At 45.8% G+C, this 203318-nt stretch overlaps 2 protein-coding genes and 4 non-coding genes across 6 annotated transcripts; 3 read left to right on the forward strand and 3 right to left on the reverse strand.

The window, feature by feature from the left end:
- Nucleotides 1-227: 227 nt before the first annotated feature.
- LOC8033800 lies at nt 228-8169 on the forward strand. The gene is made up of 10 exons (XM_040218015.1): nt 228-254; nt 407-475; nt 1517-1582; nt 2193-2240; nt 2566-2637; nt 4250-4297; nt 4451-4477; nt 5264-5305; nt 5418-5454; nt 8027-8169. Exons 1-10 carry the CDS (start codon nt 228-230, stop codon nt 8167-8169), a joined length of 579 nt encoding a protein of 192 aa, XP_040073949.1.
- A 6158-nt stretch (nt 8170-14327) lies between these two features.
- LOC8033801 lies at nt 14328-14492 on the reverse strand. Its single transcript, XR_003919294.2, has one exon. It is a non-coding gene; the product is annotated as a U1 spliceosomal RNA (small nuclear RNA).
- A 14801-nt stretch (nt 14493-29293) lies between these two features.
- On the reverse strand, nt 29294-29458 carry LOC115324307. Its single transcript, XR_003919292.2, has one exon. It is a non-coding gene; the product is annotated as a U1 spliceosomal RNA (small nuclear RNA).
- Nucleotides 29459-33670: 4212 nt separating this feature from the next.
- LOC115324309 lies at nt 33671-33830 on the forward strand. Its single transcript, XR_003919295.2, has one exon. It is a non-coding gene; the product is annotated as a U1 spliceosomal RNA (small nuclear RNA).
- Nucleotides 33831-51074: 17244 nt separating this feature from the next.
- LOC115324308 lies at nt 51075-51239 on the reverse strand. Its single transcript, XR_003919293.2, has one exon. It is a non-coding gene; the product is annotated as a U1 spliceosomal RNA (small nuclear RNA).
- A 5208-nt stretch (nt 51240-56447) lies between these two features.
- LOC8039647 (tyrosine-protein phosphatase 10D) lies at nt 56448-190002 on the forward strand. The gene is given in 26 exon segments (XM_040218018.3): nt 56448-57175; nt 139860-140109; nt 147553-147644; nt 147646-147835; nt 148897-149181; nt 150313-150588; nt 151363-151463; nt 152281-152446; nt 154943-155203; nt 155877-156020; nt 156762-156887; nt 157352-157494; nt 158123-158264; nt 158964-159242; nt 163942-164223; nt 165784-165911; nt 167001-167093; nt 167682-167748; nt 168990-169207; nt 172819-173011; nt 175489-175925; nt 177083-177340; nt 180206-180354; nt 183154-183289; nt 185015-185120; nt 188276-190002. Coding segments are annotated over 26 exon segments (4638 nt in total). The 5' UTR covers nt 56448-57091; the 3' UTR covers nt 188308-190002.
- Nucleotides 190003-203318: the final 13316 nt, after the last annotated feature.

Here is a 203318-nt window from a genome sequence, read left to right on the forward strand (position 1 = left end):
GGGGGTCAATACAAAGTAGCTTCATTAGCAGCCAATGGTGCTTCGCTCAGCATTCTGGACAGTGTTCCCTTTATGAACAGTGACACCCAGGGCACTGCTGATGCAGCATGCATCGCTGGTATTAGCACTACTAAATGCATTTTTCGTACCACTATTAACATTTCCCGTCACAGGCGCGTACCTTTGTGTAGTAGGATCGTAAGACAGTTTAAGAGGTGCATTCGTAGATGTTTGTCGTTACCCCCAAAAACAAAGTGCGATTCTTCGCCTTCTTAGGTTTACGTTAGTTCGTAAGATTATTGCGCGAACTTTATACGAACCATCTGCTTTGTCGGAAATTTATCTAAACAATCGGGCCTTGTTTTGTAGAAATATGATTAAGTGAATGTTCTCTCCATTGTTTCAGATCCACGAGTTCTTCTCTTCCAACTGGGGAGCCTGTGAACCTCTCAAAAATCCTCTGGTAATACCTGAGGTAAGAGCCAGCAACAACAACAAAAATGACACTAATTGTTTTAAACTTTAAAACACTGATAACAAGACAAAATGATGCAAACATCGAACTGGCACATCCAAACGTTCGATACCTTCTGACTGTATTAGTCTTTTTTTTTTTTTTTTTGCAGGTATGCTTGTGATTTTTGAATGGTGAATAGGAAAGGAAGATTCAAATCAACCGCAGTCTTAAGTAATTGAGTAAGCAAAATGAAATATTCAAAGAGTTCAATACACAAAATAGAGGAAACGTTTTGTCACTCTTTTTCTTTTCTTTGTTTTTCTATTTTACCCCGGTCTCAGGTTCAGTTTTTTTTTATCCTAACCCTTATTCAACCTACCTGCTTTTTGTGAAGATTACGTTCCATGCCTGTTTAGGTGCATTTTTTCGAGGCAAGTCTAATCGCATTTCCTTCTACTTGCAATTGTTGCCCGTGTTTGTGCGTGTGTGTCTGTGTTTATGTGTATTTTTAAGATGTACGTCTTTTTGACCCGCGTCCACATGATGCTTTGTTGGTCAAAATACATTTTATTTTACATTCGGGATCAACACCACTTTCCTTCTTTGACCATAAGCCCAAGATGACACATGATGTGGCGTAACTATATAAATTAATAGAATACAATCAGAAAAGGGCACAACCTACGCATACTAGAAAGTATATAAACTATAGCGTTGTTTACATCTTGTAATACGAGGCGTAATTATAGCGAAAAACTTCACCAAAATCATTTAATATGTGAAGGTCAACTTAAGTTATGCGTATAACGAAACTAAGAACTGGTAAATAAAATTAATAGTTTATTGCGGATAAGTTTATCAAAATTATTTAATGGTTGAAGCTGGATTCAAATTATACAGCGAATCTAAGAACTGGCTTACAAAAACATAATCAAGCTTGTAAAAATTTCCCAATATTTCGTAAATACGGCGTTGCAATGTCTTTATCAGTGTTCCATGCATCTGGTACTATAAACCCCCTAGTTCTAATAATATAAAAAATAATTTCTGTCTTTTCAGATGAGCAACCCTACAACATGGGTGAAATGTCAGAAACACTTGCCGGAGCATCCTCAAGATATTGAGGTAACCTTTCGCAAATCTACTCATGAAATGTCTTTTGCTACTATCGATTATTTGGTTTTGGTTGTCCATGGATTGTCAGCAGTACGCAAGCTTCCAATTCCAAAACAGATGTTCGAACGTAATTTTATCGAATAGCAGATCCCGTCTACAAGCCTTTTCCTCGCTTATGTACGAAATTTTTCTAGTCATAATTGATTAGTATGACTAAATTAGTCAGGCAGTAAGCACCAGAATGCACGTACTTGTATGTACTGATTGGTCTTTTGACGCATAAGTACCAAAGAAAAGAATGGTGTTTGTTACTACAAAAATTCCTCTTCGCAGGCATGATCTTCAAAACTAGTGACCGCATGGGCGAGGAGCCGGCAATCCTGCGCGTGTAAATATTATTTAATGCAAAACCTCCATGGCAACAGTGAAAACTCTATTCTCATGAGATAGGGCCTTCCGAGTCAAATACTAAGATGGAAGTTTGCTGGAATTGTTACCAAAAATAAAACAAAGCTACAAAGACGAGCACACACGAGATATATCACTCTGATCTTCTGCATCCTCGTTTCTAGAGCCTTCCTTGTAGTTTGCTTTTCAAGTCATGTTTATTTGTTTATAGGAATACCTGCCCAGGCTGAGCAGATGCATGCTCAAGAGCACAGGATGGGTGAGCTTAAACTCTTGTGTTATCGCTTTTGATAGATCATTATATATGGGCTTTGTTGCTCGTCCACGGGCCATGGAGACCCAGAGACGTAATACGTGCTTAAAAAGGACCACCCTGGAAACCTCGAAGCGGTGCCAGCCAATGTTTCGCTAAAAAATATCTTGTCTTCTTGGTGGATTAGAGACTAATTCCTAAAGAAGCTAATCTCTTAGCCGATATTCGGCCTTTACTCTAAGACTTCCAGTGGGTACTTTGTTACGTTTATCATCGACCGCCTTCGATAACTAGTAGGTGTTATTTGTACACGTCTTTGTTTTATCAACAGGTACGCAGCAACGGCAACATGAACCTGAGCAAATACCTCCAGTACCTTAGCCTTCTTGGACTAGACGATGAGGTGAGACCCTTAAAAAACAAGAGGAAAACTCTCCCAGCCCTATTCACACACACAGAATAGATATGTTGGTGTGCGCGTGTGTGAAAGGATTAAACAAGAAGGCACGTAACGAGGGGGAAGGTATTTAGCTTACGGTTGTCGAGGGCAGTAGGACATACGTCGCTACCGTCAATTGAGGATTATCCTCACGTCATGTAAACCCGATCAAATGCATGGAGCTCAACAGGTAGCTATTTCGGCTAGTTCCCCGTTGTTCATCGCTAACCTACTGCTCTAAAAAATGCGGACAAAAAAGAACAGATAGACACGACACACTCATCACCCCTACTTGATTTCCCTCATTGTCCCTCTCTCTCTTTCTCTTTGCACATTTCTGAGTTTGTCACCTGGGCCAGTCTAAACCCCACCCAACAGTCTAACGACTCGCACAGAACGCCACCTTTCCAATCTAGGGTGCCTTCATGTGCGCTTTGCCTAGGGTGAAGACATCTGGCCATTTTGTTCCCACTTTTAGATTTATTTATTGTTCAGAAGCGCGTGAAAGAGCGTGTCTCTGCACGCGCCTGTGGCGCTGAGTGTGCTATGGCGACATTTTGCTTTCGTCGATTTGTTTGTATTTTCCCCGTGAGCGCGTGCTGTCCGCAGCGGGTATTACAAAGGGTGGCATCACTCTAAACAGAAGGTCATTGAGGCACCCTATTTGAATCAAGGCCAACTAACATTCCCGTGCTGCATGCGAAGTTCACATTAGTTCACACCAATGTGAACTATTGTCATTGGGGCACCCTATTCCAATCAAGGCCAACTAACATTCCCGTGCTGCATGCGAAGTTCACGATAGTTCACATTAGTTCACACCAATGTGAACTAATGTGAACCAGACAGTATACGAGTAAAGCAGGACGCGCGGTTCAAAGTTTGCGGAAACGTAACTCATAAGAATCCGGTTTTATCTGTTGAACGCTAAACGTCATAAGACATCTTAATATCGTGTGGAACTATTTGGTCTTTGTTCACATCCCAAGTTTTCATTAGAAATATCGATCTCTAAATAATAAACCACTTAAGCTAACCACAATCCCAATACCGCGCTAATACGATACCGAAATAAAGTCTGCCGCCATTTTGAAAGCCCCCAAATGCTACAACTTTGACTTTACTGATATAAAAAATAACTTTAGCTTGACATCCTCCACGGTGTGGGCGCTTCCGCGATCGTCCAGCATGTTCAGACCCCCAAACAACCAGAGCGCAAATTTCGAAAGCGGTCTAAGGAAAAGAGCACAAGATCTTGCGTATCCAACACAAAGATTACCCTCAGGCATACCCGTCTGCTTACATAATCCCCCACAGAATGGTATACTCCCCCCACAGCCCCTCTCAATCGTAGATATACATAAATGCATATACGCACGCTGCCTGAAAGGGGAATATAATATACGAAGCCCTTAAGATGACGACCGCAGAGGACCGCAGCGTTAGGAAGTGTTCGTTGCCTCGGGCCTCCAATTAGTGAACCCGTGCAGAGACATTGTGTTCCGGGCGACGGCTCACATTCAAAACGCCTGCGGGCGCACTAATGAAATTCCCCGTTCTTATTTCCCTCCACCAGACAATGAACGGAACCCGAGAAGCTCACAAAGGCTGCATTGCAAAAGCGGTGAGTGTGCCGCTGAATCTCGTCGAGCGATTCTCACGCCGCCGTTGAATGTGAGGCAGAGTCGCGGCGGGCCTGCGTCATGACGTTCTTTCTCAGATACGAGTTTTCCATGTTGTAATTTCTCTTGTTGTTGTTGTTGTTGTTTTCTTCCAGTATAAAGAGCAAGACTACAAGACTCAGGTAGGTCACTGCTTGCTACGTGCCGCGCTAGTCAAACCGATTATGTTGGCATCATGTGTGTTTCTCATTGAAATAACCTAAAATTCTGATCAATCTAGATTTATATGACATGTAAATAAGCCTCGAGGAGAGAGCACTGTGTGTAAATTTCCAAATATGTTTGGGGGTCCTTTCGCTACGATGGTCCAGTTTTGACCTTATGAGAAAGTCGAAATCTACTCACTTAGCACACTCATCGTCACTTTACGTTGACATCCGTTATTGGTATTGATTTCGTAACGGACCCCGGGTTTGTCTCCTGTAGGGTCGTCGTGGCTGGGAAATTTCTCCGCCCGATTCAGAGGCAAAATAGTTTCCGCTAAACATGACTCTGTAACGTGGCGTCACGTGTCACTGTGAAATCACGTCACGCCATGCCGTCTCAGCCACTGTGACGCAACGGGACAGCTTAATCTCATGCCACGTGATACTCCCACGTCACGTGGCGCCATGACATCACGCGACACCATGTCCTCCGGTGACACTGATGTCACATGATATCAAGGTTAGTGTACAGCGTGATTGTGTAAGGTTTGTGTGCAGGAGATTGTGCAGCGGCCTCGGCTGTCGCCGTAGCTTTTTTTTTTTTTTTTAGTTTGTACGTGTTTGAACTTGACAGCGTGAGCCTAGATCGTAGCGCGAGTTCGCACGACCTGTAAAACCAGGGTTAACGGTCGCCCACCTTCTATTCGAACGTCACCACTGATCCCATTTGCCGTTCTATTCGTCCCGCTTGCTCCCACCCAGGACAAGGTCTACGTTGAATGTATCTTCAAGTTCTTCACAAAGGTGAGACCAACAGATTCCTAATGGCTTTCGAACGAGTGCGCGGAGAGTTGTTACGAAACCGAGGCACGGCCGGTGCGACCATTAACGGCATGTGTGTGTTTCTGTTCCGCAGTCCTGCAGCGCCAACTTCCAGGGCGCAGTGAAAGAAGGCAAGTCGTTCACCGGGGCTTACATCATACCTTCCGTTACACGCTAGGAAAAATGCTGATGACGTCATTCTGTCGTCCTTTGCGGCTGTTTTTAACTTTCATTTTTTTACGTTGTATAACATAAAAATTACATGATTGCCGCATACACTTAATGGCCTCATGAAACGCAAGGACTGTGATGCGGTTTGCGGAAAGTTTATAGGGATTTCAAAGAGTTTTCAAAATTCCTACCAAGAGGAGTTTGGGAAACAGGAGAAGAAAAAAAAGGAACTTTTTACGGAAGCAAATTGCCAGCAACTGGAGACATGAAGGATCGAAAAGAAAAGACATACTAATTGGTAGAATAATTAAAATTTTAATCATTAAGTTTTAGTTGTTAATTTAGCTAATTTGTATTATTTTTTTAATCTTTCGACGTCCATTGTGATTGACAGTTTCTTCCTGAAAGAAAAATGTTTTTTTCAACCACTTTACTGGTAGGAATTTCGGCAATTATTCGCAAAAACACCGAGTATATCCGTGCGTTTTTTTTTTTGTGTGTGTTTTTTTACGGTAATAATGCATTTTAAAGATATGCCAGTGCGTGTTCCTTAAGGTGCGCGGCGAGACAATGAATTTGCCTTAAAGAGCGCGTTCAGCGAATGACGAGGCGCAAAATACAGTTTGACTAAAAAACGTAAACTGCGTAGAGGCTATGAACAAACAAAGAAAAAACGTTAGAGCGTCTCTTGTTTGTTCACTCTGCTCAGAAAAGCAAGAGAAACTAATTTCTTCCTCAGAAATCCAAGAAGAAACTGCATTTTGGTCGCAATCCTAGTCATGTTTTCCAACCCTGAATATCTATCAAAAGCTCATTTTGGACTTTTTAAAAGTTTAGTAAACAGCAAAGTCAAAGGGACGAAAATACGAAGATCTACTTTATCTCCGCGCCGTTAATGTTTAAATGGTTGTGCATTGTTCAGATCTAACAGTATTTTTCTTTTATTACGTGACACGATATTCTGAAACACCGCACAATTAATGACCGTCGGCGAACATGACGACGAGACTATATAGGCTTAATTTTAAATGCGTCGAGCGTGGCTTTCAATGCTCACAATGCTGGCTTCACGCCGGTCCTGTCATCGCCTCAATAAATTCAAGGTCGACGAGAGACCACTGAAGGCCCAAATAAGCCGGTGGAAGTTCACCTTGTAAAAACTGGAGAATTTTACCATGTGCTTCGCTGATACTGAGCTTGCACAGAACTGGTGTCGATGCATAGCGTCACTGAGTGGCTCATTCAAGCATAAAGTGTTCGGTGTTATATTAGAATTCTTGCTAAATGTCGGAGCTTAGATGAAGATTAGTTAAGAATATATTTAGTTGCAGCGTAGGAATTTAAAAAAAGCACAATATCGAGCCGCCTAAGACTTTCAAGGCTTGTGCACCTCACTCTGCAAGTGGCAAAGCCAGTCATATTGCGGGTGACGTGTGCCGTTTTAAACCGCTTACATTTTTAAAATTACACACTTACGATGAGTGATATGAAGATGTTGAACTCGTTAGAAAACATAAACGATTAAAGAACAACAGTTACAAGATACTTTGAAAATGCATAAGCATAGGGGAGAAAACTACAGAGGGGCCAGAAGTGAACGAGCGCTAATTTTCCGAAATGCGCGATGGGTACTTCGGAAATTTTGGCAGTTCGCTTATCTCGAAATTTCGGTTATCTCGAATTTTCTTCCGGTTTTTATGACTTGGAGTTAACGGGGGTTTACTGTATACATATATATATATATATCATTGCTCAAAGTTTTGTAACGCAGATTTTTGCTCCGATGTTATATATAATAGCAAGGAGTCCGATAGGTTATTGAAAACATACTGAACACAGTGTCTACGAGTGCGTTCGCCATACTTTGTTTCCAACCGCGGGGTGTGAAATTTAAGCAGTGGTCTTAATGGTCGCTGGTGAGTTCTGACGTGAACGCAGCCGTCAATTGCGACGCCCGTGACCGAAAGCCATCCCTATGGCCGACCTTCCACGACTGGCAAAACGCTCACTGTGGGGTCTTGAGTATGGGGAATTCTACGTTTACTAATGGAGACAAGAAAAGCGTCAGACTTCCAAGTTTGAAGGTGCTGGTGTAAGGACCTGAGACGAATCTAAACTTCCGCCGTGGTTTCGTTTTAAACACGCCGTCGAAATTGTCGTTGGCAATGGATGATCCTGGTGGTGACGTTACAGATAGAAACCATCAGAGGGAACCACCGAAATATCTCGTTGTCAAATAACGCTCGAGCGGGGGCCTTTTTGCGTGTTCCCAGCGCCACATACATGCTCTGCGAGAAGTATCACACTTTCCGATTCCTGCCGGAGAATAACTGCTCTTCCAGTGGGTGTTCACGCCCGTATCTGGTCATCTGCTAAGCGCAAAGCAGACGGCGCCAGAGCGATTGTCAAAGTTATAGCCAGCTTTGTCCACGTATAGTATACATGGTGTTTTAAAATTTAAATTTCAGAAAGGCATTTAGCAAGAGATCGGTTTCACTTATAGCCGAATCGCTTGAATCATTCATTGCACAGGGTACATCGTGGGCATCACGCAGCTCAGCTTCATGCCGAGAATGGGACCTCTAGAGGTCGTCGACGACGTCGAAGCTGAAGTCAGCGAAGACAATGCGCCGCAAGACGTCCTCCCAGTCACAAACTCAACCTCTACCTCGTAGTGGCAACGACGACACCCACGGCAGCGCCTTCTCGGTTGGAGATCGAGTCAACCGATCATCCTGTATAGTTAGACATCAGACATCACACATAAAACAAGGGTGACGACACACAACAATCCAACGGGAAGATTACAAAGCACCCTCAATCTTATCGAGCAACAAACCTGCCGTCTGGATCCTGTAGATATAGTGTTTGCTATGGTCGATGACAGCTTTAGAAACGAAGGAAAATGGTTAATGAGTTCACGTTTCCAACTTCGTGATTTGGTCTCTGTTGTTCTTATCGCCCAAGGCTGCAATATGATTGGTTGCGGTGCGATAATGAGTTACCCTGGAGTACCCGCAACACTCAGCGACCCTTCAGTTGTGAGTGACTGTAACTGTTTTTTTTAAGGCCTTGTTTCGAAGCGATCGAGTGTTCACATGGAAGTTTGTAATATCTGAAAGCAATATAATGGCTCATTTTTTATTGATAAATTTACACCGTCATCTAGATTAGCGTTGTGCCCAACGATAACGAAGAACCTCAAAACCGTTGAATCTTGAAACCAAACCTTAAGCTATTGCAGATTGCATCATGGCTGATCAGTATACCAACCCGGTACAACAAGCGCATGAAGCACTGCTATACTATCAACCCATTTCCTATAAAAAATTGACGGAATGTATCATTACTCTCGGTAAATAAAGTGAAAAGCCCCAGTCCGACAGTTCCTTAGACCCGTAGAAACTTAATAAACCGAGATCGAATGTTGAAATTGGAAGTTCAGATGTATTATAGTAAAGTGAAAGGCACGTTTCCCATGATGTTACTGCCTATGAAAACGAAAGTGTTCAATTTTATTTTTATTTGTTTTTTTGCATCGGCACATTCTCAATAAATTGCAATGCAACAACAGCCTCCTCTTTCGAACAATATTTCTGGCTTAGGATTTATGGGACTGGGAATGACTGTGTTCTCAGGATCAAAAGAAGAAAAGGTAAGAAGGACTCCTCGAATCACAAAAGGTCAAAGGTGAGGACTTCGTCACACTTCAATTACATAAAAATAAGCCCGAAAATTTCGGACAATTCCTGCGGTATTATCGCGTTGGACAAGTCATGTTTTCTATGCACCGATTTTTGTTAGGGAGATGAGGAGTTGAGAGCGCGCGAATGATTAGTGGGTAGACCTAAAGCTATAGCTGCCTTTGTCTCGATTGCATTCGTCGAATGCGCTAGACGCCTTCGAATGCGAGAGCCTAAAGGCCTGTTCACACATGCAGCAGAGCGCTACCAGCATAGCGCTTACCTCGCGCTAAGCGCGTGCTGACGGGAGCGTTCACCAGCTTTGTATCGCACCCTCAAAACTGTTGCTCATGGCAGACGATAAGTAGCTGACGGCACGTGAGGAGCGCTACATTAGCGCTTCGCTGCATGTGAGAACCGGCCTTAACGGTGCATGCGTTTACACTTGCAGATTCGCGCAGCCGGGTGGCGAAATCGACTTGTCGATTGTAGATTGCATTGTGCGTGGCGAACTTTTAATGAAGAAAAAGAAAAGCATGCGTGGTGAAGTTGTCAACGCAAACACAGCGAGGAGTGAAGTTCGAACCCAGCTCGGCCCGGTTCTTTCTTCTAGCCATTTTTGATCTTCTCGGGAGCTTCAGGCCATTCTCGGCTGTCACTGTCCGTTCTGGTTCAGAACACTCCTGAACCTACCGCATGTTTAAAAGCATCGGTAATGCCACGGCTGCTTCAGGAAAGCTGCCCTTTCCGCCGCCAACGCAGGACGCTTCACAGCTTCTGTTTTAGTTTGTTGGCGCAATTTCGGGCTCATAAATACTCATCTTAAAGGGCAATTACGGTCGAAAACAAAACCAAAATAAGTTACTCATGTTGCTTTAATGGCACGAAATATTATGTTAAAGTGAAACCGCGTACTGCATTAAAATTGCTTTTAAAGATGCGACCAGCTGGTCTTTGGCGGGAGCCAAAAGCGGGCTAGCTTTCAGTTAAGAAAAACTGACGCAGCCCCCTTGTGACGTCACGTCGCGGTGGAGCTTCGGTTGATTGCCATCGGTTGATTAGTTGTACCGCGTACCGCAGCACCCTCGTGGCGTCACGTCAAGGCCGTACGGGTGATGATCAGTGTTGCCATCTCTTTCGCAGATAGTTTTGGTTTCGCCGTAGACGCCCCAAACCAAAATTTGAGCCGTGATATTTATAAAACTACACGCAATATTGGAAAAGGGGGGGGGGGATTATATTTTGTGGTTTAGGGACACTGTTCTACTGAAAGCAGTGGCTATCCAAAATTTAAAAAAAATATTCACCGGAGTTGCCTATTAAGTTCTACATTCATCTGCTCGGTTTTTTGCGTGACAATACCTTATAGGCTGACGAGCAACCAAAAGGGAGAAAACTTTCCCCCAATACCTCCTTTCCATTCAAGAGAAGCGGAGACTTTCCTCCTTTGAACTGGGAGTGGCCCAGAAATTGGCTTTTGTGGGGAGAGAAGAGGGCGAAAGGAAATGGAGAGAAGGAAACTGGAAAACAGTTTTCTTCCGGCAGAAAGCGATTCGGTAGGTCGGCCTTCAAAAAGACAACTGTGATTGAAAGAAAAAATGTATTCTCATTTAAGACACGTGTGCTTTTTTGTATGTTTTCCACGATAAAACAATTTCATTTTTCGCAAAATTTACGCCGTTAGACGCAATTTAGGTGGAGGTCGTGGCTCGCTCTAGGCCTCGCCCACAAATCAGTTGCTTCGTCCATTACTACTGGATTCGCTTGGCTGCTCGGCCGAGCACGCTAACAAGCCTGGTGCCTCCCTTTCCCGACATCCGGCACGTCTAGTCTGGCGTCTGACAACGCCTGCTAGTTGTGCCTGGTTGTGTGAGCAGACGTGCGGCAGCCTCCGGCATCGTCTACTATTTCACCACCCTCTATCGTCATCTGCCATGCCCAAAGGACGCGGACATTAACGCTGCCCGTCGCCGTCCGTTTTCGGCCTTCGTCCGCCTGCTTTTCCGCTCCGTCTAAAAGTTTTTACAACGCTCGCAAGACTCGACCATGAAAGAGGCGTTCTAGCTAGCGTTCCATCATGTGCCAGCGACGCTCCAATTGAAACTGTCACCGTCTGTCGATGTGCGGTAAAAAGCCACCGAGAGAACAAAAAAAAAATATCCTGCAATTAGACATGAGGAAGATACATAGGAAGGGGGCACGGACAACAAAAACTTGGAAGTCTTTGTTGACCGTTCCCCCTTTCTATTTATCTTCCTCATGTTCAATTACTGTTACCAACATGGCTGCCACTCCAACTTTTACGTTCTTGATTTTTTTTTTTTTTTTTTTTTTTGTAAACGTGATTTCAAGTAATTTGTTTAGGCTGGGGCAGGTGTACTGCAAAATTAGAGAGCTACTTGCCTTTCGACGCAAAATGACAGGAAATGGCCGCAATCACGACAGTTGCACAATTCACATCGCAGCGGTGCCGCTTTTACAGGAACCAATACCTTTATTCCGGATCAACACGCGCCAAAAACGAAATCAAGCCAGATCAATCAAAATTGTTCATGTGGGAAGCTAGGCTTAGTCCAGTCCCGCTACGAAACCAAGCATCCGCACAGCGCTCCCGAAGGCACGTATTTGAGACAGTTGTTTGCCGCATACTATGTCGGTCGACGAGATCTTCCTCTAAATACTTATTTAAAGTCAAAACGTCACGCACTCACAAAAAATAACTAGATCACAGTCAAGAGCAGTGTGTAAGATAGACAGGTGGGGAAACGGCCCATAGAAGCCTACCGCAGCGCCGTGACCGGATTGTGTACTCGTCTGCTTGCGGGTACCCCCGACTTGCGACAGATGGCGCTGCGGCGAGAGGAAAAAAATTCGGAATCGGATTTGCGTCGAACTTTATGGGAAAGTGCGCAAAAGAGACCGAGAGCACGACAGTCCACCACTGAAAATCCACGAGAAACCATCTTCGTCAGTTTTAGCCGGTCAACACCGGTCGCCCACCCGGAGTGAGGGTTCGCGGTGCTCCACATAGATGGCGCCACAGAAAAAGAGAAAACCGAGGGGGACACAATGCGGTCACTCATTTGGCTCTCTTTTCCCCACCTGTCTATCTTACGCCCTGGTCAAGAACTACGCTCGTTCAGTACTCTGCAGGAGCCACGTTTGTTATCGTCTGAAACCGACCCGGAAAGGTAATCTCGGTAACTTTTTTTAAAAACATAATTACTATATCTATATTATCGGCTTCTCAAATATAAAAAAAACGATTACAATACTATTACGGCACGGATACACAAATTTACAACCAACATTTTACACATTAATCCTCACTTGTGATGGCACGAATCTCTGTCCGAATCGAGATTCGGAGCCAAATCTGAAGATTCGGAAAAATTCGGAAGAGTAGCCGGATCTCAAGCGTTTCCAAAAATTCGGAAAGATTCGGAGCGTTGCCATGGTTGCCAGATCACGTTTGTGAGTGTTTCAACTTTTCGTGATATTAAATTCACTAAATTCTATGAAGTGCACAAAATAACGTCATAATATAAAATCATTGTAATAAATAAAATGTTCCGCTTTGTTTATATTATTTTGGATGTCTGTCGAGAACGGTATAGCGGGAAAATTGGTTTCGGCTCCGGATTACGACCAAAATAGGTGTACTTGGTGCACACGGAAATGCAAGCGCATGCTTTCATCTCCGGAAGAGACGGATGCCGCACGTGCTGTTCGGTACAGACACATTTCGTGCCCATAATTACGGTCATAGCGGCACACACCACACAAGTGAGTATGTTCGATTCGCTTATCTTGAACGTGTGTCCACTGAGGTATTGTTATCGGAACACGTTAAACAACCTGAAACTCCTTGCGCCGTGCTATTACAGTTGCCTTGTACCGCATTTGTACCTTTCTGGTTGATGATATCCAATTTAGTTACAGTAACGTTTCACGACCGACTTGCTGCCAAGTACGGAGAAACGACAGTGCGAATTAGTGACGTTTTTCTTCACCACCGGTGCCGGTACGCGGTCGAAGTTGTGACGAGCAACGTTCATCTCAGACATACGCACCTCTAGAGAAGGAGACGAATCATTTCCTTGCCTCAATATATTTGCTGTGCGTTGCGCCATATTATGTAATACACAGCGTTTCGCTACATTTTACCGATCACCACGAAACCGCGCAGAAACGGAGACTGTACATTAGTTAGGCCTACATCAACGACACCTGTTTTTAAACATGCCCTGTTTTTAAACAGGCCAGGGTTTAGAATGACAGTACAGTACATACCATACTTTGAAATGCACAAGACGAAATCTGGTTCTATGCAGAAACAGTACCTGTAACAAGTCAAGAACGGAGTGGAAGCTCCTCCCACCTCTTTCCGCCGTAGTAGAGCGAAGCGAACGCGCCGAGAGGAGGCGAACTCCTCTCCACCGTTCGCTCCACTGAAGTGGAAAGGGGTAAAATAGCAAGGGTGCAGGCGAGCTGGTGTATGTTAACCATGTTGAATATACCTGAGACTGGGGTAGAAAGGAACATAAAAGTCGAAGAAACAGAAAGGGACAGGACGACGTCTCAAACTCAGCTACCAGGTTTATTTAGTCCTCCTCTTTATATAGCCCACAAACAGCCCACCACCAACACAAAGTGGCAACTCTAACCAGTTCAAACGCCAAACCCTCCAGACAGTCACTACCAACTAAAAGGGAAAACCTCTAAACAGTCCAAACGCCAAACCCTCTAATTCCCAAAGTAGCGCTATGGACAGCCTTCATGTCGATTCACAAATATAACTCAGCAATCTCCCCCAAAATATGACAAACGGCCCAGTACCTATTCCAAACTAACAAAGATTCACACACACACACACACACACACACAAAACAACCCCAGTCTCAGGTATATTCAACATGGAAAGGGGTGGGGAGGAGCTTCTGGTTATATGCAGTGACAGTACCTAGACATTTTTCACAAGGGCGCCGCCATCTTGAAAGATGTTCGACGCGGGAAGTTCGCCAAATTTCCAGATCTGCCCGAATCCGAATCCCGGTGATTCGTCCCATCATTAACCATTACAAACCATAGTCGAGTTCATCGGCGCGTTCGAACGCTAGATTAGTCCTTTCTTTTGCACTTGAATGGGAAGGGGGATAGCGCGAACGCTGCTCCCCCACTACCAAAAATTGCATGCCCCATCTATCTCAGTTTGAGAAAGTGGCAGGGGTCAACACGGCCGGTGTGCAATGGCCGCGCCTCGCCCTGCGGGCTCTGCCTCGTTGATCACAGATGCCCCGACACCAGGTAAGTATGAAGTGGTAGAGTGAGAAAACAGGGGTCTTTCCAGACGAGGTCCCTGTTTGCTTCGGTGAGTTGGTTTAGATTAATGACATACATGTAATACATATTATATTTTCAGCGCTTTCGATTTAACGTTCAACGATTCCCAGGGGTTTGCCAACGTTCTCTTATCTGTATAATCTGTTTTTTTGGCAAGTATATTCGTTATCGCGATTTTTATTATCATTTTGGAGCGCGCCGGGATCGATTTTTCTAAACGCGCCTATTTCATGGGCGATCGCAATCGAGACGGACATGTTCAACTCGTCGTTTTAGAACATCTCCCACTCCAGCAGTGTTATAAAAGTAAAAATTGCGTAACAATTTTTTTGGTTTAGGGAGCAAACCGGCGTTATCAAATCTTGTCTTAAGCCTGGTTCAGACAGTTGCGTTTGACTGCGTTTGACTGCGTTGCGGCAGCGAGAAACCAGGACACCCCTGCTGCTTATATCACGTGCCATGATGATTCCTTGAATTGGAGTCCACGCTTCATACGAAGCACAGATGTGCCGGTGACTCGCTTTCGGTTCTCGACGCAACGCAGTCAAACGCACTCAAACGCAAGTGTCTGAACCGGCCTTTAATCCTTTCCATAGTCTTTGCAAATTAAATATTCAATATTAACAAAAGTAATTAAGTTACATTAAAAGCAAGTACACATTTGTAGTCAGAATGTAATGGCAAATAAGCTATGTAAATTTCATTCAAGTTGAATCACAAGTTATATATATAAAAAAACAAAGCTCTAGAAGCAGTGTTTTCCCCGAAAGGGGCAAAAACTCCCTAGCAGTCCCTAGGCGCGGAACAAGAGCTGCACGAGAGAGCGTGCGGAGACGACCGTGGTTTATGCGTGTGACGTCACGAGAAAGATTATCAGCAGAGACCCTACAGGTTTGATAGTCTATAAAAAACACGGCGGTGGCTTGGGAGAATTGCATTCTAAAATCAAAACAATCAGAGTTGAAAGTCTAATATCGTTCTTATTTCCGTCGATAAAGCAGAATTTTCCGGAAAACGACCCTGCCGTTTCTTTGAGTTCTTTCGGCCTTCTGACTATGATCAAAAGTGTATCCCGACGCGGCTAAGTCAGAACCAGCCGAGTAACGTTGTTCGCTTTAGGCCGGATTTCGCCTCCTGGCAGTTGTCCCCCCATCGGCGGTAGAAAATCAATTCAATGCTTTTTTTCTAATTGATTCCTATTGGGGCACCGTAAGCTAGCAAAAGCGTTGGTGCGGTCGGCTTTCATAGGTTAGCCAGACCGGGATCAATTCCGCTTTCATCAACGAAGATAAGAGTAATGTCAGCTTGTCAATGTTGGCGGTAATGTTTTGAGAACGCGATGACTCCAAGCTTCCAACCAAACTTGTCTTCGTCGATTGGAACACGCACCTTTGAATTTGTCACTCACAACTGATAATCCTGACCCTGACGTCGAGGGTATACAAACTCTAGAGGGACGCCACCGAACGCGCATGCATACTACGAGCCCTAGCACGAGCCTCTCTCTTGAAAGTCTGTCATGGCCGCTCGTACGTTCATGGAACGCGAACCGTCTTAATTCGAGAAGCTCTAGCACCATTATTTCCGAAAATTGAACGCTGTGCTGTTCCTCGCTTTCGCTCAGTTGGAACGCCTCTAAGCAGGGCCGTCAAAACAGGGGGGCGAGTCACCCCCCCCCCCCTTTTTTTTGGGGGGGCAAGGGGGGTTGAGGAGGAAGGGGGGAGACGATCGCAACAGCGCCAGACAACCTAGAGTGCCTTCATGTGCGCTTCGCATAGAGTGATGCCAACTGCCTGTTTCCCTTTCCCACACCCTCTTCCACCGCCATTTTGTTTCTCTCATTGTTTCCCGGTGCGCCGGAAAGTGGCCTTTGTGTCCATCGGTCCTCCCATCCGAGGGGGAAAATGCTAATCCTCCCTCCGTGGGTTCCACAACGCTGTTCCGAACTTCTGAGATAAAGTGCTTGTTTCCGGGAGGGTTATAAGCCCCACGGATTATCGCCGAGGAACAAAATGGCTGCTGGTTTGTCGGCGAGTGGTATTACAAAGGATGGCATCACCCTATACTTCGTTTCAGCTTCCGTCCGAGCGCAGCCAAAGGCTGAGGGACGGTTCGCAACTTCGAGAAGAGCATTCTTACGCACCAGAAAGTAGTTCACAGAAGTAATTTCCTTTAAAATAACTGTTGTGTCCGTAAAAACTGCACAATGTTCCAGATGTGTACTGCTGAGAATGATTTGCAACTAAACGAATCTTGTCTATGAAGTTTATGTTTCTATTAATATATGTGAATGCATGTGGTTTGGTGAAAACATGTATATCCGCTGGCAACACGGCTGCAGCGCTCGGTTTTCCGTATGATTTCGTTAATTTCGTTCCCGTAATCGCCGAATCATGTGCTTCGCTGCTTTCCTCACCGAGCCGCTTCAAAACGACCTTTCACAAAGGCACGTTTGGGCGTCAGGCGCGAGAAGTCGTGATGAATGTCAACTTTCAAATTCGGTAGGAGTCTCCGGCTGCGTCGTACCGCGAATGCGTTGTAAACAAGCAAAGCATCCGGGCCACTACAATTCAGATACGCGGCGAAATCAGGGCACCCCTTTACCTGCCGATCACATTGAACGCCGAGAAGCTGGTGGAAAGGACTGCGCCTCGAGCCCTGGTATATCCAAACAATACAAGGAAACATCAACGGCCTGGGTCATCGGGGACCTTGCAACGTGTACTTACAACTCGAAACTATGCCGAACAGGTGGAAAGCTCAGACACAGATGCCAGCGGTCCAGCCTACGTACTGACATCCCCTGTGACTAAGTTTCAGAACGTGAAGGGGCACCTTTTAAGCCTGTAGCAGACGATATCGTTGATACACCCGTAGCAGACGAAATACTCGGCGAGCGCGGGCGGCGCGGACTACCGGCGGCGCAGCGGAGTGATACAAAAGTGCAGGCGAGATCGCGTGACCTATTGCCGGCGTGTGATTGGCTCCGGCCACACGTAGCTTTGGCTGCGCTCGGACGGAAGCTGAAACGAAGTATAACAAAGCGCACATGAAGGCTCCCTAAGACAACCTTTCAGAAAGTTTGGAAGAAAGGATATATTGTTCTCCTTCACTACCATTCCCACCCCCTCCTTCTCTCCCGAAGCTGTGCGTGCGTGCGTGTGTGTGTGTGTGTGTCTGTGTATCTGTGTGTGCGTGCACGTGTGCGTGCGTGTGTTGATCGTACCGCTTTTTATTTCCCTTCCTTCGGTTCTTCCTCGCCATCCCCCGTTGCCTCCTCATCTCTCACACACTACTGACCTCACTACCTAACCGCCTGTGGGTCACCCGGTAGCTTTTTTGACAGTTGGGGAAAATGAGCTCTAAAGCCGGCGTACACCGCGCATTGCTCCACCGTATCCCATAGTTCATTCTTCGCCTCAGTTAAAGTTGTTGTTCCTCCCAGTGGTGTGGGAGGCAGGTTCCGCTCCGATGGTCTGGAGCGTGGTGGCACGAACGTCGCTAAGTGACGGGTCGACTCACTGCTTGAATAGAACTATGTGCATTTATTTACACTCTAGTTACAAGTCCCAACTTGGGAAACCATCCTGCCTCGTCTAAAGTCTCGACCCCCGTCCCCAATTTCTCTTTATCAAATCCAAAGTCCGAATCCCTCAAAATCCTCTCCGCGCTCTTTTTGTAGGCCCGTAGGGGCCTCCTTTCCCCTCAGGAACCGACCAATCTCTTCAAATTCCGCCACTCACACGTGGTACACTGTTCTCCAATGGTCGGCGAGCTGTCATCCTGGCGCCCTAACCGTCAAACCTAAATTCCTCGTAGAGTTGTTCTCTGCAATTTTCCCAGCCTGACTGGCGCCAACCGCTAAGTTATTGCATCGGGCAAAAAGCGACAATTTTATGCAAAGCGGCAAAACCCTCCATATACAGGCACATTCGGCTAAAAGCCGCAAGCAGCTGCAAGAACGGGCTGTCCCAGGGATCTGTCCGAGCAGACTCCCGAAATCCGAGACGCTTCTTAACGACTGGCGGGGGAACCGCTCCCGCATCTCGGCCGCTCTGCCCACGCAAACGCTCCCTCCAAAACGCCGACACCCACAAAGAAAGCTAAAAAAACAATGCCGACGCAACTCTGGAAAGTTCTAACACAAGAAAATACCCTAATAAATAAGCATGATTTCTATATACTCAACTGCCTCGATTCCGAAGTGAAAATTCTGGCCTCAAATAACTCCTTCCCAAAGTGGTGAAACGTCTCATTGTCGTCACCAATAACTTCCACCAACGACGATCTGGCGACGAGAAAGTTAAAAGCACTCACAGCCCGCCTAGGGAAATCTACACAACACTGACTCTAACGCAGCGTAGGGATGTAGGGACAAGCGAGCGCGACGTCGTCAGCAGTGCAGCCGTTCAATCGCTTGGCCCCGTGGTTTTGCTCGCGCGCGCTCCGATAAAGCTCGCCACGACTTTGTGTTTCACAATGTAGCTGAAATTTGAGCACCGAGAGAGTTTGGATGATTGACATCTCGTCCCGCGTGACGCCAACGTGGCGAGAGTCCAGTAAGCACGCTCTGCGAGCTTCGGCCCCAACTTGTGTTTTACGAGTATTGGCGACGTGCGCGACCGAAAGCGTCGCTGTGGTCGGCCTTTCACGATTGACCCAAAAGCTGACTATGACGTCGGAAAGGGTATACCATCGACGCAAATAAGAAGAATGAAGGAACTTTAATTTCGACGGTGTTGGCAGTGTTCCTTTGAGAGCGCAATGATTTCAGGCTTCCACCATGCTATACCATCGAACTTGTTGTTCGCAAGGTAATGACGTCACAAGGGGGAACCATAGGAGGGCGCCACCAAAACATCTCGCCGCTAATAGCGATCCTGCAGCCTGTAGCAGCGAGACGGCCGGAGAATAAACTCCCTTTGTCTGGCGCGCGCCCTGGTTTTAAGAAACGCCACTCCATGGTGCTGCGGGCCCCCGCGGCGTAGAGTTTGTTCTAGAGTTGCGCGTCTGTTTTCCAAGTGCCGCCGCGCCGCTATTCGCTGAGATCTGACCACGTGAGGAGCAGACTCCAAATGCCGTGCAGGAAAGCCGGCGCATCGGGGATGAACGCGCAAGTCTGGCTCCCGTCACGCCATTTTGAGGGCAAGAGTGAAAAGGGGAAAGGGCTACCGGCGTTTTCCCCCTTGCTGGAGCGTTAGAAAGAGTGAAAGTCCCGGATGAGAGGCTTCGCCGGTGTTCGGTGTCTGCATTTCTCAAACTTCGTTCGCGCTTTCTTCTTTGCTTTAAACTACCAAACTTAATTAGAGCCACGGGCTTCGACTGCAACAGTCCCTCGGTTATCGGGACACCATTGCTCGGTTATAGGGTGCAGGAATAACGACAGAAAGCGTCGAACAGTGCTGTTAGAACACTCGATTAATAAAAAAAAAATTTCAATGCGAATAATGCAATTAATTAACATTCACCAAACGTGTCGGATTAGTTCATTTACTGAAATACACCAAATGTGACTGAAATACTTTATTTCAGTACTCTAAGTCATTAGGCGAGTGCACGATAAAAATACCTCAAAATGTATTTGATGAGAACGCTTTCGTCCATTGTGCTTTCTCCGGGGCCGGTCTTCGTCTGCGCTTACTAATGGCGACTTCAACTGGTCATACTGAAGGGCGCCGCGGGATCAGAAGACCAGATCCGAGATGGCCGGACCACGCGATCCGAACAAAGACACTCCGCCTCCTCTGGATCCCCCTTTGGAACATAAGAAGTCCTCCGGGATCGGCGGACACCTTCCCGTCATTCTCAGCAGTAAAACGGGCGGCCCATCGCGAGCGGCCATTACGAATTCTTCTGAGGACGTGAGATGCCCGGCGAGAAAAGAAGTCACGTGTGCGTACCGAGGGGCTGGCCAGGCTGGCTTCCACCGGTCGAATCCGCCGAAATCGGCGGACCGTCTTTTCTCGGATCTGGATCGAGATCCGGATTGAGATCGAAGGGTGCAGAGAATGCGTTAAAGGTAACTGTAAAGAAAAAAAAGTGTTTTTTTAAACAGCCTATTTAGGACAAGCAAGTCGCAAAAAAAAATCTTCCGCGAAAATATAATTTTTTTCCAGCAATATTTACACCGCAGGACGTAATTTAGTCGGAGTCACATCTTTTCCACATTCGAAACTCCCGCTCTTTCGACGCGCGCGGAGTGGCTGCTATACGTCACGGAGTGACGTATAGCAGCCACTCCAGCTTTGTGGCGCGCGATTTAAAACGGACGAAATAGCCGTAAACTAAACTCAGTCTCGCGCAATAAATATAGCTGTAAAAAAATTCGTTTTTGGCAGAAAATTTCTTTTGTGACATGCTTGTCCCAATTAGGCTGTCTAAAAATACACTTTTTTTTTCTTTGCAGTTACCCTTTAACGCGTTACAAGTCACGTGGTAACGCACTCGTTACCTCTTTTTCTTTAACAGTAACCTGTAACGTACTTGCGCTCACTTTTTCGAGAAACTGGTAACGTAGTTACGTTACTCGTCATATTCTCAAAACCTGAAAAAAGATACTCTTATTATTTGTTTTTCATCTGTTCATACTTTGTTTTACCCTAAGTCCAGACGCAACCCACGCTACGAGCTGATGGGATCAATCTAAAAGCGTCAAAAGGGAACAATTGTGATGTTCGTCCTGCTTGTGTACGTGTTCTATCATTGCTGAACCAATCATAAACGAAAACGGCCCAGTGACTCGCACTTTTGACGCTGTTTGATTGGTCCAGTTAGCGCGTAGTGTCAGCTGCGTCTGGACATAAGCTGAAAGGAAGTGTAGGCGCCAAGCCATTAATTATTGCACTGATTCCACATACCTTCTATAGTTTGCTTGTCTTATCATGTACATAGAGGAATATCGGCATAGGATTAATAAATATTTATATATCTCCAACATCTGACTTTGAACAAACTTTAAAGAAATTAGATAACTTTCTTCGTTCTTTAACAAATAAAAACAATAATAGGGGGAGATTTTAATGCTAAACATGAGCTATGGCGAAGTAAGGTCAAAGACAAGAAAGGAGAAATCTTATGCGAATTTCTCATAATAGATAACCTTTCCACACTTAATAAACATTCTCCGCCAACCTTTCGAACAAGTAATGGTAAAAGTTGAATAGATTTAATGATTGTTTCAGGGAATCTAATTAATACCATATCGCACTGGTAAATATTGAATAAAAAGTCTTCGAGCAATCATCAATATATTTCTGTTGCCGCAACAGAATTAAAAATTCAAACACGAAGGAAATTAACGATAAATGGTCTAACCAAACTTTGTGAACTTATCAAAAATGATCATCTGGTTAAACTCTAACTATTTCTCTGATTTAACGTGGGAAATAATATAGAAGAAATGAAATGGATTTTATCATAAATTTAACAAATGGATATAACGCTGTGAAAGAAATGTTAGATATAGTGCGCATACTACACTATAGTGGAACTCAGAACTTAAAGAAATAAGAATAAAAGTTTATGCGTTACGCAGACGATATCAAAGACGTAACGATAGAGAACAAAAACCACTATATAAAAGAGAATACTACGATTTCAAATAATCATATAAAGAGAAGATAAATTTAGCTAAAATAACATCATGGAGGAACTTTTATCGTGAAAATGCAAAAAGTTCGCTATTTGGAGTTCCTTACAAAATCGCTTCTGACAAAGTTAAAGGCCCGCTCACACTCTTGCGACGGACTTCGACCGAGAGAGACCCCTATTGAAATAACCCATCAGCCTTGATGTGTTATGGGACCCTCTTAGCCCTTCAAACCCTTTAGACATGTCAACCCTTTAGACCCGTCAACCATTTAGACCCGTCAACCCTTTAGACCCATAAACCCTTTAGACCCACAAACCCCTTAGATCCATAAACCCTTTAGATCCATCAACCCTTTAGACCTATCAACCCTTTAGTCCCATTAGCCCCTCAGAAATTGAATTCTGTATACTCCCTTTCATAGTTAGTGTAAAACACTGTCAAGGCTACTAACATGCGCATGTGGCTTCATCAAGTGCAAAGGCGTGCACAAAGCTTATCATATAGTCACATGCTCGTGCCAGTAGCCTTGACAGCATTGCGTACCAAGTTTGAAATGGAGTATAGGTGTTCACAAACCTCTCGAGCCAGGAATACAGCTTTAAAAAAGCTGCATGGCAGGCCCAGATGATTTCAAACAATTGACCAAGACAAGATTTCAACGTAGGATGAAAGCAAAATTTCATTTGAATGTTATACACAGAACAAACATTTGTACTTAAGTTGTAGGTCACACAATATAAAACGTGATCATATTCTAACGAATTGTTACAGCAAGTCGAGATAAACACAGAGATTTAGTGGCAGATGCTGCACGACGATGACCTAGCTAACTATAATGTAGGTAAGAACTCGGAACTCCTACACTTCAAATTTCTGTTTGGGTTCAGTGCCACATGTTCAGAAACACACTATTTTCAGCATATTCACTATTATGCTGCAATGAGAAGGCATCATTCAGCACTGGTTTACTAAAATAATGGATGTCACACTTTACGATGGCACCATCTCTTTAAAAACCATAAAAACCTAGTTTGTGATTCTGGAATCTCACTAAAAAACAAGTTAACATGCAAAGTACAAAACACTAAATTATCTTCAATCAATATTCACGACCTGCACATTGGTTACCAAGCTCTGTTAAAATATTCATGACTGCTGTATCACATAACTTAATTACCATTAAAAAGCAATTGAAGTGATTATCACAGAAGTTTGGGCTATTTGGTATACAGACAGAATTGAAAACAAAACAGTGAAAAAACAAGGGCAAAGTGAAACATCACCGACAGGACACAACACTGACTCTCATCTAAAGATTTATGTTAGAATTCAGTATAAATAGCACACATGCGATACCAAATAAATGAAGGGAAAAAATAAATACATCTCACGTGTTCAATACAAGATTGTCACTGCTTTGCCTTCCTCGCTTTAAGTATTGCCGCTCTATATCAGAGAGCACGACTAATTACAAATGTACAGTTGCAATAAAGAGGTCCATCTCATAATCAGTCCCGTTGACGGTAGGTTTGAAGTTGACCTCAGCCTTCAGGTTCTTGGTCGATATTCGAAGGTCGTCACTTCCGCACTGTCGAAATCCGTCGCTTCGGGAATTGGTCAGCTCACCGTCGAAGTTCGTCGCCTCGGGAATTGGAGAGCTCACCGCCGAAGTCCGTCGCTTCGGGAATTGGTCAGCTCACCGTCGAAGTCCGTCGCTTCGGGAATTGGTCAGCTCACCGTCGAAGTTCGTCGCCTCGGGAATTGGAGAGCTCACCGTCGAAGTCCGTCGCTTCGGGAATTGGTCAGCTCACCGTCAAAGTCCGTCGCCTCGGGAATTGGTCAGCTCACCCTCGATGTCCGTCGCTTCGGGAATTGGTCAGCTCACCGTCGAAGTCTGCCGCTTCGGGAATTGCTCAGCTCACCGTCGAAACTGTGGTTCAGCCCGCCGGTGCCTGCTTGGAGCATCGCCAAGCACAGCCGGTCGCTTGTTCGGATCGCAGCCAAATAGTCCTTGCCGCGAGCTCTTCCAGCCCGAGCCTCTCCGCTCTTTTTCCACCTCTACTTCTTCAACAGCGTACAGCATGACAACCCTTTAAGAAAGATTCTGGCGTGGCCCAAAACGCATCAAGGAATCTTAAAGGGTCCTTCACACCTTTTAAGAAATCTTTGTAGTCCCCCTAAACCTTTCAAAAGGTTTTGAGGGGCACTTTAGACTTTCTTAAAGGGTACGTCGAACCCATCAAAACGTTTTGATGGGCCCTTAGACTCCCTTAAGGGGTACGTCAAGCCTGTTAAAAATTCTTGAAGGCTCCCTCAAACCTTTTAAAAAGTTTTGAAGGGCCCAATAAACAGAGCGACATGTCGCACTGTTTATTCGGATGTTTCATATTCTGAAGTTGCGAGCAGGAAGCGTGCGTTGCTTTTATCGAAACGCGACTTCCCGCGTCAAAATGGAACGCAAGACCGACATTGAACGCCGAAACCACGCCGTCGGAACGGGAGCGGTGAGCGCTCCCTAGCCCTAACGAGGATTAGCGATGTAGTCCGAGCGCACGACCGGCGAGTGTGACAAAATGGACGACGAAAACAGCGGAGGTTGCCATGGTAACGAGGTAGGCAACACTGGTTTGTCGGCAACAGGTACCACAAACGTTGTCGCCACCCTAAACAGCGGAGCGGCGGAAACATGTAGGCACCCTAGTCCTAAGAAGTCGCAAGAGGCTTAAAAACCGGTCTGGTCTCTCTCAGTCTAACTCGGTTCCAAGAGTGTGAACAGGCCTTAAGACACCACTTTTTAAACGCCCATTAACCAAAACAGACGGAACCAGCATCACATTGCTGCTATAATAAAAAAAAATTATATACCAAATAACCTTTTCAAAAAGACGACGTATTCACGGACTCTGATATTTTAATTAATACAGGAAATAAAATATTTGAACTCCCAGTAAATGCAGACGACTATATTCAATTACCAGAAAATAAATACCATCATCAATCATTTACGTACAAACACTAACCCTGGGGTGGATAAAATAACAAGTACTATTACAATGCAAATATGGACTCATCATCCACATTTTACATAAATATATTTAACTCGTGTTTAAAATCAGGCTATTTTCCAAAGGTATGAAAAGTAGGCAAAGTAATTCTATTAAATAAGCCAGAACGTCCCAATAATCTTACAACTTCACATAGACCAATCTGTTTAAATTCCCTACTTGGTAAAGTCTTAGTGCGATTACTTTGTAATACACAATTTTTAAAAACAAATCACACCTATTACACCCAAATCAATTTGGATTTACCTATAACAAATCTTCCACAAAAGCACTATATAACTTAACTCAATATATTCATAAAATGAAACTAAACCTAAAAATATGTACAATAATATCACTAGATTTTCAAAGAGTATTTACCTCAGTATGCTACCCTTTAATTCTATCATTTTTTAGGAAACATAACTGCCTACCAAATATATATTCTCTACCTCACTTATTCTTTATAGATAAAACTGTACACTATAATTTAGAGCCTAATCAACTACAAAGGAAAGCAACTTTGGAATGCCCACAAGTACCTCCGCTAACTTCCTTATTATGGAATATTATAATACACGACATATTAAATGCTAACCTTCCAATAGACAGGAATTTGTAGACGATGTAGTGCTTATAGCAGACGAATTCTCCCGCCGGGAAATTGAAACGCGCTCCGAAATTGTTTGAAGGAGAGACACTGCCCGGAAGAAAAAAATGTTTGCAAACAATAGTTGATTTTGAAAAATGACATATTTACATCCACCAGCATCTAGAGAGTATTCCCAAAAGGTTGTAATTAATTCACATTGCATAGTTATTTTTTATAAATTATTTTCTGTCCACCAAAGCTAAAGAAAAGGTATGGTTTGGAGCACTTCGAACACATTTTTCCCCGTTCCACTTTTTGGTATAAATTTCATTTTAGTCAATCTATCGTTTGATATATGGCAAAACAGGGAAGACTCGTTCTTCCCTTGTCCTGACTGAAATTTAATAAGGAATGCGACTATGAAACTTTTTTGCCACTTTACGGATGTCTTTTATAAAAAATGTTGACATTTTGTAGAAGACATAGAAGACCATTTTGCAGAAGAGAAAATTTATAGAAATAAATGACTTTTTAGAAAAAACGTTCCATAGCCGCACCCTCTAGGCATTCCGCTACATATATAGGAAATACAAATGTGGAGTACAATAGATTAACTAAACAATGTAGGCATGTTGTTCCTCCTCATTTAACCGACAGACCTAAAATTTTGTTCTGTAGACAAGGGTTCAAAAGTTGACCTCCCAAGGGAGTGGGTAACCATAAACCAAATAACCCAATAGGCAAAAGAAAGACAGTTAACATTTAATTACTCCACAAATCAAGTTTAACAACAATAATTTAGATTCAAACAGGAATTCAAAATCTTAAGAATCGTTCCTGGCCCCCGTTTATCATTTATTCCGCACGCAACATATCTAAAAAAAGAAAGTACTTAAACACACATTTAATCTAGCTCGTTTTTCGTCTGTACATGGGGGGCTGAGCGGGAGCCAAATTGGAAAATGTGGTCTGCATTCCACAGAGCGTTATATAATATACGGTGCACCTGTGTGGTGGAAAGAAGAACATAACGTTCATATAAAAAGAAAAAATATTTTTGTCCAAAGAATTCCATCGCCGCACGTCACAATATTTAGTTACATGACGTGCGGCGTGCGGTTCGTGAAACACCAATCCCTGCGTTCTCCCCCCCACCTACGTGGTCTGGCAATTTACCAAAAGTCGACCAGAAATCCTTCGGCTGTGATTGGACAACATCACACCTGACCTTACGCCGGCCAGGCTAGGGCCCCAGGTTTCAATATCCAGTTAGCCATACTTCCGCTCGGGACGCACGATAGCAGTCGAAGGAAGAAGACTCATGACGGCGCGCGTTGGAACGCTAGATTAGTTAAGGATAATGTAGTGATCGCGCAGGCGAGCTGGTGGATGTTAACTAGTAATGGGACGAATCACCGGAGATTCGGATTCGCCCAGATTCGGAATTTCCGAACTCCCCGCGACGAATATTCGGCAGATTCGGAGATTTGTCCGATTCGTCGCTGGTTGAAGACGGCAGCAAAGGCAGCGTGACCCTTGTCGTAAAGCGCGATCCAAACCAACGCTTCTTTTTGCGCCTGTAGGTCGTGCGGCTGCGGATGTGACGTATTTTCGTGACGTCGCGCCGCTTCTTCGCTCCTTCCGGGCGCGCATAAAAAAGTTGGTTGAATTCAACTTCTTTCTCAACGCGCACAAAAACGCGCGGTGACGTAGTAGGGCGCTCCTGTGTCCCGGCCAATCGGTGGAGGGCAAGCTAGTTCCGGCTCCGCGTTTCTCGCCGTCTGGCTGCCCTCTCCTCCCCCCCCCCCCCCCCCCCTTTTATTCTCTTCCAACATGACAACGCGATCTCTTTCTCTCGCCGTCTGGCCGGCCAGTCTGTCGCAGTTGCACTTTGCTTGTGCGCTCGTGCCTGCGTGCGCGCGTGCGCGCTCGCCCGAAGTTTCGCCCGTCCAAACCAAAGCGCACGGTTCTGACTCAGAAAGCGCGCCCGGAAACAGCAAAAACGCCACGAAATGCGTCACATCCGCAGCCGCACGACCTACAGGCGCAAAAAGAAGCGTTGGTTTGGATCGCGCTTAAAGCTCGTGAACGCGGTCAGTTGTGTTTGTTTTTAGGTACTGTTAGTGCATATAACCAGATTTCGTCTTGTTTATTTCAACGTACGTCGTAAGTTGTATGGTACTGTTATTTTAAACCCTGGCACACGCCCAGATCCAGCTGAGCTGATCGGTGTGGTTGACGTAGGCCTAACCAATGCACGGTCTCGGTTTCTGTGCGGTTTCGCGGTGATCGGTAAAATGTGGCGAAATGCTGCGTATTACACATAATGTGGTGCAACGCACAATAAATATATTTAGGCAAGGAAATGATTCGTCTCCTTCTCTAGAGCTGCGTATGTCAGTATCTGTAAGGCGCGAGAGCGACATGAATGTTCGTAATAACTTCGACCGCGTACCGGCACCGGTGGGGAAGAAAAACGTCGCTAATTCGCACTGTCGTTTCTCCGTTCTCGGCGGCAAGCTTTGTGGACGTGAACTTTATTTGACGAAAAAGGAACAACACAGGGGTGTCTAACGTCGAAACATACACTAACTGAATCGGATATCATTAACCAGAAAGGTACAAATGCAGTGCAGGGTACGGCGCAAGGAGTTTCAGGAATCAAGTTGTTTCCCTTGTTCCGATAATACCTCAGTGGACACACACTGAAGATAATCGAGTCGAACATACTCAGTTGTGTGCCATTATAACGGTAAATATGAACATGAAATGTGTCAATTCCGAACAGCACGTACGGCGGCATCTCTTGCGGCGATGAAAACATGCACTTGTATTTCCACGTTCACGAAGCATCGGTCCGAAACCGAAACCATTTAAATTTTCCCACGATGTCTGGCTGGGTTCTCGACAAACATCCGAAATAATATAAACAAAGCGCAACGTTTTATTTATAACTATGATAATATATTACAATATTATTTTGTGCACTTCATAAAATTTAGTTAATTTAATATCATAAAAAGTTGAAACACTCATTAACGTGATCTGGCAGCCATGGCAACGCTCCAAATCTTTCCGAACTTTTCCGATTCGCTTGAGATTCGGCTACTCTTCCGAATCTTGATTCGGATAAATATTCGTCCCATCACTAATGTTAACCATTTTGTTCTTAGCCGGAGACTGAGGCAGGAAAAGAGGAAAGTTTCAAAGTAGAAGAAAAATGAACAGTCGACGACACGTCTCTGATATAGAAACGTGTCCTCGACTGTTCATTTTTCTTCTACTTGGAAACTTTCCTCTTTTACCATTGTGATGTTAGCCTGAGACTGAGACTGTGTTAGAGACGTATCCTCGACTGTTCCTTTTTCTTCTACTTTGAAACTTCCTCTTTTCCTGCCTCAGTCTCAGGCTAACATCACAATGGTTAATTTCCACCAGCTCGCCTGCGCACTCACTACAATATCATTAATTTTCTCTTTTCCTGCCTCAATCTCGGGCTAAGAACAAAATGGCTAGATCACTTCTTTCTTTTGCACTTGAATGGGAAGGGGGATAGCGCGAACGCTGCTCCCCCACTACCAAAACTTGCATGTCCCATCTATCTCAGTTTGAGAAAGTGGCAGGGGTCAACACGGCCGTAGTGCAATGGCCGCGCCTCGCCCTGAGGGCTCTGCCGCATTGATCACAGATGCCCCGACACCAGGTAAGTATGAAGTGGTAGAGTGAGAAAACAGGGGTCTCTCCAGACGAGGTCCCTGTTTGCTTCGGTGAGTTGGCTTATATTATTTAAATAACAGTTAATATATATTATATCTTGAGGGCTTTCGATTCAGTGCTGAACGATGCCCAGGGGTTTGCCAACGTTCTCTTATCTGCATGATCTCTTATTTTGGCAGGTATATTTTTTATCGCGATTTCCATTGGTAATTTTGGAACGCGCCGGGATTGACTTTCCTGAAGGGCGCCGTTTTCATGGGCGATCGGGATCGAGACGGACGTGTCCCACCCGCCGTTTCGGTTCAGCTCCCACTCCACTAGGGAGCCTTCATGTGCGATTTGCGCACATGAAGGCACTTTACATTCCACCAGTGCTGTAAACGTAAATATGGTTCACAAAAAAAAAAAACTTTTTTTTTTGTTAGAGCAATTGTTGTTTTATGGGGCAAAGCGGCGTTACCAGCTCTTGAAGCCGCGCCAAACGGCATCTAAAGTTTCCTGTCCCATGGAGCGAAGCCTGTATGTAGTCTGTAGCCGCGAAACAGAGAATAAACTCCGTTTCGCGGGTGCTGCGGGTCCCGAGGAGTTGAGTTTCGAAATTGCGCGTCTGTTTTCCAAGTGCCGCGGCGCCGCTATTCGTTGAGATCCGATCACGTGATGAGCAGACTCCAAATGCGTGCATGAAAGCCACCAGTACGGCCGCTTCGCCGACGGTGCAAGCGCCTTGGCGTACGTTCCCCCGCTTTTGCCCTCTCCTCTTTTCCTGTTTTCCAGGAAAGGAGCAGAAAGAGCGCTATTCGCCGAATTCAGTCACGTGAGGAGCAGACTCCAAATGCCGTGCAGGAAAGCCGACGCTACGAGGATGAACGCGCAACTCTGACTCCCGTAGGGAACCTATACAGCAACTCCATCGCGGCGTTAAAAGGAACACGGTGGCGAGCGCTCTGCTGATTCTGCTCGCCGGCGAACATTGCGCCGACTAAAGCATCTACAACGTCGGCGGACGCAAAACAGCGCGGAACACTACGCGGCGTTCATTTGGACATTCATGTTTTTGCATTAACAACTATTAAGTGGCTAGGTGTCCTCAGATTTTTTTTAATAATTTTTTTTTTCGTTCTAGTTCTTTTTTAAAGGGATGATGTTTTTATTCTTCAGTTTTCTTATTGAAATCAAGAAATCGTCTAAAGGCCCGTTCACACTCTTGCGACCGAGTACGACTGAGAGAGACGAGATCTCTTACAACTTCTTAAATGTTTCTAGAATGAGGGAGCACACTGACATTGTGGCGCCATCTATGCGGTGACCCTAGAACTGCATTTCACAAAAGCGAAAGTTTTGCGGGATTTCCGAGGTCAAATGTACGTAATACCCATAGAAAGGCTCGTTTATAACATTGACAAAAGCTTTTCGAGCCAAAAAAAAAAAAGGATATTGCGCGGGAAATAAAAAAAAAATATGCCGGACCACCGAGTTTATATTGCTTCCCAATAGATGGCGTCAGTGTGTTCTCTGGTTTAAGAAGTTTAAGGAACCCAGGTTTAAGAGGTCGCAAGCAGTCGCAAGAGTGCGAACGGGCCTTAAGAGTGTTTTTTTCACCTTTAGATACTTTTTTATGCGGAATGTCGTCTTGTTTACTAGAAATGGGTGACCTAACGTATTTACTGCCGACACAAAAGCATTTTATTAAAGTACCTGATTACACAAAGTAAATTGTTAGAACGCTCGATTAATGAAAAAAAATCAACGTGAAAAATGCGATTGATTAATATTCATCAAACATGGCGGATTAGTACAGTTGCCTGAAACACACCAAATCTGATTGAAATACTTTATTTCAGTACACCAAGTAGATCAGAATACTCATTGCAATGCGCCCAATCCCATTAGACGAGTGCACGATAAAAATCTCTCAAAAGTATTTGATGATAACACTTTCGTTCGTTGTGCTTTCACCACGCGGCAGGTCTGCGTCTGCGCTTACTAATGGTGACCTCAACTGGTCATACTGAAGGGCGCCGCGAAATCAGAAGACCAGATCCGAGATGGCCGGACCACGCGATCCGAACAAAGGCGCTCCACCTCGTCCGGATCGCCCATTGGAACATGAGAACTCCTCAGGGATCGGTGGACGCCTTCCCATTGATTAAACTAATAAATAATTATGCAATCACTCCTTCCAAGCAATATATATATATATATATATATAAGAAAATTTAGGATACACGTACGAGATCGAACGAACTAATTTAAATATTACCTGAGTAAGCAAAATAAAATAAAAAAGAAAAGAAAAGGAAAGTGGAAAGATTGGTGGCTGAAATAGGTTATGATTACAATATATAATATTTCATTTAGAAATGGAAAAAAAAAAAAGAAACAGATAAAAGCAGAAACCGCCGTGGCGCGGTTTGGAGCGGAGACCTGAAAAGGACTTCGTTTTGAATTACTTTGAGGTATATTGGACGGAACACAGGCGAAAGTATACCTCTCGAAACAAAGTGAGACTACCACTGGGCGGACCACAAACCTCTATGGCTACATTATAACTTCATGGGAGGAAAATATTCGAATCCATTTTTACAAAATTTTAGCTCTAGAATACGCGAAAAAAAAAAAAGAAAGTTTGGCACAATTATTTTGATTAAACCTTAAGTAATAAAATAAACAAAGATTCAAACTTTAATAAACCGCTAATACATATTTGTCTTCGTTTATAATACAGATTGAAAAAAAAATAATAGCACAAGCAAAAGAAACCAATGAAGAAAGCTCGTCGTCGCCTTAACCAAGACATAACATAAGCGGCACAAAACTGAATAGTATTAAAATACGCCATTATTACCCTGACTTTATACTCTAAAAAAGCCAGCTGATAAAACACAAGCCCGTACCCGATATAGTAGTTTCGCTGCCTCCTTGTCTTCCTTTGTTGATTGACTTTCAAATGAAAATATTGTTTTTGGTGCTATATTAGACCCTATTTATTCATTTTTAATTGGTTTAAACCAGTTATACCGTTTCGTGGTGCAAGTGGAGAAACAAATTTTATTCTTAATCATTTTTCGCTCTCGCTTAAAAAATGTAAGAAAATGTATTTTCGCCTATATAGTTCTTGTATTTGAGGAAACACACTAAATCGCCTTCATTTGAGCTCCTAGATCTCAAAGGTCAATTTTTTTCTTTTAATTTGGTGCATGGAGGTTGCGGAAAATCTTTTTTCAAAAGTGTCTCTTCACGGAGTGTCACGTCCTCCCCCCCCCCCCCCCCCCCCCCCCCCCCCCCCCCCCCGTCCTCTCCAGAAAAAAAGAGTTTTCGAAATCTCCGCTTCCGGGCACATGCACCGCCAATCAAAGCTGGGCACTCTTACTATTTATTTTTTATTACAAGGGCAGAAAAATACGTCACGACTGGGTGCCAGTGCGGGGGAATGCACCTGGCAAGCTTGCGATTGCACGGGCGACCCTCGAGTGACAGGCGCTTGGCGGCCGAAAGGTCCTCTTATGACGTCACCACTGGACGGAGGTTTTTCGTGTTTCCTCGCATTTAGTTACATCTTCGGGGGAAAACGAGCGTGATATTCAGATTCGCAGGATAGAACTACGCCAGAATCCACCTCTGTCTCATTTGCTGAAAAAAGTGTCTCAACTTCCCTTTAAGAAAAAAAAAACGCTTACGTCTTTTGTCTTGTCGACGAAAAACGCTGTCGCCAGAAAAACGCCAATAAAAAGTGAGGCAAAAGTAACGAGCATTACTTTGTATCGGTAACGGTAGCGCGTTCATTTTATCTTGAGGTATCATGGGTCGGTAACGGGTTCCTTTATTTTGCGAGTAACAAGTAACGGATTTCGTTACTCTTTTTCGGTAACGCCTAAAACACTGCTGGAGTGAAAGCTGATCCAAAATGACGGGTGGAACACATCCGTCTCGATCCCGATCGCCCATGAAATGGGCGCGCTCCAGGAAAGTCGATCCCGGCGCGCTCCAAAACGACCCATGGAAATCGCGATAAGAAATATACCTGCCAAAATACAAGATTAGACAGATAAGAGAACGTTGGCAAACCCCTGGGCATCGTTCAGCACTGAATCAAAAGTGCTCAAAATATTATATATATTAACTTTTATCTAAATAATCTAAACCAACTCACAGAAGCAAACAGGGACCTCGTCTGGAAAGACCTCTGTTTTCTCGCTCTACCTTTTCATACTGGTGTCGGGGCATCTGTGATCAATGAGGCAGAGCCCTCAGGGCGAGGCGCGGTCATTGCACTCCGGTCGTGTTGACCCCTGCCACTTTCTCAAACTGAGATAGATGGGACATGCAATTTTTGGTAGTGGGGGAGCAGCGTTCGCGCTATCCCCCTCCGTAATCAAGTGCCAAAGAAAGAACTAGTCCAGCGTTCTAACGCGCGGCGTCACATGTTTTCTTCCTCCGACTGCTATCGCGCGTGTGAGTGGATATGGAAAACGGGCCCTGACCTAGCCTTGCCGGCGTAAGGTCAGGTGTGGCGTTGTCCAATCACGGCCGAACGAGTTCGACGTCGTCCTGTCCCTTTCTGTCCTTCCACTTTTATGTTCATTTCTGCCCCAGTCTCAGGTTTATTCAACATGGTGAAGGATTTCTCTTCGACTTCAGGTAAATTGCCAGAGCACCAAGGAGAATGCAGGGATTGGTGTCCCACGCGCCGCACGTCCTTGCCTCAGTAGTAGTAAATTTTCGAAAGGAAGTGCCTAAAGCAAGCTGCACCTTGCAGCGCGTTCGTCAACCCTTTATTTTTGGTATCAGTGCTGCCAACCTTATGGACTTTTCCCTAGGTTAAGGGATTTCTGTCGTCGTTTAGAGGCGAAGGTAAATTTGTTCGAATCTAGGGAATTGTTTCTAATGGGTTTAAGAAGGCTTCAGAAACACGTTCCTTCCCTTTTTCCTCCTCGTGCCGGCCGAGCGTAGTGGGAAGACGGCTTCTTCGTATGTTGTCGGTGCCAAAGAAAATCTCCAGTGGTAACAACAGCGATTTTGGTGGGGCCACACAAGGCCAGTGTAACAAAGTCTAATTATGTAAAAAGGTTTTTCCGAAGCATGTTTACCCTTCAAATGGTCACTCAACTACAGGAATCTATTCTTAAGCTATTCCATAACGATAAACTCAATATTGACGCAAATTACACTTTTTCTGTAGATCTAGGGAACTTTAGGGACTTTTCTGATAAAAATTGGGAAAGAAACGACTGCGGAGGTTGGCAATATTGCTTGGCATTTACTTTGAATCTTTCATACGGGGAAGGTGTGTGGCACGTGGGACACCAACCTCTGCATTTTCCTTGATGCTTAAGTAATTTAGCAATTAGCCCCGTGCGCGACCGAAAGCGTCGCTGTGGTCGGCCTTCCACGATTGGCAGAACGCTGACTATGACGTCGGGAAGGGGATTTATCATCGACGGAAATAAGAGGAATGAAAGAACTTTAATTTTGACGGTGTTGCAGTGTTCCTTTGAGAGCGCAATGATTTCAAGCTTCCACCATGCTACTTACAAACACCATCGAACTTGTTGTTTGCAAGGTAATGACGTCACAAGGGGAAACCGTAGGAAGGCGCCACAAAAACATCTCGCCGCTAATAGACCTATTGCTATATTACCCAAGCATCAAGAAGTATGTCGGCATTGGCGTTCCACGCACCGCACGTGCTGGCGTCAGCAGTAGTAACTTTTCTAAAGCAAATATCTAAAACAAATGGCATCTTGCACGCGCGTCAACACTTTATTTTGGTTATTTACTTCGAATCTTTTATACGGGGAAGGCGTGCGCGCGTGGCGCGTGGAACACCGATTCCTGCATTCTCCTTGATGATCGGGTAATATAGCAAATGATCTATAAAGGCCGATCTCACCAGCTCACTTGAGTACGCCACCACTGTCGCCACGCCATCGTGGGAACTGCAGTCTTTCTGCATGCGCGACAACCATACTGGAGGTCTACGCGAACAGAGCACGAGACGGCACGAGCTGTCTCGTGCACGGGCGCCCACCACTTGTGATTTACAGCATTAGCCTCCTATATAGACGCTTTGCAGCAGCTGTGCATGGACGCCGCCATAACTGACCTTCAGTTTTTGTTTCCACTTATTCCGTTTATTTCACTTCATCATTACCATAGCAGGTCAGGTTATAGCCATACTAGATTTAACTGTGTCCTTTTCTAAAGCATCGGCCTTTGTAGAGGATCGTCAACTACCGTTTCAGTTGCTCGGCATCTCGGTAAGACAAGAGAAGGTCAGCAATGGCGGCTGTAATTTGGCGCGTGTGTAAAGCGTCTATACTGACGAAGCTTGGCAGGTCGGAAGTGGCCGCCGAAATGGAAAAGCTGGAGCGGCAGACAACGGATGAGAGGAGAGCCACATGACTGGCGCCCCGCTGCGGCGAGACGCCAAACCACACTTGTCCCGAGCAAACAAGTTTGTTTCGGGTCCTCGCCGCTGCAAAAGCTGTGCTCTGGCGTCCAGGTTTCCCGAGAAATAGCTCTTTGATGCTCTGTGCGACCAGATCCTCGCGCTCCAAATCTGCGACTGGGCACTCTATATGGCTCCGTTGTCGAACTGCCAGGCTTTGTGAGTATAGAGGAGGCTATGACTACAGTTATAGTAGCATCACGCATGCGTGGAACGCCTAATGAGATGGATGTATTGTCAAAACTAGGGGCTTCTGAACACTTGGCGAAAAAGGTGGCGAGAAATCCGGCGGCCCTGATTGATTGGCGCCACACTTGACCTTGCTTGGGGTTGGCCAATCACGGCCGCCGGATTTCTCGCCGACTTTTTCGTGAAGTATCCTGGGGCCCTAATTTGGACAATTGGCGAAAAAGTCGGCGAGAAATCCGGTGGCCCCGATTGATTGGCGCCACACTTGACCTTGCTTGGCGTTGGCCAATCACGGCCGCCGGATTTCTCGCCGACTTTTTCGTGAAGTATCCTGGGGCCCTAATTTGGACAATTGGCGAAAAAGTTGGCGAGAAATCCGGTGGCCCCGATTGATTGGCGCCACACTTGACCTTGCTTGGCGTTGGCCAATCACGGCCGCCGGATTTCTCGCCGACTTTTTCGTGAAGTATCCTGGGGCCCTAATTTGGACAATTGGCGAAAAAGTCGGCGAGAAATCCGGTGGCCCCGATTGATTGGCGCCACACTTGACCTTGCTTGGCGTTGGCCAATCACGGCCGCCGGATTTCTCGCCGACTTTTTCGTGAAGTATCCTGGGGCCCTAATTTGGACAATTGGCGAAAAAGTCGGCGAGAAATCCGGTGGCCCCGATTGATTGGCGCCACACTTGACCTTGCTTGGCGTTGGCCAATCACGGCCGCCGGATTTCTCGCCGACTTTTTCGTGAAGTATCCTGGGGCCCTAATTTGGACAATTGGCGAAAAAGTCGGCGAGAAATCCGGTGGCCCCGATTGATTGGCGCCACACTTGACCTTGCTTGGCGTTGGCCAATCACGGCCGCCGGATTTCTCGCCGCCTTTTTCGTGAAGTATCCTGGGGCCCTAATTTGGACAATTGGCGAAAAAGTCGGCGAGAAGTACGGCGTCCATGATTGGCTAACGTCACCCTCGACCTTGGCGCCGGCCAAAGCCGCCGGATTTCTCGCCGACGTTTACGCCAAGTGTGCAGATTCAGGCCCTTGGGCTGTGGATGAATGCGGATGATATCTAATCATTCGCGTTTACCCACTGCTGGTTTTGCGCCTACTGCATGAGTGGCAACTTTGGTGTAACCCCGCGTTTCCCACGTGCTTTAAGTCGTTCTTAAGTTGACGGATTTAGTGGTTTTCGATGAGGCTCAGCAAGTTTCTCATTCAAACCCTATGTTAATTTTCACTAATTAAGAATATAATTCACGAATTTTAGTCAATTACTCAACAGACTGCGGCGGTTACTCGCTCTTCTAATGTCCGCCGAACTCGACAAACACCCAGCGAAGACGACATTCAGCTAGCAGTTTGCAGTTTGCACCCTTTCTGTTTTGTTGTTTTGTTTTCTGTTTTCTAACTGTTTCGAATAAAAAATTACACCCGGTGTATTGCTAATATGCCCGCCCATTCACGATATGAAAATTACCCCGTCGTGTATCTTTACAAGCGGATAAAACATTCAATGAAAGGTAATTTTTATTATTTCCTATATGCCAGGCAGCTTTTAACGGGCACTTGTTCTCTGGCGTCTCGCCATTTTCAAACATTTCGAGCGTGCGGGTAACGTTTCGAACGCAGAACAAGCATCTTCGAACACTTCATGAGCAGAAAGAACAAAGCAGTAATAATTTATTGCAAATCGGACTATATTACGTGGCCTTTGATTTATTTTGATCGTCTACATACACAGGGAGTTACAGGTCCAGTGTTACTGCGTAGAGCTGGCCGTCTCTTTTGATTTTCGCGATGTCGTTCGTTCGTTCGGCACGTATTTTGCCCATGCCGCAAAGCGCCGACGCCGTATTCGCACATAACAGTCTCTGACAGTGTACAGAAATGCATGTATGTAGCTGTTTAACGTCATGAATTAAAAAAGAACGCCGTAACTGACCAATTATTTCGACTCCGTGACTGAGAAATGTTCCAAGCGACCTAGTACGTACGAATGTTTCTTGATATTTTTTCTTATAATCGAGCGCAGGGAGAAACGCACTCACTTTTACCCAAAGAAATGCAGTACCAGAAGTCAATTTTCAAATCAAAATCAAATCAAATCAATTATTTAACATCACCAAGTACCAAGTGCAGAATGATGTCTGGAGCACGTACAAAAAGCCACAATAGTGCGGCTTGTCCGGGTCTAAGCCCTTTCTGCCTATACACCAACTCATGTTTAAAAACAAACCGGAGCGCCCCTAGCGGACGCCACCGGCGCCGCGCATGCGTGATGAGGGTGTGGGCAAGAAGCTCACCGTCGCCCATAAACAAATCATTGGAACGCGATGTTCTCGGCGTCGGTGTAAGTCCCCCTGCCCTTTTTCACGTTCGAATTGTTGATTCTACGTCTTCCTGGCGATGTCTGACTACTTGAGCGGCGTCAGCGAAATTACCGAGGCTCGTTACACCGAAAAACTTCGCGTGAATAATGTGACATGTGGCGATTCATTCCGCGTGGACGCCGCATTATGTACGCTGAAGCCTGATTCGCATGATATTTCGCACGCAATTTTCAGTCGCGACGTCGCTCGAGCTGCAAAGGCCTGAACCGTAGCTGAAATGGTCGACGTCGATGCTGAAAATAGCAAGCAGGATCGGACCAAGTGAATTAGGCCTAACAAGTCGGTGATTGTTACTGGAAACATTGATCAACATCTCCTTGTATCTACTGTTTTATCGAGCTTGCTTACCAACCTTCAAATTTAAGTCTTTTGAGGCCTGCACTTCTTATCGCAAGCACCGGGCCAACAACTGTTCTACGGGCCGGTGTCGTCTAAGAGAGCAGACGACACGCAGGAACATTTGAAAGAGCAGACGACAGTTTGAAAGATCAGGTGGCCGTTTGAACTTGAAGGCGCAATAGACGTAGTCCGCATGTGGTCCGCACAACTGGACGGTTTTCTGGCGTTCATGTTAGAACAAAACAAATAGATCTGACGACCATAAGTATTTGTGAATTCAACCCAAAGTGCTTCCCGCCCAAGCAATCGTTGTCCGACGGCGTCGGCTTTCCCCTTTTCACGGCAGATATCCAGATTCTCAGACGAACCGAGCACGTGAAAACTGACCTTCAAACCTTTCTCGACACTTTTGGTACGGCCCCAGTCGCGGAGTTTTGACGAGAAGGCAGGTTTTTGTCTGATTCCTTTCAAAACAACACAGGAATACACGTCTGGCATGGGGACTTCTGCCCACAGTCCCAGACCGGAAGTGCGACCGACGCGCCACCACCGCGCCGTGACGTAACAGCAACGAGGTATAGGGCATTAGAGTGATAAACTGGCAGCTGAAAGTGACCTCCAATTGACCGCCGCCATGTTGTACAATTTTGACCACTAGACACGTGACCAGGCCAAATCTATGACGTAACCAAACCAAATCTCTGGCGTCAGCGATAAGATGGCAGCGCCCAGTGCGTGTCGGAAGCGTTGTGGGCGTTGATCGGAGTGTGTGGATTTCGTGTGCGGAATTCGGTTTTTCAGGGTTTTGTATGCTCCCCGCATAGGAATAACGTGAAGTAGGAGGGAATGAGGCTTTTCTTTTTTATTTAATTCAGAGTAAGCCAGATTCGGTCCCGTGCTTCTCGTACGGGCTCGGATCACTACCTCGGACATCGCTCGGTCGTTCGAGTTTAATTAAAATATCCGCAATCGTTAACCACGGGAGCTCCTCGATATCGATAATCGCTATGTCGAAGGATACGTCGAACCCGTCCGGAACGCGGAGTCTAAAGGTATATAGGACGTAACCAGAACGCGGAGTTCTAACGGTACGGCGAACGTGCCCGGGCAATTTTCTTAGCTCGACCGTCAAGATTCGCATTTGAAGCAGCGAGTGAAGTGTTCAAATCTCCGAACTGCTCGGTGCTGAGCTAACTACGGACCACTTCACTATGTGATCCGTAGTGACGTGAAAAAGACCGACGGCGGTCACTCCGGGTGGACGGCGGCTCCCGGCCGCCTGCCGGGTGCCTTCTGTGAAGGGGCGACAGTCGTGTAAGCACTGGCAGTACTGTACCAGCTTCTCTTATAGTTATGTTGTTCTCAAGCAGCTTCCCGATCACTAAACCCCGCAAACGCGTGCCGAAATTTCAAAAGGTGTCTGCCAACCTGGAAAGCCTTGAACTCCCAGGGAATTTCGGATCATCTGGGAAAGTCAGGGAATCATTCAAAAAGTGGGCTAAATAAGGGAAGACGACTAGTGAAAGCGGCATGGCGGTTGCTCGTCGGCACGGCCATGCTGACTGACATTGCCGAAATGTCATCCTTCGACTCAAAAACTCGAGGAATTTGATCAAAATAGTCAGGGAAAAACTTGAAAAAGTCGGGGAATTTGAAATCAGTAGTTTGTTAGACACAATGTTTGATTTTCTTGGCACTCCACGCGTTTTTACACACGACAGGCACACGCCCGTGTATCACACGGCAGCCAGGCCAAGCGGCTGCCAGCCACTTGTGCAAGGTCGATAAGACCCAAGCGTGGAACGCTTTCGGACTGCTGTAAATACACCAGCGGGAGCGTCCGGCCGCAGTCCGACTGCCCACGCTAGGACACCCGACACAGACTCCGCGTCCCGGGTACGTCTGACGTATCTTTAGATTTTGCATCCTAGGTACGTCAGACCTATCTTTAGACACAGTGCCTGATAATAGTAGTGAATAGGGTCACGTTCAGTGCGCAAGTCACTTTATTACACTCGGAGAGCGGAATTCCATTCCCGTTGCGCAGGTAGTTCCCGAGCTAGGCATGCACTTGAAGACTATGTTTCACTCTTTCATAAAGCAAGCTTTCCGGGACCCCTCCGCCCTTGTGCGCCCATTCGCAGGTCGTGTCGCCTTTCCTCACGTAACTCCCGCAGGTTCAGTGAGTTGCCGAGCCACTGCAGCCCTGGCATCGCTCGGTACATACAAGAGGCGGCTCACGTCGGTCGTCCAGCAGCGTACTGGAGGGACGCAAAGCTAGCAGCCTCCTTGGTGCACGCAAGACGAGGCTGAGCAGAGCTCCAAGCTCTTCTGACGCACATGTGCACTCCAATGAGACCGGTGTCGCACCCCGATTCCTAGAGATGTGGTCGCACTGGCAGTCTTGTTGGTCCCTGGAGGCCGTCGAGGAGTGCCAGAAAGCAAAATTCCATCCTTCTTGCGCAGGTAGTTCCCCAGCTAGTCACTTCCTTGACGACGTTGCACCCTCTCTGGAAGCAAGCTTCGGGATGCTCTTGTGCACCCATTTGCAGGTCGTGTCGCCTTTGCTCACGTAACTCCCGCAGGTCCAGCGAGTTGCCGAGCCGCTGTAGCCCCGGCGTCGCTGGTCGTGCATCCTGGTCCTGGTCGTGCATCAACCACCGCTGCCCATTTCCGCTGAGTGCTTGGGTGTGGTAGCTTGACGTGCTTTCGCAGAAAGCTGTATGCCTTTGCCGAGTAAAAATGGAGCGTGAGGGCAAACTTGCGCACATCCTCTGTACATGCGTTTTTGTTGCGCCTGACTCTTTTTAAGACGAGGTTGCGCATTGTGTTGGTGAATGCATTGTCAAGTATGTCAACTGCTGGCTTAGGAAGTCGTGTCCTCAGTTCACGGAGCAGCGTGTTCAGCTTCCTAATCCTGGCCGTCTTCCGATTGATCTTCTTCTTTGCCTGTTTCAACAGTTTCCTCGCCTTCTGCAGCCTTTGCCTACTCGTGGCCAGGACCCTGTGCAGTCGTGGTGACACAGCTGGGTACGAGTGGTCACCGAAGGAAGTGTTGCGTCGCTTGAACACAGCTTCAGGGGGAGTCTCTGACGTCGTAGCCTGAGAGGGGGAAGTAACCAGCTTTACATTGCTTCCAGAACCAGCAGCAGCTTGGGCCTCTCCTGGGGTTGGCTGATCAGTCGTCGATCTAGGCTGCCTCTCTGGAGGGTGAGACCTGTCAGCAGAACAACGAGCGGTGACATTCAAGACTGCCTGTATTCCACAAAACTGTGTGCCAGGGCATGCATTCTTGGCAGGTTATACTGTGCAGTGTGATATGTGACCACACCTTTTATGCGTTGGCCAGAACTGGCACTGACCTACAAAAAGGGGGTGCTGGGAGTTCTGGCTTATGAATAGGGTTCCATGTTTTGGGTGTTTTTTAATTTGTGAGTATTACCTGGCTCAGTGAGCAAAAGAAGAGCCGTGAGCAAAGGGTGCAGCAAAAAGTTGTGTCCAAATGCCATGACCAATGCGACGCAATCTATGGACAAAGAAAATAAGAGAAAAACAAACAGCTGTGCTCACGTTATCATTTTCGTCATGTGACTTAATTATTAATCACGTGATCGAACAAAAAATAAACCTAGAAATAAATTATCCCCTGCCCGGTTTCGAACCTAGGCTCTCATGATCGCAAAACTAGTGTGCTATTCATTGGGTCAACCTTGCTCATTGACGTCAATATAACTCGGCCAAAGGTAATGCTCACGCATTCTCACATCATGAAAGAAAGCTGAGGTGCTCTCGTAGTTTTATTTTTTTAAAAATGGGGGTGATTTTTTGGTGCTTATTTGTTCTCGAATTTTGAGCTTATCAGTGTCTTTTTTTGATATCGACTAAAACTCGGAGTGTCACGGTACTTATGTGGTAAAAGCAAATGCATATCTGTGGCGTTTCTAGGAGACACAACATGATATGCACTACTCATTGCTAAATGGAGCACATAAAAACAATTTCCAAAGAAAAAGAGCAGCCTCGCAGACAGTTCAGTGCGGTCGGTGTTGTGGTTCAACAAAAGTACAGACGTTTATCAAGGTTCCCTGCCGTGGAAAGTGCAATTTCTCTTCAAAGCAAGCTCAATTCGGGTTCTTTCGGTTTTTGCAGATTTCAAGAAAAATTGTTTGGAGGTCATATTTTTATGTATATCAGTATATACTGAAAACACGTAACCCACTTATGATTGAATGATTGTAAAAAGCATACAGCATGCCATGGAATTATTATAATGGTGGTGGTTGAAAGTGTTGCAAAGAACCTGAATGTTTTACTCGAACCTATCAACTTGATCCCAAAGATGCCACTTTTCTAGTGATTCGTTGAACACCACTTTCAGATACAAGAGACACACCTTTGCAAGTTGTGCAACTAGTCGCCCGAAGTACCTGAAAACTGGAGCTTGTTACTTCCCCCTCTCAGGCTACGACGTCAGAGACTCCCCCTGAAGCTGTGTTCAAGCGACGCAACACTTCCTTCGGTGACCACTCGTACGCAGCTGTGTCACCACGACTGCACAGGGTCCTGGCCACGAGTAGGCAAAAGCTGCAGAAGGCGAGGAAACTGTTGAAACAGGCAAAGAAGAAGATCAATCGGAAGACGGCCAGGATTAGGAAGCTGAACACGCTGCTCCGTGAACTGAGGGAACGACTTCCTAAGCCAGCAGTTGACATACTTGACAATGCATTCACCAACACAATGCGCAACCTCGTCTTAAAAAGAGTCAGGCGCAACAAAAACGCATGTACAGAGGATGTGCGCAAGTTTGCCCTCACGCTCCATTTTTACTCGGCAAAGGCATACAGCTTTCTGCGAAAGCACGTCAAGCTACCACACCCAAGCACTCAGCGGAAATGGGCAGCGGTGGTTGATGCACGACCAGGACCAGGATGCACGACCAGCGACGCCGGGGCTACAGCGGCTCGGCAACTCGCTGGACCTGCGGGAGTTACGTGAGCAAAGGCGACACGACCTGCAAATGGGTGCACAAGAGCATCCCGAAGCTTGCTTCCAGAGAGGGTGCGACGTCGTCAAGGAAGTGACTAGCTAAGGAACTATACCTGCGCAAGAAGGATGGAATTTTGCTTTCTGGCACTCCTCGACGGCCCCCAGGGACCAACAAGACTGCCAGTGCGACCACATCTCTAGGAATCGGGGTGCGACACCGGTCTCATTGGAGTGCACATGTGCGTCAGAAGAGCTTGGAGCTCTGCTCAGCCTCGTCTTGCGTGCACCAAGGAGGCTGCTAGCTTTGCGTCCCTCCAGTACGCTGCTGGACGACCGACGTGAGCCGCCTCTTGTATGTACCGAGCGATGCCAGGGCTGCAGTGGCTCGGCAACTCACTGAACCTGCGGGAGTTACGTGAGGAAAGGCGACACGACCTGCGAATGGGCGCACAAGGGCGGAGGGGTCCCGGAAAGCTTGCTTTATGAAAGAGTGAAACATAGTCTTCAAGTGCATGCCTAGCTCGGGAACTACCTGCGCAACGGGAATGGAATTCCGCTCTCCGAGTGTAATAAAGTGACTTGCGCACTGAACGTGACCCTATTCACTACTATTATCAGGCACTGTGTCTAAAGATAGGTCTGACGTACCTAGGATGCAAAATCTAAAGATACGTCAGACGTACCCGGGACGCGGAGTCTGTGTCGGGTGTCCTAGCGTGGACAGTCGGACTGCGGCCGGACGCTCCCGCTGGTGTATTTACAGCAGTCCGAAAGCGTTCCACGCTTGCGTCTTATCGACCTTGCATAAGTGGCTGGCAGCCGCTTGGCCTGGCTGCCGTGTGATACACGGGCGTGTGCCTGTCGTGTGTAAAAACGCGTGGAGTGCCAAGAAAATCAAACATTGTGTCTAACAAACTACTGATTTCAAATTCCCCGACTTTTTCAAGTTTTTCCCTGACTATTTTGATCAAATTCCTTGAGCTTTTGAGTCGAAGGATGACATTTCAACAATGTCATTCAGCATGGCCGTGCCGACGAGCAACCGCCATGCCGCTTTCACTAGTCGTCTTCCCTTATTTAGCCCACTTTTTGAATGATTCCCCGACTTTCCCAGATGATCCGAAATTCCCTGGGCGTTCAAGGCTTTCCAGGTTGGCAGACACCTTTTGAAATTTCGGCACGCGTTTGCGGGGTTTAGTGATCGGGAAGCTGCTCGAGAACAACATAGCTATAAGAGAAGCTGGTACAGTACTGTATACATGACTGTGGCCCCTTCACAGAAGGCACCCGGCAGGCGGCCGGGAGCCGCCGTCCGCCCGGAGTGAACGCCGTCGGTCTTTTTCACGTCACCACGGATCACATAGTGAAGTGGTCCGTAGTTAGCTCAGCACCGAGCAGTTCGGAGATTTCAACACTTTACTCGCTGCTTCAAATGCGAATCTTGACGGTCGAGCTAAGAAAATTGCCCGGGCACGTCCGCCGTACCGTTAGAACTCCGCGTTCTGGTTACGTCCTACATACCTTTAGACTCCGCGTTCCGGACGGGTTCGACGTATCCTTCGACTCAGCGATTATGGAGGAGCTCCCGTGGTTAACGATTGCAGATATTTTAATTAAACTCGAACGACCGAGCGATGTCCGAGGTAGTGATCCGAGCCCGTACGAGAAGCACGGGACCGAATCTGGCTTACTCTGAATTAAATAAAAAAAGAAAAGCCTCATTCCCTCCTACGTCACCTTATTCCTACGCGGGAGAGCACACAAAACCCTCAAAAACCGAATTCCGCTCACGAAATCCACACACTCCGATCAACGCCCACAACGCTTCCGACACGCACTGGGCGCTGCCATCTTTTCGTTGACGCCAGAGATTTGGTTTGGTTACGTCATAGATTTGGCCTGGTCACGTGTCTAGTGGTCAAAATTGTACAACATGGCGGCGGCCAATCGGGGGTCACTTTTGCCTGATGAACGGTATACTAGTTTATCACTCTAAGGCCCTCTACCTCGTTGCGTAACAGAGATGAGTTCGTGCATACATTGTCACATTACAATGTAAAAAACAAGCAGAAAAAGGTTTCGCAGCAGCACTGGTAATAATATACAATAATAAACAAGAAAACGGCAACATCAGCATCACTTACTACACATTAAACAATTAAAGTACGCAATGATTTGCAAGGCGAAAACTATAGATCTTGATTTATAAACTGTATGGAACATAAAACACTTTTTTTTTCTAATTATCGAGCGAATTCAGTAAAAATGATAATGTGTAACATAAAGATTAATTTTCGTGATTCGTGCGTGCATGAGGAATGATCCATGTTTCATTGTGACGTGTGTTATAAATGTTAGTGTTTCTTGATAATCTAGACAATTGTTCAATGTTGTTGTTATTTCGTTTGTTTTTTTTTTTTTTTTGTTTTTTTGCCAGCATAGTGCCGCTTAAGCAGTATATCATTCTATAAAAATTTAACTGGAATCACATTAAGATTTTTAAAAAGTGGTTCGGTGTGTGCATCGTAAAGAAGAACCAGAGATAGCGCGCACAGCTTTTGTCTGTAGCAAAAAAAAAAAAAAAACTTTAGTAATGTTTGGCGTGGTTGTGTTTCCCAAAACTAGGTGGCAGTAGTTGAGGTGAGAAAGATCAATAAGCAATTTTCTACTTTTTGGTAGAGAAAAGCGCAACTTTGTAAGAATACCTACAACTTCAGAGTGTTTATTGGCAATTATTTCAATATGTTTGCTCCAAACTAAGTGCTCTTCAAATACATTTCCTAGGCATTTAGCCGAGGGCACAACATCCACGGCAAGAGTCCCCATCATGTGGTGGGTCTGCATATTTTCTTTCTGATTTTTAGGTCTGAAAAGTACAGGCTTTGCTTTGGACTTGTTAATAGTATAGGGAATTCAATAAGGTCCATTGGTTTAATTTATTGAGAACATTAACTGCATGATTTATTAATTGATTAGTATCGGAAGAATTAAAAATAAACTTGTGTCGTCAGCATGCATAACAACTTGGGTATCATTATCAATATTTATTGTCATTAATATAGATATTAAATAACAAGAATCCGAGGATGCTACCCTGGAGAACTCCGGATTGAATCGCTTTAAATCTGACATTTTTTTGTTTATACACCAACTCATGTTTACAAACAAACCGGAGCGCCCCTAGCGGACGCCACCGGCGCCGCGCATGCGCCGTGGATGGTGGGCAAGAAGCCCGCCGTCGCCCATAAACAAACCATTGAATTGCGTTGTTGTCGGCGTCGGTGGGAGTCCCCGTGCTCTTTTTCGCGTTGGAATTGTTGATTCTACGTCCTCCTAACAATGTCTGACTACTTGAGCGGCTTCAGCAAAACTATCGAGGCAAAACTTTGCGTGAATAATGTGACTTGCGGCGATTCATTTCACGTGGACGCCGCAGAATGGGCGCTAAAGCCTAACTCCCACGTTGAGATTCTGCTTGCTATTTTCAGTCGCGACGTCGCTCGGACTGCAAAAGCGTGGACCGTAGCTGAGATGGTGGACATCGATACTGAAAACCTCAAGTAGAATCGGGCATTACAAGTCGGTGATGGCCACTGGAAACAATGATCAACAACTTCTTGTATCTGTTTACACTTAGCCGACTTACCCCAACCAACCTTCAAAAGTGTTTTGAGGCCTGCACTTAGTTCTCATCGCAATTACCGGGTCAATGTTTGGTTTACGAGCCGCTGTCGTTTGAACGAACTGACGACAAAAAGCAGCCAAGTTTGAAAGAGCAGACGACAGTTGGAACGCACGCGCAATGGAGTACGGGCAAGAAGCACCGCGTCCCGCGTCAACAAACCATTCGAATGTCACGTTGTCGGCGTCTGTGTGAGTCTGCATACTCTTTTTCGCGTTGGAGTTGTCGATTCTACGTCCTCATCGCAATGTCTTACCACTTTAATCGCCTGAGCGAAATCATCAAGGCTCGTTACGCTGCTAAACTTTGCATAAATAATTTGACGTGCGGCGATGTATTTGCATGACCACCGCAGACTGGACGTACAAAACCATGATGAGACTCTTCTAGCTATTTTCGGTCGCGACGACCCTCGTGCTGCAAAAGTGTAGAAGGTAGAGGCGATGATCGACGTCGATACTGAAAATCGGAAGCGGGAACAGACAAAGCGTAACAAGTAGGTGATGGCCACCGGTACCAATGATCAACATCTTGTATCTACTGCTTACACCGAGCCTACTTAAGTCTTTTGAGGCCTGCAATTACTTCTTATTGCAATCACCGGGTCAAAGTTTGGTCTACGGGCCGCTTTTGTTTGAACGAGCAGACGACAAAAAGCAGACAACTTTGAAAGAGCAGACGAAAGTTCGAACGATCAGGCGGCCGTGTGAATTTGAAGACGCACTGAATCCGTGGGTGGTCCGGACAACTTGGGGGTTTTCTCTCGGTCATGTTGGAACAAAGCAAATACATCTGGCGACTACAAATTGTGGCCCGCACACGCAATCGTAGTTCGACAGCGTCAGGTTTGCCCTTTTCATGGCTGCTATCGACGTTCTCGGACGAACGGAGGGTGCAAAAACACATGAAAACTGATCTTCAAACCTTCCCAGACTCTCTTTGTAAAGCCCCCATCGCAGCATTTTGACGAGAAGGCAGGTTTTTTGTCTCGTTTCTTCCAAAGGAACACAGGAATGCATGTCTGGCACGGCGACTTCTGCCCACCGTCCCAGACCGGAAGTGCGTCCGGCGCGCCACCACCGCGGCGTGACGTAGGAGAGTTGAGTTGGTGTATAACATCTTCCTGGAAAAGAAACTGAAGATAACTTTTTAACAAATCTAGAAATGTCCCTCGAAGGCCATAGAAATCGAGTTTTTTTTATTAAGGTCACGTGGTTTATTCTGTCAAAGGCTTTTGAAAAATCTACAAAAATCTCTAATGTTAGCAGTTTGTGTTCAGTAGAATGGAGAATCAATTATTTTTGAGTCAGGAGTGCTCACTCGGTTGAACTATACCCTTCCTGAAGCCAAATTGAAAGTCTGTGAATATGCTATGTTTTTCACAAAAAGCTGTCATTCTATTATTAAGTAATTTTTCTAGACATTTAAAAAAAAGGAAATAATTGATATTGGTCTGTATAATTTGATAATTCGGTTTTGTCACCCACTTTATACAAAACGCTCCCCTTCGCTAACTTCATTATTTTTGGAAATACAACGCGTGTGTAAAGGCCCGTTCACACTCTTGCGACCTCTTAAACCTAGGTTCCTTACAACTTCTTAAACCAGAAAACACACTGGTGCCATCTATTGGGAAGCAGTGTAAACTCGGCGGTCCGGCATATTTTTTTTTATTTCTCGCGCAATATCCTTTCTTTTTTGGCTCGAAAAACTTTTGTCAATGTTATAAACGAGCCTTTCTATGGGTATTACGCACATTTGACCTCGGAAATCCCGCAAAACCTTCGCTTTTGTGAAATGCAGTTCTAGGGTCACCGCATAGATGGCGCCACAATGTCAGTGTGTTCCCTCATTCTAGAAACATTTAAGAAGTTGTAAGAGATCTCGTCTCTCTCAGTCGTACTCGGTCGCAAGAGTGTGAACGGGCCTTTAATGAAAGGTTATAAACATGTTGAAGTGCAGGACAAATAAGATCTAGGACGTACTTTAAAGGACGGATTTGCAAGTCATCGGCGTCACAACAGTTATTGTTACGGAATAAAAGAAACACATGATAAATTTATTCAGCATCAGTCGATCCTAAAAACGCACTGTCACGGTTTCTGGCTTTTAGGTATTCCAAACTACGTGGATCGTATGTACTGCGAATCAGTGATACAAAAAAAAAAGTTATTAAAAGAGTTTCAAAAATTCCATTCTGAAGAGCCGAGGCTTGCTTTGGGAATAGATGCGTTCCGAGTGACCGGGGGAAATTAAAATCCCCAAGGACAAAAATAAAAAAAAAAGAATTCTCCAACCACAAAACCGTAAAAAGTAGTCTACGTTTCGAAGCTTACTTGGCTCCTTCTTCAGGGGTGGCTACTGGCGGCGAGATATTTTGGCTGCGCCCTCCTATGGTTACCTCTCGTGACGTCAATACCTTGTAAACAACAAGTTCGATTGTGTTTCTAATGATAATGGTGGAAGCTTGAAATCATTGCGCTCTGAAACCAACCCTGCCAACACCCTCAAAATTGAAGTTTTTACATTACCCATTTTTCCGTCGATGCGACGGCCTTTGCTGACGTCATAGTCAGCAATAGGCCAATCGTGGAAGGCCGATCACAGCGACGCTTTCGATCGCTGACGTCGCCAATAGGTGGTATGGGACCATGGAGAATAGAAGGGTAGGAGAGGGCATGACGTCGGCCGCGTAGCCTCCACAAGCCATGCTCCCTTGACGCCTCGCCTCTTTCTCATTTTCCTCCTTACTCCCCTCACTTACCATGCCAACGTGACCACATCCCGTGGCCGTAGCTAGCCTTCGTCTTACTATGGGGTACCAGAATACACCACAGCGTAGCCTTCGATCTGATAAAACCTACCGGACGGAGCGCGCGCAAGCCTGCAAGGAGTCTTCCTACAATCAACCATCCATCTCACACGTGACATGTCACGCGCACCAATCGCCAGAGATCTGCGGTCACGCTGGGCACCAAATCGTTTAAACTTTTTATGACTAGGCTTCACCAATATTGCAACGTGCTCCAGCTTCGGTCCGAGCGCGGCCGATGTTATGAGCCGAAGGGCCAACCGAACACCGCAAAAAGCGCAGCGTCATGGCGTGCTCTCTGCGCTTGATAAGACTAGCCGGTGGAGGAGCACGCACAGAGAGACGGCGAACACCGGCTGGTCTTATCAACTACAGAGAGCACGCCAGACGTTGTACCTCTTTCGCTGTTTGATTGGCCCTTCGGCGCATAACATCGGCCGCGCTCGGACCGAAACTGAAACGAAGTATAGTACTTCTAAGCTCCTTGCCTTCCACTGACATCCCGGGAAACCTCACCCAATCAGGGCGTGGCGACCGCAGCGAGGCATGTGTTCGCGAGAAATTCGGCGGCCGTGATTGGACAACGCCACACCGGACATTGCACCGACGAAGGCAACAGGATCTCCGACTTTCTCGCCAAGCATCCAGGCTAGGGCCACAGGTTTCCGCGGTGCATTCGCTTCACGCCCCCACTCGAGCAGCACGAAGAAACTTGTAACGCCACCCGTTTGAACGCTGGATTAGTTCTTTCTTTGGCACTTGAATAAGAAGGGGGATAGCGCGAACGCTGCTCCCCCACTACCAAAAATTGCATGTCCCATCTATCTCAGTTTGAGAAAGTGGCAGGGGTCAACACGGCCGAAGTGCAATGGTCGCGCCTCACCCTGAGGGCTCTGCCACATTGATCACAGATGCCCCGACACCAGGTAAGTATGAAGGTGCAGAGCGAGAAAAACAGGGGTCTCTCCAGACGAGGTCCCTGTTTGCTTCGGTGAGTTGGTTTAGATTAATGACATACATTTAATACATATATTTTCAGCGCTTTCGATTCAGTGCTGAACGATGCCCAGGCGTTTGCCAGCGTTCTCTTATCTTCATGATTTCTTATTTTGGCAGGTATATTTCTTATCGCGAATTCCATTGGTCGTTTTGGAGCGCGCCGGGATCGACTTTCCTGAAGAGCGCCTATTTCATGGGTAATCGGGATCGAGACGGACGTGTTCCACCGCCGTTTTGGATCAGCTCCCACTCCAGCAATGTTGTAAACGCAAATATTGCTAACAAGTTTTTTTGTTGTTTTTTTTTACATTTGCTGTTTTATGGAGCAAATCGGCGTTACCAGCTCTTGAAGCCGCGCCAAACGGCATCTATACTTCGTCTCACCTTAGTATGGACTATTGTTAGCCGTGCGTGCTAAAAGCGCGAGGTAGTCGCTTTGAATGAAGCTGCGGCGGCTGCACGAGCGCTCGTGCAGCAAGTGCTCTAGTCAAGGCTGTCAAGGCTGGCCGCTCGCGCTAGCACAGCCTTTGCGGTTAGCCCATGCTAGGGTGAGACGAAGTATAGTCTCCTGTCCAATGGAGCGAAGCCTGTAGTCTGTAGCAGCGAAACGGAGAATAAACTCCCCTTGTCTGGCGCGTGCCATGGTGCTGCGGGCCCCCCCCCCCCCCCCCCCCCCCCCGGCGTTGATTTGACCTTTTTCAGAGTTTGGCCACGATCGTGGCGCGCCCTCGCGGGAATCGCTCGCAACACTTTTGGTGGCTCCGGGAACGTTTCTCCGTCGTCCGCGCCAGGCCTGGCTTGTCTCCCGGTCCATGTGTTTGCGTGTGTTCTCTGGTGGTGTTGTTCCGTCCTTCACCAATCTGAACGTGTCTTTCTGTCGTCGCTTCGCGTGCATATTTTCTTCAAAATGGCTGAGAACGACCTAGAGGATTAACAAAAGTCAATGTCTAGGATACAGAGGACATCCTTCGTTTTTATACCTTCAGGGATGGAAGACTGCCGACGCCGCATCGGTTCTTACCATCGACTCGGAGTCACCTCATCGTCACTTCAGTGTCGCGTCTTGCAAGCAACTAAAAAAGGGGTCTGCTTTCAAAGCAGAGTCGCAGAGTGTTATGTAAAGAGAGTAACGGTGACCAGCTTGGATACCGACCCAGCCATCCACCTTGTGCGGAGCTTGTGAGCTCCATTTACGAAGCCCGGCCACTGCAAAAAGCTGTTTTTACTCTCCTTGATCGCTTAAGTTATTCAAGCTTATCGCGTTCGTCACTTCGCCGTCCTGTGTACCGCGCGAGGGCACGGGACATTGCCGTATTCGGGAATGTGTAAACAAACTCGGACGGTGCGAAATCCGGGCCGTCTTGATATCGCGAAGAATTGCCGGCACCGTCCAAATGTAAGGAACGGTATGTTAGAAACAATCCATCTTTGAATTCGGCACGTTTACGAACCTTCAACAAAGTGGGCCCAGCAAATAGAGGGTTTACGGTTGGTTGCCAAGAAATTTCATCAAGAGTCTGTCTCCGTAAGGCTTAAATTAGTTTCGCTGGCTTTAAATGTTTTGTCACTTTTTTTTTAACGTGGCAAGACGCGAGTGTGCATAGCGCACGCCTGAAGAACGGAAAGCGCTATGCTGTTATTTTTTAATTGAGTACCGGGTACGGCATGATTACGTCACACAACCTCGTTTGCACGTTTACTATTAACAAAAAATGGTCTGAGTGCAGGCGAGCTGGTGTAAGTTTAACATGATGGTAAACTTGATATATGAATACATGAAAGCTTGATGGAACACCGAGGACAGGGACGGAAAGAGTACTTCTTTCAAAAAGTCCTGTATCCGTCCCCGTCCTTGATGTTTTATCATTTCATGTATTCGTATCTATTCACCAACACGCTCATTTTCAATTATTAAACCTGAGACTGAGGTACGAAAAGGAAAACGCAAAGGAAAAACGGGCAACGTCTCAAGAGACGTTGCCTGTTCTTTTTCTGTGTCCTTTTGCGTTTTCCTTTTCCTACCCCGATTTCAGGTATATCATCATGTTCACATTTACTGTATTTTAGTTAAAAGCAGAATGTCCCGCCGTCACATCGATGCTCCAGCCACCTGACACAGGGGACTCTCGTCATAGGCAGGACAAAAAGGGCGGGCTGTTTGACATCGGGTGCTTTCCTGCACCACCCGCCAAAGGCTACAAGAACTTTATAAAATTTGGCATTTTAACAATGCTTCCTTCTATTTGTGCAACTTTCTGCTGCGCGGTGGTGAGGCATGACGACTATGAAGCAAAGCCGCGAGAATACCGGAGGAGTCAAGCATAATCAGCACTGCCTGAGCGACCGAGCGGGCGAGAGAACCACCAAAAATGGCGCCTTTCCTTTCCTCTCCTCTCTCAGAGTCGGCGCATGCGCCCAGCGATTTCTGAAAAAGGTCAAATTTTCCACGTGCTGCAGCTCCACTATTCATCGAGATCCGATCACGTGATGAGCAGACTCCAAATGCGTACACAGGAGAGCCACCAGTACGTCCGCTTCGCCGACGGTGCAAACGCCTCGGGGTACATTTTCCCGCTTTTGCCTCCTCCTCTTTTGCTGTTTTCCAGGAAAGGAGGAGAAAGAGCGCTATTCGCCGAATTCAGTCACGTGAGGAGCAGACTCCGAATGCCGTGCAGGAAAGCCGACGCTACGAGGATGAACGCGCAACTCTGACTCCCGTAGGGAACCTATAGACCTTTTTTTCACAACGGCGCCGCCATCTTAAAATATCGTCACTTCCACTATGGGCGAAAACATTGTTTTGCCGTCGCCACGCCAATAGAATGCATTCAGGAGATAAGCGTAAAGGCCCGTTCACACTCTTGCGACCGAGTTAGACCGAGAGAGACCAGACCGGTTTTTAATCCTCTTGCGACTTCTTAGGACCAGCTGCGCTGCAACGCATCCGGTTCTAAGAAGTCGCAAAAGGCTTAAAAACCGGTCTGATCTCTCTCGGTCGAAGTCGGTCGCAAGAGTGTGAACCGGCCTTTAGGCTTATCTCCTGAATACATTCTATTGGCGTGGCGACGGCAAAACAATGTTTCCGCCCATAGTGGAAGTGACGATATTTCAAGATGGCGGCGCCGTTGTGAAAAAGGTCTATAGGTTCCCTATAGACCTTCACCCATTCGCGTTTCGTCTCCTCTCTATTTTTTTACTAGTTGCAGGATGCCCGTCCCCCATTCGCGTTTCGTCTCCTCTCTATTTTTTTACTAGTTGCAGGATATGCCTACTTGGCGGTCGGTGGCGAGAGTAAGCTTGCGGCTGAAGTTTCGCCGCGCATACACAGCGCCACTCCTCCCTTTAGCGATGCGCGCCGATACTTGTTACGAGGAGCAGACGACACGGGAGGCTGGTGCGGTTGTCGTGCTGGCCTCGCGCTTCGTAAAGTAATGTACCGAATGCAAAAGGTACCCAAATGTCACAGCATCGTATTAAACAGAAAGGTATCCGCCTCCCGAAAAGTTTTGTTTGGCTCCTGGGAGGTGATTCAAGAAAGATCGCCGGAAGCATGAATCGCCAGCTGTGATGAGGGCAGGTTTAATTATTGTTTCTCTATCTTGTCGCGTGATTCAGTAATGCAGCTGCGCTTGCTTGTCACATTAAAAGGGACTTTTCGTAGGTCACACGCGAGAGCACGCAGGGGTTTTGCGTTGATGGGGGGCGGAATGAGCTGGCGCCCGTGGGGCCCGCAATCCGACACTGACGTTCTACGACAAGTCCCTAATGTAATTAGCGGAAAACAAACAGCGCAAGGACAAGGACAGAGTGAATGACCAACTAGCCCAACATATGAATGACCAACTAGCCCAATCGTCAACACCCCTAATGTAATAGCTACGATGGTTCTCCATGGCTGTCTACAAACGAAACCCGAATATGCACTTATCATTTTTTTTTTATAAACGACTTTAAATTTAAAGTCGAAGCTCACTTTGCTATTTTGTTTCCCGATGTTAACAAGAGAAAGCGGGAGAAAGCGGCAACAGACTTGTGGACAAATTAGGCAGATAATCGTAGCCCCTATTGCGTACTGACTTGAACGCATAATTGGAAAGAAATTGACGGCTGTGTTCTAGTCTTTCTATATAATATTAAAATGATGTAGTTAGCCCACAACAGGTATAATTAATTCCTAAGGGCGTCACAAATCCCCGGGTCAACCAATTTGAGCGTGTTGGCGATGTTAGATGTTCCTAATGTAATAGCTAGGATGGTTCCCCTAGGGTGCCTTCATGTGCGCTTCGCATAAGAAGGCTCCCTAGGTTCCCCGTGGGTGTCGATAAAATAAACCCGATTATGCAGTTACAATTATTTAAACAAGTTTAAATTTGAGAACCCTGCTCACCTGCTCATGTGCACCGCTAGCTTTGTCTGCACAGTTCCAGGGAGCATTTCCGGAGGCAGTAAGCTAGCGGGATGGCGGCTGTGGTTGCAACTTTCGGTGCCTTGTCAGCTTACAAGTGAACGGAGTACACCTACACTCTTTCTCTTAAATACATTTTATTTTTACAAAGACTACCATAATACGGGCGTAGGAGAAATGAAAAGTAGTGTTGCAGAACAATTTCGAAAAATATCAGAATTGTTTCTGTTTTTTACTGAACAAGTGTACGGAAAAAGTAACGAGAAAGTAATTTGTAGCGTAACGAGTAAAGTAATCTGTTACTTTTCAGCGAAAGTAATTTGTAACGGTAATCCATTACATTTGAGGCTCGGTAATTTGTAATTGTAATCCATTACATTTTTCAAGTAACCAGCACCAAGTCTGCCCGTACCGAATCTCCCGCGCTCGCCGCACCCCGACCCTTACCCATTCCCGCCCTAGATGGCGCCAGCCGTCCACCCCGTCCCCCTCTCTCTAACGTTAACCCCGAAAACTCCAAGAGTGCCAGCGAGGGGTTGGGGAAAGCCTTTTGTTCAGCCGCACGCTACACTCATCCCAGCGCGGAATGCGCGGCGAGACCCACTCTTGCCGGTCCTCCTCTCTTCCCAGGTGGGACGACAGAGAGAGGGCCCACACCGAGAGGAGGGCCTTCAGCGAGCAGCGGCGCTACCGGTTTGGCAGCTCCAACTGCCGCTTCGTCGTCGCACGCGTGCTCTCGGGCGCTCCTCAGTCGCGAAGGCAGACTCGGTCGGCACCGTCCGTACCGTACCGTACTCCTCGATGGCCGTAAGGCCGTTCCGATAGCCCTCGCACGGGACACGTCCAGGAGTGACAAGACGTCGGGCCGAGATCGAGGACGGCGATTGCGTTAGGGGACAGGTCCTCTGGTTTCCAGTTCTTCTGGTCCTTTGTCCACGTCGCCAGCTGGTTGGTTGCCCCGCAGAGAGAGAACCATACAAGACAAGCGGTGGCGTGCTCCGTTTTGCCCGAAACTGTGTCATCGGTGAAAAGGAAAATCGGCCGCTTCTCGAGACCGCTGTGCGACACCTTTAACTGCAGTGAACTGTGGTTGTTGCTTTCCTGGACCTTGTTCGCGATCCTCGAAGACATCAAGTTAAGTTCCTCGGGGTTAAGTTGTGCTGTTTCCTTGAGGAGATCCCGGCAAAACATCGTGTCCTCTCGTCCTGTGGTTGTTCTGACCGTGAAGATGTGTAGTAGTCGGCAGATGTGTTGACAAGGAGGGAAAAGTTTAGTGGTGGTGGTGTGTTCGTCATCTGGAGTTCTAGCATGCGGGACTCCCAGGGGCGGCAGCGGACTACTACCGTCGAGTGTTACCAGCTCCGGACACTGAAGGCATCGAGATGAAGCTCACATCCGGCGGGATGCTGACCCCGACGGTGCTTCTGCATGGATTACTCGTGCTGCTGATTGCCCCCGTTAGTCGGGTAAGTGTTAACATGCTTCGTTATTAGCACCCGGTTACTCCTCACCTGATGTCTTACTCAATACTTAACGGGGACGTAATAAAAATATTTCGTTACTTGAAACGGTGCTACACATCATTGCCTGTGCACTGGTGCTTGCCCTTTTCACCTCTGAGTAAGCACAGATACCAATAAATAGATAGACGTCTGCCTTGAAAGATAGAGGACATCGTGTATTGAAGGTACAATAATGCAAACTGCTGCCGGTGTACAACACGCATACAAATATCTGCTGTACCGCATCTGTCGGCGATCGTAGAAGTAGTCGACGTATATTTTACTTGAGTTATAGTTTTATGAAGTCATGTCATCTGCCGACGTTCATTGCACATCCACTGATATCCCGTGTCTGACAACTCTGAGAAGGTCCTTCGCGGTTGACCCCGGATCTCTGCTCCCACAGCCAGATGTATAACCATGTCAATGTTACACTGTAACTTAGACTTGCTCTTCGACTCCAATGGCCAAGAAAATGTTTGCTCAGGACGTCACTAGTCTCTCAACTACGACTTGGACGTTCACAGACTCCAATATCGCTGTATGGCGTGTCGTGTGCTTTTTGACAGCATTTTCATCAGCAAATATTAATGGAAGGCCATGAGTCTAAACCACTCATTGAAAGAACAGTAAATATAGCGATCCCAAGGCAATCAAGTCAAGCACTATTTAAAGTTCTGCATGATATTCGAAAAATTTAATAAAATTACAAAACCATGTCATACAATTATTACGATATGCATTGATAGATAGGTGCAGTGTGTGACCATTTATAGTTTGTGTTTATATATCCGTGCGCTATGTTTATTTTTGATTGGTCTATGGCATTAACTATGTGCTTCACTCAACACAAAGATGCACTGCTAGGTAAAACATAACTAATTTTGTGTAGCTCTGCTAAAAGAAATAAAAAAAGGCTTACAAACTCGTTCATAAGACAATTCTCAACAAGATCTAACATTAAAGTCGTGAACTTCCAGTCGTCTCCGTATCATGATGCAATATGCACGACATACAGATCAGCACACAACCAGGGGCGTATAACTTAAGCTATGACCGATATCATGCCTGCAAAGACAGGGCATGCAAGTGTCACTTTCGAGGCGTCGGACGAGTTCCACTTCCATGAGCCACAGCTGGAATTCGCGTACGGAAGAACTGACTCTACGTATAAGCAACACATTGTAGCTCCAGAGAAGAGACATCCTCATTTGTAATCTCTCAATGACACCTAAAGTGACACAGGCTGCCAGAAGCCACTCATCACTTTCTTCTGTCGCTTACGTCCATCGTAGCTCCCCCGGAACAATAGCGCATCGACGGAGTGAGGGTAGTTTAGCGGAAGGTTCGCTGATCGGCGCAAAAACCATCGGCATGACCGACTACGTGACGTCGATGAAAGCCACCTGTTGCTCGGGCGGAAAGTTTATTGCCGTTTTCAATAACTCCGATGGGCAAGGGATGACTATGAGAAATCAGGTGAACTAACAACGTTCCCCTGGGTAGTAGTCTTTATGCGTATATGACCTCGAAAGCCTTAAAGAAACTGTCTTATCAGCTGCCACTTTGATACTTGCACAAGATGCCTGTCTGCTCTATGGCGAGCCCCAGGGTCTTATTAATACTTTATAGCCAATGAAATGGCGGCATTGTAGTTTTAAGGACTCCTAAGAACCAATCAAGAAGTGAAATATAATAGGCCACGCCTTGACTTGCTTGTGCTTGCGCCCAGTTTATTTCTTCATACGTTGGTCCCGTAACCGTTATCCGTCTTCCATCAGATATCTCCTGTCGTGCATTTGCGTTGTCTCGTAACTCACACGTCGTGCCGGTACTTTTTTTATTTCCCCTCGGCTGTTTATCATTTTGAGGACGACCTTCTAGCTGCCGACCATTACAATGTCGAAATCCGGTCACTTTAATAGTCGCGGCGATACATTCCGACACGCCATATAATGCGAGCCGATCGAGCACGGGACAACACAATAGCACCGCCGCCGTCGGGGCAAGGCCCAGCGGCGCGCACAAAAGGCGCCGGGCTGCATACGGCCGAGCTCCGCAAAGATCCGTTCCTGACCCCGATTTCGAAACCAGCTTACTTCCTCGCAAACAGCGCGGGCTAAGGAGCGAACACCCCAAGGTTTGCTCGATCGCCACCTATGCTATGCGCTGGAAACTCTGAGGGAGAGGAGAAGACGAGAGCGGCACAGAGACGTCAGAACGCCGGGCTCGAACGATTCGTGAATGTAGGCCTAAAGCTATAGCTGCCTTTGTCTCCACTGCCCTCATCAAACGCGATCGAATGCGGGAGTCGAACGCCGGACGCCAGCGTTCCGCATTCTAGCGCGTTCGACGAGTGCAGTGGAGAGACAAATTTAGGCAACCAGCTTTAGGTCTACCCACTAATCAATCAAATCAGAGCTCGGCGTTCTCAGTTCCTCGCGCGTTCTTGTCTCCTTTCCTTCCTCCGTAACTCGGCGGGGTTTCCAGATTATGTCACGGTTGCCGCCGCTAGATAACGGCTTGAACGAACCAATGGCACCTAAAAGGCAAGGCCTGCACCGTTTTCCCCCCCACGTCATCACAAGTGGAGCCGCTCAGCGCCGCCTATGCGAAGAGCAAGTCGTCTGTTTCTTGCGCAAAAGTTGCGGTGACGTCACAACGACGTCGAGCTCCGATTGGCTTTGATTGAAAGGATAGTGGGTAGTCCTCAATGTTGCATGCCTTGAGGTCTACACTCTAAAAGAAAAGGGTGTAAGTCTAAACCCCCCCCCCCCCCCAAGAGGGCGACGAACGTGTCACTGTGGACACTTCCTTAAGGAGGGTGGAACTTTACGCCCTTGCATGGGGGGTAACCATGCACCCTCTAGGAGGTAATATTAAACCTTTTGGAGGTAAGAGAACATGGATGAAGAGCCTTTTTTTACCTCCTTCTGGTGGTAACTTTAACCCCTTTTGGGGCTAACATTGCACGTTTTGTGGAACCCTACACACTGGCTTAGGGGGTAACTATGCACCCTCTAGGAGGTAACCTTAGTTGGAGGCAAGAGTACGTGCATAAAGGATCTGTTTTTACCTCCTTTTGGGGATAACACTGCGCGTTTTGAGGGCCTGCTGTTACCTCTTTTTGGGGGCAACTCCCATCCTTTTTGAGGGTAACACTGCATGTTTTAAGGCTGTTTTTACCTAATTTTGGGTATAAGTTACACTCGTGTTCTGCAGCACTTCCTGGTGCAGAACTTCCACCCCTCCTGAAGTAAAAGTTCTGTACCAGGAAGAGGTGAAGTGTTGTTTGGAGACAACCTGCCAACACAAATGAAAAACCAGCACATCTAGTTTCAATACTGCTTCAGTGAAAAAATATAATGAAATTGGATTGCAAGATACGCTCGGGAGGTGGTATCTCGCAAATATGCTCCACTCCAGAGGCAGTAATAAAATAACATCTTCACAGGGGAGGACAGTGCTTATTCTGAGCGTGGATGACGATGCGCTTTTATTGCAAGTCACAAATATAGCATATCATTGCTCAAAACACTCACAAATAAATTAAAAGCCTGCTACATTTCAAAATTAAAGAACAAGACATGTACGTAACACCAGAAATTAGCATAAAACCTATCTAAAGGCTGCCTAACATTTCTTTGCAGGAAACCCCATTTGCAAAAGGCAAAAAAAAAAAGCAATATATGACTAGCAGTGACTCACCTTCACATGGCTAGCACTTACTTCACCTCCACCCTTAAAAGGCACAGGCCATCCTCCTGATCTATGTCCTCATATTTAAAAGACTCAGGCCATCCTGATTTATTTCAGACAAAAAAGGAAAACAACGTTAAACATACTACATAAAAATTCCTAAACTTGAATTAAAAGGACATTCAAAAAGAAAATCATTTTTGCATTTCTGTTAGGTTTCAAAGCAATGTGGTACACATAACTCCAAATATTGAATGTCTCAGACCGATTAAGTACTCGAGCGCAATAAATGTGCGCCTTAACTTGTGATGGTACTCAAAGTTAATGATGGAGTAGAGGCAGAATCCTCAGCTGGCGACGGGGCTTAGAGGTGTCTCCCTCCACTGCCACGGCCACGAAGCTGGGCACCTCTCGATTAAGTGGGCTTGAGCTGACAGCCACCGGGTAGCTTGCACTGCCTGCCTGGAACCATATAAATGGGGAAATCATGTGATATGAAATTGAAACCTGTTGCGCTCGGCAAACATGCTCTTCTCGCGCTCCGGAGAGGTGAAATTTCGCTGTTCCCTCCTTTTTAATACCTTTTTTTATGTTGTTTTGTTTTGTCTTTTACTCAGGTAATAAGAGTTTGCCGTTCTAAAATCATAGCGACCCCTGTGCAAGATGGACGCAAGTCTGTCGCTCTGCGGCGATTCCCGTCGATCTTCGGCGTGTTTGCCGCTTGGAAGTTGGGGCGGGTCGGGGGCCCACTAATGATGACGTCATGCGCGGGGCCTTGTCTTCTAGGTGGTATGGTGAACCTGGGTGAACCAACACGACAGTGCGCAGTGCAACCGCGTTGGAGGTCGGCGGCGCCTGCCGCGCGGTGCCAAATCGGGGTGGTTTACACTCCACAGGGCAATCGGGGCAAGTTCAATTCGATTAGCGCCCGAAGTTCGTTTGGAAGCCCAGTTCCTGGTAACGGTTTTCGATGTGTGTGCACTTCCAAACGTCCGCCGTTCTCCTTGCATAAAACTCCAGTCGAGGGGTTCGTAGCAAAGCGAAACATTTCTCTTTTTTTTTTTTTTAATGTGTAATCTCATCATACTTAATTCTGACTACATGCAAACGAGAGCTCATTATCGGTGCCCTAGCGTAAGAGATTAGTTGTTCAGTCACATTTTATTCTTAGGAATGCACATATCTACATAAACGATGCATTGAGTGAGTGGCAACATAGTATGAGCGCGCAGAATTGCAAAGATAGTGCAATGTTTTCAAGTAACTTAGTACCACGATCACTCGTGACATGATGTAACGTGACGAGGACCGATAAGACAGGAAAAGATACAACGTTTGAGCACCCTGTCATTTTTTTTTTTTACATTCCATTTAGTTTTTATTTTGGTTAACCTTCTTACCAGAGCCAAATCTCAGCGTAATTTACCTCATGGTATAAACTCCCAACACTCGCCTGCACCCTCTTTCGTATTATTTAGGCACCTTTATAAACTTTCACGTTGTGTCGGCCACTTTTTGCGGCACGTCTGTATCAAGCGACCTAAAAAGTACCTGTCTGACGTTGGTGCTTTTAATTAAATATCCAAATAAATAATCAAGTAATGTACGAGCTTTTAGTTAAGCACTTGGCTGTTGGCTGGCACTCAGCGTGACGTTTCACCTTGCTCTGCGTAATGTTTTTTCTTTTTTTCTTTTCTTTTTTTTTTATATAGCAAACATACGTTTTGTGCGGACGAACGTTCATTCTCGGCTCAAAAATGTAGCGCTAGTGGGCCCGAACCAGAAACCAAAGTTTTCAGAACAAATTGGCACCTTTTTCAAAAGTTATAGAAGATTTTCTTAATATTTTCGATGGAAAAATGGCGGCCGACAGCGGAGCTCTTCAATAGATGGAGCTGAGCGGCCCCAGGTACCGAAAACGGGCCCCATTTTGCCACTGAAATATTCATAAAATAACTCAAAACTTTTGATTGAGTCAACGCAGTTCCTTCGGACACTTTCGCATATGGGTTAGACAGCTAGCGTACTCAGCACTTCTTAATTTCGAAATCCGGTAACCGGTGCATGAGATCACCAAGCAGAAAGAAAGCAAGAAGAAAAAAAATAGAAGAGGCCTCGGACGTGGTTGAACGTGTCGGCCACCGCGCACCCACAGTCACCTTTCTTTCTTTCCTCGCCGAGGAGCGTCTTCGAACTCTCTCGTTGGCACGAATTCTGCGGCGGCGTCGGCATTCCTCGACCCGAACGTGCTGCTGCCCTGCGTGTGCCCACTGCTCTTCCTCGGCACGGCTGCTCGGACTCGGACGGAGAAATCTGTCCGGGAAGTTGTGCCGACCGTGTCTCGGGCTTTCCCCTCGGAATGCCTGTATACATACACTCGAGTTCCCGATGCGTTCTCGACGTCGACGGAAAATGTCGGATGTTAAAGGGTCACTAACAAGGTGTTGACGCACGCCTCTGTTAGTTTCATATTGTTTTTTTTTTTTATTTAGAGACACGACCTACAAGGAACCATACTATCAAAAAAAATCTTTTTTTTTTCTTTTTCTTTACAAACATTTTTTTGGAGACAACCGGCTCATATCAATGCTCAAAAGCCCCCCTCCCCCTCCCCCTTTATATTCTATTTTTTCATCGCTTTCTCTTTTTAGCATCAAGTGGCGTGAACGGACTTCGTATCACTTTACGTAGGAGCAATGCCGACGCTACCAATACAAGCATGCTGCGCTGAACGATGCTTGCACGGCACTGCCCACGTGCTCGGCAAGGATATTTCATTCCCCAAGATCTCTATTTCAGCTATAGCCAAGTGAAACCGAGTATAGAACTTCGATTATTTGAGATTCGAGAAGTACTACGACTCCTCTGAGACACATCCCAGTTTAAGGAAAGTTACATCCATTTCAAGATTTTTGTAAGGGGAACAAAATATTATTGCAAACTTGTACCAAGTTTGATACCTAAAACAATTTCGTTCAAAATGCCCGCCTTGCCCAGGACCATAGACAAACTGGAGACGCGATGAAAACACGTTAGGTTTCAACGGCTTTTCCTCAACCCCTGGGAAAGTTTATCCATTGATATACGACTCGCGCGACACCCAAATCCAAACATTCGTTCTACATCGCTGCTTCCCCCGTGTTCCCAAACGGGCTGAAAAGCAAAAGCCCCACTTCAAGGTCGACCCTTATGGGAAGCAAACCACGCGAGTTGCCAACAATAACACGCCAAAGCCGCGAGTCAGGAGCTCGCGAGATCACCGGTCCCCCCGCCGGCGCTGGCCCCCAAAGCGCAAATTAGAAAGCAATGGGATCGGTTTCGAGAAAAAGACTTTCCTCTCCGAACGACGAGCATTTGCTGTTTGCTTCGAAGAAAGGCCCTCCTTCTCGGCTACTGCCCTTGAATTTTCGGCTTACCATCAACGACGTGGGTGCAAAACCAAAACCGGTCAAACTCGGAAGGAATTGTTTTTAAATCCGACACGTCGTTTCATGGCGCTTCGCATAAAGCCATTTTGTGTGACATAGCGCCGTTTAGTGTGCAAAGTTTCCTGAGGGTTCTTCTTTGTGACTGGCTTTCCTACGTGTTTTGTGGAAAAGCAGACGCTCCAGGCTTCTTAGAGTGAGCTTGAGACAGAGGGAGAGAGAAAGAGGTAATGAACTTTATTACACGGCTCAAGTCCGCGAACTTGAGTCGTGTAAACTGAAACTCAAACGATCGTTTGAGTTTCAGTTTGAGCAACGCCTTATACTCACTTTAAAATGACTTTAAACCACAGCGTACTACTCACTCTTCTATAGTTTGTCCCTCTTTCTTTCGCCCCATTTACAGTCGTTAACCGATTCGCCGAATATGAGATCCAGGGGGGTTGCGCTAAACCTCAAACGTCGGACGTCTGAGAATGTCACATTTTAGAGCAGGGCACAAAAGGGACAGCGGAACCATCGAGGGAGGGTCAAGGTTGCCAAATTTTAAGGGTATTTTCTTTTTGTTGTTGTTGTTTTCAAACGAGGAGCACCAAAATCTCGGCGGTTCGCGTTTTCGGCGCGTGACTGCCCGACCGGAGAAGAAAAACTCGGTAAACCAGCTCGGTTCTAAAGGATTTTTTTAACAAATATATATTCATATATCTACGTTTATTCATTCATTCCCTTTAGTATCGTTTGTATGTGTGTATGTGTGTCCTTGTGTGCGCACGTCCGTGTATGTGTGTCTGTGTACGTGTGTGTACGTGTGTCCGCGCGTCCGTGGAACGCTTGACGGCGAACTGCCCAGAGTACACAGACCTCTATCGCACCAAAAGTGTGCACAAATATTTAGAATGGCGGGAATGTTCGCTCTTTCCGGGTCTTTTTGGTCAACCGACGTTTTAAAAATTTCTTTCCATTTTTTTTTTTTTTTTTTTCTTTTTGTTGTTAAGCATGCTATCTTTCGAATATGACCCTTTTTTGGTCCGGGAAATAAAACCACAACCAAAGCTTAACATAAAAACAAAATGTTCAACGGAAACGAAAACCCAAACATCCAATGAAAAAAAAAAAAAAATTAAACAGACCTTTAACGTCTCCTTAGTTTTCGCTGTTTATCCGAGATACGTGTACAGCCGTACCGAAACACAAACTCTATCGGCTGTGTGTGTGTGTGTGTGTGTGTGTGTGCGCGTGTGCGTATGCGTGTGCGTGTGTGTGTGCGTGTGTGTGTGTGTGTGTGTGTGCGTGTGTGTGCGTGTGTGTGTGTGTGTGTGTGTGCGCGTGTGTTATTTTTCTGCAGTTCGAACTCATGTCCGACATCCCTGGGTCGCCCTGCGTAGTAGTGGCGCTCAACTGCGTTACGCGTTTATTCGCCGTTCCGAAAATGCGACGAACATGACGGCGTACCATGAAAGTCTCGTAAAACCGTCGGAACTTGGCTCTAGCATAGTTCTCAAAGTACGCTCTTGCATAAACCGACAGACCTAATGCCCAGAGCTACTGGGCTGCATATATACAAAATAGACCAACATCTTGTTTACAAAAGAGTCTGAATTGTCCCGTACCAGGTCTGAATGCTGCGCGTGCGCACTAACGACAGTAGCGCCAACGCCGCGGCATGACGTCCGAGTCGCACGTTGCTGTATACTTTTCTTTTTCTTTTTTGGTTATCATCAAAAAATTGTAGCTCCTTGCATCATTGAAGCGGATATTTGTTACTGTAATAGATCTTTTGCTAAATTACCCAAGCACCAAGGAGCATGCAAAGAGTGTTTTCACACGGGCTGAACATGCTGGCGTCTGCAGCAGTTTTTATCTGTTCTAAAGCAAAAGCCTAAAACGAATGGCAGCTTACACACGGGTTCGTCAACGATTTATTCTGTTTATTTATTTCGAATCTTCTATAAGGTGAAGGACAGCGCGTGCGTCGCGTAGACCTATCCATTGCCAGCATTCTCCTTCATGCTTGGGTAATTTAGCAGTAGGTCTATATATAAGACCCTTTTGCTGTTTACGAACGTGAACCGCTGTTTGCGTCCCTAGCGACTTCTGGTCGCACTGTCTTTGCAAGCTTGTCGAGCTTGCTTATGTCACCAGTGCTAGAAAGCGTAAAAGCTACAGGACAACGAAGTTGGAGATTTAGCGAGTGCCTTCGGTCTGTACGATTTAATGTATCGGAAGAGACAAGTATAGGTTTACGAGAATATTCCAAAAATTGGAACACATCTCGCGCTTCTTGGTTCTTTTGGCGTTCACCCGGAAAATCGGTGGTTAAATGTTTCATCGACGTTTCAAGCAGCGGTGTTAAGGTGGGCTTTGCTCCATATTTTTATCGACCGGAAGTTCGCTGGGTCGTCAAGGACTGGAGCGCCGCCTGGTGGCGTTTGCAAAGAAAAGGGTTTAATGTTGTATTTTCTTCAGTGACCGCCGGAGAGCTCGATTGCGCGCGCCTCGCGTGTTTCAAGAAAAGACCCGTCACTCAAGTTACCGAAGTCTCAATTTGACCGACAGCGCATCGACTAAACAGCTTTCGAATCGACGTCCGTTCGATTCACTGATTGCATGGCCTCTCTCGTTCGACAAACAGCGCACGAATGTCGCAGTTAAAGTACTCTGGTTCCACTTCAAATTCCTCCAAGCACTTGTCAATCGAGTTAACAATTTTGTCCAGGTGGTCGGCAGTAATCGGACAAAGCGGCTCGCGAATCAATTTCGTTCGATTCAGTAACTGCCCTACACTCTGTATCGAACTCAGCACGAACTCGTGGTCCTATATATAGGGCCAGCAGATACCAAATTTCTAATCACGTCATCAATTTTCAGCCGAATTTGATTAACTTAACAAACACAGGGCGTGGTAATATAAGAACGACGAAGAACAAACCAAGAAGTGAGAAGTGTGAAAAAAATGCGCCTCGATACGCGGGCATTCAGTTGCCAAAGAATTACGGACGATTTTATCGTCGATTCCGTGAGCCTTCCACGCCCATGGAGTGAATTTCTCTTTCTCTAACATCCCCATCGCGATAGGTTAAGCTTGGTGCACGCGCGTCCATCGCAAATCATAAGGTAATAAGCGCTCTAAGCATTATACTTTCCCTCGTTTATTATTTTTTTTTAATTATTGTTATTTTTGAGTTTTGTGCAACATAAAGAGACGAAATGAAAAAGCCCGTGACTAAACCAAGAAAACAATTTATAATAAAAAGAGAAAGAAAGAAAACACTTGCACTTGATGAAACCGAAAAGTCGTCTGGTCTTCTGTTGTTGTTTTCGATGCTGCCACTGATTTTTAAGTGAGGCTAATTTACACTCGCGGTATTTAAAAAAAAAATAAAAATAAAAACGAAGAAAAACTAGCTGACGTCCTGCTTTAGATAACGAACACAAAAAAGGGGCTGGAGTACAAAATTAAGAAAAAGAGGGGGGGGGGGGCACTCGTTCATATCGTTACCAGCGCTCGACTGCGCCACATTCCTCGTTTATGAGCCGCGCCCGTGCGGCGTGCCGTGGCTCAACAACATTATGTCGGCGCGCGCGAACGTATCCGGATAATTGGAGGGTTGTTGTGATTATCTCGGCGTGAACCGGCTTTAAGAAAAGCGCGCCGGCCTGGTCCCCTTCGCCGTCCGCTTATTAGTACCCCGGCTTGCCGTACACTTCGTTAAACACCCCAATTTGCCGGCGAGGGCGCCCCCCTGGCGGACGGAATGGGTGTTACTAGTGTGTGACCGGCATCTGCGGGCTGCGAGGGTTTCAATTACGTGACACCATCTTTTTTTTTTTTTTTGTGTGTGTGTGTGTGTTGTGTGTGTGTGTGTGTGTGTGTGTGTGTGTGTGTGTGTGTGTGTGTGTGTGTGTGTGTGTGTGTGTGTGTGTGTGTGTGTGTGTGTGTGAGCCTGCGTTTTTTTTTTTTTTTGTTAGACATGGCGAGGAGCACTTGATAATTTTCCCGATTTAACAATATTGAAGTGGGAGTCATTCATGAGGGATGAAAGGCAATGAATTCAATTACCTTTTTTTACGTGGTGAAGGGAATCCATTCATCCCTCTCCTCAAAAGTGATGGGATTTTGTAATTTTTTTCCCACCATTAAAACACGTATGGCCAGGCTTGAACCTTTAGGTTCAAGCCCGGCCATACGGCAAAGAGCGCAAGCTATTTAGCAAAAGAGCATACCCCATTTGCGCTTAGGACTATTACTTTTTCAATGAGTGGCAAATTGAACAAAGGGCGCATTTAGATGCAGATCTTGTAGCTTCGTTATTTTGTTGTAGTGTTGATGTAGTTGCTGCATGTTAAGTCCAGGTTATCATCACCTCCAATGACGCATTCTTGGCGTTTAGACAGCTCCAGGCGTTTTCTTGACCCAAAATTATTCCGGTACGCTCGCGAGATTTCTAAAGAAACGCGGACAAGTCAGAGGATTGGGAATTGTTCAAGTGTGGCACAGTGAATCAGAACTTAAGAAACCAATGGGGCGTGGCTTATCGTGTTCTAGCTTCGTGATTGGTCCCTCGGCATATTCTTATCGGCAAATGTCGCGATCTCATTGACTGAGGGGTCGATAATGAGATACTCCGGATCTGCCACGACCCCGCGCTTTTTAGAGGACGAAATTGGGATAATTACTGACTTGACTCAAAAAATTTGTTGAACATATTAATAGACACATCTGAACTAATAATCCAAATTGAAAGTCACGATATTTTTTAAAGCATAATGTGTTTTTTAACGTTACAGCCAATCTCAAAATTTTGTCCGTCCGTCTATGCATTTTCCGCTAAATTTAGCGGGGAAATTGGTGTCACGTGATGCATACACGAATTCAGTTTCCCAGGTAAACTTAGCGGGCAATTTTATGTCACTTGACTTGACGTCCCAGGACCTACAAATAAATTCAGTTTTCCCGCTAAATTTAGCGGAAAAAATTGACGTCGCATGACGTATACACCAGTTCAGTTTCCCCGCTAAATTTGGTGGGAAAATTGATGTCACGTGACCTATACACCAATTCAGTTTTCCCGCTATATTTAGCGGAAAATTTGATGCCACGCGACCATACGTCACGGAACCTGCAGACCAATTCAACTTGCCCGTTAAATTTAGCGGACAAATTGACGTCGCATGATGTATACACCAACTCAGTTTCCCCGCTTAATTTGGCGGGGAAATGGATGTCAGGCAACCTGACGTCACGTGAAATATACACGAATGTAGTTTCCCCGCTAAATTTATCGGGAAAATGGACGTCACGCGACATGACGTGACGTGACCCATACTATACAAGACTGTATGCGTAGTTTTCTAAACAAATTAAGTGATTACTTCGTAAACACTGCATTTCATGCATCATGAAACTTTAAGAATAAAGGCCCCAGCCAATTTTCTTTTCTTGCGAGGTTATTGAAGTTTTCAATTTGGTAAGAAACGGGACATTCCAGCGCGTTTCCGACGGGTTAAACGAAGTCTATACATTTGCCGTTTTTCTTTTCTCAATAGCAATCACAAATTTGGAGATAATAACTAGCATACCTGAAAGGGTATTCATGCGTTCATTTATTGTACCCTTAATGGCCCATATTTCGAGTGAGTTACATAAAGGCGGAAGGGGAGGGGGAGGGGTATACACGTAAGAAAAAAAAAATTACAAGAAACACCAGGTTGATAGATGGAAGGCAGCTAACAGTGCTCGCGCATTAAGGAAATAAACAACAGGAATTAAATGACAAGCACAAAAGCAGTGACGGGGAAAGGTTGATGTAAGCGCACAAGCAATACATTATAAGCGCGGCCCATTAGCTGTAATAGGAAGTTATGGCATTGCGAAACGAGGTGGGGTCCTCTAGTACCACTATTTTAGCTGGCAGGTCATCCCAATCTATAACAATCTGAAAAAAAAAAGAAAGCTATTTTACAATGTTTAGTACCTGCTTCCGTTGACTTGCGACACGTGGCAAGAACGATTTAGAATTTGTGATGATGCCCTCCTAGGAGGTAGCAATGACAAAGAACGAAGAGTTGGGTGATAATCCTAGGTATTCCGACAATGTGTTTTGTTTGGGTCGCTCGAAGTCGGTGAATAAACGCACTTTCAGGCAGAGCGTAGGTTTCATTTCTGCACTCGAAACAAAGGTGAATTAATGAATACGGGAGCGGGTCACTGTCATTTCGGCCGATAGTCGCATTACGGCCGAGGTGCATTATAGCCGAGAGCAGCGGCGCCATCTATCTTATTTAGTGGCAACTAAAGTCGTCAACCACAACGCGACCCCCGAGAAGGCGGCCACACCAGCTCATTCAGAGACTATCGGCCTAAATGCAGTTCTCGGCGGTTATGCCCTATGCGGCCTCAAAGCCACCCCCGGCCCTTTCGCCTCTCTCGGCCTTGATGCACTCTCGGCCGTAACGGGACTATCGGCCTCAATGAGATGCTCCTTACGGGGACGAGAGATAAAAGAAATACTGTACGCATGACGCGGCGGCAACTTAAAAAAATAAAAGAAACGGCGTCTTGAGCTAGCGTCGTTTCTTTGAACGGACGCTCTACAGCGGCTCGTTATCGGACTTCCCGTTACGGAAGCTCTGTGACGTCACGTTTTCCAAGAAGCCGGAAACCGAACCCCCGCCGCCGAACTGCATCGGTAATTCGGGTCGGTCTTATAGTACCGGTTTCATTGGTTCTCGATCCTCTTTCTAATGGCGCCCTTTGTTTTTACAAGTTTGCTACCAAGAAATCATCTAACCAAGTCCCCCGCACAAGGATGGTTTACCAAAATCGGTGGATTAGGAAAATAAGTAGCTTATGATTCGGTGATTCCAATCCAATAATGGAAACTGAAAGAAAAAAAAACGTTTCCAAACCGGCAAAAAAAAAACTATATATATGTATATATATTTTTTTAATTTGGTGTAGTTGGAAAAGAAACGGTTACTTTTACAACTAACGGCCACTTACTTCTACTCTCAAGTAATCTAACTGAATACTTTTTAACCAAGAGTATAATTGTAATTGTAATCGACAACTTTATTGTCGAGTAGCGTGTACGAGACAGTTCGCTAAATAAGGCTACGCTTTACAGTAAGGACACGTCGGCCATATTGGCGCGCAAGATCAATGTTGCCAGTTGTCACCAGCTTTTGCGGACGCGTCTGACGGAAGGTACCAGAAGTGCTTTCCCTCATCCCGGTTGCTAAAACGGTTCGCAACGGTAGACAACAGCGCGATTTCGCGTGACGCGAACGGACGAATGACCGTCGTTACGGCGTTGGCGACAGAGTGCCGATTCTCATGAGCGTATATCTTTTCGGTTACCTTACGGACGCCAGGTTTAAGAGTCCCACCCTCCAACCCTGGATGGTCTGCATGGTGGCCAACGCGAATCTGCCAGAACCAGTTTTATTTATTCGTTTTTTTTTTTTAATTCATTTTGACGTTGAAAAATGTTCCAAGTATCAACCGCAGCCAAAGAGACTGATTCGGCCGCTGTCACGAATCGCTTCGCCCCTGCGCACGCACCCGCTTTTCGCATTTCCAGCCTCGAGTGGCTGCTTCGGGCTATGATCTTGCTGTCACCAGACTCCACCCCCTCTATCCGGCAAACGAAGCATCGCGAGATTGCCGATCTCAAAAACGTTTGACGAATGATTCAAGCGGATTCGGACACCGCTTAGGGTCGCAGTCGGCGAAACGAACTCGCTCCCCCCTTTCCCGGCCGCAGGGCGTGACTCAGTCGCGATTCATTTCAAACGCGACGAGGAATGCGCGGTCCGTATTCATCGCACGCTATCAAACCGATACGTCTCGTGAACTTGGAAGCTCCGAGAGACAGCAGCAGAGAGACGGCGTAAATCGAAACCTTACCAAAGGATATCGGTGACCGGGAATATATATCGTCGCTGTCAGCGGTGTTTTTGTTTCGTCGAGCGCTGTCTGGTGAAATATCAACACCGCTTTCGCCCGGTTTGGGACAGCCGTGACTCATGCTTTTAACGCGTCACATCCCCGCTGGTGAATTCCTATGTACACGCGGGAGTATCTAACGCTGACCCAAAATGCGTGACACACTGGAAAAAAAAAAAATTTATTCACCGAGTTTGCCTCTTAGCAAACCTAAAAATCCTTGTCATTCGCCGCGTTCTCTCCGTAGTTTGGAACGATCGGCTGTCCGAAATGAGTTGCAAGTAAGTAAATGCTTCGTGTACGAGGTAACGAAATACAAAAAGGAAGGGGGGGGGGGGGGGCGGTTAAATCCGTAGTACGAGGTTCAGACCAAATGTCTGCGTTTGCAATGACATCTGATGTTTCCGCTGTCGATGGGTAGGCACCAGGTAAGCGCAGCGCGACCAGGAAGCTTATTATTTTGGGGACTTCGAAAATGAATCACTTGGTAGACGCCCTGATATTTTTTTTCATCCGTTCAGTCCACTTGGGGGGGGGGGGGGGGGGGGGGGGGGGCGGGGGCACTCAGATTACGTGAACATTGGGGTCGCAAAACCAGCATTCCTTTACCAACACTGGGGGTCGAAACTAACACTGCGTTTCACACCGGTTTCATTTGCCAAACGCCGAAACAATTCGGCTAAGAATACCCGAGACCAACTAAAAAACGGAACAAAAAAATACTTAAATTCCTACCATCTTCGTAGCGGCAAAGAAAGGCTCGGCACTGTTCAGTATTTAATCAAAAAAAAAAAAAAAGGTATATATAAATATAAAGATAGCTTTTATCCCACTTTCCCCCGACGGGAAGAAGGCAGTGTATGTCTTAGGCTTAAGTCGACCCGTATGTACGCCTATACCAGCAGCTCCGAGCGCAATAGCGCGTGCTGCCATACGGAGCTGACGGCTTGCAGCGCCTCATTTGCATGGCAGACCGCTCAAGGGGCTGGGGAGTGGGACGTCTGCTCCGCCTGGGTCGTAACCCCAAAAGGGGAAGGGTTTCCCCATACGATGGAGCGCGGCGGGCCCTGCGACTCCTCCCAGCCAATCAAGCGCCGAGATCGTGTGTCACGTGGTGGGGGATCGGAGAGCCGAGTGCGCTAGCGCACCGCAACTTTCGTATACGACGTGGAGCGAAAGCTCGCGCTGCAGAACCCTAGCATCCATGGTTTCAATCCGCACCCCTGCCCGTTCCGACCGGGATGGGCATCGTGCCGGCGTCCGGTCGCGTATCAATATTGCGTGATGCACGTAAAAACAAAAAAAGTGCCGACAAGAAAATGAAGTGGCGTAAAAAAAAAACGCTAAGTATCTAAGTATTATTAATGACATTCAATATTAAAAAGGCGGTTAGTATTTCGAAAAAAAAAAAACAAAAAAAACATACAGGTAGCGAGAAAGTAGATCGTTACCGTCTAGCTAAAGTAACGCGCACTTTTTTTTTTTAAATTGCGGTGACGAGCACGTGTTTCATTACTTTTTGAACGAGTAACAGTATTAAGTTACCTTTTTTTTTCTAATGTGTACACATGTGTGCCTCGGGCTATCAGTGGTGCTGCACCGACCGAATGTCTCATCTACAGCTTAAACCTCGTGTCGCGCCATACCTCAGCAGGCAGACCTCCGACATCAAGTTGTCCAAACACGAACGTCAAAGTCGGCTCTGTTTGGAACGTGTCGCGTGGCTTCACGCCCCTCAGCGTCAATGCACCTACCCCGGAAAGGGTCACCTGCCACCAACGCGGTATCCCATTTGCTCCGATGGTTCGTAGCGTCCGGTGCGGTCCATCTTAAGGCGAAACGGGGTATAGTTTCTCGCGAGAATTCAGATCGGATAGGCCGAGCGAGGGAAAGGGGGTTCTGAAAAATTCGAGCTTTGGCCGGCCATGAACCGTCGACTGCAGCGTCTTTAACTGCGAGACGAACTAAACGGGAGTTCGAAAAGTGCTTAAACTTTTTTTTAGAAATAGATATACCCGCCGACCACGCGCATCTGCTTTCCCGCAGGTCGCACGCACTCGAAGATCCAAAGACTCCAATCGAGGATTCGCTGGCACGTCGTTCCTACTGAGGGGCGGTAGAGACTTTTAGGCGAACCGTTTCCTGCACGTCCGATATACGGTATGCGATGGGCCCTCCGGTACACGAACTGCACATGTGCTACCGGAGAAGACTTGCACATGCGCAGTTGGTACCGGAGAACCGATCGTATACCGTATATCAGACGTGCAAAAAAAAAAAAAAAAACGCTTCTTTAAAACTCTTTATCGAGCCCACACCCACGATTGCCTATATTTCCTTCCCACCCACATCGCCAACGACAACAGGAAAAACAATGGACGTTGCGTGGGGAAGACGCGGAGGATGTTTTTTTTGTTGTTTTTTTTTTTTTAGCTTTTTTGCCCGATCCCTCAAATGTCATCCTGGTGACATAACACACTGCCTGGTGAAATTAAGTTAGGGGGAGAAAATGTGGTCTTATAAGGGTGGGAAGAATCCTATGTTTGTCTTTTTTAGACTTAGGCTAGGTGGCGCAAGCTACCGCCTGTTACAACGGGTATAGTCATTAACGTCCATCCATCCATTAGACGGCAGTCACGCTGTTTGGACGTCGTACAAAAAGACACCGTGTTCGTTGCAGACACGATGAAAGAATTATCTGTGAACGTTACACGCGCGCCAAGCACGTTCGAGGGAGGTTTGTTTCATTCATATATGTATAAACTTCCAACGTATATGAAGATAAATTTGTGTGCATGACAGGTTTGTCAAACGACACTCTAAGACAGTGGTTCTCAAATTTTAGGGGTCAGCGGAGCCTTGCCTTTTCAGTCAAGCCCGGCAAAAAAAAAAGTTGCCTTTTTTCAGATTGAGAAGAAACGTTCCGATTTTTGGACAAGGTCCCTCGTGTGTATGTCAATGAGAGAAGTCTACTTCCACACAAGCCCCTAGTTACATGCAAAAATTAAATCATTATCATAATTAACTTATCCCTTTTCCTTCCCCCCGTCACGAATGGGGTCCTTCACCATCTGCGCCGATCCACAAGGGGTCCGCGAAACATCAGTGGTTCAAAACCACTGCTCTTTGAAATGCCTGCGCGTCAACTTCCCCGCAAAACACCCAAAGAGTCAGTCTCTGTGATCTAAGAGATCAGATCAGCAAATGATGAGGCGGAACATTCGTTTAGACCTCAAAATTAAGTTTGCGCTGTGGCATTACGCAATGCAAGCATGACGCTCTGCATTGCGTAATTCCATAGCGCAAACTTCATCTTTAGGTCTGAGCGAATAGCGGATGTTCCGCCTCATCATTCGATGAGCAGATTTCCTAGATCGCAGAGATTGGCTCTTTGGGTGTTTGGCGGGTAAGTAGACGCGCAGGCATTTCTTAAAGTGGAGGAAGGAACAGGGACGTGTCTCCAGACTCCCTTTCTTACGATGTATTGACAGTGTAAGCGCCGCGGAGATGCTTTAGTTTTTGACTGTGAAGAGTGTAACGCGAAAAGTGCAAAGTTCCTCTCCGCGGCGCTTACAATCGACGCGAAAAATGCCGAGCCGCTTGGCTGTGGACGGCGTGCGCGGCGTATTGTGTTTCGTATAAGAGAGCTACGGCGCATGCGCGGAACCCACGTTTCAGCCTGCTGGCGGGGTGCTACTATGGTGCCTGGAACGCGTCTCCGACTGGTGTGTTTACCGCGCCAAAAAAGTGGTCCCTCGATTTCCGCCTGATGACGTCATAGAAGTGTCATGCTGTCGCCGGTCGCGACCCTGGCGGCGCTCCAACAGTTGTGGTGTGTGTATCTGGCAGGCGCCTGTTCTGCTGCAGGTCGCTCTTCACTTCGACAGTCCACGGAAGCTACTGCAGCAGGAAGTTGGGACGCCTGGGACGCCGTGACTGCAGCGACACTCGCGTTCGCTCGTGCTTTTCGCCAGCATTTCTACGGCCAACCGCCAGGATCGCGACAGGCAACAGCATGACACTCCGGCTTCTGTGATGTCATTTGTTGCCACTTTGGGACCACTTTTGATGTATGGGCGGGATAGGACGCTAAACCCACCAGTTGGAGACGCGATCCAGGCACCATAGTGCTACCACCAGCTTGTTTTTTTTTTTTTTCCTGCTTCGTGATTGCCTCCTGGGTGTCCTTGATCGGCAAACGCCGCACTCTCATTGGCTACAGAGCGACAATAAAATGCCCAAGAGTCACCAGGCCCTGCGTTGCTTTGACCGGTAAGACCAATCAGCGTCAGAAACGCAACGTCATGGTGCTCCTTATCATTTTTATCACCCGCGTGAAAAATGCTGAGTGACGGAGCTGTGGACGCATGCGCAGCGTCAGCGTCACACAGCAGAACAGCACCGCATGATCAGAAGGCGTTCCACAGCCCAGCAGACAAATATGGCAGCGCGCAGAAGGCGATTTTTGAAAAGGTATATCGTCACTAAAGGGGAAGGCACACTGACTTGCGGATTTTAGGATGTGTGTTCCTAGTTGTATGTGTTTGTACCTTCTACCGCGCTCGGGCATATAATGAAACCAAGTACAGCCTGTAGACCAACTCAACTCACTGACGTCACGCCACACGGTGTCGCTGCTGTCGGTACCGCGCATGCGCAAAAGCTTCACTCCTCCCGAATTTGGTTATTGCGCAAGCGCAGTGCCCAACACCTGCTGCAGACAATATGGGCTTGTTTGGGAACACCGTGTTGGTGTATAGAAGGAACCGTTTACGCTCCGCTGCAATTTCGTCCTCAAAGTTACGTTCGTATACACACAACCTCTCATCTCTCAGCCACAGCCGCGGTCTTTCGCGTTAATAGAGTGCCACTGGGGGCTCGCGCCACCACCCTCCACAACGTCGGCCCTTAATGGAGAGGAGACGAAGAGAGGCGACTCGACGGTAACACACGCCACAGTCTTTCGCGCGCTCGTCTCCACCAGAGCGTTCCGCTGCCAAACAAACAACGCGGTCAGTAATGGTGTGCCTCGCCACCATTTGTCCCACGTGGACAAGGTAAACAGTCCATTTCCTACGTTTGCCCGCAACTCTCGGACCGAGAAATTTATAAATGCGGCTTGGAACGAAAGAAAACAAGATAGAAAACAAAGCCACGGCATGGGAAACCGTCAACAAGGCGCAGAAACCGGTCCAAAACTGCTGCGTCTACCCTCCTCGAGAAAGTGCTTCTACTACGGGAACGAACAAAGTTGCCGTGTCTCCGCTCGCTTCCGCTTGTCTCATGTGAGGCCTTAAACGAATTGGGAGGCCTTCATTCCCTACATCCCGGAGCCCCTTCAGCAAGCCACGCCGAAACTCGAGCAAACAGGTCGATTCTAGGAAGACAAAAGCCCGCTTCCCACGAAACGCTCTCGAGACCATACTTCGTTCCACCGTAGCTCGGCAAAGAGCCAACGCTGCGGTTCCTTCGGGTCAATCAGAGCGGCGGAGGCGGCCCACGTGACAGCTCCTATCAAAGATACAGGACCGAGGCCGTAAGCGAAGTAGTTAGGGAAGAGGGAAAGGAGCAACTTCCCTCTTACCCGAACCCTCCTTTGTGTTCCCCAGGCGTCGCTTTTATAGCCCCTCGACGAGATGAATCCGTTACTCAAAATTCGTATACAAAAGCAACTTTCCTCTCTTTCCGGCCCGAGTCTTCGACAGCCACTGCGCGAAACTCTCCCACCTCTTTCCACATTAGCAGAGCGAACGCTGGAGAGGAGGTCGCCTCCTCCTCTCCAGAGTTGGCTTTACTTAAGTGGAAAAAGGTGGGAGGGGCATCACCTGAATCTGTCACCCTCTAGAATGATAGGGTACAGTCACGTGTCACCCTCCGGCGCGCTGATTGGCTCACTGGGGACCCTAGCCTGGCCCATTTGCCAAGTTACGGATGGGACGGGGTATATGGAAGACTCTCGGAGACGACATCTGCAGAGACGCTCGAGAGTGCGATGTGCCAACAGAGATGGGCGCCATGTTTCGTAAGCTAACAAAGGAACGTCGTCGGGCTAAAGTGTCAGCTTGTTCTGTCCCGTGCGCGCGTGCGTGTGTGTCTGTGTGTGTGGACCATCGGAAGGACGAAAGTGCGAAACAAGATTTAATTGCATCGATTTATCGGTCGCTGCGTACGAACAAAGAAGCGTCCCGTGGCGTGGAGAATGGCGCAGCTTGCGGAGCCGAGGAAAGGAGCGTTCGGCGAAGGTATATCAAGCGAAGACACACGTGTGTGTCAATCGCGCCACGCTCGGAGGACGCCGCCGCAAACATCTCGCCGACGACACGGACGACGAATCGATGGTGTTCCAAGCCGCGGCAACAGCTAGCAAAGTCGCGGCTGAGGGAACAGCTGTTCGGAGAATTAAGAAAGGCCATAGTTGAAGACCCCGAGCTGACGTTCGCGTCACGGACAAAGCCTCCATGACGTCGAAGGCGCGGTCCTTGGTTCACGGTACATGGCGATTGTCAATATCGAGTTATTAGAGAGACAGATAGCACTTTCGAATTAATTGTATATGAGCTACGACTCAGTGACGCTATGACGTTTGTTCTAACAGGTCAGGCTGCTTGTGTATTGACCTCTGTCAGCAATGCTTAAGAGAGGCAGGGCGTGGTTTATTATATTTACGCTTTGTGATTGGTTCCTCCGCATTCTTATCAACTAGTGCGGCAATCTCATTGGCTACCGAGAGATAACAAGATGCTTAGTGCCCGCCAAGCCCTGCATTAGGCTTAAGCTGTCTACGACCATAAGAAAACACCAGAGAATGAAACCGACACCATCACTTCACATGTGAACAAAATATTTGTTCAATACGAAAGCATTAACTGTCCCATGGAGCGCAGCCGACATTTTTCGTAACCATGAAAAACGGTACCTAGTCCCATTGGCTGAGTGTAACGGCATCTAAATGCAAGTCGTCAAGCACGCGCGTTCAGAAATCAAACACAAAGAGAAGCACAGCAACGCAAATGCTCAAGGTCAAAGCGGAAACGGCTCAGAAATAAAAAAACAAAGAAAAGCACAGCAACGGAGATGCATCGTTACGGAAGGCGTGGAGCCGGCGGGGTTCACCGCGCCTGCGCAGTGGGGGAGCGTGACGTCACCGCCGGGGAGCCGTGAGCGATAGCAAGACGTGACACGCTGCTTGTAGGAATGCGCTGCGTGTAGGAAAGCTTTCGCATTCCTTCACGTAAGCAATCATAAAGGTCTCTGTCGAATCTTTTTTTTTTCAGACTGTGTATTAACGCAAAATGGAAAGACACAACTGGTAATTCCATTCGTTGTCATTGTGACCCACACACGTGAGAGATCTTATGGATCCTTCTTTACTTACATTTATTCCTGAGCTCACCAAAAGCAATGAACGAGAGAATTGGCAAAAGCACAACAAAACAAAAAAGACATCCGAAGAATTTTATTTTAATGCTCCTCCGAGTGATCCGCATTCGAGACATGGTATAACGCCCGAACCCTAAAACGGTGCCAGTCTGATCTTCGAGAAAAGTCTCCAACCTAATCATCCCCAATGGCAACCAGATCCCGTGAACCCGCTGACGAAATGAGGTTAGAAAGCTGCCCGATCTCCTTTCCCTTATTCCTCCTGTTTTTCTTTTTTTTTTTTTTTTTTTTTTCAATTCCGCGTTTTGTTTTTTTCAACGCGAGGAGGGATCCACTGTCGCTCAGTGAAACCGCGTGATCAGAATACAAAACGGCTGTCAGCCTTCTCAAATGCAAAGCTGCGACTCGCAGAGCCCAACGCGATCGAGTGCATGAAGCTGCTCGCTGCATTTGCCTGTGGACGTTTACACAAACGTCTGAATAAAGTGAAGAATTTTTTCCCGCATTCTGGGACCGGCTACTTCTCCTAGTCTCAATTGAAAGTGTAACTACGAAATTCGTACGTACACAATGAATGATGCATGTAGAACAATACACACAAACACCTAGAAACCGTAAGAACTTACACAATTAAGTCGCGTTCACACTGCTACTATACATCTTGCAAAAGACAGTCTGCACGCGGACACTGCGAAGAAAAAATGCTTCGAACTGAGAGCTTGAGTAGCGTCCGCGGATATTTTGTCGTCGTGTCTGTGGAAAACTCCCCGGAGAACTCCGCGTCTTTTGCGCGATGCCATGAGCAAAGGGACTGCGGCTTCAGATATTACCCGATTAAGGCATACGTATACAATAAATTACAATGATATAAACGATGAGATACATAGGAAAATAAATAACGTGAGGGCACTCTTATTTTTCGGCCCAGCCTGTTTTTGTTTGTGTTTCGACCATCCGCAGCATTAGCGTAATAGAACGGGGCGCGCCGATCTCCGCGGAGTTACTGCTCCAGCATGCAAAATCACGGAGCTATAAACTCCGGAGTGGTACGTCCAGGGCTGTACCATACAACGAAAAGAAAAACTCAACCGCATGGGGCCAGGCGGTTGTTATATATACTAAAACAGCCAGGAGCGTATACATCTATACCCACTCATATACTGGAGGGTAGGTTAGTTGTGGCGTCATAAACTCGCGAGCACTGCGATGCTTACGGAACGTAGGCCTATACTACCTATAAAAACTTGCGCTGTGCATACGGTATGCGCCTCGTCGTATAAAACTCGTTACCTTTATTATTCCATCCAATCTAAATTTCATCTCGTAGCCTCGTTCGCGCTCTGGTGTTTCACCGGGAGTTTGTAACGAGGAACGATTTGATGGGAGCGTTAAGAAAAACCAGACGCGTTGTCAAGCACTTGCCAGTAGCTCATTTTCAAGAGGCACCGCGCTCCCACGCGGGGTACAGCAGTTTGTAACTTTTCGCGATAGTGCTTTATGTGAGGTGCATTTTTATGGCTTTTATAACTTACATTAAGCAGCCAGATGTTTGACCGGACTTTGTTGTTATATTTCTTGTGCCTTATGCGCACAGACACTTCATTCAAACAATGCCCATATTGAAAAATAAAAGATGTTTATACAGTATCATGGCTCGAAGAAAAGTACGTCGGACACTGCATGTGCTTACCCACAAAAAATATGACCCCCAATTTTTCAGGTTTGACAAAGAACATTATTCTTGTCAATAACATTATCAGCTTAATATTTCTAATATTATTAAATAATATTAAAAGTGGCAAATGGATTTGAACGTTAAAAATTGCGTGCAAATTACTATAACGCTGAAGGAGGTACCGTTTTTTTTTACCCTACCGTCAAATTCAATACTTTAGCAGTAGTCATTCAATGAATACAAGTATGTAGTTGTTACAATTACCTCTAACTGAAGCTGGACTTTTCGCATTGGGCAGGTTATTGCCAAAGCGTCTAGAAGGCTGTGGTAGCTGCGAAGAACTATATGATACACCGCTCTCCTGAAACGATGCTAACGGTGTATCAATTTATAATTCGTCCTTTGCTAGAATATGCTGACATCTTAGGTGACATTCATTCATAATCCTATATCGACCAGTTGGGCGGTTCAAAAATTATTTTAGGTTATATGGCCAATAATTTAACCCTTATATATGCTGCGTCTGGACTGCCTGTTGTAATGTCGAAGGAAAGTGAAACGCTTAAAAGTTCAGCATAGCATAACACATAAACAAATCTGTCTAAAGTTTGATATCTATCTTCAGCGTAACGTGAGCCGTGACACAAGACGGAAGCACGAGAAACTGATTCGTGAGATTGGTGGCCGGAAAAACGTTTTAAAATATTCCTTTTTTTTTTTTTTCGTGTACCGTTTGCGAGTGCACCGAGTTCACCCCGCGGCGTGACGCGTATTGTCTTTTTTGCTGCATTGTCTAATGGAATTTATTAACTTTTCTTCGTTAGAGTGGACTCTAAAGACTAAAATACACGTAGCATCTTACAAATGTTCGTTGCTCATTCAAACCGCTCACAACAAAAAAAAAGGCTTGTGTCGTTTTGGTCCTGGGCCAGGGGCCTATCTAGAAAAATTATTAAAGTCCGGGATAATTAAGCTGTTAATTATTTCTGCGTAATTAACTTTTTTAATATTGTGTTTAAGGGCATGGTTTCAATGAGAAAATTGCTCAGCATCATCGAAAAACACAACATCAACAAATTGCAGAACGATAGAAGGCACGCGAAGCATTTTACGGCTTTTTGAAAAACCGTACAAATTCGACCGGTTTTTAAGTTTCGGTTTGCTATCGGAGCGCATCTCGGCCCCAGGGCGCGGTGCCGTCGGGTCCGAGATACGCTCCGATAGCAAACCGAAACTTAAAGACCGGTCAAATTTGTGAGGTTTTTCAGAAAGCTGTAAAATGCTTCGCGTTTCTTCTGTCGTTCTTTTGTGTTTTTCGATAATGCTGAGCAATTTTCTCATTCAAATCATGTCTTTAAACACAATATTAAAAAAGTTAATTACGCAAAAATAATTAACAACTTAATTATCCACTAGGCCCCTGGCCCAGAAAAAAAACGACACAAACTTTTTTTTTTTTTTTTAGACACGTAGTTTTCGCAGTTTCGAATTTGTCCACGTTTCGTGAAACACCCTGTATACTCCCCAGCAAAAGACCGCGTTCTCTATTAGTTTTTCTTCTTTATTTTCTTCTCGATCATTTATTCGCAGACACAGTTACTTAATCCACAGGTCCGAGACTCCATCGAAATCCCCAGGGTTTAAAGGTTTGTTTAGCATCTCCTCAAATTTCGAAAAAGAACGTCTTTAATAACCTCTCTTTTTAGCAGGGCTCGGATATCAGGGGGCCCACATACGAATCGCGCGCTTCTAAACAGCCGGCCAATCTCCCGAGTTCTTCTCTTCGCTCGATGAACAAGCAGAAATGGATAATAAAAAGCTTATAACTTAGCGCACTGAACTAATATTGGTTGTTTACGCGAGGGAAAACGTATTAAGGAGTTCAACTGGAAAGCGAATGGCTTTAAATATCGACAATAATTGCCCTTCCGTTTCTTTTTTTTTTTTTTTTCTTTTTTTGTAAAACAAAATACACGCGATGAAACTGAAACATTTATGAGGACGGCGAGAGATTTCTGCTTTGGGACGAGGGAAAGGACATGGTGAATTTAATGGGAAAGAAGCAAGGGCAAGAGAGAGAGAGAGAGTTCCCCGTAGACTAGAATATCGAGCTTAGAGGTAAAAATTGCATTTAAATCCTCGAAGCCACGTACGCTTTCTGTCATCGGAGCACAGCGACTGGAAAGCTTCAGTTTAGACGAACAGAACAATAAAAAAATGTAATTATTCTTCTCGTTGAAGTTTCCCTTTTTTTTCTTTTTTTTTTTTTAGGGCAGTGTGATTTATTAATATTCACCGGGAGAAGGAGACAAAGCAAAAACGGTTTCGAAATAATCAAGAAGTTTAGTACCAGGCTGGGATTGACCGATCGATAGTAAAACTACGGGTGTACCAAGATGGCGCTGGCCATGTTTCGCTGACACCTTCCGGCTCCACACCGTCACGCTCTAGCGCTGTGTAGATTTGATCTGCCATTGTTTGCCAGGAGTTGCGCAACCTTACACCATGCTTCCTTGCGCCTTGCACCATGCATGCTTCGTTCGTAAAGTCGCCTTTTTGTGTGCATTGAAAGTTTACTGTATAGTTTGTTGTGTTGTTTAGCTTTGGTTATTTTGTTCTTAGTGTAAAGGGATTTAGCAAATGCTCTTCCGGAATGTACTTTTCGTAATTCCACGCTTATAATAAGCGTGAGATTATGAACTTGTTTGCCTGTTGTGAATTTTTGTTTGCCCGATTTTGTACCGTCATGAACCTATCTAATTTTACGTTTGCTTCTTTTTTTTTAACGGTTGTGTTCGTGCGTGACCTATTCTAATGATATGTCCTCAAAAGCGTCTGTCAACCTCTTCTCCACAGATTATGGCATATGCATACATATGCATATATTACAGTTTGCAAAACAATAAAAGCAAATACGAGAACGGCGTCCAGTACTTAAATGACTATAGAAACAAAAATAAAACACGACAGCGCATACGTCCTCCTAACACTAGAAGAACGGAAGCCGGGAAACCAACTCCAACTGGTCTCATTGCCTAAACCCCAACGTATAAAAAAAAAAATCTATTTGCAATGACGTTTTACTCATCATAGCAGCGCTCGGTTCTCCCGAGTGCACTGTAAAAAATTAGACGCACCGGATTTTTTTTTTTTTTTTTTTTTTACAGTGCATGACTTTCACAAATTCGTATAATACTATATATTATGCTTAAATACTATATGATACCACCCTCCCCACCCCTTCGGGACAATTTTCTGCTATGACACGCTCGCGTAACGTGTACCACGAAATAACATTTAGTGCTCCGTTGCCGTGATGCCGTTGCTCAGGCTCCCAGGCGCTAACTGCGTGCGTACGTTCGATAACAAAGCGCGCGCTCAGTTGGCGGCCGAGAGCTGCGGCAACGGTATTACGGTAACAGTATTGCGATGACGGTATACGCCAACACTAGGGACGTTTAGCAAACCGTTACCGTGTTCCGTGCACCGCTCTACCGGAGCCTTTGAAGCATGCCTCGAAGGCTCCGGGAGTGCGGCACGCGGAACACGGTAACGGTTTGCTAAAAGTCCCCACTCTCTGAATTCAGCAACGGGGCGCAGGCATTTCCGCCCAATAATAAAACATGCTCACGAAAGGTTGGCCGTGATCCGCTTTTACGTTATCAGCTGAACATCCCCTCCACGAACAAACCACACTTTAGCCCACAGGTGTAGAGTTACAACACCCCGGTAACGGGACGACTAAACAAAGATTACGCACGCCGAAAGCCGACCCCCCCCCACACTCCTTTTTTTTTTTTTCTTTTTGGTCTTTGTCCGGACGAACAACACCCCCTTCCGCAAACGCCCGGAAAACATGGACGGTTTCCGGACAACATCATCCGTCATCAGAGGACACCCTTTGCGTTACGAACACCACGAACACGTGCACAAACAGAAACCGGCCAAAGGCGATCTTATTCCCTGGTCGCGTGGAGACGCAAACAAAGCCGGCGGAAAACGCGTCTCGGCTCCGTTTCAGCTTACATTAGACCGCGGCTGGCGTTACGAGCTCACCCAGCCAACTCCAATGCCTGACACTTTCGCGTTACCGAAATAAAGTAACTGAATACGTTACTCCCCACGCACTCAAAAAGTAACCAGGTTCGTTACCCCGTTAGGGCAATTCAAAAGGATCGCGCTACCGCCAGCTTAAAGGCCGACGACCAGACTCGAGATTCTGCAAGGCAGAAGATCCTCCTCGCCATAAGGGAGGAGGAAGCAGGCAACGGTGGACAGTGTGGAAAGGGGGTGCGGAGGAAGCTAGGGAAAAGTGGAAAGCGCGAACTGGTTTCGTAAACCGCGTTTCCACCTTCGCTAAGACCTCCGCAACGAAGAAGCCGCTACTGCGCCTGCGCGCCGCTAGCCTTGACTGGGAATGAAGAAACCCGGATGTCGTAGCGGGTTGCGGAGAGCGGTGTGGGATGGCGGAAACGATCTACGAAAACTCTCCAATAACGCGATATTTTCCGGTTACTTCGATTGTGTCGTTCTTTTTATGAAGCAGTATAGCCGCTTGCAAAGTTTGTCGTGTTTAATAATTCCTCGCGTTTTAACGCGTTCATTCGCGTTTTATTGGGCGGAATGCTTGCCGTGCAGATTACAGGCGCGAGCTGGGCTGAGAACTCGGCTGGGTATTTGTGTTGGAACACGATTCCTTCCAGATATAACTAAATACCTTCACTCGTTACTTAATAAAAAAAAATAGACTAAAATACCTTACTCATTCCTTCCCGTCAAGTGTAACTATAGGTCGTTCCTTTGGTACCGAGAAAAGTAACTATACTCGTTTTCACCTCAATAACCGTATTAATATTTAAAAAAAAACGTTCATCTTTTCACGGAGCATTTCTATTCCCCACTGTGTGGAGAGTAACAATATATGTAGGCGCATTTTAGATTAGACATGTCATCTTATTAAGACGAGCCACGTTTGAAACGCCCAATGCGCATATCGCTTCTTCGTCTGGCAACCAAACTTGTTAAGGATTACTTCGCGCGGCTTACGAACAATCCGCAAAACTTGCTTCTTTCTTGAGGTGTATAGGGAGTATTCACTGGCGGCCATAGTTGTGTGCGCGACTGCTGAGCGCGTGCTGATGGCGAGCTTCCACGCTTCTTTTGCAACGTGCGTTCCACACCATCAGGATTGCCGGTCTTAGCAGCAGTAGCGTGTAACTACTTTTTACTTCATTTTCTTTTCAAAAATAACGATGACAGTATCGACGTCACTCTGTCCGTTACCTTTTCCAGTTTTTTGGGAATGACGATATCATTGGAACGACTAAACAATCTAGCCATTAATCACGCGCTTTTCCAAAACATGCGTGTTCCGGCATTTCGAGTGTCATATATGTTCACCTTCCGCCCACTTGCGAACGCGTACAGTTGCTCGCGAGTCACGACCCGGCTATTAGCCACGTGTTAATGCGATGCAGAAATCTTAATTATCCTCGCACACCCGGTATGAAAAAATAATTAAAAAAGTAACGACACCTTTTTCTTTTTTTTTTCTTTTTTTTAATGAGCCGCATATAAGCCCCGTTGTTGCGTCTGACTTGAAACGAGACAGCCGAGAAGTTTCCAAGTGGCGGAGCACACCAGCGAGACACATCCATCCACCAGGAGCCGATATTACTTTACGCGTTCACGTCGGGTAGGCGGCGCTGACTAGAAGACGGCGCGCAGGCGCGGGCTGATTGTTCTTCGAAACACAGGCTTTTAGACGTGCCTTCATGTAGTGACGTCAGAGGTATGGGTTGGGGCATAAATAAGGCTACCGCGTCTTGGTGGCTTTGCCTCTTACCGGTTTCAGCTTGATCACACGTTGATGAAGTTCAAACGAGAATTAAGAATTCCAATTGGGTTAGAGTATTTGTAGTTGGCGTACAACGAGCACATAATTTTAAAGATGATTCTCACAATTCTCGTGTAATGCCTGACAGCTTCGGCGATTCTGTAGTGCAGTCCTTTGTATTGAGAGCGGCTTTGGTATATTTGAATGTAAGAAGCTAGCAAGATTAAATTCCGAACGGAACAAGAATTGACCACCACCAATGGCGTAAGAAAGGATGTATCCTACACTGCGACCGCCACTCGTTTTAGTTGCATCCTTCTTTAGATGGCCGTTGCTGCACTTCCACCCACCAGAAAGCATTAGCAGGAACAAAGAGCGGGGGAAAAAGAAGGCCATATCTAACAAATATTCCACAGAAATTCAGAAGTCGCGCCCCATTCTCGTACATTTCATTCCACGGTGGACCACAACGGACGCTGCGAACACTTCCGAAACCAATCATACACGCGCTAGTGTATCACGTGACCTCACGATCCGAAACGCGTGCACACACACACACAGACACGAAACACGTACACACAGGCATACCAAAACACGCACGCACACACAGAAATAGACTCGCGCACCAACACAGGCATGCACGCACGCAAATACACGCACACAGACACGCACGCCCACACACACACACACACACACACACACGCATTTCTGATTGAAAGCAGAAAATAAAAGAAATAATTGGGTCTAATATAACCAAAAAAATGTTTCGCACAAAAACGCTCGTACACAGGTACGCACACACAGAGAGTGAGTGGTCACGTGGTACGCGGGTGGCGCCGGAATGGTTAATAACGTTCGCCGTGGTCCACTTGAGAGGGAGTCCATCCATCGCCAGCCTCGCAACTTTCTCTCTCAACGTACACGCCTGAAAACCATTTTGTTTTTTCGTTTTATATATTTTCTTTCCCCGAACCGGACCTCCTTCATGATGGAGGCGACGGGAGGGCGTGCGTGCCCTCTTATGACCCCGAGACGAGCGGGGAGTGCAGGCCCCCGACGAGTGTGTACCGGATGCGACCCCCCTGACCCCCGGCATCCGTATCCGGATGGCTCCAGTACCGTCCCACGGTTGGCAGTGGACTGCCACAGCTTACTCCGTGTGGGATAAGCTTTTGAGGGAAAAAGAAATCATGGCATCTGCAAGTTTCCGTTCTCTTTCGGGGCATTCCAATGAATCCTGCACTACGCTATTTGCTCCCTGTTGGGTGAGTTGAAGTCTGGCGCCGACTTTCTGGAAATAGCACCTAGAGCTGTGCTCCGGGACAAAAGCTGGGCCCGGCCCGGCCGCGGACCGGGTCGGGTCGAACCGGGTCGGGTCGGGTCGGGTCGAGTCGGGTCGGGTCGGGCAGTGCCCATTGGTCTCGGGCCCGGCCCGGGCTTGGGTCCAAGACGTGCTTTATCTCCCACTGTCGAGGTACCTCCAGCCGGGTCAGGCTCAGCCCGGGCAGGGTAAGGTAGTCATCCTATCGAGCCGAGCACGGGTCCGGTAAGACTCGGAGTCAACGGGCCCGGGCCTGGTCGGGCCTCAAAAGGCAGGCCCGTGCAGTGCTCTAATAGCACATAAGCACGAATAAAACAAAATATAAAATTGAGCGCCATCTCGTAGTTGCTGCGCCAATTATCCATTGTTTGGGCACGCGACAACTTTCTTCGTCCATCTCTGGGTATATTATATTTGGCTGATCCGCCACCTCCTCCGCGGCGCCGAAGTTGGCACGGCCAGATCCGGAAACTCGAATGATCTCACTTCACTCGTTCGGAACACGCGAGGACGCTTTATACAGAAATGACAGCCGCTTCCATCAGCGCGCGGTAAATTGCTCGGCGACTGCTCGCGGCCCATGCGCAGATGGGCCAGCCTCCCCCGTCGTGCCCCGTAATGGCCGACGGATGAAGAGAGGTGTATCCGGTTCGCGAAGGATAACTTGTCTTTTTTTTTTTTTTGGTTCGTGTGAATACTGAGGGCGTGATTGAACTATATATGATACACTACGCGGAGAGCAAGTCATGAGCTCCTTACGCAGGAGTAGCGGTGACGTCAGGACAACGCTGAGCTCCGATAGGCTTTGATCCTAACTTTAGCTCGCTTTTGATAGAAGCTATGTTCACAGGGACTATTGGGCTAGCCAATTTAAAATCCCGTACATTCGGTCGCGTTATCTTAGACCCTTATTGTACACCTCGATGCTCAATAAAATTTGGAAAACAGATTCGTATACGTATTACGTACCAGCAATCTTCAACAAACTTCCTCCCCCTTTAGCAGTTCATAATATAAAATCAAAATTCAAGCTTAAAAAAGCCTTGTCAAGTATTAGTTTCTAATATTCTTTACTTAATGTTATGTCTTTGTTGGTGTGTCTCATTTTGCTGACAATATCTGTGCGGTTTTTGTCTCACTGACTGCCAGGCGCTGCCAGACAAGCCCATGTGGCTCTGGCAGGCCTGATTTTGTACCTTTCTTCTTTTCAAGTAATAAATTATTATTATTATGATTCAAAGGATAGTGGGTAGACCTCTATGCTAGATGCCTCGAGGTCTACCCATTATTTTTTGTCAATCAACCAATAAAACATCGGCCTTCTGACATCATCGCGACCCCAGTCACCGTGCAAGAAGCAGAGCAGACGAACTTGCGCTCCGAGTCAACAGCACCTATAAGACAAGGCCGGCGCATCACGTCATCGTTAGTGGTATCCCCGACCCGCCCCGAGCGGCAACCACGCTAAGCTCGACTAGAGACGACGCAAAAGTGGCGGACGCGTCCGTCGTGGCGTCGCCGCGTTTTAGCGTCGCGCGCCTTGTGAGACGCGCTTGCTAGACGCGCTTGCGGCGACGCTGACGCAAGCTCGAGTGGGTGTTTTGGCACGATGGATGATCTGACTCTGCTATCACAAGACCTAATGAATGTTTTGATTCGTTGAACGTGTTGTCGTTCTGCGTGAAAAGCCGGCCGTTTTGTTTAATCGATTTTCGAGAGCATGGTAAGCAAGGACTCGCGACATGAGTTTCCCGATGGACCTTAATCAACTTCGAAAAAATAAACATGAATTATTTTATGAAAGTTTGTAGGGTATGAAACAATTTGGGAGTTATATTGTTCATCATTGCATCAGCGTCTAGTACACCTGTTCGTCACTCTTGTATCCAAATCGGGGCGTATAAAAACTACTTGGCGCCCTGCTTCGTACTGAATTCAGGTGGGACACGCATGCGCAGTGGGGATGAAGCCGTAACGCGGTTAGCGGAGCAGGCGCACGAAAACGGTTTACTAATCTCCCTACTGCAAAACTTTTTTTTTTTTTTTTTTTGTAGTCTTGCGATTAGCATATGGTCTCTTGCACGAGGAGGATTAGGAAGACTCATTTCTTGTGTATTTCGGGACGAGGAATATTAGCAGTTTCATCAAAACCAACGTGCCAGATATTAAATTTTGAATATTTTTCTTCGCCGCGTCTTCATTCGAAGCGAGCAGTTCTGAGGTGGAGCAGCAAAGCGCGCAATGAGTTCGCAATCTGAGCGACTCCTCGAGCCAGAATAAGGTCAGATTTCTGTGTCGTAAGCTCCTCGGGCGATTTAATATCACTCCGCCATCCAATCTCCACTTTTGGCATGACGTAACATAACGAACTTCTATTAACATGGCAGCAGAGTGCGTGCGCCTCGTAACGAAACTTTGCAACGCCGACTTTTAGCAGTGAGTTTGCTTTTACTACTGTGTTCTACTAAAGTTTTTTTTTTTTTTTTTTTTCATGAATTGGATGGAGCGGACATGTTAGCGAATACTAAATTTCGCGAGTTGTAGAGACAACTGGATTTGTGACTCTCGATGGCTCTCTCACATCCATCGAGCAAATAGTTCATTTTTGAGCTATCGCATTGACCGTGCCAAAACATTCATCGTGACAACCTGGCTAATGAAAAACTACATTCATTATTACGCTGGGGCAATCTCGTTCAACGATAGACGTTTTGACTCGATGGATGTTGTGACTCGGATGGATGTTGTGACTCGGATGGGTGTTGTGATTCGGATGGAGGTTGTGAATCTATGGGTGTTTTGACTCGTTGGATGTTTTGACTCGATGGGTGTTGTGACTCGGACGGATGTTTTGGCGTTCGAGCGTTTCCGTGCGCTCTCGTCTTCCCCTCTCAGTCTCTCGGCGCATAGGCTGATTTCTCCACCGCCTAATATCTTACAAGCCTTACACAAAAAGCATGTTTCTAGTTCGGAATTTTTTATTAAGTTTCTTTTTAAAGCGGTAGCTTTATGGGTGACACTTTGCGGAGATTTCGTCCTCGTCGCTTGCCGTCGCGGCGCGCGGGAAAAATGGAAAAGCCCTTCTTCTCTTCCCTCTTGCCGCGAGGAGAGGGAAGTCGGGATTTCACGCCGTGCCGCGCGCAGAGAGCGAAAAGGAGGGCAGCCCTTGGCGTCCCGCCAAGAATTGCCCAACGAAGGGAGATTTGTCGTGTCGTCTGCTTGAAAGACTTGTTTTCACACATTATAATGTGTGAAAACAAGTCGAGCAGTGCGTCGCAACATTACGCGAGGCAACTGGAGGCGGCCAAACTGGGATTTCGCGTAACGCGCGTATATAATGTTGGATGCTTTTTAGAAACCTCCACCGCGATTACCCACTTCACAGATCACTGGTGGCAGTCGTCAGTGACATCCAAGAAGGTAAACACCACGGCTATAAAAATTAACCACGTCGCACCTCCATCCTCAGGTACGTAACGGTACCATTCCAACCGCATTGCACGCCCTTGCTACCGCTATCGCTTTCGCTTCTTCGCACATTATGGGCGAATAGTATGATATTTTTTACGCCAACAAGGGGCTTAATTACGTGCCAAAGAATAAAGGTCATTAAGGGCTGCATTCCCTCCCGCACGACCGCTATTGATGCCGCTTCCGGTAACGCCATTTTGATACGACTCGAAAACGCGACCATTCAACCATTCCTGAGTTTTGGATATGGCGTTGGTTAGCTCGGGCGACATCATTTTGCTCTTTCGCGGACTCTTAACATTTGTAGGGGACCGCTTCGTGCGATTTCATATAGGGCTTAAGATAACTGGCAACAATGATTCTAAACAACAAGATTGGTGTAGTGTCGTTACTCCGAAACGGGGTCTATTTAGTAGCTCTCGCACCAACTGAACTCTCTGATGTCACGCGATTGCGGTGGCGCTGCTGTCTGCACTGCGCATGCGCAAATGCTTCACTTCTCCCTGATCTGGTTTGTGCGCCCGCGCGGGGTTGGTCTATAGACTATAGACTAACGCTGACTTGTTTGTAAACAGCGTGTTTTTTTATAAACGACAGTCGAGTCATTACTTTCTCTCCATCGACAGGGATGATAATGTGGCGCCTGCGCACTCTAAACTCCGAAGAAATGAACACGCATGGAAGAGCAAGGAACATTTTCTTTTAGTATCTCTTTATCTTTCCCTGGCGAGACCCGGATGAACTCCATATGGCACACGGCGTTCTCTTCGAACCAGGACCGACCCGGATAAGCCGCCCGGTGCTGCATGCTCCTCTCTGGGGGACTGCTCCTCTCCCTCCTCCTCTTTCGAGGCGGCATTTCGGGCGTAACTCAATTAGGAGGCCCCTCTCCGCGAGGGTTACCGACCCGGAAGGAACCCGCACGCATCCAGTCCAGGCCAACCTTGAACCTCCGCTGAATTAGAGAAGTATCCGTGTATGTACACACCGCTCGGAACGAGCGAGGCGGCGAGCCGCGGGAAAATCAGGGTAATCATCTCAATGTACTGCGTAGCCCTGTCTAATCTTACCGTATTTTTTTTTCTTTTTAAAAAGCCCAATTATTTTTTTTTTCCTTTTCGTGTCTCTAGTTTTGATGGTGACGTCACGCTGATGACGTCATGGTGCTCGCAGCTCACGTGGCGTCATCAGTGTTTTAAAAGGTTCACCGTGACCCCGTCACGTGAACACCGTGACGTCATCACGTGATCACCGCGATGACGTCACAGAATTCACGTTACACGTTACACCATGACGTCTCAGAGAATCGGAAAAGCGACGTGTTTGGAATATACCAAAATAAGATAGCTTTCCTTTTTTTTTTCTTAGGGGCGGGGGGACATCGGTGTTTGATTAAAGTTTGTGTGAACAGTGTGTCCCAACATAAAATTGAAATCGAATTCTGCACCCACCCCCCTTTCCCCGAAAGTCTCAGAAATAAATGTCGTCACTACGCAACTCGGTACGAACGTGCAATTTTGCTGACGTCACGGACAAGGAGGAACAGCATCCGCCAGCCTCATTTATTCAAGATTGCCCCCTCCCCTTTCCCTCCCTTAAAAATCAACCTTCTTCTATTGCCAGGTGCACGTCAAAATAACAGGACGCAACAAAAACAACGGTTGTTGTCAAAGATTGTCATCATAAAGATTGTCATCATAAAACCATCCATAAATCAGAGTCCAACATATATCTTCGTCATCGGCCTCCTCAAACGCGTTCGCGATAAAAGTAGCCTCTCGTGCCGAATTTTCACTGGCACCATCTTGGAGTCATTAAATGAATTACGCAGGGCTCCACACGCTCCATCGACCAAGCGAAGGGTCGTCGTACAGCGAAAGCATCTCGGTCGTTTTCACTTGGCGACGCGGACGACAGAAAGAAAAAAGATCGTTAGCGGTCACAATCACGTACTATATCCGACGCCTTGCCATCTGGCGCTCTCGTGAGGAGGGAAGATTTGATGGCGATCGCTGTGATGGAAGGAAGAATCACGAGCGTTGGCGCTAGTACCATTAGACACTCTACGTGACGGCCGAGTCGGTATAAATAGGCCAAGTCACCCGAACTTACGGCCAACCTATCGGCCCCCGTGAAATCGGTTTCTCGACAGGGCATGAGACCATTCGCAACTTTCACGCACTGCCGCCTATCAAAATGGCCGTCATCTGGATGATCCACGTAGAACAGTGATTGATTGATTGGGGTTTAGTTACGCAGCAGCGTACAAGGCCATAATGCTCCAACAACTAGACGTAGACCAACAGTACGAGATTAGGTCTGAGACGCGTAAGTATAATTATAATTTTGGTAAATGCGAGAGATTATTTTTGTAAGTATTACTTCATAATTTGTTATCAGGATCATCTACGAACAAGGGAGATCAATTCTCGCACCGTGGTACCACCGACGCTGAAAGTGGCGTAGATTTTTTTTTTTAGAGGAACTCGGTTTAAATTTGGTCTTCTCTTTTTGTGTATGTGTCGCCTGAGCACCTTTCGGATCACGTCAAATACGGATGGTCCTGGCGAAACATTGTCACTGCCGCCCAGTAACTCCATTGCACAATCAAACGCCCCAAATGTATAAGTACCCCCCGAAGAGACGTTTCCACAAGCGGCGAATTGTCGACGACACACGTTTCAGGACATGCATCCCGGAAGACGTGGGACCCGGAAATCGACGTTATGAACCCATCATCTTCGCCCAAAAATGTCACCAGTGTAATCCCGAACCACACGTGTCCTTCGGCGCATCTGGAGACATCGTTACCCAATCAGGCACGTTTCTTAAGACACGTGTCCTTGTCGACCAATCTCGACGAGACCCGAGAACGTTATTGGTTCCGAGACGAGGCGCGTTTTTGCGAAAGACGTAGTCACGGATCCACCAATCGACGCTTTGTCGTACATTTCTGCGAGTTTTAGCTCGTGTCTATGCGGGCAGGAAGTGAAGGAGAGGAGGACTCCGAGAGCTGCCTTTGTCTCCACTGCATTCCTCCAACACGTTCGAATGCGAAAACCAAACACCGAACCAACGTTCCGCGTTTGTCTTTCACATTGGAACGCGTTCGACGTTGTACCCACTAAAATCATTCTAAGCAGAGCTCAGCGTTGTCCCGTCCCCGCGCTCTCTCTCAGCTTCTGCCAGCATATGTGCGGCCCCTACGTAAGTCGAGAATGTTATGCGAAAACGCGGAGCTCCCGGCGTGACGAATGGTGTCTGCTCTTAACTGCGTCTGTGCCTTTCGGTTGTACTCATCGACGTACGAGGCGCGTGAGCCTTAAAAGTGGTGCTGTAGACACGTCCTAGCCTTTTTTTTTTAATAGTAATGTTCATATATATATATATTTAAAGTGAGCATTACGTGGTTAAGGAACACTAGGTAGTCCCGTTCGGGGAAAAGTAATACGTCGTCGTTCAAATGTTTTTTTTTTTTTTTTTTTCTGAGATAAAAGGGAAAACTGGGAGGGTGCGATATGTTGTGACGACATGGGAGCGTAGTGATTTAGCACAAAACGACCCGTTTTATTGCCTGCACGATGAATATACGTTGTACAAGACACGGCTTAGGCGTCAGGTATACTGACGGGCTTCAAAATTTACCACTTAGGTTCGTACTCCAACTGAGCACTTTCCATCACAATAGAAGATTTGATGACACTCCTTTAACACGGAAAGAGAAACAGGGAAAACCGGCGATGGCCTGTTCGCGCTGACAGTCTCACTGAGTGTGCCTGGCGATAAAACAAAAAAAAAAGTTCATCCAAACACGTAAAAAAAAAAAAAAAGATTTTGCAAAAAAAAAAAAATTCACAAGGTAGTAGAAATAAAGTGTCCTGTAATGGAACCACTTAATAGTATATAAGATTTCTAAAATACTCTGTTCTAGAGCAAAACTCAAATAATTTCAAAACACCGTCCAGAAAAAATATTAAAAAAATTATGTTTATCTTGGCGTTTCTAACGTATATTGCTCTCAATGTGCTAGTTCTTCGAAGAGTGTCATGCGGCAGGAATCCACCCACAATAGCTGTTTGGTTTGTCCACACCAGCGGGATCGTAACAGCCCGGCCGATATACACAGCCAAACTCAGTCCCCTGAAGCAGAAGAACTCAAGGAGATGAGGCGGAATATACAGCCAGCCGTGTGTCGGATTCGCACCACGCGCGCCCTCCATCGTCGGCGGACCCAGTAGCCCCCAAACACCGAACACCCGCCGCCAACAGACGCGGCGCCGTCCGAATCAAGAAGCAGTGCTCTTCTAGGAAGAGAGATGGCGGAAGGGCCAGCGACGCTCGTATACCTTCGAGATGGAGCGGAGCCAAGCCTACTAGGCCAGGTCGTCCAATCTCACGTCGAAACACGCGGCGTCTCTCACGACCCAGTCAACCAATCGGCTTTCGAGACGGCGTGACAACGCCACTCTACATTACCGCGGGTCTGTCGGAACCGTGGGCTACTAGGTTTGACATCTCCTTTGAGATATCGCCGCTGTTGAGACAACCCTTTGGTTCCTCTATCGGTACCTGTGTTGGTAGCAAGATCCCACATAAAATGGCGCCCAACGTGGGGCCGCAGCTCACACGCTCGAACCTGCTAGCTTCGCCAAATATTTGAGCTAGCTAGCTAACCGAGGATAGAAAAATATGTCTTGCACTCGATACGGCTTGATCAAGGGCTCACAATGGTGAGCCCTTGATCCCTTCTTTTGAGGCAAGGTCAGGTTTCAGGGCAACGTAACTGCTAAGAGTCTTAGAGTCACTAAGAGAACCCGACCTTTGGGGGGCGAAAACCAATTGAAGCGTGACGGTGCAGTTTTTTTTTAAGGTGAAGATAGCAGTGCTTATGCATCATAGAAAATGCAGCCTGCATAGATTAGAAAGCGAGTCGCCGCGAGATCCGGGCTTCGAATGCCGCATGACAATTACTTCGAGAAGAAAACTTGGGCGCGCGGCATTCTAACCGCGAACCTTCCGCGCTGACTCGTGTTCGCAAACTTGCGAACGACGGATGAGCGCGGCGTAACCCCGGTTTTCGGTTGACAGCGCTGGATTGGTCCGAATGGTTCCCATAGCGTCCGCCGCGGTCCATCGTCAGGTCAAACGAAGTGTACACCGGGGCCACGTTCCGAGGAAAACACGCGGCGGACGGTGCTACAACTCCAAGCTCCGGAAGCGAGAAAGAGAGAGAAAAGCGGAAGTAAGAGGGCCAAAACATAAGCGGGACTTCCGGCCCCCTGGGAGCGAAAGCCCACCGACCCACCCCTAACCCCCCAAGGTTCGCCCCGAAATAGAAGTGCACACAACTCAACCCTGAGAAGAGAGAGGTCTCGCTCTCGCGGGCTGGTCCTTCCGCATATCTCGCAACAGTGACGGCGTACAATACGTGCTCGCGCCCCCTTCCCTCATATGAACTCCTCCGCCTCAGCAAACACGAGCCCTAGAGTGTGCCCGGGCTGTATGTGCAGTATACATATAAATAAATACATTTGGTTTCACTTTACGATGTTTCGCGGCAAACGCTCCGAGCTACCGGAACAAATCCGTAGCTTCAAAGAGCGTAGCATGGCGTTGCGCTTCCCAGCGTGGCTCCGCACTCCCGGAAGACCACGTGACTCCCTCCCCAGCTCCGGATTGGTTGGGGTGGTTCGTAGCGTTCGTTCCGATCTATCGTGAGATGAAACGGAATATGTAGTCTCGCCCCAGCGTTTCGACTGGGGGAAAAGGCGTGCTCGCGTTCGGTGTTCAACAGACCGCGAACAGACTTGCTTTTTTTTTTCATTTTGACGGAAGGATTTTTTCCGAGATATATATACGAAATTGGGGTACAACCATCTAGGAACAAGAAAATAAAAGTAGCCGCGGTGTAAAGCGCCGATGTTCCTTTGTTTTGTACGCCGACACCGTGTTCCTGACGTCGCACGTTTCTGCGCATGCGCGCTGCACGCATTTAATGTTTTAAACGCCTTTTTTTTTCAAATAACGAGTTGGTGAGTTGACAGATTCTTATTGGAAACTTTTAGCAAACCGTTACCGTGTTCCGAGTGCCGCGAGGTATCACTCCGGGGCGCGCTTAAAAGCGCTTCAACGCCACTTTAAAGACGGTGCAGTAAGCGGAACACGGTAACGGTTTGCTAAAAGTCTCTATTGTTTATGAACGGGAAGCGTTTCCCCGCTTTTAGTGAGGTAGTTAGGTTACCCACTTTTTGCATCACACTTCTTTTGGAACTTCTTTTGTTTGCTTATCTTTAGCTGTAGACACCGTCTTGAAAACACTTTATCTTTGTTCTAAACGCTTCTTAACCGTTCCGGACTCGAACGGGTGCAAATCGGCGAAGTGTGCTTCAAAGTCGAGACTCCGAAATACACAATGGAATCTGCTTCGTCCCATCTCGCAATCGCAGCATCTAGCAAGTATACCGAATTCCGCAACTCGCGCGAGCAAGCACGCGGTTTGACGCCAGCGGGCTTTATCGTTGATATTACGCATCTGTCATACAGGGCGGCGCACACTTCGTCTTTTTTTAAAATGCCAAATAAACAGTAAAAAAAAAATCTTGGCTAGAAATACGCGCATGCCAGCCTAAATGCGCATACCTGTCGACAAACATGCGTTGGTGTACCCTAAAATGCGTCCGTGATCGGGGGATATAAACTTGTCAAGCAAATAAACATCGCCGGATTCCACCGGCGACGCGCTGGGAAGGCGTCAGGTATATTTGACAGGTATATGATAGGTACACCTGTCAAAAATATTTCAACTTTCGGGAATAGTCGTAGAACTTGAAGTCGCATACCGTATCGTGTCCGCCAAAAAAAATCCCTCGTCAATATGTTTTTTTCGAAGTGCATATCTATGGTCAGCGACGACAGGATATTGCAGTGCCGGGCTGCTGCTTTTGAATGCTTCGACGTATATGATATACTAGGTATATGCCAAGGATATACTCATAGATTCGCATCATTCGTTGGTTTGACATTCCTGACAGTTGTGTTGCATCTAAAAAAAAACAAATCATAACCAAATAACATTGCGCGAAGGCTCGAGCCAACATTGCTGCATATATATATATATATATATATATATATATATATATATATATATATATATATATATATATATATATATATATATATATATATATATTAAGTTTACGCATACTTCTTGTGTGATGGTGTGATCCCCACGCTTCAGCAAATATTGCTGACGCGTTAGATTTCAACAGCAAGAATCCATTAAAGATTTTTGTTGATGTTTTTTAATTCGAAACTGTTTATGAACGCGAGGAATGTCGTATTGACGGTGTTTATATATCGTGCGATGGCGGCAATTTCGGATAACGTAAAGAGATGAGAGGTATTCTTGCATCGATATTTGAGGTGTCATTCCGACAAAAAAAAAATCAACTTTTCTTGTAAGAAAGAAACAAAAAGGAGATGAAAGGTATTACGTATGTTTTTCGACGGTTGCCTCCCGACTACGAAACGTGCAGCGCGGTGGTACAAAGTGCATCCACAAAAAAAAATATGATGCGTTCAAAATCCACCATTCCTATAAAATGAGCTAATATACAAAATAAAAACCGCTCCGACTTACTGGGTCTGTGAAAAAAAAAAAAAAATGAAACCCGAGGTTTTCTTACACGAATAAACTACGCGCATTCCAGAAAGCTGAGACTTCGTTAGAATGTGATGGTATATACTAGACCAGTGTCCGAAATCCTATAGCTCCCAACGATAAAACCGGGAAATAATAATCTCAAACGCTGGCACTCGTGAAGAGATACGTTGCGCATAAAAGTAGATTTTTACAGCCCTCTTGGCATCGGTGTTATTTTTGGAGCTTCGTGACTATGCATTCCTGACGTTCTTGCACTACGAAATGTCTAAAAGTTTCTTTTAAAAAAAAAAAACTAAATCTAGCAAAAAGCGCAGTTCCCCTAATGTGTCATGGCGTCAGCGTAAACAAACATGGCGGCGCCCATGGAAGAGAGCATACGCACTATAGTCTATTGCGGCGATGATAGAACGCAGAAGTTTGGGCACATGACGTTACCTAATTCAAAGGGTAAAGCAGAAAGAAAATATCAATAAGCCCACGTGTACCTATTGTCGCGAAATTGTGCTTGCGCGAGTGTTTTGTTTTATGTTTTTACCTTCTCTGAGAGTTCGTTCATGTTTACATTCGCCCCCATTAGGGGCCCCCCGACTCCGGTCGAACACCTGGGCCGTTCCGTAAAGACAAACGAACTCTCAGAGAAGGTAAAAACATAAAACAAAACACTCGCGCAAGCACAATTTCGCGACACTATAAGCATAATTATTCCTCAAACCAAGAAACGGCATTGCGGGCGCCTGTATGGCATTATTTCTATAACGAAAAAACCATCGTCGGCAAGAAAGGCAACACTGGTTTCCTTTTTTTTTTTCTTTATGATTCTATGCATTAAAGAACAGTCGTTTGCTTACGGAACTGGATCGAGATGATATATTCAAATCCGCGGATTTGCTGACACGTTCGGCGGATAATTAAGATATCTGTCTGACAATGACACATATTATAAGGCGCGCTGACGCAGGCATCGCTGCCATAAAATTTTATTAATTAAGCGTGCTTCGCGGATTTCTCGCGCCGTGTTTTGTATAGGAAAGCGTCTCATTAAACCACGGTTACACTGCTTAATACATCGTTCAAAAAGACAGTCTGCATGCAGCAGACACTGTCTGCATGATGCACGCATCTTCCTCGGATAACACACTCCAGTCACCGCATATATATTGGTCGTACAAAAACCGTCTGCAGTGATGTTCGAAGCGCACATATGTGTGAAACAAACATGCGTCAAGAATGTTCCAACAGTTTGCTTTGTTTCATACATATGTGTGCATAGAACAGTACTTCGCCGTCGTCGTGCAGTACCCCAAAGCGTCTTTGTAGCGTGCATGGCGTTAAGCTGAACTGACAGTGCATCAAAACTGCGACACCGACACAATCGGCCTTCGTAACAATCGGTGGAATAAATATTTTGCAACGCTGTCTATTTGCCTATAGCCCATGCTTTGTGAACGCTTTATTCCCCAAAACGTCCTGGGTATTTTTTTAAAAAATAGGGTGTTTGGCAGCGGCTCTTTCCAAGTTTCAAGCATCAGCAATCACGATAAGAGTACTCGTTTTAATGCTTCGATTTTTTAATCTTTGCTTTTCTGGACTCTTTTTATTATACTTTATCAGCGGGTGAGTAGGCAAGCCATCTTATTTCACTAGCAGTAATGTGAGCTGGTCTTTCGGCGGTTCTAATTTCCACACCAGTCTGAACGTTCGCGACCGTAGCTGCGACATTACAAAAGGCGACAATCGCCTTCCGTAATTACGCAGTAAAAACATACATCAAATTATTTTAGCTGCACGCCAGCCTTCTTTATTGTTAAATAACGTTTCCCAAGTCTTTATTTGAGTAAGAGGTTATTGATACGAAACTAGTTCTGCCATCGAAACTATCTGTGTTGCCGTGTTGCCGGCCCGAAATTCGCTCAGCCAGCGATCAGGGCAACACTCGTTGTCAAACACAAGTTGCTGCTGCTTTTGTCGCCGAAAGCTGTCATACCGGGGCAACATTTTCGTTGTCGTCCATGTTGTGCTTCTGTTGCCGCAATGTGATAGGTTTGTCGGACAACACGGGGAGCGAGCAACAAGTAGTTGCCCGACTGTTGGACAACGTGTTGTGTTGCTGTTGCCGTCGTGTTGCCTCAGTGTGACGGGGCCTTTACGGTTACTTTTTTTTAAAAGAAACGGCCAGTTTCTTTTCTTCTCAAGTAATCCAGTAATCGAATTGACAACTTTTTAATCGAGAGTAATTGTAACTGATCGATTACTTTTTTTCGAGTCACGTGTATAACACTGCTTTCTGAGCATGCGCTGTCAGGAAACTGGAACGGCATCGTTCTGCTCTGTCGCGGACTATTTTAACTTTTCTAAAGGACGGAAGACCGTTTCCCGCATCCGATATAAGGTACAGCCCCATGATCCTGGCAACAATGATTTTAACCACCAATACGGCTGAAATGTCATTACTCAGTATCGGCTTAATAACATCGCCTTTTTTAAATATAAATATATGTTTATTTTTTTTTTTTTTTATCCGCTAAGAATCGTAGCTGCTTTAGCGGTAGCCAATGAACGCTAAGAAGCGGCAAAGAAATAAGCTCTGGATTGACTCCAGGGAATGCAATCGCAACTCGAAATGCCTTCACGTTCTTGTGCCTCGCTCGAACGGCTGCAAAAAAAAAGAAGAAAAATAATAAAGTATAAGTAAGAGCTCAAATATTTTCCTTGTGGCAGTGCGCGATCTTACGCATGAGGATTCGTGCGTGCAATTTTTGGAGCTTTTTCCGCGTCGCTTGGGTTTCTTTTCAACGACGGTTGCACTTCCCGCGCGGTGCTAAGTGTAAATAACCAGAGACGTCTGTAAAAAAAAGAGTGAGGAAAAAGATGACAAAAATAGCATGGCGTATGCCGGCTCTTGTAAATTTATGCAGCCAGAGTCTCTTATTCCCGTCTCATATTTGAGACGCCTATCAAAACATATATGCTGGCTGAAAATTGATGCGCGCCCCCCGTCGCGGTGGTCTGAAGTCGTACCTACGTTTATTGTAATTCGAAGTCAGTGGACGGATATAGGAGTGCGGCTGAATTCTTTTAATCGGGCGGCGGCTTGCGCCACCTTGTACCTGTTTCTGAAAACCACAAAAAAAAATTACGCCGGTCAAAGGTAGATTGCGAAAGCTTATGCGAGAGATTCGTACAAAGCAAACGGCTTGGCTTGCGTAAAAGAACTGCTTCATCTTAGAAAAACACACTTTTTTTTTTATTTCTTCATAAATAACACACACACAATTTCTTTACACACATCACACGCAAAATTTCTTTACACACAAGCGAGCCAGTAGCAAAACCATTTTTTTTCTTCTTCGTCTATAATTGTCCCAGTAGCTTCGTTTAGAGCAGGCCGCCTGGATCCGCACCTGTACCCTTCAGGAAGGCACTCCACGTCCAAATCGAACTACACACTGATATACATATTCAACCTGAGTCGATACAAAGTGCGGTAGTAGCGAAAACGCAGAAGCGGGTGCAGCCAGACGATACCTCCCGATTCTAGACGCGAGCAAGCGCAAAAGAGCAGTCCTAGCGTGAACTCGAGATAGGCGAAGGAATAATAAAATTCCGCATGGTTGGAATATTTCCACAACTCCGTCGTACGCTGCAAAAAATAAAAAAATAAAAAAATAACAGCCAGCCCGTTGACTTCAACGAATTTCCTTGTTTTAAAGATCGCAGCAGCGACCCCTCCGCCCCCTCTCCCTTTTCTCTCTCTTTCCCACCCGCCCTGTACTATTGCTCAGATATTCGGCACTTCGCGAAAACTCAACTCCGCATCGAGTTCCTCCTTACTGTTTTTTTATATTACCTTTTTGAATGTTCTTGAGCGAAATTTAGTTGTTTTTTTAGACCAATTCTTGTGTGTGTGCGTGTGTGCGTGCGTGTGTGTGTGTGTGTCTGTGTGCCTGTGTGTTTGTTTCTTGGAGGCTAAAGGAGGGCATCAGGTGCTGCAGCGGCAAAAATCACAAAAGAACCGCTCCGATCAGGTGCGAAAGACGAATATTACACCTGAAAAACTTCATCGCGCAGTTGTTTTGAATAATATCTTCGTTTGTTTCTTTATTTTAGGTATATGTGTATGTTGTGTTTGGGCTCGTGTGCGTGTAGTACGGCAGTATGTATTGTTTTGGTTTGTCTGTTTGCTCCCTTTCTTTTTTTATGAACGTTTTGTTTTAAGCTCAATTTGTATGCGCTTGAATGCAATCGGTCGAACTGCAGCCTAGCTGTCAAACTCAAGCACTAGGATCCCGCCTTAACGGGCTTCTAACCAATATGCAGACGAAAAAAAGAAAACCACCAGGCACTGGCAGATTACATCAATGGACTTGTCACCAGACGAGCGCTTCGATGACGCCTGCATAGGTTATGAGATGCCAGAAAGTTTTCGTGTCGAGATATCTCCTTTGTTTTACCGATAACAAAATATATATATGAAAGAGACATGGTACTTCTGAGAAGACAAGAAATAGGTTTCTATCGAATTCCTTTTCATTCCCTCTACTGCATGCCTTCGTCCCTACTCGTTTGCTGATGTTTCGTTTTTGTTTTGTTTTTAACGCCGGCTGCTTTGATTTTTTATAGTCAGTGACAATTTAAGAAGTGCAGGGTACGGTGGCATCCCAGCCATCTGGTTATCGCTGCCCAGTCGATTTCGACCATGGCCTATGAAAACGCCGAGGAACATTGAACCGCGAAGCAAGAAGTTCTTAGACATATGCACAAACCGTCTGGTATTCGTAGAAGAAAAAAATAAGAACTAGGTAATTTACAGTACGTGTAACCTGCATAAGAGAAACCTCGAGTTTCGTATACAATACTGCATATATGTGCTGCTGCTACTAAGCGCGGTCACGCGACGGTATGCTTTAACAGAATACTGAATTCTTTCTTGTAGACGAATAGACTCCAGGAATAAAGGGTACGGCTTATGGATAGACCATTTGTGCCAGACAACGCGAAATATGGGTGGTATTATTCCGTATCATCTCTGCGGTGTAAGTAATGTTTTCGATTGAATCGGATTTTAGCACCTCGTCGTGATTAGCAGTTTGCCACGTGCTCTGTGAGGCAAGTAGTAGGCACGAAGCTATGTTTTAAAGTTCAGAAGTTTCATCGAAAAACAAAAATAAAACTAAAATTATACTTTTTTTTTTATAATAATAACATTGATTCTAATATCCGCCACGGTTACCTACTGGGTACCCAGCCGAATTGGAGCGTCCAGCCGAATTGAAACATCCAGCAGAACTGAGTATACAGCCGAATTGAAACTTTAAGCCGAACTGGGTATCCAGCCGAATGACAGCGTACAGCCGAATCGAAACTTTAAGCCTAATGGGGGATTCAACCGAATGAACACCTCAGCCGAATCGACACGTACGACAGCATCCCCCACAGTATAGGTTGGGGAAACAACCGAAAAATATAGCTATTCCGTTAGTCTTATGAGCGTTCGCTGTAGTGTATGAACTAATATAAACGACCGAATTTCTTGAGACTGGTTTTAGGGCACCATTCCAAACATTTTTTTTATTTTTTTTTTTATTTTTTTTTTTTATTCACAACCCGCGATAATGCACGTCAAGTCTAATTTTGCGTTGTAGGTTCCGAGTTGCCGAATCGCAGCCTTCTTTCACGGTGATGAGACGGCAGAGGCATTTCATCCTTGGGCCGGAATCCAAAGCGAAGGTAGCTTCTTTCGAGAGAAAACTCAACCGATACGCCAGCAAGAAATGAGAACCCAGCGCTTCGCTCGTTCTGAAAAATGCGTGCGCATTTAAGAATAAATAAATAAATAAACAAAACAGACACGATCCAGGTTTGCATTGCTTCATCCAACCACCGCTATTACGTTATGAGAACTATTTTTCATTCTGGCAACCTGTAAGGAGTCTCGAAGTCCGCAACGCACGTTACTAGGCGCCCCAGCTAACCTAGCGCTGTGGAGAGCCTAGATTTCAGAGTGTTCCCAACTGCTTGATCGAGGTCACGTGGGTCATACTCCCCGTTTGCAATGTGGAGCGCAAGTTCGTCTGCTTCTTTTGCAGGGGGTTGTGGTGACGTCAGAACGACGACGAGCTCTGATTGGCTCTGATCGAAGGCTAGCGGGTAGACCTCAAGGAAGCTTGTTTTGAGGTCTACCCACCACCTTCCAACCAGAGCCAATCAGAGCTAGTCGTCGTTCTGACGTCACCACAACCCCCTGCAAAAGAAGCAGACGACTTGCTCTCCGCAGATACGACGAGCTGCGAGGCGGCAACAATGGCGTCGATCGTCTGCTCAGCGTCTCCGCCTTTTCGACCGCTTTCCTCCCCGCCAGGCGACAACGTCGCGCATGCGCACTTGCGACCAGGGTGTAAGATAGACAGGTGGTGAAACGAGAGCCTAATGAGCGACCGCATTGTGTCCCCCTCGGTTTTCTCTTTTTCTGTGGCGCCATCTATGTGGAGCACCGCGAACTCTCACTCCATTTGGGCGAACGCTGGCGACCGGTTAAACTGACGGAGAAGGTTTCTCGTGGATTTTCAATGGAGGACTGCCGTGCTCTCAGTTTATTTTGCGCACTCTCCCATAAAGTTCCATGCAAATTCGATTCCAATTTTTTTCTTCTCGCCGCAGCGCCGTCTGTCGCAAATCGGCGGTACCCGCAAGCCACCCGCAAGCAGACGAGTACACAATCCGGTCACGGCGCTGCGGTAGGTTTCTACGGGCCGTTTCCCCACCTGTCTATCTTACACCCTGCTTGCGACCCACCGACGCAGGACGCGTCCGCCATTTTAAATTGCAAACACTACTCCGTGGTTTGGGTTGTTTCCTCTCTAACATCTAGGGTCTCTAAACCTGTCACGTGACTTCAAGTGGTCTCGCGTCGTTCCGCCTTTTCCTAGGGTCACGTGACACTCATCACGTGGTACTGGATTGATGACTCGTAGCGTGGATTGCACTCCATCCTAAAGTGAAACGTGGATGTCTAATAGAAATAAGCCGGTCGCAAAAACATAACGGGAGCATTTCCCAGACAGACGGTATTTTTGAACTCGAGCCGGCCCCCCCCCCCCCCCCCCCCCCTTTCCCAAACTCGCACACGCACTTTGCACAGAGGTGATAAGTTATTCTCGCACCAAGTTAAACTTCGAAATTGCAGCGCTATTTGTTGTTGTTTTTTGTCACTTCGTTCGTTTACGTTCTTTTTTCTTGCGTTTTCGACTGTGTTGTGTGTGTGCGTGAGTGCATGTGTGTTTGCTTTTGTATTCCTTTTTTACCGACTTGGTTGCCACTATCAACGACTTTCTTTGAAACGATTTAGCTCGTCGGAGAGGCAGAAGAACGCTAACAAGGAAGAAAAAATAAAAAAAAAAGAACGCAGTTTCTTTTATCTCAGGCTCAGATGAGAGCCTTCTTTTCTTCCCGTTAACTCGAGCAAACACACGGTTACGTTCTTGTGTCTTCTTTCTATCCTCTTTTGTTTTTCTGTCTTTTTGCATCTAGAGGCGATAGATGAAACTGGTTTCGAGGACACGCGGTGCTCCGAGCCAAGTTGCGCTGCAGAAACGTCTCTGGAGGTCATACCACGCACGCGCCGTCTCTCCCGTTTACCATACGTAATAGACGAGTAGTTTATATAGCGACGTATAATGTTTATCGGCATCCGGTTTATTCATTCTACTGGTGAGTCTATAATATTCCTTATGAACCGAATGCATGGTGATGTTACCTGCTATAGTTGCGGCAGATATATCTTCCACGAAGTTTAAGCTGAGCGTTCACCCACTGTTCGACGTGAGCTGTTTTTATACGTCATCACGTGAACACATGACGTGCGTTATTCCGCACCAGGTAACGTGACGTAGTAGTTTAACGTGACGGCCGGTCACGTGACGTCACGAACTCACGGTGTCAACAACGTTAGAATGGAGTTTTAGTGGACCGTTCAGATAAGTCCGATAACAGTACAAGATAATCTGCCGTCCCTTCTGCACCTGAATCGTGTCGTCATCGCAGTTACCGGGATGACCTACTAAAATTCCCTGTTACTCTAGCGACGTTGGGTGTCCGAGTCGTCGATGTCACGTGAACACGTGGCATGACGTCAGGTCTCTTAACGTCATCGTGCCACGTGACATTGGATCGCTTGACGTCACGTTGCCCAGATTTGCGTCTACAGCGCTAATGCATACCGCGTACGGGACGTTCGGGCTGTGTATATTAAAAGAGCGCCTTAAATTTTGTTCGTATTTTGTTTGGAGGTCGTAGTGCGCCACCCTGTGGGAGCGGGAGCGTCCCAAAGGGTTCAAAGTTTTTTGTCTTTTTCTTCGCGGTTTTTCCTCGAGGTACATGTATCCGGACCGCTTGGTTCACGGTTAAACTTTTCTCCGATAACCAAGCTCTTCGCTTGAAGCCTTTTTTCCTAATTTATTCGCACGTTCCTGACTCCAATGGGCTTTGGCATAACATAACCGCACATGGGGCACTTTCCATTCTCCTTATCGCCAAAATTCTGCGGACCCGAAGGCATTCCCGAACGGCATTCTGGCATCGTTTCCGACCGATCCGGCCCAATTAACGCTAACCATTACACTCCCCCGCCATAAAAAAAAGCTATAAAAAAAAAAAGTCGACTAAGGGTGTGTCTCGCCATCCGTAACGGACCAATGCCATTCCCTCAATCTTTTTTTTCCGTCTCACACCTTATAGGTCTTGACTGAAATCATCGTCATAATAATCTACCAGTCTTATCGCAAACAAAACTAATTAAACATTCCCACATTCCGAGGCAATATATGAATTAAAATGCTTGCCTAAAACAAACGAGAGAAAAAAAAAAATTTTGGCGGCAACGCATTCTGTGAGAAAAAAAAAATAATCGCATTTCTAAAAAATAAATGCCGACACAAAGAGAAGGCGCATTAAGATAAGCTCTATAAGTTATAGGCGTTACAAATAACGGTTTCCCGCGTATTTATCGGCCTTTTACCTCTCAAAACGCGGGGGGGTTCAATCGTTTGCACATATGCACATGTATGTGCGAACGCCTATGCATGTGTGGACGTACGATCTAGAAAATGTGACGTAAAACACGTATACGTGTGGACGTGTCATACATACACGTACCTCAAACATATAAACACACATCTCGGTTGCCGGAAACGGACTCGCACATTATATTTTTTTTTCTTTATTTCTTTCCTTATCTGAACTCCAACGACGGTCGCGACCTCCGGTGTCGTCGTAAAACGTAAAAAAAAAAGAAAAAAAATCGCGGGGAAAAAAATTGACCGTGTATAGTTTGGTCGTAACCTACGCGACAAAAACATACGTATTTATCCTTACACAAGAAGAAAACGAGAAAACCATTCGCGATACAATTGCGCGCGAAACTAAACCGACAAAAAAGGGCGCGAAAGAATTTCCCTTCTTTTCTTTCTTTCTGCCCTCCTGCACTTTTGTTCTCTCTCTCTCTCTCTCTCTCTCTCTCTCGCTTGAACAAAGCCGTAAAGGTAGGCGATCCTTGATTTGACCGGCAATTCATTAGGATCCAAAACGGCTTCCGGATACGTGCCGCCCGACTCGAACGATATCTCTGTTAATCAACTTGAGAAGCTCTCCAGACAATTCGTTATACTAAAGATAGGGAGGAATCAAGCGGGTCTTCTATCCACTCGTAAAGTGTAAAAAAACGCGAGGCGTTCGTTCTAAGCCTCGTCTTGTGGGCCTCGTCTTGTGGGGCTACGTATACGCCTTTCCATACAAAAGGTCGCAGGAAGACGATGGGAAGTTGGGACGCTAGTCGCTTATGCCTAGTTCTGAATTTCTCATCTATTAGTTTTCTCTGCGCCAGTTTATTCTCTTTTTTTTCTCAGTACTGAAGGATTTTCGTCAAAACTACTATAGTGCTTGAAGGTGCTCACGGTTGGGCTTAAGTGGTACATTTTGATGCCCGCCCTTTTAAAGTAAAATGAAAAAAAAAAAAAACACCGTTTGCATAGTCGTGGTTGTACAACAGTAATGCGCAGTGTATATACCTTCTCTCTCTCTCTCTCTATATATATATATATATATATATATATATATATATATATATATTTATTTATTTATTTTAACGGTGCGAACAGTTTAGTGTATACAATTCTGCTGGAGAAAATCGGTAGGCTTCTATAATCGTCGGTGCGTAAACTGGGACTACAGTCCAAATAGATACAAAAATACCGACTGGCTGCCCAAAATGCGCGACGAAATCGGAATTCTATATTAAAATAAAGATTATTATTATTATTATTATTATTATTATTATTATTATTATTATTATTATTATTATTATTATTATTATATTTTATAATTAGTATTATTAAAACGGGATTGACTTTAAATGAAGGAGGATAGGCAGCCACGGCTGCGAAACCTACTTCGCAGATATCGGGAGATCTCTGTCTGGCGGAAGAGTGAGCCACCAAACACCAGACAAATAAAAAAAAGAAAACTTGATAAGAAAAACAAAAAGAAGCACATCGACACGTTCAAAATGCCCTACAACCGCTCAATATCGAACTTGGCTTTTGAGCGGATTGTAAAGTGTAGTCTTTTCGGTGTATCTGTTTCCCCAGACGGCAAAAAGAAAAAAAAAAATGGTAGGGAGCGCGGATCGTTTTGGCGTTAGAAACTTGCTTCGCTGTGTTTTTTTCTTTCTTGCTTCTCTATAGCGTGGCTGCGAAAACGATAACGTCCTGCCTCGTATTGCTGGAGGTCACACACACACATACACAAAAGACGGTTTATGCAGGAAGAGCCTGAGGGAGAAAAGTTCAAAGATGGCTGAGAAGTCGAAAAAAATTGCGAGGCACCATTTCTATGTTTTAGGGAATATCTGGTTTCGCCTCATCATAATCATACCGCTCAAAAAACTGCTCTTTCTTCGCGCGCCGTTCTTAGTGCATGGGAATAGTACAAGAACGTATTTTAGTTTCTATCGCGAGCTGAAAAAAAAAACACGCACAAAACATTATCGCGCGAGCGTTCTGACCCTTATTAGCGCAACAGTGTGGAATAATCATTTTCAAATGAGCTTTGCGCATCTGGCGTGCACGGACCTTATTTAGTTTAGCTCTTACTCGAACTTTCGCCTCTCTTTACTCGTATGGCTATTGCGCATTAGACCATTTGCGAAATTGTTTCAACGTCTGGCAACACTCTGTGCGCCGCCATCTTCGTTATGGGGAGATTCCTCCGCTGTTTGTCGATTTCATGGCGTTGTCGGTAACAAGCGAGGCCTACCGCTCACCGTCATCGATCCTCACCCTTATTTTGCAAGGCGAAGTACACTTTTAATACTTTGCCAGACGAAGTATATTGCAATTTGCAAATGACCGGGGCATGCACTGGCGCGTATTGGGCCGGTGGAGCAGTTCAGACTAAAACCTACCTTCGTACACATGGCCAACTTTCTGGGACATTCCGTGAAACCAAAAGTTTCGATTTAATTTTCAAAATTGTATCCGATTTTCGGAAATTAAGAAGCATAAACGTGACACGGGCTGGGAAGATTCAGACGCACCCGAGCCTCGAACGTCGTCGCAAAACACTTATCTGTTGCGCACGCACGCACGTGCAGCTGCCACTCCACTCCACGCGTACGCACGCAAGTAAGCGCGCTCCTACACACAACCGCACTTCCTCGACACGATGTCGGAGGCACGCCATGTCGTCCGTAACAGCACGTTCACACGCACCCACGTTGGCTGCTCTAAGACGCGGAACCGGGAAGGAGGCACCAGACACAACGAACTCGCTGGTAAGAGAAGCCGAGAGGCTGCATGAGAGAAGTCAAACAACGCCCACTAAACGCGGCAAAAAGAAAAAAAATAAATGTGGGGGTGGCATTAGAAATTCGTCTTATCCTACACATGTAACGTTGAATTCCACGGGGGCCTTCTCTCTTCCTGGGGCTGTGGGAAGGCCCGAGGTATGAAGCTTAGAGGTGGGGCTGTGCGGTTGTGTAGGAAAGAGAAGGGAGGGACTCCTTTCCCCTGTCGCAATGGTTAGGATAATTCCTTTGGTTATTATCTTATTACCTCGTGTGTCTACCCAAACACCGCAGAGAAACGGCATCTTCTGAATAAATGCGAAATGTGAAAAGAGGTAAGAAAGATAGAAGAGATTTCGCAGATATACCTTTAAAATATAAACCAAACGACAATTCATCCTAAATCAACACCCGAGCCAAAAGATGAATGTTAAAGCTCAGCCTGAAGCACCAACCTAAACCAATGCGTAGAAAAACATTGAACAAACAACAACAACATGAACAAACACCTAAGCCGAGTCCTCAATATTTAAGCGAACCATAAAGCAACGCCTAAACCAAGATCTAACGCGAACATAAAACAAAACCAAAACCTACAACTAATCAACCAAATCTAAACAAACGCATTAGCCGAAACTTACAAGGTTAAGCAAAACCTTCAGCAATATACAGAAACGTAGAGCAAACCTTAACTAGACCAAAACCTAAAGCAAACCGTAAAAACTAACCAAATCCAACGTAAACTGACACCTGAACCAGGGCCTAAATACCCAAACCAAAATAAACTAAGTATACTCCTAAAGTGAACGTACAACCAAACCAAAGCTAATATTAAGTCAACCGAGCCTAAGCCAACACCTGAGCCAAAACCCAAGCCCAAAGCAACCGCCGAAGCAAAGCAAACCCTGCATCAAAGCCCAAACTAAATCAAAACCAAAACCAAAGACCGAGAGGCCGTCTGCCACCGTCGCCTCGTCACGCTCTCGAGCAGCAACCCCATTCAGCGTGAGACGACGAGACAAGGAGGCAGCCGGAAGTACGATTCGCTTCTGGGCGCATTTGGGCACGCTCGACTTCCGGAACTCCTTTCTTCCGCGACGCGCTTTTTTAAATGAGCGAGCTGCGCCACAGCCTTTCAGCCACAAAGCCTCGACTCATGAACGCACCGTTTCACTTTACAACAAAGCGCAGAAGGCGCTACGAGCCATCGTATAGTCAATCCCATGCCGTGTAAGTGTCACATGGCATTCGGGAGAAAAAAAAAAAAAGGGAGGGGTGGAGGGGGTCAATTAGGGGTAGAGCCATTCATCCATCCATTTGTCGAATTTCGCTGAAAAGTCGGGACCTCCGACCCACAGAGTTATTATAACGTACGCTAGAGGTTCAACTGGCGCTAGTGTCTATGCGACTTCCGTGATCCAAATTGAAGCAGACAGCAACCAGTCTACTTTCGCGGTGCTCCTGTGCATTCCTATGGGAAAACGCGCATGCATTTTGTCTCTTCGCCGGAGAATAACACGGAATGCTTTGGTTATTTGGGTCGTATACCGAATAGTATGTACCTTGATTAACATTGTAAAAATGTAATTACTTTAGTTTGCGCATTTCTCTTCATTAGTGAGCGATGTTTAACTTCGCTACATTTCGATCCCAAACGTGTGTTCCGCAGCACGTATGTAAAAACAAGCGACGATTCAGAGCAAAATTACAATCGAAAGGAATATGGAGTGTGTTCAAGGCTCGCCAGCATCTGGTGACGCTTATATATTGATAATATGCCAGTCCTGTCACTATATGAAAGTGACACCGTCGTGCATGAGCGGATAAAAACGTTCAAAACGGAAATAATAAAGCACGTGGGCTATGAAAGGTGTCTGTCTTGTTTTCTCTGCCGGGCAGCTTTCATCGGGCACTTGTTCTCAAAGATTTCGATCGAGCTGGCGATATTTTGAACATAGAACTTCGCACAGAGCAGAAAGAAAAAGACGGTACTTACTTATTTAAAATCGGAATATATTACGTGGCCTTCAATTTATTTTTATCGTACATGCGCGGGTAGTTACTGATCCAGTGTTACTCCGTAGTTCTTGCCGTCTCTTTTAATTTCCAGATGACCTTCGTTCGTTTGGCACGTATTTCCCTCATGCTAAAAAGCGTCGACGTCGCGTTCGCGCTAAGAGTGTCCAAAAGGGCACATAAAGACACGTACGAAGCCCTTTTAGCACCGTTTTAATGCCATGAATTTGAAAGAAAAAAGTGAAAGCCGCTTACAACTCCCTGTAACGCCGAATTGGAGCGCAGCTCTTGAGGAGGAGGAGGGAAGGGCGCTGGGGGGGGGGGGTTAGACTAACCAGGGGGGGGTCACGTGACCTTGGGGGGTCACGTGACCCCCAATGCCGATGATGTCATCACTGACGTCACTGATGATGTCATCAGTGACTATGACGATGCGGGTACCGATGACGTCATTAGTGACGTCACTGATGACGTCACCAGTGATGATGACGATGACGATGCAAATGTCGGTGACGTCATCAGTGACGTCGCTGACGACGTCATCAGTGATGATGACGATGACAATGCGGATGCCGGTGACGACATCAGTGACGTCACTGATGACGTCATCAGTGATGATGACGATGACGATGCGGATGTCGCTAACGTCACCGGCATCCACAACGTCATCGTCATCATCACTGATGACGTCACCGGCATCCACATCGTCATCGTCATCATCACTGATGACGTCACCAGCATCCACATCGTCATCGTCATCATCACTGATGACGTCACCGGCATCCGCATCGTCATCGTCATCATCACTGATGACGTCACCGGTATCCACATCGTCATTGTCATCATCACTGATGACGTCACCGGCATCCACATCGTCATCGTCACTGATGACGTCATCATCATTGATGACGTCATCATCACTGATGACGTCACCGGCATCCACATCGTCATCGTCATCATCACTGATGACGTCACCGGCATCCACATCGTCATCATCACTGATGACGTCACCGGCATCCGCATCGTCATCGTCATCATCATTGATGTTGACGTCATCAGTGATGATGACGATGACGATGTGGATGCCGGTGACGTCATCAGTGTCGATGACGTCATCGGGGGGTCACGCGACATCGCCGGGGGTCACGTGACCTCGAGGAGGGGGTCACGTGACCTCAGGGGAGTCACGTGACTTCGGGGGTCACGTGACCTCGGGGGGGGTCACGTGACCTCGGCGGGGTCACGTGACCTCGGGGGGGTCACGTGCCCCCCCACGAAGTCACGTGACCTCGGGGGGGTCACGTGCCCCCCCACGAAGTCACGTCACCCCGGGCTCGCGCGGTGCATTATGGGACATTTCCCATGATGCACCGCGCGGTTACGCCGACGGCGACGGCGACGCCGCTCAAGCCGGAAACGGGCCTCTAAGAGCTGCGCTCTAAAACGCCGTAACTGACCAATTATTTCGTCGGCCTCACTGAGAAATGTTCCAAGCTACCTAGTACGTTCGAATTATTCGGGATATTTCCTCTTATGATCGAGCGCAGGGAGGAAATGCACTCACTTTTTCCCATAGAAATGCATTACCGGAAGTCAATTTTCGACTGGTTGCTGTCTGCTTCGATTTGCGTCAGCACACTAGCGCCACTTGAACCTCTAACGTACAATATAATAACTCTATGCTCCGACCTTTCTGCGATGTTCGACAAATGGATGGATAGATGCTAATGGCTGTACCCTATATAACGGGCGGTAGCTTGCGCCACCTAGCTGAAGAGGAGGCGAAGAGGAGGCGAGCCAAAGCACGTCTTCGCCTCCTCTCCAGCGTTCGCTCTGCGGAAGTGGAAAGAGTGAAGGTCCTTGTGGGAGGAACCGGTTCTGCACCGTGATGAGCAGTCTGTGATGACTTAACCCCACAGGGCTAAATAAAGAATTCCAATCCCGATCGTGCGAACTTAGCCTTAATTAGTTTAATAATGCGAAAGAACGAAATAATATTTCCTCCGCCAGGTGGCGTAAGCTCGTTTTCAAATTTTCGAGCGTATGCGCACAAACAGTCGAACGTCCGTTGAACTTTGCGATATACATACAACTTCGAGAAAGTCGGCCCTGGTCGAAATCGAACCTTGGAGGAGATCCGATAAAGTCAATCAACAGCGCCAAAGCTGCGTCGTCACGACGGTGCTCATCGCCATTGTGCGTTCGCTACCGACTAAATCAATCACACACGGCAAATAATGCGCCTCAATGCTGTGCGCTGTTTGTTTTTTTGTTTTTTCTTAATTGGTTTAGGTGGGGCATAACAAACGGCCAAAGACAACTAAAACTGCGATTATGCTTCTTTTTTTTTTTAACGCTACAACGCGAAACGAAGCATATTCGGGATGGAGATTCTTCTAACGACTACCCCTTGCCATTGCTCCCTCCGAGCTGAGAACAGAAGGTGGGGGTGCAGCCGACCGTAACATTCGCAAAAAAGCGTAAGAATTTAACTTCAAAGACATCGGGAAAAAAAAAAAAATAAAAGAAGAAAAGCCTATGATGTCTGGACGCGGCGTGTGAAGCAGTGAGTGCTGTTGTTGTCATCGCCGTTACAAACGTGCGTGCGAACGTTTTGTGCTCGCTTCCTTTTCGTCTCGTTGGCCATCATCCTCAAAAGACCTCGCGGGCTGTCAGGAATGTTTTTAAAACTTCAAACGCGCCGCATGGGAAGACGACACTTCGCGAGAAACGCGCCACTGCTGCCTTGCAGCGTTTCCGTCGCAAAATTTAAACAGATTTTTTTTTTTTTGCGTCATTGTTTTTTTGTTTACGTGGCGAGGGGGGCTGGGGGGCAACTACTTCAACATTTACGCGCTCACGCTTATAATTTTACGAGACTTGGGAGGGAAGTCGCACATTTGAGTTGTCGTTGCCGTCGCGCTGTCGCTGTCGTTCTTTTCCTATAGCTTTTCCTGGCTGCAGTTCTTTGGTCGTTGTTCACACCCGCTGACGCCGCTGCGATGATTGTCTGGGAAATCGATTTCGCTGGTATACGATATGCCCTGGTGCGTACCGAGATTCTTTCCGCAATCACAACGTGGTCATAATGGGAACGACGCACTGCAGCGTTATATATGATGCCCACTTGCTGTTAAAAGACGCCGTATTTTATAAAGCCGCATTTGCACCGCCACTATACGAGAGGCAGTTTGCGGACGCTGTCTGACGCGTGTTGCTTCCTTGCACGACGCTAGGTGGCGCAAGTTACCGCCCGTCACAAAGGGTATAGCCGTTAACATCCATCCATCCATCGAACGGCGCCCTGTCAGATTGGTCATACAAACACTGTCTGCAGAGATGTTTCGAAGCATACATGCGACGAAACAAACATGCTAAACATGTTTCGAAACATGCCTGAGGGAATGTCCGCAGAAAAATTGTGGCATCATGCCTGCGGAGGACTTCTTGTCTTTTGTGTGATATATGAGCATTGCGGCTGGGCTTATACATCGTACAAAAAGACAGTGCGCATACAGATTCGAACGCGAGTCGCCGCGACATTTGTGCTTCGAACGCCGCACGGCAATGAGTTCAAGTAGGAAACTTGGCACGGCGGCATTCGGGCCACGGATATTGCGCGATGGCTCGTGTTTTGTACGACGGATGAGCAGTGTTACCCCCGGCTTTAGGAAATAAGAGGCCGGCGACAACGATTGTTCTAAAATCTTGTTGTAGTCGGGACAAAATAAAAACAGCTGATACTTTTAGAGACAGCTGATTGGTTTAGAAGACAGCGGATTGAATTAAACAAAGCGCGCCATCATTGTATGTATGTTGATGTAGGTCGTGAACATAAATCAAAAGGGCAATCATGATCTTTTCTTCACAGTTTGGAACAATCACTCAACAGTGTCATCAAAATTTCGCCGGCTGTTAACACTGCAGTGACCTATCTCTTTCTTTTTTTATTATTTTTATCTACAGATGGAGATACTAGCTTTCCCTTGGGAGGTTGAACAAACTTCCCGTTGCTTAAAACATTCATAAAACAAATGTCGCAAAATTTTTTTTAGGGGCCACTAAAAAAACCCCATCGTGACTAAACTTAACACCGTACTTTCCTCGCCGTAAAGGTGCGGTCGGTGTCCCCACGCACTCAAAATTTTCTCGCTCCCCCATCGCACGCATCTGTCTAAAAAACAAAAAACAAAAAAAAATCATGTCATTAAAAAAACAAAAAGCGAATAAAAGCCACAGGAACACACAATCCTGGCGTTCATGTCCCGTTTACGTCCCGCGAATGAGGGTCCGAGCACCGGGACATAAAAGAAACCATCGATCCTCTGTTTCCGCCTCACAATGGGCCGCAGCGGATGCCACGAGCCTCCCCAAACCAATCCAGCGCCACGGGCCTATCACGTGGTGAGTTACGAGTACGCTCCCCCACTCGTCGCAGCGCCCCTTCCTGAACGTCACGTGACACTCATGCGGGTTTGGATTGGCTACGACCTCCTCGTAGGCTTTATGCCTGTGCAAAAGATTCCTTCGCCGTCCATATAACACCACCGCTCGCCAATGTGAGACGCTTGCGTTGTAAAAACCAAAAAAAAAGTAAGCAGCGCAGTAACCCACTGTTGAATTCCACTTAGAGTGACGTCACAAACAGTGGCAACAAAAGCACATACACACACACCATACTCTCTAAAAAAATTACGAACTAACAAATGCATGTCCGGGAAGTTGTAAAGGAAGGGACGCAGGACCCGAGTGTGCGTGTGAACTCGTAAGTTCGCCAGACCGTGAAGCGAAAGAAAAAAAAACCTTAATAAAAGAATCGCCGCAAAATAACGTGGGCGAAGCTACGACAGAGGGAGGGAGGAATTGGGGGGTGCATTTTTAAAGCTCCTTTTATTGCGATGGATTGATGTATGGATGTATACAGCGGGAGACTTCGAATAGGGCGGCGCCTTACGGCACCTAAATATATATATAGGTCCCATCACTCCCTAAGCTGACAGTGGGCTGAAAGCTGCGCGCTGGTTGGACCAGTCGTATGTTTATCTCTTGGTCACGTGACCACTCTTCCGCCCATAATGACGCGCAGAGATCGAGGTCAGTGAATAAAAAGAAAGCGATTGGTTGGTCCGGCAAAGCGTGTGGCTCTCCCCCCTCCATGTTAGCTTAGGGGTGAACGAGTATAAAACTCGTCTGTGTGAGTTTCTTTTCTTTTTAATGTTTATTCAGAATGCAAAGAGCCTGTACAAATGCCGTAGCAGGTTATTTATACAATTTATTCTAAACTTGTTTTTATTATTATTATTATTATTCGGCATTGCCTGTCCATACGAGAAAGAGACAAGCCTCATACAGCGCCCTAAGGCTGTCTCGCACGCTCGGAGCACGTGCCCGAACAACGGCGAACTCGAATGATTGGCGCGCAACTTTTAGAAAAAGGGTCGATTATTCGCGTATTTATGATCAACGTTATCGACTGACACGTTGGACACTGTCAGCTAACAGCCCCCTGACTCTTGCCTGCCCGCGTCCCCGCTTCTGGGCGATTTCCGGGTTGGATTCTTTTTCTGGATACGGCCATGCCGACGAATCAAAACGCGGTAATGAGAGCACCCGCGCCGAGCAGCGTGAACCTGTACACCGCGGGTGCACGCGCTGGAAATAAGCCCCTCGGCAGACGCCTGCTTCGTCCAAACAACAACGATATAAACTTCTTCGCGATGTCGAGTTACGGACCGCGTCTGCTGTTCTTGGCGCGCGCTCCTCCGACGGAAAGCGAGAGATGGGACGCGGGGGGGAAATCACGCGTCCGTAAAGTGGGCCAGTATGGCAGCGACGTGGACTGGCAGGCGGATGGATGGTGGGGAGCCGGCGAGGGATGACGTCGTCTTGTCCGACACGATTGTGGATCTAGTCAGTGACGTCGTCTCTACTATGTTGCAAGATGTAAGATCAGCAGTAGGTTCTCCGCGTCCAGCACGCTCTTCTTACCTTTCTGCGTGTGTGGCTACGCGGACGCTGAGGGTGGTGTGGACGCTAGAGAGCTTGGGCTGGACGTGGAGCATCCTCTGCTGATACGTTGCAGCAGGCTCTAGAATATACAACACTATAGAAGACAACGTGAACAACGTTGTCTTCTATAGTGCATGTCCGTCCTTGGATGTGACGTCAAGGACATCAAAGCGTATGTCTGTCCTTGGATGTGACTACATTTTGACTCTACGCCAGCCATTCTAGGGTAGGTTTACAATCGCTGTTCAACTCTCCCCGTTTCTGTAGTCTGTTGCAGGTTAAGAAAAAAAATGAAAGCCGTTTACAACTCCCTGTAACGCCGAATTAGAGCGCAGCTTTTGAGGAGGAGGAGGGAAGGGTGCTTAGGGTCACCTGTTCTCGGGGAGCGGGGGGGGGGGGGGGGGGGATCACATTTATTTTGGGGGGTCACATGACCTTGGGGGGGACCCCCCAGAAAAATTGTTTCGCTAGATTTAGCGGGGAAATTTTTCCGCTGGATTTAGCGGGGAAATTTACCCATAATGCGCCGCGCGGTTACGCCGACGGCGACGCCGCTCAAGCCGCAGCTCCTCTCCCCTCGCCTCTTGTGGGTGCCCACATTGGAAGAGCCAATGAACAAGATGGGATACCAACATTGGAATAGCGAATGGATATGATACGATGGCAATACTGGGTTATCCGATATATACGACTGGAACCCAATATGGAATGAGCCAGCGGCAAAAGTTGGGTGCCAATAATGGTTGGGAAACGGACAACCAGCAGTGGGTCAATATTGACGGAAACGTTGGCTAAATGACGGCCCATCTTGGCGCGTAACGAATCGATGGACCAACACTAAATCGCAAGAGTGTACTTCCGAAAAAAAGAAAAAAACGTCGGGTGAAGATTAGTGCCAGATTTAGCCAATGATGAGCCCAAGTAGGTCTAACGACGGTGTGTTGCCTGGGAAGCTATCATTCCCAGAAAGGTGAACAGCTGGTACAGCATCTGGCAGTTAAAGCCCTCTCATGACCACGCAGCGACAAGTATACCTATGGGTGTAAACCGCGTGCGCTGCATGCGCGACTGAGGACGTACGGCTGCAGTGGTGCGTAACCCCCTTTCCCTGCTCTCTTCCGCTTAGCGTAGCAAACGAGTCGTGGACGTGTGTGTAGGAAAGGCATCACGTGATCTCCGATTGAGAGCGACACCGCGGTGAGAAACAAGACCTTTTGAGGACAGTCACGGAGGTCCACAGAGAAGCTCGACAAGAAGACACACTACCAGTCAAGTGGAGCGAAGACCCTCAAGACTCCAGCGTAACGTCCTACCTGAAGACACGCCGCGACAGGCTTTTGAGGGCCCCCTCATTTTGACGCTGATGACGGCGCTCTTGTTCTTAGGCGACGTGTCTTCTTCCTCTGGGCTCGGCCCATTCTTTTGTGCTGTCTCCGAACGACCCTCCCCCCTCCTTCCTTCTTCGTTTCCCAGTGCGGATTCCCGCCACTTCTGCAGTGAGGTGCTGTACGTACGCATGAGGCTTCGGTCAAGAAGAAAAACAAAAAAAACTCTGCACCGATGACGTGCCACTTGGCCGTAAACGCCAAGCGGCCAAGGTATACGACCAGATTCGTTCAACAGACTTCATCTACTTCGTTGCACCTTGCGATGGACCAGCAGTGGGCCGCTGCGAGCCATCGGAGCCGATCCAATCTGTAGCGAGTGTCCCACGTGACCTTCCGGAGGAACGCAGCGACGCGCCGGGTGCGTGATCACGTGATAGTTCCAGAGCTTTCGATTGGCTGGGATGACTCGTAGCGTCCGCAGTGGTTCATCCTACGTTGAAACAGAGCAGCTTTTGCGGAACGGGCAGCAAAAAGGAAGCCCTCGAGATGCGGGGGTAATATAAAGGAGGCGCCAACAATTTGAAGAGAGCTCTCCAGCCAACAAGACGTCTAAGCTTCGACGTCTAATATCGTGCGGGAGTGTGTAATTCGATGGTTTCCGCTTACGGTGACGCTGGTACGTTTGCCTTGTGGGCAGTCGCGGGTGTTTTCCATAGTTTATAGCAGGACTGCGGCTGTAAAATGAACAAAATATAGAGGTGCACCGCCGCAGAAAAAATTGAGCCAAAACACCCGATCTGACCTTTCTCCGGGTATGATGTGTCCACAAGCTCCATTGTAGAGTTTTAGTACACCGTTCCGATGGCTCCGATACCCCCGATAACGACACCCGACAACGATACGATGCACGCGCAAAGGCGGCGGCGGAGTATCGGTTATCGTCATCGGAGTCGTCGGAACGATCTATTAAAACTCTATTATCTCTCAATCGGTCAAACAGTCCGAAGTGAGGGACTTCGACTTCGCATTCCGCAACAAATGTTTGCGACTCCAGCGAAATCGACGCCGCGTAGCGGCAACGCCGAGAAGCTCAAGAGAGGAGGTCGTTCCGACTCTGTCGTCTGCTATCGCTGCTTGCTTCTCGTAGGCAGCACAGAAACAAACATCGTTTCCAATCATTATTTTTATGCTTCCGCCGCGTCATTCCTACGCACTGACTAGAAGAAGGGTTCTCCGTCGAGAAATCGTTTTGTTTTCATATATATAACACCGATTTTACGCTGCAGAGCAAGAAATTTATGGTGGTCCGCGTGCTCAATGACGAGAACGACCTCCTTTCGGCCACCATTTTACCTGGCCAGCGCGCCCCCTATAGTTCGCTGGAGTCTCAATAGCTGTCTCAAAAATTGGCAGGACGACGCCACAGCACGCGGGGTCTGCTTCAGCACATTTTGTCCGCCATAGTAAACATCACAGGCTACTAAAACCCGCCACGTACACACCAAAGCGGAGCTTCGGCGTCACGCCGCTGCGGTCGGTACGGCGCATGCGTAGGAGCTTTACTCGACCCTGGTTTCTGCTCACGTGCAGTGCCCGTACAACCAGGTCCGGGAAAACGCTGACCTGTTTGTAATCAGCGTGTGGGTCTCTTACCATTCATTCACTCAGAGAGGCATTGGTTGGTAACTGTTGGGGCGACAATTAATGGCCTCGATACGTAAACATCGGATTCCCCAGTTTCTGACATGCGACGAGTAATGATCTTAACTCGCGGACACCGGGCTTGTCCCGATCTGGTTGCTCGGTCGCTTTGATCGATAACACGCGCTGCCGGTCAAATGAATGGATTTCTGGGCTGCTCGAGTTCAACACCTTCGTACATCATGTAATGTGGCGGACGACGAAGCATTTAGTCAACGTTCTGAGCTCGCCGTCACCTGTATACGCACTTAACGCGCGAGCTTATTTCGGTCTCAGTCGCGGAAGTCGACTTATCGCTTACCCCGGAAGGAAGAGAGTCCTTTGAAGAATGATAAGTTTCAGCTTGGGTACACTGCGGCAGTTTGAATCCTTCGCTCGATGGCTCGAACCAATGTTTGTAGATCGGAGGATGGACACTGCGAATAATGTATGTGTAATAATTTAACGTCGTTACTGTCTGTGCCGCATTACGTTAATTGTTCGTGTTCACGCTGAAGTATATGAACGAAAGTCGAAAAGAATAAGGTAAAACATTATTCGCCCAAGCATGACTCGTGAACTAACAAATAAGTTATAAAGTTATGATCCTAAGTGCTCGTACAGCGTGTGTGTGCATGTGCCCCTCCCCCAAACAAAGAATATATATATATATATATATATATATATATATATATATTTGCAAAAATAAATTACACATTGCCGAGCACCCCAAATGTAGGGCTAAACTAATGCATCAGAAAATAAATTGTAACTGTTCAATAAGATAACGATTAGTTCTGAAACTTTGGTATCTGGTTCGGTCCCCGATAGCGCTACATTTGTGCGGAGAATGAACGTTGGGCGATGCATAATTTATTTTTGTGGTGAAAAAAACAAAAACAAAAAACTGTAAATTTTGTTATGTGGACACCCACCCTGTACAAGGTTACTAATTAACCCTACAAAGGAGGAAAAAAATAGTAACGTTCCGCGACGAGCCGAACTACTTTCACTGTCCCGTTTTCGTAGAAAAAAAAACTGTTTTCGTTATCTTATGCTAACCGGCGGCCCTGCCCTCCTGCACTAAAGCAGTGAGACGCCTGGTGTCAATGTCAGCAGCTCTTGCTAAACTTTTCTTGTGCGGTACCGCAGACTGAGAGCGGTGTCCTTGGCCGTTTGCCACGGCGCAAAGATCCTGCAGGAACTTGTTTTCGTTTTTTTTTTCTGGACGGCGCGCAACCAGCCGGAGAGAAACCAAAATATATTCTCTCGCCGTCGCCTTGGTCCGCGCACGATGCAACAAGGGAACGTGGAAGGCTGCTGCCATAACTTCGTTTCACCGTAACTTGGCAAAAAAAAAAAAGAAACGAACGTTCCTTTGAGCCAATCAGAGCAACAGAAGCGATCCACGTGACAGCCCCTGCCAAAGATGCAGGGGTCAGAAAAGTAACCCAAACAGTTTAACGGACACGTTAACATACGCGGGGTCGGAAGTGTGGATCTATTATCGGGTGTTTCAAATTTTGTATCAAATTACTTTTCTCGCACGTGTTTTTTTTTTTTTTTCCTTCCCACAAAAAAAAAAAGAATGGACGTCATTTTTTTTTTCTTTTTTTTTTTTGTGTCATTTGGGCGAATATCAAGTCATTACTTGACAGAAACAGAATGTATATAAGACTTCAACCCGCTAGCGTTTGGGTGTTGTGCGCATGTCCTTAACTCAACCTTGTTAAGAATTTAATTGCGTCGTTGCGAAAGAATTGTGAGGTATATCATTTCAATATATGATGACGAAAATATATATTTATTGTTGTGGCAGTGCGTCGCACACCTGTATAATGGTTCCACGGGCTTTGCTCGCGTTTGACTATTTTCACTTCTGTCCCCGCGTTACGCCCTCAAACCTCCGGCATTTTGAACACTTTTTTTTTTAGGAATTATATATATATATATATAGTATACATACTTTTAGAAACGATAAAACCGTTTGCGCGAGATTAGTTCGTTTCAATTGTCTTTCCGTTACACTTAACGTTCCTTCAGTCAGAAAAATAACAGTCAACGATACCATACACTCCGCCACTGACCGTCCTCCGGAAAGAGTAACGTTCCTTCTTTTTCCTTCGTACACGCAAACAGCACACCTACATCGTTGCAACAAGCAACAAGCTGAACGTACGAGAGACGGACAGCCGTGACTAAGCTATCCCGAAACACTGATCCAAGTTGCTGTCGGAGATCGGGACCTCGTAGCTCTTTAGGCTTATACCATCAAATGATCACACCAAACTCGTAACCAGATGAGTACCTCGACGGCAGACCTAACGGAGGAACAAGACTCCGTTCACCCCTAAGTTATCAGTGCGGTGGAAGCTGCGTGCTCGCTGGACCACTCCCACGCTTATCTGTTGTCACGTGATCGCGCTCGCGCACAAACCCTCGCTCGGAGAGCGGGGGTCACGTGACGAAAGGGAGGCGGCTGATTGGTCCTGCGAGTGCGCAGCTTCCACCGCAGTGTCAACTTAGGGGAAACTAGCGGGCGCGGTAACTTCCACGCGTCTGACCCCGACTCGGAGCCGGCGGGAGGATTTGCCCTAATCCTTCCCCGGTCTGAGCACACGTACTTCTAGCGAGCATTTAAAGCCTCATTGACGTGGTCTCCGACCCGTGTTAGAGCCCCTTGTGGGCTTGGCCTCCGGCGGCCGCTTCCGATCTCGTCAGCAGATGGCGCCACCAGACGTCGTCACGGTGCTCTGTGTGCCTAGATTTGAGGGTGTTTCCAAGTTGCTCGATCGGGTCACGCGGTTTATCGGGGAGCCCTGGAACACCTCCGGTCGGTGTGCATACATCCTAACTTTTTTCACGCGTCGTTCTTTCGCAGTAGGTTTGAAATCATTCTGACAATGTCATAAGCGACCATTGCTCGTAGACTGAATCGCAAACACTATGAATCCTCGATCGGAAATGTTCCACAGCCACCTGGTGGATGGCCCCGGTGTGCCAGTCCGTTTAATGCCCCTGAATAGGAAAGGTAGCGACATTTTCTCTCTTCTTCTCGGGCGCGCACACTTTTTGTCTTCATGTTTAGCTCTTTCACAATCGCGCGCCGACGGTAGCGCCCCCCCCCCCCCCCCCTGCCTTATAGCCGCGACGCTTTACTTTATTGGCAACATCTGTTTCTAGCGTCCACTGCGCTCTGACAGCATAGACATTGCTCCTCCATTCTTCGCAGTCTTTTACACTCCTTATTATTTCATTACTTTTTTTTTTCCGCATTAGCGCTTCGACGGTAGCTGCGCCTGGATCGCTTCGAGATAGCAAGCGTCATTCTTCAAAGGATGTCGCTACTTTTCCGCATCGTAGGATGCTACAAGCGAGCACAGCGCACAGCGGCGTAGAGTTTCCATTTTCCCGGGGGGGCAGACCCGGAATGTGGCTCAAAAAAAAAAAGGGGGGGGGGGGGGGGGGGGGCTGCGGGGGGGGGGGGGGGGGGGGGGGGAGAGGAGGAGAAGGTCCTTGTTTTATTTGTTCCGTGGGTTCTCCCCATAAGGGTCACCTGCAGCAGTCGGAGCCTTTACCGAGCATTTTGGTAAACCCGAGACTGGAGAAAAAGGGACAAGGACATAAACAAACGGACACGGACATTGTGACAGCTAACTACCTGGTGTCCCCAAATAAGACGCTCCGCAAAAGAATGACCCGGAAACTTCAGCGGTTTGACGCATCCAGTAGAAATTTCTCTGAATGCGTGTTTTACTGACCACATTTATGCAAACATATTGCAAGACTAAACTACCAGTACAAAAAAGCGAATCTTTTTTTTTTTCTGCAGGGGTAGTTCGGGTCTAAAATTTTGTTGCATAAATGTGACCAGTAAAACACGTATTTCAGGAATATTCCTACTTGTTGCACCAAGGATCTAAATTTTGCGGGCCATTTTGTGTGTGGGCGAGTCGACTTCCTATGAGAACGGCTTACGTTTCAAGAATGTCAATGGGTTCTGAGTTTAGGTTTCCATTTGCGGTGTTCGTGTCGGCTCACGGTTTAAGTTTCAATTGAACTTCGCTTGGCCCCGCTCGTTATTCCGGGACTCCAATCACGATCCTTCAGTTGCTTCCGTCTCTTTGTCAAATAAGCCTCAACCCAGGGAGTTAATATAAAATAGTTTCCACAGGTAATAAGCTCCGGTGACCTTGCCTCAAAGGAAGTGATCAAGCACTCGCTATTCTACTGACTGTTTGCGGCGTATATGTATGAATGCCTTCCCTGGGAATGTTCGTGAAGCCTATTCAGAATAAAACGGAAAAGGGGAGCGGATTGTGCCGCCTAGCGCCGCACTGTCCATACAAACGTTTTAAAAATGACAAAAGGAACACGTATCGGGCATGATGATTATTCTTTCCCCAAAGTTGGCCTTCGTAGAGACTCCGAAGGCCCAATCGCTCTCTTCCCCACAGGCTTTTGTTTCAAAGCAGTGTCCCTTTGTTTTTGTTGTGTTTTGCGATGCTGTTATTTGGCTTCTGGTGTGTATTTTATTGTCATGTTTTGTTTATTTTGTTAACACATGCAGCAGGGGAGAGTGGGGTAATGGTGGCACAAGAAGCTTTAATTATACGACTGACTTCAATTTTAAGAGGGCCAAAAATAATTCTCAGACGGTAGCAAAGACCATTTGATACCACTATACCTTGTGCGAAGCTGGGGTTACAAATTTTTCCGCCAAAAGTTGTTTTCTGGACGAGTATTCGAGTCGCTGTTCGGTGACAAGACTGGTAGTAAAGCCCTTCACTGACCAATCAAAAATGTGTACAATATTTTCTTGGCCGAAAGGGCATTCATTTGTAGACGCGCAATAAATTAAAATTTTTTTCTTGGCGAGCAGGTCTGCAGAATCAGTCACTGACTCACTGTGTCGGGGATGCTTCCTATTCTCAGAAGCATTTTTGTTGTCTAAAAACCGACAGAGATGTCGCGACGCTTTCAAGACTTTTTTTAGCCTGTCATAGCTGAAGCAGGCACTTCAGCTGTTCATTCAGACAACATATTCCGCGCATCTAACTCCGTCTGAGGGGAATTTTCCACTGAATGTCTGACCTGTCACTGTCCCGAGATCCACCATTTAAAAGCCTGAAAGGAAATAAGAAGCGGGAATAAACAGGCCCCTGTGAAATAGCTGCCAGTCAGGACGGCCAACAGTCCACTGTCGATGGGCGCAGACCCAAGCCAAGCTCTTTAAAAAAAATCCCGGGCCGGGGCCGGGGGGGGGGGCTCTGCCCCCCCGTGAAGCCGTCCGGGGGGGGCACGAGCCCCACTGCCCCCCCGTAGTTGGCGCTTATGACAGCGCACTCGATCACACTCACAGGCAAATGTGTTGTGAACCAGCCTCCACAGTGCCATGCTTTCCAGCCGATACTGTTCAATCACGACAATAGATGGCGCCACGTACCGGTTTGGAAACCGCCCACCCCAAACGGCAGCCGATCCCGATATATCTCGTCCGAGGCTGCGCAGTTACGCTCGCCTTGGCTTCAAGACCATCGAGGCGTTTAAGAATTCAGGGGCAATCTGTCGCGGCTGTTGGCGTCGTCCTCCGGACTTGACAGAACAGTTCGGTTCACTAGCGCGCCAGAGAAAGCGCCGCCTCGGGAAGCGAGGCTACGTCGGGTGCCGTCGAATTTTAGAACGACAATCGGCGGCAGTGTGTAGTACCGTCGGAACGTGTCAAGAGCGGAGACAGGATGAGTTGGGGTTTGTTACTAAGGTCAGTTGTCACGTACTTGGTTATGAATGTGCCAGAACAACAAGCAAAGAAAAATTAAGGAGGAACCCTACCCTCTAATTCACAGTGAATTCATTTAGAGGCTGTGGTAATATTTATGATGGCAATACAACTTCGTTCAAATTGTTATCGGTTTTCCTTTTTTTTTTACGTATTAGGGGTTGATTTTTGATTACACCCTGGCACAACAGCCCGAGGTAGCGCGGTCAAAGCTACGCACACGCATGCTTTCCATTCTTCGGAATTGCAACGGAAAGTTGTCCTCTAGTATAGTTGTAACTCTAGGCCAGTGAATCTGGGGGAAAAACAGAAGCGTATGATAAAATGAAAAGTTGTCGAATTCACAGAAGCATCAATGATGAATAGGGAAACAAACATTTTTGTCGCCTCAGATATCGATATATCACAAACTTGTTAAAAACTCACACTGTTCAGAAAGCACGCAAAAAAAAAAAAATATATGGAAATGATTTTGGCATTGACATACGTTAAAAGGGGCTAATACACTACCATGCGACGACTTTCGAAGATGTTTCAGGACACTGGTTTAATATGACGTCATTGGTGGGGATGTCGAAATGAATGGATTGATAGACGCATAGTTAAATGAATACAGCCGACCCCCTTGAATCGGACGGCGACTTGCGCCACCTATAGCCAGTACTTTAAACTTAGACAGCTAACCCTCTCCTAACCTTAAGACGGCCTAAAAATAAGACTCATGTTGTTTTGAATTGAGAAAATTTCCCTTCACACAGTTGCCACCTTGTGGATTCTGAGCGAACTACGTATACCACCGAATGTCTTCATGACAAGATTCTGCTTTTATTTGCCGGATCGGCACGCCGACTTCGGGAACCCATTAAAAGAGACGGCCAGAGTTGTTGCACGTCTGGATGCTCGAACTGCGCCGTCCGTCTCCAACACAAGGGAGAAGAACTAACATTTGACGGGCAATCTTAAACGCATCAACGATTCGAGCTCTCGACATCGGATCACGGAACGTTCTAGTGGAAGGTCGGCGGCACGCAACGCACAAGTACAAGGCGCGGGACTGAATCTGCAGGGACGGCGACGACGTGAACAGCAGCCTTCTGGCCGCTTTTTCTAGGACAGATCGCCCGTCTTGATTGCTTTGGTCAGGTCGACCGGTCTGGCTTGGTTGATAATGTTCGTTATTTTTTATATGGAGGCGAACGCCGGGACTCCCGCAGTAGTGGGCCACCCTTCGAAAACCGGCAGGTCGCTTTCCGGGTATTGTTGAATTGGTTCCCGCGACCGACGTGATGCTTGTATGGAGGAACAATTCCGCGTAGTTTATCGAACCGATTACGGAAGAAGCAGTCCGAAGAAATAATGTTATTTTAGTCTTCAAAATAAGGGAAACTCGGGCGTGGTGCCCTAGTTCCCGTGTGGTTTCAGTTTCGGTTTGTTGTGTTCACTGCGCCACCCAACTAAACTGTTTTTCTTTTTTTCTTTTTTTTTTTTTTACGTGTAGCGGCGTGCATGAGCAAGCGATGAAAACAATGGTTTATCTTGTAATGCCACTTTTTAAAGGCATGTATTTGTTTTAGGCAATTTCCTTTTTGGTATGGCCCTTTCTTACACAATGACGAGTCCATGTCGTTCAACCTTGCGCTTCACGGCGAACACTGAAATCATAGAAATTACAAATTAATTCGGTATTCGACGACTGTGAAAACAAGAAAGTTACAGTTCCGAATAAACAAAGGTCAAGTGAGGCCGCTCAGAGGAGTGATGTCAGCTAGGGTGCGAGATCCAGGTGCCACTGCATAGTGCCGCGTCTTAAAAGGTGCACTACAAGAAATATGTAATAGGTTGGGCCCAGGGCATGCAGACATAAATTAACTTCTCAAACATGAAAGTCTTCTTTTCTTCTTCTTTTATTTTAATGAATATTGTTTAAAGTGCAAACTACAGAGTTACTGAGACCAAAATTTGCGTTCGGCATAGAAGAAAAAAACACAAAAAAAACTGCACTCAAAGGGTTATTTAACACCCGCCCTTTCTAATTTGGACACAGGCGTTGATTAGTCGGAGATGCGATTGAAGTACCTGCTCTTCGGGCAGTTCCGAAACCGTAATAATATTCTAATGACATACATTCAACAAACTATTCCCAAGATATTGGAATATAGATGACAATATCCAAGTCAAACATATAAAATAGCGCAACAGAAAGACAAGGACAAGAAGCATACAGGACAGGCGCTAACTTTCAACTAGTTTTATTCAGGAAAATTGAACACATATATACACACGACAGGCAAAGCAGCACTTCTTGTCCTTGTCTTTCTGCTGCGCTATTTTATGTTTTACTAAGATGAACCAACTAGCCCAACAACGTACCCTACTAAAATATCCAAGTCCTTACGTAGAAAAGAAGACGTGTTAGGTTAAAATGTATTGTTGAAGTGTTGAAGTGCCACTGAAAGATAGACTTCCGTTTAATCTGTTAAATAGAAAGTTCCGTCACAATTTCAAAACAACACCATTTTTCTTCGTAATGACTGCGTTTAAAGACAAGCTAAATGCATGCTTCCAAAATTTAATATTTTCAAAGCCGTCGACATAGACGTTATTTTCAGTCAGATTCAGACTTCAAGAACACCTGGCTCCCCTAACGTAGAGTTTCAGAAAAGGTTTGTTGAAGTTGTTGTTGAAGTTGAAGTTGTTGTTGTTGTTCTTGTTCTTGCTGCTGCTGCTGTTGTTGTTTCGGCGATAATAGGGTAGTTTGTTACGTACATTCTACGCCAGTCCGTCAAGACAGTTGCACTCGTGAACCACAAGACACGCGCGTGCTGTATATGCCAAATCGATCGAGCGATCCAGAGAACAGTCCTCCGCGCAACTCCGTTTTCCCTCACGATGGACCGCGTCGGACACCGGCAAACTCTCGGATCCTATCCAATGACCCGCAAGTGTCGCGTGACCTTCGAAAGAGTGTGCACCAACGCGCGCGCCACGTAATCACTCGACGCCTTCGCCACCCTGGATTGGCCAGGGTGATTTGTAGCGACTGCTGCGGTCCACCGTAAAGCCTCACTTGCACTGCTCATACATGACACAGAGAAGAAACACCCCTTAGACAGTAGAGAGTCTTAGAGAACCGATGGGCCCTCCGGTATCCTGCGCATATGCAGGTCTTCTATGGTACCGTACGCGCAGTTCGTACCGGAGGGTCCACCGTATCGTACCGGGAGTGCAAAAACGGTGCCCTAAAACTCCCTAGTGTCTCCAGACTGTCTTTTCTATGACGTATTACGACCGCGGCTTGAGGTGAAATGAGGTACACCACGTCCGCCCTAACAACGGCATCCCAGAACGGCTGGACCGGTCGGTGTCAAAGAGAACAGTCCACCGCGTCAAACACCAAAGGCCAGAAGACATCGAGGCACTCCGGTCACGTCGAACCCGCGAATCGCTTTCCATCCCTGAGAATACGACGAGCAACCTCCCTTTGGCCCTTCGAAGCGCTCCTAAATATCTCAGGTCTACTCTGTCGCTGATGGGCTTGTGGCCGCAGGAGGGGGATCCATTCCCCGAATCCTGAATACTTCACGAGAGGGCGCTACTCACCGCCACTACCGGCGTTCGATGCACTCCATCCAGCGTTTCTGCCGTTCTTTTTTTTTTTTTTTTTTTTTTTTTTTTTTATTATTGTTTTGTTTTGGTCGTTGTGAAATAATGTGAACGCGGAACCGAAGCGGGCCTTTTGCTCTCTTATATGCATTTGGGAGAAGGGCGGGACGATCTAAAGAAGTAGGATGCTTTCTTCTTCTCTCTCGCCTTCGAAGCGTCTATATCAGGTGGGGACGAATCTACAACACCTGTTTAAAAAAGAAAACGGCAATGCTGAACGTGTAGAATGTGATGCTAGTGGTATGCGAAAGTAAGCGGAATGATGGCAATGATAATGTTCGAATTTCTAATGGTCCAGATGTAACTGCAGATCAAAATCTACACGTACATATGGGGACTGTGCATAGGTCCTGTTTTGTCGGAAAATGAATGAATTGCGATGTTCATCACCATTACATATTTTTTTTTTTTTTTTGCGGGACGTTGCACATTTTGTTTTAGCCATCCAACTTTATCAACTGCAGTTGGACACCGTATGCTTGTTGTCACAAGAACTGTTACAACTGCGCGAGTTTCATTCACACTTCTATGAGTTCAGATAATCATGGACGCTGATAAGTTTATGTCTTCAATGCTGTGGGGTGCAGGCTAATTAAAACAGGTTAGCGGCAGTACTCAACGCTTCGTCAAGCTCTCGTCGGCAGCAAATCTGAGACTTCCAGGAGGTTCTTTTCAATTTTATTTTGCCATCTTGTGGTGGCAGTGCATCAGAAGTTGAACCGATGCATATAGCGATGACGCCAAAACGCCAGCGCTTTCGAGTGACGGCAGAGAACAAAGGCGGCCGTGATCGTTTCGTGGCGGTACCGGCGGCGAACGTCATCCTGCGAAGGCGGTTCAACGCTTCGCGCAGCACTGCGAGCAGCCAAGGACGCGTGCGAGTTGGCGGAGGCTATTTTCCACGGGTTGTGTTTCTGTGTTTCGCCCCGCTCTGGAGCGAAACACTCAACTAGGTCAAGGAAGTGGACCGACTGGACAGCTGCTGTGTATACACACACGCGCGCACCTCGCCACGCCTGCCGTACGGGGGCGCAACACGCCAACGCCGATATACCCGGGCTAGAGTGTACCCAGGCCCCCGAAGGACCGTGAAAGAGTTTCAGGAAACACTGCACGGTACAGTTGACGCGTGTGTTGCATGCGTGCGGACGATATCCTCGAAAGGAACAGGGAGTTCTAGCAGATTGTTTCGATAGCTCTGGTAACGATATCCGATGCTCCTCCGATGCCTTTGCGTATAGATCGCATGGTTCTCGTGTACCGTTGCGTTACTAGAGAGTTTTAGTAGATCGTTTCGATGACTCCGATAACGACACCCGATACCCCGCCTCCGCCTCTGCGCATGCATTGTATCGTTATCGGGTATAGTTATCGGAGGTATCGGAACGATCTGCTAAAACTTTCTATTGGAGTTATCAAAACGATACGGTATTCCGATAACGCTGATGACGGTGTCCAATACTACGACGGTGCCTTTTGCGCATACATCGTATTGCCATCGCGTAGCTAGGGAAGGACCTTGTAAGGCATCAACCCCCATCCACCTTTCCCTCGAAAAAGATTTCTGGCTACGCCACTGATATTCGATAGCGATACGACGCATGCGCAAAAGCGTGGGCGGGATATCAGGCATCGTTATTGGAGTTACCGGAACGATCCACTAAAGCTCATCTAATGAAGGATGGCGACTGTTGTTTCAACGTCGCCAGAGTCGAGGGAGCGGGCGCGTGGCTTTACGAGTTGTGTTCTTTACACGTGAACGCCCTTGTTAACGGTCGTAACTTCTAACATACTGGGTCTAAAGCAATTGCATGTGTGTGAACCAGCCTTAACTTGTTCGCCCGATCATCCACTATTAGTTTTTGCCGAAAAATAAAGAAATATTATTATCTCCACAGACCCGTCGCAACCTGGATACCTAATTTTCGTTATGAGCCTTCTAAGCGTAGTGGGCGCCCGCACGTGACTGTCAGACTTCTGAATCAAATAAGCCTCCCCGACCACTCTAGCAAATTCCTTCGCGTCGTCGATCCCTCCAACGCACACGACGTTCTTCCCACGAACCTGACCAATGATTAGCCCCATGCAGTAAAGAAGCAAAAAAAAAAAAAAAAAGTACGATCACCCGTGTTATCTGGACGACCACTCGCAAAGTGGAACCCATTTGAGCAGCAGCGGGAGAACTGAAACTGCTGGCGCGTGTCTTATTTTTTTATTTTTTTTCTTCCTAAGAGTGTGGACGGTAGTAACAGCTCGATGGCGCTGTGACCTTGAGTGACCCTAGTGGATGTCCAAGGTCGTTCTGAGCAGGTTGTGCAAACGAGCGACTTTCCAAGTCGAATGATCCGTCCGACGGAGCTCATAGATATGCGCTTTTGACGCCACGCGAAGGCGGTTGTGCTGGTTGCGTACGGGCGTTGCCTACAGGGACGTAAGCAAAGGGGGAGGGGGTCGAACCCCTCTGGAAGAAATGTTTGGCTACGATTTAAAAACCCGACTTAAATCAGACCAGTTTTGCTCTGATCATTGAAGTAGCACATTGGCTTCGTAAATAGTTCGCAAAATAGTTCTTCTTTACTTACAGATTGTCTCTTATTTCGTGTGTTCTATGCGCGTTTCTTCTGAATCTGAATCAAATAATTATCAATCAAGATGTAGCAGGCTGAACACCAGCAAAAAGCGGTGCTCTTTTGAGCAAATCGAAACGATTAGCTTTCTTTCTACAGTTCACTTTGTTCGTCAGTTACTTTGTGTTTTACTACGAGGAAATCGTAACGCAAAAGGAAGAAATGGAAACGTAAAAAATGGCATTCAAGCTTTTTTTCACTAACTAAAAAGATCAAGCTGCTTTGGTTCCAGTATGACGGGATGTACATCAATAGAAAAGTTGTGAATATAAAATATTCATTAAATCTACAGTTATTCTCCCGTCCGCATTGTTTTCAATACTCTGTTTGACTAGTCCATCAATACGCCATGTATAAAAATACATCTAATGATAAATACTTTTTCACATAGCTACGGCGATTGTAATCGAACAAATCTGATTTGTTTTATTTAAATCACCGTAGCGTGGAGTTGACGTGAAGCTGGGCAGTTGGGTTTTCATAGCTTAAGTGAGAAACATATCGAACAAACAACAACAACAACAACAAAGGACTAGAAGGAGCAGACCACTAAAGCGCTGTCACAAAGAAGAAAAAAGCAAATTTTTGTTGTTGTTTTGTTTGTTTGTGTTCTTTCTAGTCCGGCACTTTTTGCGCGTTTTTTTTTTTTCTATTTTTTTTATTCGGGTTATAATTTATATGAACTGGTGTATACGCATGGCAATTTAATAATGCTGCTGATGAACGTTTCATTTTATACGGGGTGTTTAATTTTCATTCGAACAGACTTATGTAAACCGAGAGAGAGAGAGAGAGAGAGAGAGAGAGGTGACGTGAGAGAAGTAGGGGAGGTTGTTCTAGCGGGGATGCTGAACTGGTTCCCCATGAAAGAAAGTAGAGAGAAAGGAAAGAAAGGGGGATAAAGAAAATGGAGAAGGAAAATAGAGAAAAATAAGATAAAGACGTAAACGGCGCTGAGAGTTAATGTCGAGTTATACCACAGGCGGTTTGCGACACCGGATTCGTCGAGGAAGTTCAGTAGCAGGTGTTGTATTATTTGGCGGCGACGGGCTGAACCACTTGGATAGATGATGTCCTCGTCGTCTGGATCACGAAGTCCAATTCTGGCGAGCTCAGTGACGAAACGGTGACGTGGATCGCTATATTCCTCGCAGTTGAAAAGGATGTGGCTAATGCTTTCTTCATCGTTGCATTTCGGACACTGGGAGGAGCTCTTTATTGCAGATATTTTAAAAATAAACTTTTTAATTTAAGATTTAAAAATTAAAAAAAAATATATATGTAAACCGAAATTCATGAAAGGTACAGTAATGCGGTTTATGCGGGTGAGTTACACGGCCAGGGGAACGTAATACAGGGGCTCATTTCTCACATTACGTCAAATGAGTAGCCAAAATGTGTTAATTACCTTCTTTTAATTAGTGAAAATAAACACACGGTTCCAAGCAGAAACTTGCTGAGCGTCATCGAAACCCCACTATATGAGTCAATTTCGGATGGACTCGAAGCACGCGGGAAGCGACAGAGTGCACATAAGTTCGCACTCGTGCAACAGGCACAAGGCTAGCGGTGTTAGAACAAGGATAATGAACTTGAATCAGGGTGTAAGATAGACAGGTGGGGAAACGGCCCATAGAAGTCTCCCGCAGCGCCGTGACCGGATTGTGTACTCGTCTGCTTGCGGGTACCGCCGATTTGCAACAGATGGCGCTGCGGCGAGAGGAAAAAAATTGGAATTGAATTTGCATGGAACTTTATGGGAGAGCGCGTAAAATAAACCTAGATCACGACATTCCTTCATTGAAAATCCAAGAGAAATCATCTCCGTCTGTTTAGTCGGTCGCCACCGGTCGCCCACCCGGAGTTAGAGTTCGCGGTGCTCCACATAGATGGCGCCACAAAAAAAAAAGAGAAACCCGAGGGGGACACAATCCGGTCGTTTATTTGGCTCTCGTTTCCCCACCTGTCTATCTTACACCCTGACTTGAATTGAGCACCCTGTTGGACGAGTGGGAACTTTGGCGCACCCCATTGGGCCTTTCACGTGCTTCAAGTCATTCCGAAAGACGAATTTTCGACGATGCTCATCGGCAAGTTTGTAATTGAAACCATATGTTCATTTTCACTAATCAAAAGAGTTAATTAACACATTTTGTTAATTATCGAACGTAACGCGAGGAATAACCCCCTCTATTATCTCCTCCTGGCCGTGTATGTAACACACCTGCACAAACCGCATTAGTGTAGCTTTCACGGGTTCTTTTTTTTTTTAATAAAGTCGTTTTAATTAGAATTAAACCCCCGGCCTATATAGGTATAAATATATGCCTACTATATCTTGCTCGGCCTTAGCCGATAATGCTCGTAGCACGGCAGCAAATTCCTACGTGTAATTTACGAGTCTAGACACGCTACTCGCCAGATCGTGTTACGACTTCGGGTAATAAGAGCTCCTAACAATGAGGCGATACAGTGGGGTGCATGCTGGACTAAGCAAGCGGATCTGCCTCAAACGTATACCAGAGGTATAATGACAAGAACAGTGCACACTTGAACATGCGGTTCGCTTTAAAAATAAAAATAACTGAAGCAGCGCTTTTGTAATCGAATTATTTCTGCCTCCACTTCCCCGTATAGTTATGACATGGCCCGCAACGTTGGGGTAAAAAGTTTGTTTATATCATCTTCGTCACACAGTATGCACGCTACCATATTCGTTTCTTTTTTTTACTTTACTTCTTTGAACGGGAGTACGCATGAGCTCGCGTTGCATGCTTCGAACTTTTCAACAGGGCAAAGCATGCTAGACGATAGCACCCAAGCTACCAAATGCCTTCAAAATTTAACGCCAAAAGACCTAAAAGATGCGACGCTACTCTTATTTACTCTTATGGCGCATTTTTTTTTTTTTTTTTTTTTTTTTTGTCTGTCACGAGAATGAGCACATTTTGGGGATTTTTCATGATATACGGAACTGTGCCGCATTTTTACAGATACGTGTAATAATATAGCTCTTTTTTTCTTTGTTAGTATAACGATTTTGTAGATATATAGTTCATAAAATGACGCTAATACGTTTTTCCTCGCCTATCATCGAGGAACATAATAGAGGCCCCGGCCCGTTTCTTTTAATCCTGGCCCGAAAAGATTTTGTTTTTTAATCTTCATAAAACGAAAAATATAAATATGGAAATTGCACTTTTATTCACGCGAGAAAGTAAACATTACTAAGGCAGCACAAACTTTAATTCTAGCGTGAATAGCATGGCTTTTGTCTATTTATGTAGTAATTATTTCTATCGAGCATTTTTGTAATTATTTTATTCGTGCAAACCATAATTTGGAGTTGAGGATAAGTTCACCGCTTAAAGCCTTTGAAACCGATCAAATAGGCTCGGAATTACGTTGATTTGCGTTGTTGTTTTGCTTCGTTTAGTGAACGGCGTGGAAAATAGATTTTATATTTGTTTCCCTTTTTTTTTTTCCTGTTAGCGCTGAAACTTTGGCATCTGGTTTTGACCTCTAGCGCTTCGTTTGGGCGGATAATGAGCGTTCGACAATGCATATTTTATATTTGCGGTTAACAAAAAAAAAAAGAAGAAAACTACATTTTTGGGGGGACACGCTGTACCACACTCAAAGAATGTAATTCAAGTAAAGTACAAGTTTCCTAAACCTACTTAAAGTAGTACTTTAACCTGAAGCAGGCACGTATCTAGGGGGGTGGGGAAGGGAGGGACCTCCCCCCTCCCCCCTCCTCTCTCTCTCCCGAATCAAAATCGAGCGCTCGTCCGTCGTTTGTGTTTCTCACTTTGTCCTCGTCTTTTGCGCGCTTTTAAAACCAGGATGAATAACTACCAACTAGCCCAACTTTCCACTCTACTGCAAAAACCTGGCTACGTCCCAACGCAGGGCGCCGTAGGCACGAACGCTGAAAGAGGCACTGGGTTGAGAAAGCCGTGGAAGCGCCGCTTCCAGCACGCGTTTGTTACCTTCTGTCGTGATGAGGATCCGCATCTATACTCCGTTTCACCTTCCGTCCGAGCACAGCGGACGCTAGGAGCCATCCCAGCCAATGCGGCGTTGAGGGAGTGTCATGCGACCTTGAGCTCCCTGCGTCGCCCCGCCCCACCGGCAGGTCAGGAGACTTTCTCCCGGCGCTGGATCGGCTGGGATGGCTCGTGGCGTCCACTGCGCTCGGACTGAAGGTGGAACGGAGTATAGTCTCCCCTTTTGGTCCCCCCCTTCGTATCGAAAGCCAGCCGTGACAGCGGGCAGACGAAGCATACCACAGAAACGAAGCAGACGTAACCTAAGCCTAACGCAGCTGACCGAGCGGCAAGCAGACGATGAGAGCGGCGTCGGTGCGCAAGGCAGTCTGGGATTGAGTTCCTTTTCGGCGTCGTTGGAAGCTGGAAGCACTTTTCTAGAAATCTGAGTTAGGAGCGGACTGCGGAGCGCAAGTTCGTCTGCTTCTTTTGCAGGGGTTGTGGTGACGTCAGAACGCTCATCTTTGGTTGGCTTTGATTGAAGCATAGTGGGTAGACCTCAAAGCAAGCTGCCTTGAGGTCTACCCACTATCCTTTCAATCAGAGCCAATCAGAACGCGGCGTTCTGATGTAAAAGAAGCAGACGAACTTGCGCTCCACATAGCTTTTTGTTCCATGAATTCAGTTATCGCATTTAGCTTTGGCAAAAGTTAAACTGCATATATTTTGAAAAATCTGTGCAGCGATTGCTGCCGGGCATGCGGCGAGCCCCTCTGTCGCCTGTCATCTCTCCAGAGCGTCGTGACGTCGTTGACGGCATCTCCGAGCCAGCTTAGTGGTGCAAGGGTCATCTGACCCCGCTGATGACGTCACTTTTGCTAGTATTTTTTTTTTTTTTTTCGCTCTCGTGTTTTAATTTTTGGCGTGCTGCAACAGGCGGGTCTACGTCAAATTTTTAATTGGCTATTACGATGCTCCTACTAATAAGAACGAAAGAAAACTTAAAGACACATAATTTTGAAGGTGTCGACATTACAACTTAACTGTTTGTTCGAATTCAAGGGCCTCTTCAGCTTCTCTTTAAACCTCCTTGATATGAGACGCTCCCTTTATATTAGTCTGCCTATTGCACACCTCGTGCGTTTGTTTACCCACTAAATACGCGCACGCGCCTTTGTTCTGTGTGCCACGCGATTGCCACGCGATTGGCCTTGCGTTCCGATGCGCCAAAGACTCATTTTGGAAAACTTGCTTTCCGTATGAAATTTTTTTACTTACGCGGAGGCTTCGTTGATCTTCGCAGGTGCGGGGAGTGACCCAGCTGACGTTACACCTTCCGAGCGAGTACACGAGCTTGTCGAACGGCGAGCTGCGCGTGGACTACACGCCTCCCACGGGGGACCCCAGCCCCAACTTCACCTTCCCCGCGACGGATTCCGTCGAGGGGGTACCCATCGACGACGTCCTGCCGGGCACCGACTACACATTCCACCTGTATCTCAGCAATGCCACCGTCAGCAACCACAAGCTATGGACCACCGTCATTGAAACAGGTAAAAACGGATTTAAAAAAAAAAAAAAAAAAAAAAAAAAAACCTTTATTTTCGCTAGGTGGCGCAAGCAGCCGTCCAATTCGAAGGAATCGACCGTGTTCATTTATCTGTTATCCGGTTGGCTTGCGCCACTGATCTCTATGACAATTGCTGGATCGCGCTTCCCCGCTTGTTCGCTGCAGCGCAAGTGAAGCCACCGGGCTTCACTCGCTTGGGATACGATTCGCCGTTTTTGCTAGCTTTTGCTGCGGTTTTCCAGCGTGCTGACGACACGTTTTCTACTCGTTCGTCGTCATTCGCCGAAGAAGTTTTTTGAAGACTCTGTGTATTGTTGAGACTTGCCGTTGTGAACACGTGGAAAATTTTACGAAAGTGCAGTGTCGCAGGAAAAAAGGCACAACGCGTCGAAAGGAAGGGCTGGCGGCGTGTTCAAAGCTTCCTTGGCACGCCGAAGTGCCGTGTCTCTGTGCCTTCACACGCTTGGATACCGACCAAGAACCGACGCCGTGTGTATGTGTCCAGCGAGCGCAATGTGCGTGAAGCTGTTCGTGCCTCATCAGCGTTTTTTCCCCTCGCGGTTTAGGAACGAGCTTAATCCAGCGTCCACTAGCGACGGAAGATGGGGAGAAGGTACGTCTTTTTTTCGTCCTTAGACGATTTACACAATACCGTGCACAACAGCTCCTCATCACTGATCAGTGCTGGCTTATTATCAACCTACTTAATTGCACTTGACGTTTGAGCGCGGCTCGCCTAATTGTAATTGGTCAACAGATTGCACACGACCATATCGGCCGCGCTTCAAAGATTTTCATTCTCGCCGTCTTGTACTTTTGCTTTCGAAAACCTCCCTGGCTCCACAACGTTGCCCTATTCGTGCTCCCACGGAATCTATTAGAGTAGATTTGGGACATAGCCATGCTTAATATAGTACATAAGAACACGTACAGATCTCCCCCTTTTATTGATAGCAACTCACCGGAACAGCTGGACGATCCAGAACTCCGTGGCCGATATATATAAATGATCTACAGGCATCTACGCGCGACACACGTTCAGAACTTTGGCGCGGCGTCAATTCTTGACCGGTATCCAAGCGTGCGAAGGCACAAAGATGCATCACTCGGCGTGCCAAGGAAGCTTTGATCACGCCGCGACACCGGCGACACGTTTTGGACGAGTTGTACCTTTTGATACGGCTTCACGCACATTCCACTCGCTAAACACATTCACACGGCGTCGATTCTTGGTCGGTATCCAAGCGCGCGAAGGCACAGAGACACGGCACTTCGGCGTGCCAAGGAAGCTTTGAACACGCCGCCAGCCCTTCCTTTCGACGCGTTGTGCCTTTTTCCTGCGACACTGCACTTTCGTAAAATTTTCCACGTGTTCACAACGGCAAGTCTCAACAATACACAGAGTCTTCAAAAAACTTCTTCGGCGAATGACGACGAACGAGTAGAAAACGTGTCGTCAGCACGCTGGAAAACCGCAGCAAAGGCTAGCAAAAACGGCAAATCGTATCCCAAGCGAGTGAAGCCCGGTGGCTTCACTTGCGGGAGCGGCAAGCGCGATCCAGCAATTGTCATTGAGATCAGTGGCTTGCGCCGCCTGCGTCGCAGTTCAGGCAGTGGGGTGAAGCTCTCGGATACTTCCGTCCCGCCGCGTATACTTATGACGTTTGTCCGGTCCGGCGAACTGCTTCCGATTGCCGCGCTCCCAGCGGCTGTTGGCACTTGTTATTTCATTTTAAATAAAATTGATTCATATATTTAATGATGCGAAATAAAGGTGAAGTTGTTTTGAAGGTGTGAATGGCTTTGAAGCTTGTTATTGTAACTTTCTCTTTCACTCTTTCAACGCGTCTGGGCGCGCTTTCTCTCTCTCTGAACCCGCGCCTCTCGCCTCGCGATGCGCTGGCCGCTGGCGCCGGGAAGTCGCTGGACCGTTGGAACGCGCGAGGGACGCGAGCCGGCGAGTTGTTTCGCTTCTGGGAGTGCGTCGCGGCGCGAGATTCGTCCCGCGTTCGTGCGCGCGCGGCTATCTTTTCTTTTTCGTGGGAACTTGTTGTTGTTGGTGTAATGTGGTCAAGCATGGATTTTCGTCATCAACACACCACCTGATGTGCCAAGTGCGGAAACAATGACTGCCGAAAGCCGGGATATCAATGGTTTCGAGTTCGAATGGACGTGCGGTACGCTCTTTTGGTCTTCTCTTGCTCAAGTTTCTGATTAGATGTTTGCAACAAAACCTAACTCTCGCAGTGGTAGTGAGTATTAATTGTTTGATTTTGGCAATAGCTGCAATGGTTTCCAATCACAAAACCAAATCCTATCATTGTTCAGGATTGCTCTTCACTCGCCGCGAGAAATATGTCATTGTCAAATTACTGGAGACTTCTGTGTAGATACTAATAGCGCTTCACGACAGGGACGAAGGGTAGGAACGAGACAACACAATGCGCTAACTTCAACTGGTTTAATCGTCAGAAAATCAAAGGTATAAATACTCTGCATCATCGCGCCATTCAACCAATCCCAAGCCACGCCACTGATCGCAAGAACTGTATCTCTTTGTCTGCCAAATCGATCGACGCCACGCTGACACATCGATCCCCGTAGTTTCTTATCAGGTCCGCCTGAATTTATACTATTCCCTACCGCACGACAAACTACTGACCTGCGTAGAGGAAAGCATCGATAAACACGGGGTGGTGGCCTTTCAGAACGCAGCAGGAATGACTGTAGATGACTTTCTCGAATTGCTTACATTTTATCTAAACTCGACCTTTGTTGAGTGGAACAGCGGAGTGTAGATTCAGAAGCGAGGGGTGTGTATTGGCTCGTGTTTAGCTCCAGTTTTAAGCGATATATTTTTAGCCCATCATGACAGAGTTCTCTCGGAACGCCTGAATGACTTTAATGGTAGTAAGGTTTTTAGATTCGTCGACGATTATTTAGTTTTTCTTCCCCATGACGTTTCTCACTTTCCCTCGGTGGTGAACAGCCTTTTAACAGTTTTTAGTACCGTCCTAGATCCTCTCAAGCTTACGCACGAGGTACCTGTGGACAACGTCATACAGTTTTTAGATATCAGGCTCACACTTTCGGAGCAACATGTGTGTTGGAAATACCAACCAAGAGCAAACAAGCCCCTGTTGCCTTTCAATTCATCCCATTCAAAACTTGTCAAGAGAGGAATTGTAAATTTGTGCTTTGTGAACGCCATCAGAAGGTCGTGTCATCATGCGATGCCTTCAGGTCTGAAGGAGCAGTCAGAACGCTTGGTGGCTGCCGGTTTCCCTGGAACGCTCCTGGTGTCGGTTGCAGAAAAGGTTTTAAAGAAGCTACGAGTAGTAGCGAGTCCAGACCAGGATGTGGCCCAAAAGAAACAAAGAGTGGCGGTTGTGCCTTACATGCACAAAACGGCACACGATCTCAAAAGGATAGCAAACCGCCTAAACGCTCGGGTGGTTTTTTCTGCACCCGAAAAACTTGCCAAGTTGTGCCAAAATGACGGACCCTTACCGCAAACCACCGGTTGGCTGCGTGAAGAAGCATCGCAGCCCATTTGTAGATTGCGCAGAAGGCGTCGTTTATGAGATCCCGCTGACGTGCGGTAAAAAGTACGTTGGACAGACGGGAAGATGTCTAAATGACAGATTGCGCGAGCACAACCTAAAAGTGAGCGGACAGCGTGACGGTCATTTGTCGATGCACTGCCATGACTGTGGGTGCAAACCTGAATTTAATTTGTGCACTGTCATTAGAAAACATAGAGATAAGACGGTAAGGGAAATTATAGAGGCGGACCTGATAAGAAACTACGGGGATCGATGTGTCAGCGTGGCGTCGATCGATTTGGCAGACAAAGAGATACAGTTCTTGCGATCAGTGGTGTGGCTTGGGATTGGTTGAATGGCGCGATGATGCAGAGTATTTATACCTTTGATTTTCTGACGATTAAACCAGTTGAAGTTAGCGCATTGTGTTGTCTCGTTCCTACCCTTCGTCCCTGTCGTGAAGCGCTATTATGTTCTCCAAGTTTCAGTACCAACTCGCCCAAGAATCCGCATTATTCTGTGTAGACTTTTTCATATCAAGATCGAGCACATATGCTAACCTTAAAAGATGGCAAACTTTTTGCTGTGAGCTGTTTATTTGGCACTGTTGTCAGCGATTCACGCGTCTGTTCGCGAGGAGTGAAAATATGAGCCTAAATATTTTTCGATTAACTCAGGATGAGCGATAGAGCGATCCGCTCTGGTTTCCCGTTTCGTTTAGCAGTGACTCACTCCTAAATTTAAGTGATAATATTAAAAACGAATGGGCAGGTTCTCGATGAAGACTCAATACCAAAGAGCTGAGCTGTTTTTCTTGGTACTCATTGCTTAGTTTCCTTTAGTTGCAATTAAGACACCGTCGTCGGTCTTTACTTATATGCTTACTTATATAATCAAATTTCAAGGACGCATATCATCACATGTCGCACGTAACCTTAACGTTTTATCCTGTTTTTTTGTTCATTTCTTTGTTTCTCGTGTGCAAAACAGTGAGAAATTTCGTCTGTATTTTCTACTGTCTGTTGAATAAAAATGAACGCAAAAGGACAAGCATTGCATATTTTTTGTGTATGTGTCACTTTCGTTGCTTTGCTAGGTTTCTGCTGCTTTGCTGCTGGTCTCGCTTTTCAGCGCTGGCTTGTGTGCGTTTCAACGCACGTTAACCAGCATTGAAATGCGAAAACCAGCCGCAAAGCAGCAGAAGCCTAGCAAAGCAACGCGCAAACCGGGCAAAAACAAAATGCTACAATATATATATTTTTAACTCTAGGTGGCGCAAGCTACCGCCCATCCATCCAAACACAATGGCGCTGCCGTGCAGTTTCGGTTTTGGTTTCGCTGTGCCGCCATGTTGATTTTAGTACAGCCACCAGATACCAGGGGATTCAAATGGCGCTGCGGCCTCCCAGGGTTTTCCAATTTGCGTTCCATGGGCGGTATAGGAAGTTGCACTCCTCTGGTTCAGGCATGCGCGCGCTTGTTTGTAAGCTATAAATTATCAGGCAAGTGCAGGCAAGTGATATTTTGAAAATTGACTCTCTCTAACCTGTGGCGAGTAGCAGAACGCCAGAAACACGAAGTGGCCTTCACTCCGATGTCACAGGAACGATTCTTAGTATGCAACGCATCTCATGCCTTGGCTTGCTGGAGTGCATGCAAAGAAATATGTAAGATTCCGCTTGTTTTCCCCAAAATATTGATAGTGGCACATGCTTTTCTTTTTAACAAATAAGCTGTTAAAGGAGCCTGTCCTTACTTTATTTCATCAAAAGTCAGAGTGCAGCAATAGGCAGAAAGACATTCAAACATGAACATGAACAAAAAATCCAGAAGTCATGGCACTTTCACAGTGCTTGATTGGTTTGTCCCCTGGTAGCACGAGTACATATGGACGATAAATGCCATGACATTGCACTTTTTGGCACTGCTTCATTGACCCCACCAGCTTGTAACAAGACACCAAAGTATAGCACCAGTAAAGCAAGCACAAAGGAACAAACTTGCTCATTAATGGGTAAACAATTGATGAACATAAACTTCTTTAATAAAAGAAAACATGTGGCATAGAATGTACTGATATTGATCTGCATCATTAAAAGGAGAACCCTGGAGAAGAAAACTCCTCAACACAATCAGTCAAACAATTGCCTCTCAAATTCGGCGAGCTTTGTTAGAAATCATTGCCTACGGTGCAGTATAGCTTACCAATATACTGTCGATCTCTACACCTTCACATTAAACTGATTCAAGGTGGTCGGAAAGGTGTCCGCTACTGTCTAAAGGCCACATTTTGTTCTATTTCATGCATCCTGTGGAACACCATAAGATGGCTTGTTGAATGATTGCCACAGTAGTCGCCGACAGTTCATGAATCGCGAGGTTTGGCAAGTCCCGATTATTTTTTGATCGCTCTGCCGCCAACGAGATTGCAGCTGATAAGAATACGGAAGGACGAATCAGGAAGCAAAAAGCCTGAACGCAAAGAGTCACGCCTCTGCCTTTCTTAAGGGAATGTGCGGGTCGAAAAACTACCAAAAAATTTATTTTGTGTTTTAGGGTGTTTGATCATCTTCAAATCTTCATATTTTATGTAAAAAAAAATGAGGACCGAATATGAGCGGAAAATTGGTCAAACACGCATATGACTCCTGGTGACCCAGAAAGGCAATCATTTTAGCAAATTTTCGTGTTCACAGTTCTTTCAATTGTGACCTTGCCCCGCCATCACACTCACTTTGAGGAGTAGGCTAGGCTAAACAGTCTCCTCTATGTCACATTCTTCTGTGGCTTCAATTTCTAGCAAAAAAATTGTGAAGAGATTATTATTTTCCTGCTGCGAAAGAATTTTCTTCACATCTACACGTAGGGTAATATTCAGACGCGTTTTTCTCTTTCCATAATTTTGGAGCATCTTTACAGTTTGTGCACAAATATTCTTGTTCTTAATATTGTCCTATCCTAACCAAATGTGGCATGCACATGCTCTGGGATATGTAGAATGCAACAATCCAGGTTTGGTTAGAATGTATATTTTATATTTATGAAAATCCAAAGAGACACTTCTTAGGTACACGTAGCAGAGCGCGTTGGATAGACTACAGTTTGCCGCAGAAAGAATAAAAACTCCTCGTATATTTTCAGTGCTTTTGTACTTTCTGTGTGAACTGTAAACACTTCTTAGCCCTTTAAAAATGGGGCTTTTGCAATTTCAAATTATTTTAAAATACAAGAAGTCTCTCGCACATTATTTTGGTTCATTGCACTCTGTGATTTAAAAGAAGTTAATTAGTATAATTTACTAAGCTCTCCTAAGTTTGTGTCATGCCCCACATGGTGCTGAAGAACATGGATTTATTTGCATGTTCACTGCATTGAGAACATAATAAAAACAAGTTATATCAAAACTAGCTGCATGTTTATAAAGTAAGTACTTTTAAGTACTATAATCTGAAAATTTTTTTTCAGTTATCATATATATAAAAAAAAGCTTTCCTCTGGTGCATGTCCCCTTAAAAAAAAAAAAAACTCTTAACTTAGGGAAAAAATGTTTTTTCTACCTGGTTAGGACAGGCATGTCTCTAAATTAATGTTCGTCGAGAAATAAAAAAAATGTTTCCTTAATATTTATATTGCAATACAAATTTTTCGATTTGTAGCAAAACCGAAGTGCACTCCTATGGGACGATAATGATAGTGTTTGTACCCAACTAGTGCACGCTCTGACGTCTAGCAAACTCGGAGCGCACACTAGTTGGGTACAAATGCTATAATCATCACACAGGGGTACAACTCCGGTTTTTCATGAAAGATTTGAACTGTGTTGGAGACCAAAGCAACGCATGGCATTGCTAATCTGAGCCCCAATCGCCGTTACTGCGCAGAACCGGATGCTCCGACCAACCTGTCCATCAAGGTGGACACAGGGAAAGTGGCACACGTCTACTGGGAGCCGCCAACGGTGGGCAAGAAAACGGGGGTACCGACTGGCGATCCAGCCGCTTTCGGAGACTGACGAAGCGTCCGACCGGAGCATCCACCTTGGCGAAGAGAACCCTCCCTACACCCTGAGAGACCTCACGCCCGGAGGAACGTACCAGGTCCAGCTCTTCAGCGTCTACAAGTCCAAGGAGTCCCTGCAGCCCGCCACCGCAAACTTTACCACGAGTGAGCGTTTTGAACCTGCTTGCTCCGCTCTAGTTCTTGTACCTGTCGAAAATATACTGCTCTGCTCTGATACAGAACTTGCTACTTTGGACCTGCTAAAAGCGGGATACGTGTAGGGCAGTGACATAGCCAAGAGGGAGGGGCTTAACATATATAGGAAATTTTCTTTTAAGATATGTGGGACGAATGCAAGAATTCATGTAACTTGGCACCTAGAAGTGCAAAAATAAAGATTGAAGTGTTTTTTGTTTTGTTTTCTTAATCTTAAGAAAAATATGTAACGAGTAATGTTACCTGTTACTCGAAATAAGTAATGTACCGTAAAATCCCGAGAAAGGACCCAATCAAAATCTTTGTGTATTTTCCCAACATTACAAAATTGAGGGTTAGGCGCTTATTGTACAATGAACGGGTGCTCGGTATTTTGCGGTAATTAAGTACATTATCCGTTATTGTTTTGAAAATGTAATGAATCTGTTACTATGTTACTGAAAAAAGTAATATGTTACTATGTTACCGAAAAAAGTAATGTTACTTGTAACACATTACCGCCAACACTCCTCATGCACATCATGAACGCTACAGCTCCAGTTGTCTTCTTATGCTCCCATTCTGCGTAGGATGACCCTAATACTCGAAGTAGATAGCGGGACACTCGAATTCGGAGGAAGGAGAGGGAGGCTTAAAAAAAATTGCTATGAATTATTTGAGCATAGAAACGCATATTGTTCCAGGGCCGGACAAATGATTTTTGTCACTGTTTCATCATTGCCAAACTAACATGTCAAATTCAGTAGTGCTGCATGAATAGTTTGGCACATTTATTGACAGATTTAACGAGGGAAAGAGCTCAAAATCGGGCTTTTTTGGAGGTCACATTTTTATAGTATATTTACTTGTATGAAATAACAGCTCAACGGAATAAACATTTTTTTTGTTTTCTTCCATTCACTTCATACTAATTTCTCAACTGCACATTCTCACAAAAACGGGGGACGGGTCTGTCCTGCCCAAAATGGGATGTCCGGTTACCCTAATTCTGCGATTCTGCGGCCTTGCAGAACCCAATGCCCCCGGCCGCTTCATCGTGTGGTTCCGCAACGAGACCACGCTTCTGGTCCTGTGGCAGCCCCCCTACCCCTCTGGCATCTTTGACCAGTACCTCGTCAGCATCGTCCCAGAGGATGCGTCCCAGTCCATCTTGTACGTGGACAAGGAGGGCGAACCGCCCGGTCCGGCACAGGCACCCTTCTATGGGCTCGTACCCGGAAGGGCCTACAACATCTCTGTGCAGACCATCAGTCAGTCGCAGATTAGCGCGCCCACGGAAGCACAGTATCGAACAGGTATGGTGGTTTGTGATGGGTCGAAACTTTGAAAGATATTAAACTGATTGTATATGCTCCTCCTGCGGAGCAAGGTGTCACGACTGTCCCAAATTTTTTACTTCGAGTTTTGCGTGAGAAGTAAATGTCACTCTTGCAAGAGACGTGAGGGGGGCGACTGCGTGGGGTGGTGGCAGTTCACCACGCCTGCACCGTCGTGCATCTCCCAAATCCCTCCAAAGCGCACACACACGGCTTGGTCGTCAGGTCGTCTGCTTGTTCGAGGCCGCTTTGAGACTGTGCTTGCAAGTGACGCAATTACACGCGTCTAAGTGGCGCATTCGACGTCTAAAGGTTCAAGAAGCCTCCAGCTTGTCATGCTTCAGTCCAAGATCTATTTTTCATGAGCGCAAAGCAAAAGGTGCGTCTCGCCCCAAACCCGGCGTTCCTTCAGGTGGCTTCCCCGCAAGCGCAAAAGTCAAATTTGGCCAGTGAAGAGTTAGCAGCGAAAAAAAAAGGCGGGGGATACCCCGGCCCCCCACCGTTTAGTTACTCTACTGCCGTGTTGAGCAGTTAGGCCTTAGCCGATTTACCCAGTGTTGGGTGAAGTAGTTCTAAAAAGTACTCGAAGTAAATTACAAAGTAAATGAGAGGTTATGTCTTCCAAGTAAAGCTGTAAGTACACTGGGTACAATGTACTTGATGTGAAGTACTATAAATACAATGTACTTTCAATGTAAAGTACAAGTACTCTTTATTGCAATCTTTCACAATGCCCTTTCATTCCCCTATACAGTGTTATTTTTGGTGTGCATAGCCGCGGGGGTAATTGGAGGTGCATCAATTATTTTCGTAAACGGCGGCAAATATTGGATAAAATCAAGTGGATTCAGAGTTGTCAAAGCATCATTTTATGATACAAATTTAACGAGACCATATTTGGGGAGTGTTGAAGTCAGGACTTGTACTTTCCTCAGAAAGTACCAGAAAAAAGTACTTTGAGTAAGTACAAGTACATTCTCAGAGAATGTACTTAAGTAAAGTACAACTATTCTAAACCTCCTTGAAGTAGTACTTTAAGTATGTACATGTACTTAAATTACTTCCCAACACTGCATTTACCTATGCGCAAACCTTATCGCATCACCGCAGTCCCCCTTCCGCCCACCAACGTGACCTTCGACAAGGACAAGGTGAACTCGCGGTCCTTCGAAGTGAGCTGGTCGCCGCCCAAGTCCTTCTCGGAGTTTGACCGCTACCAGGTGGCGCTGAGCGTGCGGCACTCGCTGCGGCAGATTGTGGGCAAGGACGAAGAGTGTGTGGCCAGCTTCGACCAGGACTTGGAGCCGGGCCACACCTACGAGGTCATGGTCAAGACGGTCAGCGGCAATGTGGCCAGCTGGCCGGTCATGGGCAACATCACCACCCGTGAGTCTCCTCATTTTGTGCTGGTGTGTGCACTATGGTGCAAAAATCTATGACGATACTATCAATGATATCAGCAGTGGAAACTGAATCTATCTAACGATAGCACTGTCGATACTAATAACAGAAACCGAGCCTAACTGGTGACGGTACTATTGATAGAATTTATAGTAAAAACCAAAACCTAACTATTAATAGTAGAAAAAAACTACCAGTGGTAAAAGAGCTACCGCACTGTCATCAACTGTCGTAAACTAGCAATAGTCGGTGAATAGTGCCATAGATAGTCATCAGAAGCCATACACATATTTGAAAAAACTGGAGACGACAGACGAAGAAGTGGACAAACACGAAACATTTTGACGTTTTGTGTTTGTCCCCTTCTTCGTCTGTCATCTCTGGTTTTTTCAAATATGTTCAACAACCACCAGCTCGTTTGTTTACTTACTCTTCCTTCAGCCACTGGTGTGTTCTGCTGGCATGTGGGAGTTGACCCACAACAATTCTCTGATTAGTATAGAGTAATGTATAAGCTTTATATTCTACCACGCACCCGGCATGTTCATAAAGTATACGTAAACCACTGACTGTGGCACATGCTATGTAGGTATTCAATATCATGGGGGCGATGTATTTGCGTGATCATATTGCAATAATCTTTTAAGTCGCAAATCCACTAAAAATTATGTCCTCGCAAAAATTAAGCCGTTCACAGTAAATACCATTCAATCAAACAGTGAAAGTAAATGTGATGTTTCATTTTTACGGCTTTTTCAGTTCCACTGCCTGTGGAAGAGCTGAATGCAACGTATGGCAGTGCGGGAGAGATTCTAGTCCGGTGGAAGCCCAACAATGCAAGCCTCCAAGATTCCTACCTGGTAAGAAAAACAGCTGCACTTTTCAGAAAACAGTTTTATTAGTGCCTGCTAGTGTCCTTGTACGACACAACTACACTCATGGCGATGTCATAGTTATGCGTGTGGTTGTTTGTTTCGCGGGGGTGGGGGGGGGGAAATGATTTGTGCAGCAAGGAGCTATTCGGGCATGCATCTTTTATCTTGTGCAGTTGATTCCTGGGTCATGTTTTATAAATGTGGAGGGCTGATGCATATATTCTGATAATTGCTGGTGTATAGACTTATTTCTGAAATTCTAGCAGTATCATTTCGAACTTTGGTAATTTGGTTACGTGGGATTTTTATTATGAAACATAAATTCACTTAATGTAGTAATTGGTGAGATAATGCAAGTTATACGGCTTATGAGGCAAATATGTAGATAGATATTATTACATCTTGGGCGTTTTTCATCATTGTTTGTGGTCTCCAAAGAGGAAATATTTGAAAATATCCAGATGAATGATCAATACTTCATAGGATGAAACGAAGTCTACAAAGCTGCCGAAAGGCAAAATCTTAGGCGAAGCTCGGATTGGGACTTTGGGTCTCTGAATATCCGGTTGGTTATGCTAACCACTACACCACTCCACCTTGTCTTTCTGGTGCTTTACAGCTAGAAAAAGCTGTAACATCGTATCATGAGCTCTTTAGGGAAGCATTCGAATCTGTAATTGTAGGACCTCCTTTAAAAGATATTGCCTCATGCTCACAGCTTCCTTCCCTGCCACCCAAAACAATATACATAGCATGAAAGTCCTTGTCGTTCTACGACAAAATTGCTTTCTTTGCACTGCAGGTCAAGTACAATGAACTGGAGTCCTTCAGCAGTGACAGCGTAGAGACCGCAAAGAATAACTCCATCCGACTCAGGGGTCTGCTCCAGGGCCGAAACTATTCCATCAGCGTGCTGGCAGTCAGCAAGGGGGTCTCCAGCAAGCCAACTTTCGTCTACCAGGCCACAAGTATGTTCAGCATTTTCCCCAAGCTGAAGATATCCCATTGACATCTTGGGACAGCTGGAATGAGCTATATACATCTTATGCTACATGAGACTTCTAGAAAACATGTTTCCCTAGCCATCTAGAAGATATCTTTACCTAGATGTCATGAAGACATTTCTATGTGGTGTCTAGAGATGTCTTTTCAAGGTGCCATGGCAACCTCTTTATGTGATGTCCAAACGTGCCTTGTCAAGATGTCTTGTAGACAAGCCCTACAATTTAGATGTTTTGTAGCCGTCTTTTTGTTCGTCTAACTTTTGTCTAAAGATGTCTCCAGAGATGTCTCCAGAGATGTCTTGTTTATGTCTCGTAGAAGTCTTGAAGACAGTTCCCAAGGTTTCTTGCAGCACAGAAACAGCAGTCCATTAAGATGGCCAGAAGATGGATACAGGAGATCTCAAAACATCCAAGTCTTTATGATGTCTTGCAAGGATGTCTTATAGACTTCCACTAGACGTCCTGGTGTTCAGTGGGATTGATACATTGCACGTTCGGCGTGATTCGTTTAGAACTGCCCTTGACAGCACATGTTGGTAATTGACAACATCCTTGGGACATCAGCTGTGAACATTCATGAAACATCTGTGCCGCCTGGGCCTAACTACTGCTGTAAGCGCATGCAGCAATTTCTGCCAGGACCTTCAAGTGCAACTCCTGTTGATAACGAAACCAATATAAAAGACTGATTTTGCTTTAGTGCCACGAAATATGATGACAGCCAAAATATTACATCCAAGTGAAGTCGCGAACTCCACTAAAACCAATTTTAAAGATGTGACCAGCTGCTCTTTTGCGGGCGACAAACAGGTTAGCTTTTGGTCAAGGAACACTGGTGCAGCACCCTTGTGACGTTACGTCGTGGTGGAGCTGCGGTTGTACCGCGTGCCGCAGCACCCTTGTGACGTCACGTCGCGGCCATACGGCTGATGATCAGTGTTGCCATCCCTCTAGTACAGCGGTCTCAGACTCATTTGTGCCTCGGAACCAGATGTCCCACACCGGAAAGGTTTAGGGCCAACGTCAAACGGGGGGGGGGGGGGGGGGGGGGGGGAACGAGAATCTGGGAACCTGCCAGTGACATCTTTAGATTTCATTAGTTTATATGACTACCTACTTTGGGGCCCCGATCTGATGTGATAACAAGAGTTAAAATGACATCGCCCCACCAACGTGCTGGCATTTTTAACAGAACAAGAGAGCGAGTACACTATCGTTCTCGTTGCTCAATTCACTCAGGAATGAACCAAGCTCAACATGTCTTTAAAAGAAAACAGTCCGTTATTTTGACAGTTCTTGCTTTCCTGATGTTTTTTATTGCAACACTCGAACAAATATTTGTCCTTTAATGGTGATATTTTTTTGAAGGCGAGAATCCCGAGCTCGTAACTTTATTTCTGGCAGTTGCTCCTGCTGATCGAGAGCTCGCGCAACCGAGATGCATCCTTCAATGAATAGCTCGCGCTTGCAGCCAAGTAGCAGAATTGTTGTACATTACAAAAAGCTGGGAAGCAAACAATAAAGCGAGACAGAGAGCAAATGAACACAGGTAAGTGTAAACTATATGAATACATTAAAAGAGCAGAACTACTTTTCGAACAAAAATGAATCGACGACATGAGATTACTATGGAGCATGCCATTTCTAGCACTCGAAACATGGAAACCGGAAATTGCAGCTGGTTGCTTGCAGGCCGCATTCCAGCGAGTTGCAGGCCGCGTGTTTGAGACCTCTGCTCTAGTAGATATGAATACTTGAAAGGATGAAACATTGAGGACGGGGACGGAAACAGGACTCTTTTATTTTTTTTTTAAATTTCATTTTGTTATTTTTTTATTGTTTTATTCTTTCAAGTATTTGTATCTATTCATCAACACGCCCGTTTTTAATTATTCTAGTAGATAGTTTCGGCTTTGCTGTAGATGCCCGAAACCAAACTTTTGAGTCATGGCATTTATAAAACTACGCAAACAACGAAAAAAAAAATTAGCACCTTGAAATCAGGGACACTGCTTTAGCTGAAAACAGTCATAATCCCAAATTAAAAATAATATTGACTGGAGTTAACCTTTAAGGTGCGGTAGGCACTGTAAGGAATTGCTACCAGGGCCTTACCAGATCTGTCAAATCCTGCCTGTACACATCGCGACACTGTTAGCGCGAACACGACGTCAGCACATTCTCGCATTATACTTGTAAATAGTATTAGCGAGCACGAAATTTTATCACATACATTATAGAACTAATTGAGCTTTTTCCGTAGCAACAATAACTTAGATGACATCCCTTAATTTCAAAAAGAAAAAATGGAAAAACCAGCAATCGCTTGTTCGCGCTAGCAGTGTCGCACTCTGTACCTTAAGGTTCTGGTATGAATTTCTACAAGGAGGTCTTAATGTCCTGGTAAGACACTAGAAGCCCTAGCTCACGTTTCTCGAACTTCGACAACTTGCGACGTAGGGCCAGCGTCCCCCGTCATCGAGGCACTGGAGCCCGTGGGTCAGCACATGAACGTGTCGTGGAAGTCGGACGTGACCAGCAGGCAGGACTCGTTTGCGGTGGTCTTTGTGCGCAACGACACCAACGACCGTCGGCAGGAGGACACCAAGCAGAACTGGCTCCTGCTGAGCAACCTCTACCCGGGCGCCAGCTACCAGATCAGGGTGTACGCGGTCAGCCACGGGCTCTGGTCAGAGCCCCACTCCTACTACCAGACCGTCTGTAAGTGCATGCAAGCAGTTGTTCCCGGACGTGCTCGAAATGTTACAATGTCCCGTGAATGTCTTAAAGACGTCCATAGGACCGTGTACTTTTATCAGGGGGTTGGGACTTTCTAAATACTTCCCCTCATCAAACCGTTTTGTAGAGGAGCCCAGGTGGAAAATGACTTTCTTTTGTTTTTAGTTCTAAGGCTGATGACTTGTGATTTTGCAATGAGCTTTGTCCCAATGATTGCTGGTGAATTGTTAAAAAAAAGGAAACATTTTTAGTGTTATTGAAAAAGATTTTATAGGTTCACCTGTTGGCCTTTAGGAATGTTTGTATGGCAATTTGTTTGTTCATTTGTTTGTTCATTCATTCGTTCGTGCAATCTTCCAATCATATATATTGCAGTGCCCCAAGAGCATTTTTGCGGGAGTGTGTTCAAAGAATGTGATCATTTTTAAGTCAATACGTTCTGCACATATACTATACACTTCCATCAAATGTTTCCACAGTGATGTATTTGCAAGCCATGTTGCCACTTTGTCCTTGCAGCATAATGGCCGGTAATACAGTCTCTTAAGCATGGTCTGGATTGCCAGGCACCCAATTGTTCAAAAAAGGTCTATAAGTATTGCCAATCGCTTGGATAAATTAACCGACTCAGAGCCGTTTGTTTGTTTTCCCCTAGCACCAAGGCCACCGCAGAACCTCCAAATTGCAAAAGCCAGCAACTCCACCATGATCCTAACGTGGAGTGCTCCAGCAAACTCGCTGGTGGATCACTATGCCGTGCGGTACCGACCAGTGGAATCCTCCTTCTGGAGAGAATTCGGTATGTGAATGATCCACACTATTGCAGATCTCTATTTGATATGTAGTATTTTGCATGTAGGGATAGCAAAGAATTGGGAGTAGAATTTTATATACTATAGTCATAATGTTTATCCACCAATTATTCATCTAATAATTGTTGCACGGAACATGTTGTATGGGCAGTAGATAATTTAAAACCTCGAAAACATAGGTAATCATCACTAGAATGCTAACTAACCCGAAGTTAATTGTAAAAGAATTCGCAGTAGATAATTTAAAACCTCGAAAACATAGGTAATCATCACTAGAATGCTAACTAACCCGAAGTTAATTGTAAAAGAATTCAGTGTTTTTGTTAAGAAATTAAAACTGCTCTATTGAAACGTTTCTCATTTAAAAACTGACATATTTGACAAAACATTTGTGCGAGATTTATGAAAGTTTGTACGGGTACATATTTCTTTCATTACGATTGAGTTGTAATCATCTATTGAAACCAGTTAATAAATAATATTGCTCGAAGTGCTGCCCTACATACATAATTTCTTACATATATCTGGTTTATGTTGCTTAACAAAATAAAGATAGGAACTGTGTTGCTTATACTCCTCTAGCTTGCCAAATGCCTTGTCTTCTCGGCTTCTAAAGCAATTTTCATTATAGTTTGTGTGATTGTACGATAAACGCCATCACATGCTTAACAGTTGTAGAGAGAGGCAGTCGGTCGGAAATAAGATTGCTCTCGTTTATTTTTTTTCAGGCATCGTTAACACAACCTCTACGGAAATAGATGACCTCATTGCTGGGGAACGCTACGTCGTGCGAGTTGCCACCGTTAGCAACAAAGTGGAGAGCATCGAAACACAAGACCTGGAGCAAACCCTCTGTAAGCCTTTTTTGTTTTTTTGGTTTCTGGTCTTAACATTTCTTTTTTCATCCTACTGCTACCCTTTGCAAAATACCAAATAGGTATTGGGGCCGCCAAGCTTCTCACCTTTAAAGGCCGACGTACAATCTCGGTTTTCTGCAGGGAAGAGAATCCTCTTAGCGCTCCCCTCTCCTAAGTTGGCAGGGAAGTCAAGTTGGGGCAAGGTAAAAAGTGGAGAGGATATAGGAAAGGAGGAGGCGGGCAAAAGTGGAAAGCGCGAAGTGTACGTCGGCCTTTAACGCCAAAGTTGCTGACAAATCCTTGATCAATTCTTCAACCGAGTTAATAACTTTACGTCACAGATCAAATGTTCTACGTGTCATATGTACGGAGTACCTGGAAGTTAATGTGTGTAATATCATGCTCATCAGCCCAACCGTAAAAGAGGAAGCCTTCCATTCACCATTTCTTCTCTCGTACAGATCCAAATGCGATCAAGCACGTAAGGCACTTCTTGGACTCCCAGAACATCACCTTCGAGTGGATGGTGCCGACAGGTCGTGTGGACTACTACATCATTGTCTACAATCCCGTGAGAGATTCGCAGGCGCAAAAGTCACACCAGGTATGATCACGCGTGGGCCGTCTAGTTATGCAATCTTTTACTATAATCGTTATGATAAGAACTGATGAGTTTGGGGTGACACTCTAAAACAGTACTATATGAAAATTGTAAAACGTTTTAAGCATACTTATTCATCCTTTAAAGATTTCTGACACAACTGCAGCTTATGATACAGTAGTGAATTTACAATGCATATAGGTATTTGAGAAGAATCATAAGGTACGTATGAATGACAAATAATAAGTCTCAGGAGAAAATGTAAGGATACTCTTCACAATATTTTAAGCATAATCTATATTGGTCCTCACACATTGATTTTCATCTTACTTGCTGGATCACATTCCAATGTGTATCGGGTGATCTTTCAAATCTACCGTCTGGTCAAAACCGACAGCCCATTTGAGAATGCTCAACAGTGCTATAGCTTTGCCACCGGACAAGCATAAACGTCGTTACATGGTGCACTGCTCTGTTCTCGAGTGTAAACATAATATGACAGCTTTATGGCTCTTTCGCAGTATGTGACTGAAGAGACAGTGAATGTGCAGGTAACCCAGTGGTAGTTAATCCAATTGTGTAAGGGGTCGGGCAGTCTCACATCGCATTTCTGTTGTTCATTCTTCCACAGGTGCCCGCCAACACGACGCGCACGGGTGACAACATCAACGTCATCATTGAGAACCTCAAGCCAGGAGAGCTGTACGCTTTTCGCCTCTATGCCGTCAGCCATGACGTTCGAAGCGAGGGGATCGGGGTACAGACGAGGACCAGTGAGTGCTCTGCACTGTCCCTTATATGTGAAGAACTTGGGTTACAATAGCTTTTTGCTTTATATATCAAAATGCTAAAAAACACTTCTCTTACAAGCGGAAAACCTCAGATATGAGAATTTGCTGTTGGTATAACAAATCCAACACAGAAAAGTCGGCAAATTTGGCATTCCTGATAGCGCACATGATCCGTGGAAATTTCTTTGAGACATTGCGATGTTCCGTAAATGTCCTAAAGACATTCATAGTCATCTGCCATAAGAAATAATATGCTGCGTAGTCCAATGCAGCACTTTGTTGGGTAAGTAAGAAATTCCAACCAATAATTAATTCCTATTATTGTAGTAAACACGATAGGAAAAAACAAAAATATTTTCATTGCTGACCTTATTCTGAAAACCTTGTCAGGACGTCGCAACTTCCCACTGACGTCTAAGAAACGTCCACGTGACCATCTGTTCTGTCTGGGATAAGCATTCTGCTGCACAATTGTACACTTCTGTGCACCAAATTCTGTACACATGGTTCTGTGCACGGTATGCCCCACCGTCCCACGAATGTCCTACGGACATCCACGGAACCAGTTGTTCTCTCTGGTAAAATAATTGCACCATGTAAGTGTAGATTTGCACGAAGAAAATGCGGAGTCTCTTTGAAAAGAAAGCAGGGACATTGTGCGTTTCGATTCCGCGTCCGCAGTGCCCGTCATCGACTCGGTGATCAACATTGTGGCGGACGAGCACGAGACCCGCACCCTTGGCATCAAATTCACACCGACGCCGCAGCGTCACGTGGTGTTTGACCGGTATCGGTTCCAGCTGAGCGACACGGGCATCCCGGCCCAGGAAAAGCTGTCCAACGACACCAACCGCCTGGTGCTGTTCGACAACCTCGTGCCGGGCCGCTTCTACAACATCAGCATCTGGACCATCAGTGGCGGCGTCTACAGCGTCCCCATCTACCGCCACACCAGGCTCTGTAAGTCACCGCTGTACGGCAGCAGTTGTACGTTGGAAAGTTTCCGCCTAAACGCAAAACTGTGTGCACACCGGAAGGTCTGTCTGTCGTGTCTCTCTGGGGAACTGTATTTGCTTTATTTGTGCAGTGTTTCGCTTTGCCTGGGCTATTTATTGTTTCGAAATTTGACACTGCCGGAGGAGGCCACTGTCGGTCGCTCCTTTGGTGGCGGCAATTGGAGTACTAGCCGCCTCTTTGGATTCAGGCTCCGTACGGGTGGTTCTCATATGAGCCCGTTCACATTTCTACCTTCTCGTTTTTGCCTTCTCATTTCAAACCAGCGTAAAACAACTTTCGCGTTTCTCCCTTTCTCATTTAAACCGTTCTCAAAACAAACTTTCAGGTTTTGACCCTTCTCAAAACGACTTTTCTCATTTTAACCTTTCTCATTTCATATTTTCTCAAAACATACTTTCTGGTTTTTACCATTGTCAAAAAGACTTTTCTCATTTTAACCTCTCTCATTTCGAACCCAAATTAATCCAACATCATGATCTCGCAATCTTTCTGCGGTATTTATGGCAAATTCGGGTAATTAATTGCCTTCGAGCCCTTGCCAGTGGCACCGGCGACCAAAAACGCGCCAGCGGCGCATCACATCTCCACCCGAATGCAAAGCACAATGAACTGGCACTTTTATTTGACTGGGTCGCGAGTGAGCTCTGTTAACTTCTTCTATGGTACCATGAGCACGCTGCATACACCAACAACATAAATTACGACTCTTTGAGATGTGTGTAAACAGAAGCGGCTTCACAAAACTTTTCAAAATGTTGGCATTACCACAGTCCGTACAGCTGACAGAATATTAAAATATAAAATCAATGAAAGGGCAGATGTATAAATCAGTGTGGTGCTGCCCGCACGCGCGTCAAATTTCAATAAACTTTGTTTGGATTTTCGATCAACTGTTGCCACGGAGGCTTGCCAGCGTCGCTTTCCATATTCTGTTTACTGTTAGTAGAGAGTTTTTGTAAATCGTTCCCATGACTCCGATAACGATACCCGATACTCCGCCACCGCCTCCCTTGCGCATGCATAGTATCGTTATCGGGGCTATCAGAACAATCTACTCAAATTTCTAGTACCTTTTTTGGAATCCTCAGTCTTCTCATTGCACCCACCCTCCTTGAAATTGTAATGCTTGTTCAAGTTTCAAACTGCATCACTATGCATACTCTTTTTTCAGCGGTGTAATACCTTGTTATTACAGAGTTGTAAAATAAAGTGATGTATGATGCAGCCCATGTCTCAGAACAAACATACCTTGCTCAGGCTGGATAAATTCTTCCAAAAATGTTGACTTTTTTTGAAACATGAATTATCTTTCTCTTCGTTGTTTTTGCTATCTTGTCTCAGAGCACAAAAGGGTGCCTGTCTCAATGGCTTTGTTTGCCACTCGAACCCGCTATTTGCCGCCTCAGCGAGCATTGTTTCGTTTGGTTCCCTATCCCGATTCGGATGTGACGATACCAGATACAGTCTAACAGACAAGCTGCCCGACCTCTTGGAGCTCGGGAAAAGTTCTGCAGGTAAATTGCCGGTACACGCCTGAGAAGCGCAACCCGAAAAGCTTGCATCCGCCAGCCTTTGACCACGCGAACGCTCTTGCCGAAGATATATGAAAACTTTTTTTCAGGGAAAATGACCATCCGAATTGGCCTTACAAGCAATAACACACGACTAGCACAATGATCCATCCGCTTCAAACGACGACATCTTAACGACATACAGCGATAGAAGAGAAATGAAGTACCGAATTTGCGCTAGCACTTTTGAAACCACGTCACCATGTGACCACGTAGCTACGCCAACAGACTCGGGGTGGCACGCAGGCATAAGGAAAATTGTTTCATGTGCTATGCAAGAGATGGTGCCGCTTCGCTTCATCTTCAACCTTCATCCTCAACTGTTTTTCCTTCTTTCTATAGACCTTTCCAGCGGCAGTCTCGAACGAAGTGAGTCACAGCGCGCGTGTCCCTGGTTTTGAGAGTGTACGTCAGTGTTGCCCGACTGCACTGAGCTGTGGAGTTTCTCGTCAGTGGGCTGTGGCAGCCTGCGTTGGCACAATTCCGGACGCTGGTGGCGGCCGAATTGCCGCGTTTCTTTTTTATCTTGTGTTCTGTGGCGAGCATAATTTATAGAGGTCTTTAAGAAAGCGGTGCTCTATTTTTGGGAACAAAAACAAAGAAATGAAAGCTGTTTTGGTGAGTCCGTGCGCGACAGAACAAATGCAACTTAAATGTTTGTTTCATTTTATGTTCATTGTTTTACAGCACCGTACACTCAGCCGTCTCAATCTATAAAGGTCAAAATATTTGACCACACAGGATATCCGTACTGCATGGATATTCCCCGCCCACAACATAAAATTCAATGAGTCTCATCAATCGAACAAAAAATATATTGTAAATACCCCTCGGTGCCGCGTTATCCGAACAGGATTTGAGAAGGTCTCAAATAACACAGCATATCTAATATACAGTGTCGACGATAGTCACTTCACGACGATCGGATGGAATCCGGCGTGTTTTGGGGAACATGTAGAAGAGAGCTCCTTTTTTGCACAGCTTCATAGCAAATGAACAAACGTGTCTATTCCGTCGCCACACCCCGGACCCGACCCTATCAGCTAGTTTTTTCGAAGACCCGGAACACAGCCTGGAAGGCTTTTTGGAGATTATCTCGACGGAAATAATCCTCCAAGCACGTCGAACTGCCTGCGTCGCGGGCTGCTTGACGTTCGCTCTCTTCGTTCGTTTCCTGCGAAGGCCGAGTGGGCTGCGAGCCCTGGTATTCCCTGGTTCTCACAGTGGAAGATAACATACAAAGGGTAAGCATCCTAAACAGGCGAACAAAATAAGAACTTCCAAGAAAAGCCGCCGAACTCCAAATGCAAAATGCAGGTGGGGAGTCACGCTGACCGGGTTTCCACAGCTCAGGCCGGTTTTCTGGCTGATAGGGGTCGCTCGATTCGCAAAATGGCGGCGGCCAGAGCGCTCTTTTTGCAAAGGTCTATACCTCACTACGGTGTTCAAATGACAACGGGTTCAAATGAGAAAGGGTTGAAACGCGAAAGGTTAAAACGCGAAGGGTGTTTTGCGAATGGGTTCAGACGAGAAGGGTTCAAATGAGAATGGGTTCAAATGAGACGGGTATAAATAAGAAAGGGTCAAAACGCGAAAGGTTAAAACGAGAAGGGCGTTTTGCGAATTGGTTAAAACGAGAAGGGTTCAAATAAGAATGGGTTGTTTCGAGATACACCCCTTCGTACACCCCTCAGAATTGAAATTAGAGGATGAGAACTCGCCATTCAATGCAGACGTTTTGTAAAGTATACCTCCGGTTCAAAGTCTGAGACTGCCAGAATGTTGATTGGAAGCAGACACGCGAAAATAAAGCTGAATAAAAGAAAGGAACAACTTTTCGGCCTCAGTGTTCCCCTGTGATGTTTTTTCATTTTGGACAGCCTGCAAGCACTCAACATACTTCCGTTAAATAGTTAAAAAGAAAACTCTGTGCATATGATTATTTCTAGTGCTCCTTTACAATGAAAAGACCACTGAGGTACGTCTTTTGAAAAGAAAAACTCGACCGCGGAAGGGGGAATGATTTATTAATGACGTGCCATCTGTTTATTCTTATTATTGATGAAAGTTGTTGGCAGCTCCATTGCTAGGTTCTAATATACAGCCCTTGCATGCTGCTATAATAAATGTTGTAGCATGCTGCAGCATTTATGTGCAGTGCACTGCACTGCATTAATGCTGCAGTGTCTAGATGTGGTCATATGGCAACAATGCATTTCCCTGATCACCTCTCCAGATTTTGCACTTTTTATATGCAGGTTATTAATGCCTCCATTTTGTTACCTCCAATTTACCTCTTCTCTTTTTCGTGCCTTTACAGACAAATGTTTCGTAGCAAGTCAACCACTTTGCGCATTGCTTCTTTTCATTACCGTATTTATTTGAATATAAGGCGAGGTTTTTTTCCAAAATCCGTAATCTCAAAGTCATACCCCGCCTTATATTTGAAGCTCTGTAGAGCAATATGACGATTTTTGTTCTTTTTCTTGGGTCCTTCAACTGCCCCCTCGCCTTATAATCGTGACCGCCTTATATTCAAATAAATATGGTATGTTTGACATTCACATTTTATTTTATCATACGAGCTTGCTTCATCCCGTCCTACGACTATAGGAGCAGGGCAGTAAAGACTGCACAGACAGCTAGTGTCATTTAGCATCATTTGACTTGTATTTTTGAGCCATATGGTCACATTTATTTAACATAATCTCAGACTGAAGTGTCCGGGTTCGCCACCAGACCACAACACTGCGCTCATGCACAATCGTCCGGCGATAGTTACTGGTAAAAAAATTTACTGTTTTGGGCACCGACTGTGCTTCATTAAGCTTTACGACGGGCTGTAGAGGATGCTACGAGCCATATCAAAGCCAGTCCAATGCCCTGCGAGCGTCACATGACCTTTGGGAGGATGGCAGTGACATGCATTGTCACGTGAAACTAGCTGGATAGGCTGGTACGACTTATAGCGTCCACTGCAGTTTATCCTAAGTCGAAGCAGGGTGTGTCAGCTGACCGCGTAACACCTCTCCTCCACTTCCCCGGAGCTTGATACAAATCCCTGCTTGCAGTTCCGGACCCGGTGAAGGACATCAAGGCCCTGACGGTGACGGACACGGCCATCTCGCTGGTCTGGGAAAGTGCCACGGGGGACCGGGACGGCTACGAAGTGCAGTACCTGGACCACCGGGGCACCCTGGTGCAGAACTTCACTCTCACCGAGCGCATCTCCCACACCCAGCTGCGGCCCCACCACAACTACACCTTCGTGGTGGCCGTCATGAGCGGCTACGACACCTCCACCGTGCGACGCAGCCTCCCCGTCTCCCGCACCTTCCAGACCCTCGAGTCGGGTGAGCAACGCAAGATACAGGATGCACCCCCAAAACATTTACAAGTTTTTTGTTTCGTTTTTCCGCAAAAAAAGTGAACTATGCATTGCTGAAGTTTCTTGGTTCGAACCAGTTGCCAAAGGTTCAGAACGAACAATTATCCTATTCAAAGGCTATATGTGATTTTCCGAAATTTTGGAGCCCTTCAAAACATGGAGCTAAGTACTAAGAAGGGGCCCCATTTTTTCATTCAAATTTTCAGAAAATCAGTTGTAGCTTTTGAACGGGGTAGCTGTTAGGTCCGAAAATTTGGCATCAGGTTCGGGCAGTGGTCGAGCGTTCGGTGATGTGTCGTTTGTTTAGTTATGCTGCGAAAAAATCCCTGTCAGTTTTTGGGGGGATATGCTGTAGGAATCATATTTGTTTTTTTGTTTATTTTAAACTTGAAACCATACAGAATTGTTTTGGAGCTGCAGGACAATGCAACAGTAGAAGTCACCTGACTAGGCCTCTAGCGCCAGACAGTTATCAGACAGTTACCACTAGCAGTTATTTTCTGAGCAGGTGTACGTTGTACTCGTGTGATGTAGGGATACTGGCAATATCTGTCAGCAGACACATTTTCTAATGCTGAAATAGAAACTTTTCATTTTTAAGGGCGACATCTCAAGGTTTCAGTTTCACTCTTAACTTAAAATTTGCCTCTCGAAGTGACTGTTGTATTAAAAACAAATTTTTGAAGTACCTGAATGGGCCGCTTGTATCACAAATAAAATCCTCCCCCCTTTCTCTCCCCCTCCCCCACCTCGAAGAAAAAGGAATTTTTACTTCAATATTTTATTGTTGCAAGACATATTTTGTGTTGGGAGCAGAACCAAAACTAACTTCGATTTCAAGATGTCAACCCTGAAATTAGTAATTAGTCTCACAAAATGTTTTCCTGAAACATGAATACTGCAACACCTTTTTTTTTTCTGTGGAAATTTTATCTTGCAGCGTATGTATCCTATTTAGCCACTCCAAAATTTTTTATGGGAATCAGTGTTCCTTTAAGCCAAGCAAAACTTGAATTTTTGGCTGTTGAGAAAAATGAGACTGTTAAATCTGGACATTTTGTTTCCTAGTAGCTTGAAATTATTTCAGTATTATCTGCGGCTCAACTAATAAATTCATAGCAAACTGGGAATAATAAATACTGAAAAAGAATCATACTTAGAATCTAGGGGTGTGCTTAACTCACCCAACAAAGTTCCCAGCCACCCTTAGGGACCTTTCTCTTGATTGCTAAAGGAGGAATATTTAAAATATTTAGAGAACCTCAATCAAAATAAACAGCGTTAATACCATTTTTCATTGCCACACAAAACAACATATAGGTGCTTAAAGCTGGCGGGAATGATCTGAAAAAAAAAAGCGGCAGCTTACATTTCGAAGAGAGCTTGGGAGCTCTAAAGAAGCCCTGTCTTTTAGCCATACTACATGCATTTCTGAAAGTTGCAGGATGTTTCTTTGCAACTCCCCATTGCTGTTTTCCTTTTTGTTATATTGACACCCTCGGCGTGACGCTTTGTTTTGCTGCAGTGCCCGGCAAGGTGCAGACCTTCGGGCCCTATGAACTGAAACCGAGCGAAATCGTGCTGCAGTGGACGTTGCCTTCGAGCGAACAGAACGGCGTGCTGACGGGCTTCAAAATCACTTACTACATGAAGGTGTGTGCAGGCTCTCTTACAACGCAGTTGACGACATGACTCAGCATAATCAAGGACTCGAAACTGATCCTCCTACTTGCTATACTCCGTCTCTCCGTAACTTTGCAAACAGCAAAGTCTATGAACTTTGACGTGTCGGAGGGAGGCTTACAACTATGCTTTATATCCCTGGCTGTGCACAGTGCTGTCGTAGCCACGGTGAGAAAAAGAGAATAGCCGCTTTTGTATAAATGCTGTGTGACAGGCTAGTCTTCGAAGGAAACAGTAGCGATGTCTACAACACACAAAAGAAGGTCTGGGTAAGAGGGAAGTTCCTCCTTTTTTTTCTTTTCCAATTACTTAGATTAAGCTCTTGCCCCCGTACCCTTGATAAGGACTGTCCCGAGCTTCGCGTCCGCCGCTCTGATTGCCTACAAGGGGCCATAGCATTTGCTCTTTGCCAAGTTACGGTGAAGCGAGGTGTTGTTGCGTACAGCATTACCAAAGTAACCCAAGCAGTCGGAGAGGAGGGAAAGAAGAAACTTCCACCTTACCCAGACCTTCTCTTTCGCATCGCAGACATCACTTTTGTTCTCCTCGAAGATTAGCCTGTCCCTCAAAGTCCGTACAAAAGCTGCTTTCTTCTCTTCTGCCAGTGACTTGCACAGCACTGCATGCAGCTAGTGAGATAGGGGTGTGCAGAGCGGTCTGAATCAAACATCGCCGTGTCATTTTGACCTTTTTGCAGTGCAGAAGACAGTCACAACACACCCGCTCCCTTCACAGTATTCAAGCTGGGAATGACACTGCATTGTCCGATTTGGACCTCTGTCCTTTCACCACTGCTCGAAACCGAACGTTGTCGGGGACAAGGAAAAACAATAAAACGAAAGGAGCAGGCTTTTCATGCCTTGCAGTTTTGCAGAAGGCTCCGTGAACTTCTAAGCTTTTTGTCGTCTAACTGGCACTCTAAGGAATGAGTAACTGCAATCATTTTATTTTAATTGGTACACAATGATTCACGATCGATCCCTTCTTCGTGGTCGGACTGAGTTAAACCATGATGCAATTCTGCGCTTGCTTATTGCGACCCTTAATTTTCTTTTGCAGGGTTCCTTGACCTACCGCCACAAACTTTTCGACCCAACCGAGACGAGGGGCACTATTTCCAACCTCATTCCAGGACGGACCTACGTTTTCGAGGTAAAGCCTATGAAAATTCCTATCAGGAATTTTATCGTAGAGCCGACCCCTTTCGATGGATTCCGTGCTCGCCCATAACCAACGCATCTTTGTTGAAGGAATTTGTTTTTCTCGTTTCATATCATTGTTTTTCCTTCTTTGTTCGAAAACGTGACATTTACAACTTCGTATCTTTGTTTGAGGAGAGCTGCATCTGCCGTACTGTCTGGTGCATGAGTCACATCTTTTTATTGCAGGTTTCTGTTGGTATGACTTAAATCAATTTGTTTTTATAATGATGAATTGTGTTTGCAAGATCTAGGCCATATTAACATTTGAAACAAAAGTGGAATGTCGGAATACCTGCCAATGACCTGCTTTTTCAGCAGTCTGAAGATGGTTCGAAGCATAGCGACGTAGGTGCACGGATGCAGCAACTTCGTGCGCCGTCCTTCGCAGCTCACCATAGCTATGTAAAGAAATTCAACTTGTATACCAACTTTTTTGTGAAAAACAACTGTTTAAAGGGCACTGCAAGCTAATCAGTGGTGTGAATTGTGAACCGGAAAACAAGTTAATTGGATTTTAATTGCATGTTTTCAATTTCAGATTCAAGCTCACACTAAGATTGGACCAGGAGGCAAGGGGAAATGGGAAGAAACCATGCCAATCTGGGGTATGAGTTTTATTCTTTTTCCCTTTGACTGTCGTGTCATTTGAAACCAGAAACATACTGATGCTAATTAATTAATTAAGGCTAATTATAATAACGACGCTAGCGTAACATCAATGAAAAACACTTTGTTTCTACCCAGCCTCGCATATCTTCGTAGGATTCCTAGCATTGATCTTTTTCACAAAATCTTCCCTCACAACACTGTACTCGGAAATCAGCTGATAACCCCCCTCCCCCCCATTATCTGTTTCTTCACATCTGAATCACCGTTGTAAAGTGGGCGTCCCCTTTTGCCACTCTAACAAATGTTTCGCATGATTTATCCCTAGAGTTTAGAATTAATAGGATCATCTACTTGTATCGCTTACATAAATTGTTAATTGTGTTCTTTTTTGTTACAGTGTTCCGAATCATGTATTCCCCATTGTTTAACTATTTTGTATTTTCCACTTTTATTTTGCTTGTTCTCTCATTTAGAGTTCGTAGAGACCTTCCACCACTTACGGGAGACGTTAAGCACTGATAGGCTTGAAATGTTAACTGCAACTGCCTCTTCCTTCGGAGAACTTCCCAACTTTCCAGACAACGTCAAGTTCTACGTTGAACTTGCAAATCCAAAACTTTTACTTTTCTTAAATGTAGGAAACTATGAATGTAGTATTGCAGGCCAGGACTCTGGCTTGCGGAGCTTTGAAATAAATCGATTTTTCTCCGATCGAGAAATTACAAGTTTGTCGAGAACATTGGAGAAAAATGGAATACTCCGGCCAATTAGTAAAACCTAGCATCGTTGCTACACACCGCGTTTGTGAGTTTTATTTTATGCTCTTCCCCTAATACTGGGAGCATCCTGTCCCAAACAGGTCTTGTACAGAGCTCGTTTCACGAGCCAGGAAACAATTCAGGCATGTCTAGATCATACATATTTGATTAACTTGTCGGTACACACAATGTGCTGTGAATGAGCTGTGCACATGCCATGTATGTGTGCGTGGCATCAAGTGATGTCATGAGGTCATGTTACACCATAACATTGTGTGACTTCACATTACATCAAAGAGTCGCTGAACATCAGGGTTTTACGTACCACCCTGACGTCAAGGTCATGCGATCATTACAGACCCTATGGGGCTATCTTGTTTACATTACCTGAACCTTTGAGTAGGTCAAGCATAATATGTTGCTTTTTCACGAAAATTGTATTCTGTGCTGAAAGTTTGCTTTGCGCGTCCCTTACGCAGCCCCGCCCCGGCCCAACGATTCAGTCTTCCCGACATCCGTGAGCCACACCTCGACGACGATTCGCGTGGTGTTCCGCAAGAACTACTTCACCAACAGCCACGGGCCGATCCACGCCTACACGCTCATCGTTGCCGAGGACGACTCCAAAGAGTCCAACTTTGCAAACATGCCCACCTGGTCCGACGTGCAGAGCTACCACAACTGGCCGCCTTATCAGGTGAAAAATGCCAAGACCCCGCTTCCTTCACCTCTCATTCTTTGTCGACGGGATGCGTCATTCTCGTAAAAATCGGATTGTAGGAACCGGAATTTGCCGTAGTAAGCCAGTCAGTACTGATACTGATAGCTGGTACTGATAGAATATGGTTAACATTGCCTGTGCAAAGACAGTAACAGAGAAGAGGAGAGAAGGAAAAGCGCGCTCATCCATCGTCTATACGTATTTCTCTCCTTTGTTTGTCTTTTTGTGTGTGACGCTAATCATGTTCAGAATTTATGCATTTGTGTTAATTGATTTGTATGTGCTGTAAATAGCTTTAATTTCATGGGCTCAACGTTTTGCGACTTTTGCCAAGTGTGGGTTTCGGGAATATTCTGCGGGCAAGAAATTTTGCGACTGGGAGGGATATGCCATGTATTCGTAACCACGGTGATTTGTTCGCACGATCAGTTTTTTGCAACAGGTGTGAAGTCTCGAAAATTGAGCCATTTACAGTGCATGTCTGTGTACATCACTATAAAGGCCCTGAGCTGTTGGGAAGCACAAGAAAAATAAACATTGATTGATTGACATTTTTTTCTCAGAACTCACATTTTAATTTGAAAGCTTGAACTCTGGTTTGATGGGAAGTTTATCAAACTCAAAATGGAATCCAGGTCTTATCATTTCATTTCTTTCACTTTTTAATGCATTAGCATTAGAATGCTCGTTTTGACGAAAACCCGGCGGTGTCTTTCGTTTGCCAGCGCCGGGGAGAAAGGGAGGAGGAGGGGGAGAGGGAGATGCGTGCAACGCTTTCACTGGTCCGAAGCGCTGTCGTCAGCATGCATCAACCTCTCCCTCTCTCCTCGGCACTGACAAACTGACAGCCACCGCCGGGTTTTCATTGCAACGAGCCCTTTCGTTTTCATCAAAGTCACGCTTACAGCATTCGCTCAGGGACGCGCCGCACCGTTGCCACTCAGTTGCCACTCTGCTGTCGCTGGTTCTTCTTCGCTCTGGGTTTGTGTAGTGGCAGTGCATGGGCTGGTGATATGTGTGTGTGTGTGTGTGTACTTAAAATGATGGATGCGGTTCCCTCCACGAGTGAGATGGACACTGTTTCTTCCACGAGTGGTATGGATGTGGTTCTTTCTGCGGGTGGTATGGATGACCGTATCCAAGGGTGCCGGCGTACTATGTCAGGCAGAGAGTACAGAAAAAGGTTGAAAAAAATTTCAGGAAGATACATTGGTGGATTTTTAGAAAATCCGTGAGAATGACCCTTGTGAAACGCTACACACGTCACGTCCCCCTTTGGGAAACGCCAACACTGACCCCGTAACAGGGCCAAAAAGAGGCAGTAAAAAGTAGGGGAAGCAAAAGAAAAAGCCAAAACAAAAAAAGTGAAGGCATCGGCGTTAGCGATTCCCAAAGGGGGTTGTGTGTGTGGCATTTCCCAAGGGTCATGTTAACACATTCCCTAAGATTCCACCAATGAATCTTCCTGTAAATTTTTTACAGCAGAGCTGTTAAGGGCTAATTTTCCCAGTTTCACGTCCGTCACCAAATAAATGTCGACACAAAAAATTTCTGGACAGCTACCGCCATCTATAAGCGACATCAGCAACCAGGAAACCGGCTTGCCAATTGTCTGGTTGCTGCCATCGCTCATAGATGGCGTCACCCTTTCCAGGCCTTTCCACTCTGGTTTTCACCGGAGTGGAAAGGCTGAATTTCTCTTGGCGTCGTCCTCGAGGTCGTTCTAGAAGTTGTCTTTGAGGTCGTTCTAGACGTTGTCCATGAGGTCGTCCTCGAGGTCGTGTCCTTGAAGTCGTCCTAGACATTGCCCTCGAGGTCGTTCTAGACGTTGTCCATGAGGTCGTCCTCGAAGCCGTGTCCTTGAAGTCGTCCTAGACATTGCCCTCGAGGTCTTCCCAGAAGTAGTCCTTGAGGTCGTCCTAGACGTCATCCCTGAGGTCATCTTAGGCGTAGTTTTTGAGGGCGTCCCTGAGTCGTCCTAGGCGTCCTCCTCGAGGTCCTCCTAGAAGTCTTCCGTGAGGTCCTCCTAGATGGTGTTCTAGATGTCGTCCTCTAGGCGTCGTCCTTGAGGTCGTCCAAGAAGTTGTCCTTGAGGTCGTTCCACCATAGCACAGCTTTGCTGGTCTTCCTTCTTCACCAGAGTGGAAAGGCTGAAAGTTTTTTTTCTTCTCTTAAAGATTTAAATTCAGATTTGAGATTGAAAAATTTTTGTTGTTTTTTTCATTATCAGTTTTAAGATTTGTGTTATTTCAGGTACTTCTCATTGTCAGTGCAAGCAGAAAGTATATCTTCCTGGCCTCTACAGAAATTGAACGCATTGAAACTCTGCAGTTCAAATGGCCCATATGATGGGCACGATGCCTTACTGACACTTCAATGTTGTATGACACCCACTCTGTGTGTTTACGGACGGAACATCCCGTCGTCCCTTTGGGAAACGCCAACACTGACCCCGTAACAGGGCCAAAAAGAGGCAGTAAAAAGTAGGGGAAGCAAAAGAAAAAGCCAAAACAAAAAAAGTGAAGGCATCGGCGTTAGCGATTCCCAAAGGGGGTTGTGTGTGTGGCATTTCCCAAGGGTCATGTTAACACATTCCCTAAGATTCCACCAATGAATCTTCCTGTAAATTTTTTACAGCAGAGCTGTTAAGGGCTAATTTTCCCAGTTTCACGTCCGTCACCAAATAAATGTCGACACAAAAAATTTCTGGACAGCTACCGCCATCTATAAGCGACATCAGCAACCAGGAAACCGGCTTGCCAATTGTCTGGTTGCTGCCATCGCTCATAGATGGCGTCACCCTTTCCAGGCCTTTCCACTCTGGTTTTCACCGGAGTGGAAAGGCTGAATTTCTCTTGGCGTCGTCCTCGAGGTCGTTCTAGAAGTTGTCTTTGAGGTCGTTCTAGACGTTGTCCATGAGGTCGTCCTCGAGGTCGTGTCCTTGAAGTCGTCCTAGACATTGCCCTCGAGGTCGTTCTAGACGTTGTCCATGAGGTCGTCCTCGAAGCCGTGTCCTTGAAGTCGTCCTAGACATTGCCCTCGAGGTCTTCCCAGAAGTAGTCCTTGAGGTCGTCCTAGACGTCATCCCTGAGGTCATCTTAGGCGTAGTTTTTGAGGGCGTCCCTGAGTCGTCCTAGGCGTCCTCCTCGAGGTCCTCCTAGAAGTCTTCCGTGAGGTCCTCCTAGATGGTGTTCTAGATGTCGTCCTCTAGGCGTCGTCCTTGAGGTCGTCCAAGAAGTTGTCCTTGAGGTCGTTCCACCATAGCACAGCTTTGCTGGTCTTCCTTCTTCACCAGAGTGGAAAGGCTGAAAGTTTTTTTTCTTCTCTTAAAGATTTAAATTCAGATTTGAGATTGAAAACTTTTTGTTGTTTTTTTCATTATCAGTTTTAAGATTTGTGTTATTTCAGGTACTTCTCATTGTCAGTGCAAGCAGAAAGTATATCTTCCTGGCCTCTACAGAAATTGAACGCATTGAAACTCTGCAGTTCAAATGGCCCATATGATGGGCACGATGCCTTACTGACACTTCAATGTTGTATGACACCCACTCTGTGTGTTTACGGACGGAACATCCATTTTCTTGCAGGTGACGGAGCCGTACTACCCTTTCAACGGCACCCTGACTGAAGACTTCACCATTGGATCCGAAGACTGCAAGACTGACAAGGGGTACTGCAACGGGCCACTGAAAGCTGGCTCATCCTACAGAGTCAAAGTGCGCGCTTACACCGCCCCGGACAAGTTTACCGACACCGTGTACTCCTATCCCATACAAACAGGTGAGCGACCAGTATCTTTATCCCTTTGTTTTATCAGAAATTGGAAGACAGTTTGTGTGGCTGCAATCCTGTACAAGTCACGATTGCAACAGATCACAGCACCATTTACCTATTTATTTATCTGTTAATAAGGATGTCCATACATTTATTGCTAAAGCCATTTAAACAATATATCCCATATTTACTCGCATAATGAATGCACCCCCCACAATGGGCATCAATATCTGGACTTTTTCCTTTTTCTCGCGTAATGAACGCACTTTTAATTTTCGGCTCCACGAGTCTTGAAAAAATTTTCTTTTGCCGCTAAGTGGCCGTAGCCAAGTCAAGCCAAGCCAAGCTGCTCTGCTAAGGGCTGCAGTTGTGTGGTTGCGGAAGTGATCAACCGTGAAACCGAGCGGCACGCACGCCCTGCGAAGCTGGGGTCGAGGAATTGCCCAGCCCCAGACGTGCTTCATATCTTTGAGTTGCATTGATGTCAACAAACACGCCATCATCTGTGATCCGCTTTCAGACAGTGATATCACGAAAGTGGTTAGGCCTAAGAACGGTCGCATCGCTTTCCGTGCTGAGCGAGCTTTGTAGCAGGGGGGTAAAGGTGGGTGAGGAGGAGTGGCAAATCCCGTGCGCCGACACCCGGGGTCCCGAGTGAACGATCGCAAAAGAGAGCGACAGAACACGAGAGAAAGAAAGCAACGTTGCCATGGTAAACGCGAAGAGTGAAAACTCTCAGCAATATAAACAGTGATAATTTAATGTTGTAAACTAAATTCTGAGCCATTCCAACGCTTATAAAAAGCAATAAAGTCATTACGCTGCATTAACTTCCCTTCTGTCGAAATCTGGGAAATCTGATGGGTGCGCAGTTTCGTATTCCTAAACCGCGCCCACCGGCGAAGCCGGGTATATGGTTTAGTTTAGCGTTAACGCGAGGCCGTACATCTGCGCGCTATGCAAAAAAAAAAGCTTCGAAAGGAACGCGAATATCTTTCCACCGGTAAGTTCATGGATTGTTGAAGTTCACGAAACTGCTCTGATGATGTAACCGTGTTTGGGACCCCGAGGGTCTGCTTGCATGATCCGCCGCTTGCGGCAGCCAGAATGTATGGGAAAATGGCGGACCTTTTCCTCTAGAGTTAGTATGTATGATCTCTATGCTTTGTAGGGCGCTTTTTCTTCAGCACAAGGCACGCCATAAGCGCCCTAAAAAAGGTTCGCAATTTGTAGAGTTTGGTTACTGTCGCATGCCCACGACCAGCCATGGGTGCACCTCTGTCAGTGAAGACATGCCACAGTAGCCTGCACTGTCATAATGGCACCTAAAATGACATTCGTGCAAAGTTTGTAAATGCAAAAATTTTGCCCCGTGTAATGAATGCAGCCCCCAAATATGTGTCAATTTTTCACAAAAAAAGTGTGTTCATTATGCAAGTAAATACGGTACTAATAGTGGAACAGAGAAGCTGATATGCATTGAATAGGGTGGTCACCTTAAATATATGGTTACTCCTTTTAAATGTTAGAAAAATATTTTTGGAGAATTCATATCATGTGTAAATGTTAGTCACTGCCTGATAAAAAAAGAAGCTTATTTTGAATTAAAAATTTGTTTTCTTAGAAGAATCCTGTTGCTGAAATCATCTATTAAGCTATGTTTATTGGTGTAGAAGCTACCCAGCTCCTTATATGGCACATAAACTTTTGCCATTGTGCTTCTTAGTCGGCTTCATTGGTACTTGTGGTAGAATCTCTGTACAGTAAATTGAGATAAAATCAAAATATAATTATTATTTAAATACGCCTGCAAAGTGGAAATATAGGGGGCGAAACTAATGATAAATACTCAAGATCCCAGTTTTAGAGCCATCGTTACTACAAGAATGGCCCAACCCGGGGGATCGGTGGCCGAATGTGTTCATACACCGTGGCTCGGAGCACGTGGAGCAAAAGCTCGCGCTTCAGAACCCAAGGATCTTGGGTTCAATCCCCACCCCTGCCCACGTCAATTTGGGTGGCCAAGGTGGGGTGTGTATCACTACTGTGTGATGGCGGTGGCACTGCACTGGCTAAATTTCTTATCTACAACATAAGCTAGTGTCGCCTCACCTCAGTGAACCAATTTTATTCCTTATGCGCTAGAATCTGGGAAAAAATGCATCCGCGGATATTGACAGGAAACTCCCCATTGGTCGTGGCAAGTATGAATAAATAAAAAGAGGGGGCAACCAGCATGAGTCAGTCTTCCTTGGTATTATTAGATAGTGAGGTCCTGATCCCTTGTTATCATCTCTAGACATTGTCTTCGAGGTCATCCTAAGCATCGTCCTAGAAGTCGTCCTAGACTCCGTACCCGAGCTCGTCCTAGAAGTCGTCCTGGAGGTTATCCTAGAAGTTGTCCTTGAGGTCGTCCTCTAGGCGTTGTGATTGAGATTGTCGTACAGCCTAACCGGTAAATCCCGTCGCCTCCGCTTTTGCAGATCCAGACAACACTCCGCTGATCGCCGGAATCCTCGTGCCCCTCTCCCTCCTCCTCATCCTCGCGCTCCTCCTTGTGGTTCTTCGCCGACGGAGGGTCGGACCGTTTGCACTCCATCGCGCAAGCGACCCTCACCGGACCAAGGACGATGCCGTGTCCATTCCCGAGAGCGAGATGGTCACCAGCCGCCCCGTAAAGCTCAAGGACTTCCTCGACCACTACCGCATCATGTCCGCAGACTCGGACTTCCGCTTCTCCGAGGAGTTTGAGCTGCTGAAGCATGTCGGAAGGGACAAGCCCTGCGGGGCAGCGGATCTTCCGGTGAACCGGCCCAAGAACCGCTTCACCAACATCTTGCCGTACGATCACTCGAGGGTGAAGCTCCTGCCGACGGATGACGAGGACGGGTCAGACTACATCAACGCCAACTACATTCCCGTGAGTGGGATTTACGCACGCGTCTTGTACCCTAGTCACGTGGGCAGCCTTAACCACGGTTAAGCCCGACCTCGGTCACACTTAACTGCTGTTGAAGATGCGCATCTAACTAGGGTAGGAACTGAATTCGCAAGGCGTCCATGACTGAACTTTCAAAAAATCTTTTTTCAAAGTACTTGGATAGGACGTGTATGTCACCAATAAAGCTTTCTCCTGAAATGAAAGAAAAAAAAATATTGGTGTTAATATTGTTGTTGCCAGACTCGTTTGAGCAATTCCAAAACATGCTTCTATTTCGGATCCTATCCAAAAGTCTTGTCAAAGTCTTGTTGGCTGCGATCCAAAAGAATTGTAAAAGTCTTTCTTTCTTTTTTATTTGTTTTCCCTCAGGCAGAGCCCGAAAGAAGGACCGGTGCAGAAGGCTTTTTAAAAAATGCCTGACATGGCGCCGGTCCCTTACAGTCCACACATAAAAAATAACATGAAAATGCATTCAATCTGACAAAATAATACAACATGATAAAAACTTTTACAGAACTGAGACACACATACTTAACACATATGCAACAATCAAGGCCATATATATAAAGATAAAAAATTGCACACTGAATGCAAAAAAACGAGAATACAGATTATAATCAACATACAAAGAAAAAACAAGTCATCTAAGGAACACACAAATAACAAGTATCATTATAGTCAGCTCCCATCCAAAAGTCTTGTCAAAGTCTTGTGCTTTGGCTGCGCGAACACTTCGTTCACACACAAAGCCAAAGTACTACCAAAGGCAATGAGCACGTGCTTTTTCCAGTGCCTGGGTCAGGCACTGGAAAGAGACACCCTGCCACCCTCAGCCTGTCAGCAGAATTCTAAGTGGAGAGAATAAAAACAAAATTGAAAAATAAAGTTCTCTCCAACCTGTGCCACATGAGGTATGACAGGTTTAAGCCAATTAATAAATTAAATTAAAAATTAAGTTAAAAGCCAAATTGTTGTTTTTTTTGTAATAAATGCCAATTCAAGAAAGGGGAGAAGCGACCGACCGATTCAAGTCAGCAACCGACTTGAATGGCTCGAGCATACGCTGCATGTAGATGGGTTTAAACATTTTCACTGTGCACTCTCCCATACTCTCAATGTCTGCCAACCATCCACAGGGTTTCAACTCTCCAAGGGAGTTCATCGTGACCCAGGGGGCACTGCACAGCACCCGGGACGACATGTGGCGCATGGTGTGGGAGCAGAACTGCCGCGCCATCGTCATGCTCACCCGCTGCATTGAGAAGGGCCGCGAAAAGTGCGACCACTACTGGCCCTTCGACACCCAGCCGGTGTACTATGGCGACATCCAGGTCACCATCCTCAACGAGTCCCAGTACCCGGACTGGACCATCTCGGAGTTCAAGGTCTCCAGGGTGAGGTGCTGCCGTGCGCGTCGACGTCACTAGACCGACCTTTTGTACATGTTTGCGCTGTGCAACACCATTAACGGTAATGGAAGTGCTGCGCTACTTGTGCCGAATCGTACCATGAACGCAACTCTGCCATATGTCTAGCCAAAATGCTATTTCTGCTCAAAATTGTGCCACAGTTGCACCAAAAGGAGCTTAAAGGAAGCAAAAAAAAAAAATTTAATGTTGCTCTATGCTAATATTGAATGCAGTAGAGGAGAAGGAAAATGATCAGTGTCTCTACTCATCGTAGCTAAAATTCGCTCGTCTACCACGCTGGCTATGTCATCGTCTGAACTTCCAGACAATGATGTCGGCGATGTCACGGAGCTAGAAGTCGCGAGAAAATGTTAATGAAATGGTGATGTGGCAGCTGGTGTGACGACAGAACCAGGGTCTTGTACTCCTGATGATATAACTCGATTTTCATCTCAGCCACCCCATATGCCTCCACGCCACGGCTCTATCACTGCTTGCATTGACCCTCACCACCTTGCACGGGCGCATCGAGCTTTACCGCGTTGCATCGGTGCGTTAGGAGAAGTGGCTTAGGCGGGGGAACACCTATGGGCAGAGTCGTATATGTAGGGAGCTTGATCATTAACTGGTAAGAATAGCGCGAAAATAAGGGCACGTCATTGGCCGAAATTGTTTCAGTGACTTTGGGTGTAATGATTGACAGCTCTTGTGATCAACCACAAGCCGCAAATATTCCCCTGGCGGAGGCAGTGAGCTTGACAAATAACCTCCAGTCACAATTTCTAGGTATGGATGTATTCAAGTATTTCATTGCAGCATGCCGGAGTTGAAATTTACAACTGCTTGTAACTGAAAGGGCAATGCACGTGACATTGTCGTCACTGCAACAGTCAGAACGCACTCAATCTTAATTCTAAAAGCATTCGAGGCCGCGGCCTCGACAAAGTGGATGGTAAAAACTGCGAATTCAGATCCATGGGAGTTTTGACCCAAACCCCAAACGTGCACCCCACATTTGCAGTTTTGTCTCATGCTTCATGAAATTTGTCTCGTAAATGTCACCGTTCCTGGGTCAGTAAATACACTTAGCACCCCGAAACTCCCTTTTTCCACCAATCTCTTACAATTATGCATTTATGTATTTTCAGCCTCATCCAGAAACTAAGAATACCTGCGCCAGACTACGCGAGTCCTTTAGGTCATCCCAGCTCATTCTTACTTCACAGGTTCTTCACAGGGGGAATATGCGGCAATGTTTTTGCCGCTCCACCCCATCTCCCGCCGGCTCCTCCCATTGACCAAACTCTCTTAATATACGGCTCTGCCCGTGGACTCGGAAATTATTCTCAGTAGGGGTGGGAAAATAGCAGTTTGAATTGAATAGTACTGCATCATTTGTAGCCTTCCCAGTGCTGGGGAAATCGGCGACGTACGGGCTCTTTTTGCAGTGTTGAAGTCCAGAATGACGCAGCACTATTAGATTTGAACCGCCGTTTGCCCATGCCCTAATGCTCAGCTTTATTACAGGTCGACCTTTCTTGGTCTTGACTGTAGGTCGACCTCTAATTTAAAAGAGTGGTGTCGAAAAAGGTAAACGAAATAAGAAACGTGGACCTATATGTGAATAAGCAGACAAGGTAGTTCCCGCATAGCAGTCGATCCAAAGGACCCTTAACTCAGATTGAACTCTGGCTCTAATGCCGCTAACTCTTGCAGAATTTGAAGGGGAGGAGAGGGGGGGGGGGGGGTTTGCAGTTTATCATATTTGATACCTGAGTTTTGTAGGTTGATAAATCTTGGTGGAACAGCAGATATGCTAGTTTTGTTTTTTCCAGAATTGTACATGCTACATTAACTATCAGTTTTCAACAATTTTTTTTCTCAATCCCCGTTGTAAACAAAAACCTCGTTTGACCCAAGCCCATTTCTAAAAAAAAAAAAACAGTTGTGCGCCATGTTGTACTTTAATTTATTATTAATACATACTATAATTACAAAAGGTAATAAGTAATATACTACAATTTATCAACGATGAACCCTCAATTATTATAAAAGATTGACTGGTTTAGTGATGTATAATCGTCGTTTCATTTTCAAATGGTGTGCCAACACGTGCTGGGGTCTGCTTTAAAAGGGGTCAATGTCTGCTTTAAACCAACGTTTTTCCTGCAACAAAAAGGTCAAATGCCGCTTCCATCATCTGTGTTAAGCCCAGTTCACACACTTGCAACTGCTTACAACCGATTGCCTTAAAAGTTGAAACCCCTTGGGATCTCTTACGATGGCCGGCGCCATTTGTCAGGTAGCCATATATGCTCGCGATTTCCGTACATTTCCTTTCTTTTTTTGTGCATCATTCTTTCTCTTTGACTCTAAACATTGTTGACAGCGTTATAAATGACCCTCTCTCGTAGATGGTACGTATGTTTGGTCTCGCGAATACCGCAAAAACATTCTTTGCTCCAGTGAAATGCGGTTCCAAAGTCACCTCATAGATGGCGCTATCGTGCCGGCATGTTGCTTCCTTCGCAAGAGTCGCAAGAACTCGGTCCTGAGCGAACGCAAGTGTGCGAACAGGCCTTCACCGCAATAAGCAATTGTCTGTTTTCCTTGTTTTTCTTTAAAAATTAGAAGGCTGCCATAGAAACGGCCGTAGGGTTACTCTCGAAGCTTTTGCTTCGCTTGCATGTACAACGAGAAGTTACGTCGTATTCGAAAATGCTCGACCACGCGTTCCACAGTTTGAAAGCGTGAAATGTTAGGGCGGTCGTACGATTTTGTGAACAGACCTTTTTTGCTGCTACCAGTTGTGGCGAAAGAGGGCATCCTTTCTCCCTCTCTTCTTCTCAGGGCGACCAATCCCGAATAGTCAGACACTTTCACTTCACGACGTGGCCGGACTTTGGGGTGCCCGATCCTCCGCAGACGCTGGTGAAATTTGTCCGAGCATTCAGGGAAAGAGTCATTCCCGACACCAAGCCAATCACGGTCCACTGCAGGTGAGCCACGTTAAAAATAAATGATGTACCACTCGTTTTGAAGCGGCTGCCATTATGCCTATATCCTCGCTAAACTTTTTGTTACTTGTGCACGCTGAGAAAATTTAGCATTTGTACCTCCAGATATGATTTTTATGTGTAGCTTCTCGACATGTTGCTGTCTCATTGTCCTTGTTAATACACTAGATCGTATTATTATTATTGACTTCAAAGGGGCACAAAGTGGAGTTGAAGATTGTCTTTTTATGATGCAAAACTATAAATGTAGGGTCCTTTGTTTCTGGGGTTTTATATTTTTCATTAATCGGGGGGTAAAATTCTGGTGCTTTGTTTCAAGCTCTAAATCGGGTTTTTCAAGAAATTATTCTGAAAATCGGGTTCTCTGGGTTGTGTTTAGAAAGGTGTAAGAATAACTAACAATAGAGGGGCCTGGTCGGTTTCATGGTACGTACAAGAGCTCACTTGGACTTTTTGATTTTTCGTAATCTTTGTTCCTTACGTAATCTTCTGCATGCCCAGCATCTCTGTTTCCATCGTAGTCCTGTCCGATCTTTGGACATGCCTTAAATTAGAGCATGTACTCTCAACATCACAACTTATGCGTGCATTTGCAATGCACAAAAATCAGTTTGACAGGAACGATATATCTGCTGTCTCTTTTGAAACAAAGTTTTGAAAGAAGCTTCTTATCCTTCTCCTATTTTCTTTTTCTTTTTCTTTTTTGAGCTGGTTGAAACAGATATAAAAGAAAAAGGCATAGGATGCTTCACATAATAGACATAAAAGCGAAATTTTGGTGCTCAATGTATGTTATGGCAGTTCACCGAAGGCAAGAGAATCTAGGTTTGTTTCCGAAGTCTGGAGCTAGCACACATGTTCCCCTTTGCTTCCCAGAAAATATTTACAGAGCAGAGTGATGTGAAAAATAGTAAAATTCAATCTCCAAATTTGGGAAAAAATTGGGTTTAACCTCATATTTAAGGAATGAGTTTTGAGTGAAAATATTGGGTTGTTACCCAAAAAGGACGGACCCTAGATATGTGCGTTCTAAGCATCATAGAAAATCCGAATTTACAATCATGCATGACCTCTTTCTTTATTAAAAAAAATGTGAGCAAACATGAATTTCTCTTTTCTGAGGTATATTCAGAGAAAGGGCATAACACAATGCCTTCATCAAGTTTTTAGCAGGAAAGAGGCCATACATGATTGTAATTTCAGGTTCTTTTTAGGAAGCTTAGGGTGTAAAGACAGAATTTGCTCCGTAAAGGACAGTCTCAAAATCCAGTTTAGTGCCGCTTTAATAAATTTTATGCCGCTTGAGAATTCGTATGAAGATGAACAGAAATGAAGCAAGAGTTGGGGCTGGACCTCTTTGAAATAGTGCCGTAGAGACGTTTCTGACTCTAGCTTTTTTACTATATCTATCACAAACAGACAAACTTCTGCTTCATCATTATCACAATCGCCCAGCTATATCTCGCCACACACAGATCACTCTCGCAAAGTTTAACCGTAGGCCACAACGACAAGTCTTTTCAAACTTGTTTTTGTGCGTACTGCCATGGAGTCACCTACGCTCGTGAGCTCCAAAGTCTGAGAGCGACCGAGAGCCACCGATCCCGCGGAGCCCGATATAAACATCCATTCCCCGCTTCGCGCACAAGGAATTGTACCATATCAGAGTGAAATTCATTACCGGTGGAAGTGATGTGCTGCATTATCAGCTTTTGAAGCTGCATCAAACGGCACATAAACTCCCTTGTCCCATAGAGCGAAGGCTGTAGTCTGTAGCAGCCACCCCACAGAGAAGCCCTCTCGATGCTGGTGCAGCGACCCGGCCACTGGCAAGAGGGAGCAGCCGGCCGCAGAGCCAGCAGAGCCCACTCGCGCAGACTCCATAGAGGCCGTACGGCCGAGCTCCGCACGGCTCGCAGCTTGTAGGAATACACTACGTATACAAACACTTTTCGCAACCCGACACCTTAGGAGTCTTAAGTGTCTTTGTATTTTTTTTTATACTAAATGCATTGTAGTTCCTGCAATAATGCCTAAGGGGCGCTGGGGGCTTTTCTGGAATAAAGAGTAATGATGTCTGAAATGTTTGAGACTTGGCATGTCTAGATGCATATACAGTAGGCTCGTGATAATTAAAACTAATATTTCATACTTCCGGTTAATTCAAACAAATTTTCAAAATTTTTTGTTGTCCCACTATGTTTTTAGTATATTGGCAAGCCGCTTAATTCGAACGGCGTTTTCCTGTAATCCGGTTTTTTTATTCCCGCTGCCCCGTTGAGCACGCTTCTTACCAAGTACAGGAGCACTGCGGGGAAGCAACACCTGCGGAGTTCGCTTTCGCGGGTGCTGCTTCTCCGCAGTGCACAAGTGCGCAGTAAGAAGCACGCTCAACGGGGCTATTACGGTGGTCCGCAATAAGCAACTTTTTTGCTGGATGAACAAAATTTTGTTTTGAGGTGTCATGTGCTATCTAAACAGTTCACTCTAGACAACATTTTTGAGGGATGATTAAACTTATCCCGTACATTTCACCGATGTTTCATGTGTGGCATACCTAGTAGGTTTGTGTAGAGGAGATCATCAAATATCTGCTTTGAATGTGTAGCAATCTGTATAAGAAGTCATAATTTTATCTTGCATTATATTAGGTGAATTTCTGATCATTCAAGCTTCCGATAAATCAAACAAAATTTGGCTTCCTGGAGTTTGAAATAATGAGAGTACTGTACTAAGGTTTTGATAGCATTTGAGCGGAACACCGTCTGTCGTTTCTTCCAGTGCTGGAGTGGGTCGGTCTGGGACCTTCATAGCTCTGGACCGGATCTTACAAGGCCTGCGGAAATATGACACCGTGGACATCTTTGGCATAGTCTACGAAATGAGGCATGAGAGGGTCTGGATGGTCCAGAATGAGGTATGCTCCCTCTGCTTCCAGACCAAACTGGGCTCAAGCGTGTGCATGAAAGGGGACACCGAGGTTGTCGTAGAAAGCGAAGCACCCGACGGGAATATGCACGTCGAAAGAAAGATAACAGGCTCTGAATATGGCGGCTTTTCAAAGCTTGATCCCAGTTTCTCCTAGCTCCCAGTCTCCTTCCCACGCCTTTCGGTAATGCGACAGGGGTGATCTTCCGTGTTTAGTTTTGTCCCTGACAACGTTATTGTAGATTTTTAAGTTCCAGCAGATGCAGGTGATTCTCCACGCTCAACAAGCTGCTATTAGGTAGAATATTAATCGGTCATTCCGGTGGTATTGCATGCTTTTGTGGGACCCTGTAGTTAGGGTGACCACCCGTCCTGCGACTCGTGGGACTGTCCCGCATCGAGGGCTCGTGTCCCGCAAGAAATATCAAAATCTTCAAAATGTCCCGCATTTCACACTGTCGTAAAGCTCACTACACAGCTTATGGCGCTGCCGAACAACGGGGCACAGGGAAGCGCGGAAATCGCTGGTGAACGTGTGAATCGCGATGGTACGCCATTTTCTATCCAAGAATTGTGGGAAGTGACTGTCGTTCTTGCAGGAGATATGACGCGCATGTGCCGTTGTGCGTCTCTTCCCTTGGTGGCAAAATATTGCAAGGGACAATTGCTCACCAAAAGTTGAAAATAAATTATTTTAGTTATTTCCAAATCGTGCTGCGTCAATGCGAAAAGGTTGCTGTGGAAAGTTTTTTTATTATTTTATTTTAGTAAAGACGATCACACAAGGCAAGAAGACTGCAACTCACAACGGTCAAAAACAACAACGTAAGATTCGAAATTTGTGTAGGAGCATGTTGGTGAAAATATGAATTGACAGAAAACGAGAAGCCGTAAAAGATTTACTGCTTCTTCTATCGTTTTGATGCATTGAGTTCTGTTGAAGCCGATTTTATGTTTTCAACTCACACAGTGTCACTTATGGTGAAAATTATTTGAGCTTAATTGCCGGAATACAATTTGCAGCTGTATGATAGGCTTTCAGACAAGACAGGATATCAAATGTGGTCCGCATTTCGTGGCGTGTGTTGGCAACTTTCCTCGTATAGTTATTTTTTCCATTATGTTTTTTAACCTGAGGCTGGGGCAGAAGGCGGAAAAACCATTTTCCTCCACCTGTCCCAGCCTCAGGTGTAAAGGCTACACGGTAAACTTCCACCAGCCCGACTGTGCACTAAGTTCTTTTTTGCAGTTGCCAGAGCCGAAATGTCATACCGTTCCTCTCTTACACCTTCCCCCCCTCCCTTCCCAAAGGTCAGCGTGTCCCGCATTTTGCTAGCAGGAAGGTGGTCACCCTACCTGTAGTGTGCTGCAGGTTTGCAATAGCAGAACAAGCCCCCCCAACAAAGTTTTCTGCTTGCTGTGATTGGTTGTTTTCTCCTCTCCAGCTTTTGCTTTGACAGAGGAAAGAGTGGTGGGCTTTGTGAAAGGGGAAATAATTCCGCTATTCTTAACCTGAAACAAAACAACGGCGGTGCCAATTTCTTTTTAGTTTTATATCTTATTTATGCCAACTGCATTAAACTTGCATAACTTTACAATAAGTCTCAATTGCTTCCTTACATTTTCTATGGTACTGTCATATTTTATCTTTTTGGCTTGAATGCCTTTGGGGTAATTGTTTGTTGCCTTATTGCTTTGCCTCGTTCGTTTGCAGCAACAATACATCTGCATCCACCAGTGCTTAATGTGTGTGCTCGAAGGGAAGGAGGACATTTTGGACTCTCCAAGACCCGAAGCTCATGACAATCAAGGTTTTGAGGGTGAGTCCCACGTTCCGTGCCTCCATTCGGACGCATGGCGGTCAAAGTTTCAATTTTTTTCTATTGGCTGTGACTTTCCACCCTGACCAACCCTAACATTTGCTGCGTTAAAGTGCCTGTCAGGGTAGCCTAGCAATAGCGGGGTTTGCAAGATATTTCAAAGATTCTCTGATCTCCTTGGGTAAAAGATCATGTCTCCCAATGAATTTCGTTGTTGATTGTGGCGTTTCTTCTTCAATTGTGTCTCGGGGCAAATTCGTTGGGTTGCCTTTTTCATTTTTCCAGCTGGACCCAGTCGTAAGCATATTCACGTCCGATTTGAACAGACTGAAACAAATACTCATAACTACACTCTTTCAGCCTTTTAGACAGTATGGATTGATGAATTAAAATGCGCAAATCATAATCGATGGAAGTTTTCATTATTATTATTATTATTACTACCATTATTAACTACAACATTGTGCATAAATTAAGCAGTATGCAGAAGTTCCTGCTACCCATATAGTATGCACAACAGCCCTTGTCGATAATCGCAAGTCCGTCATATTGTATGTTTGAAAATGCCGTGTAATGGGAGGACGGCACACGTCACAATGCATACGAACCTCGATCTTCAATCGGCGTCGGTGCGGATCCGAGATACTAGCATTTTTGAGCTTCCCCAAGTTTTACTGCGTGTTCGACAGCCATCAGTCATCCCGTACACTCAGATGTTCCAAGAGCGAGAGAAATCTCTCCAAAGATGTCTGTGTGAAGTCGTCATTTTAAGATGATAGCTTTATATGAAGACCTCGCTTGCTATTATTGGTGCTGGTCGCGCCATAACAAGGCCATGAGAGAGAGGGTCAGCAACGTCGCAGCGTGTGCGACCAATGGCGTTGTGCCGCATGGAGGGGGGGTGGGGGGGGGGGGGGGGGAGTGGTGCACCAATTCGCCCCTCCCTTTCCCTCCTCCGCTGCATAGGAGCAGGGGCTGCGTAGTAGTTTGAGAACTGCTTATTAGTAAAATACTAAAAGAATCTAGTAAAAATGAATTTGTTTCGAAGTACTGCTCATTGAAAGTCCCATCAAGTGCTATCATGCCTTCACTGCATTTGGCGGAATGTCTAAGCCAAGTGGCTTTTCAATGGGTATGGACTTGCCTGCCCTAAAGATTCTTTTCCTCTACTCACGGCTTCTCTTTTCTGCATCGTTTCTTGCATGACATCTCCGTTATCCGAGCAGTATCTTTGTCGAGGCTAACCCGCAAAAATTTATAGATTGGTGCCAGTCAGAGTTTGCACGCAGAGTTACAGTATGAATAGTGCGTTTCATTCTGCTATTATTGTCTTTGCAGTGCAATAACTCAATTCAACTAACCATAGTATTATGAAACACTACCCTGGTCGTGTCAACGACAGCATTATGCCTTTATGTGTTTATGCCTAGTATATTAGGATACCAATTTGCAATATACACGACTGAGATCCAGATACTGACTTAGTGAAGAGCTACCAAGGAAAAGTTGAGCGATTAAATTATTCTATTCTGGGTTGCACAGAATTGCGCATCTAACTAATTGACTCATCTCGGCCAAAAGATAAGGGCCTAAATGAAACTATATATTCTGTTTCACTTTAACTGCGGGTGCAGCTAAAGCTACAAAAGCGAACTTTGTGCTTTCAAAGTCTTTTTCGAGCACATGCGCTCATGCAGTGCAAGCATAGTTCAGGGCAACATGCTTGTGCTTGCAGCTATGGCTTCGCTCGCACTTAAAGTAAAACAAACTGTAGTTTCAGTTAACATATGTAACATGATGGTCGGTAATTTTCTTTTCAGCCCGAAGTTACTAGCCGCCGCTCTGTTCTGCGTTCACGGTACTTTCCTCAATTCGCACGCTCAGCATGGCTAGGCCAGCATGCTTCGTTACAAAGCATGAAAACTGTCTTTTAATTGTTGCGGCACCCTCCAACCTTACACCTCCAATTTCTTTTTTCCCTTGACTCCTGTTATCTCTTATCTTTCACTACCACAATGAATTCGCAGGATACTTCCAAAGATGTCACAAATGTGTCACAGAAACTAACTGCAGGTTACAAATTAGTTTATTCCTGAAATGATGTATCATCCAATGTTGTATTGTAGACTCTTCTCTTGTATTATTATAATAGCAGGAAGTGCATATTAAAAATGTTGCCTTGACAGAGAAGATATTGTTCATGGTACTAGGTATGTACAAGTATTTATCAATGAACAGCAGTTTTGGGTAGGCAATAGAATTATTATTATTATTTTAATTGGGTCCAACAGTATGAAAGATCAGACCATCCTGGCAACACTGACCCATTACTGCTTTCTCATTACACTGATGTGCATCACAGATCACTCAACGTGACTAAAAAAAATTTGAAAGACATTTATCATCTGTAGTTTGTAAAACTTCCTTTATCAGGAAGATAATTCGGAACTGAGTGGAATCATCTGTAAATATAACAAATAAATTTATTCACTACAGGATGAGCAGAGGGCGTGGCAAAATCCTTTGTGCTTAATCCAGGAACATGCATGTCCAGAATGGTTGCATGGTCCCTTCAAAAGTCTCATACTGTAAAGTTATACATTGGCCCCCCTTGCAAAATTATTGCCCGCATATTATATCTGCATTGTCCCAGCACTGCTGTGTGGTAACTATGCTCGTGTGCCGTGGTTCCACTGCTCTGCTTGAACGTTGTGAACGTTGTGAACCCCACATTATATCCTACTGCACAGTTCAGTCTTCTGAACATATGAGCGAGTTTCAAGCGTTCCTCAGCTGTCATGAAGTGAAAAGTTAAAACCCTAGTGTTCCATCTTGTTGTGAAGATGCTGTGGGTGACTGGACCGTGTTTTAAGATCAAGGGATGTCTGAGGGAAGCTTGCAGTCAACCTCAAATGGGCATAAAACTTGAGAAATCTGGCGTCCTCATTTTAATGGTTTTGAACGACAGAAATCAAATACAGAGAGGCATGCACACCTTCCTTTAAAACAAACTTCCTTGTATCTTTATGGTTTCTTTAGCAGAGATGAATTTATACGACATTTTTTAGCAATCGGTAGATATTTTGGTGCACATGTCTAGTACACATATTACTACGATGACCTTTCTGATGCGAAATTGTAAACCTTGTTTTCAGATGACGAGGGAATCGCCGAATCTGGAATATAGCCATAAAGACCCCCATCCCCCAAGAAGATCCTCTCTCCCACTGCAAGTCAAAGTCAGGTGCCGAGGAGTTTGGCACTTTTGGTTCTTGGATCCTACGGAGCTTCTACCCCGCTCCTCTCAAGAACGATGTACATACTACTTCGGGATATTTATGAGAACAAGGCTTTGGAAGGCACAATGCACCAGTATTGAAGACCACGGAAAGACGCCAAGGAAGAGAAGCGTGGCAGCGTGGATGGAGATACTCAAGTGAATCGCAAGTTGCAATAACGACCCCAGAGCAACTCGGCCTCGTTTTTCTGTTGTTGTTTTGTCCTACGTTCAGAAGGTCGTGGACATGCTTTCCATACTTTGGTTGGTCCGCGACAAGGATTGCTGACGGAAGGTCAAGCAGCCGGTGTGTACATATGTGGACAAATGTGTTTCGTGCACGACGTCTCTTGGTACGGTTAGACTGTTTGTTCCTTCGTTGTTGTTTTTTTGTTTTTTTGCGGTGTGACATGTTTTTTCTGAAGTGCAATTAATTGAGTATGTCGAGGCGCTGCATCATCTATAGGTCCGAGCCGACGTTTTGATGTTGACGTGCCTTTTGTGTTGGCGGCTCTACAGGGAAGCAAGGTTGGAACAAGCGCACCAAGGTATTCCTTTGCAGGTTACGCTGAGACAGAAGAGAATTCCTAATACACAACTTTGGTGCCTACCTTTTTTTCATTTTGTTTCTAGGAGTCTGAACGTTTTGGCACCGTAGCGTTGCGATTCCTACTATATATTTCTGAGAAGGCTAGGGTTGAACAGAAATACTCAGGTGTGCAAGTAGCCAGATGTGAACAAGTGTGTCAGTAGGTGAAAGAAAATATTGCGAGGTAGCTTAAACGGTCTCCAGAAGTAACTACTTATCCAAGTTTCAAGAGGAGTAGTCTTTGAAACTTGCGAGTAGCAAGTATAAAATTAGCATACTAAGCCGTCTTCCATATAAAAAAAAAAAGACACAGAAGCAGCAAAATACTTCCACTACAAAAGAAATATGGCCCGAAGATATGTGGCCATAGGTCTGCAATTCATTTTCACTCATCGTAAATACTGGGGTAAATGTTCAATCATTGAGACATTGTCAGATATAACTGCAACACTGTTGCATTTTCTTTGCGACCTTTGTAACTTGGAACAAACCAAGATGCCAAATCCTACTCAAGTGAAACAAACGAGTCACAAAGCATGTGTATATATGACAGTATGTATCTGGATGCAGCATATCAAAATGACATTTCTATGTACTATATGTAGTATATATATATACACATATATATACTAGATCATACAGTGACTAGACCAATCGCCATGCTTGTCTTCAGGCCTAGAGTAGTGGTGCCGTGAGCTCCTAAAGCAATGTGCATGAATGCAGTGTACTCCTACACAGTCCTCAAAATATAGTGCCAATGTAATAATACCACAAATTTGTTTCCTAAGTACTGAGTGCTTCTGAAGAGATGTATCGTACACAGTCTTGAGCTGTTCTTCGTTGGAATGAATATGTGCACTATTTTGTCAAAGTGACATAACTTATTTTTTATAATTTATCAGCAACTGTCCGCTCTTGAGGCATCTTAATTTTTGTTATATTAGGAATCTTCTGTCTCCACTATTCCGTAATGGAATTTTTATGTTAATAACAATAAAGATATTCCAACGATGGTATTGTTTTTTTGTTCTTCAATGTAGTAATGGGTATTGTGATTGGCTGATGTATGTTACGAAGAATTTGTCGTGCGAGAAGAGCACTCCATACAAAACTTGAAAGTATTAAACAGCGAGGACGAGGACGGGAACAGTACATCTTTCATTTAGCAACAACATAAAATGGCACAACGATAAAACCGCCCCCTAAAGATTTCAACGTTCTCAAAGAGGGAAAGGAGATAATTTCCTTATATAAAGAAAATGGAATTTAATGTAAATATAAAAGTTTAAAAATCGCTGGCGTCACGACGAGTTATCTCTAATCTAGTTATCTCTGATTGCTTAGAATTCGACCTTTGTCATTGTCAATGATAATGAAGGTGCAGAAATATTGTTGTTTACAGTCCCAAAGGGAAAATACTATAAATACAAAAGTTTAAAAAGCTCTAGCGTCATGACGAGGTGTCAGTAATCTAGTCATCTCTAGTGTTGAAATTCGACCTGTGTCTTTGTCAATGATAATGAAGGTGCAAAAATGTTGTTGTTTACAGTCCCCATGGCAACGTGGGGACTGTAAACAACAGCATTTCTGCATAAAATATTGATTGGGCAATCTTCCGACACCATAATGAATCGCCTGCCAAAAAATAAAATAAATCTTTTGAGGGGTGTCAGTGTCCCTTTAAAGGGTAACTGCAAACAAAAGAAGTGTTTTTTAAACCGTCTAATTGGACCAAGCATGTCACAAAACATATCTTCCGCGAAAAAACAATATTTTTTAGCAATATTTACGCCACAGGACGTAATTTAGTCGGAGTCACAACCTCTCCACATTTGAAACTCCCGCTCTTTCGACGCGCGCGGAGTGGCTGGTACCAGGTCACTCCGTGACGTAAAATACCAACTTTGTGGCGCGCGATTTAAAACAGACGAAAAAGCCGCAAACTAAAATCAGTCTCGCGCATTAAATATTGCTGTAAAATTTTTTTTTTCACGGAAAAATTTTTTTGTGACGTGCTTCTCGCTCAAAATAGGGATTATTTATGGCCAATAATTTTATTGCGGTTATTTATCTTTACTTTCGTTTCAAATATTGCCAAGGTGTGTCCCTTCGACAATATTTGTCTAAGTTTGACTAGCTCTTCCGTGTGACCTATTTGAGATATCGTAACATATTTAGTATTTTCAGAAAGTTAAGAGTACACTCTTTCTATTGATAAAAAATTTAACGTTGTGTGTAAAAGGGAAAGGGCAGTGTATTCTCGTAAATCAAGGACTACTACAAAATATTGCCAAATTGGAGATCGAATTTCTAAAAAAAATCCGCCTTTTATTTGGCTTATTTTTTTTTTTCTAGCTAGCTATTCCAGTGCTTTATAAGATAATATAAATAAAAATGTAATTTTTTTGTTTGTATGGCAGCTATAAGAGCTTGAACTCTGATTTTGTTTGACTGTTTTGTCAGTAAATCAACTTACTCGCAAAAATACACTAATTCAAAATTGGCGCCTCTTTTTATTAATAAATACCTTTGAACACACTTATTCTTTGATAAATAATTTTAACACGATTATTTATATGAAATATATTTTAGAAAATTTGTGAAATATTTCTGAATGTTTACTAGCTGTGCGACCTATATGAGGCGTCTTAACATATTTAGTATTTTCAGAAATAACAAATTTGATGTGTGCAAAAGAGAAAGGACAGTATTTTTCGTAAAGCAAGGACTATTTCAAAACTTTTGCGAATTGGAGGTCGATTTTCTAGAAAGCCTACCCTTTCTTTTGGCTAATCGTTTTTCTAATAAACAGAAAATGTAATATTTTGTTAGTATAGCGGCTATAAAGGGTTACATTTTGGTTTTTGTTCACTTGTCGCCCAGTAATACAAGTGACTCACTAAAATGCACTCACTCATAATTAACGCCTCTGAAAATTTGAGTAACATACCTGTGAATTCCTTTAATAAAAGAAGATGCAAACAGCGAGCTATGCTAATAAAGCGTCTAGGTCATTATATGTAGGGATGTCGCGAACCACCCTAGGTTCGATTTCGAAAGGTTTCGATATTTGCGAAGCGAACTGAGGTTCGATTTCGAAAAATTTCGATATTTTCGTACCGACCGAGGTTCGATTTCGAAAAATTCGCAACTTTTGACCACAGCGAAGTTTCGAATTCGAAAATTTCGAAGCTTTCACGGTTTCTAAAATTTCGAATTCGAATATTTCGAATATTTTTTTACTTCAGGTTCGATAAATTCGAAGATTTCGAAATTCTTTGTTAAAAAAATTCGAAAACTTCGAACGCTTCGAATTTTTATAGACATGAAGTTCGAACAATTCGAAGATTTCGAATTTCTTTTTGCATAAAGTTCGAAGATTTCGATTCTCTTTTAACGCTAAATAAAAAAAAAAATAAAAAAAACTTCGAAGATTTTGAATTTTTTTCTAATCCAAGTTTTCAAAGTTCGAAGTCCGATTTTCAAGTTTTTCCACAGTTTCAGTTTCAAATAACGTTTTCACGACTCACTTGTTTTCACAAAATCAAGTTTAGAAAAGTGAGGGTGTGATATCTAGATTCTGCGAAGTTGGTCAGGCAATTAAATGAGACGACGAGTGTCCCGGATGTGCTAGAATATTTGCCAGTGCAGAATTGTGACCGCCAGCCCCGGGGGGGGGGGGGGGGGGGGGGGGGGGGGTCTTTCACCTGCATCACGCAGTAGTGATTGCACGAACACTCTGTTTTACGAGACTCATCCAGTTCGAAACGGCCAGGGGCGAGCAGGAGGTTGAGGCTCAGAAAAGCCTTGAAGCGACCTGGCAAACTAGCTCGCCACTCCTTGCACGCTGGTAGTAATCCGATCCCGTGAAGTTTGTAATAGACTACTTCCATAAAGCCCTGCATGCAACACGGCGCGCGTTGCACTCTGGGAACTAGTTGGCCAGGGAGGAGGTGGCATGGTTTCGGTTTCGATTGACACGTCGACAAGAGATTGTTTTCTGGTCCCGAGAGCGTCATTTGTGGTCTCTAAACTAACCTAAATTGCCATATTTCGAAGCTTTAGCACAAGCCTGAGACGTATAGCTTGTCTTAACACATGCTTGTTGTATTTTTGTACTTGAGCCTTCCTGTTAGCGTTCCAATCGAGGTATGTGGACGAGCCAGTGCTGGGAATCTCGACGCTGCGAAGCTCGGGGATCTCGCTTGTGTACGAATCAACAAGCTGTAGCAACCAATAAGTATGAATACATCGAGCTCGCGCCTTTACATTCGTGTTGTTGATCGGGAAGTTTGTTTGTTTCGTGCGTCCATAGACGAAATATTACTTTTTGCAATTACTGTTTTTCTTAATACGCCTGAGTACGCGAGGTAAAACTCGGAGGCGCCATTGAAAAGCTCAGTTTTAACGGTTTTAACACACCTCTTATCTTTTATCTGTGCTGACCCGCAGCACTGCACGAAGTGAAGTCCCCACCCGCTTGCGTTCCACTAATATTCAACATCGCGTATGCGCATAAAGTTATCCTGCAATCATATAGGCAAATTCGCACATACAGACCGTTTTAAGAAAGCAAAAGTCGAGCACTTGTGTTAAGAATGTCACACCGTTCGCCGGAAGTGCGCCGGACGGGCATGAACCCCTACGCGGTGCCCGTCCGGCGCACGGTGCGACATTCTTCACACAAGTGCTCGAACGAATTCAAAGCGCGTTTGACGGTTGCTAATGGCCATATTATTTGTTATATGTTTGTTTTCTTCCTGCCTGCGTATGCCGAGATAATTTCAGACACACCGTTCAGGCACAGATCTTGGGCGTCAGTAAAAGCTCGTCCGAAAAGGCTTAGCGAGGAGTAGGGGACGCTTGTTAGGGCCTCCGTCGTAGCTAGCCGGTCTCAGCGTTTGCGAAAAGTTAATCTTCTATCAGCATAAAATTTGAGTGGGAGATATATGATGACACAAGGAAGACATCATTGTAACTTTTGTGCAGTAGTGAGGTCGAATTTATTGCGTTTCCTTAAAAGTTCACGCGTCAACGCTGGGCTGAACTTTGATACCCTGTGAGGATGCGGTTTGCTTTTCGCCCAATGAAGTAACAAGAAACGGACGTTTGGCAAACAAAATACGTGTAAGGCTCCAGATGAACAAATTTCATTTCTAGTTCACTGGTACTAGACGGGATTATTGAAATTGAGCTCAAACATGCACTCGTGGGGTGAGGTGACTAAACCACGACTTACTACGTTCGCATACGCACCACAATATCCGGTGTTTCGGGAACCAAGGAAAGTGCCCCGGCCTTCGCTTTGTATCGCTCGAGAATGAGTGTATTGTACGTTCGTGAAAAGTCAGATCAATCGAAAACGCAAGCAGCGCGTTCGGTCGCGGCGTGATAGCATGAGATGAAGCTGCTCAGTCGAAACCGAAACTGAGTGGCCAACTAGTTCCCAGAGTGCACTGCGTGGTATTTCGCCGCGATGGGGCGCGTCGGTTTTGGAATAAGTCAATTGTCCTGGAGGTTAATTTTCTGGGACGGAGGAATCGCCTCGCAAAAAGCACAAAAGCCGACACAACTCGAGGTCGAGGAGCGTTCTACCATACAAGTGGCGTCGGAAGAGGAAAAACGGGGGGAAAGAGGGTAGCGGGGGGGGGGGGGGGGGGGGGGAGAGGCTTCAGCTTCCTTCTCCCCCTTGCAGGTATTTCGGACTGTTAAAGAAAACAATACGGGGAAAGAGGGCGTGGTCGAGCTTATTTTAATCTGAAATTATTTATGCATATGTATAGCTACTGTCGCTCTTCACTGCATAAAAGGTTGCGTAGATGGTTATTGTTAGAAACTCGTTGTCAGAAGACACTGCTCGTCACATGCTTAGTGGTTCGGAAGTTCAAAGCTGTCTTTTCGACCTAAACAACTGTGCCAATAGCAAAAAAAAAAAAAAAAAGTAAACGCGGGAATAAAAAGCAGGAGAAAAAAAAAACTATCAAGAATTCGTCGGAAGTGTTCTATTCTTGCATATTCAGAGGTTCAGAACTTCAAAACAAGTTTCTTTTACCAAAATGTGTACAGGCTAAAAGAAACACGTCCCAAAAACGTGAAGCGAAAAAAAAAAGAGTTTTCTTTTAATGACGTGCTGAACTTGAACACTATTAGAAATCTTCTCCCATGAGTTAATTTATTCCTTAACGTGAAAAAACAAAAAATATATTATTTTGTATTCTGCAGATGGCAACGATATGTACTGTCTGTGGTGTTAATTTAAATGCGATACCTCAAACAACTTAGACGAAAATAAATATCAAGTTTAGGTCATAATTGCATGCAGATACATGTTTGGACATTTCTTCGAAACTCACGTTGAATAACAATAATCACATCTTAAGACGGCACTTACCTAGGCTATACATAGATCATTCTTAAAAAAAAGTATAACATATCTACCATAAATAGCTCCGGCTGCAGCGTGCTTCAAATCTGGCACAAACGATAATCGTCAAAAACCCGTCGTCCTTCCTCGCCCCTTCGGGGATTTATTTCTTTAAACCTAAGCATGCCAGAACATTGAAATAAACGACATTGTCTTTCGTAAGGAACGCAGCACCGCGTGTAAAAGTTCGAGAAAAAAAAATTACGAATGTACCCCACTACTTGAAATCAAATGAAACCGTCCGCCGGTCTTTCGAAGTTCGACGAACGTCGAACTTTTACCCAAGTTCGAAGTTCGTCGAACTTCTGACTTTTCAGAATTCGAAAGTTCGAAACTTTTCGAATTCTCTTGATAAATAAGTTCGAAAGTTCGAAATTCATCGAATTTTTGGTCAGTCAAGTTCGAAAGTTCGACAAGCATCGAACCTTGCAGCGCAATAAGTTCGAAAGTTCGGAAAAGATCGAATTTTTTAGCGTAATAAGTTCGACGGTTCGAAAAGCGTCGAACTTCTTAGCTTAACAAGTTCGAAAATTCGACCTCCGTCGAATTTTACGATATAGACCATTCGAAAAATCGAAATCTTTCGAACCGCTTGATTCGATCATCGAAACTTCGATTCGAGAAAAGTTCGCGGCATCCCTAATTATATGTTTAAAGGGCAACTCCGGTCCATACTTTCTATTTAAGGATTATGACTGTTTTTAGTGCAGTCAGCATCCCTGAATTACAAGGTGTAATTTTTTTTTTCTTCTCGTTATTGTGTGTAGTTTTAAAGATATCGACGCCTCAAAGTTTTGTTTGGGGCGCGGCCAACAAAACCGAAACTAGCCGCTCGAGGCCCCGGCAACACTGGAAATCAGACGTTATGTGAACGTGACGTCAGGATCGTTCTCGTTCAACGAGTACGCAGGCCGAGCGGCATCTGCCTCTGTTGCGCTAGCAGTCTAAAGATGGGAGGTAAGCTGATTTTGTTTTAATTCTGTATACCGGGTAGTTATCCAGCCTACGTAGCAACAGTTAGTGCGCATACCCAAAAGCTAGCGACTGGAAAACCCGTGAACTCGTACGGTGCCGTACTCGGCGGCCGCCGCCGTGCGTGCGCTTTGCCGTACTCGTCGCTTGTATACCCAAAAGCTAGCGACTGGAAAACGAGTGAACTCATTCGGTGCCGTACTCGGCGGCGGTCGCCGTGTGTGCGGTCTTCCGTACTCGTCGCTAGGCCTAAATTGTCATCTGGGCTTCGTGGATGGAGCGGCGTTTCTCTACGCCGCCTTGCCAGTGACGTACAGAACACTGCGTGCCTTAAAGGGCAACTCCACTCAAAAAGTCGACCCTATCGAAATGACTGATATCGCTTTACGAGGTCAAAATGCGGTCATACCCAAAATATTAGTCAAACCGACGCCGCGTTATCGATTAAAACCAATATTAAAAATGTTCTCCCGGCTCGGTTAGCGGCCCGAAAGCGGGTGAGCAACGCTGGCACCGGGTGAGCTAGTGAAGCAACACTGGGCAATGACGTAGTTCTAGTCCTACGCTCTCGTACGGACGCCGCGAGCGCTTCGTTTCCCGTGGCATTCTGCGATTCTGCTGACGGCACGAGGTGTGTACCACATTATTTTGTGTTTCCCTATTTTTATTAGCCTCCAGGCAGTTCCTTTAACTCCAGCATTGCTTCCGCGACAGCGCGGAAGAGAGCGAAGCGGTGCCGCTCGCTCACGCGCGCGTCGTGGAGCCGGAGAGATTCGCCGTATTCGCGTTGGGCAATGTCGAGCAGGATTTGTAGTGGCCTGGGTTGCACCAAAAACCCGGTGCGCAACCCGGAGCTGCGGTTCCACCAGTTCCCAAGAGACCGTAAGAGGCACAAGGTGTGGGTCGGTGCCGTTCGCCGGATAGACTTCGGAAGACCGTTGACTCTGAGCTCCAACGCGAAGCTCTGCTCCCAGCACTTTACGTCAGACACCTACACACGGGATCTGCGGCTGCTGACTGTTGCGGGTTTCTCCACGAAACATGCGTATTTGAAGAACGATGCGGTGCCGTCGCTGTTCGCGTACCCTCCGCCGGCTGCTCCAGCACGATCGGCCGGACGCACCAGGTCGCGGCTGATCTAACTAGCGTGCACATTAAGGCACCTTAGCTTAGCAACTTAGACTACTTGTGGATAGATCTGTCCATATATCTCCCGTTATTTCGTTTTCTCTCGGTCCGCGAGCAAAAAACAAATACAGTCACGCTGCGCCGGCACCGACCGCGTCATATTTATAGCAGTCGGATTCGCTTTTCGGCCGGCAAATATATAAATACACACTAAAACTTACTACATTTGGTGCATATTAACAAAGTGAAGCGGTAAAAAAAGAAAATGTGCATCTAACCTTCTGTTTTGAAACTCCACGTGCGATTGAGCCGACCTTGTCGGTGCGTCGGCTGAGAAGCGCGGGACCAGAACTAGGTCATGCCGACGACGCGCCACTAGTATCAGTGTTGCCAAGCTGCTTCAACCGGTAGTTTCGGTTTCGCTGTGCCGCGGGAACGATACTTGGATTCGCGATATCTACAAAACTATACACACTACCGAAAAACAAATTATATCTCGTGATTCAGGGCCGCCGGCTTCGACTAAACAGATCATAACCCAAAAATTGTAAAAATGGAGTGGAGTTGCCCTTTAAAGGGACACTGACAGGGTATTTATGCTCGCCGAGGTTTTTAGTTGTACGTGACATATGAGAGCTCAACTACCCAAAACAGAATTTGCAGCTCGAAATTCGGTTTCTTTCCACCCGAAAACCGCCGATCAAGAACTGGCCGGTTCGAGCCTCGCTCACTCTCTTTTTCGCGGTCACGGGCCGTTTTCTAAGGTATCGATGCGACCACCAAATTTAATCAAAGTCGTGGGTCACCGAAGGCACACACTCAATATTAAAAATAGAAAAAAATATGAAACCCATTTTTGTGGCTTCTAAAAAGCTGTAAATACGTTGATTGAAAAAAAAAGTTCCACAGAGAACCGGAAGTATTCTGTGCGTTCGTCGTTTCGCGTATTGTGGGACTCGCGGGGACGGCGATGGCAGCGGACGACGGGCGTGGGACCTCTATTTCAGAACTGTCGTTCGCGGTACCGGCGAATTCTGTCTACCGTTAAAAGAAAAATTTGGGACTGATCAAAAGAATTGGTATTCATCCCGTACGACACGCCCGGCCACCAAGCCGATTTGCACGAAGACGTCGCCGAGCCGTCGCTCCCTTCTCATGGCTGAAGACATCGCTCGCGCAAACGTCAAGCACGACGTGTCTACTTCGAGCTGAATATGCACGCGTACGATTTCTTTACTAGGTGCAAATGCCCCCAAAGCGTGGTGCTTCCCGACCTCGACCCGGGAGTGCTTTTGCTAGAGAAAAATCGACAGCAAACTTTCCAACTTACAGTTTGTCGGCTGAATTATTACTAAGGAGAGAGATCCACCAGACAAGTAATGCCCTAGTAGCTCAGTGGGAAAGACGTCCGGTTCAGACGCGGTAGGACTGGGTTCAATCCCCCGTGAAACTTTATTTTTTTTTTTTCAAACATTTTCTGATGTTTACATATCCTTTTTTTTTTTTTTTTACAGTCATCACTGAAGAAACAAACAAAAAAATAACAAACAAATGTTGTGGACGATACTTCGCTGAATTAAATGGTATGGAATTTCCGTTTTGACACCTGCGAACTCAATGTAATCACTTTCCACAAAATGCAAGGAGCATATAAATCAGGCATCGTCCGCTTTCCGAGATGCCCGTATATGTTCTACAGGAATTGCAGCCAGCCATTGGTCCCGATCCCGTTGATCCTTCGGAAACTCTGTCGCACAATGCCACTTTTTTTCGGATGCAGGACATGTGAGCCAGCTCTTCACGCAACATCTTGGGTGTACTCTTTTCGGAGCCGATCATGGAAATTCACCACGGGCACTCGCTACTCATCTCCGACTCCTCAATGTACAAAACAACTCATCTTGGAGTACAGAACAACGAGCGGAACAAACATAACTGCAAAAGAATCGCGCGGCGAGCAGTTCCCGCACGCCGCATGTCGTGTCGTCTGCTACGTAAAAAAGAAAAAAAAAAACAAAAAAAAAACGCACGGTCGGGTGTGGCCACGTGACTTCCGCCACTCACTCTCTTCTCTCCACTTCTCCGACCTCCGTCGGGTTTCGGTTTCGGTTTCGAGCAGTTGCGTCTTTTGACTTTATTAAAAAAATACGCTACTCTGTTGCAAAATATTAATTGGGTAGTCCTCCGATACCATAATGAAGCGCCTGGCAAAAAATAAAAAAAATTTTTTTGGGGGTGTCAGTGTCCCTTTAAATCGCGTAAATTTTTTGAGTACCCTCTTGAGTGGTCCGACTTGACGTTTCATTTTCCAGACAATATAGATAGGATAAAGTGCTACCCCTTCTTGACAAAAACATTGCTTGGATTTTGCGAAAATTTATATAGATTTTTTTTTTTTTCTGGGGGCCGTTGGAAAATGCCGTGGAAATACCTGACGAGGCGGCTGCCCCCTTCCCTCACTTCGAGATTCACTATTCTTAGTACTGAACAAACGTCGTCTTGCAGCGAAGTGCAGTCGGTGATAGAGTTCCCCTGCCGCAATAGCTTTACGTACACTGCAAATATGAGCACCTGCGAGTGTTCCATGGAGGATGTAAGATCGTTTCTCAAAATATTAAAAAGGAACCATGATTCGAGCCATGAAGCACACTCGAAATAGACAGAAAGGATGTGACAACTAACCAAAAGATTGCCTGCAAGCTGTCAGCGCTCGTCCTGTGCTCTACTCGCGTTGTCCTCGTCTTTTCTGCGCACTGTTCCCAATTTCTTATGTCCGTATACACCACCGCCGTGCCTTGTCCCGGAAGCATAGTCACGACCTCTGCGAACACGCCGAAAAAGACGATAAAAAATATTCACAACTGGCGATACTATCATGAAGCAGGTTTCTGGCAATGTAGCATGTAATCCCAGCTGAGTAAATTAGACAAAAATACATTTTGTCTAGTAAAAAAAAAAAAAAAAAAAACTGACTTTTTTTTTTCTTCTTTTTTTTAAGAGTTCAAGCCTTGAACACATTGACTGGCGTTCTTCGAAACAGCAGCGTAATGCCGGGAAACAGGCCAGCCTCCCCCCCCCCCCCCCCCCCCTTAAAAAAAAAAAAAAAAGAATCCTTTGGCCGCACATCGGAACAGTTCAACGCTACCAACGATTCCTCATCAACGGCGAGATGAAACGAATTGTAGGTTGGACAAGTCGTCCTTTAGTCGCGTGCACATAACCGAGCTGTCCCCGAGGAAGGTTTTTGCGATAGCCTCGATGTCGGAGACCGACGTGGCTAGGTCCAGACCAGTGTTGGACAAAATAATCGATACAAGTATTTAAGTTAAGTTACTAAATACCTGCTTCATAAAGTATTTAAAATACTACTCAAGTTACATTTACTGTAAAGTGCATTGAGTAGAGTACAAATACTTACAAATGTATTTCAAATACTTTTGAAGATACTTTCGCATCGCGTAATCTGTATCGACGTCAGTGACAACGACAATTATACAGCTGCGCAAATCTGGTTTACCAGAATGGTTTATTAGCACGCAAAAACATAAAACAAAAAAAAACAAAAAAGTACCGTAGGGCTATTTTATGCAGTTCAACTATGATGAGCAGGATATTGTCACGAATGACAAATAATAAGGCTGCGAATAACTGAAGAAATTGAACGCTTATTGGGGCGAACGTGTGCCCAAAACAAATAGAGAAAGGCTAGCGTCGCAGGTGTAGATGTCGGCGAAACAGCAGGATCGAGCCCTGGGGCAAGACTGACTCCGGACTGCCACTCACAGCACACTCTGAGCACCTTGTGTACCCGCGTGGGTTTCTGGAAGATTCGGCGTAGAACGTTCTTCTCAAACTCACGAGAATGTCAAGTTGAAAGAATAAATAAAAGAGGAGTTTGCTCCCTAGAATCGAACACGGTTACCACGCGAAAGCCAAGCGCGGTAACCATTCGGCCACGCGCTCGCTCGGCAACGCGCGTGGCCATGGGGAATTGTAGTAGACCGTTTCCGCAGCCCGCTGAGCACGCCGATAGCGCTCTGTAATCCGCCACAAGACCTTGAACTATGCAGACAAGGCTGGCGGCGCGCATGCGCAGCTGCGGCGTTTTTATTCACGGATACCGTAGCGGGGGAGAAAAACGGTCTACTACAATTGCATGCCTAATATCACTGATACATGTTACAAAACATTTCTGGGACAACAAGAAAGAGGACGCTTTAGCTATTGGGGAGGAGATCAGACCATGGCGCCCCAAGCGGTTAACTTTAGAACTACACGAATGGGGACAACGAATACAATGACTCAGCACTCGGCTGACATAACCGAACGCGGAGTCAGCGTTCGGCTGAAGTTCGTGTTCTCCGGTGAGGTGGAGGAGAGTTTCTTTTGTTACCACTCCAGCCTGCTTGTACAATGCAGCATGCACGGTACCCAGCTCAGCACAAAAGCCCCTCAAGCCCGTATCCTCTTACTACTCCTTTCGGGAGAGATCCGGCACTTAACGTCACTTCGTTTATTATTAGTATTTTTACATTACACTGTGCCCAGCGCTCTATTAAAGGAGATAACATGAACATTCCCACAAGGCCTGTGGGCATGTGCAAAGGCCTTGTGTTGGGTAAACACCGAGGCGTGGGGGCAACAAGCGGGTCAGAGCGCCTCGCCAATAGTGACATCGCTGAAAATCACGTCCTCCGGCGCACCTTAGAGGCATTGTTTAACTACAATCCACATTCCCTCTTGGGGAGTTCACTATAAACGAACAGTGGGTACGGATATGAGTGAATGGATAACAGAGAGAACCCGCATAATAGCCACGGCAGTGGTCGCACCTTCTTCGAGTAGATTGTGTTCAGAAAGGCACCCAACGTTGGAGGACGCTTTGTTGGCATTTTGATAGGTCATCCAGCTCGTAATTCGTGTCCTGTCCTTTTTTCTGCTTCTCAATGTTCGCTTACTGACGGTGTTCGCGAGAGCAATAAGTGACGGACTGAAGACAAAAATGTAATAAACGAAAGGAAACCTCGACACTTTGCCGTAGCGGAATCGAAAATACAAAAGCAAAACTTTTTTTTTGTCCACTTTATAAATTTGTTTTGTTATTTTCTTGACACTCAAGTCTGCATTGTTGTCGTAGGTCGTTTCACGGTCTGCGTTGAGCCTCTCTGTGGCTGTCTTTACTCCCGTAAAACGACCCTTTTTGTTTCAGGATTTTTTTGGGGAGACTCTAGGAAACAAAAGGCGTATTTGGGAAGGCGAGGCGAAGAACTTGCAATAAAATGCTTAGATGGGCCAGTTGGTACATCATGGGAAATAAGCCTTGGTTGTGCAAAATTTGGTCTGAAATATGAGCAACTATCGGCAAAAAAGCTATGTTTTCACGAGCTCAATCAGTCACCTTAGCTAATCGGAGCTAGCAACAGGATTTGGTTGCTCGAAAGAATGTCCACGTTTGCTCGCGCCACTCCCACGCCACTTCACACCGAAAAACTCGGGAAAATGGCGGAATGTCAAAAATGTATTTGAGATATTGAGTACAAGATACTCAGAAATGTAATTAAGATAGAGTATTAAATACTCTCGATCAAAAGTATTTGCAAGATACCAAGATACTTCAAAAAGTATTTCAAATACGGTATCTTGTGTAGAGTATTTGAGATAGGCACACGTTTGGTCCAGACGGAACATGAACACGTTTTTCTAAAGCGGTGCGGGAGGCACCGCTCAGACGCCGGAACTTGTAGCTCGATCGACTGAGGCCCGAGGCCTTGGACGACGATCCTGGTTAGAGCGACAGTGATTTTTCGC

The sequence above is a fragment of the Ixodes scapularis genome, unplaced genomic scaffold (genome assembly GCF_016920785.2).
Source record: "Ixodes scapularis isolate PalLabHiFi unplaced genomic scaffold, ASM1692078v2 PGA_scaffold4__175_contigs__length_147842914, whole genome shotgun sequence".
Taxonomy (NCBI): Eukaryota; Metazoa; Arthropoda; class Arachnida; order Ixodida; family Ixodidae; genus Ixodes; species Ixodes scapularis.

What these genes read in the sequence shown, in the direction of transcription:
- LOC8033800 (XM_040218015.1), top strand. Translation starts at nt 228, where the DNA reads ATGTTTGTCGTTACCCCCAAAAACAAA. An exon ending in ATCCTCTGGTAATACCTGAG is followed by an intron (nt 476 to 1,516) that starts GTAAGAGCCAGC and finishes CTGTCTTTTCAG; the next exon opens with ATGAGCAACCCTACAACATG. An exon ending in CCAGGGCGCAGTGAAAGAAG is followed by an intron (nt 5,455 to 8,026) that starts GCAAGTCGTTCA and finishes TTCATTGCACAG; the next exon opens with GGTACATCGTGGGCATCACG.